We start from the raw sequence: 288,358 nt of genomic DNA on the forward strand, positions 1-288,358 counted from the left end.
CTCTTACCTTATAGGTTTGTGATGAGGAGCAAGATTTGGTATGCATGAGAGCTTTTGTAAGCTGGACAACATGCAAACATAAAGTATGATTATATTCAGTCCTTTTGCTTCATTGTGAAATGTTAAGTAAAGAACACTGAGTTGAGATGTCAATTTTCCATATTTTGAAGTAGGAAAAGATGTTGAAGGAATCAGTATTTATGAAGCCAAAAATCTAAGGAAAAATATTATTAGGTATATCATTTGTAACTTTTTGGGGGTGGGGGAGGGAAGCAGCAAAAGATATTGTATGTCAAGGGGATAAACATTACAGATGATAAAATATGGTTGTTATGCTAAAGAGAAAGTAATGGAAACATCTCATTTTTTGAGGGTGGGATGGGGGGTAAAGACAGGGTGGGATAGGATTGTTCTTGCCAGATGGTTTCTGTCCCTTTCCTTTCTCTGAATTTTAAAAGTGTGACCTACCTTTTATACCCTTGATTATTAGCATCAAGTGTAGGATTTTGAGTATCAGTTCCTGACCTTAGGGAAAACTTTCTGGGAAACTGGAAATTGAACAAGTATGGTTAAGTCTTCCTTTGGGAAACTTCCCCCTCCCCTCACCTATCCCTTGGACACTCCACTGAAAACATCTAGGTTCTTGGTCTATGTTTCTCTAAATGATAATTACAGTTACTGACGGATCCATCTGACGTAACCATATGGTTATAATCTTAAGAGCACAAAGGGAAAAAAAAAAAGCAGGTTTTAGCCCTTCTTACTATATATAGATTTAAAGAAGAATATTTGTATTTACTTCATTTATAATGACAATTTCTTTTTTTCTTTGAAGATTGGTTTGAGAGAGAGAGAGAGGGCACACATGTAAGTGGGGGGAGGGGCAGCAGGAGAGACTCTTCAAGCAGACTCCTCACTGAGCGGGGACTCCCCGCTCCCCCCCCCCCAACAGAGCCTGACTCCAAGACCCATGAGATCATGACCTGAGCTGAAACCAGGAGTCAAACACTTAGCCGTCTGAGCCACCCAGGTGCCCCTCTAATGATCATTTCTATTTAATTACCTATATATGTTATTCTGAGTTATGATGTACCATTATACCATGTCACAATCTTTTCAATTGTATGTATATTTATATATTTTCTCTCTCTTTTTTTTTCTTTTTCTTGGAAAATGTCTCTAATAGTATAGAGAATTAAATATTAACTTTTAAAGATGGGTAAATATAAATTTCCTGCTGAGATATACTGAATTCTGATATATTCCAAGATAGAAAGTAGAATTATTTATTTTCATGGTTCAAGAATGACATTTTTTTTTTAGAACTCCATCCATCAGCTTTATTTAACTAGGCTCTGGGCAGCTATATGCTGGACATATAACAAAATGATACTGTAAGAGGACAGAAAATGATATTTCTTTCTTTCTTTTTTTTTTAAGATTTTATTTATTTATTTGACAGAGAGAGAAAGGTCACAAGTAGGCAGAGAGGCAGGCAGAGAGAGAGGAGGAAGCAGGCTCCCTGCTGAGCAGAGAGCCCGATGCGGGGCTCGATCCCAGGACCCTGGGACCATGACCTGAGCCGAAGACAGAGGCTTTAGCCCACTGAGCCACCCAGGCACCCCAGAAAATGATATTTCATAGAAGAAAAGGATCAATACATTTTTAATGAAAAACTCTAGGTTCTTAGATAAGACCTAAATTTCTATTTGAATTTTATCTTCACTTGGGCTGCCGTAACAGGTACCCTAGTATGGGTGGTTTAAACAACAGATATTTAGTTCTCACAGACTCTCAGGTTGGAGGTTCAACTGTAGGCTGCCAGCATGGCTGGGTTCTGGTGAGAGCTCTCCTCTTGGTCTGCAAAGGGCTGCTCACATGGTAGAGAAAGAGAAAGATGTTGTGTCTCTGGGTGCCTGGGTGGCTCAGTTGGTTGAACGACTGTCTTTGGCTCCGGTCATGATCCTGGAGTTCTGGCATTGAGTTCCGCATCTGGCTCCCAGCTCCACGGAGAGTCTGCTTCTCCCTCTGACCTTCTCCCCTCTCATGCTTTCTCTGTCTCTCTCTCACGTAAATAAATAAAATCTTAAAAAAAAAAAAAAAAAGATGTTGTGTCTTCTTTTTATAAAAGCACTAATGCCATTAAAAGGGCCCTACTCTCATGACCCAATCTAACCTAATTACTTCCCCAATTCCCCACCTTCACATCCCATCACATTGGGGCTTATGGCTTCAAACATATGAGTTTTGGTGGGACACACAGTCAGATCATAGGAAATTTTAGTGATGCTATTCCTTAACTCCACTGGTATTGGAGAAGCTCCCACTTGTGCCCCCCTCAGGGCTCAATAGGGCCAGTGGATATCGTTTTCTGGGGATCTGGTGTTTCTCAGAACCTCATGGTTCATATCTTAATGCTTTATTCACTGAATTATTTCTCCTTTCTCCCTTTTAACTAATTTTAGTTTTTCTTGGTCTGGAAGCTCAGTGAGGTAACACTGGCATACAATAATTCAATTATGGCTTTTAGTTGAAATCTGAGAGTAAAAACAGGGTTTGCACATGTTATGCAGGTATTTTAGGCTGATGGTTTATTATTCTTGTTATTTTAATCAGATAATGTATAGGCCAGTGACTTTTTCCTCATTGTATTACTTCCCTGTGACTGGCATGAAGTTGTAGCAGGCAATAAAATAATAGCTAACACTTACAGAACTCTTACCATGTGCTAGATAATGCCATACACTTTGTATGAAATAATCTGATTTAATCTTAACAACAACTCCATGAGGTAGGTCCCCTTATTAAGCCATTTTATAGACATGGAAACTGAGACTGATAGCAGTAAAATAATCCATGTCAAACAGATCATAAATGGCATTGTTAGGATGCCTTTGTTGGGCACATTACAGAGGTTTACAACTCTTTGGTGACAGGGAGTTTCCCTTCAGATGCATGGAAAATTTTTATATTAGCACTGAGTAAATCATTCAATAAAATATATATCTGAGAAGGGGAAGTTGGAGGTCAGCAAAGCAGCACTTGGCATTTACATGGTGGCACTTTTTTATAGTTTTTGTTTTTGCTTCCTGCAAGCATCTCTAATTAAACTATTGGAAACTTTAGTAAATTAAATGAGTATAATTAATTTCAGATACATTGAGGAAACAGAAAATCAGAGTTTTAGATAAGACTTTAACTTATTTATGACAGTGGAATCATCCCAAAGAATTTACATTTAGATCTGGATTGGCTTTTGTAACTTGGAAATGATGAGAGAGTGAGAGAGAGAGAGAGAGCATGCATGAACGCCCAGACAAGCGAGTGTATGTGTTAGAAGCTAAAACCACAGGGAAGCAGTAGCCATTGCTAGAGACACCACTGGAGGCAGTGAAACATTTTGGGGTTTCCAGTCTGGGGCCTCCAGTTTCCTTCACATCCCATTATGCGAACCTCAGGAAGCTAGGAGGCAGGGGAGCCTGTGAAAGAGAGCTTGTAGGGTCATCCTGTGAGAACACAGCAGAGCTAGGGAAGGGGAAGCAATGCCATGGGGGTGCAGACACGCAAATGACTAGCCCAGCATTTGTGGGGACAGTGGTAGACACCTTCTGCCCATCTTCTCCCTTTTGTGACAAGAGAAGAAAACCAACTCCTCCTGGTTTTGGGAATTTTTCATGGTCTTTTGAAATGTCATTTGTTTCCTTTTTAATGAAGCAGGAATTCCTCTTCTGAATGGGGAGACCCACGAAGGCAGAAGTCTTATTATTTGCCTGTCTGCATCAAATCTAAACTTCCTTTTCAGAATTTTTAGAATAGAGTTTCCCAAATGGACCATGTGCTTGGGAGAATTCTATTTTGGATGAGAAAATGCTAGCAGAAGCATAACTTCCCCTGACACGTCCAACTGTGAAATATTATATCATTAACAGGAGCTACTACTCCTGATCCAGCTTCTCATTACATGTGAAGAAGAATTCTTCACAGTTCTAACCTCACTATGGTATTTTCTGCTGTTGAGTCTCCATTGACATTTTTGGGGGAAAAGATTTAGTAACTCAGGATATTATCTTGTATTTTTAATCATCTTGTAGTATTGGATTTGCTTTGCACGCCCACGTGGAATATTTGTGCATTAGGAAATGGCATCTTTAGGGCAGTGTTTGGAATGAACACAATTAGTCCAATGAACTTTAGAATCAGTGAGCATTGTAATTTAGGTTTGTTTTATTTTCCTGAGACTTTCAGGCATATTCATATATACATACGTATTCGTGCATTATGCGTGGATATTCTGATTGTAATATGGGTGATCATTTGATGACTATCCAAATTCAGATTCTAGATATAATATGGTATGTGCAAGAGATGGCATATATCGTAATGGAGCTCACCAGTTTCTCAAACTTCGTGAGCCCTGATTTGAATGGCTAATTATTACCTTTTGAGCTTCAAAACAAAACAAAACAAAAATAAAAACCAAGGTGAATTTCATAATGGAAAACACCATAAAGTGCTTATAGTTTGAATAATAAAAATTAGCTTTTCTCAGGGCACCTGGGTGACTCAGTTGGTTAAGGGTCTGCCTTCTGCTGGGGTCATGATCCTGGGATACTGGGATTAAGCCTTGGGGCTCCCTGATCAGTGGGGAGTCTGATTCTCCTTCTCCCACAGCCTTTCTCCCCTTTTCCTCGTTATCAAATAAATAAATAAATGAATAAATCTTTTAAAAAATTAGCTCTTTTCTGGGAAGTTAGGGCTTAGAGGGAAGAAGGGAAGTTAAAGCCACTGTTTTCTAGTTTGGCCTTTGGAAGCATGAAGCATCTACATACTATTTATGAACCAAGTAACTTGATTCTATAATGAAAATTCCATTCCTCTGAAAGTACAGATCTGATTTTCTATTTTCTTACTTATTTATTCATTTATTTTTCTAATTTTATTTTTTCAGTGTTCCAAGATTCATTGTTTATGAACCACACCCAGTGCTTCATGCAATACATGCCCTCCTTAGTATCCACCATCAGGCTTACCCATCCCTTCACCCCCATCCCTTCCAGAACTCTCAGTTTGTATCTCAGAGTCCACAGTCTCTCATGGTCCAACTCCCGCTCCGATTTCCCCCAATTCACTTTTCCTTTCCTTCTCCTAACATCCTCCATGTTATTCCTTATGCTCCACAAGTAAGTGAAACCATATGTTAATTGACTCTCTCTGCTTGACTTATTTCACTCAGCATAATCTTCTCCAGTCCTATCCATATTGATACAAAAGTTGGGTATTCATCCTTTCTGATGGAGGCATAATACTCCATAGTATATATGGACCATATCTTCTTTATCCATTCATCTGTTGAAGGGCATCTTGGCTCTTTTTACAGTTTGGCGACTGTGGCCATAGGTGATATGAACATCAGGGTACAGATGGCCCTTCTTTTCACTGCATCTGTATCTTTGCGGTAAATACCCAGTAGTGCAATTTCAGGATCATAGGGTGGCTCTATTTTTATTTTCTTAAGGAATCTCTACACTTTTCCGAGGTGGCTGCACCAACTTGCATTCCCACCAACAGTGTAAGAGGGTTCTCCTTTGTCTGCAACACATGTTGTTTACTGTCTTGTTAATTTTGGCCATTCTAACTGGTGTAAGGTGGTACCTCAATGTGGTTTTGATTTGAATTTCCCTGATGGCTAATGATGATGAACATTTTCTCATGTGTCTGTATTTTGTATGTCTTCTTTGGAGAAGTGTCTGTTCATGTCTTCTGCCCATTTCTTTGACATGATTATCTGTTTTTTGGGTGTTGAGTTTGAGGAGTTCTTTATAGATCTTGTGTATCAGCCCTTTGTCTGTAGTGTCATTTGCGAATATCTTCTCCCATTATGTGAGTTGCCTCTTTGGTTGACTGTTTCCTTGGCTGTACAGAAGCTTTTTATCTTGATGAAGTCCCAAAAGTTCATTTTTGCTTTTGTTTTCTTTGCCTTTGGAGACATGTAGTAAAAAAAAGTTGCTGTGGTCAATGTCAAAAAGGTTGCTGCCTATGTTCTCCTCTAGGATTTTGATAGATTTCTGCCTCATGTTAAGGTCTTTTATCCATTTCAAGTTTATCTTTGTGTATGGTCTAAGAGAATGGTCACGTTTCATTCTTCTATAAATAGCTGTCCAAATTTCCCACCACCATTTATTGAAGAGACTGTCTTTTTTCTAGTGGATATATTTTCCTGCTTTGTCAAGGATTATTTGACCACAGAGTTGCGGGTCCATATCTGGGCTCTCTACTCTGTTCCACTGGTCTATGTGTCTGTTTTTGTGCCAGTATCATGCTGTCTTGTTGACCACAGCTTTGCAGTAAAGCTTGAAATCAAGCAAAATGATGCCCCAACTTTGTTTTTCTTTTTCAACTTTTTCTTAGCAATGAGGGGTCTTTTCTGGTTCCATACAATTTTTAGGATTGTTTGTTCCAGCACTTTGAAAAATGCTGGTGGAATTTTGATTGGGATGGCATTGAAAATGTAGATTGCTCTGGGCAGTATGGACATTTTAACAATGTTTATTCTTCCAATCTGTGAGCGTGGAATGCTTTTCCATCTTTTTGTGTTCTTCAGTTTCTTCCATGAGTCTTCTGTAGTTCCTCGAGTACAGATTCTTTACCTCTTGGTTAGGTTTATTTCCAGGTATCTTATGGTTCTTATGGTGCTATAGTATATGGAACTGATTCTCTAATTTCCCTTTCTATATTTTCATTGTTAGTGTTTAAGAAAGCAACTGATTTCTGTACATTGATTTTGTATCCTGCTATATTACTGAATTGCTGTATGAGTTCTAGTAGTTTGGGGTTGGAGTCTTTTGGGTTTTCCATACAAAGTATCATGTCATCTGTGAAGAGAGAGAGTTTGACTTATTCTTTGCCAATTTGAATACCTTTTTATTTCTCTTTGTTGTCTGATTGCTGTTGCTAGGACTTCTAGTCCTGTGTTGAACAACAGTGGTGAGAGTGGGCATCCTTGTCATGTTCCTAATCTCAAAGGGAAGGCTGTCAGCTTTTCCCCGTTGAGGATGATATTCACTGTGGGTTTTTCATAGATAGATTTTATGAAGTTGAGGTATGTTCCCTCTATCCCTATAATTTGAATCGTTTTAATCAGGAACGGATGCTATGTCTTGTCAAATGCTTTTTCTGCATCAATTGAGAGGACCATTGGTTATTCTCTCTTCTCTTATTGATTTGTTCTATCACATTGATTGATTTATGAATGTTGGGCCACCCTTGCATCCCATGGATAAATCCCACTTGGTCATGGTGGATAATCTTTTTAATGTACTGTTGGATCCTATTAGCTAGAATCTTGTTGAAAATCTTGGCATCCATATTCATCAGGGATATTGGTCTGAAATTCTCCTTTTTGATGGAAAATTTTTCTTAAAATTTTAGCAAGAGTTAGTGCTTTAGATTGGACAAAATAAATGTGTTCTAACTTAGAATATATAACTTTTTAAAGATTTTATTTATTTGAGAAAGAGATTCAGCAAGAGAGAGCATGAGTGGGGGAGGGGCAGAGGGAGAAGGAGAAGCAGACTCCCAGTTGAGCAGAGAGAATGTATGTGAGCTCCATCCCAGGACCCTGGGATCATGACCTGAGTGAAAGGCAGATGCTTAACTGACTGAGCCACCCAGGAGCCCCTTGAAATATGTAATTTTTAAAAATAATTTGTGTTACCTTAATTCTCTACAGTTATTCACCCCCTTTTGTGTTGTGTATTTTTGCTTCTTTTAATTTATTTTTATTACCAGGAGGATAAATGAAACTGAAGTTTCCATAAAATAATTCATTGGAACAAACCTTTATTTCTGTGTTTGAGAATTGACATGGGGCAAAAATGCTTACTAAAGACAGTTAAACATAAAAGCCCAGATCACACTGGGGTAACTGCAATCATGAACCTTGCTGGTATAATATTTTTGCATCTGGTGTCAATAGACTCATTTTCCAGAGCAGTGGTTGTCCAGGGGTAGGTTGCAGACCAGCAGCATCAGCATCAGTGGACTGGTTGGAAATGTAAATGATTGGGTCTCTTCCCAGACTTTTTTGTTAGGAGGTAAGGTTGGGCATATTTATGTGTTTTAACACACACTTCTGGTTCTGAGGATCTGGATTAATTACTGTAACTTGCTATCACTTTTTAACTCAGATCACCCTATTGTAAGCCAGATGCAACAGATGGCATAGTATTCGAAAAAACAGAATCATGGGTGCCTGGGTGGCTCAGTCGGTTAAGTGTCTGCCTTCCGCTTGGGTCATGATCTTGGGGCCCTAGGATTGAGCTCTGCATAGGCCTCTCCGCCCAGGAGGGAGTCTGCTTCTCCCTTCACCTCTCCCTGTCACCACCCCCCCACCAACTCGTGCTCTCTCTTTCCCTCTCCCTCTGGCAAATAAATAAAATCTTAAAAAAAAAAAAAAAGGAAAAGCAAAATCATTAGGACTAATGAGGTTGGTTATTTAATTTGTAAAAGTCCTTTCTTATGGAGAAAGCTTTGCATGAGAGGTTTTGGTTTAGGGCAGTGGTTGTTTTTCAGGCAGGGGCAAATGCACTGTTTTTAAGTTTTGCCGTCATAGCAGTAAGGCTACAGAGATGGGAGCTGGAGGAACCAGGCACTGCACAGGGGAGTACTTACTGATTCAAAGTGGGGCTTATTTTCATTTGTCTTGGGCTGGCTGGATAAAAGAATTAATGAGAATGACTTGCACGTTGTAAAGCATTATATAAATGTGACATATGCGTTTGTTCGGTCAACAAACATGGGAGGGCTCTAAGTTCTGGGGAATCAGCAGTGAGGAAAACCCAAGGGCATACCTTCACAGAATTCACCTTCTAGGGAGTTGCAGTTGTATTGAAGTAAGTGTGTTATCATCAATGAAGCCACAAATGGATACCTACAAGTAAGCTGAGGTCGATTAGTAGAAAAAAATTACAATTCACAATAAGTCCATGAAACACCGAGAGTTTACCTACTTAGAACTCAGTTACTTGACAGTTTCAAACACATCTTACCAGGGAGTAAGGAAACAGGCCTCTGCAAACCCCACATACCTGGCAGCGGGTCCGTTTACTTATGCTTATGCCTTTTACTTGTAGCTCTGACACAATTTATTTTACAGTGTCTTATCTGATTCAGAATTTTTAAAATTGTCTACGCTTTCTAAGCCCATCAGCTCTTTTCATTACTTCATGCTTTTACTCCTCTTTTTCTTTTGCACCTGTACTGCCCTTAAATTTCTCTTTTTGGATTAACAAAATTGTATATATTCTTCAGTGCAAAACCCTCCCCTGGGACCCATTCCCAGTCCCCCAGATTGAGCCACTTGTCTGGCTGCACTGCAATCTGGTCTGCACTCGTGTCTGGAGTCCCCTTACTGAATTCCTCCCTCCCTCTGCTCCAGTCCTTTGTGAAGCTGCGGATTCTTGGGGCCAGGGGTCACATCTCATGCAACTGTGTCATCAGCACCTGCTGGCTATTGGTGACAAATACAAGGGGCTCCAAAAGTATTTGTTGCATTAATAAATTTAACCCGGTAGACTGATTTCTAATCTTAAAGCCTTTTAGGAATAATACCAATTAAAAGAGAGTTTCCTGGTGGAGACATAGGATACCAGTGAGGAGGGACCCTTGACAATTTTACAACAAAGGACAAAAGAAAATCTGTTTTAAAAGAAGATCATAGAAGTACAGCAATCTGGAGAACAAAGGTTAATCACTTGATAACACAGAGAAGTAGTGTGCAGCTTTAAAGGAGGACTAAAATATATTCAAGTATTTAAGATTTACAGAAATGGTTGCCTAAAGTTGTAAACCATTAACTCCCCAGGACACTTGGCTCTCTGGAGTTTCCAGCTACCCAGAGCCTTAATGGCTTTGTTTTGTTTTTGTTTGTTTTTAATTAGAACATTGTGTTGACTCACTATAGATTTCAAATATATTTTAAGTAATAATATTTATTATACTAGTCTATCTAATATTATCATTTTCATTAGCTTTAGTTTGGTAGCCTTCTCTTTCAAAAGAAAACACTATGTTTTATAATTTAGCTAGAGAAAATGAACTAAGTTTTTGAGAGACGCAAGTATTTTTTTCTCATTTATGTTACTTTTAACCTTTTAAATCACATAATGTGGTCATTTTTGTGGCTAAGAAACACTTTCTTGAACAGCCTTTAAACTGTGGGGGAGGAAGGAAAGACTGCTTGGGTAATGAAAAGCTGAGTAGTAGAGCGCTTACTTGGGATCTAGTCCCCAGTCTGCCACAGAGTAATGTAGGTCTCATCAAATCTCTAAGATTCCACCGAGAGTCTTTTCCTTATCTGCAAAGTGAGCCACTACCAACTGATAGCATAGGACTGCTTTGACAATTAAATGGAATAGTGTGTGTGAAAAGCGTTTTGAAAACAAGGATCACTTACAGAAGTGGTGGGAACTTGTATTGCAAAATATCCTATATGTTAAAAGACAGGATCCTAGTAATTGTCAGAAATATTTACATTTTCCGTTCCCAATCTCTTCCTTCCTATGATATTTCCCATGACAATTTATAAAGTCAGATGATTCTTTGTTTATTTAAAATGGCCCACATCCAGTTGTTCTCATAAGCTGGCCTGGAGCTTTCTCAAGTAGGTTTGCTATTGAGCTTAAATGATTGGTAAGTTAATTATAAATACTAAGAAGGAAATCAGATGTTATTAGATGAGCATCGACAGCAGAAAGTAAGTCTAGACCTGGTAAGCTGAACAGTGGCTGGGGTTTCTTAAGACTTGTGGAGGAGTGTTTACTGCACTGGGCTTCTAACATACAGACAAATTGAATGTTTATTCATACATCTGTTTTTTTTTTTTTTTTTAGATTTTTTTTTTATTATTATTTATTTGTCAGAGAGAGAGAGTGAGCACAGGCAGATAGAGTGGCAGGCAGAGGCAGAGGGAGAAGCAGGCTTCCTGTCGAGTAAGGAGCCCGATGTGGGACTCTATCCCAGGATTCCGGGACCACGACCTGAGCCGAAGGCAGCCGCTCAACCAACTGAGCCACCCAGGCGTCCCTCATACATCTGTTTTATTTGAAGTTTTTGTCTTTACACAATTCTTTACCATCTGCCTCACATTAAGGTCTTTGGAGACAAAGTCTACAGTCACACATTCTGACAAAGAATAGTTAGAAAGCAGTGGTTCAGCTTAACAGCGGAAGCCAGCTTTGTTTCACTTACCAAAGCAATGAGGCTTTGCCTTTAATCCCCTTGGATTAAAGGTCAGGGTCAGCTTGACAGGACAATTTTTATTATAGCCCAGATTGTTTTCTTCCTGAAAAGCAGTTGTATTATGAGTTCATATCACTTGTCAATACCTTAAAGGACACCCATTATCCTCACATTTATCAAAAAGAAAAATATTCAGAAGAGAGTGGGACACCTGGATTTGGAAGTTGCTTGAAGGTAAAAGCCTGAAGTCTGAGTGTGCTTTTTGGGGTGCTAAAGCCAGAAGTGAACACTGATGTGTCTGAAGAGGGAGAAGAGCGTGGTTACAACCCCAAAGTAGCAGTGAGATGGGGGAGGGGCATTTAGGAAGAATATTGAAAGACTAAAAATGAGTAGGATCGGGTCCTAGGCCCCTTTCCCTGCTTTGCAGTTTTGCCCGATTGTAATGTCCTGGGTGCAAACTGATCAAATATATGTCTGATACATGGTAGTTCACATAATTCAGATTACAAATGTAGTAATTACTCAGTTTCTATATAGAATCCTATTTTAAGCCTAGATTTGTGATTAGCCGGGAGATTGTTGACTTATTTCTCTGATAAAAATCATTTCCTTCGGAAGACCTGGGCATGTTTTGCTGAGTGCAATCATACCCCAGAAAGCAGGTGTGTGCATGTGTTTTAGCGCCATTTGAACGAGGAGGATAGTTACAGTCATTGCACTAGATGATAACAATTGTAGTTTCCACTTAATGTTTTGTCCTTATCAATTATATTGTGAAATCATTTGGTAATTTTAGTGTATGAAAGCTAAGAACTGTATTAATATTTGTCACATGAATACTTTTAAAAAATAAGCAATTCCTTAGCACTCATGAAATGTATTGTGCTATGTATCTACACTAACAGTATTCTCTTCTCCCAAAACCATACAAAAGAGCACTGTGGATTATTACATTGGTTGTGCTCCGAGAAGCAGTCTCTGGGATGAAACGAGGCCTGAGAAGATTCACTGGGAGACAAACCCGAAAAGGACAAAGGACAAGGGAGCGAGGATAGGTGGGATGGGACTCAGATTATGGTTGAGGTAAGATGCCCGTGAAAGGAGAGAGGAAAGGAAGAAGGATTAGGTGGAAAGATGCTCAAATTGAATACAGCTCTGAAACAGGTCTTGGTTAGTCTGATGGGGTGCCCTTGAGTGAAGACTTGCCCTCATTGGGCAAGAATCACCAGCTCCCCACTCTGCTTGTTCATTGGCTGGCAGCAGTTGGGGGGATGACATGACCTTGGCCAAGGTGCAGGGACAGATACAGAGGGGCAGCAGCTGGAGACTACCTCGTTCCTCCCAGCAGCTTCCTCCTTGAAGGGCGGGCTGAGCAGTCCAGGGTCATGCTACCACAATCACGTAGGACTTTAAGCTTTCAATTTATCATCAAGCTTCAAAGTTGACATTTGAAATATTCATGCATACAAATATTACCACTGGTAATTGGAGATTATTACAAACACACTGAGGTTATGTAGAATTATAGAATCACCAATGTGAAATAGTACTTTCTTTGCAAACGCAGGGACTGATCTTATTTTATTTGAAGATTTACAACCTTATTACATTTTCATATTTATTTTCATCTATATCTATGGTCTGGAAATCAGTTCTTGTTTTCTTTAAAAGTAGTGTTGGTTGCTTTCTCTAATTTTAAATATGATACATAATCATTTAAGACAAACTGGAACTATTTATTTATTTAAGATTTTATTTATTTATTTGACAGAGAGAGACACCGAGAGAGGGAACACAAGCAGGGGGAGTGGGAGAGGGAGAAGCAGGCTTCCCGATGAGCAAGGAGCCCGATGCGGGACTTGATCCCTGGACCCTGGGATCATGACCTGAACCGAAGGCAGACGCTTAATGACCGAGTTACCCAGGTGCCCCCAAACTGGAACTATTTCTAAAAACGTTAAAAGGAGGAAGTAGAAATCACTCTTAATGCCACCACTAAAAATGAGTGTGCAGTTAACTTTTCATGGTGTCTCCTTTGTGACCTTTTTAAAAAAATATGTGCATCTAACAAGGATTGTTAGTAGTGTCTACAAATACCCATTGAATTAGGGGATGGGCTGTTTCCTGCGAGAAAACCCCAGCCCCACACCATGTGCGTCTCAGCTAGGAGCTGGTGGCCATGGTCTGGGCTAAGGGGTGAGCTTGTGCTGACAGAAGAGAGACCCAACTAAAGTGAATTTGTCCCCATTAAAAAAGCCCCAGACTCCCTCAGGTGGGTGGGACTCCCTTGGTGACTGCCATTTATAGGTGTCTTTCAGTCCCATACCTATGAAACCCATGTCTGGGGACCACAAAGACCTGTTTCAAAAATGCTTTGGCCCAGAGTATGGCTTTGGGATCATATCAAGTGTATCTCAAGAGAGAGAATGGGGCAACTTCTGTTGGGTCACCATGGTTCACCTCGAAAATGGCATTTGCACTGAGTGTGTTAGTGGAATAGGTGCATGCAGGGGCTGGCGAGACATGATGGTACTTGGAGGGTGTTCAGCAGATGCTCAGAAGATCAGTGGAAGTGCCTAGTTGGAGCAGGAGTATTTGGAAACACACAGGCAAGCTGGTGATGCCCAGAAGTCATGCAGAGGTTTGCACTCCTTCATGAATGGCTGGGCTGGCCACTGAAGATGGGTTGTTACTAGTCGACCCATAGGGAGCCTGAGAGGTCTACACATGAAGAGATATACTCTGTGTATGCATGTGTGTGTATGTGTGCGTGTGTGTGTGTGTGTGTGTGTGTGAGAGAGAGAGAGAGAGAGAGAGGAAAGGGGGAAGAGAGAGAGATTTCTAGTTAACGGAGACCATTTACAATTTTTCATTGTCTGTTTTTTAGCCAATATTACAATGAATTGGTATTTGCCCAAATCATTAATTTTCCTTGAAAACATCCTTTTAAAATGGATGCAGGATGCCTCATGGTATATATGTAGTATTATGTATTTAATTCTCACATTGATGCATGCTTAGGTTTTTGTTTTTTATTTTCATTTAATCTTTTATCATGTTATGATTATTTAAGATGAATCCCTACAATGAGATTACTGAGTCAAAATTTATTCTCATTGCAAGATCTTTAACACATATCTCTTAATTGCTTTTAAGGTATTTGTTGTTTTTTTTCTCTCATTAGCAGTGTATGATATTATCTATCTCAAATCCAGCTCATCATTGTATTTGTTTTTAAAAAAATCTTTCTAATTTGATATGTAAAAATATTAGATGACTTAAACTTTTGAAAAGCAATTAGAGTGGACATTTCTTCCTGTGTTTTTCTATTTAGTCTTCTGTAAACTTCTGTTCTTATCCTCCACTTGTTTTTCTTGTAGGAAATGAGCATTGTTTATATTGATTGGAGAGTTCTTTTTATGAGTATCAAACTTTTGTATTTGTTCTTTTTTCCCCTCTTTATATATCTTTGCCTTTTCATTTTATTTGCAAGTTTTTTTTTTTTTTTTTAATGTATTGAAGTTTAAGGCTTTTTCTGCAGTCAGAACCCTCTCTCTTTTCCTTTGTGACTTTTGGATTTCCCATCCCTGAATGAAAAAATCGTTTCAGTACTTGGAATAAAGTCAAGTTGGAGTTTCAAATTAAACCACATGCCAAAATTAATTCCAGCTGGAATAAGAAATTAAATATAAAAGGAGCCATAAAATTCTGTTTGCCATAGCAGGGATTTGTTGGTCCCCTTCACCGTCTGGGTTGCTGCTGTTAAAGTAATCCTTACAGCTCGCAGTGGGAGGACACTGGGAGGCATGCTGTCCTTCTTTGACTAGATTTGAACTCTGGCCGTAGGGGTCTGCCAGCCAGAAGAGCATCTCCAGCTCCTGTTACATGATCCTGGGCCAGTACTGGAGGAAATTGTTTCTGGAAACTTGGTTTGAAGCAGTATCTAAGTTTTCTCTTGCTAGAAGAGGAGGACAAATCTTTGTGATTTCCCAAATATAATCCTCATGAGGTCATCTTTGACCCCACCCCCGCCTTTTGCACACATCTACGATACAGCAGGGCCCCTGTGTCTGTTGTGTTACTAGGCAGGGCCCGAAAGCCTCTAGTCTCCGTCCCCTCGGAAATCTACATGGCACTTCCTCCAAGAGTTCTTGAATGCCGGCTTGATGCCGACTTCTCAGGTTTGGCCAGGAAGTCTTGGGTTTTGCTGCCTCCAAAGAGCAGTCTCCTGTCTCCTTGCTTTTACTGCCCTCTAGCCCCAGGCGTGGACTTCAGTTTAGAGCTCCTTATAAGGCCTGCAGTGCATTAGGCTTGTTTTAATCAGCCCAGTTTCTGTTTGAACTGTTGCCCAAGGAGTTTTGGAATACCTAGTCTTCCATACTGCTTGAACTGGAAGTGCTTACCGCGATCCTTCACAAGTTTATAAAGCTAGTATCCTGAAGATGATACTTTTATGATCAGCAAATAAAAGGACCTCCAGCTGCCTAGATCCATCACATTATTTATTTGTAATAAATAACAAATACTGCTTTTTTTCCTCAAGATATTTTTTCCTAGCACACTCAAGTAGATATTGTTTAGTTTTAGCTATTTGGATTAATTTAGATTTTTCACTTTTGAGATATGTGAAATGAAACAACTTTTGATTCTATAAGCTTCTTTCATAGATATCATTTAGGTTCTTGACAAGATAATATTTTTAGACTTGCTTCTGACTTTTATTAAATATGTAAATGGAAAATATTTGTATTATTTCTCTACTATATAGTGACTGTACTAAATTATAGTATCCAGTTATATAATATGCAGTATATACCAACATAGACACAAAACTGTGATGACAACTGGCCCTATAGATTTTGCGTGGTGCATCACAAGAATTAGATTATGGTATTAGTACTTCAGCCATGTCATTCATGAGCTCTTCGGGCAATGACAGGAATATCTCAGAAAGGCGCTGGGTGGTATCTACATAACAGATCATTCTATCCACGTGATAAAGATTCTCCTCTGCTGAAGCAACTCTTTGGTGAACATTCACATAGACGTAAATATCAAGTTTGTTTCTTTCCCATACGGAGAGGTGTGTCTACATACCTCTTCCCCCCTTACCCATTTTTCTAATCATATTTCAAGTTCCCGATGATCCAGTCAAACCATTGGCCACAGCCCATGAATATAGATTCCTATTTCTGGCCATGTCTTCCAAGCAAAATGAACCCTTGGAGGCACTACATGAAATTCTGCCCTCTGGGAAGATTTCCTTCATCACTGTCCTTCATGGATGTTCCAGAAAGGGAGTGTAGTGTTGTAGCTGTCCACTTTCAGGTGGTGCCTGCATACCATGCAGAATCATGTGTAAACCAGGCCCTGCATCCTTCTTCCTCATCAGATGATTGAATGGAACTCCCCATGAGATCAGGGGTGTGGGCTGAAAGAGAGGAACTAACATAGCAGGAGTGGGGACCATGAGCATTTGGCACATGTCATGCAACTCACTTGTGCCCTCAGGCCATTTTGATCTTGTCTATAACACTTGCATTTGATAATGGAGTGCCACTGTACAAACCCAAACTTTATAGCTTGGAAGGCCCAACAGCATCCAGCTCATGATGGGCAACTTGGGTCACAAGGTAACTTTGTGGCCTACAGTTTATTTTCTAATTTTAAGGCCCCGTGGCAATCTAAGCGCTATTTCTCAAAAGGATGGTATGTATCTGCAAAGAGTTGCTTCAAAACCCTAAGGGTCTGTGCCATGAATCACCTGTAGAGGCCCGTTCAAGGCTCCAAACAACATCTCTCTCTGCCATGGACACTATAAGCACCATTCACCGGCTGGCTCATGTGGCCCAAGTGGCAGAGCAGCTCAGATAGCAACCTGGAGCTGTTGCAGAGCCTTCTCTCATGTGGGCCCCATTCAAAACTAGCAGCTTTTTGAGTTACTCAGTAAATGGAGTAGTACACCCCAAATGAGAAATATGTTGTCTCCCAAATCCGAAGAGATCTGCTGGGCATTGTATTTCTCTTTTGGTTGTAGGATGCAGATGCAACAACTTGCCCTTCACCTTAGAAGGGATATCTCTACATGCCCTACCCTTTTGGACCCCTAGAAATTTTACTGAGGAGGAAGCTTCCTAAATTTTTATTGGATAAATTTTCTACCCTCTGACACACAGATGTGGCATACTAATTAGTTTAGAGTAGTAGCTAGTACCAAGAGCTTTCTGTGTGTATTTAGAATAGTGCCCATGCATAGTAAGTGCAGAGTAACTGTTACTATGATTATTATTTCTAGGAACTGTTGGAAAAACTTGGTGGGAGACTGCTTCATTCAAAGAAGCATTGTCAGGGAAACTGGGTGATTCAGTCAGTTGTGTGTCCAACTTGATTTTGGCTCAGGTTATGATCTCAGGGTCATGAGATTGGGTCCTGCATCAGGCTCCACACTCAGTGGGGAGTCTGCTTGAGATTCTCTCTCTCTCCCTCTCTGTCTGTCCCTCCCCTCCTCAAATAAATAAATAAATCTTAAAAAACAGAACAAGAACAAAAACAAGCATGGTCTGAGCTGGAATTCCAATCTACTTAAAACTCTCCACTTTTTTAAAGAATACATATGCACAATCTCAGGCAAATGTCAGTAAAGACCATGGTTCCCTCCCTATTCTTTGACATCTCATAACTTTGGGAGACTGGACCTTTCCTGCGCCAAGAATACATTTGCTTTCATCTATGTAATTTTTCCCTCCTCACTGTCTCTCTCTTAGGATTCCCAACAACCTCTAAACTATTCCCCAGGATGACCTTCTTTCAGTAGCTGTCCTGGCTCCCTGCAGCCTATGAGAAATACAATTCCTCTAAGTATTTTCCTTTGGAAGATCCATTTTCATAGATTTTGTCCTTTCTGTAAACAAAGAAGGGACAAAGGAAAGCCAGGTTGTTCATTGTCTCATGTTGATGGAGGCATGGGGGAGTGAAGTCTGGATTGTTTGCATGTCAATGATTTTTGTATAGTTAAAAATGCTATGAAGAGGCTAATAAAAATACAGTAATGATGATCAAAAAATCCAAGGTGAACAAGTTGCCCTAAAGGGAATGATCAGTATTGCCATTTGTTTAGTAACAAGTTAAAATCTGAAAATCTTACTTATTATTATTGTAACAATATAAAATATCTTATTTATGCACATTTTTACCCTTTTTACCTGTGGCTATAAGGTTTGGGAGGAAATGAAGATTAACTTAAAAATGATTTTATTTATGCCTTTTAAAAAATCTTATGAATATCTGTGGAATGAAGATATAGAAAACAAATAAAGATTATTTTAGAAAAAGATAATTCAATTGAAACAGGTATAGTGACATTTAAATGACCATAGTAACAGTGTTTAATTTATGAGAAGTTTAAATGACAAAGTATATCATGCATATATTTGTAAAACTCCATCCCCTTCCCCAACCAGTGTGTGTGGAAATAGGAGGAGATAGGAAGATAGAAGAACCATTTTTAAATTCACTTTTTATAGTTGATGTTATCAGAACTGGTGCATCAGTAGGAGTGTGTGACTTTGGTAGGGAGTACGTCTAAACATTATTCTTCTCTTGTGGAGTTTATGGTCCAGGAAGGAGGCATATATAAGCCAACCAATCATGCAAGTAGAAATTAAATTTAAGTTTGTGAGTGCCACGAAGAATGTTTTGTGGCGATTCATGAGCCTATCTTGGAGGATAGCAAGGACAGGCAAATCTTGCCCAGGAGAGTATCATTTATGGAGTTGGAATCTTGAAGTGTGAGAAGTTCATTAGGCAGAAGAATTGGAAGGATTGGCTCAGCTCTGTCTGAGGGCAGAAGGAAAGGTATGTATGGCTGGAGTAGAGAGCTGGGGGCCAAAGCATGGATTTTTGACCTTATTATAAAAAGCCACAGAATGTTTTAAGGAAGAGGTCACAAGAACCTTACTTGAAGGTAGGGAGCAAGAGTGATGACAGGGAGATATGTTAGCAGGAGTTTTCTGAAACTCCATCTTGTTAAGAGCAAGACATGGTTTGAAAGATCATTAGGAGAGAGGGTTAAGATAACAGAGGAGTAGGGCAACCCTGTTTGCCTCAAACACAGCTAGATTTTATATTTATCAGATCATTCTGAACACCCCAGAAATTGATTGGAAGTCTTGGAGAACAAAGTTGCATGTCTACAAACAGAGAAAATGATCCATGGAAGCTTCTCTTATCAAGCAGACCAAAACATACCTAACTTCCTTTATTTACTTTTTTTAAAAGTCTTTAAAATTTTTATCTTATTTTGCCTTTTTTTTCCCCTCCAAAATGACTAGATGGAGGAATTCACCCCAAAAGAAGGACTAAGAAGAAATGATGGCCTGGGATTTAATTAATACAGATATAAGTAACATGTCTGAATTAGAACTTAAGACAATTATAAGGATATTAGCTAGGCTTGAAAAAAGCATAGAAGACACTAGAGAATCCCTTATTGCTGAGATAAAGAGCTAAAAGTTAGTCAACCCAAAATTAAAAATACTATAACCAAGATGCAAACCCAAATGGATGCCAAAACAATGAGGATGGATGAAATGGAGGAATGAAACAGTGATATAGAAGATAAAATTATGGAAAATAATGAAGCTGAAAGGAAGAAGGAAACAAAGATAATGGATCAGGAAGGTAGACTTAGGGAACTCAGCGACTTATTAAAAAGGAATAGTATTTGTATCATAAGCATCCCAGAAGAGGGAGAGGGCAGATGGTTTATTGGAACAAATTATAGCTGAAAATTTCCCTAATCTGGGGAAGAACACAGACATCAAAAACCAAGAAGCACAGAGAACTCCTATTAAATTCAACAAAAGCCTGCCACCACCAAGTCATATCATAGTCAAATTAAAAAAATACACAGACAAGGAAAGAATCCTGAAAGCAGCAAGGGAAAAAAAGCCCTAACCTACAAAGGAAGAAAGAACAGGGTCACAACAGATCTGTCCACAGAAACTTGACGGGCCTGAAGAGAATGGCAGTATATATTCAAGGTGCTGAATGGGAAAAATATGCAGGTAAGAATACTTTATCCATCAAGGCTGTCATTCAGAATAGAAGGAGAGATAAAGAATTTCTCAGATAAACAAAAACTAAAGGAGATCATGACCACCAAACCAACCCTGCAAAAGATATTAAGGGGGACTCCTGGGGGAAAAAAAAAGACTCAAATCAACAAGGACTAGAAGGAAACAGAGAACATCACCAGAAATACCAAAATTATAGGTAACGCAGTGGTACTAAATTCACCTTTCAATAATCATTCTGAACATAAATGTATTAAACACTCCAATCAAAAGACACAGGGTATCAGAATGGATAGAAAAAATAAGACCCTACACTAGCTGAAAGGAGACTCTTTTTAAGAGTCTAAAGAACAGGGCGCCTGGGTGGCTCAGTGGGTTAAGCCGCTGCCTTTGGCTCAGGTCATGATCTCAGGGTCCTGGGATCGAGTCCCACATCGGACTCTCAGCTCAGCAGGGAGCCTGCTTCCCTCTCCCTCTCTCTCTGCCTGCCTCTCTAACTACTTGTGATCTCTGTCAAATAAATAGATAAAACCTTTGAAAACAAACAAACAAAAAAACCCCCAAAAAACCTAAAGAACAAATCATAGCTTGAAATTCAGTATCGAAAATCCAGGTCTGTTCAAAAGTAGTTTTTTTGAAATACCAAAAAACCCCTGAATATATGTAGTTTTAATAAGTTGTAATTTAAATTTTTTCAGAGATCACTGTAGATGTATATATAGTTGTGAGGAATAGTACATAGAGATCCTGTGTACCATTTACTCAGGTTCCCCCAATGGTAACATTTAGCAAAATTGTAATATAATAACATAATCAAGATGTTGACATTAAATCTAACCCACTTACTTAGATATTCCTAATTTTACTTGCACTCATGTGCATGTGTATTTAACTCCATATGATTTTGTCACATATGTAGGCTTGCATATCCACCAGCACAGTCAAACATTTTTGACAAGAGAAAAAACCCTCTAATTTGGAATAGTTTATAACAAATTATTTGTGAAGTGGTCAAAGAGGAAATATAACCAATTTATTTGCCTTCTTTGCACTAGCTATGATTTCTTTTACTTTTGAAATCTGGTCATTTCAAAATGTCTTTGAGAGGCGACATTGCAGGTCCCACCATGGAACTGTGGTGTGGTAGGGTGCTTACATGGAGTCTGGAGCTAGGCTGCCTGGGTTCAAGTTCCAGCCCTATGCCCTTTTCTCTGTGTTGTCTCAGGCGGGTTACATTGCCTCAGTTTTCTTATCTGTAAAGTGGAGATGGTAAAAGGGCCTACCTCCCAAAGTTGTTCTGAGAATAAAGTAGTGCATTGTATAAGCAAGAACTATCCTCTCTATTACTTTAGAATTAATTCCTTCAAGGCTATAATCTATATGTCAGTGAAAATTTCCAGAAACAGGTTCTGGGACTTATCTTCTTCACTCTGTAGAAACCAAGACATTCTCTTGACAGAAGAGCGGTGATAACTTTAGTGTATGTTTATCTTTCGGTATGACTATAAATATATTGCTGTACGTTTGCCTCCCAGAGATGTATCAACTATGGTAAAATATTTCCATTTCAGAGCTGTTTTGAAACTTTCAAAGATAACCTCTTTAACTTTTATGTTTTTAATGCAAGATTATACTTTTAAATCTTTTTTATTTCCTGAGAAATCTTATTGATTTATTTAGAGGTGATACCCCATAGAAGACTACTAATATAGGAGAGTTAGAGTGGTTACTGGAAGAAAAGATGAAATGTTCTTTCTGACAGGAAAATGGTGCTGAAATTATAAGCAATTTTTAAAGGAATTTACTTGTCCTCTGTAAAGTTTTGAATCTTGTTTCCAGATTGTACCCAGAGAGATTTTGGAATCATTGTTCGGGGATAGCTAAATACATTCCTACATTTAAGATTCTATAATCAGGAGTTACCTGGGTAGCTTAGTCAGTTGAGTGTCTGCCTTTGGCTCAGGTCATGATCCCAGATCCAGGGATCAAGCCCCACATCAAGTTCCCTGCTCAATAGGGAGCCTGTATCTTTCTCTTTCCCTGCCATTTCCTCTGCTTGTGCATGCTCTCTCTCTGTCAAATAAATGCTGAGTGAGATAAGCCGAACAGAGAGAGTCAATTATCATACGGTTTCACTTATTTGTGGAACATAAGGAATAACATGGAGGACATGGGGAGATGGAGAGAAGTGAGTTTGGAGAAATTGGAGGGGGAGACAAACCGTGAGAGACTGTGGACTCTGAGAAACAGTGTTTTGGAGGGGAAGGAGGTGGGAGGGTGGGGGAGCCTGGTGGTGGCTATTAAGGAGGGCATGAATTGCATGGAGCACTGGGTGTGGTGTATAAACAATGAATTCTGGAACACTGAAAAGAAAAATAAATAAATAAAAATTTAAAAAGAAATCTTAAAAAAAAAAAGATTCTATAATCAGTTTTTGTTCTATTCAGGGGATATGGACTAGTTGGTCCAGGTAGGCAGGCGGGCAGGTGACCTGTGCTTTCATTGTATTTCATTGTAATAATATATATATATTATATATAATATTATATGTAATTATAAAGTATATATTACAATTTATAAATTTATATAAAATATATAACTATACATATATTATATATAAATATTATTAATATATCATATTATGTGTTATAGATTATAATTTATAGTATATATAACAATTGTATTTTAATAAATAAATATTATATATAAACTTAAATTTATATAAGATATATCTTACATAAAATATGATATATAACATATTAATATATTTTATATATATATTTATTTGTTATACCCATATTCCTTCAGTTACTTACAAAAGAGAGACAGAACTTTCTCCTGTTCCAAATACCCTGGAGAAATGGAGTTCCTGTTCACATGAAGTAGGTTTTCTCAGCACACAAAGACAAGAAAGTTTCACACATTTATTCATTCAGCAAGTATTTATTTACTGTAGCATTATTACATCACATACTCTATCCTAGGTCCTGGAGACATCAGTGAGTCAAATCTCCTTTCTAGAAGCCGTTCTAGTGGGGAGAGAAAGATAATAAGATAACAAAATGAATGACATGTAGTGGCAAATGCTACAGAGAGAATTTAAGCAGGACGAGAAGCCAGAGTGACAGATACTACTCTTTCAAATGAGGTGGTCAGGAAAGGCCTCTCTGAGGAGGGGACATTAATCAAAGACCAGAGTAAAGTGGGGAGCCAGCTGCCATGCCCATCTCTGTAGGACCAGTCATCTAAGGCAGAAGAGACAGCAAGTGCAAACAATCTAAGGTAGGATCCTGCTTGCTCCTTGTGGGACCACAAAGAAGCCATTGGGACTGGAGCTGAAGGAGGAATGAATGGCAAATGTGGGAGAGATGACTTTGGAGAGGTGGTCAAGGACCAGTTGGTAAAAGGCCTCATTTTTTATTCTACATGTGATTGGATGTGAGTAGATGCTTTCAAGACCAGCAAAATTCTATGATCTGACCTATCTTATCAGAGATACATATATAGTCATGATATATATTTTGCTCTTTGTATGTTTTAAAATGGACTTCACATGTATTAAGTAAGCTGGGAAAAATACAATCATTTATAGTATTTAGTTAATTCATAAACTATTGTACTCTCTTTGCTTCCAAGTCTGCTGATCCAGTGTCTTATCTTTCTGGCTCTCAAGGCATCAGTAGGTTTGTTATAGTCAATGTGGAAATCTTTTGAACATACTGTATTATCATATTGAAGAAATTTTGGCCAAAGTTTAAAATATTATCAAACCAATTTCCATTTAGCTTTTAAGTCAGTGATGTTTTCCAATCTATTTTAGTGCATGATTTCAACAAAGAGTTAGCATCCTTTCTTTAAAAAGGACCCTAATATCAAAGGACTGTCAGAGCTGCAAGGCCTCTTTATTTCTGCCCTTGCCAGCAAAAGTCTGAGTCATTTTTCTAAAATGCTGGCAAAGTTCAAAGAGACTTCATAGTAACTCTCAACTTACTGGTGATATATATGTGTGTGTGCCTTTTGCACATTATAACTCCAGGCATCCCATTGCTTTTTTTCTAATGACATATGGTGTAATAAACATGTGAAAAACATTATTTGGTGAAACAGAGAAAGTCTGAATTATGTGGCAAGATGAGGTTCAATTGTGATTTTTTAAAATGCCTCTCTTAATATCCTCTTTATGCTATATTTGGCTTTATACCTTCTTAGCCTGTAGGGATAAAGCAGGTAATTCCTAATTGTTTCTAGAATGATTTATAGTTTATATTTCTCAGAATTCAAATATGCTTAGTAATCTGTAGAATTTCATCTGACCTGTGAATCTTTAATGGGGGGCAATAATTGGTTTGGCCCAAGAAGGCAAAAATTGTTTTTTGGGGGGAATAAAGAAAAACAAAAACAAAACCTTACGCCAATGTTCTTTTGGCACTCCAGAAGGTCATTGTACATAAGTAGATATATAGTATATCTCCAAATTTCAGGGGAAGGGAGGTTGGGAAAAAATGCCTAAAAAGTTTCATTAGAAGTACAATAATTTTAAAAAAGGTTGAGAAACATAGAGTTAGTCTTTGAAGATAGAAGGCCCAGGACCAAAATAAAATGAGGACCACTGGCATGCTGATACAGATAGATTTTGAAAATGAGTTCCGATGGCATATTCTTTCAGTACAATATCATTTGGTTTGCTAAGCATCAGTCTTACACTGAGCTTTCAGTCCATCAGCCTATTTATAACTCATGTTGGCTCCTTACATGCCAGGGTTCTGAGGCAGAACACTGGCTGGCTCAGCTTTGCTTCACCCTGTCCTCTCTTCTAGGAGCTGACTGTCTTTTGGGGGAAATGAGATAAGATAAGTAAAGCATTTGGCATGGCATGTAAGTGCAAGTGTAGAGAGCTGTGGGATCCCAAAGTTAGAAATAGTTAACGTTGCTAGAAGGTGATTGGAAAAGATTTAATAAAGAGATGACTTTAGACCAAGAAGCTTATAAACTTGGATAGGAAAATGGTTACGACTTTATTTTCAATTAAATCCATCTGCAATTTACTGTTTCTTTCAATTATGATGTGGCAAGCTACAGAATTAGCAATATCTGGACTTTGTCACCAATAGAAACCATAAATATTTTATAGCGCATTATAGTTGTTGCAGGTATCTTAAAATATAGTTTATAGTCATCCGTACTTTGAAATTGCAGTAGTTACGAGGCCTACCTCTAGATCTTCTTATTTAAAATGTTAATAATGTACATATCTTGTAAATCTTACATTTAACTGTATAAATATTCCAAACTTGTTTGGACAAGAGGCACCACAAGGTTGAAAAGGAAATGACACTTTGTGATGCATATATAAGAGATGAGATATATATTCATAATAAAAATAAGGGTCTTATGGCAAATTTATAAAATTAAGGAGAAAATTCATGGCTTATCAAAGAGGGGCTATGACAAGACAGATTATAGGGGAAGATACTGATATGGCCAATGCAAATAAAAAATGCCTCTTGGGTCCTCAGGGAATTAAGAATTTAAAAAAATTACTTAACATTTTGGCAAATTGCCAAAAACTGAAAGTGAAAATGTAAAATATAAAGGGCATGGGAAAATGGATGCTTTTAGAATGTTGGTACAAAGTGGCAAAGCCTTTTTTTAGGGGCAATTTGACGGTAGCTTTCGGATTTTGTAAGTGCTTGTTACCAGAATCCTAGAATCCTATCTTCAGAAATCTCTCCTACAAAAATATGCCCATAGATGTTATGTATAAGAATACTTGGCAAAGTAATTTTTTCATTGTGAAATATTGGAAGTGACTTAAATGTCCTTTAGTGGAGAGATTTATTGAATACATTATCAGATTCTGATAATGATATAATATGCAGCTATAGGTATATCTATTTCTATGGACACAGAAAGTCTTTTAAGACATAGTGCTCTATGAAAAGTCATGGGGAAAATATGCAGTATGATCTTGTTTATGTAAAACATAACAAAGCCAAAAACTCAACAAAATTCAGAGAGCATGGAAAATCGTCTTTATGGATACAAGCCCAACTTTTCATAGATGTTCCTGCTGGTGGGAGGGGGGAGGGTTGGCAAGATGAGTGATGAGAGATTTTTGTTTTTACTCTTCTGTAATGTTTGGGCTTTTTATTCATGTATTACTGCATGATTAGGTAAAAGGAAAAGAATTCTAGGAAATGATTGCATTTACAATGAAAACAAAAGTATAAACTACTTGAGAATAAACCCACCAAGAAATGTGCAGGACTTGTGGAAAGAGAACTATTAAATTTTATTGAGATATATAAAAGAAAGTCCCAATAAATGGAGAAATGCACCATGTTCTTGAATTGGATGATTCGATATAAGTTTATAGGTTTTAGTGCAAATCTAGTCCAAAGCCCATGGGAAATTAAACTTGATAAAATGTGTCTTAAAGTTCTTTTGCAAGATAAAAAACACAGGCAAGAATAGCTAAGAAAATCTTAAAAACGAATATTGAGAGTGTGCTTGCACAGCCAGATATTAAAGAATATTCTAAAATTAAAATAATGGAAATAGTGAGTACTTGGCCCATGATTAGACAATGTTTAACAGAATGGAAAGCCAGAAATTAGTTGGCTATCCACTACAACCTCTTGAGGATTGATTGGCATTTTTCTACTAGAAACTCGCAGTTAGCCTTCCTAGCTCTTTACTATCACTCGAAACAAGCCAAAATCATTCTTGACTCCTTTGTTGCCTTTCACAACACCTTGTGCCAACTCAGTGTTGGTTACTCTGTTGGGCAACTGTGGCAGACAGAGGGTAACCATTTGATGGGATTTACCTGACAAAGTGATTTCAGGGGCAAAAGTCTTGTTACTGTAGTTCCCTTGGGGAGGGTGATGTAGGTGTCTGACTGGGGCAGTGGGCATTTACAGAGGAATTGAGGAGGATCAATTTGAAATAAAATTTGACCCTGGGGCGGGGGAAGGATTTTTGTAGCAATGTGTTTCCTAGTAAGAAACTGAGGAGTACTTTTTGGAGCTTTTCTCATATATGGTGATAAAACATATTTTAGTGAATAGTTGAGAGGTATTTGCTATATAACTCATCAAGTAAAAACAAAATAAGCCAGGTTCAAAGAATGTGCTTTGAACATTCTCAAAATCAAAGTTTATTTGCTGTAGCACAAACTGGTTATGTAGATTCTGAAATTTTACTCAAGTGAAATGGTAGGAGAAATAGTAGGAGAAAAACTAATGATATTTGCATTGTCTGATTATAAACATAAGGCTGTGTCTTAGTCTGTTCAGGCTGCTATAACAGAATACCACAGATTGGGTGTCTTAGAAACAATAGACATTTACTTCTTAATGCTTCCAGAGGCTGGAAGCCTGAGATCAAGGTGCCAGTATGGTCAAGTTCCAGTGAGAATCTTGTTTTGGGTTGCAGACTGTCAACTTATCTTTGTGTTCTTACATGGTGGAAAGAGCAGAGAGAGCAGTTTCAGGGCTTTCTTTTATAAGGACATTAATCCCATTCATAAGGGCTCCATCCTCCTGAACTAATAACTTCTTAGAGGTCTCACTTCCAAATACCATCATCATACTGTGGGTTAGGTTTCAACGTAAAGGTGTTGGGAGGGAGACAATTATTCAGTCCATAGCAGACTAATAGGCAATATCTTTTTTTTTTTAATTACTTGATTTTAGAACATTGTTCTAGGGAGTTCCAAGAGGGCCATTTGGGTGGAAGTTTGCCTCCATCTCTACCCAAGGAATACCTGGGTTAAACTTGTTTTATTTTAGATTTTCAATAGATTGCTGCCCCCCTTCCATGTCACTGAATTTATTTTTCCTAGACTTCTTTCATCATGAGGATGATCATTGGTAAGATCTACCTGGTGAAGTTTTGGATGTTAATTAAAGCAGTCATTGTGACTTTACTGTATGTTTAGGCATCTTCTAGAGAGGTCTCTTAAAATGAAGATTCTGATTTAGTAGTTCAGGAGTGGGCCCTAAAATTCTATATCTTTCAAAGCTCCTTGTAAACTCTATGAGACTGGTCTAGGGACCATACTTTAAGTAGCAAAGACCTAAACTGAAAAGAAGCCAATGAGGGTTAATTTGACTTTAGAAACTAGATCAGCACTATCCAATAGAAATGTAGTATGTGTCACAAATATAATTTAAAAATTTCTTTTTTTTTTAAATTTTATTTATTTATTTGTCAGAGAGAGAGAGGGAGAGAGAGCAAGCACAGGCAGACAGAATGGCAGGCAGAGGCAGAGGGAGAAGCAGGCTCCCTGATGAGCAAGGAGCCCGATGTGGGACTCGATCCCAGGACGCTGGGATCATGACCTGAGCCGAAGGCAGCTGCTTAACCAACTGAGCCACCCAGGCGTCCCTAATTTAAAAATTTCTACTAGTCATATCAAAAGAAGGAAAAGGAACAGGTGAAATTAATTTTAACAATTTATTTAAAGCAATATATCCAGAATCTTATGATTTCTACATATAATCAATATATGAAATTATTGAGATTTCACATGCTTTGTTTTTGGATTAAATATTTGAAATCTCTTGTATATTTTATACTTATAGCACAGCTTGATTTCTGCTATAACACAGATATATTTCAAGTATTCAATAGTTATGTGTGGCCACTGGCTACCGTATTGGACTACAACAGGACAAAAGGAGCCTTCCTGGCTTATACAAATTTTAGCCTAGATGAAGATTTGGACCTATTAGTTTCTACTTTATGTATAAGAACTGAATGCATGTTTAAACTGTATGTTTAAGTATATGTATATTACCTCACATATTCTCAAATAAATTCCTAATGGACTAAAGATTTTAAATGAGAGCATACAACATGTATATAAAATAAAGACAGATTTTTCTGATCTTGAGAGTGCCACAGGCATTTATTAATATGAAAATGTAAGGGAAAAGAAGTCATGAAAGAAGAAAACAGCTAGATTTGGGTACATGCACAGCTAAATTTTAATTAATGAGAAACACTGCAGCCTGAATTAGAAATCGTGCAACAGAGTGGGAAAAAGATTTATAATCTCCACTGTGATATAGATTATTTCCTTACCTTTTTATAAAGAGCTACTTCTTATTTGTAAGAAAAATGAGAAGTATACATGGTACATAAAGACAAACAAGGAGCCAATAAATTAAAAAAAATTCAACTTCTCTATTAATAAACAAAATTAAAACTAGCAGTGAGGTTCAAATTCTTCCTATCAATTGGGCATCAGTGGGGGGAAAATAACATGGTGGTAGAGGTGGTAGAGTGGAGACTAGTGCAGTCTTTGGGGAGCCCTCTGGCAGAATGTCTCTATCAAGCACCGTGAAGATGGTTACCCCTTGACCCAATATTTTTTCCAGTTTTGGGAATTTAGCTGAATGAAGCAGAGAGGTTAACAAAGTTTGGGTAAAATGACATTTACCACAATGTTATAGAAAAAAATTGGAAGTTTCCTACATGTCAAGTATAAGGAATTAATAAAATGTATTGTGGTTCATTATTAGATCAATATTTATTGATATGGAAGGATGTCAAACTGTCAGGCAAAATATAAAAGCTAGCTTATAAAACTGTAAGGATAGTATGAGAAAATTTTTTTGCTTATATAAAAACATAAAAAATAAAAGATTCATTAAAGTGTTACTACTCTATGAGTATTGATGGAATATTTGATGATTTATTTTTTTTCTCTGCTTAACTGCATTTCCTACCTTTTCTACAATGAATTTGTATTATGAAATAAAATAAATCTTGGAAAGTATCAAAGGCCACAAGGAAATGATCATCATACATTAGATGGAAAATAACAGGTTATTAATGCAGTGACATGATCCTAGTTTGTATTTACAAAGATATATAATACAAGATAAATCAATATATCAGCAATGAAGATGTTGGTGGTGGGTTTTTGTATTTCTCTGTTATTACTAAATGTTCCATCATGAAAATGATTATACCTATAAGGAGACAAAATGCTATTTCATCATTTTTAGGAGAAATACTCTTCAGAAAACATGTACTTGTGATGTTGACAAAATAGTTCATTTATTCAATAAGAACTTCAGTTATTAATAATTGCTTTATACTTTCTAAAACTAACAATAGACTCTTTGTATGTAGCCTTAACATAGTCATGAAATTTAGGTTGACAGGATTTAGCCAATAGTAGTTTGATGGATAGTTTGGCCAGACGTAGAATTCTTGGTTGAGTCTTTTTCTTTCAACATTTTAAGTATGCCATCTCACTGTCTTCTGACATTCTTGGTTTCTAATGAGAAATGAGCTGTTAATCTATTGAAGATCCCTTGTATGTGACAAGGTGCTTCTCTCTTGCTGCTTTCAAGATTCTCTTGTTGTTGGCTTTTGACAATTTGACTATAACCTGTCTTAGCATGAATTTCTTTGAATTTATCCAATTTCATTGAATTTACTTAGATCTCACCTTTCCCTTGAAGTTTGCTGTTGTTGATTATTGAAAGCTTCAGTTGACCATTTGTTCAATGGCTTTTAAGAAAACTATTTTTTTTTTTCAAAGACTGTGTTCCTTTTTCTGTGTAGTCACTGAAGTCTCTGTCCTTTAGTTTCTGTTCAGCAGATGTTTTGACAGAAAGTTCCTTGGATTCCAAGAGCCTAATGAAGGTATGTGGAGGGTAGAGACAGAGATAGATCTGGAGGTAAAGATAGACATAGAAGATGGATAAATAGGTAGATAGGGAAAATACTTCTCTCAGAGTGTCTACAGATTGGCTTTTTTTTTTTTTTTAAAGATTTTATTTATTTATTTGACAGAGAGAGAGAGATCACAAGTAGACAGAGAGGCAAGCAGAGAGAGGGGAAGGGAAGCAGGCTCCCTGCTGAGCAGAGAGCCCGATGCGGGACTCGATCCCAGGACCCTGAGATCATGACCTGAGCCGAAGGCAGCGGCTTAACCCACTGAGCCACCCAGGTGCCCCAGATTGGCTTTTTTAAGGTTTCTTATATATAGAATCAAACACCAATATCACTAACAATAAGACAAATTTTGGCACCTCATATTTAACATTTGGGTAACAAGTCCAAAATAAAATCTTTGAGATTCTAACCTAATTTACCAGGTTTAATTTTTGGTAGTTAGTATGTCTGATTTGCATTATTTTGCTAGCAGTTAACAGGGGAGTTATAAAATCTGTGCTATTTTTCTTCGAGTGGTCATTACTTCTAAAGTAGTATTGGTTTTATGATTCCTGTGATTTTTTTAAATGTAGAATTTTTTCTTAATTTATTTTTTAAATTTCTTTTCAGTATACCAGAATTAATTGCTTATGTACCACACCCAGTGTTCCATGCAATACATGCCCTCCATAATACCTCCCACCAGGCTCACCCAACCTCCAAGTGTTATCTGGCATGGCACCTGTGATGGCCAAAAATTTGCTGTTCAACCTTAAAAACTTAGTTTTGTTTTTGCTTTTAATAATTTCCAGATCACTTTTTTAAAAAAAGATTTTATTTATTTGTCAGAGAGAAAGCACAAGCAGGGGGAACAGCAGGCAGAGGGGGATACATACTCCCCGACAAGCAAGAAGCCCCATGTGGGACTCAATTGCAGGACCCTAAGATCATGACCTGAGCTCAAGGTAGACACTTAACTGACTGAGCCACCCAGGCATCTCTCCAAATCACCTTTTAATTTAGGATAGTTTTAGATTCATAGAAAAGTTGTAAGGATACCATAGATCTCCCTTCCTCAATTTTTCCTATTATTAGCATCTTATATTACTATGGTACATTTGTCAAAAACCAAGAAACCAACATTGCTACAGTACTACTAACTGAACTCCACACTTAATTCCCTAATGTCTTTTTTCCATCCAAGATCCATTCAGGATACTTCATTACCTTTAGTTATCATGTTTCCTTAGATTTTTCTAGTCTGGTGACAGTTTTTCAGGTTTCCTTGTTTTTGTGGACTTTGATAGTTTTAATGAGTACTGGTCAGGTATTTTGTAGACTGTTCCTTAAATTGGGTTTATCTTAGACTATTCACATGATTAGATTGGGGTTATACATTTTCTGGGAAAATATAATTTTCATCATATTATATCATGAGTACATGCTATCAACATGACTTATCACTGATAATGTTAAGTAACTTTGTAATATTATAATTTTGTGACATACATCATCATCCTTACCAGAACATATAAAATATGTATGTACAATTAAATGAATTCTAATAAAGAGAACACTCATGTATCCTTTACTCAGCTTAAGAAATAAACAACTTGGAAATTTTCTGTTGGCTTCATCTCCATAATGACAATCCTGAATTTTGTCTAACCATTCCCATAAATTTTACCACTTAAATATCTATTTCTAACAATATATTTTATTATTGTGCCAGTTTTTTGAATTTTATATAAATTTATAATTTTACATGTGTTCTGACTTGATTTTTTTCACCCAACTTTAGTTTATGATATTTATCTACCTGATGATTGATTGATATTTGGATTTACTATCTTATTCTAACATCTTGTTATGTACTTTCTTTCCATCCACCTCTTTTTCTATTTTCCCCTCTTCTTTTCTTCCTTTCTATATTAGTCAAGGTCCTGGCATGAAATTAGTGAACTCTGAGATTAGGTAATTTGAAGGGTGTTGTTAAAGCTAGTATTTACAAAGGTAAAATAGGTTTATAGGGTGTAGGAAAGCCACAAAAACAGTGTGATGGCCTGGAGATAGTAAGAACAGCAAAGTCATTGCATGAGTCTAGAGGAGCAAGGGGAATGTGTGAGTTTCCTTGGGTTACTATAACAAATTACTGGCTTAAAGAAACAGATACTAATTGTCTCACAGTTTTGGAGACAAGTCCAAAATCAAGGTATCGGAAAGCCATGCTTTTTGATGTAGGGTAGAATCTTTCCCTGCCTCTAGTGGCTCTCAGAATTCCTTGGCATTCCTTCGCTTGCAGCTGGATCACTCCCAGTGCTGCCTGCACTATTATATGGTTTTCTTTTCTGTGTCTCCTCTGTATCTGCACCCAAAATTCCTCTTGCTTTCTCTTACAAAGATGCCAGTCATTGGATTTAGGGCTCACCTAATTCATTCTGACCTCATCTTAATTCTTTTACATCTGCAAATACCCTACTTCCAAATAAGGTCTTATTCACAGGTGCTAGGGGTTAGGACTTAAACATATCTTTTTGGAGGACATAATTCAAACCACTACAAGGAAGGAGACGTTACAGGAATCAAGACAGGGAGAGGGAGAGAGAGAAAAGTAGAGATAGGAGAATGAATCTGTAGAGATCACCCTTCAGAAGCTGATAGTCCTTATGAAGATGATAATGGAGAATAGATGCTCTGTTTCCACTCTTTCTCCCCACTCCCTACCCCCAATCATCTACTCTGCCTCTTATTGGCTGAGCTCACAAGGAGTCAAGAGAGCAAGAGAGCCGCGGGGTGTGGTCCAAACAAGGCCAACTTGAAGGGCACAAAGCACGGTGGACAAGAGTAGAGACAGAATTGGGGGCACAGCTGTTGGATTGATTTTTTTTTTCTCTCTATCTCTTCTTTTCTCATTTCACATTCCCTCTATTATCCTGAAAATGTTATTCTCCATATCTCTTCTTTTAGTTGTCACCTTGTCTATTTTAACATGCATATTTAACTCAAAGTGTAAAATCAGTAGCTTTACCCTTCCATTGAGCAATGTAAGAACTTTAACTCCCATCATTCTCTTCTAGCTTATCTATGATTATGGTTTATTTGAAATTGTTGTTATTATAATACAACTTGATAAGGAGAATGGGGCTCTGGAGGTTATGTGACCTGACTTAAGTCAGGCAGAACTCTACTAAAGAGTCTTTAACATTGTTATGTGCTTGACTCAGAATAGGAGAAGTATAATAAGTAAAGTATAATCCATGCTGTAACATCTAGTAGAGTATGTGGAAAGATTGTACTCAGTCTTAAGGTTGCCCTTTAGGGAGCTAACAGTCTCTTGCTTTTTAAAGATTTGCCTTATGATCACTTAGAATTTCACATTTACTTTTTAGTTTTTATACACTATGCTTTATTCAAAACATTTTCTATAGTCAAGACATTATGAAGATGATTATATTATCTTCTGAGATAACGGGTAGTTTATATCTTGATAAATTTCTTTCTTTATAAACACAAATGGTGGCAGAAGAAATATTAAAATAGGAAACTAAAATACATATCCATGCTCAAAAAGAGCACCTTCCTCTCTGTGGAACAGAAATGAAAAATAAATGAAATATGGTGAGTGGAGCCAAAACCCTAAGCTTATTGGGCCTTGGTCCCAGGATGGTCTGGCAGCAGCAAGTGTGGCTAAGAGTTCAGCTTTTGCAGGTGAAGAGAACTGAGGGTCCAGTCTGGGAACTCAGAGCCAGGGGACCAAAAACTGAACTAGGCTTCCTGTGGGGTTTGAGGCTAGGAATCTGACATCCCAGTGTCCCCTTGGGACAGGAGCCCTGGAAGCCATTATAAGTTCTAAAAGAGATTCAGTCAACCAGAGTAACTGTCTGCATAGAAAAATCCAAGAACATGTATCAACTAATTATGAAATAACTTCTTTGAAGTGTATAAGATTTAACATAAAAACTCAGAAACATTTCTACGTAGTAGTTATATGCAATGAGAATATGGAAGAGAAGGTAACTATTTAATAAAATACACCTAAGAAAAGATGTGTGAGACATTTTCTGAGAAAAGCACAAACGGGTACTGAGTGGTATCAGTTGAGCAAGCACTGCTGGGATATAATAAAAAAGCAACTTTAGTTTGGTCTCATCTCTTCCCTTTAAAATGGTTCCAGCAAAGGAAACTTCCCAGCACCTGGCTTGCAACTTGAGCAGGCCCTATCTTTTCTGGTTACTGGTAGTAAGTCTTCAGTTCCCTTAAGTTACACACACAGTCTTGTTTCAGTAAATAGAATCCTCGGTACCCGGTCATAGCCAAAACTCAGAATTTAATTTAGTGTTAAATCTCTCCCAGCTGAGGTCTGTTTGCTCTTTTCTTTTTTCAGTATTATAAAGATGTTAATGCTCCCCGAAGTTGACCTGTAGATTCAGTGCAATCCCCATAAAGATCCCAGTGGGTTTTTCTTTTTATTGGTATTTGATGAGCTGATTCTAAAGTGTGTATCAACAGGGAGAGGGCCAAGAGTAACTGAGGCACTTTTGAAGAAAAATGAGGTCAGGGGACTCAAGCTACCAGGAAAGAAGACATATAATTAAAGCATAGTAATTGAGATAGTGCATCAGTGGCATAAAAATGGGCCGATCAATCAATGGAAAGAAGAGCATACAGAAACAGACTCGTGCATGTGGACAGTTGATTTATTCTAGAACTGGCATTTGAGAGCCATGGGGCAAGATGGTCTTTTTCAGTAAATGGGGCTGGAACAACTGGACACTTAGAAGGAAAAAACAAAATTGAATTTCCAAAAGCAGGTATACTAGATGATGCTAAAATTGAATCCCTAAAAGTAGTTGTCTTAGATGATGCAGACGTATGTACATTTTTAGGACTATTGATGGATGCTAAACCACACAACTTATACTTAGATTTAAAAAGAGGCATAGTTCAGACTTTGGCTGTGAGAACAGGTCCAAGATTTCTATAGCATCTTCTATATTTCTATAATATTTTATATTACATATACACATAATATAATTAATAATATATGTAATATATAATATATTTCTATAATAATTTCTATAGCATTGGATTATGGTTAACTCCTCATCTTGGGGACTTATTCCTACAGTCCCTCAGGGAGGATCCTATGAGGTCATGTCTTAATTTTATTCTGCCTGGGATCCCCATATATCTGACTAGAACCCCTAGGGGACACTGAAATAGACTTTCTTGGGGAGTGCTTTTGAATTTTTGACACACCCAGGCTTGAAACAAATGTCCTTTGTTCATTTCTCTTTAATCTTAGTCTGTCATCAATTCTTAGGTGAACCATGAAAACTTCTCATGGCCTTAAGGCATGGCCAATTTTTCAGTGGCATAAGCAAGGCTAGTTTAAAAACGAACATCTCATAAATTGACATGGTAACAGGGTGTACACTTAACGTTTGTGTCCCATGATCGTGTGCTATACCATCCTTTCCTACTTATGGAATATTGAGTAGCTATGCCTGTTACCTCTTTAATTAGATTCCAAAGTGCTAAAGACCGTGATCTTGACTTATTTGAGAGACACCTACACTATTATTGCCATTGCTTATCATAATCACAGCTGACATTTATGCTTACTGTGTGCCAAGCCCTCCCTTGGGCACTTTATATTATCAAGTTTATTCCCAAGACATCACAATGAGGTGCGTCACTGTTGGGACCCCTATTTTGCAGATTTAGAAACTGAGGCATAGGGTGTGAAGTGATTCACTGAGGATCACACAGCTAGTAAGGAACAAAGCTGGGGACAGACATAGGGGAGCCCTATGCTAAAGTCCTGGCTACTCACTACTGTATAATGCTTTTTATTATGCAGACAAGAAATTGATTACCAAAGAGAAGTTTTTAAGTTCTGTAGCCATAACAACTGACCCTGGCAAACTTAAGTAGGAAAAAAAAAAGTCTTAGAAGGATAGTGGATAGTTCTAAAAATTGATCGAAAGTCCAGGCAAGCAGGACAGTATGGGCAGAAGCCCAGGGAGGCTGGGACATGTTGCAGAAGTGGTCTGATAAGTCTGCACCTGCTAGGTGTCACCATGGACACTGAGCTCCAAACTGTCTCCTGGTTCTTGCTTTGCTTGCTCAGACATTTTCAGTTTTCTTGCAGAAACTTACGTTTGGCCAAGCCTCGGACACCTGTGCGTGCTCCATCTGCCAAGGGTAAGGGGAGTGAGTATGTGGCCTCCTCCCTTGGCTTTTGCAGTAAGAAGTAGGACTTGGCTTCCCATCAAAACCCACACATTGAAGCTTCCCCACAGGAGGAAGGGGGTGGGAGTTAGATGTTGAGCAGCCAAAAAATGAGACATAGTCATGACAGCTCTATTTGCAGTCTTGTGTCCATCCCACCAGCCAGTTCTGCTCACCGAGAGCCACCTGCTAGGCACTTGCGTCCCATATCCAGTAGGAGAGCCGGCTGCGCAAGTCAGACTTAGGGTATTAAACAATTGTCCTGTGCTCTGGCATAGGAAAGAAATAACCCAGTTGGACGTACCACTGCCAGATGGCGCTCTAATTTTGGAAGATTTTCCTGAATGTTTAGAATCATTGTGATCAAATGTCCTGCTAGAATCTTGAACATAATTACGTTCATCTTTTATCTTTTCAAACTTACTTCTTCTTTTGGGTTATCTAAATCTATCAATCAATGACACCCAATTCTCTCTTTCTCATTCCCTTTGACTCCAATATCCATGAAGTTACCAAACCTTAGCAGTTCTATATTCTTTAATGTCTAGAATTGGCTCTTTCTTCTTATTTTGACCGCCCCCCCCTTTTTTGGGCATGACTTACTTTATCTTTAATTGGACTACATATCTCCAGTCTGCCCTTTTCCAATCTGCCCTTCCTTATGTCTGCCAAACCAAAATACTCAGGAGCACAACTCTGTCCATGTAACTCTCTTATTTATAATCTTTTATGGGTGTAGTCTCCCGAGTTTGAATTCAGAGAACACCATGATGTGGCCCTGGACGAGATCCCCAACCTAGTTCTTCACTCACCACCTTTGTATTCTCTTCCCTCCAACCAAGCTGTGAGTAAATATTTGTGTGTTGACTATTTACAGTGTGTAGGGCAACTGACTGTCTTTGGGTATCTACTGATATATTATATCACATAAGTCTTATGTGAAATTATTTTATTCTTTGCATTTTGCAGATGAAGGGAAAGAGAGTTGACATTTTGGGCTTTTTCCCCCTAGACTGCTCTCACAGGAAATGGTGGAGCTGAGCTCCATACCTGGTCTTTGTCATTCAGAGGTCTTTGTTCTTCCAGCACCTTCTACCACCTCTTTGCATTTACTCTCTAGTTCTCTCTGGAATCCCCTTTTCTTTTTTTTCCTACATGAACAAAACTTCCCCATCTTTCAGATGCCACCTTCTCAACAAAGTGTTCTTGAACCACTGTAGCTCCAAGAAATTTCTACCACCTCGATTTCCCATGGCATTTCATCTCTTTGGTAGAACAACACTTTGTGTAATGGCCTTTCACATACAGGTCTTATGGGGAACCGTATGTGACTTCCTGCTTATTCCTTTGCATTATCAAGTGCTGTCACTGAGGGATGGAATGCTTCCTGATCCAAGGAATGCCAAATGGGAAAACAGTGATTTTAAAGGATCTATGTGATCATCACTGTTAATAACAAAAGGCAGCTTTTCTCTGACACATCAGGGATATTTAGGCGAGATCAAATAGAACAGATTTTTCCCTTGCTTGTTTGTCCCATGACGACTTGGGTGGCACTGGAGCCAAGTGGAGCTGGAATTGGGGTAGGGAGTGGGACAACAGGGCTGAGGCCCCTGGAAAATTCTGGCATGAAATTCAGGTCTAGACAGGTAACACATTCATGGTGAGGAAGAAGAGAGGCCAAGAGGTTGGCCAATCAAGGAAACTGAAAAATAGGGCAGGGGCAGAGGATCATGGAAAAAGGCTAGAGATCCACGCAGGCTGGGCCCCAAGGTGTCTCGGACCTAGGGAGCAGGCCGGGACCCAACTAAGAACATTTTACTAGCAGAGTGGAGTGTGATCCTGAACCCATCCTTATTTTTTGCCCTGGGACAGAATGACTCCCAGACTGTGGGTGGGCCCAGCTGAGAAGCAATTAGACACACTTGGCTGAGATGAGAGTCTGTGGTGTGTGGATTGAGAGGCTGATGACAGTATTACTTTTTAAAAACCCTGTTTCAAAATTGGTCATGGTTCATTTAAACACTGCGGCTTTGGGATTACCTCACAGCTATGTGTTTTGCCTTTAGTTCAGTGGATCCTGATGAACCAGAAATGCACTTTCTAATATATAATGTGGAGATCTGATGGACTGGAACTTTTCAGTTCCTGCTAAATGTTAAAGGGCTGAATTCTACACATTATCTAACCACCAGGTCAGTTTCAGAGCTCATTTTAATGATGAAGGGGAACTGCTAATTGGTATTTGGCTTATAAATAGAGCACTGATCTTGTATGCGTACTAGACGCTTTTTAGTAACATTTGGATGTAAAAGTGATCTTGGTCAATTAAATTATTTTGTCTGGAAGAAATGTAGGAATTTGAACAGATAAGAATCCTCCAAACACCACATGAGGGACCAGGGATAACTGGATTTGCTACTTCTAAGTATTTGCATGACACGGATAATCCACAAAGCTAATTTATCCTCTGATGGTGTTAGAGCTTTCAGAAAGTAGTTTGTCCTCTCACTCAGCTGCAACTTTGGGATGACTTTGAGGGTAAATCTCTTCACTATCAGGATAGACACCCCCTTGCCCTGTTGCACAGCCCCGGTGAATAATTTCTGTCATGTGACTCGCCTGTAGCCCCCCCGCCCCCCACTCCTCACTCCCTCTGCCCCAACCCAGAGATGCTGTTTATCTGCCACTGTCAAGGTGTGCTTATCAGGAATCTGCTTTCCCTAGCTCAGACTTCTCACTTCCTAAGAAAAGATGTTAATTAAAGAAGAAATAGAGCTGCCAAAAGTGAATTATTGAGTCCCATGGTTATCTTTGGACTCTGTACCTGTTGCCGAAGTCATTGCGATAGGGAGAGGAGGAGGTCCTAGAGCTGAGACCTCCAGCTACCATTCATTGCCTGGTGGGGGAGGAGGCGGCATTTGCAGATAATGCAGTCCTGAATCTTAAATAAGACAGACTCCAATGAAAATTACCTTCCAGGTTTATGGTAAAGGCGTAGTTAGGCACATACGCCTAATGTGTTTCCTGAGAGCCTATGAGGTTTGTTTTTTTTTTTTTTTTAAAGATTTTATTTATTTATTTGACAGAGAGAAATCACAAGTAGGCAGAGGCAGGCAGAGAGAGAGGAGGAAGCAGGCTCCCTGCTGAGCAGAAAGCCCGATGTGGGGCTCGAACCCAGGACCTGGGATCATGACCTGAGCCGAAGGCAGCGGCTTAACCCACTGAGCCACCCAGGCATCCCCTTATGAGGTTTTTGATGAGTCTCAGTTTTTAAAAATTCCTGGTGTCGGTGTTATACATTTCTTCCCAGTGTGCTTTTTGTGTTGTTTATCCTGAAATCCAAGAGATTCTAGTTTGATTGAGTAATTCAGTTTCTTGCCTGCATGATTCAGTTTCTCAAAAGAAAATTCATTTTCGTTGTTTAGATCTGTAGCTGGCTTTCATCTTCATTTCCTTGTTCTTGCCTGTTTTTTTTTCTTCTATCCACTGTAAATTTTCATTTCTCCAAGGCTGTATTTTCTCATTTTCTTGAGCTCCTTATAATCATCGTAGAAAGACTAGTGAAACTTTTTATTTTCTTTTTCAGATAGTATACAAATTTGCTTGGTATGTTCACAAGTACTTTCCTGGGTTCATTTTTATTATCGTTTATACTCAGCTCAGTGACTCACTTCTCCTTATACCCTGAGTTATAGTTGTTTAGGATCTGATTTACTTCTTTCTTGGATTCTTTGCTTCTTGAAGCTTCTTGCTTTTATCTGCTGTTTCAGAAACAACCCTAATTGCTATCACTTCTAAGGGAGCCTTTCTGCATTTGAATGTTCTTTACTCATTCACTAAGTGATAATTCAACAAGTATTTGCTAAGCTCCTACTGTTTCAATCTCTAGTACGATAATAAATAAAAAATGATCTGAACAACAAAAAAAAATGATCTGAACGTATTTTTAAATGCCAGCAAACTTGAAGAGGATAAAGTATGATGCTTTAAGACCCTGTTGCTCAAAGTGTGGTCCCTGGAGCACCCACACTGATATCACCTGGGTGCTTATTAAGAATGCCAGTTCTCAGGCCCCTTCCAAGATTTACTGAACCAAAACATGCTTTTAACTAAGATACCCAGGTGATCTCTATGCATTTTGAATTTTAAGAAAATGTTAAAGATACATTTGTAGACTTTAATTATTTACCAATTATTGCTAAAACATACAAAAATAGAGTACAGAAAGAATTTTATTTTAGTGATTAAAAAAAAAGCTCGAGTGGATTCTCAGCCTTCAAAATTGGAGTGACATATCGCAGGGGCTTTGAGCCAAACTCACTTTTTTGGTTTGTTGGTAGTTCAACAAATCATTTTTTTTTTTTTAAGATTTTATTTATTTATTTGACAGACAGAGATCACAAGTAGGCAGAGAGGCAGGTAGAGAGAGAGAGGTGGAGGCAGGCTCCCTGCGGAGCAGAGAGCCCGATGCGGGGCTCGATCCCAGGACCCTGGGATCATGACCCGAGCCGAAGGCAGAGGCTTAACCCACTGAGCTACCCAGGTGCCCCTCAACAAATCATTTTGAATACTTCTCTATGTGATATAGGAAGGAAGGAGACAGTTCTTGGTTTCATGGAACTTATATTTAGGAGACCATAATTATCCAATTATTAAAAATGCTTCTGAGGACATAAAAAGGAATGACTGATGCTTACTACAACATGGATGAACCCTTGAAAACATTATGCTCAGTGAAAGAATACTACACATTATATGATTCCATTCATACAAAAAGTCCAGAATTGGGAAATCTAAAGAGAAAAAAAGTGTTCAGTGTTAGCTTAGGGCTGGGGCAAAGATGCTGGAGGGTAGGGCAGTGTTAAAAAAGGGTATAGATTTCTTTTTTTTTTTAATTGAAATTTAATTAACATACATCGTATAATTTTTTCAGGGATACAGGTCAGTGATTCATCAGTCTTATATAATAATACCCAGTGCTCATTATAACACATACTCTCCCCAATGCCGACCGCCCAGTTAACCTAGTCCCCCACCCTTCTCCCCACCAACAACCCTCAGTTTGTTTCCTATGATTAAGAGTCTCTTATGGTTTGCCTCCCTCTCTGGTTTTGTCTCATTTGAGTTTTCACTTTGTGCCAATCATTATGCTAGAACTAGGATTATAACAATGACCAGTTTCTGCCCCATATTACTTCCATGATGTCATTTAGGTGGCTAAAGTTCCTTAAGACCAGGGCCTGAGTCTTCTTTGCTCTGCTTCCCCAGCATCTAGGTAATGCCTGTCATATCGGTGATATCAGTAAAAGTTTGCTGAATTATGTTAGTTAAACCCACTATCAGTATGTGGTGATTTTTCTAATAATGGTGACATACATATTATAGCTAGTAGTAATTACCAAACTACTGGTAGTCCCTGGTAGTAAGTACCTACCATCAATTAATACCAAAAAAATTATCTTTCCTCCATAGCTATGCACCCACTAGATGACTAGATGTCCCACAAAGGACTCACTCCTTTTTTTTTTTTAAATGTTTATTTATTTATTTATTTATTTTTAAAAATTTTTTTTTAATTTATTTTTAGCATAATGGTATTCATTGTTTTTGCACCACACCCAGTGCTCCATGCAATACATGCCCTCCATAATACCCACCACCAGGCTCCTCCAACTTCCCACCTCTCTCCCCTCCAAAACCCTCAGATTGTTTTTCAGAGTCCACAGTCTCTCATGGTTCGTCTCCTCCTCCAATTTCCCTCAACTCCCTTCTCCTCTCCATCTCCCATGTCCTCCGTGTTATTTCTTATGCTCCACAAATAAGTGAAACCATATGATAATTGACTCTCTCTGCTTGACTTATTTCACTCAGCATAATCTCTTCCAGTCCCGTCCATGTTGATACAAAAGTTGGGTATTCATCCTTTCTGACGGAGGCATAATACTCCATAGTGTATATGGACCACATCTTCCTTATCCATTCGTCTGTTGAAGGGCATCTTGGTTCTTTCCACAATTTGGTGACTGTGGCCATTGCTGCTATAAACATTGGGGTACAGATGGCCCTTCTTTTCACCACATCTGTATCTTTGGGGTAAATACCCAGTAGTGCAATTGCAGGGTCATAGTGAAGTTCTATTTTTAATTTCTTGAGGAATCTCCACACTGTTCTCCAAAGTGGCTGCACCAACTTGCATTCCCACCAACAGTGTAAGAGGGTTCCCCTTTCTCCACATCCTCTCCAACACATGTTGTTTCCTGTCTTGCTAATTTTGGCCATTCTAAGTGGTGTAAGGTGGTATCTCAATGTGGTTTTAATTTGAATCTCCCTAATGGCTAGTGCTGATGAACATTTTTTCATGTGTCTGATAGCCATTTGTATGTCTTCATTGGAGAAGTGTCTGTTCATATCTTCTGCCCATTTTTTGATATGATTGTCTGTTTTGTGTGTGTTGAGTTTGAGGAGTTCTTTATAGATCCTGGATATCAACCTTTTGTCCATACTGTCATTTGCAAATATCTTCTCCCATTCTGTGGGTTGCCTCTTTGTTTTGTTGACTGTTTCTTTTGCTTTGCAGAAGCTTTTGATTTTGATGAAGTCCCAAAAGTTCATTTTCGCTTTTGTTTCCTTTTTGTCTCTCCCCTCCCCTCTCCATCTCATCTCTTCATCCCATTGAATCTACTTCTAAATATATGTCAGGTCCATCCTGTCCACTCCAACGTCATGGCCACTATTTTCAGTCTTCATTATTTCTCACCTGTGTTAATCTAATGATCTCCCAATTCATCTGACTTACGTTGTTAGAAATCAGCATTCTATTCTATTGCCAAGAGAGTATTCTTCAATGCAGTGTGGATGTCTAGTCCCAGCTTAAAAGACTCCAGGATACATGAAGAATACAATCCTTCATCATGTCCTTCTTGCCCATATATCCAGCTTCACCTCCTACCTTCCTCTGCACTCAGGCTGCATTCCTTTGTACCAAAATGCTTGCTCACATACTCCTTTCTGTGGCTTTGCTCAGCTGTTTTGTTCTAGTTCTAAGACTTAGTTCAAACATTACCTCACTTCCTCCCCTGGACACCTTGCTCTCTTCTGTGGTCCTACAGTGCCCTGGACATACTTCTTAATGGCATCCTTCACTTTTTAATATAATTGTCATTTCTCAGTTTCCCATGCAATGTAGGATTTGCTTGAGTTCCTCATAAATTTTGATGGAAGTTGATGAAAAAACTTACTTATAATGATCTAAGTCTAGAAATTTAATCTTTCCTATGGTTACACAAAATAATTTTCACATTGATTTCAAATGCCCTGAATTACTCGGGAATACAGCCACCCAATAAATTGAGGGAGGATTATACTTTGTTGTATTTATAACTACCACTTTGCAAGATACACCACTGATGGCTGCATTGCCCGACTCATTTGTGTCACCAGTTCCAGAGGGCCTGGATCAGTCTCCGATTGCTCTACTGCGTGTGTCCTGACTTGGTGTGAGTGTGTGGATATGTGCTTTCTAAGCCCTTGTTTTAAGACGTCAATTGTGAAGCATTCATGGGCAGGCTTCATGCTGTTTTGCTGTGTATATGTCTTTATTTAGTCCTTATTTCAAATTACAAAACATGTGCAAAAGCATATTGAATGATGTCTTATTTCTCATAATTCTAAACTTGTCCATTAAGAATATATGCAAGTGTTTTCCTCCTTGTGTTTTCTGGTGTAATCATACCTGAATCAGTATGTATTGAAGGGTGTGCTATTTTGTTATAAATTGCTTTCTTTTTACTTTTTCTTTATATTATAGCTGGGAGATGATACTCGTTTTATAAAAGATAGAAAAGGATAGATAATATGAATGATCAAGGGTGCATGGATTTGAAAGGGAAGAACAACTGGTATTTGGTGTCAACTTTTTATAGCAGACACATAGACTTGTATTTTGTCACACTGATTTTTCTAAAATAAATAGATTTTTAAAAGATTTTACTTAAATCTCAGTTTGTTAACATACAGCATAATATTAATTTCAGGTGTACACTTAGTGATTCAATACAACAGCTGATGATCATCTTTTTCTTAAAGATTTATTTCAGAGAGATAGTGAACGAGAGAGAGAGAGAGAGGAAGAGAACATAAGTAGGGAGAACGGCAAGCAGAGGGAGAGGGAGAAACAGACTCCCCGCTGAACAAAGAGCCCCACATGGGGCTCAAGGCAGGCTCAATCCCAGGACCCTGGGATCATGACCTGAGCCAAAGGCAGCCGCTTAACCGACTGAGCCACCCAGGGGCCCCAATCACATTTTAAATAAATACTTGTTAAGCCACTTGGATACATTTTCTTGTTTTCTCCACAAGGATTTGATAATCTCTCTTTTGTAAATGGGGAAAGAGGAAAAAGGAAGCTCAGTGAATAGATTAAAGGCACCCGCTGGTCAGGGGAGAGCTGCAGAGGGCCTAGGCTGATGGAAAAATGGTGTTCTAATCTTCATTAGGCACTGGTCTGGGCTGTATGACACCTGGGTTTGGTCATTGATACACCAGGGCCATCTGTCTCACTTTGAGCACATTCTTAGAGTTTTCTGAGCCTCATTTTCTACATATGTAAAATAAAAAGAATAGATTTGATTAATTTGATTTTTTCACATTGTTCCAATAACTGTCCCTGTAAGAACACAATGAAAGACAGACAGATGCATTTACTACCAGAAAATTTGACTATATAATATCAATGGAACAAAATAAGAGCACTTTTCTATGAAAAAGGCAAACTTCCAACCAAGAATGGTCAAGTTTTTTTCCTAATGATAGCTGTTCAGTTTTTCTGCCATCCACTGGCACTGACTGGCTGGCAGGTAAGCAGAACTGAATAGGTTAGGGAAAGATTGCAAAAGAAAAGATTCCAATTGAGAAAATTCTGTTATTTTTCTTTCTGAAGGTTGGGAGAATAGTGTGTGATTCTGTTTGGTGGTGGGACATAGTATGAGAATTGAAAGCCTAGTTGATTATTAAGGTCATTTTTATCATTAAGAGGTATTTTTGGCCCAGGTCCCCTAAGTCCAGGACATTTATTTTTTTTTTTTTCAGGCTATAGTAGGGTTGTTAGATTTAACAAATAAAAATCCAGGACACTCAGTTAAGTTTGAATATTAGGTAAACAACAAATAATTATTTTAGTATAAGGAGGTTCCAAATGCTGTACAATACAATCTGATTTCTAAGACAGCTCATGTTATCAGTCCACTAATGTCTGAGGGTTTAAGTCCAAAAATATCATAAGGTTTTTCCTTGAAGTGGCTTATAGGGGCCACGAGTACTTTGAGGGAGTTAATTCAAACAACTGTAAGAACAAAGTGCTTTGGCTTGACTAGAAATAGCTGTTGAATATGGCCATGGAACTCTGGTAAGGGTTACCAGCCCCAAACAATCAACTGTCAAAAATCTGCTCGCAGTTACACCTGGAAGTCCACAGTAGAGACTGGAAAGAGTGACTGAGGCCTCCCCCCGCATCCCAACTAACCTCCCACTCAGGACTGCCCTGAGGTGGTAAGTGATTTTTGTGTGGTTTTCATCCTGTGAATCCCATTTGTATGGCCTCTAACAGAGGACGAACCCCCTCCCCCCCGCAATAAGTGTGCTCATGTAAATATTGCAATAAAACAGTGCTGCTTGGTGTCTGTGATCTGTGCAGCTGGGGGGCCTGTAATGGGGCTGGGAGAAGTGACGGGACAGATGGAGTCAGCATTTGACAGGGAAGGAGCAGTTGGAGTTTAGCTTCAGCCTTGGAGCATGAAAACATCTGGGAAATAAAATGAGTAAAGCTGACTGGAAATGTGAACTTTTGCCAAGAGTGTGTAAGAAAGGTGCAGTGAGGAACTGGGGCAGACATCACTTCCCTCTTCTTTGCCCCCAACCTTGAGAGTTAAAAAAAAACAAAACAAAACAAACAAAAGAAAACAATAAGAAATCATGTTGTTACATGTGGGAAAATTGGCCATATTTATAAAAGTTAATTTTGGCTTTTCCAGTTTCCCTCCTGTGGTAATAAGCTGGGTGCTCAGGGGAGGGGGTAGAGCTTCCGTGGGATCCGAGAGGATGTGGACCCGCAGAACACTAACCCCTTCCGGAATCTTCAGATGTCAGAGCAGTTCTCTCCAGATGCAGGAACAAGAGGAATTTCAAGGATACGATAGCAAAACGGGAAAACAATAGTGACAAGATTCAGAGAGTGTGAAGACTTAGAAAGAGAGGAAGACTCATTCTTCACTGGATGGAGACTAGCCCCAGAGGCCAGAGGCCTGAAGGAAAAGAAAGAATGTTTAGTGAACACAGCATCCCTGACCCACTCAGCTGCTAATGACCACCTGCAGAGGGGACTGTGAGGTCAGCCATGTCCTTCTGGCTCCTTACAGCCCTCTTCTCCTAGCAGGACATAGAAGACCGGTGGTATGTGGCATGCATCCTCTTCCTAGTGGCTGTAGTCCGCTTATGTCTCTGCTGTGGACTCTCCTTCCAGACTATTCTCTGAGGTCATGCTGCTCCTTATCTCTTATCCTCCTGTGCCCTGTGGTTGCTCCCCAAACTCTTAGCTCTCTCTTCCAACTTGTTCTTCTGTGTCCATCTCCTTTCTACAGTACCGACTTTCAAACTTTCCTGATTGAATATATCTATTAGCAACAATTTTTGCAGAATCATTTCCAAAATTTATTTCCTTATAAACCATAGAAAGGAATTGTGTAAGTGTGTGTATAAATGTAAGTATATACAATGTATGGAATATTAGAAGTAAATACATACAATATTAAAATAGGCATTAAAGTAAATCTGTAAGTTAAAATATTAAAATATAGGAATAAAAAATGGAAGAGGTCAAGAAATTATTAAAATGAATTTGTTTTCTTCCCACCTCTCTGTCTGTCCCCTTGGCCAAACCTTGGAATGCACTTGTGCCTTTTGGAGACCCCTGCTGCACAGGGGCTTCACCTAAGTCTGAATCTGATCTCTTAAGACATTTCCCTCACCAGTGTCCCTCACCTCCATACTGGCTCCGCTTTACTGACCTGGAGAGACCACAATTCTAGCTCCCAGTACTTGAGATCAGACTTACTTGAGAATCTTTAGCTCAAAGTACTGACTTTCTAGCTTTACCTCAGTATCACGAGTCAGTGATAAACCTTGGAATAATCTCATAGTGCCTCTGGTTGCTTCTCTAAACAAGGAGAATTTCTGTCAAATGGCAGCTCATTCAAGAGCAGATGTGGGGGTAGGTATGCTTCTAACTAATAATGTGGGAACACCCCCAGAGGTAGTAAATCTTGAAACTGGGAGCCCTGGGCTCCACTCAGATGTACATGCAATTAAATTTATGTAAAAGTCAAAACAAATTGTGAAACATTTCGACAATATTGAGAAAGAATATTGGAAATGAATCCTACTAAGTAATGGAAAATACCATTCAAATTACTACCACCTTCCTAAAAACACTGTTTCTCTATATGCTGAGTTTCTCCATCTATTGATTTATAGATAATACCAACTTCATTAGGTCCAGGGTGGTTCTGACTAGGATAATTCAGTTGCACAACTGTTAGAGTCCCTTGGAACACACATTATAGGGAACAAGCCTTCTGCTATACCTGTATGAGCTCGTTTTAGAACCCGTGGACTTCACTCTGTTAGCAGCTTCTCTCTGTTAGCAGCTGTCAAGTAAGGAAAACACTTCTACCATTGAATTGCTGCATTTCCCAGTGGCGTTACTGCCCTAGAATATTCAGAACTTCTAAACTATTGCATTCTGTCCGTTGACTCTTTGTTTTCTGCATAGTCCACAATATCTCATTTAAGAAGGAGGTGGATAAGGTCTCACCGTCTTTCCTTCACTTCTCCATCTTGAATACCTAAATTAGTATTCATGTAAGAAAAAAGCCTACTCCGTATCTTGGTAGGTATTAATGTGCTTTAGAAACATAGCTTTAGGCAGGAAATGTTAGTTAGGGGAGTTAGTTAGGGGAGATGTTATTTAGAGGGCAATTCAACGATAGTGATAAATTTTTGTTTTGAGCTAAAAAAGATTGACCAAGATGTCAGAGATTCTTCTTGAATCATATCCTAATTTTTTGGCAAGTATCACATTTCTTTTGGCCAAAAAAAAAAAAAAAATTTCATTGGGAGGCATCTTTTTTGTCTTCTTTCTGTATTATACCCCAGTATTTTTCTGCTTTGCTTCCCCTTGTTAGAAGCTCAACTTTAGGAAAATAATGTAGAGAGCAAAGCATTTTGTGTTTTGATTGGTCTTAAAGAAATGTTACATTCAGCTCTGAATTAGTGCTTTGTTCTAAATCTTGAAAATATGAGTTCATAATTGACTTAGTGGTTTTGGCCATCTTTTAAATCTATAGATTATAGTGATACTACTTTAAATTGGAATATATATATATATATATATATTTAATTTCATCTTTTATTAACATATAATGTATTATTTGTTTCAGGGGTACAGCTCTATGATCCATTAGTCTTACACAATTCATAGGACTCACCATAGCACATACCCTCCCCAGTGTTCATCAACCAACTACCCCATCCTTCCCACCCCTCTCCACTCCAGGAGCCCTCAGTTTGTTTCCTGAGATTAAAGGCTTGTCTCCTTCCCTGATTTTATCTTGCTTCATTTTTTCCCTCTCTTCCCCTATGATCCTCTGCCTTGTTTCTCAAATTTCACATAACAATGAGATCATATGATAACTGTCTTTCTCTGACTTATTTTACTTAGCATAATACCCTCTAGTTCTATCTGTGTCATTGCAAATGGCAAGATTTCATATGTATATATGTATATGTAATATATATATTTATACACACACACACACACACACACACACACACACACACAATGGGATACTATGCAGATATATATATATCTCCCACATCTTCTTTATCCATTCATCTGTTGATGGACATCTAGGTTCTTTCCATAGTTTGGCTATCGTGGACATTGCTGTTATAAACATTTGGGTGCACATGCCCCTTTGGATCACTACATTTGTGTCTTTGGAGTAAATTTCCAGTAGTGTAGTTGCTGGGTCACAGGGTATCTCTATTTTCAATTTTCTGAGGAACCTCCATACTGTTTTCCAGAGTGACTGTACCAGATTGCATTCCCACCAACAGTGTAGGAGGGTTCCCCTTTCTCCACATCCTCGCCAACACCTGTTTTTTCCTGACTTGTTAATTTTAGCCATTCTGACTGGTGTGAGGTGGTATCTCACAGTGGTTTTGATTTGTATTTCCCTGATGGGAAGTGATGTTGGGTACTTTTCCATGTGTCTGTTGGCCCTTTGGATGTCTTCTTTGCAGAAATGTCTGTTCATATCTTCTGCCCATTTCTTGATTAGATTATCTGTTCTTTGGGTGTTGAGTTTGATAAGTTCTTTATAGATTTTGGATACTAGCCCTTTATCTGATATGTCATTTGCAAATATCTTCTCCCATTCTGTTGGTTGTCTTTTCCTTTTGTTGACTCTTTCCTTTGCTGTGTAAAAACTTTTGATCTTGATGAAATCCCAATAGTTCATTTTTGCCCTTGCTTCCCTTGCCTTTGGAGATGTGTCTAAGAAGAAGTTGCTGCAGCTGAGGTTGAAGAGGTTGCTGCCTGTGTTCTCAAGGATTTTGATAGATTCCTGTCTCACATTTAGGTTTTTCATCCATTTCGAGTCTATTTTCCTGTGTGGTGTAAGGAAATGGTCCAGTTTCATTCTTCTGTGTGTGGCTGTCCAATTTTCCTAACCCCATTTGTTGAAGAGACTGTCTTTTTTTCCATTGGACATTCTTTCCTGCTTTGTCAAAGATTCATTGACCATAGAGTCGAGGGTCTACTTCTGGATTCTCTATTCTGTTCCATTGATCTGTGTCTGTTTTTGTTCCAGTACCATACTTTCTTGATGATTACAACTTTGTAATAAAGCTTGAAGTCTGGAATTGTGACTTCAGTTTTGAAGACAGCTTTGCTTTTCCTTTTCACATGCCTCTGGCTATTCAGGGTCTTTGCTGGTTCCATACAAATTTTAGGATTATTAGTTACATTTCTGTGAAAAAAGTAGATGGCATTTTGATAGGGATTGCAATAAATGTGTAGATTGCTCTAGGTAGAATAGATGTTTCACAATATTTTTTCTTCCAATCTTTTCTTCCAAGTTTTTTTTTTCCCAATGAGCATGTAACATTTTTCCATTTCTTTGTATCTTCTTCTATTTTTTTCCTAATTTTTCTATAGTTTTCTCAGTACAGATCCTTTCCCTCTTTGGTTAGATTTATTCCTGGGTATCTTATGGTTTTGGGTGCATTTGTAAATGGGATCAACTCCTTAATTTCTCTTTCTTCCATCTTGTTGTTGGTGTACAGAAATGCAACTAATTTCTTGCATTGATTTTATATCCTGCCACTTTACTGAATTCCTGTAGGAGTTCTAGCAGTTTTGGTGGGGGGACTCTTTTGGGTTTTCCACATAAACTATCATGTCATCTGCAAAGAGTGAGAGTTTGACTTCTTCTTTATATATTTATTGAACAAATATTCACTGACTGCCTCTTCTCTGGCACAGTTCCAGAAGCTGAGAGTAATAGTAGTAAACAAGACAAAATGCGTGCCAAATGGATCTGTTGTTCTTTTTTTGAGGAATGAGGACAGGAAGAGTACAAAACAGCAAATACATAAATTAATAAGATAATTTCAGGTATGAAGTGCAAAGAGGAAAATGAAGCAGGTGTATTTATCAGGGTCCCAGGAAGAAACAGAGTGTACTTAAGTTATGATAATTTGAGAAAAGTTTAATAAAAGCTCTATTTACAAAGATATGAACAGGGGCAAGGTAAGGAAACCTCCTATATTAATGTAGTATTTTGAGGCTGGTAACAGAAGCAAACCCTGAAGAGGAGGACCCACCCAGTTACTGTAAGGATGGAGAGGGCTAGGGAGAGGGCTGCCATAAGGGGCTCTGACCTTCAGTGGGGCCTCATCCAGCCCTCTTCAGAGAAGGAACTGGGGAAGTTATTTGCCAATCTTAGAGGTTCCCCACTGGCCTAATCTACTGTAAGTCACAGGGTGAGGGATCTGGATGATGTAATCTATATAGGTCAGTATTCTAGGGCCCAGAGCAGGTGGGAGAAAGGTAAACCATGTGGATGGAGAGAGGCAGATAGGCTATTCATCACCAGAGAGAAATGGAACATCATATGAAACATGCAATGGCTAGTGATCTAAAATACCATAGAGTTTCTGCCACAGAGGCAGTCACAGCTTATTTGAGGTGATCAAAAATAAGTTTATGAAAAGGTAACAATATGAAGTTGGTTATAAGTAATAGAAGTGTTATATACCATGACTTATATTTGAGAACAGGTAAAGATCACTTCTACTTTGGAAGTGAGGAAGCATTTCATGGAGTAGGTGTAATTGGAATTGAGATTAAGGAATGGATAGACTATTAATAGTTGGGAAGGAAGGAAACATTCCAGGACTATAGAATGTCATGGCTCAAGGTGCATAGATGGGACACATTTTAGGAACAATTGGCTAAAGTGGTTGAATGATTCTCTTTTGGAATCAGAGACTTGTAATGAAAATAAACCTACTCTCTTCTAAACTCCCACTCAGTGAAGAAACCACATCTGTAGGTACTGGTGAGCTTCCTTTCCTCCTCCCTCTTTTCCTTTCTCTCTCTCTTTCTCTTCCCCTTCCTTCCTGAGCTCTGTGCCTTCCAGCAAGCCTTTATTGAGTATCCATAATTTGCATAGTTGCAATAAGTAATCAAAAATACACCACATTGAACAAGACCATGTTCCAACTCCATCAGGGAATTTAGTTTCAAATCCATCATTCCAGAGGGTCTTTCAGTAATTCAACAAGATCATAATATAATAGCTAACATTTGTTGAACACTTTTTATATACCAAATACTGTTCTTATTCAAGGAGACTCAGTTTTCTTGTGAAGAATACATTAAAGACTCAGGAGAAGGGATTACTGACATGATTACACATTTTGGCCTTACAAAGCTGGGTTTGATCGTTTTGTTTTTTGCCAGAGATAAAGTTTATTTTAACTTGTTCTTTTCTTTTTTAAAATTATTATTATTATTTTCATCATAATAAGTGTACTCCTTAATCCCCATCACCTATTTAGCTCATCCTCCTCAGCTCCCTTCCAGTAACTATCAGTTACTTCTCTATGGTTAAAGGTCTGTTCCTTGGTTTGCCTCTCTTATTTTTTTTTCCCTTTGCAAATTTATTTTGTTCCTTAAGTTTTACATATGAATGAGATCTCCCCAATTTTATATCCTGGGATCTTACTAACTTCACTTATTAGTAGAGTTTATTAGTAATCTAGTAGTTACTTATTAGTAAATTCTTAGAGTTCTCTACATAAATAATCCTATCACCTCTGAATAAAGACTTTTTCACTTCATTCTTTCCTCTTTTTATCTTTTATTTCTTTTTCATGACTTCCATTCTGGTAAACACTTTCATAGTCAATATTAAATAGAATGGTGAAAATAAACATTCTTTTTATTTTTTTTTTGCTGATCTTTCGGGGTAAAGCATTCAGTCTTTCACCAGTAAGCATAAAGTTAGCTGTAAATTTTTTTGTAGCTGCCCTTTATTAGGTCCTATTTTCAGTTTGTTAATAGCAGTTTTTATAAATCTTGAATAAGTGTTGAATTTTGTCAAATATGTTTCCTGCACTTATTGAGATAACCATACAAATTTCTCATTTTTTTTCTGTTAATATGGCTAATTTAAACTGATTTTCAAATTTTAACAAGCTTGCATTCTTAGGTTAAGCCCCACTTGGTTTTATTATCCTTTTCATACATCATTGGATTTGACTTTCTAGTGTTCTGTTAAGTTTTGTATCTATGTTCTGAAAGATACTGGTTATAATCTTGTTTACTTTTATCTTGATTTTGGTCCAATATCTTGGTATTGATGTCAAGATTATCCTAGACTCACACTATGTGTTGGAAAACATTCTCTTACTTTCTATTTTCTGAGTTTATGTGAGATTGGTATTAATCCTTTTGAATGTCTGATAGAATTCATCCATAATATCTGAACCTGGAGATATTTTATTTTGTGGGAGAAGAGAGAGGAGTTATTAAAAATTCTGTTTCTTTTTTTTTTTTAAGATTTTATTTATTTATTTGACAGACAGATCACAAGTAGGCAGAGAGGCAGGCAGAGAGAGAGGAGGAAGTGGGCTCTCTGTTGAGCAGAGAGCCCGATCGGGGCTCGAGCCCAGGACCCTGAGACCATGACCCAAGCCAAAGGCAGAGCCTTAACCCACCTGAGCCACCTAGGTGCCCTCTGTTTCTTTTTTTAAAGATTTTATTTATTCATTTATTTTTTGAGTGGTGGGGTCGAAGGGGCTGAGGGAGAGGGAATCTCAAGAAAACTCCAGCTGAGTGCAGAGGCCAATGTGAGGCTCGATCTCATGACCCTGAGATCATGACTTGAGCTGAAATTGAGAGTCAGATGATTAACCCATTGAGCTACCCTGGGACCCTTATAAATCCTTATTTCTTAAGTAGATACAGAGTACTGAGATTTTTTATTTCTTTTTGTGTCAGTTCTATAAGTCGGATAGTTGCCTATTCCATATAAATTATCAAATTTATTGACGTGGAGTTCTATATAATATCTTTGTAACACATGTAATATCTATAATAATATCCTTATTTTCATTCCTAGTATTGATAATTCATTTTTTCTCTTTTTGCCTTGATTGTTCTTACTAAGGACTGACTAATCAATTTTATTAATCTTTTCAACAAGTTTCCATATGGTAATTTTCTTTAATATTTATGTTCTACAAATATAGAATTTATAGAATTCTCCCATCTCTTTATAATTCCTTCCTTCTATTTACTACTTCACCCTATCTTTTTTTTTTTAAAAGATTTTATTTATTTATTTGACAGAGAGAGAGAGATCACAAGTAGGCAGAGAGGCAGGCAGAGAGAGAGAGGAGGAAGCAGGCTCCCTGCCGAGCAGAGAGCCCGACGTGGGGCTCGATCCCAGGTCCTTGGGATCATGACCCGAGCTGAAGGCAGAGGCCTTAACCCACTGAGCAACTCAGGCGCCCCTACTTCCCCCTATCTTATAGCTTTTTTCTTTTATAAGTATATAAAACAATATATTTCCCTCTACCAACTGCTTTAACTGCACCCCACAAATTTTACTGTTGAATATTCATTCAGTTCAAAATATTTTCTAGTTTCCTTTTCAATTTCTTTATTGGGCCATGGATTATTTAGAAGAGTATTTCTTAATTTTTAAATATTTGGGTTTTTTTTTTTCCTCTAGAAATCCTGTAGTTATTGATTCCTAAATTTCATTGTGGTCAGAAGATACAGTCTCTGCGATTTCAGTCTTTTAAATGTATTGAGACTTTTTTATGGCCCACAATAGGATCTATGATGTTGAACATTCCATGTGTACTTGAAAACAATGTGTGTTCTGTAATTGTTAGATCTAGGATTCTAAAAATGCCAACTATGTCAAGTGGTGGCAGTTGTTTATATGCTTTCTTTGGTTTTGTTTTGTTTTGTCTACTTGACCCATCAATTACTGAGCTGGGCTGTTAAAATCTCCAACTTGTGTGTTTTATTATTTCTCCTTTTATTTCTGTCAGATTTTGCCTCAGATACTGTGAAACTCTCTTATTAGATGCATGAACATTAGGATGATTACATCTTTATGATTGATTGCCCTTTTATCATTATGAAATGTCCTCCTTTACCTGTGGTAATAGTTTCTGTCTACTTCATCTGAAAAGACAAAGCCATGTCAGCTCTCTTATGTTTATCTTTTAATCTGTTCTCCCTTAGTGTATAATATGTGCCCCCAACTCCAACTCTAGCCACTTTCAGAACTGTCTCTTTATCTTTAGTCTTTGGTAGTTTGATGATGTCTGAGGGTATTTCTCTTTTTATTTAGCCTACTTTTCTGATTTGTGGTGTTCTTAGATATGCACATTGATATTTTTCTCCAAATATGGGGAATTTGCCATTATTTCTTCAAATATACATTTTTTAATGTTGTTTCATTCACTCTGTTCTCCCTCAGAAACTCTGATTATATATGTAACAGATTGCATTGTCCCAAAGGTCACTGAGGTTCTGTCCATTTTTTTAAAAATCCTTTTTTTTCCCCTATTCTTCAGATTGGACTTTTTATTTCACATATTCTAGAGTTCCCATTTAGGTTATTTTTATAGTGTTGTTTTTTTTTTTTTTTCCTTTTCTGACATCCCCATTTCTTTCCTCACTAGGACCATCCTTTCTTTTAAGCCCTTGATCATATTTATAGAAGCTTCTTTAAAGTTCTTGTCTGCTAAATCTAACCTCTGGGTAATTTTGAGGCCTGTGTCTCTGGGTCACATTTTCCTAGTTCTTCATATGTTGGTAAGTTTTTTTAATTGTACACTACGTATTGTGTGGCACAGAGCAAAGAGCCTAAAATATCTTGTCTTCCTTTAAAGAGTTGGCATGTTGTTCTTAGGGTATGGCATTACTTGAGGGCCTGGTCCTTGTAGGGTGTAGCCTTTCTGTGATCTCAGAAGAACACCCAAGTTGTTCAGTGAGGTCTCACTACTCTGTGATAGAACCCCAATGTCTCCCAACACTGAGTAAACTTGGGATTCTGTGTCGCCTCACCTCCCCCACAGCAACTGCTGCTCTCTGCTGTGCGTCAAACAGTCTTGGCTCAGTCCCAGACTACAGACCGGGGAGAAACACATACTCAGACCTGTGGATCCTCTCTGGGCAACTTCCTCTTTTCTAGTGCTCTACCCATGAAGTTTAGCAGCCCCAAGCCCCAATCACTGCCTCTCAGTTCAGTAAGAACGATGCCTCCCTTGGACTCCTATTTACTTCTCCACTTTTAGAAAAGTCCTATTCTGCCTATTCTCTAACCCCTGAGAATAGTGGTCTTGAATATTCTGTCTGCTTTCATACCTGTTTATGGTGGAAGAATTACTCTGTTGTGGCCAGAAATGCAAATGGTAGCTTTTACTGTTTTTCTTTGTGAGGACCACCCCCACACAGGAATGTTAATGACTGGATTCTTTCATCACACCTTATTCCAAGAAAACCATCTGACAAATCAATCACATAGTTTTCTCTCAGAGGGATCCTGTGTTAAATTCACTTGTGGCAGGGCACCTGGGTGGCTCAGTTGGCTGGTTAAGCATCTGCCTTCACTTGGGATTGGCCTGCAATGGGCCCGGGCACATGGGATTGGCCCTGCAATGAGGGAGCCTGTTTCTCCCTCCCCCTCTGCTCTTCCCTCCACTCGTGCCCTCTCTCTCTCTCTCTCTCAAAGAAATAAAGAAAATCCTTAAAAAAAAATTAACTTGTGGCAAGTGAATCTCTTGTCTTGTAGCATGGATCCCACTTTCCTTTCTTCTGTTACTATTATGTTGGGCAACATTACCAATTTCCCTACTGCACCTGACAGTATATGCCAAAATTCTTCTAACACATTTTGAAGCTAGGGTATGTATCTGTCTTGGAAAAAGAGCAGTCAGCATCAGGTTCCAATCTCCTCCTCCTCTGGGGTCTGCATCTCTCACCAGAGAAGAAGAAAGATGTTAGATCCCCAATCCTTTCCATCATGGATGCAGCCAGACACCAAATGTAGCCAGAAATATGGAGATGTCCACATTTTCAAAGTCCTATGCAGTCCTGAGACTATTCTACATAGATCGGAGATCTGCAATGAGCCAGAGAATAAGTGGTTGCAGAAGTCTTCTTTATGACAATGTGGGGGAGGACAGGACACACACTAAAATGTCCAAACTCTTGGCTTCAATGGCCTTTTGCTTGGAATTGAGAGCTCTTTACCTCCTTGCCCCTGATGGGAACTTTCTCACTTATTACAGATCTCGCTGTAAGAGGCAGAATCATATCTACCATAATTTCTTGTTCAATGGGTGTCTCATTCCTGATTTCCTGCCAGAAAGCTACTTGTTTTATCTCTTTGTTTATGTTGACCCCATTCTGCTTCCCCAAGAACTCACCTCAGAGGCTTCACTTCAGAGGTATGTGGTTCAACAAAGGTTATGAGGTAACTGAACTACCCACGACTCTAGCATAGACCCTGACCAGGCAGGAGTCTCAGAGTGAATATACATACAGAACATAGAGGAGATTTCTCTTCTGCTTATTAACAGTCAGTTAGGGGGAAAACAACCAGTTTTCTATGTATTTGCCGCAAAAAATAGTAAATTAAATAATAAATGAAATTCTAAAAATTCATCATTTAAGTAGCATTGAAAATAGTATAAAAGATATGTAGGATCTGAACACTGAAAACTATGAAATTTTCCTGCAAGAAAATAAAGATGTAAATAGAGAAACATACAGTCTTCATGATTAGTATACTTAATACTTTTAAGATATCACTTCTTTCCAAATTGATGTATAGCTTTCTCATAGTCCAAAAAGCTTATTTGATAAAAGTTGCAAGTTGAGTCTAAACTCTGTGTAGTAATACAGAGACGCCTCGGTGGCTCAGTTGGTCAAGCGACAGACTCTTAATTTCCGTTGAGGGCTCAGGTCCTAATCTCAGGGCTGTGGGGTAGAGCCTTGTGTTGAGACCTGCACCTTTAGTCTCTTCGCTCAGCAGGTAGTTTGCCTGAGATCCACTCCCTGGGCCCCTCCTCCCTGCTCACATGCGCATGCTCTCTTTCTCTAAAATAAGTAAGTTGGTAAGTAAATAAATAAAATAAATCCTAAGACAACTCTATATAGTAACAAAAAGGATCTAAAATAGCTAACATTTTTGAAAAATAAATATTTTAAGTTGAGAGACATCAAAATAATAGGTAAATAGATAGATAGATGAAAGTTGAGAGAGGTGCCCTGCCTGTAAACTTTGTATAAACTTGTGGTAATCGAGAGAGGACAGTATTGGCATATGGGCAGACAAATAAATTCTTTCTGGAATTAGAGTCCAGAAAGAGAGCTTCACAACTGATTTTTGACAAAGGTACTGAGGCAGTTCAATAGTGAAAAGAAAAATCTTTTCAATAAATTATCGTGGAATGATTGGATATCTCTGAGGAGGAAACTTTTGACCAGAATCTCACACAGCACACAGAAATTAACTTGAAATTTCTCATAGACCTAAAATTAGAAGCCAAAACTTTCAAAATTCTCGAAGAAAACACAGGAGAGTACCTTTGTACCCTTGAGGTAGGAAAAGATTTCTTGGAGGTGACACTATCTCAAACGATAAAAGAAAAAAAATATTGGTAAAATTGAACTGCAAAAAGTTGGATAGTTCTGCTCATCGAAAAGCACCTTTAAGAAAACAAAAAAAGTAAGCTACATATTGGGAGAATATGCTTGCTATGTTGCTATAATCAATAATAAAATATCAAACAAGTCTACAAAAATGGGTAAAATACTTGAAATGACACTTCACAGAAAAAAGACAACTAGAAATGCCCAATAAATCCATGAAAAGAGTGTCCATCATCATTAATCATTAGGGAATTAAATTCATGATATACTACTTTATATCCATTAGAATGGAGAAAATTAAAAAGCATGAGAACATTAGTGTTTATAAGGATGTGGGGCAGCTGGAACTCTTGCCTTTTGCTGGCAAAATACTTGGGGAGAAGTGTTCGGTAGCTTCTCATGAAGTTAAAGTATACATCTGTCTCAAGACTGTGTAATTCCATGCCTAGATTTTTACCCAGGAAAAATTACAACATATGTCAACAGAAAAACATGCACGAGAATGTTCATAGCAGCTTCATTCATAATAGCCCCAAACTGGAAACAACACAAATGTTCATGGTGAATGGAAAAATCAATTGTGCAACATAGGTTTGATATAATACTACCCAGCAGTAAAAAAGAATGATTCACTAGCACATGAAACACTATGGATGAATCTCAAAGTCCTGATATAGAATGAAAGAAACCAGACACAAAAAAATCACACATATTATTTCATTTATGTGAAATTAACAAACTGGCAAAATTAATCTACGTCAGTAGAAATTACATGGTTGCATATTGGGGTGGAGAGTGAATGGGTGGAGGAATAAGGAAACTCCCTGGGGTTATTGAAATGCTCTGTATTTTGATTTATGATGGTTACACAGGTATATTTGCATATTATATATTATGCTTTATATGTTATATATATACATAGATCCAAACTCATCTCATTATACCTTAAGATCAACACATAAAATTGAATATAAATTTCATGGTAATAAAAAAGTACTGAAGTAATTAAAGTAATAAAAAAGTGAAAGGGGAATACTGAAGGTAAGAGAGCGGACTTCTCCATTTCATTTTCTGGATCTGCCTGCATGGAGGAGAATAATGGAAAACGATATGGAGATAGGGCAAAGGGAGAGGTGACGGTGAGTGCAGAGACCATCGGAGATAGGAAGGGATTTCCTAGGTCTCATGAGTGTGAAGTTTGGGGGAAAGCAGTATAAAGACTCATCATCTCCTTCAAGAAAACCTGAAGAACTGCATTATTCTTGGCTCTCATGGTAGACTCTGTTGTTTTGTAATGTCATCATATTGACATACAAGGCATTGGTGCAGGTTTCAGGGAGCAGGCCCACACATTTTCAGCTTTCTTGTTGAACCACCAGATCACAGGAGGTCCTGATAGGAGGTGGGTACTGAGGAGTGCAGTGTGCATTTCTGGTTTCCTGCATAAGACGGACCATTCAAGAAAGTTCTCCAGGGATTCTTATGTCATCAGACAATAAGGGCCAGATTTGTCAATTTCATTAGTTTAAAGGGGAAGGTCACTTGTGTTTTTATAAATGAAAAATCCTGGTGATTTCTTCATGGGTTTCTTGTACAGAGTGAAGTGGATTTATGCTCTCTTGCAACTTGTTCACGGCAGTTTGGAATTCCCTCTCTATTCCTTGGTTCCCAGGGGGACCCCTAGGTTTCCCTGACTGTTGTGCCACAGCTTGGAGCTATGGCACCTCAGTAGAACATTCTGGGTGCAGCTGGAATTTACTTTGTTTACTTCTCAGCCACTAAAGACCTGCATTAGTTATGGACTTAGTTTGGAGTAGGAATCCCTTTGCCACCAACTCCCTCTGCTGGCTGGGAATTTGCACTCAACCTTCTTCCCATCTAGTATGATTGTTACCTCCTTGGAATATAAGGATAGCAACCCCCAAACTAAAACAACATGTTTATGGGGAAGCTCTATAAAATTTAGTTGCTTTTATTCCCAGCTCCCATTTTCCTGCCCACCTCCTTCTGTTGTCCCACTTTATGACTCAGTGGTCTTTAACCACCACGGACCAGACATCCCCACCCCCCGCCCTCGGCACATCATTGGAGGGCTGAGCAATAAAGCAAGTCTCAAAAACTGTTTTTTTTTTCCCTAAATGCAGAATACTTAAAAATGTATTTCTAGAAAATATTTCTAAGTATTAACAGATTTGCGCTCACTAGTTTTTCATATTTCTTGGCAGATTTTAATGGTAAAATCTTGCATGCCATCTGATTTGAGGGACAGATTAAGAACAAAGGGGGGAGGGTGGGTAGGTAAAAGTTGAATTATTCTTAGCAGTTCTGGGAATGATACCATATTTTTAAAATCAATCCAGAATGGAAAATGGAAGTTGCTTTCAGGCATGGCAGTCTAACATTTGCAGCTCGGTTTCTGTTTCCAGTTCTCCCAGAAGACAGATATAATGAAATCTTCCATGAAACTCCAAATCTCCTCTTAAGATGATGTTTTTGGAGGCATGGAAAAAAACCCACAAACACTGAAGGCTTATGCCGATAAAGGGGAAAGTAAGTCTGTTTCCTATTCCCCTTGGACCCAGTGGGAAGGAGGTGGGAGTGGAGAAGGGATTCCTAAGAATTTAATGATATCAAAGGGAAAAATGTCCTTCTAAAGCCTTTGCCAGTGTTTTGCTCCAAGCAGTACAGACCTGTAATGAATTGCCTCTATTCAATATAGATCTTCCTTGACGTATGACGGGGTTCCCTCCCAAAACTCATTGCAAATTGAAAACGCATTTAATAAACCTAACCTCTGAACATCCTAGCTTCACCTTGCTTTCCTTAAACATGCTCAGAACAATTATATTAGCATACAGTTGGGGAAATCATCTGACACAAAGCCTGTTTTATACCCACTGTTGAAAATCCCATGTAATTGATTGACTACTATACTGAAAGTGACAAACAGAATGATGGTGTGGGTACAGAATAATTGCAAGGGTATTGGCTGTTTACCCTTGTGATGGCATGTCTGACTTGGAGTTGCCACTGCCCGGCTTCACGAGAAAGTATCATTCCACAGATCACTAGGGCCAGGATAAGATTGAAATTCCAAATTCGAGGTATGGTTTCATCGAGTGTGTATCACTTTTGTACCATGTAAAGTTGAAAAATTGGAAGTTGAACCATCTGTAGAACACCTTGATGAGTTTGGGTAGGCATATCTAGACTCAGGCCTTAGTTTTGAATAGGAATGGAGGAGACCCCTGGGTGGCTCAGTCGGTTAACTGTCTGCCTTCAGCACAGGTCATGATCCCAGGGCATAGGATTGAGTCCTGCATCATGCTCCTTGCTCAGCAGGGAGCCTGCTTCTCCCTCTGCCTCCCGCTCCCGCCGCTTGTCCTCTCTCCCTCTTTCTCTGACAAATAAATCAATAAAAATCTTTAAAAAATGAATAGGAATGGAGAATTAAACATCTTCATAGAGTAAATTTATAGGACTTTAGTGACTGGGGCTGGCAGTCAGTCTGGGGGTGTCATACTTGGGAGTTCACCGAAATGAGAATGACTGTGTGTGCCATCATCATGGGGATAGCCTTATAAGGATTGGCATCCAATAAGGCTTACTCTCCAAATTATTCAAGAACTGTGGAAGTTATTCTATATCAAAAGCATAGTATTTGAGACATTCCTTATTGCCAAGCCCTAAGATGATGTCTTGGGGTGTGGGGTTGAGAACTACTGAGTCACACAGTGTGACAACAGAAGGGCTGGAGGTGGGATTGGGTAAAGAAAGGAGGGTGAGCAGGTAATATAAGAGCTGGTAATAATAATAACTAAGTTTTATTGAGTGCTTATTACATGCCAGGCATTGGGAACTTTCTGTCCATTATTTGGATCTTCACCTTTACCCTGGGAAGTGGCTGTTACTCCCATTTGACACAATACATGGTGGACCAGAATTCAAGCTCCTATTTAGTGCCCCAGGTCTTTAGGGTATGGAGATAATTTATCATATGTAATGCTTTATTGAAATGAAATTAAAATTAAATCAACAGATATCCACTGATCATAGTAGAAGGCATTGTGGGGACATACATTTTGGATTATTCAGCCTTAAAACAGAAGTACAGCCTGCATTTGCAACATGGATGAACCCGGAGGACATTATGCTAAGTGACATAAACCAGTCACAGAAAAAAAAAATACTGCATGATCTCACTTATATGTGGAATTTAAAAAACATTCCATACATAGAAATGGAGAGTAGAACAGTGGGTTACCAAGGGGCAAGGAGGTGGGGGAAATGGGGAGGTGTTGGTTAAAGGGTACAAAGTTTCATTTATGCGAGATGAATACATTTCAAAGATCTAATGTGCAGCATAGTGACAATAGTTAATAATAATAATAATAGTTAATAATAATAGTTAATAATAATATAATAATAATAATAGTTAATAATAATAATATAATAATAGTTAATAATAATAATAGTTAATAATACTGTATTGTATACTGGAAATTGTGTATGGATGAGAGAAGATATCAGGTGCTCTCATCACACACACACACACACACACACACACATACACACACAGGTAACTATATGAAGAGATGGGTATGTTAATTACTTGACCACAGGAATCATTTCAGAATGGGTATGTATATCAAAATGTCATGAAGCATACCTTAAATATATATAATTTTATTTTAAAAATTAAGTTAAATTTTTAAAACAATAGAAGGTAAACATACATCAGATGGGGCTCCTCCTCTTCTCTAGAGTAAAGACAAAAACCAAAGCCTATCTACTTCCATACCCTTCCCTTTCTCCTTTTCCAGTCTGCTCTTAGACCATTTAGCAAATCCTCCTTTTCTGTTTCCAGATGCTCTTCTTCCTAGCTGCATTCTGCCTTCAGGCTTTCACTCTGTCCAGCACAGAGATGAGCAACTAGATTGAAATGATGGGCCAGATTTTCATCATTCATTACTTTGCAAATGGAGAGGGGAAAATAACATCTCAGCCCTTCCCCCCCCCCTTTTTTTTTTTGTTTTGAGAAGCTGTTACTGTGAAAGCAGCATACAGAATATACAGAATTCATTGGCAAAGGTGGGACCTGGGGCTCAGGAAATTTTTTTTTTCACATTTCTTGGGTTGTTTTATCGTCTGTTTAGAGGAGACCTCTTGTAGAAGGTAAATACTTGGTCTGTTCTTGAGAGAGTTAACCATAAGATGGGTGCTATTCAGAATGGTAGGCACAGTCAAGCTTCAAGAGAAGGGAGAAGAGGGCCCATTAAGAGGAGCCTGGTGATGGGTACTAAGGAGGGCACGTTCTACATGGAGCACTGGGTGTAGTGCATAATCAATGAATCTTGGAACACTGAAAAAATAAAATAAAAATTTTTAAAAAAGAGGACAGTGGTCTGAAAAACCAAAAGGCACAGTATCTGATTAAAGGGTTGCCACAGTTTTGTGAAAAGCATGTTGAATTTGGTAAGAAGCTGAGGAAGTATCAGTGAACTGTTTTGTTTTTTATATGATGCAATATTTTATTTAAATGGAGCCCATGTCTTAAATTGGGCCACTTTCAGGAATACAAATGGGCTTTTTTCTTGAATGTAGAATAGGTGTTCTAGACCTAGACAACCTTAATTTCAAACTTTTGACTTAATTTATAAAAGCAGCTGAGAATAGACACAGAGCAAATAGCCAGTCATTATTCCTAGCCCCAGTTATATATGTGGTGGCATATGATTTAATAGATGTGTTACTTTTTTTGCCTTAATAAGTGTTCATTCAGATAACTTTTCATGTCCTTTCCCTATCTCAGCTCTTACGGACTTCCTAGTATCATTAAAGTACACATTTGACAGCATGTTCTACTTCATGGGACAACATTCTTGTCTACTCTTGGTTTCTATTGCCCATCTCCATGCTTCCTTCACTCCACACAGACATGGGGTAGATAGCATGATTCTTACTTTTTGCTCAGGCTATTTATTTCACTAAGGATATTTTCTTCTTCTCTTAGGGTATTCAGTTCTTTGAGATCTTGTTTAAAGAAGTGATGGGAGGAATGTTTAAAACATACAAATAAATCAAATAGGGAATGGTCAGTATTATAAGAATGGAACAGGTAACGGCTATGGGAATTCAATGGAAGGGAAGACTCTTCAGCTGAGCACATCAGGGAAGGCTTCTTGGAAGAAGAATTGCATTGGGCCTTCACATTCAGATAAATGAATGAATGTTGAGTAGGATTTGATCATATTAAAATGGATGGGGAAGGAATTCCATGCAGAGAGCACACCATGAGGCAAAGCCTGGAGCAAGGAGTATATGGAACAGTGGATTGTGTATTTTGACAGAATACAGGCATTACAAGTGAAATAAGAGAAAAGAGTTTAGAAAGGTGGGTTCGGGACACCACAGAAACTGAATAGGAAGTGTTGGCATTGCGAGCTCAATCAACCCTTTTCTCTTTTTGTATTTGGAAGCAATTAAGAAATGGCAGTAGTCAACATGCTGTGATTATAATGTCTTCACTGTTGCTTTTAAGGCTCATTAGAGAATGGACTTCTAGACCAGTGGCCAAGTAGGCTCATTAATACTAACCCCTTAATTCAACAGAAAAAGCAAATAGGCATGGGAAACATTGGGCAACTGAAGACCCATTTTACACAGTCAGGCCCTTTACCATGAGTCAGAGAGCAGAGATTATTCCCTTACCCTTCCTTCCTTCTTTCCTACTTCTTTCCTTCCTTCCTTCCTTCCTTCCTTCCTTCCTTCCTTCTGTCTGTCCTTCCTTCCTTTCCTCCCTCCCTCACTCCTTCCTTTCAAAATAACTGAGTATCTGTTATGTGCCAAGTGCTCTTCTGCATGCTGAGGATAAAGATTTAACAGACTGACATAGAACTTATACTTGAGATAGAGTTCCAGTATTCCTAAGATAGACCAGATCTGAAAGGAAAGTCCCACAGAGACCTCAGGTGATTGTATTCAATTTCTTCTCCTCAATTCAGGAGACTATATGACCACAAAATGACAGATATTTACCTCACCCAATTTTCTAAACTATAAAATGGTAATAAGAATTCTTTCCTTGAGTAACTCCATGCTTTTCTCCACTAAGGATATTTGAATACTTTCCAAGACAAGCCACCCCAGAATTGCCTTCTGTGATAGTCCTGTAACTACTCAGCCTAGGCAAGAAAGTTTGCTTGTGCTTTGGGAATGCTTTAACTCATTATTTAAATTTGACAAACTTCTTTTTTTTTCATAATTTTATTTTATTTATTTGACAGACCAAGATCACAAGTAGGCAGAGAGTCAGGCAGAGAGAGAGAGAGAGAGAGGGAGGAGGAAGCAGGCTCCCCGCTGAGCAGAAAGCCCCATGCGGGGCTCGATCCCAGGACCCTGAGATCATGACCTGAGCCGAAGGCAGAGGCTTTAACCCACTGAGCCACCCAGGTGCCCCTTAAATTTGACAAACTTTTGAATGTACCGGTGACACTTGATCAATGAGAAGAAAAACAGGGGCTTCACTAAGTGCCTGTGCTGGACTAAACACCATGCTGGGCTGTGGGGAATGACAGCAAACAATGTAGAAATGGCCCCTCTCCTTGCAGAATGTTTGGTGTGTGAGGGGAGGCAGACCACAACCTCGAAGGAATAATCCAGAGAGCTATGAGGATACATGAGATGCATCAACAGGTGCATGTCATGTTAGCGAAAATGTTCGTCAGATTTTCAAAGTGGACTATACTTATATTTAGGGGTACCTGGGTGGCTCTGTCAGTTAAGCATCCAACTCTTGGTTTCGGCTCAGGTCATGATTTTCAGGGTCCTGAGATCGAGTCTCGCATCAGGCTCCGTGCTTAGTGGGGATTCTGCTGAGGATTCTCTCTCTCCCTCTGTCCTCACTCCCCACCTTGAGCGCTTTCTCTCTTTCTTTCAAATAAATAATCTTTAAAAAACAATCTTTGCATTTAAATAAATGGATTATGAATACAGTGTGGAAAGAATATGTGGTACTCAGGGTGCTTACTGATGTCATTAAGAATATTTTTTTTTTTAGATTTTTATTTTATTTATTTGACAGACAGAGATCACAAGTAGACAGAGAGGCAGGCAGAGAGAGAGGAAGGGAAGCAGGCTCCCTGCTGAGCAGAGAGCCTGACACGGGGCTCGATCCCAGGACCCTGGGATCATGACCTGAGCCGAAGGCAGAGGCTTTAACCCGCTGAGCCACCCAGGCGCCCCCATTAAGAATATTCTTAATAATACAAACAGCTAACTTTTTTTTTTTTTAACTGCTTACCCTTGTAGTTGCTAAGCATTGTGCTAGGAGCTTTACACACATTTTCTCATTTAAAACTCATAATAGGCCCATGAACTAGTATGGCAGAGTCTAGCTGTTGGGTATCCAGTAGTCTTACTAGCACCTTCACCCTTGTTACACAGTGTTTCCCTTCCTCTTCTCCAGAAGGTCATTTCCTTGTTGGCCCTTTCCCCAGTTCTTCCTCTAGGAGCTAATTGTGATTGGTCTAAACTAATAATGGTCTAAGCTGCCTTGCCAAATAATTGGTTAAGTGTGCAGGCCATGCTGTCCTGAGACACGAGGGAAGAACTGGTAGGAACTTTTGAGAAGAGGTTCATTGCTTTTAAACATGGATGCAAGGCAAACATGTTCTCCTTTCCCCCTCTGCATATTATCACTGATGAGGGATGTATGGCACCCAAAAGCAAACTTGGTCCAAAGTGAGGACCACGCCCGAGAAACAAGCAGCACCAAGCATGGTGGCAGGGGGTGGAGGAAATGAGGGGTAAGGACCCAGAGCCTTGATGGGATTGTTTAGCTGCTGAACTAACCAGTCCTGGAATTCCTTCACCCTTAGATTTCTCGACAAAGGGAATAATAGATGCCCTTATTGTTTAAGATGTTTTGGTTGGATTACCTGTTACTTGCAACTGAATGCATGCCTATAGATGGGTTATTTCCTTTTCATAAAATTGAGGCACAGAGAATTTACTGCTCAAGATAAGGTCTTAAGAGGGAATACCAGGTTTTAAAGCTTCTCTGGCTCCTGAGACAAACCTTGGACTTCACCAGCATTGTAACACCCACTTCACTCCCTCTGGTGTTTCACTGCTTTACAAGTGCAGTAGTGCTGACTTAATTACAATCCATTTCAAGAATGAAATTTGCTATACAGTATTAGGCTGGCCTGGAGTAAGACGTTGGCTGTCCTAAGGTCTGCCTAGACTCTGTCCCCCTTCATTAGTAACAGTTATGGGGCAGCAGGAGAGAACTTTCTGTTCTTCACCACTCCTTTCCCTGTGCTTTAGGAGAGAATTAAGAGATGAATATATCATGGATATAAAAACTACATCATCAGTCTACTTAGGTTGATTCTTAAATTCTCGAATGTGGATGTACCTGAGACCAAGAAATTCCCCCTGTGCACATCAAGACTATTTATGTATGTGTTCAATGAGTCGTACCAGCCTGGGAATATAAACAAGACCATCTGAAGAATCTCTCCTTGCCCTTGCAGAGACACAATTAACCTGGGAGGTAATTAATTCTGAGTGTCTGTGGACATGTTTGTGGGAGGGTAAGGAAGTGCTCCTTGGAATTGAGGTCACAGAGAGGAGCATGTCTGATTCAGGACTGAAATGGTGGAGGAGAGGACTGGTGGAACATTTCTGGAAAACCAGAAAGTTTAGACTGGAATATGCCATAATGAAGAAGTCTGTAGCACACTTTAGCAGGAAAATACTGCCTTTGAGGCGGGGGGCTTAAAAGTTTCTTTTAGACATAGCCAGTCAGGACTGACATGGTGCCTATGGCATTGGGATATGGAAAAACTCACATTATGTGAACATGAGATAAAAGAGCTGATTAAACTATTACATGAAGATATGGGGCTTGTTTTTTAAATAACTACTTACTCTCCTCATCCTGTCTTTGTCTCACCTGCACATGCATTAAAATATGAGGTAGTTGTTTCTCCCAGCCCAAAGGTTTCGGACCAAGTGTTTATTGGAACATCGTGGGATGAGCTGAACAGCCATGTCAGTGGGACTTTCCTCAACTTGTAGAGTCTCTAATTTGCAAGGAAGAGGCTGTGGACTTAATTCTTTTTAGCTGCAGGTTTAGAGTGATCTTTTGGCCTCTTCTGGCCTCTATTCTTTTTTTTTTTTTTTAAAGATTTTATTTATTTGTCAGAGAGAGAGGGAGAGAGAGTGAGCACAGGCAGACAGAATGGCAGGCAGAGGCGGAGGGAGAAGCAGGCTCCCCGCCAAGCAAGGAGCCCGATGCGGGACTCGATCCCAGGACGCTGGGATCATGACCTGAGCCGAAGGCAGTTGCTTAACCAACTGAGCCACCCAGGTGTCCCCTGGCCTCTATTCTTAAGTTTGCATTTCTCTGTCAGTGATCAATCATGTAACTGTTAACGCTTATAACATCCAGTTTTGTAGGATGGGTCCTATTAAGTTAATATATTCTATACTCCACCTAATTAAAAAATAATAGGAAGCTACTAACAAAACTACATGAGGTTCAGAGAGATAAAATTAAGGAAATCGGGGCAAAGGGAATATGAAGTGGCAGAGTAAGATGAAGCCAGGCAGAATTTAGTACATGGAAGGAGAAGGCATGATCACGCACGTGTTTTAAAGCTGGGGCAATTCCCCACAAAGGCATGGATTCACATAGTCCCTAACTTAGAAACATTCCTGCTGCTCAGAAGCAGCATTGACTTTCCCAGAACTAAAGCCTGGGGAAGTTTTTTCCCCACCGGTCTTTATAGAGGGAACACTGATCCTTGTGGTAGGAAATTCTAGGTAAGAAGCAGCTCTGTAGGGACACCTGGGTAGCTCAGTGGGTTAAGCCTCTGCCTTCAGCTCAGGTCATGATCTCAGGTCCTGGAATCAAGCCCCGCATTGGGCTCTCTGCTCGGCGGGAGCCTGCTTCCCCCTCTCTCTGCCTATCTCTCTGCCTGTCAAATAAATAAATAAGTTAAAAAGGCAAAAAAGAAGCAGCCCTGTAACAGTGATTGCATCAGGGCAGGGGGCCGGAGCCCTGTAGCCCAGGCTTCTGTTCCATCTACAGGCACTGCCTTCTCTTTTCCTCCAGGAAAGCAAAGCTGCTAAACGGACTCTGTTTCCAAACCTTCACATTTGCCAGCTATGATGATGATACTTTTGCAAGTGTAAAAACAGCTGTAAACTGGGTTTGTGTAACTCAGGGGTCATTCTGGAACTCACAGCCTTACGTTTAGAGTGTGGACTTCCTCACTTGGCCTTCCCGCCATTGGTCTTTTCATTAGGAGTTTCAAAGCCGTGGGTGCCCTGGAGTTTAGGGTGCACCTGTCTATGTTTGTAGCTGAAAATGCTCCCTTCTACTGGGAAGACCCTCTCAGTGCAGAAATTTATCGGATCTCTTGTTCTGTAAAATATGTGCAAGAGAGTTACCATCAAAAGATAAAAGTCACATGATTAATTTATGATATTCATATCCCAAAAGAAAATGGATATTCCTTTTCTTTTAAGAAGCTAAGAATTTGGGGAATACCATTTCTTAGAAGCACATATATATTGCACGTACTTGTCTGTAACCACTTCCAGGGTCCGATCATCATGAAACAAGTTCAATAATTTTTTTTAAAATGAAGAGTCTTGAGAAGATTGATTCTTGAATATGAATAAAAATAAAGTGCAGGGGCGCCTGGGTGGCTCAGTGGGTTAAAGCCTCTGCCTTCGGCTCGGGTCATGGTCCCAGAGTCCTGGGATCTAGCCCCTTGTCGGGCTCTCTGCTCAGCAGGGAGCCTGCTTTCCTTCCTCTCTCTCTCTGCTTGCCTCTCTGCCTACTTGTGGTCTCTGTCAAATAAAAAAAAAATAATAAATAAAGTGCAGAAAAAATAGTAAGCAAAAAAAAAGGATGGCTGCAAAAAATTAAGACGTAGGCATATACTCAGAATACATTCTGAAATAGATACAGAGGCCTTTCTCGTTGCTACATGTGCACTCTGTCCTTCCATGCCTTAACGAAGCAGCGACTGGCTGAAAAAACATTTAATGTTTAATAGGAATCCTTAAAAAAAAAAAAAATCTAACAACCAGTTCCCCTTTCTAGACTTTGCAGGCCTTGCGGGGTGTCCTTTGTGGATGGAGTGGGGAGAGGGTGGCCTTTAAAAATCATACAACATAGAAGCTTTGTATATAAACCAAAGCATGCTCAGAAGAAAATATTGCTTACAAAAACACATTATTTAAAAAGTGAACGTTTGCCATGGATTGCATCCCAAGAGAGAACACCTGTTAGTACTTTGGGGCACGATCCTCAGATTTTTATTCTCTCTGGAATAGTAACATTCATGCAACTCTGCACAATGGTGTTCTATCTTGAGTTAGGAAACTGGTCAAAAGGAAGTGAGCCTTACCTTTCGGCAGGTCAGGTGGTCCCATGTGGCTCATCACTTTCACCCGTTGTTCACGTTGAAGGAGTACAGGTGATGGCGGGGAAATCGTATCTGCTCTTCTTTCTCTGCTGCTGATCATACACATGGAACTCCAAAGCATGTACAATCCCCTTTGTATTTTAAATTCTCTCATGCAGTGCAAACCTCACCATATAGAGGGGGTGTGGAGAAGGTAGGCATGGTGCCCATTTGCCCTGTCCTTTGGCCCAGCCTTTGTTCCCATGTGCATGGGGCCACTCTCCTGGGGAAGCATTACTTTGTCTCAGCCTGTCAGTCTTTCTAATTTTTAATCTTCTCCTCAGCACATACTCTCTTCCTCCAAACCTGGCTCTCACCATTCTCTGATCCATCACTTTTTGCTGTGGAGGAGAGATAATTCTAGTTTTGAGGTGTAGGGGAGAAAGAAAGCCTTCATCCTCCTTGGGAAGCTGTGAAATATCCAAGGAATGTTCGGACATCTCTCATGATGAGGTGGGAGGGGTAATACCCCCTGGCCCACCTACCACAGTATGCTAAAGGAGCCCTGTCTCCCTAGGGTCAATATAAAAGCCTTGTCTTCCCTCTACAGCCGGAAGCAATAGGACGATTGTGCCACATATGTATGTTTTTTTTTTTTAAATTCAAAAGTGGGAACTTACTGCAAATTTTTACAACTTTAATTCTTAAAAATATAGTTTGGTTATTTTTCTACGTGTGCACACAAGGATCCATCTGCTTTATTCTTTTTAACAAATTCATACTAGTCTTCTGTATTGCTCCAAAATTAACAAACTCCATTTTAATGGACCCTTGGTATCCTTCCCATTTTTTTACTGAATAATGAGAGTATCTTCAACATTCACTGGACATAATCAACACCTTTCTTCTTTTCCAATCTGAAAGGCAAAAGTAAAAGGTTGGGTGAGAGTTTACTTAATTACTTAATAATTTTTGCACTATTCTATAACACGTTACATGACCTATATTCATCTCACTTTGTATGTTGGCATTATTCCGTAACCTCCACTTCCAAGCTAAGGGACATAGTCAGTCTACAGCTGTTTCGCTGGGCACTTTTTTTCCCCCCTCACATTTTGAAGACAGATTAGAAGGGCTAACTCCCAGGTTTTTGACTTGAATCACAGGATGGGTGGAAAAGCCCTTTGACTGGAAAAGGCAGAAAGAAGTGACTTGAGACAGGGGGAAGAAACTGAAAGTTGTGTTTTGGCCATTTAAAATGTGAGAGGCCTGTGAACAGGCCTAGTGGGCAGATCACAGAGGTACTTCCGTATATGAGGCTGGAGCACAAGGAAAAGGGGTTCATGCTGGAGAGATGAAGCAGGGGCTGTCCTCCGAGAGGAGATACTTAAAATCTTGAGACTGGATGAAATCACTGAAGCAAGGAATATATAGGGAGAAGCAGACATTTACTCAATAGTTTGAAAGTACTGATGTCTGTGTATATGAGGCATATATGAAAAAAAAATCTCTGTGAAATCCTAGAGGTGGAAAGAAATAATAAAAATAGGGTTTCTGCCTTTATAATCCCTGTTTCTCTTGTCAAATCTCATAAAAGTTTCATACTGGCCAAAGAATCTGTCTGACCTTCAGGGACATGTTGGTGGAAATGTTTAGCTAAGATCCTCTTATGAGTTTGTTTGTCCTTTAAGGTTTTACGGTGTTAGACATTGTGAATATCTCCTAAAATCATGTAGTATTTGTAATATAAGTTCATTTTTGAATAGTTAAAATGTTTCTGACTATATAAGATACCTGTGAAGGTACTATGAAAATATTCAATTGAAGATTGATTTGTTTTTGAAATCTTTTCTTTCATTTTATTATAAGTTTCATGATAAAGAGTAAAGTATTTGCAAATGATGGTTGTCTTGAGCAATTAAAGAAGTTATACTGAGATATTATTTATAAAAATAATACAATGGACAATAGAACATGATAGATAACCAGATGAATCGAAACTAAGAGAATTTTACGCTTGTTTCTGATGCTGTTGATATTAGTAATAAACAATTTAAAAGAGACCTTGAAACCCATGCAATTAGAAATTGTGAAAGTTGGTGACACCTGGGTGGCTCATTTGGTTAAGTGTCTGCATTTGGCTCAGGTCATGATCCCGGATCCTGGCATCAAGTCTCGCATCTGGCTACTTGCTCAGCAGGGAGCCTGTTTCTCCCTCTGCTTGTACTCCCTCTCTCTCTGACAAATAAATAAATCTTTAATAAAGAAATTATGAAAGTGGAAGTCATAACTGTTTTTCACATATATCTGGAAGTAAAATATTAGGTATATTTTGGGTTACTTTGTGTGTGTGTGTGTGAAATTATTATGATATTAAGTCATAAGTTAAAAAATAATTAAAATATAATAAAAAATAAATGTTATTTTTAAATGTTATTATTGAGTCTACCAGTTACTTTGAACTGCTATATTTCTATCTTTTCTGTTGTCACAAGATTAAGAGTATCCACAACCTAAATCAGATCACTGAACTAAGTTAATAAATCAAAAGAAAAGAAAATTATTAAAATACCAATCAGGGGATCAGCTAGTTGCATCCTAATCTCTATGCCATAAATATTAGCTAATATATATATATATATATATATATATTTTTTTTTTTTTTTTTTTTTTTTTTTTTTAAAGATGAGCGTCTTACCCGTGGAGAAGGATTGGACCTCATTAAAGCAGTGTCATTGGTGTAGAACAGCTCTGGAAAGAGCACTTCCATGGGCTGTGGGGATGTCTGGCTCTATTCCTCCAATTTTTAACTCCTTTGCTTCCTTTTAACATAGGTACACTTGGAAGGCTTGGGGTTACAGTTTTGTGTTATTTGAGTGCGTGTGCACATGCGTGTGTTTTATTTACGGTTAAAAGACTCTATGAAATTGTTACTGGATTATGTAGAAGGTAATATTTTTAGTTTTATTTTTTCCAGTGACAAACATAATCAAAGTAAACTTTTGTGAAATATAAAGACATGACAAAAAAATTTAACTTAGTGAAAGCATTTTGGCTGGGGACTGAACTGAAGTGATTGAGGTACATTTTTCTTTTTGTGATAATTTAGCTTTACTATAGGAACGGAATATGAGGCAGCAATGAGTGCCTCTAAAACCAGCTCAAATAAAGAATCTCAGATGAGCCCCTGATATGCATTGGACTGAAGTTACTTCAAAGTTACATTCTTGGGCCCAAAGTGCTAACTCTGTTTTTCTAAGTAAAGATTTCTCCTTACACTTTAGACCAGGGGTTGACAGATGATGGCCCACGGGCCAGATCCAGCCTGTTGTCTGTTTTCTGTTTTGGTGGCACCCATGAGCTGAGAATGATCTTTAGAGTTTTAAATGGTTGAGAGAGAGAGAGAGAGAGATGACATTTCCTAATAGTGAGAATTACATGAAATTCAAATTTTGGTGTTTAGAAAAAAGCTATTCATTTACATACTGTCTGGGCTCTTTTGTGCTAAAATAGCAGAGTTGAATACTTGGAACAGAGGCCTGATGGCCTGCAAAGCCTAAATTATTTATTATCTACCTCTTTACAGAACAGTTGTACAATCCTGCTTCCAAAGTCAGTGATGCCCTAGGCCTTGTGACTCATCTATATCTGCCCTTGGTGGATTTACAAGAATGAGGTACCAGAGGATCTCCTCACAGACAACTCAATAAAGGGATGGCAAAGACTTACCAAATGCAATTTTTTTAAGTTTAATCATTTTGATGCTCAGCTGCTTTTCATACTATTGTTACCATAAAACTAACTTTATGAAAATGTGGACAAGAAGCTGAAGGAGTGGAAACAAAAATCACTTACTCCCCATGTTACATTACTTCATGTCTGGCTTGTTTTCATTTATAAGTTACTTAACTTAAGCTTTACTGAGGTATAATTGATGTATAAAATTGTAAGATGTCTAAAGTGTATACCATGATGATTTGGTATCCGGGCACATCGTGAGAAGATTCTCCCATCTAGCTCATTAACACATCTACCATATTTATTCCCTTCCCCCTTTTTTGATGAGAACATTTAGTTCTAGTCTTTTAGCAAATTTCAGTTATACAAGATAGTGTTATAAACTATAGTTTATATTATAACTATATATAGTTATAATATATATGTAGTTTATATATAAACTAAAAATATATATATTATATATAATATAAATTATATATATATATAATTTATATATAAACTATATATAGTTATATATAGTTTGACATTAGATCCCCAATTCTTACCCAGTTTATAGCTGAAAGTTTGTACATTTTACCAACCCTTTCTTATTTCTCTACCCCTGCTCCAGCCCCTGACAAGCAATTTGCTACCCTCTGTTTCTGAGTCTGACTCATTTTAAGATTCTACATGTAAGTGATACCATGCAATATTTGTTTTTGTCTGACTTCTCTCACTTAGCATAATGCTTTCAAGGTCCATCCATGTTGTGGCATGTGGTGGGATTTCCTTCTTTCTCATGACTCAGTAACATTCCACTGAATGTATATACCACATCCTTTTTATCCATTCATCTGTTGATAGACACTTAGGTTGTTTCTATATATTGGCTATTGTGAAGAATGCTGCAATGGACATGGGAGTGCTGGTATCTCTTCAAGATACTGATTTATGTCCTCTGCATGTACACTCTGGAAGTGGGATTTCTGGATCATATGGTAGTTCTATTCTTAATTTTTTTTGAAGAATCTCCATACTGATCTTCATAGTGGCTGCACCATTTTGCACTCCCACCAACAGTGCATGAGGGTTCCCTTTTCTCCACATTCTTGCCACCGCTTCTCATTTCTTGTCTTTTGATAGCAATTCTAAGAGGTACTACCTAAAGGTGATTTGATATGCAGTTCCCTGATGATTAGTGATGTTGAGCACCTTCAAAAAGTGGCTATTGGCCATTATTTCTGGAAAAATGTTTACTTAGATCCTCCTTTTTTTTTTTTTTTTGCTGTTGAGTTGTATGAATTTTTTAAAATATATTTTGAATATTGATCTCTTATCAGATAAATGATTTGCAAATATTTTCTCCCATTCCTTAGGCTGCCTTTTCATTCTGTTGATGGTTGCCTTTCCTGGGCAGCAGCTTATTAGTTTGATCTAGTCTCACTTGTTTATTTTTGCTTTTGTTGCCTTTGCTTTTGGAATCATCCAAAAAATCTTTGCAAGCAAGACCAATGCAAAGGAGCTTACCCACTATGTTTTTTTCTAGGAGTTTTATGGTTTCGGGTCTTATGTTCAAGTCTTTAATTCATTTTGATTTGATTTTTGTTTGTGATATAGCAGAGTGGTTCAGTCTCACTCTTTTCATATATGGCTGTCCAGTTCTTCCATCGTTGTTTATTGAAGACACTTTTCCCATTGTGTCACAAATTATTTGACCATATATGTGTGGGTCTATTTCTGGGATCTCTGTCCTTTTTCATTTATCTTTCTCCGCGTTTTTAATGTCAGTATCATACTGTTTTGATTACTACAGCTTTGTAATATAGTTTGATATCAGGAAGTGTGATGCCTTTAGCTTTGTTTTTCTTTCTTAAGATGGCTTTGGCTATTCAGAGTCTTTTGTGGTCACATACAAATTTTAGGATTGTTTGTTCTATTTCTATGACAAATGGGATTTGCCTATTTGTCTATTTGTCCCATACAAATTTTAGGATTGTTCTATTTCTATGACAAATGGGATTTGTCTATTTGTCTATTTGTCTATTTCTATGACATTGGGATTACATTGTCCATTTAGCTTGCTTTAGGTAGTATGGACATTTTAACAATATTAATTCTTCCAACCCATGAGCATGGAATATCTTTCCATTTGTTTATGTTTTCTTTCATTAACGTTTTATAGTTTTCAGTATACAGATATTTTACCTCCTTGGGTAAATATATTCCTAGGTATTTTTATTCTTTTTGATGCCCTTACAAATGGAATTGTTTTCTTAATTTCTATTTCTCATAGTTCATTATTACTGTATAGAAGCCCAACAGATTTTTATATATGGATTTTGCATCCTGCAGGTTTACTGAATCATTTATTAGTTCTCACAAAATTTTTGGTAGACTCCTTGGATTTTTTTCTATATAATATCATGTCATCTGCAAATAGAGACAGTTTTACTTCTTCCTTTTTGGTTAGGTTCCTTTTATTTCTTTTACTTGCCTAATTTCTCTGGCTAAGACTTCCAGTACTATGTTGAATAAAAGTGGCAAGAGTGGGCATCCTTGTCTTGTTCAGAAACAAAAAAAGCTCTCAGCTTTTCATCACTGGGTATTATATTAGTTGTGGGCTTGTCCTATATGGTCTTTATTATGTTGGGGTATATTCCCTCTACACCCACTTTGTTGAGAGTTTTTATAATGAATGGATGTTGAATTGTGTCAAATGCTTTTTCTGCATCTATTGAGGAGATCATATGATTTTCATACTTCATTTTGTTAATGTAGTATATCACATTGATTTTCAGATGTTTAACCATTCTTGTATCCCTAGAATAAGTCCCACTTAATTAGGGCGTATGGTCTATTTAATGTACTGTTGAATTTGGTTTGCTAATATTTTGTTGAAGATTTTTGTATCTATGTTCATCAGAGATATTGGCCTATAATTTCCTTTTCTTGTATTGTTCTTGGCTGGTTTTGGTATCAAGGTAATGCTAACCTCCTAAAATGGAGTTTGGAAGGGTTCCTTGCTCTGGCTTATTTATTTCCTTTTAGTTTTTAATTCTGTATGTTGGACACTTGTCTCAGAAATAGGATATCATACCTAACTTTTAAGTTGACATTTTTCCTTTATTACTAAACATGTGTCTTTTTTTTTTTTTAAGATTTTATTTATTTATTTGACAGAGAGATCACTAGTAGGCAGAGAGGCAGGCAGAGAGAGAAGGGGAAGCAGGCTTCCCACTGAGCAGGGAGCCAATGCAGGGTTTGATCCCAGGACCCTGAGATCATGACCTAAGCCAAAGGCAGATGCCCAACTATCTGAGCCACTCAGACACCCCAAACATGTGTCTTTAAATACACAATTTTCATGGGTGCATTGTATTCTACCTTTGGAAGAATTATAACTTATTTAACTACTCTTATTGTTGGACATTTGGGTTCTAGAATAAATAATACTACATTATATGTCTTTGATACAAATAGCTGTCTACATATATTTTTAGAAATATACTAACTGTGTCAAAAGAAATGAATATTTTTAGGTTTGGGAGAATGTTTACCATATGCATATGGTAGAAACAAAATTACTTCCCAGATAGGCTTAAAAATGACTACACATTTATTTCATCCTTGTCCCACTTAATGCATTATTTTAATGGCTGCCAATACTTTAAAAATATTATTTTAATTTTTATTTATTTCATGACTAGTAGAGTTGTATCTCTTAAATATATATTATTTTTCTGTGACTTGTTTGTTCTTGTCTTTTACCCATTTTTCTTTTATATTGGGAAGTCAGTATTATTTTTAAAGGCCTATTTCCAAATTAAGGACATTAGCTTTGGGGTATATACTATGAATATATATGTGTATATATTTATAACACAGATATCATACCTAATTCACACTAAATTTTTTTTGTGTGTGGTATTTTTGACATAATGGAATTTTATTTTATTTTTTTTAAGATTTTATTTATTTATTTGACAGATAGAGATCACAAGTAGGCAGAGAGAGCGAGAGAGGAGGAAGCAGGCTCCCCGCTGAGCAGAGAGCCTGATGTGGGGCTCGATTCCAGTACGCTAGGATCATGACCTGTGCTGAAGGCAGAGACTTAACCCACTGAGCCACCCAGGTGCCCCAACATAATGGAATTTTAAATGGTTATGTAGTCATTGTATTGATTTTCTCCTTTGTGATTCCTGTTCATTTGTTTTAGTTTTGTAATTTTTTTTGCTTTGAAATTTCTCTCCAGTATAAGCATCAGCCAAATATTCCCCTATATTTTTTGTGTGCTTTAAATAATTTAATTATTTACATTTCACATATCTATCTAGAATTTACTTTCACGTGAGGTTATTAACAAGCTTGATTTCTTACCCCTCTTTCTTTGCCAATTTTTCTAGCAACTTATGTGGATAAACCTATGTTCCTCAGTGGACTGTGATGTTTCCTTTGTAATAAAAATAATTTAGGTTTACCAGATTCTCTTTCAGGTCTTACTTTTGTGTTCTACTGATCTGCCTGCCAATTCTTTTTTTAGGTCACACTGTTTTAATTGTTTATTTGTAATACTTCATAGGACAAGTTACCGCTCACTCCACCCACACATCTCCTTTTACAAAATTTCCTTTGGTTGCTTTTTCAGGGAAGGGTGGGGCAATGAGTAGTAGGATTAGTGGTTTCTTAATCCCATTCTTCAATCAAGGCAATAAAAACATGTTACTAGAACAGTAAGGGTTTTTTTTTTTCTTTTTCCTGGAAAATAGATACTTAGTTTATTCATCCAACAGTTCTATCAGCTTCTCTGAAAATAGTTCTATCAGCTTCTCTGAAAATACATTTTAAAAGGTGAATAAAAAGTACAGTTCTGTTTCCAACCTCTGAATAGTTCCACATGTCTTCAAATAGTTTTTTTTTCCTTTGCCAGTTTTAGCATTTTGGATTTTATTCTATGATGATATAGCTTTGTTAATAGACTGTGTTTTACTCATTAAAAAATCATTCCTCAGTAAGAGCTTGATGGAGTTATAAAATATCTTGTTCTTTTGCTGTTGCTGTTGTTGAGTTTTTATTCCATAATCATAAACTTAACTCTGCAATCCAGCAAGACTTAGAATGGGATGAGGAAAACAGGGAACCCTCAGAACTGCATTGTGAATGCGGATCATAGGAAGTTATAAGCAGCCAGGTTTGAGGGATGTTTTCCTGAGCAACGGAAGGAATGGCCTGATGGTTAAAATAAAATGCAAGTCAGATTTACTGGTTGTCTATGGCTGTCCATGCTGGGCAATGGTGATCTCCTTTCTGGTCTTGCCATTCCTAGACCCAGAGTGTTCCACAGTTTCGATAGTATTCATGCACTCTTTTTCACTTTGCCATCTAACCTTACAGTATTGGCATTCTTGGGAACCATTTATACTGGGCCTAGCATTTGCCATGGACAAGGTGCTGGGACCTGTATAATTGAGGATAAAAGTGTCATCATCAAATTTCTCCCTCTGGTGGACTTGTTGCCAGTGCCATTATGGCATTTGAAGTCTCCATCCTGCCACATAAACCCCACAATAACTTTTTATAAAACAGGAACCTTTATAACCAAATACCTTCTTCCCAGTGCTCAGAACATGAAAGCTATCTGCTGTCTTTGAGAGTCTGTCTGGAAACAGCTCTCAGGAGATGTGGCCGAAGAGCTCATTGATGATGGTGATGTCAAAGAACGTGGTGGATTTGAGCATGGTTGCCCAGTGTGGTGTAGCCCCAGGAGGTAGTGATGGTATCTGCAAAGCTATCTTATCTTTCTTCTTTCTTTCTTTTTAGTTATAATTCCAGTATAGTTAATAAACAGTATTATGTTAGTTTCAGGTGTACAATATAGTGATTCAACAATTGTATACATTATCAGTGCTCATCCATGATAAGTGTATTCTTCATCCTCTTCACCTAGTTCATCCATTTCCCCACTCACATCCCGTCTGGTAACCACTAGTTTGTCCTGTATAGTTAAGAGTCTCTTTTACGGCCTGAGTCTTTTTTTTTTTTTTCCTTTGTTTGTTTTGGTTTTTAAATCTACATATGAGTGAATTCATATGTTATTTGTCTTTCTCTGACTGACTTATTTCACGTAGCATTATATTCTCTAGATCCAGCCATGTTGTTGCAAATGACAAGATTTCATTCTTTTTTATGGTGGAGTAATATTTCATTGTGTTTCATTCACCACATTTTTTTTTTATCAATATATCCGTTGATGGATACTTGGGCTGCTTCCATAATTTGGCTATTGTAAATAATGCTGCAATAAACATGGAGATGCATATATCTTTTTGCATTAGTGTTTTTATATTCTTTGGGTAAATACTAGTACTGGAATTACAGGATCATATGGTAATTCTATTTTTAATTTTTTGACCAACCTCCATACTGTTTTCCACCAGTTTACCTTCTCATCAACAGTGCACAAGGATTCCTTTTCTTCACATCCTCGCCAACACTGGTTTTTTTTTTTTTTTTTTTTTGGTTGTTTGTTTGATTTTAGTCATTCTGACAGGTGGGAGGTGATATCTCATAGTTGTTTTGTTTTTTATATCTGTGACGATGAGTGATGTTGAGAATCTTTTCATTCTTGTTCTTATGACTTGTTTTCCCAAGGTCAAAATAGGGAGAATTATCATGAAAACTATTTCTAAAACATGCTTGCATTTTATGGACAATAATAGAGTGATTAATTCATGCAACAAATATTTACAGCATCCTCACTATGAGCCAGGCACTAGCATTATGGGTGCTGGACATATGCCAAGGAGCTCTGGAGATAAATCCCAATAGGAGATATAAACAAATAAATAAAAATATATAATGCAGTGTAAAATAGAGGTAAGTACTCTGAAGATAAACAAAGCAAGGTAAAAGAGAAAAGTATGGCAGAAATGAGGATGACACTCTTGGGTAGCATGATTAGGAAAGGTCTCTATAATTAGGTAGTCTTTGCAGAGACTTGAAAGAAATGAAGAAGCAAGTCATGTAAGCTGATAGGTTCTAGGATCATCAAGGAGCCCAGTATATGCAGAAAGGAGTGAGTGAGTTAGAAAATAGTGGGAGATAAGTTCAGAGAAGTAGCCAGGATCAGATTAAAGGGTCTGATTTTACTGAGGTGATGATGAGAAGCTGTTGGAAGATCCTGAGCAGGAGAATGACATGATTTGAGGTCCTTTGAGTTGTATCTCTATGGCTGCCTTTACAAAAAATGGATGGTGATGCCATCACTAAGGACACTGGGAGAATAGAAGATTTGGGTAGGTAGCAAGAGTTCTGTTTGGACAGGCCACATTGGAAGTGCCTGTTAGCCACATGAGAGGTGATGTCTAATTAGTAGTAGGATGATGCATGAATCTGGAACACCAGACAAAGATAGCCATACTGGGAGAACATATGTTGATTTAGCCCTGTGGGCCCAGATGAGATCACTCAGGAGTATATTAATTTCCTAGGGCTTCTGTAACTAATAACCGCCAATTCCCTGGATTAAAATAACAGAAATTGTTATTACTCATAATTCTGGAAGCTAGAAGTCCAAAGTCCTACAGGGCCTTTCTCCTTCACTTTGTCTCTGCTAGCCTCTAAGTCTTGTTGGTGTTCCCTGGTTTGTGACCCCTCACTCTACTCTCTGACTCTCTCTTCTAAGGGCACTTGTTTTTGGATTGAAGTCTCATCTGGATAATCCATGACAAACTTCTCTCAAAATCCTTGACCTAATGATGTTTTACAATATAAGGCAATAGTCACTCTTTTATCATATAAGGCAATACCCACAAGTTCCAGGGATTAGGATTTGGAGCTGTCTTTTGGGGAGCACCATTCACTCGTCACAGGCAATGGCGTTTGATCTGAAAAGAGAAGTCGTCTGAAGACTAAGCTGTGGGGCATGAGAACATTCAGAGGCTGGGAAGAGAACTCAGAGCAAGTGAAGGAAACTAAAAGGAGGTCAGTGGGGTGTAGGAGGAGCAGGAGAGTCAGAGCCTGGTGTCTGGGGAGGAAGTGTTTCAATAAGGACAATTTGCATATGGAAGGCTGTTGGGTTGTGTAGAAAATAAGGATGGAGCTTTGATGGTGAGACTTGGTTAAGACCCAAGTCATTGGTGAACTTCTAAAATTATATTCAGAGAGTGGCATACTTGCATCTGTTGTGGTCCTCAGTCTGAAACCGGCTTCTACTGGAATATTCTAATCTTGTTTTCACTGTGTGATCAGTGGATGGCCAAGCACATAGAATTTAAAGTTATTTTGTAATTGCTTTTTCTTCCTTTTATTTGAAGTTATGTTTGTGATTGTGTTGTGTCAACGGTTTGGTTTCTTCAAACAAACTTATATGCTCATGGTAGAAATTTTGGAAATCACAAAAAGAAAAAAATTAAGATGGGTTATTTCATTTTAAATTTCATGTAAATAAGCCATTTTTTTGGCAACCATTTTTTTTTTTTTTGTAGGACTTTCTTGTTTGCTTATTTTTTTGACTGGGCTTTGAGGTTTTTCTAGAAGTGTCATTGAATTCAGTGATATGATTTCCTGGGAGCAGGTAAAGGATAAGATTGTTCACAGTGTGTTGTGGACTTTTGGGTTCTGGGGTACCAAGGCGAATTGCTGGGTATTAACTCCAGCAAAGCTGTCAAGTAATTGAAACGGAGACCTTCCCAGGAAAACTGAATGGGAAGAAATCAGAGAGAGGAAGACAAGCCATGAGAGACTCTGGACCCCAGGAAACAAACTGAGGGTTACAGAAGGGAGGCAGGTGGGGGGATGGGTAACTGGGTGATGGGCATTAAGGAGAGTATGTGTTGTGATGAGCACTGGGTGTTACACACAATGAATTGCTGAACACTGCATCAAAAACTAATGATGTACTATATGCCGGCTAATTGAACATAATATAAAGAAATAAAAAATAAATAAATAAATGAAAGGACAGCCTCCCAAATAGAGGCGTCTGTGCTGGTGAGTGAAGTGCAGATAGGTCCATCCCATTTATAGAACATCCAAACAACATGTATTCAAGAGCCAGTGTTCTCAATTTGTCTCCCAGATAGGGAGGCGGGGATTTTTTTTTTTTCTTTTTTTAGTTTCAGAAGCTAATAAGGGAATCAGGTGAATCTTAATATCACGTTAATATTTTCATTTTTATAATGTCTGCATTAAATTTGTGAGAGATCAGGGCACCTGGATGGCTCAGTAGTTAAGCGGCTGCCTTCAGCTCAGGTCATGATCCCGGGGTCCTGGGATCGAGCCTGGCACTGGGCTCCCTGCTCAGTGGGGAGCCACTTGCCCTGTTTGTGTTTCCGCTCTCCTGACTCTCTCTCTGTCAAGTAAATAAATAATAAAGAAATCTTTTAAAAAATTGTGAGAGATCAGAATAAAGGAGAACAACTCTGACTCGAAGTAAGTTTAGAGGAAAAATCTCCAGATTCATCTCAGTCTAAAACAGGCAGATTAAGGGTAAGATGAGGAACATAGGGACAGCACCGAGAGTGCTAGAATGTGGCTTTTTCAGTAGATTTAGGAATAATCTTCCTGAGATCTCCTCTGGATCCCAAAATTAGCACCAAAAGATGGCGATAATAGACTGTGACCAGATGTTTCTTTGATTTTAAACAGCTCTCTCTGAAGAAAAGGCCCAGTGAGCTTACTTACTAATCAGATTTCCTCTTGAAGATCTGGTGAAACTTTCCCCATTTTCTATTATTTAAATTGCCTATTATGTATAAATTAATGGATATTGGAAAATATAGGCCTCATAAAGATGCCAAATTAATTACTGGTGTTCAAGACCAAATACTAGTAGGGGGAATATATTGTTCTAGAATACTAGGTCAGTATTTTTAGGGAGTTGAGTAAAAAGCAGGGAGGAATACATTCTTGTTTTATGATTCTGAATCCTAGAATCTGAGCTGCTGACATAAATTGAGATCAGTACTCTTATCCCACTTTTGACTTTTTCTGTTTTGCCTGCCAAAAGTCCAGATGAGAAAAAGGTCTCAAAAGTGGAAATAAGGAGACTCATTTTATATAAGCCAGATTACTTGTTAATATGTGCCATTAAAGGCTGAGAATGAGTCTTAGAAATTAAAGTTCATTTTATTTATCTTCCAATCAAGCCAAAATTATTGAGAATACCAGATGTTTTTAGAAAATATATTTGGTGTCTTTGGGAACTGGAGGCTACTAAGTCATTAACAGCTGCCAAAATGGAACAGACCAAATGTACTTGGAATTTAATTCTTTTGTAATTGGGAAGTTTGTGGATTTCCTGGTTCAGCCCATCTGATGAGAAGAATAACTTGCAAACATGTTAGCTGGTTGCACAGAATAAATAATATTGCCAGAGAATATGAGATAGATGGGAGTGAAGAGAAATTTATGACTGTGTCATCGGTTGAAGACAAAGGCAATTAAGGAGGAAAATAATAGTACCCATTGTTGTGTTCCATCAGATGCAGTGGTTCTCAGCCTAGGCACAGTTGACATTTTGGGCCAGATCATTATGTGTTGTAGGGTTTGTCCTGTGTATAGGATGATGAGCAGCAACTCTGGTTTCCACCCCCAGATGCCACAGTACCCTCTCCCCACATGTGACATTGCCAAATGTCCTGGTGGGGGCAGACTTCACCCTGATTGAGAACCACTGTGCCAGACTGTATGAAGAACCCCCAAAGCCACATTCCAGTTATATGCTCAAGATAGAACAGAATGAGTGGGAAGGCTTATTGAGAACATTGGTTGTTGAATATGTTATTGGCATGAGGTTTTTATTTGGGAAGCAAATAATGAAGGTGTAATTCCTTCCTGTATACTGTACTGATAATAAGAGATCACTTTTTTTTTCCAACCTGGAGCTAAATGTTGTCCAAATGCCCTGATTTGAGTCCCAGTTTTGATATGGCTATGTGATCTTTGGCGTGTTACTTAAACTCTCTGAGCCTGACATTTTCTGGTCTGTAAAATGGAGTTCATTATACGTTATAGTATAAATCTTTACATATACTTACACTTCTTTTTTGTTTTTCTTCCTTCCTTTTTCAAATTAATCTTCCCTTACAAAGTTTCTTTTATTTTAAGTGTTATATAGATGTTTGCTGTTACTACTAATTCGGTTAAAAAATCAAGAGGGCTTTACCAACCATGCCTATGAACTCAAAATGTTTTGAGTTCAATATAGACTGTTGTTTTTCTCACTGTGTATTCCTACAGTTAGTATAAATAAAGTGCCTTCATATTCCAGTTACTTCATCTTTTCTACCAGGCACAGGACCACAACTAACATAAGTAGTATTTATGGTCAAAGAGAAAGATGTCCTTACCTCTGGGCACTTAGAGCTCCATGTCAGTGTTGGGCAAAGCAGAGCGTGGGCTGGATTTCATTCCCATGGACCCACTGGGCAAGGTGCTTCTGTGCCCTGGTCAGTGAGCATGACTATGCAGGGTCCTGATGGAGGCATTATTCCTGCAAGGAAACCTGGCTTAGAAACTCAAGTCTCCTTCTCCAGGGTGAATTCTTTCAGCTGGATTGGGTTACTAGTAATCACGGCACTTACTGCCTCGATTTCTCTGCTTTCACTTACTGTTCTGAAGGGGGGAGGTGGGGTGTTGAGCCCATCACTTGAAAAGTCTGAGTATGAGAGGGAATCCAAAGATATGTGGTCAAACTGTTAGCATGGGGATGTTTTTGAAGCCTTGAATTTGGATGGGATCACTTAGGCATAGTGAGAGGAATAAGAAGACAAAGGAGAGACCTGAATCTCAGGCAACTCAGACTTTCAAGATCACATGAAAATATAGGAATTGGCAAAGGAGACTGAGCAGAACTCAGACAAGGAGGAGGAAAGTGAGGGTGAGCTGTCACAGATGGTAAAAGGAGAGAGTTAAAACCAAAGCCTGTATTTTGTGAATCAATGGCTGTAGAGGTAACCCAGTTGTATAAATCATGATAATAATTCATGACCAACTGAAAAGTAATGTTAACATTTCCATTCCCTTGCTGACCAACCTCTTGTCTCGTAGGTTAAAGCTTCTGATGCAGATGCTGGACTCTATGGCTTTGTGGAGTATTCTCTTTATGATGGATTCCAAAGCTATGATGCATCTCCTGCATTCCGAATAGACCCACATGATGGGCGAATCTGCGTTTCTCAAGATATTGATAGGGAAAGGGATCCAGCAACCTATGACCTCTTGGTGAAAGCTACGGATGGGGTAAGTGTTCATGCATGAAATCTCAAACATACTCAACAGTGAACCACTGTGTACATATCAGAGAGTACCACTGATTATCAATTAACCAATCCTGGCTCATAAATCACTACCTCTTTCCTTTGCAAATACCAGACATTATTACAGATCATTTCATCCATAAATAGTTCAATAATATCTATAACAGATAATTACTTTTTAAAAACATGACTACAATAAATCAACGATAATTCTTTAATAAAATCTAATATCTAGTCCATTTAAAATTTCCTGGATTTTCTAAAAATGTCTTTTTAAAAATTTTTTTAAATTAAATTTTATTTTTTTCAGTGTTCCAAGATTCATTGTTTATGCACCACACGCAGTGCTCCATGTAATACGTGCCCTCCTTAATACCCACCACAAGGCTCCCCCACCCCTGCCCCTCCAAAACCCTTAGTTTGTTTCTCAGAGTCCACAGTCTTTCATGGTTTGTCTCCCCCTCTGATTTCCCCCAACTCACTATTGCTCTCCATCACTTAAAAATGTCTTTTAAAAAGTGACTTAATTGAATTAAGATCCAAATGAGTTCAAAATTGATTTTATTGCAATATCCCTTCAGTTTTGGGCCATAACAGTCAGCTCCCCTCTTCCCCCCCCCCCCCCCCCCCCCCCCTGCCTTACCTTTTCTCTGATGGTATTTGGTTTTGGAAGAAATAAAATTTTTTGCCCTGTAAATGTTCCACCTTCTGAATGTGGCTGATTACATCCTTGGGATTCATTTAATGTCCTCTTTTATCATATTTCCTATGAACTGATGTCCTGAGCCAGAAACCAGATTAGTTTTGGGTTCATTTAGGTGGTGCTTTGTGTTTCTTACTGTATCGCCAGACACACACCATTATTCCATTACGGGGTGCAATGCGGTGAAATTTGAATTCTGTTATTCCTTTTTCATTTATTATCTGGAATTCTTCAACTAAGAATGTTCTCTCATCAACTATTTGATTATCCTGAAATACAATTCATAGAGGGGAGGCAGGATAATGCTCGATTCATTCTATTTTAATAGTTTTTAGAATAACAAGTTGATGCATTTAATCTCTCCTAAGGGTGTGGATGATTTTTTTTTCTAATGTGATTATGAATTCTTGGAATTTTATGTATTTGATGTATTTCATACATTGCTGACATTATTCTCTCTGATGTTCATACTCACCCATCTTAGGTCAGTAATGGCACCTTCAATTTGACTTTTATGACTTTTTTTTGGGTAAATGTTTAAATTGGCATATAAAATGCATGCATCAAGGTACACAAATTATAGTACGATTTAGCGGATTTTTGCGAAACAAACACATACATGGAAGCGGATGAAGAAACATTACCAGAACCCTGGAAGGCCCACTCTTGGCCTCTTGCTCATCCCTTCCCCCCTGCCTTTCAGGTTAATCACTATTGACTTTCTTTTTTTAAGATTGTATTTATTTACTTGAGAGAGAGCATGCAAGAGTACGTGAGCTGAGGGAGGGGCAGAGGGAGGAGGAGAAGCAGGGTCCCCACCGAGAAGGGAGCCAGACGCAGGGCTTGATCCTGGGACCCTGGGATCCTGACCTGAGCCAAAGGTAGACAATTAACTGAGTGAGACACCCAGGCGCCCCCATCACTATTGACTTCTACCAACAAATATCATTTGCCTGCTTTTAAACTTCCAACAAATAGAGCTATACACTATGTGTTTTTATTGTTTCTTCCATCAAACATTATTTCTAAGAATCATACATGCTGTTGTGTATAGCAATCATTTGCTCATTCTCATTGGTTCATAGTATTCATTTATGGGAATTTTGTGATAATTTTTCATCTATTCTGTAATTGATGGCATACATGTTAGGCTGTTACAAAAAGTGTTTCTGTTAACATTCTTATACATGTAATTTGTTGAACAAATACAAGCATTTCTTTTTTTGTAAAAGATTTTATTTATTCATTTATTCATTCATTTATTTATTTATAGAGCAGGAGCAGTGAAAGGGAAGGGGGAGGGAGAGAGAATCTCAAGCAGACTCCTTGCTGAGCATGGAGCCCAATGTAAGGCTTGATTCCAGGACCCAGAGATCGTGACCAAGGCGAAATCAAGAGCTAGACGCTTAACCGACTGAGCCACCGAGACCCCAAGCATTCTATTTATATGTATATTGAGTATATATTTAGGAGTGAAATTGCTAGACCTTAAGAAAGCCAAACAACTTTTCAAATGGTTGTACCAATTTATACTCACACCAACAGGATATGAGAATTTCCTTTGCTCCACATCCTCCCAACAATTGGTATTTAATGTTGTTTTAATTATAGCAGTCCTGGTGCCTAGTCAGTGGTGTATCACATTGCAGTTTTACTTCGCATTTCCTTGAGAACTGATGAATGGAGCACTGTTTCATATGTTTATTGGCTGTTTGTAGAAATGGTTTTGTGAAGTGTCTGTTCAGTTCTTTACCCATTTTCTGTTGTATTATTGGGTTCTTTTCTTGTTGATTTGTACGAATTCTTATATTTTTGGCACTCAAGCCCTTTGTTGTATATACTTAACTGTGTATCCTTCTTCCATTCTGTGGCTTGCCTTTTTACTCCCCTAATGGTGTCTTTTGAGGAACAGAAGTTGTTAATTCTAATAAAACTTAGTTTATTAATTGTTTATCTTTCTAGCAAATTTAGAAGTATTGGTTATCCTTTTTAGAAGTAATTTGCTTACCATACAGACATGTGGTTTACCTTACATTTTCTTCTGAAAACTTTTTTGTTTAACCTTTCATACTCATTTTTTTCCATCTAGTGGGAGGAAGGCTTGTTATTTCTTTTTTTCTAATATGGATTCCAAGATGACTATTCTCTCATCACTGCTTTTGTTATAAATCATGTGCTGATATATGTGTACATCCATTTCTGGACACCCTATTTTTGACCTGTTTGTCTACCACTGTACTAGCACCAGCCTCTCTTAATTGTTTAAGCTCTATAGTAGGTCATGATATTGTATATTCTTTTAGCTTTGTCCTTCATTTTCAAGACTGCCTTGAGCTATTCCTGGCTAGTCCATTTACATTTCCAAGTACATTTCAGAAACAGCTTGTTCAATTTTGTTTTTGTTATAGGACAGATAACCTACTACAGACACACTATTCTGAATTTTTCTTTTTTCTTTTGTTTATTTTGGAGACTTTCCTTGTTTCTGTTTTTATCTGCTTACTACTCCTTTGTTGGGTACTGCTGACACCTCTCTGATGTACTTTCTCTTCTGAAAGTAATAGGCAGATCTACCTGCTTAAGACACGAGTTGGTGGGGAAAATAAATCCAAATATATTTACCACAAGTAAGCATGTAGAAAGTACCATGAAAATGAGGTCATTTATATTTCATAAAACTAACATGATCTGAATAGATTTTTATCAACCCCTGACCATATGGTTTTAGGAATTCTTGCTTCTTTGTAAGAAAAGATGTGGGAAACAAAAAGAGGAATAAATAGAGGAATTTAGGTTAATTCAAATCTACATGATTATTTAAAGCTCAATATATACACACACAAATATTAATGCAAGACTTCAGAAATATATTTTCCTTTTTTTTTTTTTTTAGAGAGAGAGAGAGAGAGAGTGTGCATGCACATATGCACGAGCAAACTAGGGGGAGTGGCAGAGGGAGAGAGAGAGAGAGAGAGAGAAAATCTTATGCAGGCTCCACACTCAGCATGGAGCCCAACGGGAAGCTTGATTCTATGAACCTGAGATCACGACCTGAGCCAAAATCAAGAGTCAGACACTTAATCCACTGAGCCACCCAGATGCCCCTCAGAAATATATTCTTCATAGATCTTGAGATAATCGTAAAAGCCCATTGTAGAAGTGAATAACCAGTTTAAATCCAATTCTGCAGTAGTTGAGCATCTGTTTCTAATTAGTTGATTTCAGATGATCTTGTAAAAGTGTATAAAGAAATTATCTTAATAGAAGTAAAATCATTTAATGCTGGAAATTTTTTATCCCCCCAAAGCAGTGCAATTAATTAGTATTATTGGCAGTGGAATAAAAAGTCAACCCAGATATTTAATTTAAACCTCCTTGCTTTTGTCTGTTTTCATATGGAACTTACTCTACAGAAATTAAGAAGAATGCTTTCCTTTTCACTCATCTTACCAGACTCTGTTGCAACATTCAAGTTCATCTTTAACCATGCCATCTCTCTACAACTCTGCCAGACTGAATAAAGGGATCCATTTTTTTATTTCCCAGCCAAAAGATACTTTATTTTAAAAGATAACCAAGAAAGTGTTTATAAACAGACTATGGGTAGCTTTTTGCTAATTTTTAAGAAATCATGAGATGATCTCTAGGTTGCTGACTGTAATGGTCTGAATGGTTATACCACACCCCCCACCTCCATTCATATGTTGAAAACCTAATACCCAAAGTGATGATATTAGGAGGTGGGGGCCTTTGGAAGGTGATTAGGTCATGAGGGTGGAGTCCTCATGAATGGGATTAACATTCTTGTAAGAGGCCTCAGGGAGCCCCTTAGCCTTTTCTGCCAGTTGAGGCCACCAGGAGAAGTTGGCATGCTCCCAGCCTTCACCAGAACTTGGCTGTGCGGCTACCTGATCTTGGACTTCTAGCCTCCAGAACTGTGAGAAATAAATCTCCATTGTTTGTAAGCCACCCAGTCTGTGGTACTTCATTAGAGCAGCTGGAATGGACTAAGATAATGCATGTGAGTCATAACCTCCTTCTGTTTAAAAACTCGTGTTGTAGAAGGAAAACCCTCTAACAAAGCACAACATATTTCAGTTTCGTTTGAACAGAAGCAACTTCCCTGTGGGTACTTCATACTCAAGATCTCACCCTATTGTTCAAGCAGGCCCTGGCATGGACGGGAACTGCTCTGTACCCTGAGCAGTTTGATACTGGTTTCTTTCTTATTTAGGGAAGGGCAAGAAGGGCTGCCATTGAAAAAAACAGTTTGCTATACTCACAGATTCCAGGATGGGGTTGGGGTGCGGAGGGCGGTGTATGTCACACTGTGGTGTAGGGGTGGGTGTGTGCACAATGGGAAGCGCTGGAGTGGGTGAGGAGTCAGAGAGAGAGGAACAACCATGGGCAGGGGCCTTTATTTTGGTTTCCAAGGGAAGGAATGGGAAAGGCAGAACAGACAGACTTAAGATTGGCTAGTTTGAGTACTTTCAACAAGCTCTGGGGCATAGAGGCAATCTCTAGCAGTCCTGGCGCTTGACCTTTGGGTGATTAGGGCAGGTGAATAGTGGCCTAGAGTGGTGAAAGCATAGGAAAGGGTGTGGTTGGGGTCTGGGCTCTAGATTGGTTGGTTTGGATTTAAAAAGCATGCCCACTGGAACCTGAGCAATCTTTTCGGATCAGCAAAGCCCAGTGTCAAAGCATTAGAACACGGAAAACAGAAGCTGTGGCTAATACATTGCCCTAGCGCAGAGTCTCCTCTTAGAGGGAGGAAGAACTCTTGTATACTTGAGGCTCTGGCAAAGAATATCTTTGCCTCTACCTTGTTTTACTCAGTGTATTGGAAATAGCACCCAGTGATACTGAGAGAATTCACTATTCAGTTTAACTTTTGTCCCCGCATAGCATCTGAAATCATCAAAGACAGGTTCTGTCATGGCCTGGACTGTCAGTACTTTGTTGTCTTTGTGTCAGGCCCTGTGTGGTTCCGTGCAGGCATCACACACCACTGGTAGGTCCTGGGCCAGTGGTCTGCAGACTTGCAGTCAGGGTCCACAAGCGAGTGCTCTTCTTCTTCCTATTCCTCTCCACTTTTGTCTCTGGCATTCTCCTCCTCCTCATCTTCATCTCTTCTCGCTGCATCTTCTACCTCATCTCTGTCTTCTTCCAAGTTTATCTCTCTTTTTTTTTTTTTAAAGATTTTATTTATTTATTTGACAGAGAGAGATCATAAGCAGGCAGAGAGGCAGGCAGAGAGAGAGGAGGAAGCAGGCCCCCCGCTGAGCAGAGAGCCGGATGCGGGGCTCGATCCCAGGACCCCGAGATCATGACCCGAGCCGAAGGCAGCGGCCCAACCCACTGAGCCACCCAGGCGCCCCCCAAGTTTATCTCTTTTGGGCACTCTTGAATTTGTGAATCCACCTGTATTCAAGTCTTCCATTTTTTTCATCCTGTGGGGAATCAAAGTGGTAGAAATCATTCAGGATAAACTGACAGTTCCTTGTTTCAAACATGCCCCCCTAAACCATAGAGCAGCTCACACTTCCTGGTCAGCATGGCATAGGTATAGGCACTTGGCTCTGTCAGAGGGCTACTGGCTTCATCAGAACCATCTTCCTCCTTCCTGCTGCCTGAAGCAAAGAGCATTTGTTCAGTGCTAATCATTGTCCCATCCTCTCTGACCACCTTTTTGACTACATCCAGGGACTCCTGGGTGCTGGCTTCCTTACATGAGTTTTTATCACTTTCAGGCTGCAAGTTTTGAGTTTTTTGGATTTTTTGTTTTTGTTTTTTGTTTTGCCTATGTTTTATCTTCTCTGACCCAGTCCCGTTAGCTGTTCTGCAAACCAGAAGCTCTTTATGGTATTATAGAAGTATGAGTCATCAAAGAAGTCAACTTCCAGACTCTCTTCTTTTTCCTAACTACAGATACCCGCAAAAGTTGTCTGTTGATTCAGGCCACAGCTACCAATATGCTAGATCTAGGAGTGAGCTATATTCCCCGAGGAATAATCTGAGTCTACACTCTTTCACCTTTTTTTCTGTCCTCAGACTTTAGTGGAGCATATCGGAATGCAGGGTGTGTTTGTTCACATTTGTTGACTGTTTCCAATAGCCTCCATAGATGATTATGCTCCCCTGTGGGGTGACAGAAATTTGGCAGCCCAATTTGGGTATGGGCCCTCTTCCTCATGGCACAGCTTGCTCCACGTGAATGTGTCCAGGTTAAAGTCATGCCTGTCATACTGAGAGATGTGATCCCTTGTACCCTCAGGGAAAACACCAAAAAGAATTAATTGTGTCTTCCAGGCTACCATCTGATATCCACTCTGACTTGAAGGGTCCCTTGTTTGTCTTGGTCCCTGGCCTTGGTTGCCAAATGAAGGACCCAAAGATCTGTGTAGTGAATATGGTCAATTCATCTTCCTCAGGATGATCAGAGAAAAACACATTCAACGTTGGTGAAGGTAGGGAATGTGCATTTCTACAACCTGAGTGTTTTCAGACACATCTGGAGGTAGGCTATTAGAGCTTCAAGGTCTCCTCTTTCCCCAGTTCTTGGTCATTTTCTTCTCCATCTTAGTGGCCTTTTCTCTTTCTTGTCCATCATGTGGGTCTGAAGCCACACAGGGAGCCCCAAAGAGGGAGCTGCTTGTGCAACCTGATTAGAATTGGATCCTCACGGGGGCAGTTCTGGTGATGCATTTTTAAAGACAAACTAGAAAATTTGTCCTCTTTCCTCTGCATTGTAAGTATTTAACAGTTCACTATTCACTATGTTTGAGCTTAAAATTGCCTCCAACTTTCGTCTGTTTGCTTCAGAATATGCAAGAGCAGGCAACGTATGTGCTTGTGTGAGCAAGTGTGAGCATGTGTGTCTACATGTACTATCCAGTGTGCACTATTTATTCTGTTGCCTGCATGGTCTTTACACATTCCTTCTGTGATGAGCTGTGCATTTCTACAGGGCGAAGCCTGCGTGTGTCATAATCGTTCTGTGCAGTGTGTACTAGCCACATATGTCCCCAATCAAAAAGGCTGATAGCAATGCAGATAACCATCTAGCTTGGATCGAAGAATAAATGAACTCAGACAAGATATTTTAGGTTCAAGATGTTGGATTCTAGGCCATAATGAATTTATTTAAAACAATGAACTGAGCCTTGACAGAAGACCTTTAACTTTACATAATTCCCCTCAAAATCTATGGTCTTTCCCCTGATACTGTAAGCTCTTTGGAAGAAAACTGCTAGGAACCAAGTTGCTGGTGGTCACTAAGAGATTGCTATCTGTCGATAGAAAATTTTTCTCTTATAAAATACCTAGATGTTCTGGGCTTCTTTGCTGCTGCTCTATTTATCCTTGTGATGACTGTCAATATTTTTTAATGTAATCACCTCTCCTATTCTACTGATATTTTGGTATTCTGAGATAATCTATTTTTCCTGCTACAGCTGCTGCTATATATCTCATAGATAGAAGCCATGAGAATGCTATAAAATTGCATAATGGAAACAAATAATTGGATTACATTGGAAAGCAAGTGTTTTTTCACAGTAAAATGCTATAATTTAATTATTCCATGCTTACCTCTAATTCCTTGTTTCCCTTTCCCACTCATTTTTGCCAAATGACTCTCTTTTTGGTATGTATTTATTAACATTGTATCTCTATTTTTTGTGACATCCAAATTCAGGAGCTGAAATAGATGTCTGAGATAAGCTATTTCAACTCTATATCACCACTCCAGGCTTAGGGCAGGATTGTGTCAGACTAGCAATACAGAAAGTAAATTGAGTTAGTCCTTCACTGTTATATATATTCATGATAAAACTTGGCTATGGAAGTTGTGTCGCACAGTTGCATGTAATGCAAATAGATCTCTAGAAGCAAACTTGTCCAGTAAAAGCTCACACTCATCTTTCCCCTGGCTTTATTGAAGTTTAATTGATAAATAAAAATTGTATACATCAAGGTGTATAATTATCATATTTCATTAAAAAGATTTATTATTTATTTGAGAGAGACAGCACAGGGGAAAGGGGAAGAGGGAGGAGAGAGATAATCTTGAGTAGACTCCCTACTGACCATAGAGCATGACTTGGGGCTCTATCTCATGACCCCGAGATCATAGCCTGAGCTGAAACCAAGTCAGATGCTCAACAGACTGGGCCACCCAGGTACACCAAAGTCATGTTTTGATATATGTACACACTATGAAGTGATTACCATAGCCAAAATAATTAGCATATCCATCACATTACATAGTAAGTGGTGAGAACCCTTAAGATCTAGTTTCAGCAAATTTCATGTAATACAGTAATATTAGCTATAATCACCACAGCTGTATTTTAGACCTCTAGAGCTTACTCTTCCTGCACAACTGAAACTTAGGGTGCATGCATTTTAATTTTACTAGATTATGTTATCTCCCTTTCCAGTATTCAGTTGCTTTTGTCCTATTTTACTGATTACCAGCCCTCCTCACCCTGGTTTCAGGAATAAGATGCTCCCAGTTTCTCCTGTTTTCTAGCTAGATTGTCTGAACTATGTAGTTCAAATGGATTGCCTACCATTTAAAAAAATATACTGCCAGGATTAATCCGTAAATGTCTTAAATACCACTCTACCTCATTCTTATCACTAGAAGTTTAAGCCTCCTAGCTATCTGCTGTTACCCATATACTCATCCCCATCCTGTTCTGTTCATACTTTGATTTGATTCAGTCTCCTAGCCACCCTGTAGGCCCTCCCAAACTCTTCTACCATGCGCTCTGGAACTCATGGGCTGTCACTCAGCAAGCTCCTTCGTAAACTCAATCTGGTCTCTGACTGCTCCTTTATGGTCTTGCCCTGATGAAAACACCCACCCCACAGGATACTGATTCCTTGATTCCTCTCCAGCCTTTCACAGAAAAGCCCATATTCCACTAACCACAAACAGGGAGGGAGCTGTTGGGGTGGGTGCCCACCTAATTAATTGCCCATTGCCACATCCAAATAATTTCTATGCCTTTCTTGGTCAAAAACCAATTCATTTTTGAAGTTTATCTTGTTGGACTATACCATGGACATGTTTTCTTGCTGCTGCCATATTCTAAGACTCCTTGTCAGTTAGGATCTCTACACCTTACAGACTTCCTCTCTGCCACTGTATTTATTGAGCCATTCAACATTATGAGCCTCTCACTTCCTTGACTTTCTCACTTCCAATGCTCATCACCTGTTAATTATACCACCTCTGAAATCTTGATCTCAAGCATGCTGTACTCTGATAAGCAATCTTTAAAAAAAAAAAAAAAGAAAAGATTTATTCGTTTGAGAGAGAGCATGGCGGGGCAGGGCGAAGCAGAGGGAGAGGGAAAAGCAGACTCCCTGCTCAGTGACATGGGACTCCATCCCAGGACCCTGAGATCATGATCTGAGCTAAAGGCAGACACTTAACAGACCAAGCCACCCAGGTGCCCTGTCTGATAAACATTCTTGTCTTTCTGTCTCACTTACTGTAGTCTCTTTCTTCTAGTCGGTAGTTCTTCTCCCAGGTTAAGATCTCTAGTTTATGGACCCATCATAAAAGTCATTCAGTTGCAAAATCCCTTTGGTTCCCTCACTCCAAAGAACTCTCCAGATCAAAATCTAGCACTGTCTAAACCCACCTCCGCCTTTTGTCCACATAACTGCTTGAGGGAGAAGTCCTGACCTTCCTGCCTACTCTCAGCTCACATTCTTTGCTTTCTTTCATATTACCTTGTTAGAAATGTCTGTTGGCCTCAAAAGCAAATCTCTCTAATGTTTCGGGTCCCAACCATTGCAGCCTTCCTAAGGGCATCACTTTTGTAAGTATTTTCTCTGTTTCCTGCATCACCAATACCTGAAATTCTATTGAATGTCTCCCATAAGCTTACAAAGCACAGTAACAGTTTTTAGGTTTTAAAAAACCTCTTTTTAAATTTGATGTACCTTTTTAGAAAACCATTTTATTCCTTTTCTTTGACACAAAATCTGCTTAAAAATAGTTGTCTCTCCTTCCCTCACTTTGCAGTCTTTCTTTGACCCATTCTTCCTGTGTAACCTCTCTAATAAATCTGCTTTTATGAACATGATTTCTTTTGTTCCACATCCTGGTATTCTTTATGTCCATTTTTTTTTAAAGATTTTATTTATTTATTTGACAGAGAGAGATCACAAGTAGATGGAGAGGCAGGCAGAGAGAGAGAGAGGGAAGCAGGCACCCTGCTGAGCAGAGAGCCTGATGCGGGACTCGATCCCAGGACCCTGAGATCATGACCTGAGCCGAAGGCAGGGGCTTAATCCACTGAGCCACCCAGGCGCCCCTTTTATGTCCATTTTATTTACCTTCTCAGTGAACTTGAAATGATTCTTTGGATGTTGCTTCTCTTGACTTTAGTGATACCACAGCTTACTGTTTAGTTCTATTTTGTTTTCCTTAACAAATTGGACCCTCATTTCCCTTCCCCTTTGCTCACTCATTTATGAACTCTAGGACAAAATGCAAGGACAAAGAGAACTGCAACCCACAAGAGCGAGGCGATATGAAGAAGAGATATTAATACTCTACAGTTAAAGAGCTGTAGAAGACAAGAACAGAGAGAATGGGTAGCAGACAACGGCCAAAGTAGAAATCGAAATAATGGCAGAAACTTTTTCTGATCTGTTGATTGCCCCAGACAACCAGCCTCCAACATCATATGCAAGCTTGGTCCTTTCCCAAATTACTCCCAATTTCCACAGCATGCCTTGAGGGGAATGGAATTCAGGTAGTTTGGTTGAGTCTCTTACTATAATGTTTTTTGAAGTTTTTTATTTAAATTCCAGTTAGTTAACATTCAGTGTAATATTAGTTTCAGGTGTATGATATAGTGATTCAACAATTCTATACAACATGCAGTGCTCATCACAAGTACCCTCCCCTCATCCCCATCAGCTATTTCACTCATCCCCCACCCTTCCCATTTCCATTCTGAAGTGATTCCCATTCTCTTTTTAGTTTTAATCATTTAATCTTTAAAGATTGATTTATTAATTTTAGAGAGAGCACAAGTGGGAGAGGCAGAGGGAGAGGAAGAGAGACTCTCAAGCAGACTCCCCAGTGATTGCAGAGCCTTACAAAGGGCTCTATCCCAGGACCCATGAGGTCAGGACCTGAGCTGAAACCAAGAATCAGAAACTAACAGACTGAGACACCTAGATGACCCTAATCACTTCATCTTTAAAATTATAGTGACAGACTCTTCTCTCTATCTATCTACTATAATTTAAAAATTAAGTAATTAAAGTTATGTCAAAATCAACCATGACTTGTTGATAGAAAGAGAAAGAATAATACAAAGTTAAGAAATATTCATGGATAGAATTTATGGGGTGTATTACCTGTTTAAACTTACAGCTTAAAATAACAAACATTTACTGTCACACAAATTCTGAGGGCCAGGAATATGGAAGCAGTTTAGCTGGGTGGTTCTGACGGAACACGTCTCAGAGGCTGCATTATCAGGATAGTCTTGAGGCAGGTGGACGGAGGATTAGTTACAGAGAATTCGGAGGTGAACACTATGATGGAAATGAAGAAAAATGAGTTGAGATTAGCTTTTTCCGCACTGTGTTCTGTGGGATACTTGTTTCCTGTTCCTTCCAAAGAGGGTTTTGTGGTTAAATAAGAATGGGGAACACCTCAGAAGCCATCCCCTCTAAAAATGAGCATAGGGAAGGCTCTGGGTCCTGAGACACAGGACCCATTTGACTTGGTTATTTCAGCATTTCCCTAACTTTTTGACTAAGGGACCCCTTTATTTATTCATTTGTTTTTTATATTCAGCAAGTTACATGGTTACTTTTTTTTTTAATTTATTTTCAGCATAACAGTATTCATTGTTTTTGTACCACACCCAGTGCTCCATGCAGTCTGTGCCCTCTCTAATACCCACCACCTGGTTCCCCCAACCTCCCACCCCCCACCTCTTCAAACCCTTCAGATTGTTTTTCAGAGTCCATAGTCTCTCATTGTTCACCTCCCCTTCCAATTTCCCCCAAATGCCTTCTCCTAACTCCCCATGTCCTCCATGTTATTTGTTATGCTCCACAAATAAGTGGAACCATATGATAATTGACTCTCTCTGCTTGACTTATTTCACTCAGCATAATCTCTTCCAGTCCCGTCCATGTTGATACAAAAGTTGGGTATTCATCCTTTCTGACGGAGGCATAATACTCCATAGTGTATATGGACCACATCTTCCTTATCCATTCATCTGTTGAAGGGCATCTTGGTTCTTTCCACAGTTTGGCAACCGTGGCCATTGCTGCTATAAACATTGGGGTACAGATGGCCCTTCTTTTCACCACATCTGTATCTTTGGGGTAAATACCCAGTAGTGCAATTGCAGGGTCATAGTGAAGTTCTATTTTTAATTTCTTGAGGAATCTCCACACTGTTCTCCAAAGAGGCTGCACCAACTTGCATTCCCACCAACAGTGTAAGAGGGTTCCCCTTTCTCCACATCTCCTCCAACACATGTTGTTTCCTGTCTTGCTAATTTTGGCCATTCTAACTGGTATAAGGTGATACCTCAATGTGTTTTTTTTTTTTTTTAAATCAATGTTTTAATTTGAATCTCCCTGATGGCTAGTGATGATGAACATTTTTTCATGTGTCTGATAGCCATTTGTATGTCTTCATTGGAGAGGTGTCTGTTCATATCTTCTGTGCATTTATTTATTCATTTTTAAGATATATTTTTTTAAGGATTAATTTATTTATTTTGAGAGAGAGAGATAGAGAGAGCACATGCATGTGCACGAACAGGAAGGGGAAGGGCAGAAGAAGAGGGAGAGAAAATCTCAACTGGACTGCACACTGAGCACAGAACCGGACATGGGGCTCGATCCCATGACCCTGAAATCACAACCTGAGCCAAAATTAGGAGTCAGATGCTCGACTGACCTCACCACCCAGGCACCCCCAAGACACACCTTTTAACTGCTACCTCCAATATCTCTTTCTGACACTTAGATTTGATCATGCCCCTTCATTAAGGACAGCAATAGTGTCCTTAATTTAAGGATTTGGGAAGAAAACAGAACTTTCAATTTTATCCTTTTTTTTAAAGATTTTATTTATTTATTTGACAGAGATCACAAGTAGGCAGAGAGGCAGGCAGAGAGAGAGAGAGAGGAGGAAGCAGGCTCCCTACTGAGCAGAGAGCCTGATGTGGGACTCGATCCCAGGACCCTGGAATCATGACCTGACCCAAAGGCAGAGGCTTTAACCCGCTGCATCACCCAGGCTCCCCTCAATTTTATCCTTTTAAACTTCATTTTTGTAATGTTTTAATAGATACACATAATGCATTAATACAGTAAATGCAAAATAAATAAATATGGAGAGTGTACCTGCCACCTTTTTTACTGATAGAATCCCGTGGTGTACAGAATGAAGTTAGCCTGCCTCACATTAGTCAGTTTTCCTGAATCTGACTCTATGGGCTTTTCTCTAGGACCTGCCCAGCCTCTCCCTGGACTCGCCCACTAATGTACAGACCCGTGGCAGAGAATCTGTTTAAATGCTATTACATTTTCTAGGATATCATTTTCACCTGAAATAATTGTTTGGAAGTCTTTTTTAAGAGGTTTTTTTTTTTTTTTTTTTGAGCAAAATCTATTTGAATCTGGCCACACCAAATCAGAAGTGGTTAATAGCACTTCATCGTCAGGAACTGGGGGAAGACTTTTATAGAGAAGAAGCAGAAGCAAAGCTAGGAAATGATTTGATTGGCTGTACCTTAAGTGGTAAGATTCTATTTCTCTTCATGGTCTTTGAGGCTTTGTTGTCCACTGGAAACTGGACTAGATCCTGAACTCTTCTAGTTTCTTCAAATATCTGTTTATGACTCTTCAAACTAACATTTCGAATATTTTCCCAGCCCTCTGAGGTTGAAACACTAACAACAAAGACTGCCTGTGAACCTCATTGGAAGGAACCATACTGGGTTCTCTTTGATTCCCAGATGGCAGCCAGATTTAGGGCCTTCAATGTTGGGTCCACATCTCCCCATTTCAAAAAGCTCCTCCACACTCTTGGAACAGCCCATCAGCTAGAGATGGGTGTTTGTTGAGCACCCATCTAAAGAAATCCTTCAGCATCGACGTTTCTCTCCACACTAAATGTTCCATGATGATAGTTTTGCATGACAAGAGAATTATACAATACAATTTGATAAGATTCCAAATGTAAAAGAAATAATAAGAGAGGACACATAGTATCATAATATTTGATTAAAACAGATTGTTTTAATCCAAACTGTTCCATGGTGCCATAAACCCAGTTGTACAGTGTTTGCCACATAATTGCATAGATTGTAAGTCCCTTGTCAATGGGACTCGGCCTTTCTTTTTTCCTCTAAGACTGAGTCCATGGTTGGCATTGCCCTTAGCATAGTCTTTCAACAAGACTTTCATGAAAGGTAGAATGTATACCATAGCAGTACTTTAAAAAGTCTAATTTAAAAGAAGTCACCATGGACTTTAGGAACAGATGAATCTCTGGTCCAGTCCCAGATATGTAATTTGTAGTTGCATTTACCTTGAACAAGTCACTTAGTTTCTTTGTGCTTTGGTTTTCTTATCTGCAGAAATTAGAGAAACTATAAAAGTCTTAAAAAGTGTATTAAAACAATTGGAGAAGTAAATCCACAAAATACACTTAACACACATTCACAAATTGTTATTATGAGAAAAAAAGCACCCCCACTAATGACTTCAACTATGGCAATTGAATTCCTACAACTGGAAACCTGAGATTGATCTATAATAATTTCTCTGCAGAAAGATTCACTGTTCTATGAAAACAAGATTTTCCCTTTGTTCATTGAACATTTTACTTGTTTTTGACAGCATTGCCTGATTGAGGATCTTCGTGGACAGCCTAAGAATTAACATTTTTGTTTTTAAAGATCCTAAGCTGGAGCAATACTCCTTTCTTAATGTCTTCCCCATTTTCTCATCCCCTCCTCAAACTGAAGTAACTTCTGGAACCCAAGGAGAAATATAAAAGGAAGGGGAAAGGAAGGATCAAAGTAAAACAGAAGGGAGAAGGCAGGCAGGTTGGAGAATCAGTGGGATCTCTGTCAGGTGCCCTGCAGTACTCTATTGACCATCAGCCTGCAGCCCCTCTTTGTGCTGCCCTCCACTGTGACCTGTGGGCCATCCAGGGCTGCTGCAGACACAGGCTGCCTTCTAAGGATGCGGGTGGGGGTATGAGTGGGGGTGTGTGGGAAAGGACCCTTCCTTGCTTTCACCTTGGTGCAGCCTGCCCCCATTTCTCGAGTTCTAGTTGCTAACAGACATGGCCTTGGTGCTTTATTCAACCCAGGACATGGAAAACCACTCTACTTTTGAAGGTATATTTCCCCAGTGTTTTTTAGTCCCCAGTGTCTAGGGTACTTGGAAATGGTGTAAGAGCCATTTCCAGGTTTGTTGTTAACCTTATCCCAAATGATATTCTTTCTGCCCTCCCTCACCTGAAGCATGTGCTTCTTAGACCGGCCTCTCTTTGCTTCCTGCCAAACATTTCTTCTCCAGAATCCTTTTCCTCTTTGTTCAGTGCATCCCTGAACTGTAAGGGAGAGAGAGGGAAGGTGGGAGGGAGAGAAAGAGAGAGACAGAGAGAAGTGAGTGAGAAAGTCCAGGCTGTTGTGACTTACAAGGATTTTTGTCAAAGATCAAAGTATCTAAATGTACCAGACAGAAATGGAAAATGGTGCTTTAAAGTAGGAACACATGTTTTACTTTAGAAAAGTGAAAATTGCAGATTATTTTCTTCTATTGTATTCTCTCCCCTTCTCCTGACTTTTAATTGGAGGCAACACAGAATAAACAGGGTGGGATCTACTTCTCACTATTACTACCAACTACTACTACTACGGCTACCACTACTACTACTACTTTATGCCCTGTATTATCTTCCTAAAACTTGACTAATTCAGAATTCCAAAACAAACCTGGCCCCAGATATTAGGATAAGTACCTTCACTGCCACCATCCACTCCAGAATTGATGATTCCAATAGCCTCTTAACTGGTTTCCCTCCTTCCAGCCTTGATGCCCTCCAGTTAATTTTGAACTGTGTCGCTAGAGTGACAGTGAAAATCTAAGTCAATTCAAGCCACTCCTCTGCTCAAAACCCTCCAATAGGGTTTTCATAGGCCCATAGAGCCCTCCATGACCTGCCCCTGCCATCCCAACATCACTCCACTGGCTTTCTTGCTATTCCTGACAGGCCTGGGATCTACACTGTTCTCCTGCCTCAGGGCCTTTGCACTTGTTCTTTCCTCTATCTGTTATACTTTTCCTCCAGATTACTGAAGTCCAGCTCCCTAACATAGGTCAGTCTTTACTCTGCCTTATAAGTAAGGCTTTCACTGACAACATTTTCTACATTACATCTTCCTCCAAAATTTTCTTACCATCCCTCTTTAGCAGTTAAAAATTATCTGAGGGATAAAAGTTTCTTTTTTTCTCTTTGGACAATAGGAAAATTTGCCTTGAATATCTTTGGCCTGTAGTGTGAAATTATTGCTTCATAGGAGTTTTAAGTTACCACTTAAAACCACTTAAAAATATTTAACTATTAAGTATTTAACACTTAAAAAATACTTCATATTTAAGAATCAGCATTGTACAGGGCACCTGGGTGGCTCAATTGGTTAAGTGTCTGCCTTTGGCTTAGGTCACGATCCCAGGGTCTTGGGATCAAATCCCACATTGGGCCCTCTGCTTAGTGGGGAGCCTGCTCCTCCCTCTGCCTGCAGCTCCCCCTGCTTATGCTCTCACTCTCTCTTTCTCACTCTCTCTCTCTCTCCCTGTCAAATAAATAAATAAAATCTTTAAAAAAAAGGAATCAGTGCTGAAGTTCACTTACATGCTATTACATGTGAACTCATATCTCAAGGTTAAAAGTAAAATGAGTATCTATCTATCTATCTATACATGTCTTTTTGTTGTTTTAAAATTCTCTTCTAGGATCTTTGTCAATTATTTTGCCATCTCAGTTTTCAGGAAAAATTAATTTGTAATTCTCATTTATCCAACAGGGTGGACTAAGCGCCCAAGCTTTTGTTCGTGTGGAAATGGAGGATGTGAATGATAATGAACCTGTCTTTAACCCATCAACCTACATGACGAGTATTAGCAGCCAGACTCAGCCAGGCACCGAGATCCTCAATGTTCTTGCCACTGACAGGGATTCGGGGGTATTTGGAACGGTGGCTTATGAGCTCATTCCCGGAGACCTGTCATCCCTTTTTACCATCGACTCCACTACAGGTGTGTGCTCTCCGACCAGTTTTCCTCTGAAATCAACAGCTTCCACTTTACAGCCAGAGAATTGGCAAAAGTGATTTTTTTATTAGCAGGGATGTTGTGGGACTTCACCTTCTGGAAGGCAGTAAGGTATATTGTAAAGGTCCAAGGCTTTGTGATTACATGAGACCTGGATCTGAGTTCGAGCCTTGTTTCCTACTGGTCTTATAATCTTTATTGACCTTGGTCTTTTTACCTTAAAAGTAGTGCTATCAATCCCTGCATTGTAAGGTTTTGTGAGGATTAGAGGCAGTAAATTATGAGAAATAGCTGGCTGATAGCATTTATTTTGCAAATGTTCATTCACTCAGTTTGTATGATCTTGCAATCTAAGGGTGATTCCCATGATTTCAGTGTATTAACAGATAATTTAGTGCAGAGAGCATTATGTGGAAATCCAAAGTAGATCCCTTTCTTGTACCAGGTCTGGCATTCCCTAGTCTCTTTGGGTCTTCACTTCCTTGTTTTTAGCAAGATACCTAAAGTCCTTTTAATTCTGTAATACAGTAATTGCATATCCACCAAAGAAATCCAGTGGATAAACTGAGTCTTTTAGAAGTAATCATAATTTAGGAAGTTATCATCCCCTTCTTATTCATTTATTGTTAGCAAAGTAATGTTTGAAATAGTTGATTACAGGAAAATCTAAAATTTCAGGTATATGATACTACATTTTAATACTTTCAAGATATTGGAGATGTTCTGGTCCCAAAATGATGCTGCAAAAAAAAAAACATTAAACAACCCCCCCATTTTTTTACATTTCTCTTTCTTCTAAAAAATTTAGTTACATTTTACTTTATTGTAGTAAGAGCACTTAACATGAGCTCTGACGTCTTAACAAATTTGTAAGTATATGATGTGTTATTGCTGCCAACAGGTACAATGTACAGCCAATCTCTAGAGCTTACTCATCTTGCTTAATTGAAACTTCATGCTCATTGATTAGCCACTTCCCAACTCCCCCCACAGCAAGCCTCTTGCAACCACCATTCCGCTCTTTGATTTTATGATTTTGACTCTTTCGGAGACCTTAAGTAAGTGGAATAATGTTGTATTCGTGCCTCTGTTACTGGCTTCTTTCACTCAACATAATATCCTCCAGGTTCTTCCATACTGTTGCATTTTGGAGGATTTCCTTCTGTTTTAAGGCCAAATACTATTCCACTCTATGTATGTACCATATTTTCTTTATCCATTCATCTGTTGATGGACAGCTAAGTTATTTTTACAGTTTGGCTGTTGTTAACCTGGGAGTGCGGATATCTCTTTGACATTTTATTTCTTCTTAAAGCTTCTGGGTAGAATGCATTTCTGTTGTGATGAGGATAATATCTGGTGCTATAATAGACATTTTCTGTACATTGTCTTTATTGGATCTTCACGATACCCTCTGCAACAACCATATTCGCTCACAACAATCACTAATTTACACGGCGAATCTTATTTATCATGTTAGTTTGTCTTCTCACCCAACCCCGGGAGGTGGAGAGTCATTGCTTCTTGCTTGGAAGGTGTACTTGCATCTGATGTGTGTGACTGGGGGATTAGTTGTTTACAACGGCAGTCTCAATAAGGCAGAATTTTCCTTGCTCAAAATAATCCATTGATGTGGCTCCTTTAACATTTCAAAGATCAGAAGAAAATACTTTTTTTTTTTTTTTAAGGAAATTAGTCTGCTTATCTTGGCATTTTCAAAATCTGTCTAAACTCCTTGTCAAATTATCAGGCCCTCTAGGACACGAGCATTGCCAAAAATATATAGGTCAGCCAGTAATCAGGGCACACGATCTAAAAACATTTAGTAGATTGTTTTTAAAAGACATCAACATGCTCATCGTCTAGTTTTCCCTGGAAGGGCTTGAAGAATGAGCTGTACGTGTTCTGTTTTTAGAAGAGACCTCTTGCTGTTGCACTGGCTTTGGGAAACCACAGGCTTCCATTCTTGGCCTGGGCTATAAGACAAATGCCATTGTTAATCAAGGAGAACGCTTTACATGGGTCATTATCTAGAGAAATATCATGGTATTTTTTTTTTTTTAAAGCAAAGACAAATTCGTAATGGAAGTAGCCTTGGGTTATTATTGTTGGCAATTTTAATGCCGGTTCATTTAGGTTGAAGACGTTTTTCTAACAGTGCTCAGAATTTGGTTGCACTTAATCACAACTCATGAGAAATTCATGAGGCCTGGTAATGCTTTACTTTAACCTTTAGAAGGGAATTAAACAGCATCACAACTAGCTATGGGAAAAAGTTGCCTAGTGAACAGGTAGTCTTCAGTTTGAACAGTTGAATTGAAGTTCATCTGTTGGCTGACCGCAGCTCTGAATACTTTTTCTTTTTTTAATGTAATATTTTATTAATTGTTTTTATTAACATATAATGTGTTATTTGCCCCAGGGGAACAGGTCTGTGAGTCATCAGCACTCGCCATATCACATACCCTCCCCAATGTCCATAACCCAACCACCTTCTCCATACCCCCCATCTCTCCAGTAACCCTCAGTTTGTTTTGTGAGATTAAGAGTCTCTTATGGGGACGCCTGGGTGGCTCAGTTGGTTAAGCAGCTGCCTTCGGCTCAGGTCATGATCCCAGCGTCCTGGGATCGAGTCCCACATTGGGCTCCTTGCTTGGCAGTGAGCCTGCTTCTCCCTCTGCCTCTGTCTGCCTGTGCTCACTCTCGCTTCTCTCTCTATGACAAATAAATAAATAAAATCTTTAAAAAAAAAAAAAAGAGTCTCTTATGGTTTGTCTCCCTCCCAATCCCATCTTGTTCCATTTTTTCCTTCCCTATCCCCCAAACCCCCCACCCTGCCTCTCGAATTCCTCATATCAGGGAGATCATATGATAATTACATTTTCTATATCATCCGTAGTAGTAAGGCTTCTGTAGTGGTAGTAAGGCCCTGCCAAAAAAGCTAATTGAATGGTTGTTGTTCTCAAAGAGTAGAACAAGTTGCTGTATTGGAATATGGTTTTCTTCTTCTGGACATTTTAGCAATGTTTATTCTTCCAATCCAAGAGCATGGAATGGTCTTCCATCTTTTTGTGTCTTCTTTAATTTCTTTCATGAGTGTTCCGTAGTTCCTCGAGTACAGATCCTTTACCTCTTTGGTTAGGTTTATTCCCAGGTATCTTATGGTTCTTGGTGCTAGAGTAAATGGAATCGATTTTCTCATTTCCCTTTCTGTATTTTCATTGTTAGTGTATAAGAAAGCCACTGATTCTGTACATTGACTTTGTATCCTGCCACGTTACTGAATTGCTGTATGAGTTCTAGTAGTTTGGGGGTGGAGTCTTTTGGGTTTTCCATATAAAGAATCATGTCATCTGCGAAGAGGGAGAGTTTGACTTCTTCATTGCCAATTTGGATACCTTTTATTTCTCTTTGTTGTCTGATTCCTGTTGCTAGGACTTCTAATACTATGTTGAACAAGAGTGGTGAAAGTGGGCATAATTGTCGTCGATCTGTTTTGTTGTTGTTGTTGCTGTAACCTATACAAAGCTGGACTTTCCTCCTTCTGCTGTAAGATCTGTCTTTACTGAGGCTGCCAGTGTAAATGCAGAGTCAAGAAATTGCCTCTATCAATATATATTTGTAGAGCAAATGAATAAATGACAGCTAGAAATAATTGAAAAGTGATTTAAATCCTTATTACATATTCTTAAGAAACTGCTAGGCAGTGTCATTGATAACACAGAGCAAAATTTCATTTATAATCTTCTTTCCACAGGCTCCTGGGTGGCTAGTTGTTAAAGTATCTGTCTTTGGCTTAGGTCATGATCTCGGGGTCCTGGGATCAAGCCCCGCATCGGGCTCCCTGCTTGGTGGGAAGACTGCTGCTTCCTCTCTTACTCACCCTGCTTGTGTTCCCACTCTTGATGTGTCTCTCTCTGTCAAATAATAAATAAAAATAAAATCTTTTAAAAAATAAAATAAAACAAAATAAAATAGAACCTTTTTTCTGCGTTAGAGTGCAGTAGGTAATCCTATGGCTCACCTCCACTTTTCCTCACAATTCTCCCAAACTCCACGTGGCTAGCATTTTTCTAGATATATATGCTAAGTATACTAAATATATTTGCATTTATATATAGTTACATAATTCTATAGATGTATAGCTATATAGTTTTATATGAGAAGAATATTGAGAATTGATGAGTTAATTTATACATTGTCACTCTTTTGTGAATTACTCTAAGAATCTCTCTTAGAGACATTTATTCATTTGCTCACTGGTTCATTCATCCTTTAATTTTGATGCTTCCTCTATCAGACATGCTATTTTCTATGCTTATACACTTCGTGTTGTAGGCTTATGTTTTTCTGAAGCCAAGAGATTGCCCATTGATCTTTTTGTGCCACAATCAAGACTCATGCTTTAAAAATAGAGCTCTTTGACTTTCTTTGTTCATCTGGTAAGAAAAGTGTTTTGGAGAAAACTGAAGGGGGTGTGGTGATGTCATGGTTGTTTTCTCTTGTGGGTTTATCTTCCTGTTCTGTTTCTGGTTTTCTAAGTTTGTTGTTGGTTCAAAGAACATTTTTGTAAAATGTGCTTAGGCACCAGGAGAGAGATATTGAACTGAACCTTCATCTCTCTTATTCTCTGTTGGTTGGGTTCCTTTGATGTGGGCATGAGGCAGACCACACTGTTTTGAGTTTTAAAAGAAGGAAACACAAGAGTCATATTTATTAATAGCTCTTTTTATGTTTTTAATCCCATTTTATGAACTGTATGTAGATTTTTTTTCTTCCGTTGTTTGAAGTATTTTCTTTAGTAGCATGAAAAGAGTAGTTTTTTAGGTTTTGTGTTTGTCCTATTTTTTACACCGAAGCAAACATTACTGCTAACTCAGATTATTTTAAGGTGTCAGATTTCAGACATTTGTGTTGGTCATTTACAGTAGCCCACAACCTCTTTTGCTAGGACTACCTGTGGTTAAATTCTTCTGGTTTATCTCTCTTTATAGAAGCAAGTTAATGATACAAAGAAAAGTCAATTTAAGTTCTAAAGAGTGTAGCTTATCTATTCAAGGCAGAAAATGGAAGCAAGTTCATCTTTTCAAGACATAATTACTCAATACCTATTATATACCAGTCACTGTTTGAAGTATTTGGGATACATCAGTCAGTAAGACAGATAAAAATTCCTGTTCTCAGAGAACTTAACAACAAAAGCTTATGTTGCCTTGTTTATTATCTGTTCTATGTTTAGTTGTGTACACAAACAAAATCCAAGTTTAGAATTACAGAAGAACAAGTAATTAAAAGGGTAACTGAGTGAGTTAAAGGCAGCTATGCCTCCTTGTTTGGTTCTAATCTTTTGTTTGTACAGGATGTGTGGATTTTAACGTGGGCTGTGAGTAATATAGCAGACTCTGTTTTTCTTTATTTCAAGGGCAGATCTTTTTCTAATGTTAGTTTTAAGCTCACATTTCATATCATGTAATGATTTTCATAATTCTTCATGATTGCCACTTTACTACATTTAGAACGTTCTGATATGTAGCTAATAAATTAAAACCACATCTCATTCCATAAGGGATGTAAGCCTCCTCATGCCAAAATAAATAATGACTTCCTTTTATTTGTAAGACAGAGGCTAAAATTACTCACAAAACCTAATCAGTATGTGTTGGTTTTTTAGGAAACAAAAGCATATTTGGGAGTTTTCTTATTAATTTTTCCAGTATAAATTCACAGATTTTTGCGAACACCACAATTCAGCTCCCTTATTTAATGGAGAAAGAAATTGAGGGTGAAAGGGATTCAGTGAATTGCCTAAGGATACACAGTGAGTACATGGCAGAATCGGACTTAAACCTTTTCCTGGAACCATCATCTGTCCCTTATTGCTCTGTGTCGGATGATAACACCTTTCAATATCTTTTTTGTATATTGCCTATTTGAGCCTTACATCAACTTATGGTATAAGTAAAGTAGATGCTTTTGTGTCCATCTGCAAATTAAGAGAATAAAGGACCTCGAGTCTTAGTGACTGGCTGAGGGAAACCGTAACAAACCTGACACTTGAATTTACCTCTTGGACTTCCCTTTTAAGGCTCCTTCCATTATTATGCTTTTATTTTTCCTTTTAAACTAAACACAAAGCTAAGATAGAGTTTCATTGTCTCAACTAAATATGATAGAAAAATGATCTCTCATTGTGGCTTCTTATATAAGCTTCTCTGAAATACCAAATTATCTCCTAATGTATTTGCTCTTTTCAATTGACTGCATAAAATTTAGTGGAATCTTCCAAAATGGCTATGTTTTTCTTAAGAATCCTTTTCATTATCATTATGAGACAAAGTTTTCAGTCCATTCCATTCCTTTCAGCCACTACAACTTAGTAACCCAGATTTGTGTATGAAATCAATAGCATAACGTCACTTATTTACTGAGTAAGTTTCTATATTCTCACAAACTGAATATAGGAAAGGCATCATAAAAACGAATAACCAAAAAGATATTGGTATGGACAACCCATAGTGTTTGGTCTGTCTCTGTTTTTGAGAAAACCACACTTACAGACTCCATGTTTGGTGATGATTATGATTCTGTGTTTGTTTGTTTGTTTATTTGAAGTAGGCTCCATGTCCAACATGGATCCAAGTGCAGGGCTTGAACTCAAGACTCTGAGATCAAGATCTGAGCTGAGATCAAGAGCTAAATGCTTAACCAACTGAGCCACCCAGAGGCTCCTTGTACTTGTTTTTGTTCTTAACTATCCCATAGTTTGTAAGTCTAGTGGTGACCCACAGGTTATTTTCTGACTATGAATGACCACCTTGGTTAAGAGCATCTCATCTTTTTCAGGATATCAGAGTTTGAAAGTCAGTATTGCTTAATTAATAGAATTATATGTATGTTAGATTTTAATTAAGAGAGGACCTTTGTCTTTAAGTTCAGTTAAATATCAATTAAAAAATATTTCATCCCAACACTTTTCTCTATTTAAATAAGAAGTGACAAGGTAAAGAACATAGGCAAACATTATGCACATTATAATTGGTATGTACAAATCCAAACACTCAGTAATTCAAGCATAAAATAACCAGAGCTCATGAACAACCAGTAAATGAATCAACTTCTATTTTTCTAAAGTTAAAGTTTGTCCCCTGCACTGGTGGGTAATGATAATGTGCAAATGTCATGAAAAAAATGAGAGCCAAGTAATCACTGTACCTTAAAATATGAAAATATAAATCCATAAATTCTAAACTGACAAATATATAAGCAGAGAGAGGTATTCATTTTATTGACCATCTTCACATTTATTACATATATAAATATGCACATTTATAAGAAACATATATTATAGAGCTATATATAACATTTTTCTGGCCCCTCCACTTTTTAAAAAAAAATATTTATTTATTTGAGAGTGAGAGAAAGCATGTAAGTGGTGGGGAGGGGCAGAAGGTGAGGGAGAGAGTTTCAAGCAGAATCAAAACAGAATCAAGGGAGAGTTTCAAGCAGAATCCAGGCAGAGCATGACTCAAAGCTTGATCCCATGACTCTGAAATCATGATCTGAGCAAAAACTAAGAGTCAGATGCTTAACCGACTACACCACCAGGCAGACCTTGTCCCTCAACTTTTAATAGACACCTCAGTTTATTAAAAAATAATGGATTCAGAAAGACTTAAATGTGAGTAAGAAATCCATTAAAATCCTAGAGGAGAACTCAGGTAGTAAACTCTTTGATCTTGACCACAACAACTACTTGCAAGACACGTCCTATGAACTATTGAAACTTTGTCAAAATAAAAAGCTTCTGCACAAAAAGAGAAGGAGTCAGCAAAACTAAGAGGAAACCTGGGAGAAGATATTTACAAATGACATATCAGATAAAGGGCGGGTATCCAAGAGCTATAAAGAACTTATTAAGCTCAACACACCCACAAAAAATAATAATCCAGCCAAGAAATGGGCAGAAGACATGAACAGACACTTCACCAAAGAAGACATACAAATGGGCAACAGACACATGAATAAATGTTCCATGTCACTGGTCATCAGGGAAATACAAATGAAAGCCACAATGAGATACCACCTTGTATCAGTTAGAATGGCAAAAATTAACAGAACAGGAAACAACAAATGTTGGCAAGGATGTGGAGAAAGGGGAACCCTCCTACACTGTTGGTGGGAAGACAAGCTGGTGCAGCCACTCAGGAAAACAGTATGGAGGTTCCTCAAGAAATTAAAACTAGAGCTACCCTACGACCCAGCAATTATACTACTGGATATTTACCTCAAAGAAACAGACGTAGTGAAAAAAAGGGGCATCTGCACCCCAATATTCATAGCAGCAATATCCACAATAGCCAGACTGTGGAAAGAGCCAAGATGTCCATCAACAAATGAATGAATAAAGAAGATGTGGTTTATATATACAAGGAATTATTACCCAGCTATCAGAAAGGATGAATACCTACCATTTGCATCAACATGGATGGAACTGGAGGGTATTATGTTAAATGAAATAAAGTCAATCAGAGAAAGACAAGAATCATATGGTTTCACTCATATGTGAAATATAAGAAAGAGGGCAGAGGATCATATGGTAGGGAGAGAAAACTGAATGGGAAGAAATCAAAGAGGGAGACAAAACATGAGATACTCTTGACTCTGGGATACAAACTAAGGGTTAAAGAAGGGGATGTGAGTGAGGGGATGGGGTAGCAGGGTGACTGACATTAAGGAGGGCGCATGATGTGATGAGCACTGGGTATTATATGCAACTGGTGAATTACTGAACACTACATCTGAAACTATTGATATACTATATGTTGGCTAATTGAATTTTTTATTAAAAAATTTTTTTTTTAATTTATCTAACAGACAGAGATCACAAGTAGGCAGAGAGGAATGCAGAGAGAGAGAGGAAGGAAAGCAGGCTCCCTGCTAAGCAGAGAGCCGATGCGGGGCTCTATCCCAGGACCCTGGGATCACGACCTGAGCCGAAAGCAGAGGCTTTGAACCCACTGAGACACCCAGGCACCCTGGCTAATTGAATTTAAATAATGATAATAAAAAAGGACTTTAAAAGCATGACAGAAAAGTTTAAACTTGATTACAAGAGGGAATAAGGAATGACATGAGGGTTTTGAGCATGAGCCTGTCATGGTGATGTTTAAGGAAATTTACCCTAGGAATGGTATGCTAGGTGGATTATAGAACAGGAAAATTTAAACAGGGAATATATATTAATTAACAAGGCCTATATAGTAATATATCATTGTAATAATCCATGGGTAAACTACTTGGGTTTTACTAAGGAAATAGACATACAGAAAGGAAGGAACTAATTTGAGGATATTTTAAGAAATAATGACTAATTTGTTTTATTAATGGAAGAGGTTGAGTCATACATAATTTTAACTAAATGATTGATGATCTGACTGATGTCAAATTGACAAATGCTCTGGAGAACACCTAGAAAGAGGTATAGAACTTAATTCAGGTGAAAGGGCATGGGGGGACACTAGGATAAAGAAACCATTGAAGCCACAAGAGCATATGAATATTTTTATGAAAATCATATACAACAGTAGTTTTCAAACATTATAAAGCATAGAGGAATTACCGGTGGAGATTGTTTAAAATGCAGTTCCTAAATCTTTCCCCACAAGTACAGATCAGAATATCTAAGAGCCTGAAATGCTTGTTTTTAGAAGTAGCCCAGACGATTCTGATGCAAGTGGCCATAGGATATCTTTTGAAACCCTAAAGAGCCCTAGGACTTAGTAGAGAAATCTTAGACACCTAAGGAGGGCAGAGCACTGTTGAAATCCAAGGAATTGTTAGGAGAGGCTGACGAAAAGCCAGCAAACACGGATATAACCAAAGGAAGGAATCCAAGAGCAATCAAGGAGCATCACGTAGCCAGTAGATTGTAGGAATCAAGGACCATAAGGATGGAGACAACTTCTGGTTGCTCATCTTTCATCTGGTGGTGGGGGTCATAAAATACTAGATGATTCTCACCAGAGATAATATGCTTTTAAATAGCAGTGTGACCATAGTACAGATACTTATTTTATTAGATTTCACAATTTATGTTATTGTGGTACATTTTGCTAGTAGTTTGATTATTTATAACATTTTTAAAAAGATTTTATTTATTTATTTATTTATTTGACAGAGAGATCACAAGTAGGCAGAGAGTCAGGCAGAGAGAGGAGGAAAGCAGGCTCCCTGCTGAGCAGAGAGCCTGATGCAGGGCTTGATTCAGGACCCTGAGATCAGGCCCTGAGCCGAAGGCAGAGACTTACTCCACTGAGCCACCCTGGCACCCCTTTAACATTATTTTTGTTTGTATCTTGGGAATCACATGTTCAAACTGTTTTATATATATAATTTCTATAAAGCATGATATAACTTAACTTCAGCAATTTATTGACTCAAATACAGGTCTCCTAAATATATTCATTTGATGGTTCTAAAATTTCTATTGATACATATCCTTGAAACTTTTTATATAATAAGAATCCCACATTTAGAGAAGAGTTTTGGGCAGTTATTTTTCAAGACACACATATTGAAGTCCAGTCTCAATCTTCACTATTATATCCAGTTCCTATATAGGAAGGTAGTATATATATTTTTGTAACAAACATATCTTCTTTTTCTGGATATATATATATATATATATATATATATATATATATTTATTTATTTATTTCTAATTACAAATAATTACAAATATATATATATATATATATATATATATATATATATATTTATTTCTAATTACAAATAACATGTTGTCTTAGTCCATTCAGGCTGCTCTAACAAAATACCACGGACTGGGTGGCTTAATAAGAGAAATTTATTTCTCATAGTTCGGAAGCTGCAAGTCTGAGATCAAAGTCTGGCCAATTCAATTCCTGGTGAGAGCTCTTCCTGGCTTGTGGACAGTTACCGTCTCTCTTTTTTCACATGGTAGAGAGAGAGTGAGCTCTCTGCTGTCTCCTCTTATGAGGACGCTAATCCTATAAGATCAGGGCTCCACCCCTATGACTCCATTTAACCTTAATTACTTCCTCACAATGCAGCCATACTGCATTTGGAGGAAGTTAAGTATTAAGCCACACTTAAACAAGAATATTTAAGAGACAAAATTCAGTCCATAGCACATATGCTTGTTAGAACTATAGGAGTATAAAAGGTAAAAAAATGACTGTCCCATGATCTCAACCTATAGGAGATGATCTCTCTTGATTGCTGTTCAGATCCTTCCATGTTTTCCAGGATGCATATTTTTCTGTGTGTGCATGTTGGGGGGGAGTGGGGTAGGGTACAAATAAAGTATGTTAGTGTTCATGATTATACTTTACATATTGTTCTGTATTTTTCCCATATAAAATGTAGCATGTAACGTCTTTCTAGATGAAAACATGTATAGTCATTCTTTTTAGATGCCACATTAATATTCTATCGTATTAGTCTACCACAATGGATTGAACCATTCATTTTTTTTCTCGTGCTGTCTCTTTAAGGGTGGGGACTCAGTTTCCTCTTACCCTCCCACCTCTCCCAGATCCCAGCCTGCTAATTTTTTTAAATTCCAGGTTTTAAGTTCCACTGGTTATAAGAACCCATGAAAGTCAGCTCCTCTGGTTTTCAAAGCCAAATGTTATGGGGATTCATCCTCCCCATGCAGGCTTTCTGGTGTGGGGGTCTATTTCTCTTGTCCTTGCCGTCACTGTCCCTCCCTCCTGCAGACAGTTCATGAGTCTGTTTAGTTCCAGACCATGTCTCAATACTTCTGCCACATCTCTTATTATTAGGATACTAAATTATTGTTTATATATTTTCAAAATGTTGTCTTTTGATTTTATTTATAAATAATTAAGTAAATTAAAGAATACATGAATGAATAAGAGAGATCAAAACTTTAATTAAAATACCTGTTAAATTTATAATAAGCATGTGCACACAGGCCACTGTGGGATCGTAGAAGGTGGATCTAAAACAAAGTGGAGGGTATATGAAGGTCACCTACACCAGGGAAGTCTTGAGCTGTGCTTCAAAATGTGACCAGAAGTCAGAGAACATGAAGAAGTTGTTCTAGGAAAGGGGTACAGCAATCCAAATGGAAAAGAGCAAGGTCTATCCTAGAATTTATAAATAGTTCACTGTGTCTGGAACAACAAGGACTGCACAGAGATAGGCTACGGAAGTGAAAAGGGCTCACTTACCAACGACTTGGTCAATGATAGAAAAGGCATTTGAACTGCACCCTGAGACCCTGGTGAGGTACCGACATGTCTAGACTTGGATTTTAGGAAGATTATTACAATACAAGTATGAAAAATGGTTCAGAAGGAGACCTCTGAAGTCAGAAAGACCAACTTGTGGTCTAGTGGAGGCAGACAAGGTGCCTCCTTAGCGCAGTAGGCAGTGCATCAGTCTCATGGTTGAGGCAGACATTAATCTTTTCATTGTCATAATTATCAAGAGTGGAAAATGGGTGAGTCTGGTGGTAGATATTAAGGAGGGCACGTATTGCATGGAGCATGGGTGAGGTGCATAAGAGAAATTTTAAAAATTTCTTTACAATTGGAACTGAGTCAACTCCAGAAGAATATATACCCGGAGAGCAGGGATGACTAGGGGAAGAGGGTCTTTTCATTTATTTCTGGAGGCAGACACTTTTGTCTTATTTGAGTTCTTTTTTTTAACCAAGCATAGACTTTAATAATAAAGAATTTTTAAAGCTCATCAATAATAGATGGTAACAATCTGACATAGAAATTTCCGTGATAATCATTGAGTGCTTGGTGAATCACCAAATTAGTATGAACACAAATTTTAATATGGCTGCTACACCTGGTATAATAATACTTGGTTACACTAATATTTTATAAGTATTCTAATAAACAGTGTTTATACACTTTTTTGTAATAGCCCCATTATAGCTGGAACCATGTGTTCACTGATCAACTTGGAGCGTGTTCAGGAGAAATGAACCATGAGTGAAAGGACTTAAAATCATGTTAGATAAGGAACGACTACAGAAAATGGGGACACTCTGCCCAGAGCAGGTCGGACAAGATATTTGACCTCTGTTACTGATGGTGTGTTATGCCAAAGAGAAGTAAAACATGTTTCATTACATTCCTAATAGAAATAGAAATAAGGGATTAGTGCTGTAAGAGGACAGATTTGGCATAAAAAAAGAAAGAAATTGAATGGCTATCCTCTTTTTTATGCCTAGAAAGCCAACAATTTGGATGTTTTGGCTAGCTTCTCATAAACTGACAAAAATTGCTGTATTCCTTCATTCAACTTATACTTACAGCCCAACTGTATTTTGATAGATCCCACAAAGTTCAACTACATTTATTTGTATGGATTTTCATGTGATAAGTTTGCATGGTTTTTTTCTTTCTCATTAAAAAAACTAACACATTCATTTTTGAAATTGGTTATGTTATATCTGTTTTCATGTTTTCAGACTAGCACATGAAAGGGTGGTGTTCTTAATATTAAATAGTTGGTTTTCTCAGCATTACTGGTTCCTTCCCCAACTTAACCATTCACACCTTCTCTTTTCACCCACACTATGTACACAGTCCTAACTTGCCACTCTTGTCCCCATGGTTTTAGCACTTTTTAAGATTATTCATTTATTTAGAGAGAGAAAGAGAGAGAGCCTAGCAAGCAGGGGAGGAGCAGAAGGAGAGAGAGAAGCAGACTCCCCATTGAGCAGGGAGCCCAATTTGGGGCTCAATCCCAGGACCCCAAGATCATGATCTGGGCTGAAGTCAGATGCTTAACAGACTGAGACACCCAGCCCTTCTACGCCACCCTGTACCATGGTTTTTAACACTGATTCAAGTTTTCTTACCCACAGCCATCAACATTATATCTTCTCATCAACAAAGATGGAGCCAGCTAATAAAGAGGGCTGTCCTACACCATCCAGTTCAGGTCAGGTGTCAAATAACTCAGAGGATGACATTTTAGTTTCATTCTGTAGATTTAGGATCCCGATGCCTGCTCAGATTGTGATCACCCTACAATCCTCCATTAGCTGAGATTATTTTGGATTATGGTGTATACTCTGCCATCCCATCATCCTGGGCTGGTGATATGGTTGTTAAGACCTAACAAAGGCAACACAATTTATGTTTACTGCTGAACTGATATACTTTCAGGATCTCTAATCTTTAAGCTCTGGGGAAATATTGCTTACCTGATGGAATTTGGACCATAATTTTGCAAATATGCTCAAACTCTTGGATTGGAAAGTAGATGCATTAGGGTTCTCTAGTAATGAAACCAGTAAGAGTGAGAGAGATAGATAGATAATAAGAAGATAGATAGGTAGGTAGAGGTAGATGTAAAGAGATTTATTATAAGGAATTAGCTCAGGTGATTATGGAGGCAAACCAGTCCCAAGATCTATAAGTGAGTTGGTCAAATGGAGATCCAGGAGAACCAATGGTGTAGTTCCAGTCTGATGCTTGTAATCTCAAGATTTAGGAAGAGCTGATGTTTCAGTATAATTCTGAAAGCAGGAAAAAAAAAAACTAATGTCTCATTTCGAAGGGAATCAGGCATGGGAAATTGCCATTTGTCAGGGAAGTATCAGTCTTTCTGTTGTATTTAGGCCTTCAACTGGTTTACGGAGGCCCATCCACATCAGGGAGGACAATCTGCTTGAATTAGTCTACCTGTTTAAATATTAATCTCATCCAAAACACCATCACAGAAACATGCAGCATAATGTTTGACCAGATGTTTGGGCACCCCGTGGCCCAGTCAATCTGACATAAAATTAACCCTCACAGTGGGGTTAGCAGACCCAGGGTGATAGTTGCTCCTCAGTGTTTACTGCATGTTCTCTGTTTTTCAATTCTTTTTCTCTCCTACCCAGGAATTATTTACTTAACATCAACTCTTAGTCATTTGGAATCTACTACACTTTTGTTGATGGTCTGTGCTCGTGATGGTGGTGGGCTCACATCTGTCATTAATGCTGACATCACTATACACATTCTTCAGACAACTCTGGCACCCGCTGAATTTGAAAGGCCTAAGTATACTTTCTCAGTTTATGAAAATGTACCTGAAGACAGTCCTGTGGGAACAGTGAAAGCAAAAGAGTCCTCGAGTAAGTACTTAGGTCTTGTGCCTTGTTAAAATCCATTATTGGAACACTTCCTGTGTTTTTCTTAAGTTGTGTAATCATGACTAAATCTTTTCCTTTCTCCATGCAGAAAGAATGGAGACCACACGATCTGTGGCTCACTCTTTGTTCTTTCAACATTATTTCTATCCTACAATTTTTCCTAATCAAAAAAGTAATAGATACTTTTGAAAAGTTTAAAATAGAGAATGATTATAATGTAGAAAGTATACATCTATAACCTACTCCTCCAAACACACAAATGTGCATACACACACATTTAAAAAATTTTTAAGTCTTCTTTTTTTTTTTTAAGATTTTACGTATTTATTTGAGACAGAGAGAGAAACAGAGAGAATGAGCAGGATGTGGGACAGAGGGAGAGGGAGAAGCAGAGACTCCCCACAGAGCAGGGAGCCTGACATGGGACTCGATCCTGGGACCCTGGGATCATGACCTGCGCTGAAGACAGATACTTATCTGACTGAGCCACCCAGGCACCCCACACCTTAAAAATTTTTTTGTGAAAAGGGGAGAAGGGTGGGGGGATGGGTGAGCCTGGTGGTGGGTATTAAGGAGGGCATGTATTGCATGGAGCACTGGGTGAGGTGCATAAACAACGAATTTTGCAACACTGAAAAAAAAAGAAAATTAAATTAAATTAAAAAAGAAACTAAAAAAAAACAAAAGAAAATACATCCTGCTGTATTTGTTATTTTAAAACTTTCCTTTACCGTCCATTTTATATATTGAGGACAGTTTTCCAAGTAACTGGACATCATTCTGTTTCATTAAAAAAAAGTTTGCATAGTATTTTGACTTAGATATAAAGATAATTTCTTGAAACATTTTCCTTTTGCTATTAATTTGAATGATTTATAGCCATTTTTTGTAGTCCAAATAATACTCAAGCAAATATTCATATATGATTTATGAAGTTTTCTCAGTGGGGTAGATTCCTAGAAATGAATTATTTGTCCAAAGATCTTGTTCTGCTCTCAGTCCACTTCTTCTCTGTCCTCTTTTCCTTCTCTTAAACTTTGTGGGGGGTATTTGCCACTCATAGGTAGATATCATTGAGAAGCGCCAAGCATAACCTTAATTCGGCTTCCCCAAATATGTAAAACAGGCATCCAAATTATTTTCTGAATATCTTTCCCTTTTACTTAATGCAGAATGATTGAAAGGAAGATAGTGAAACCTGTGCCTTGCTCCCTGTCCATTGGGCATTACCTTTGTCTGCTAATACATCTTGACCATGGTGTCCACCTTTCAGTAGATTTTGGAGAGTTGAGGAGGTTATGTCATTGCATTGTGTTTTCCATGGATGTAGTCTATATCTGGGATATATATGTATATATAGACACACACATATATATATGTATGCACATATTAATGCTTTTAAGTTTTCAGCGTTTCCCGTAGGTGCATTCCAGTAAGTGTATAAGGTGATTGCTTTTTCTTTCTATTTTTTTTCTTTTCCCTCCCACTCTTTTTTTTTTAGATTCCTCAGAGCCAATTTTTTACAGAATCTCCTCTGGTGATCTGGACAGAAAGTTCTCTATTCACCCATGGCTGGGCGTCATTCGAACCCAGAAGCCTCTGGATCATGAAACACAGCCTGTGGTTGTGCTCACAGTACAGGCTCAGCTTGGCAGCTCCCCGGCCTACAGCAGTACAGAGGTCAACATAACTGTAATTGATGTCAATGACAACCACCCGGTATTTCCCAAAGCCTCTGATGCCGTTACAATACCTCGGACCACGTTGCCCGGCACAGCCTTGTACCTCGCCCGTGCACAAGACAAAGACAGTGGGCAGAACGGATTCATCAGATACACGATTGCAAGCCAGACTCCAAGCGTCTTTGCCATCGACGCCGGACTGGGGGCAGTGTACCTCAATGAGAGTCTGCGAAGTCCCGTGCCCCGGAAGTGCACGCTCACTCTGCTGGCCCAGGACTTGGGCATTCCTCCTCAGGCATCCCTGCTAGTGCTGACAGTCGTGATTGAGGAACAGGAGCAAAGCCCATCCTTGACGTTTGAAAACTTGGTCTACCAAGTGGAAGTCAGCGAGTCTCTCTCACTGATGACCCAGATCCTGCAAATACAGGCTTTCCCACTTGGCCCACAGAGCACAACGTCGCACCTCCGGTACGCTCTAGAGCCCAGCACGGACTCCTCTGTGTTCGGCATCCGCCCTGACACGGGTTGGATTTATTTGCGGCGACAGCTTGATTATGAATCCACACAGACATATAATTTTAGAGTGTTTGCCTGGATCCTGGAGGACAGATTGTCGCAAAATGTGAGCACTTCAGTAATTGTTCATGTCCTGGATGAGAATGACAATTCCCCTACCTTCTTGCATGATGTGTTGTTTTTGAAAGTCGAGGAGAGTCCTGTTCCCCAAGGGGTAATAGGCAAAATTACAGCAATTGACAGAGACTCGGGAAAGAATGGACAGCTGTCATATTTCCTTTTGTCTGATGGAAAATTCTTCAAGATGAATCCTAAAACAGGTAGCATTTTGTAGCTTCCACTTACTCCTTTAAAGTCGAAATGAACTAAACTCAAGTCTTTTAGTGATAACATTACAAACATGCAGTTAAAATTAGTTTCTAGTAGATACCTTATTCAATTAGAGAATTGTGATTTTAAAATGGAAGACAAAATTGAATAGAATTTTACCTGTAATGGTTCACACTTCTTTTGCCTCACACCCGCATATTGCCAATATATGGTTCTTATTCTCAATTAGAGCTACAATCAGAAATGGACTGAAGAAATCCCTGCACAGAGTCTGATTTTCCCCCCGACCATTCTACTTTACTTGATTTTTTTTTAAAACCCAAATAATATTTTATAAACTATAAATGTCATTGATGTAAAGCTAGAAAAAAATCCATTAGGTAAAGTTGCAAAATCACTCTATTGATGTTTATCCCCATTCTCATTCTGATAAGGGAACCATAGTGAAAAAGGCAAATATTTCCTCTGAATTTTTTCTCCAAGTCTTCATTATGAGTTTAAATATTAAAATTCTATTGTATTTAAAATTTATAGTGCAGAAATTTACAAGGATTTTATTTAATTCTGCAACCACCTCCAAATGAAATATGTTCATACGGCAACTGTATAGCTGAAGAAACTTGATACTCAGAGAGCTCAAAGAACATGTCCCAGTTTATGGAGCCGGAAGGAAATAAGAGGAGGCCACGACCTGTAGAATGTGATTGGTACCCCCTGCCCCATAGTGGGACGAAATTTGAATCCAGTGCTCATGAATTTCAAGCCTTTTTTCTCATAAAGGGCCTGCTGTGTGAATTAGAAAAGGTTCCCCCTCCTCCAGTAGATGGAGCTTTACACCAGGGTATATGAATTGCCAGGAAGGCTGCAAAGTGTTCAGCTCCCATTCACTCCCAGGCTGGGAAGCCCTCTGCAGGGCACAAACTGCAGAGCAGTGCGAGATGATTTGCTTTCTTGTGCCTTCCAGATGCTAGGTAGTTTTGTAGGTCTTCTATTTCCACTTGGGACTAAATAAATAAATAAATAAATAAATAAATTAAAGTATACAGTTGGTTTCCCCATGGTTTTCTCTCTCCTACAATTAGTATAGCACCCAGCCTCAGAAGACCAGATGTCCTTTCCTAGAATTGTTATATGGCTCGAAGCAAGTAGCTTAACCTCAGAGCTCAGTTTCCTTACCATGAATAGAAGAGATAATTCTTGACATGCTCCCTGTTTTGCTCTGAGGGGGAAAGAGTTAAATCTGTGAAGGGGCTTGCAAGACTACATTCTCACAAACGATTCCCATTCTCCAGGGCTGGGTACAGGGTTACCACACAGGGGTCGAGGGCACCCTTCAGAGCATTGCAGGCCTGCCTGTCTTCCACATTTCTACATCCTGATGCTCAGCAGTTGGCATGGTGTCTGGGACTAGCTCTCCTGGAAGCCTGCGGCAGCGTCCCCTGTGCCCAGGTCCAGGCTGAGCGTCAACAGTCTTTTCTTCACTGACTTTCTAACTGTGGCTTGCCAATCAGAGTTGGTTCATCAGGTAAAAATCTGCTTGCCATTCAGGATTTTAGGGTTTTCAGAGGAGAAGTACAGTTTGGAGCTTTAAAAATGCAGTTGTTGGATATGTGATTTTTGTTACAGATCACACTTCTCATAAACATTTATATAAATGTAGTTTGTAAGTAGATGGACATAGTAAATAGCACATTTCAGCTCAACAATTTAGCAATTTACCCAAACATGAATTTTCCTTTCTTTGGCTTCTGATTTCACTCGTTGTTTTGTTCTACACACTGTCATTTCATTTGGACGAAGAGGGCAAAACCAATCTTAGAAATGGTAATGTTAGCTGGAAGTTACTTCATATTGACTTTCTCATAAATAGATATTTCCATAAATAGTGAGGGAAGTAATGGCTGGTGGAGCTCTGCAGCAGGAGCTAGGCTGTCTGGAGAGACCATGTGGCCTCCAGTGGTCCTTGGCATCAAGTAGAGGCAGCTATGATTTTATGGCTGAGTCTCCATGGCTGAACCATGATGGAAGTTTCTAGAAAATAGTGAGGAAAACATGGAAAATAAGGCTTGCAAAACATTGAGTTACTATCCATTGGTAATGCAATGGATGGTGGGAAGTCACTATGGATAGTGGGAAGTCACTATCCATTGCGACATATATGTTTTGCGACATAACATAAAGAACTATTTCCATAAAAACTAAACCATTGTCTGTACAATGAATTTGATTTTCAGGAAGGTATTTTGGCATTATTTTAAAGTAATGGTAACAACTGTCATATTTGTAATAATGCACAGCTTACAAAAGACTTTAAAATTTAGAATTGTATTTGTTTCCAGTAGCCCTAGGAGGTATGCTAGGGAGAGGTCCTTCCATGTCTAAGGTAGAGAAATTGGGACCCAAACCCTGAACTTTCAATATCAGAGCTGAAGTGCTTTCCATTATTCTGTGTGGCAATATGAAGAGGGATATACTATAATTTTAAATCTTCTAAATTATTACTAAGTTCCCATGAGGTATTTTACATTTACCTTTATGAATTCATTTTTTAGTTCAGATGGTGGATGGCAGACAGCTTGAAATACAAAGAAGGACAAATTGGAGATGGCATTTTCAGGAGAAACTTCAGAAAATTTAACAGTAGAGCCACACTGCTAATGTACATTAACTTAGAAATGATGCATTTACTCTGAGTTTTATGCCTCGTTTTCCTTTTTGTGAATGAGCTGGGATGGGGTCATTCTAGTACCCAGTGACAGCCTCTTGTTCTCTGTGCTCCTTAGGTGAATTTATCAGTTGGGTGGCATTGGATCACGAGCTTCAGGTGCACCACCAGGTGACTGTCCTAGTGACCGATCATGGCTCCCCGCCACGGAACGCCACCATGGTGGTTTATGTCTCAGTGACTGATATCAACGATAACAGGCCATATTTCCCACAGTGTCTCCCTGGAGAGGAACTGCACGTCAAGGTTTGTGGAGTGAAGTAGACTTGCAGTGATTTTGTAATAATCTTAGTCGTTTGTTTGGAGCACCATCTTGTGGTAAAAAGTGTGAATTTATCAAATCAGTCTCCGTGTGGCAATGCATACGTCTCCAGAAGATCTAAAAATTGTGTACATGTCAAAAAAAAAAAAAAAAAAAGGACTCCACAAATTAAAGAATAAATAAAGTGGTTATATGTGCAATTTGGGATCACACATCCAGTTGTATAATGATGTGGTTTTTCCTTTGTACACAAACATAATGGTGCCCCACTATCAGTAATGCTCAGACGTGGATTGTTTTCCCAGTAATTTGCATGCATCTCTTGGTACAGAGCTCCTTATGGGCAACTGGAACACGCCTCTAAGCTGGTGAGTTAATTATAGGGGAACATCTGTAGCTCTAAAGTAGAAATATGTGCAACCAGAGACTATAAAATTTGATCTTTGGTAGCGCCTGCTGAAATTTCTAATTATATTTATATGATTTCCTCTTTTTCATTTCCATATTTTCTGTTTTATAGTATACATAAAAAATTAGAATATTTGTTCACATACATAATTAATAAACTTATCTTGGAGGTATTTATACTTTTTTAATGGATGGGTTATATGAGTATAAAGTTTGGCAGCTGTTGCTCCAACTGAATTGGACATTCAAATTGTGCTCAGATATGCATATTGAACAACTCAAAAAAGGTACTGAGACAGCTCATAACTTTAAACTATCTTCCAAAGCTGTATTTAAAGAAAATCCTACCAAGGCATTTTTAGAGTATCATTTTGATTTTCACTTATATCATTAAAACATCCCATGGTAGGGTAGTAGGACTCTATACTTGGGAGTTCAACTCCCCATGTACATTTCAATATTCCATGAAAGTTCCTGTTAACTACTGAGGTATATTACCTGTATCAGGTGTGTTTCCTGAAATAAAGACTTATATTTATCTTTAGCATATTTTCGGCCTTTTAAAACATGAGAAGATGCTAGAAATTCTTAAAATATATCCAAAATCTATGATTATTTAGTCAATTTGATTTTTTTCTCAAGATTAGTTCAAATGCTGCAGATAATTTGTTCAAATTGAATTTGTCCAAATTTGTTCAGATTCATAGTATTGTTTCTTTTCATGGATTTGCATTTTTATAACTTTTATATGACAGACATTTGGGTTACAGGTGGGTCTTAACATAGTTTTAAAAGTGCTTAGTAGCAATGTGTTCTTTCACTTAAAGGTTCGTATTTCTTTCTAAAATTTCACTGACCAATTTTTAAGACGTTTGTTTTAATGACAGGTTCTTGAAGGTCAGCCAGTAAATATGTTGGTTACAACTGTGTTTGCAAAGGATTTCGACGAAGGAAACAATGCAGAAGTTGTATATTCAGTATCTTCAGGTAAAAGTCGCCCTTCTTAAAGGATTAGGAGGTTTTAAAATTTCTTCTTTTGTCTACCAACTCTCTACTATCTTCTGGGAAAATGATTAATGTTGAAAATAACACCAGGTACAAACAAAATACATTTGTGATTATCTAGAATCACCTTATTTAAAAAAAAGTAAGAGTTTAGTGTAAAATCATAGTAGTTTTTCTGTGTCCTAAATAGAAACCAACCAACCATACACATTAAATGGATAATGTTCAATAATCTGAAATACAAATCAACTTTTATTGAAAGTAAAGTAGTAGTGAATCAAAATTGGTATTAAGTATAAAGAAATATGATAATGAATGCCAAACATCTATGAATCTCTATGAAGACTAAATATTCTTTTTTTTTTTTTAAAAAAAGATTTTATTTATTTGAGAGAGAGAGAGAGAAGGAGTGAGAGAGCATGAGTTGGGGGGAAGGCAGAGGGATAGGGAGAAGCAGACATCGTACTGAGCAGGCAGCCCGACATGGGGCTGGATCTCAGGACCCTTAGATCATGACCTGAGCTGAAGGCAGAGGATTAACCCACTGAGCCACCCAAGTGTCCCAGAAGACTTAATATTCTTAAGGTCAGAGTAAATCATACTTAGAAAATGTGACGGTACATGTATCTGCATGTATGTTGGAACTTCACTGAGAGAGGCTCATGTTTATGTTTTTCTTTTAGAATGCACAGGCCTCAGATTTGTTCTGGTGATTAGCTTTAGTTGGCATTACATTTTACACTATTTTTAAATATATTTGTTGCTTTTTCATGTTTGTCATGAAATGTGACATGTTATTTCTTGTTACTAATGCTTTCTCTTTCTCTCAATAAAGAAATTCTTTTTTAAAATCACTAACATTTTATTTATTTATTTATTTATTTATTCATTTTATTTATTTTTTAAAGGATTTATTTATTTATTTGACAGAGAGAGTTGTTGTGGGGGGAGGCAGAGGGAGAGCGGAGAGAGAGAATCTCAAGCAGACTCTCTGCCAACTGCCAAACCTGACAGAGGGCTGGATCTCAGGACCCAGAGATCACGACCTGAGCTGAAACCAATAGTCTGTCACTTAACAGACTGAACCACACAGGAACCCCCCCATAAAAATCACTAGCATTTAAAAACCGAAGCAGATTTTCAAAAATCTCACTCACCATAACAGAGAAAAACCATAGGGTGTTGGGGCAGATTTACTGTGAAGTAATAAAGTTTAAGTTTTTGGTTCCTTCACTTGTAGGGCTCCTCTGGGATAGGAGTAAGGGGCAGTAGACAATTTGTATTTGTAACATTGTCATATCTTTCCTACAGAGAGCCTTTCACATTATCAGGACCAAATAAGGACCATACTGTTAGGAGCATAAGGAGGAGAATTTAAAAAAAAAAGACATTCAAGAACTTTATGTAGGAAATTACAAATTATTCGTGAAAGACCTTAAAGAAGAAAGATATGAAAAGGCCTATCATGTTCATGCTTGGGAAAGTACGAGATCTGAAAGGCAACATATTCAGTGATAATGAGCCTGCACACACACATACACATGCAAACACAGACAGAAATTATTATATTGAGATATAATCCTGAAGGAATTTCCTAGAAGAAAATAAAACCAGGGTATATATTATTCACAGATATATGGACTAGAAAGATAAACCATCACTTTAGAAAAGGGGCTAGTTACAGAGAAGAAGGAGGGGAATGAGATTTGGGGGTATACCCAGATCCTCTGCTGTACTTATACTATGTTATTTATTTAAAACTTTTGAAGACATTCTGGGAATTGAGTAATTTGGAAATGTTTTCATGGGTGTTCATCATCTATTTCCAAATATTTGAAATATTGATTTTCTCAAAATTAGCTTTGAAAATGATACTTGAGGTGTAGCAATATAAAAAAATAATGGTGTATATTGTATCCAATTGCTAAATAGGAGCAACTACAAAATATAAGAAAAAATAGAAAGATAAAAATAAATATAATGTAGAATGCCTGGTTGACTCGGACAGTTAAGCTTCAGACTCTTAATTTCAGTTCAGGTCATGATCTCAGAGTCATGAGATTGAGCCCCACCCAAGTTTAGCGCTGCGTGTGGAGTCTGGGTTTCTCTCTCTGCCCCTAACCCTCACCACTCGTGCTCTCTCTCTTAAAAAAATAAAAGAGAGAGAGAGAAGGGAAAAGAAATAAAAATAAATATAATGCAAAAAAAGACATGTATAACACTTATGAAAACTTCAGTAGGGGCGCCTGGGTGGCTCAGTTCATTAAGCGTCTGCCTTCATCTCAGGTCATGATCCCAGGGTCTTGGGATCGTGCCCCACATGGGGCTCTCTGCTCAGTGGGGAGTCTGCTTCTCCCTCTGCCTCTGCCCCTCGCTCCACTCTCTCTCTCTCTCTCTCAAATAAGTAAGTAAATAAATCCTTAAAAAAATAAATAAAAATTAAGAAATTTCATACGGTATTCATGTAAGAATAAATAAATGGCTCAAAGTGTAGAAATCACAACTAATAGATTTACATAATCTCTTGCTCTATCCTCTAACTTTCTTAAGGGCAGGAGTTCTTTTTTATTTGTCTTTATATTTCCTATGACTGGTAAAGTGTCTGTTCTGTGATAATGACTCATCAAAATGGAACAAAAGAATGAAAGAGAGCCACTAACTAACTCCAGGCTTCGTCAAGAGTTTTTTGGATTGTTTGAAGAGTTTAAATTTAGGGGCACCTGGGTGGCTCAGTGGGTTAAGCCACTGCCTTCGGCTCGGGTCATGATCTCAGGGTCTTGGGATCGAGTCCCGCATCGGGCTCTCTGCTCGGCGGGGAGCCTGCTTCCCTCTCTCTCTCTGTCTGTCTACTTGTGATCTCTCTCTCTGTCAAATAAATAAAATCTTTAAAAAAAAAAAATGAAGAGTTTAAATTTTATTAAAGAATATAAGTCTGTTATTTAACAAAAAACCCATATAATCAATTTGATTAGAAGTACCAGTATGGAGATGCCTGAGCGGCTCAGTTGGTTAATCGTCTGCCTTCGGCTCAGGTCATGATCCCGGTGTCCTGGGATCGAGCCCACCTCAGGCTCCCTTGCTCATGGGGAAGCCTGCTTCTCCCTCTTGTCCTGTCTGCCGCTTCCCATGGTTGTGTTTGCTCACTCACACTCTCCATCAAAAAAATAATAAAATCTTAAAAAAAAATAGAGGTACCAGTATGAATTTATGACATTCGTTAGTGTGTGCACTGTAAAAGGCCAGAAACAATAACTGGCCTGGAAGCACCCCCTCAGGTTCAGAATATAACCTCCCGATACCATGTTCCACCAGAAGGAACCAGGAGTCCTTGAAGAAATACCTGACTCCAGGTCATGGACAGGAAATCTTTACAAGATGAGTCTGTGACATTTTGTTATACCAGATACAAGGGGCTTACTGAAGACTTCTAGGATCATATTAGAAAAGTTCAGGAATCAACTTTAAAAGAATCCTGATGTTCAAATATGGGACAATTTCAACATAGAGAAGAAAAATAATGGCAATAGATTGAAACCCTGCTAATGTGTTTAAATTCACGCTTAATGATTCTTAAAACAGAGATAAGCAAACCTTTAATTATCATAGTTGGAGCCCAGGAGGAGGATGTTACAGAACCACTCCATTATTTTGAACATTGTTAAATAAAAACTTGGCATCAAGTATTTATCCTGACTTTCCTATAATGAACTGTTCTCTTGGGTTATCAATAAGTAGAGATTCATGTTGAAATATATCCAGAAGAAATGATAGGATTTCAGAGATTTGCTTCCAAGGAGGATGGTAAAGGGGAATATTTGAGTAGGGAAGGAAGATTGGTCATGAGTTGATAATTATTGATGCCAGATGACAGGCATAATCATCTCATCGCAACGCAATCTCAATATAAGGTCAATATCATCTTTGTGCAGAGCTCAGTATATCATCCTGTCTACTTTTACATATGTTTGAAAATTTCCATAATAAAACAGTCAAAAATTGATTATGTTTCCTGTCTATATTTTAGGATTATTTTATGTTCATATACTCTCAGAGCCTAAAACAAACAAATCTTCGAAATTATCACAGATGTATGTAGATTCACTAATTCTGCTTTCTGCATTGTCAGTTAACATCAATTTCTTAATTTCTGTGTGTGTGTATAGAAGACAGTTCTGATCACTTCAAGATTGATGCCAACAGTGGTGAAATAAGAACAACCACAATCCTTTCGTATACCTACAGACCTTCCTACAGGATGACCATAACTGCCAGTGACCAGGGACAGCCTCCTCTTCAAGGCCAGGCCATCATTAATATCCAGGTAATGTTCTGAAAGAAATGCTCAACATCACTCAGCATCAGGGAAATACAAATCAAAACCACAGTGAGATACCACCTCACACCAGTCAGAATGGCTAAAATTAACACATTAGGAAACAATAGATGCTGGCGAGGAATCAGAGAAAGGGGAACCCTCCTACACTGGAAAATGGTATGGAGGTTCCTCAAAAGGTTAAAAATAGAGCTACCAGATGACCCAGGAATCATACTACTGGGTATTTACCCTAAAGATACAAATGTAGTGATCCGAAGGGGCATGTGCACCCGAATTTTTATAGCAACAATGTCCACAATAGCCAAGCTATGGAAAGAGCCTAGACATCCATCAGCAGATGAATGGATAAAGAAGATGTGGTATACACACACACAGACACAAACATACACATACACACACTGAAATGTTACTCATTTGGTGAAATCTTACCATTTACATCAACATAGCTGGAACTGGAGGGGTAATTATGCTGAGCAAAATAAGTCAGTCAGAGAAAGACAATTGTCATATGGTTTCACTCATATGTGGAATATAAGAAACAGTGCAGAAGATCATAGGGGAAGGGAGGGAAAACTGAATGGGAAAAAATCAGAGAGGGAGACAAACCATGAGAGACTGACTCTTAACTGTAGGAAACAAACTGACGGTTGTTGGAGGAGAGTAGGAGGGGCATGGGGTAATTGGGTGATGGGCATTAAGGAGGGCACAGGATGTGAAGAGCACTGGGTGTTATATGCAACTGACGAATGACTGAATTCTATATGTGAGACTAATGATGTATTGTATGTTGGCTAATTGAATTAAAAAATATCCAGGTAATGTTCCGTCATCAACATATAGTGTGAAAAGATGTTCAGAAGGTTTTTGTTAGCTTTTTATGTAAATGTGTACAATGAAGATAGCTTAAATACATGAATGCCAATTTTAGAGAACATTTCAATTTAAATTTAAACTAATTAAATTTTATTTTTATTATTAAATATATTATATATTAATTTTATTATTAAATTTTAATTTAATTTAGAGAACATTGCAGATTTATGTGTGTCTTTTTATTATCACTTGAGAAATGATTAGATCCCAGTAACTTAATTTTAACTTTGTATGGTTCCTGACAAGATATTTTACTTTTATCACTACATAGACATTTATGTTGCTTTGCTTATGAAGAACAAAAAAGGGTATTGTCTTTTACTTTTTCCTAATCACAAAGACCTGGTAAATTTGTGGGAGAAACTTGTATGTAAACAAGGGTCAATAATATATCATGTAGTTCTCTGTCATTATTTTTAAATTTAGAGAAGTCACTTGAGAACCATACTTAAAGGCTTTGCTTTAATCATAATGAGCAAACAACTTGTGGGAAGTCTTCTTTGTAGGAGAAATTCACACTCACCAGTCAAAAATGAGATGATTGTGCATAGCTAGGTTTCTTTGTTCATGCATGTGATAATCACTAATATTAATACAGATATGTATAATAATCAAAAATATATATCCCTATTATGTTTCCATAATATATGTTTCCAAATTATATTCTTTACTGATTGAGGATGTGTGGGTTAGGAGAAAATTCTATATCGTAATATTTCCACATCTCTGGTTTCAGATAAACAAAGACACATGATACATAAATGTGCACAGATGTTGTCATTATGGATATATTGGTCTCTAGGATTTAGAGTAATTCGAGGAACTGTCTATCCCACATTCTCATTGAAGAATCACAAAGCTACAGTTCAGTTTAACTATAGCATGGTCTCACCAAACCCCACTTCACGCATTAGAACAAACAGGGAAGTAGAAAGTTCTGTATTTTCTTATCTCCTAGATATTATGAAATTTTCAATCTTCAGAGATATACTGGAATTATACAATAGAAAAAGACATTTTCTCACCAATTAACATATGTGTATCATACAAATGGAAAGAATTAGCTTCAAAGTAATGTCATCATGTCTATTGATTCAACTCTTAAAAAGGACCCTAAATCAACAACTCCTTTTCCTTTTTATTTCAGGTGATACCACTATCTCAAGGGAGAGCTCTCATTTCTCAGAATATTAGACACTTAGTTTTACCCGAAAACTTGAAGCCTGCAAAAATAATGAGCTTGTTCAAGTCACCTGATCACCTTCAACAACATCATAATGGAAAGATACATTTCAGTATTGCTGAGGATGACAAGGATGGTCACTTCGAAATCGACAGCTCAACAGGAGACTTGTTCCTTTCTAAAAAACTTGATTATGAAATGACATCTCATTACCTTTTCAGGGTGGTTACTCAAGACAATAGCAAAAGCCCTCCCCTGAATAGCACGGTCTTCCTGAATATTGATGTGGAGGATCAGAACGACCATTCCCCATCTTTCCAAGGAGAGCTCATTGTGATAAGTGTTGAAGAGAATGTCCCTATAGGGACTCTGGTGCATGTCTTCAATGCCAAAGATGGGGATGGCAGCTTTTTGAACAGTAGAATTCAATACTTCATTGAATGCCACCACCCTGGGATGAGTCTCTTTCTCATCCACCCCTCATTCGGCACATTAGTCACTGCATCTCCCCTTGACAGAGAGAGGGTTCCAGCTGTCACCCTGACGGTCACTGCGTCGGACCAGGCTGTGAACGTGACAGACCGGCGATTGCGGTCCCTGATGGCAAAAGTCATGATTTTGGATGTAAATGACCACAGCCCCACTTTTATGTCTTTCCCCATTGCCCACATCAAAGAGGATGCTGCGGTGGGCTCCTTGGTGCACCACATAAGTGCTCAAGATCCAGATGAAGGAAGGAATGGAAGAGTAACATACAGCATCCTCTCAGGAAATGAAAACATGGCATTTATGCTGGACGAGTCATCAGGTACTGTCTGTCATTGTCAGTTAAAGTCTCTGATTACTGGCTCACATATGTCTGCTTCATTTTCCTCTGTTAAAATGACAGTTCTTGAGGCATATAAGCTTTAAGGAAATGTGACTTGATTTACTGTTTAGCTCATGTAAATGAAAGGCCCAGGGGTTGTACTCAGACAGCCGCCTGTAACTGACCTGTTTGTTAATATTGATGATGCTTTGTTGCCAGCTCACATTTCATGGGATGAATATATACTAGCAAACTTTACTGCTTTGTGCTGTAGATCTTCACAGGGTAGGAGATGGCACCAAAGTGAATCAAGGCACAGCACGTGTAATCATCAGCATTATCCAAAGACTTTAGAATGGAAACTTATCCTTGAAATCATACAAATATCCATTTGTTAGTAGTTGGAAATACTGTATTTTTAAATGGTTGGATTGATTTGGGCATGAATACCTTTACTTCCCTCATTAGCCATAACATTTTATTCTTGGCAGAAACATTTATTCACCATACACTCTGTAGCAATGTCACTCACTGTCACTTCACTTGTCTTGCTATCGCCATGTTGCCAGATAACGTCTACTAAAAGTTTTATGCAGTTTGATGGAAGGCTACACGTATGCAGTGTCATTCTTATGTAATTGGAAACGAACACCCCTCAACCTGATTTTCAGGAGTTATCGAAGACATGGACTACCACCTCATTCTCTAAAATACAAAGTCATTTTGCATAAGTCTTAGAAAAAACATCTCAGATGTGTACCATTTGGCCCAACTGTTCATTAAGAACATTATTTGGAATGGGGCTGAATGTATAGGATTTGGAAGTCATGATTCTAGGCTAGCTATATATGGTTGGAAAATTTCATCAAAATATTTATTAAATCCTGTACATATGGTTCCATTCTGAGGCATGCATGACCACCAGCTAAAAGCCCAACTGACAGAGAGATAGTCCAGACCCAGCTGCTGATTTCTGTGAGAGCTGGGGTCTCCGAGGACCTGTTTCAACGATACTTAAAATGTTTTCCAACATGGCTAAGGAAAGTCTATTTCAGATCGTTAAAGTGAATGGATAAAATTAGAATCGTGCCTCAGTAATATAGTTATCATGACTCTTAACTGTACTGGCTGTTTCAGTTGAGATATTTTTCAAAGACATAAATGATCATGGCTGAATGCATTCAGAGGAGACAGGCTATTTTTCTTCGTGAAGCTCACATTTCTTAAAACACAGTGAGTTTTGCACCGACTTTGGCTCTGAAGTGCAGAGGGATCAGTACTGATTGAAAAACTACCTTATAAAATCTGAATCTGCAAGCTTCTTTAATTATTTGAAGGTAAGTTCTCATAGGATGAGTATATGTTAGAAAGGCAAACAGCAGTCTTCAAAGGAAAAAAAAATGTGATGACTGGAATCATGTGAGAGCTACATATGTGTAATACTTTATGATACTGTTTAGATGAGTTACATGCTTAAATGGCAGTAGGATGGAGACATATTCTATTTGTGAAGTTTATTTCCTCAGTTAGTCAGTCTTCCTATTTTTTGTTAGGAAAAAAAAAAAGATAGTTGACTGAGACAGTATAAAGAGACTATAACTCTTTATCTTAAGGAATGTAGCCATACTCTCCTTTTTGTAAATGACATGAAGTGTCATTGGACATGGAAGCACTTACTGTTACAACCTAGATTTTTGGTTTGTGTACTTTTCTTTTGTTTTTTAAGTAGGCTCCATGCCCAGTATGGGGCTTGAGCTCAGGACCCTGAGATCAGGAGTTGTAGGCTCTACCGACTGAGCCACCCAGGTGCCCCTATGCTGGATTTTTTTTAAATGAAAGTAGAAACATAATTTAGATGTAATCATCTCCGTAGGTAAAGGTATATGATAATTTCTGAATTCTCATTCATCTTTATAATTTAAACCAGAATGACTCTTTTGACTGAAAGTTACCTTTTTATTCTTGAAAATATATAAACGTCATGTTGGTTTCATAAAATTTATTCTTTAGCAAAGAAAGCTTCTGGACCTTTAGCAGGTTAAGTAAGTTAGACAAAGGGAGAGTAAGCACAACTTCTCTAGAAAATGTTTATTATATATTGTTCTTTTCCTCTTTCAAATCAGGTTTACTAACAACCACCTGTCCTTTGGATTATGAAATAAAGCCTCAGCACATTCTGACCCTTCTGGCCCTCGATGATGGCACACCAGCACTTTCTTCATCCCAGACTTTGACAATCACTGTTCTTGATGTGAATGATGAGGCACCTGTGTTTCAGCAGAACCTATATGAAGCTTCAGTTAAAGAAAACCAAAATCCAGGGCAGTTTGTCATAAGGGTTGAAGCTATGGACAAAGATTCAGGTAATTTAAAAATAGGGAAACTTGATAATTAATGCTAAAAACAAAAATTCACATACTTGAAAGTAGTTATGGCCCAGGAAAATGAAGACAATTGCTAGTTATTTCTAACTTCTAATATCTCTATAATTAGTGTACACATAAAAACACATACACATGTAAAGGTAATGTGTTCTTTTTTTATTATTTGTTTATTTCAGAGGCAGAAAGAGAGAGTGTGTATATTTGGGGGGGAGGGGCAGAGGTAGATGGAGAGAGGGAGAATCTCAAGCAGACTCTCCATTGAGCGCAGAGTCCAATACCTCAACCAACCAACTTAGCCACCCCTTGATAATGTGTGCTTTTATATGGCATTTGTTTCTATTGATTTATATTATTATTTATAGTAGAGTGCTACATACTGAATTAACATGTTTTTGTTTGATCTTGATAATAAACTGCAGTATAGAAAAGGTATCACATTTTTTTCCAGAATGTAATGGTTAGGTACACCACATACAAACAGGTAAATGGATGGATCTGTGTTTCCTCTCTATACAGCACAATGGAAGAGAGAGGATGCTAGCATCAGATTGCCTGGGTGTGAATCCTGAACTACCCTTTACTTCAGCTGTGTAACTTTGAGCAAGTAGCTAATTCTCTCTCTTCCTCCGTTTGTTTATCTGGAAAACGGGGATAATGATAGGTCCTAATTTCTAGTTATATTAAGAGAATGAATGAATTATTATGTGTAAAGAGCTAAGACCCATGACCAGCACAATAAATGGTCAATAAAGGTCAACTTCTGTCATTACTATTATTACTCTTATTAAAGTCAGCCACCATGTCCAGACAAATAACTTTGAAGTGAATAATCACTATAGCTGGGAATTTATAAATGTCTTAGAGTTCCTTTTCAATATCACTGTGACTTTTTTGGTATTTAAGGTTCAGTAACTTTAATAATAATATTGTTTGTATTTTAAACAAAATAATTCTGAAAATTACCATATTTGCCATTTAGAGCATATGTCCATTTTCCCATCTGAGTTAATACAAATAGTTCAATAAGACAGTTTTTTGTTTTGTTTTGTTTTAAGATTTTATTTATTTATTTGACAGAGAGAGATCACAAGTAGACAGAGAGGCAGGCAGAGAGAGAGAGAGAGAGGGAAGCAGGCTCCCTGCCGAGCAGAGAGCCCGATGTGGGACTCGATCCCAGACCCTGAGATCATGACCTGAGCCGAAGGCAGCGGCTTAACCCACTGAGCCACCCAGGCGCCCCAATAAGACAGTTTGTTTTTTTTTTTTTTACCTCATGTATATAATTCTTTTTATTGTGTGGGCTTCAGGTATACATTATAATCTGACATCTGTATACCCTACAAAGTGGTTACCCCCCAAATCTAGTTACCATCTGTCACTCTACATTTGACCTTGTTTTCCTCTTTCACACATCCCCCTATCCCCTATTCTCTGTGTCTATGAGTTTCTCTTTGTTTTGCTTTTGTTGGTTTGTTTTGTTTTGTTTTCGGATTCCATATATGACTGAATCATGTGGTATCTGTCTTTCTCCTTCTGACTTACTTCACTTAGCACAGTATCCTCAAGGTCCATCCACGTTGTTGCAAATGGCAAGATTTCTTTTTTCTTATGGCTGAGTAATATTCCACTTCACATTCCACATCTTTATCCCTCCGTCCACTGATGGACATTTAGGTTGTGTACATATCTTGATTATTGTAAATAATGCTGCAGTGAACATAGGGGCACGTATGTCTTTTTGAATTAGTATTTTCATTATCTTTGGATAAATACCCAAGAGTAGTATAGCTAGATCTTCTGATAGTCCTGTTTTTAAGTTTTTGAGGAACCTCCATACTGTTTTCCACGGTGACTGCACCAGTTTGAGTTCTCACCAACAGTGCATGATGGTTTTCTTCTTTCCACATTCTCTTCGACACCTGTTATTTTTTGTCTTTTTGATAATAGCCATTCTAGTGGATGTGAGGTGACATATCATTGGGGTTTTGGTTTAGATTTCCTGACTTATTAGTGATGTTGACCATCTTTTCATGTGCCTGTTAGCATCTGTATGTTTTCTTTTCTTTTCTTTTTTTTTTTAATTTTTTTTTTTAATTTTATTTATTTGACAGAGAGAGACCACACGTAGGCAGAGAGGCAGGCAGAGAGAGGAGGAAGCAGGCTCACTGCTGAGCAGAGAGCCTGATGCGGGGCTCGATCCCAGGACCCCGAGATCATGACCTGAGCCGAAGGCAGAGGCTTAACCCACTGAGCCACCCAGGCGCCCCAGCATCTGTATGTTTTCTTTGGAAAAATGTTTATTTAGATTCTCTGTCTTTTAAAAAAAATCAAGTTGTTTTTTGTTGTTGAGTGGTATGAGTTTTTTTTAAAGATTTATTTATTTTTTTGAGAGGAGAGAGCACAAGCAGTGGGGAGCTGAGGGAGAGAGAGAGAGAGAGAATCTTGAGCAGATCTTTGCTGAGCAGGGAGCCTGACACAGGGCTCGATTTCATGACCCTGAGACCCGGACCTGAGCCAAAACCAAGAGTCAGGCACTTAACAGACTGTGTCACCAAGGCACCCTGTATGAGTTTTTTATATATCTTTGATATTAACCCCTATCAAATACATAATTTGCAAATGTCTTCTCCTATTCGGGAGGGTTTTTCTTTAATGACGGTTTCCTTTGATATGCAGAAGCTTTTTAGTTTGATATATTCCCATTTGTTTATTTTTGCTTTTATTTCCCTTGACTTTGGAGTCTGATTCACAAAAGCATCACTAGGACCAATGTCACAAGCTTACCACCTGTGTTTTCTTCTAGGAATGTTATAGTTTCAGGTTTTACATTCAAATACTTAATTCCTTTTGAGCTGATTTTTATGTATGCTGTAAGATAGTGGTTCAGTTTCATTCTTTTGCATGCTACTGACCATTTTTCTCCACCCATTTATTGAAGAAACTGTTCTTAGCTTCTTTTTCATTAATTAATTGTCTATATACGTGCAGGTTTATTTTGGGGCTCTCAATTCTGTTCCACTGATCTGTGCATCTGTTTTTATCCTGGTACCATGCTGTTTTGATAACTAGAGCTTTGTAGTATAGTTTGAAATCAAGGGACATAATACCTTCAGTTTCATTTTTTCTCAAGATGGCTTTAGCTATTTGGGATCTTTTGTGATTCCACATGAACTTTAGAATTATTTGTTCTAGTTCTATGAAATTTGTCATTGGACTTTTGATAGGGATAGCACAGAATCTGTGGATTTCTTTGGCTACTATAGACATATTAACAGTATTAATTCTTCCAACCCATGAATAAGCCAATCTTTTAAAATTCACATTTGTGTATAGCAAATAGCATTACATAATCAGTATAATTTTCTTTATAAGAATTGTAATAGATGTGTCCATGGAAATAATAGTATTAGCAGTAAATTTTCTTCCTAAGTTGTTCATCTAAGGGGTGATAGATTTCCTTGAGCTTTTATACTACCTTATATACTATTTTAGATGCTTTGCCCTTTTGGAAAACATCATCTTCTAATGAAATGCATTTTAACATAAATTTGTATATGATGCTACAAAAATTTTCTTTTCAAAGACTAACCTAATTTCTCTCTTTTGGCCAGAATGGGGCAGTATGATCACAAAATTTTTCTCACTATGCTCAAAGACACATGACTGCAGTGTGGTAACAATTGCTCCTCCCAGCTTGTACTTGCAGAATTTAGTTAGCACATTTCTGGCAGGATAGTTTTAAGGGTGATAGAGACAATGGAGAATATATATCAGCTCTGTGTTTCACAGTAGTTCAATGAAGTTCTCTTAGAGCACTCTCTGGTGTAAATTGAGCGATACAAAGCTCTGGGCAATGCAGAAACTACTTCTCCAAGTTCATAGACACAGGTTGAACCTGCCCCTGATGTGGATCAGTGCAGTAGGTACTCATTAGCAATTATTAAACTTTGTAAAATGCTTCCTCCCCTTGACCTTACTTTATCTTATAAATTTTATTATCAGGGACACTCCTGAGAAATCTCTTGTTTTAATGTCTGAAGAGCGAGAAAAGCATTTCTCCCAAATATTTGCATATATCAAATAAAGATGATTACTATAAATATACATTCCAATTTTCATGGTCAAGGTGCACCTAGTGACAATGTTATTTTCTTTTCGAGTGACCAGTCTGCAACCTGTTAGTTAAATTGAAGAGTTCAGTATTCTAGAGATTATGGTTTGCCTGAAGGAGAGTTTAGATGCAAAATTATTGTTTTGCTGGCTTTGCATTTATGGATGTTTGAAATAACCACCAGCATCTTCAAGAGTCTCATGCACTTCTACACATTGTGGAGACAGTTTGGGTTTACTGTTAACCCTGATTTTTTAATGAGGCCAGAACTATTAAGAAAGTGCTTTTGCAGTCAAATGCTCTACCACTGAGCTATACCCCCAGGCAAGTGCTTTTGAATCCATTTTCTCTCAATCTTTTGCTGCTGTTGTTTTTGTTTTTTATATCTGCTTTTTGGGTTAAAACAACGAAAAAGAATTATGCACAAGAATTAAATGTCATCATCAAGATTTTAACGTAACTGGCATCTCACTGGAACTTAGGAATGGTTTACTTTGTAGTTCTGTATTTTTAAAAAATATGATAGCATTACTTAATATTAGAAAGCTGAACATATGTTTTCTGGCATTCTACAGTGCAGTTTTTAAAATCGTAAGCCTACAGTGTTGTTTGGCATTCAAACCCATGGGACTTCGAACGCTGCGTGTTTTATGATGTATGACTCACACTAGTTCTAACAGGAGTTTTTTCATGTATTAAAAGGGAAAAACAACTACCAGGTTTTAACTTAAGTATTAAAACTGCTGCAGCTTTTGGTACCACCAACAAGAGTTCTATTGTTAGTGAGAAAAGATTTACCCCTGGGGTGCACTCCCCTCCCCACCAGTCCCAAGAAAAAGGGTGCCTCACCAGGGAAGATGACTCAGTCCCTACTGGTGTATTTGCTCAATAGTGGTGAGTACAGAATAATTCAACAGCACAATGCCCTGCAAAAATATCAAATTCTACAATGAGATCTTATTGTCTATTGATAAAGAAAAAATGTATAGTTGAACAACCTGGGGTTCAGGGGTGCCGATTGCCCTCTTCCAGTCAAAAATCCACATTTAACTTTTGACTCCCCCCCCCAAACTTAACCAGTGATAGCCTACAGCTGTCCAGAAGACTTAAGGATAACATAAACAGTCAAAGAAAACATATTTTGTATGTTGTATTACATATTGTATTCTCTCTCTCTCTCTCTCTTTTAGATACAGAAAGAGAGAGAGAGAGAGAATGAGTGGGGGAGATGGGGAGGGAGAGAATCTCAAGCAGACTCTCTGCTGAGTACAGAAGTGGGGGGGCAAGATGTCTTGATCTCACCACCACGAGATCATGACCTGATCTGAAACCAAGAATCAGACACTTAACCGACTGGGCCGTCCAACTACCCCTCTATACTGTATTCTTACAATAAAGCAAGCTAGAGAAAAGAAAATTGTTTTAAGAAAATCGGAAGGAAGAGAAAATAATTTACATTGCCGCACCATATTTATTGAAAGGAGTCCACATGTTAAGTGGACTTGTGCACTTCAGATCATGTTGTTCAAGGGGCAGTTGTGTTCTCTACCTGGGTTTATTTTGAATTCACTCCAGATCCAATTTCCCGGAAAACGTCCTGTGCTGGGGTCACAACTGTGCACAACAGCCTCCACTTGAAGCAAGGGAGAAATGACACCATGATGCTATTTCATCTGTTTCATTGACTCTAAAACAGCATCTAAAATACATCTAGCTTCAGAAATGTTAAAATGTGGGGGATAATGTGTCTTAGAATTAATGAAATAGCATGAAAAATAGAAAGAAGAGCCACTTACAATTTCACTCACCCACAGTCACTATTAATTGATTTAGTCAATTAACTGATTTAGTCATACTCCATTTAATACAGAGTATTGTAATTGTCTCATTGTTTTGCCTGTCTGCCTGCCTTTTGGAAGGTGAACTTCTCAGGGGTTTAGGATATGTTTATTCACTGTTATCCCAGGTCCCTAAGTCAGTGCAAGCTAAGATGTAGGAGCTCAGTAAATATTTTTGATTCTGTGATCTGAGAAACTGGAACTGCTTCAATTTGCCTTCACTCTTCAGAATATATTCATTTATTTAATCCTTCGTTCATTCAGTCAGGCATGATCCTGTTTTTGCCTTAAAACTTTCTGAGTTGTGTGAGCTTCATACAGTTGAGGAATTCATGAAAAATGATCTTCCTAAAAAGTAAATCTGAAAATAAATACTCCCAGGGTCAGAATTCTTTATTAATTCCTCATGGTTTTGATGATGAAGTTTTATTTTCTTTTGCTTAACAGCCAGGCACATTATGAAGTGACTCTAGCTTTTCTCTCTATCCTCAACAGCTATCACTCCCCCACCCTTGACTCTGGCTCTGCAAATGTTTCTCTGTAAATGACAAGATAGTGAATATTTTGGGCTTTGCAGCCCACACAATTTCCATTGCTCAATTCTGACTTTGTATCAAGACAGTAGCAATAGATAATACATAAAGAAACATGTGTGGGTGTGTTCAGTAAAATTTTAAACAAGTGGGGGTGTGCTGGATTTGGATAGTGGGCTGTAATTTGCCAGCAGCTGGTCTACTACATACATCTAATTAAGATATCTAAGTTACTTGCCACTTTCTGCATATTAGATCTAATTACAGAGTCATCAAAATGGTGGATCAATATGATGTTCTATTGGATGCCAAGATGAGCAGTATCTCTGCTGAGTAGATGATGGCCAATAATAAAAGAGTTTACCTAAAGATGTACTCTGTTGTTTCTGCTGGGTAAAATCAAATCACTTGAAGTTGGTATAGAGTGTTTGGTCTCAAAAGGTATCTCCAGGATCAGTAGCACCATCATTCACAGCCTCCAGGGGCCAGCTAGCAGAGGACTTTTAAAAATGCTGGGGTCCCTCTGATCAATGTTTACCCCAGGGTCTTTAAAAAGAGATTCCTCTGAACTCTTGGGAACTGTCATGGGGGTAAGGTGGTGGGCAAGTCATACGTGAGGTAAACTTGTCCTAACATTTCTGGTTCTTTAAACCTTTCTATTCTTCTGAGACAGTATACAAGAGATTTAGCATCTCAACCTCAGTAAGGATAGGCCACTGTTGAATGAGGCCATCAAAGAAACTGTTGTGAGACATAGCTATGAGTTAACACATTCAATTCAGAATCTCTGCTAGGCACAGGACACCAATAATTCCAGCCTAAACCAAAGTTCTGTTTTATTTTCCTGGGCCTCACATCCTTAGAAATGGCTTCCACACAGATTCCCTGGGTTTGTTCCAATAAAACTTAGAAAAATCCTGCCATTCTTCAGAAGGAGAGGCAGATTTGTACATAGTTAGCTGCAAAATGTTGGGATGAGTCTAGTTATGAGTCTTCATGTGAATAAACATCTCCTTGGTAGATGTTACTTGTTGTATCTGCCACTCGGCTTGGGTCTGATCTTCAGGAAAATTAATTTTCAGGCTCATATAAAATCTTTCTGGTTTTTAACTATGACTGACCTGCAAGCTTCAGCTCCAGTTTACAGTTTTCTTTCTGCAAGTTTCTTACAGAAACAGCCATCTCCCATCACAATCCTTTCTACTCCCCTACAGACAGAGTCATTTGATCCTCTATGGAACTTGAGTCCTTTGAGAGTGACTCCCTCACAATCAAGCACAGGTGATAACTTAATTGATTATGGTATCGATGCCAGTTATCTGTTACTGGGATTCCATTTTCCATGGTCAGAGAACTCAGCACTGCATGAAAGGCCAAGACGTAACCAAACCCAGAATCTTTGAAACCTGAGACCTACTTCTGCAGCCAAATACTCCATCAGTCAGGTGTGGTCAGGAAAACCAGAGATTATGATACAGGTGTTGGAAAGCTGAGTAAGCAAAAAGGGAATCCGGAAGTAACCTAGGAAAACTCACTGTAGGGAAAGCTACCACCCTTAACACTGAGAAATAGAAGAGGTCAGGGTCATCTGAATCTAAAGAAAAAGAGAACCAAAAAAGTAAATGAGGGGCCGGGGCTCTCGGAGCCTGATTCAGGGGAGTTCTAGAAGGCTGAGAGCCCTGAGCATGCTGCAACAGGTGCAGTGACAGTGCTGACAAGGACAGTAAGTGGACAGAAGGGGTCGCCTCTTCTCTCCTTCTGATGTTCACTCTCTGCTAGTGTCCCCTTGCAGCAGACTCAAGGAGAGAGGAGTTGGCAAGAGACAAATGTGGCTTGCAGATTCTTGACCCCCAGCATCAGGGGACAGAGCTGAGCAGAATAGATTTAGATCTGGGACCAATAGTAGCATAACTAGGACCCCATGGAAAGAGGGAGGAGCAGCCAGAGGAAACAGTAACCACTCAAACCCTGACAGAAAGAAATGTAGCACTTTCAAAGAACAGAAGGGAAGCCAGCAGATGGACCGGGAGCATAGCAAGCGAGCGAGTATGTGAGAAGAGGGTGGGAAATCACCAGAGCCCATATTCTATGGGACTTTCTAGACTGTGCTAAGGTGTTTGGATTTTACTTTTTTTTTTTTTTTTTTTTTTTAGATTTTAACTTGTTTACTTGGCAGATAGAGAAAGAGAAATCACCAGCAAGCAGAGCGACAGGCAGGGGGAGAAGCAGGTTCCCCACTGAGCAAGGACCCCCATTTTGGGACTGGATCCCAGGACCCTGGGATGATGACCTGAGCCGAAGGCAGCCACTTAACTGACTGAGCCATCTAGCTGCCCCTGGATTTTACTTTTTTTAAAAAAATTTTTCCTATTATTTTCATTTTATGTGGAAAATTTTTTTATGAACATATATTTTTATCCCCAGGGGTACAGGTCTGTGAATCACCAGGTTTACACACTTCACAGCACTCACCATAGCACATACCCTCCCCAATGTCCATAACCCCACCCCTTGTCCCGACCCCCCTCCCCCAAGTAACCCTCAGTTTGTTTTGTGAGATTAAGAGTCACTTATGGTTTGTCTCCCTTCCAATCCCATCTTGTCTCATTTATTCTTCTCCTACCCCCTTAACCCCCCATATTGCATCTCCACTTCCTCATATCAGGGAGATAAAGAAGATGTGGTATATATATACACACTAGATTTTACTTTTAATGCATTCAAACCTTCTTCTTCTTTTTTACTTGTTAAATCCTATTCAACTTTAGAGGCTCAGCTTATATGGAAGACAGCCATAGTTTCCCAGTGATGTCTTATATGGAATGGTAATTGCCTGCTCACTTTTCCATGTGTACTGCTATACTGCAAGCACTGTGAGGGGAGAGAATTTGTCTTCCTGATAGCAGTTATATTCTTAGCACCTGGCATAGAACCTTGGCACCTGCTCTCACTCTCTCTATATGTTTATTTAGCGAGGTAATCAATGAACAGACCATCTACCTGGGGTGAGTCTTCCTTGACCCATTTCCTCAGTGATTTCATGTATTCTACCACACTGTCTATAATTCATTGATTTTATTGTCTCCCCACTAAAGGGAAACTTTGAAGACCAAGACTTATTACTTGATGGTATTTTTCCAGTGCCTGGCACTTAGTATATGTGCATTGCATGAATGAAGACGTAAATGAATGAATGAACACATGAACAAATGAATGAAACAACCAAATAATTGGAGATCAATGTGGACACATGGGTGTTATCTGCAAATGGGTAGAAACTGAAAACAGTGAATCTTTTCTCTCTCCCTCTCACCTCTCTCCCTTTGTTCCTTCCTTTCCATCTTTTTAAACATCAGTCTGCAATATCTGAAGCCACAGAAAAGACAAATCAGATAAAAACAAAAATGACCAGTAAATTCTATAAACAGGTGACTGTAGAAAGAGTAGCCAGTTGTGACAATTTCAAGCTGGCTTCAGAGAATGGATACATTGTTTAAAGAAGCTTGGCTATAAAGAGAAGGAGAAAAAAATTTTGATTCCTATAGCTAGAGAAGAATATAATTCAGGGGAAAATGTAATTTAAAAAAAGGCTAGATTAAAAAAAAAAAAAAAAGCTAGATGTAATAGGAAAATTCCAAGAGGGAGCCCTTGAAGAATTACTTTTGCCATCAAAACAGAAGTCAGGAGGTAGAGTTGAATGTAGACACGAAGTTGAAAGAATGCTTTCCATGCCTTCATTTTCTCTGGGAAATAGGAAGGAAAGCGATATGCAAGAGTGACCCAATACATGTTGGGTGGGAGACATGAATGGGAGAGGGATGACACAGGAAAGCTGGGAAGACGGCCGGATGAAAATGACAATTCTGTGGCCTCAGTCCATGTTGTTGTAACATTTTCTGAGCCCGAGTAATCTGCTGGATATCCCAGGAGGGCAAAGAGATGGTTGGAATGATGCGGGGTAAGTGTTGCTGGGCATCTTGGGCAAAAAGCCACAGGACCCAGGAAAGTCACTGGAGAGGGACAGAGGGAATTGAGAAGGATGCCCTAAGGAGGGAAAAATTAAGAGGTCATACACTGTAGGTCTTGAGGTCTAAGAATAATATATGGACGGGTCCATATACACATGCCCCTCTCACTAGGGTGTGTGTCACATCACTGAATATCTTCAGACCCAATTTCTACTGTGCGTAGGAAGGTGATGAAATTAGACTAAATAATCTCTATTTTATTTCTATTTTCTTGGTTCTCACGTCTGATGATGCTCTGTTTGTCCTGGATGATTATAGGTTGTGAGGAGGAAGAAGCAAGGCACTAGTTAAATTCTAAAAGGGCCATAGTAAAATATTTTATAGTTATTTCACATAATTTAAGTTGTGAAATGTGTGAAGTTTGGAGTGTGAAAATATATTGTAAAATTGTATGCGTACAAACTATGGTGTAAAAGTCATATATTCTTAATATAGTATGGGGGTTGAAGGTGAATGGCTTGTTATCTCAGGAATAAAAGCTATATAGAACACTGGAAATAATAAAATCTGAAAATTTCTAAAAAGTCAGGAACATATTGGGTAGAAAGGTAAAGCACATTACAGAATAATGGGAACAATGGGAGGAAGGGAAAACAAAGATTTGCATTTATTTTTAAACATTTTCTAGGTTTGACAGGTATTGGGAGTTAAAATATTAAATAATTTAAATAAATATTAAAATAATTTATAATGTAATATATAAAATATAACATGATGTATAATGTATGATAAAATCGTATAATAAATGGGTGAGTTGATTTCAAAAATAAAGGGTCCGAAATTAAAAGGTGCTGTTCTCCATGTAAGCTCCCTAAAGGCAGAGGCCATGCCCATTTGCTTTGCCACTGTCTTTTGGGAAAACAGCTCCGTGCTTGACATTTGATTTTGGTCACCAGATTTTTGAGGAACAGGAAAATAGATGTAAGATGGTACTGTTCCCATTTTCCTAAGGTACAAAGAGATGAACAGGAATAACAAATTGAACCTGGAATTTTTAGAATTGTTGTCTTGGCTGTAGAACAGAGTATGTGACCATTATGAGACCAAACTAATCACTATGATTATTAAATAATCACTAATGGAATAACATACCTAATGTCTACTGATAAAACGGTAAGTTTTGGGTGACCTCTGACCACACCATATCAAATATATTGATTGTATCTTATTAGACTTTCTTTTCTCTTAAAGTCCTTAAAGTGTCTTCAAACTATATTACATATCCTTTCCCATTCAAGGGCACAGTAAGAAGACATCTAATTATTCTTACGTAAAACTAGACTTATATACCACTCTCTCCAGCACTCAGTCCTATATTGTATCCAGTAAATAGTGGAATGAAACATTTTAAGACTAACAAGATGTAGTTTGTAACTGATGTCTTTTTACTGTTGTTGTCAAGGCCAAAAAATAGTCTTTCATCTTCTATTGAAGTGTAAAATCATTTACTCTAAGTACTATGTCTATTGGTAGATTCTTGTCAGTTAGAGAAGAAGATAGGGAAATAATTGAATCGTGTAAGGTACAAAATAAACAACAATGGCATGGAATAAACTCATTAAATTAATGGTATGAATGATCTTCATAATCAGTGATGGAAATGATATGGTGCTTCTCTCAGGGAAGAAGTGAAACCACAAAAAAAAAAAATGGGAAGCATTGTTTTCAAAATGTATGCCAACGTGGTACCACATTTCTCACTCCAGATAGGAGACTGAATACTAAGTAGAAAATAAAACAAAAATATGCATATAAGCAAGTTTATGTGCTTGCCTCCTGCGATGGAGAATAAACAGAATACCATTAAGTAAACACAAGCTTTTAAATAGAGGGTTGATCTAAAGAAATTGTCATTTGCCCCATAAGCTTACAATTATGTCATTAAATCACAATCAGGGGTGTTAGAAGGAGTAATTAGGAATATATTGTAGGGTTGCACACTCATAAGAAATTTTTTATGAGAGGGAAAAAATCCAAAGCATTCACTGTGGGGAAGTCTCCTAAGACTTTTGAAAATCAAGCATTTCAGCCCATGAGGCTTTTATTTAGCAAGAACAGCCACAAGAGGGGTGCGTGTGTGTGTATAAGTGTGTGTGTGTGTTTTACCTTAATTTGAAGGTTATTTAAGCATCCTGACTTTTTCGTCTCTGACCTAAAGTGTTTATTGGAAAAAGAAAAGGAAAACAGAAGAATGGTTTCCAAAGGGATAATTACTAACTTTTTCTTTATATTTTTCTTAAGGAATCAATTCCAAGTTTCAGTTTGAGATCATGGCAGGTGCTTCATCTAGGTTGTTCAAGATAAATCCTGACACTGGAGAAATAGTGACCACCACCACACTTGACAGAGAAGTTTGGGAAGTTTTCACCCTTCGAGGTAAGGGATGCCTGACTATGCTAACAAACAAAAGTAGTGATCAGGAGGATAGTGGTTTTACACGTCTGTAGTGTGTCTTTATGTAAACTGTTATTGACCCAGGGCTACCCAGTTAGTGTGTGGTCTGATGCAGTCTAGTTGGGGTGATATATTTTCGGTATCAATTCATGGCCACAGTCTTTGCCATCTTTCATTTCACCTTAGTTCTCGTACGAGATGGAGGAGTCCCTTCGTTATCTGGCACCACGACGGTTTTCTGTACCGTAGAAGATGAGAATGATCACGCACCACAGATTATTGTTCCCAGTCATGACATTGAGGTTCTGGAAAACCAGGAGTCAGGAGTTGTCTACACTGTTTTGGCTTCTGATATGGATGCTGGCAATAATGGAGCTGTCAGGTATCATATAATTGGTAAGTATTTTCTCTACTAAAATTCTCCTCAGGACACTAACTGAGTTGATACACTGGTAGTCATTCTGTATTTGGTGTCTATTGCAGTGTCTACAAAATCCACACTCTGTAAGAGCTATTGGGGGCCATGTGTGTCCTTTCCACAGATAGCCTGAGACACTGGCTTCCAAATTCTCTTTTTTTTTTTTCCTGGCTTCCAAATTCTTAAATCTCCCCTCAGCAACTCTTGTGAATTTTTCTGTGGTAACATTAGTGGGTGTGCAGATGGAACATAAACAACTTTTTTCTACTTACATGTCTTTTATATGATCACTAACATTTTTATTATTTTGAGCCAGCAAGACTTCTGTTGGTCTTTTCTTAAATGGAACCTAGAGAACACAGAGATCGACAGTTCCCAGATCTGAATATCAGTAAAACACTTAAAAATTACAACCATACCCCACCCTGACCAGAATCTGTAGGAACTTCTACCCAGAAGATAATTTTGTGATATGACTCCCCTTGGATCAGAGGAATAAAAATTTCTGGCAAAGTAATGTTAGCATTTGTATGGGGAGAGCCACATCTTCTTTTTTTTTTTTTTTAAGATTTTATTTTTTTATTTGACAGACAGAGATCACAAGGAGGCAGAGAGGCAGGCAGAGAGAGGGAGAGGAGGAAGCAGGCTCCCTGCTGAGCAGAGAGCCCGATGTGGGGCTTGATTCTAGGACCCTGGGATCATGACCTGAGTGGAAGGCAGAGGCTTAACCCACGGAGCGACCCAGGTGCTCCATACATCTTCTTATTCATCTAAAAGAAAAAGTGATTTTTTTTTTGGTATATGTCAGTGTGCACATAGAATGATAGGATTTGAGAGAGTAATGCTTCAGAGACTGTGTCTGATGGGGAGAAGTTGCTTTCAGATCTTGTAAGAACGGCTTTGGGACTAGCTTCTGAAAGCTATCACTTCCTATATGCTAAAAATTCTATAACCAGTGGCATTTTCTGTGTGCCATCCGTTTTACTCCAAAATGAGAACAGCTTTATTGCTTTTTTGCCTGATTATAAAAATGATATATAATTGGTTTAGAATATATATAGAGATTTATGAAAAACCACAGTAGTTACATAAAATATTTGTATCTTGTGGGGGTAATTCATTTATTATTTTGAGCAACGCTTCTCCATGAACCTGGGTAAATGGAGACATCAATTTTACATATATTAGATAATTCATATATGCTATTTTATTACCTCATTTTTAAAACTCATTTTTAATATGCTATGTAAACCTTTCATATTGGTAAGCATACATATATGTTAGCATTTCTAATGATGTCTCTTCTTACTGCATATGTAAAATATTACTTATTTCATCCATCCCCTTTTATAGTCTTTTAGATATTGACCATTACAGTAGTCTTATTATTATAAAAATGCTGCAGTTGAACACTTGTCCAATTATTTCCTTATGATAAATGTAAGTGAAGTTATCATGTCCAAGGGCATATATATTTTAAATGTTTATGTGTATTGTCATACTTTCATCCAGAAGAATGCTACCCTTTCAAACTAACTTGTATAGATAAGCCCAGTTACTTCTCTTCTGCCTGTTGCATTGGGTACTTTCCGTTGTAAACTCCTCTTGTTTTCTAGAACTTTCCAAACAATCTGTGATGAAGGACCAGGGTTTGAATTTTTTTTTTTAATTTTTGATCTGTTGTGCACTGAAATTTTTGTAAAATACAATAAATATGAATTACTGTGAGGAAAAAAACACAAAGGCATACAAAAGGCAAGCCCCAGTTTTTTTAATCTATTATGGTATTTTGCAGACATAAAATTATTCTGTCAAGCCTCTACAAGATTTTCTAAATACTTTCTCCCAAATTCTGTGTGTATCTTGTTGAGCACCAATTACAAACAATCTGCAGAGTGCCACCCATCCCCTTTCACTGCATAAGGGTTTGTTTGCTCATTTGCTTCTTTTTCCCATACTGTCAAAATTTCACCTTCTGCTGGTTTTACCCACCAATATTTACCAATCCTTCCCATCTTGAAAAAAGTCTTCCTTTAGATACATCCCTTCACTGTCTCTTTACCTCCACAATCAAGCTTCTTAAAAATCGTTGTGTACGCTCTGGTTTCTATGTCTTTACCTTATTTTCATTTCTTAGCCTGCTACAATATGTATTCCACTGAAACTGTCCTTGCAAAAAGACACTTAGGATCTTGTTGCTAAATCCAGTGGATCCAGGTCTTTTCTTAATTTAATTGTACTGCTTTATGCCTTTGTGAACAATGCCCTGGACACTTGGTCCCAACTTGACTTAAGAAAGTCACTTTCTCCTGATCCTTCATCTGCCTTTCTAGACAAGCCTTCCCAGTGTCCTTGTTCTGTGGGTGGTCCTCTGACTTACTGGAGTTTCCAGGGGTGTTTTGTGCTTATTCTTTTACTTTGCTCATTGACACACTCTTAATGCATCATTTCATCTGGTCCTCATCTTCAGCCACCACTGGCACCCCTATGTCTCCCTTTCTTTATCTGCATCTGAGATCTAAGTCCCATTAAAGCACTTTTTTAAAAAAGTAAAATAGTGACTTTCATACAAATATAAAATTAACAATTCCTGAAGATTTTTTCTTTAAGTCATTGATTAATGAGCAAAGTGAAAAGATGTTAAAATTGGTCCAAGGAGAATTCCAACACACACACACACACACACACACACACACACACACAGAGGAAATAAGGAGTTCTGAAATGCAGATGAGGTCTATCTGCAGGACAATAACCAATGATACTCCACCAGACACAATTAATTTGCATTTCTTGGACAAGAATCACTATTATCAGTTTTCAGTAATTTACAGAGTGATAAAATATATGGAACAAAGCTAATTCAAATAGCAAGGCCAGACCTGATATTCATTAATCTTGTTTTTTTCTTCACTCTAGCACACCCAGTTATCTTTTCCTCCCATTTCAAATTGTTTCACCTCAAGGACCCAGTTGTTATGCCTAACAACATTGCATGACCAATGTGTCCCCAGCTGCATCCAGCATCACTTCCTTCCCACCATCCCCCATCACAGTCCAGCTTCTAAAGTCTCTGCCCATCCCTCGCTCACCTTACCCTTAATGGAATCTTGAAAACCCATGTACTCTGAACACACATATTTCTAAGTAATCAACTAATAATTTTTATTAGAAGTTTAATTAGTGTCTCTCAGAATATCATAAATATTGACACATTATAATAAAGGCTATATCACCTTTTAAAAATATCAAATAGAATAAAAAATACTTTTTAAAAAATATATGCAAACAACTTCCCGGGCAAGGGAAAGCTCCCATTCAAGGCCAAGCCAAGCTCCTTACCTGCCCTCAGTCCCATGGGCCCTGCCCAAGCCAAGGTCACCTGCAGGGCCAGGCACACAGCTGGGAGTCCTGTGCCCTCAGACACCGAGAGATTCAGAAATCTTTCCAGAAGCACTCTGGACTTGCAAAGCCACCTGCCAAGGCCTCATACTTAAGAGACAGACCAGAGAGGATGCTAAAGGTAACAACGTTAAGGAATGTGGAGGGGCACCTAAGTGGTTCAGTCAGTTAAGTGTTTGCCATAGGCTCCAGTCATGATCCCAGGGTCTTGGGATTGAGTCCCTGAATGGGGATCTCTGCCCAGCAGGGAGTTTGTTTCTCCCTCTCTTTCTGCCTGTTGCTCTCCCTGATTTTGTTCCTTCTCTCTTTCTCTCTCTCAAATAAATAAAATCTTTAAAAAGAAGAAAAAAAGGAGGGTGCCTGGGTGGCTCAGTGGGTTAGGCCGCTGCCTTCGGCTCGGGTCATGATCTCAGGGTCCTGGGATCGAGTCTCGCATCGGGCTCTCTGCTCAGCAGGGAGCCTGCTTCAGAGAGCCTGCTTCCCTCTCTCTCTCTCTCTCTCTCTGCCTGCCTCTCTGTCTACTTGTGATCTCTCTCTGTCAAATAAATAAATAAAATCTTTAAAAAAAAAAAAAAGGAATGTGGAAAGACAAACTCACATGATTTTAGGTGATTTCTCAGGCAGAACAATTTTAGGAATAAGAATATGTAAACTGAGCTTCTGGAAATTACCTTAAAACTACCAGTTTCCAAATACTCCTTAGAAAACTTCATATAACCCCAGGGGTACTCTGACCTCATTTTAAACACAACTGGTCTAACCGCCCTTTACTCTTTCACCTAAGACCCATCATGATTCCTTTACCCTTCCTCCTTACTTTTCTCCTTAATATCTTTGGGATGTGTCCACTTCCTCTATGCATGTATTCATTTAGAACCTCCCGGTTGCTCAAGCTGATTACTGTAATAGTCTCTAAACTTTTCCTGTGTTCTAACCAAGCTTTGACATTGTCACCCAGCCCTCTTCCTAAAACAGAAATGTGATTCATGACCCTTTCCCTTCTAAAATCCTTCAGGAGCTCCCTATGGATGTTAAGGCTGACTCTTCTGCAGTATACACAGGATGCTTCGTGGTTTAACGCCCTAAATTTATGTCTTCCCAGGTGCCAACCCTCTCCCTGCCCTCTCCATGCAAACACCCAGGGAACCCTGTGCTCTAGTTACACTAAAACATTTGCAGGCTTTAAGTCTTCATATTTCTAAAGCTCCCCTTAGGCTCCCCCTCTGCCTAGAACACACTTTCCAAAACTTTTAGCCTGGCCCCCTCTGCTTTAGGAACCAGTTTTGATGCCACTCTTTCTAATAAGCATTCCTGCCCATCCTAACACAAGACTGCATATCCTTAGTGGTGCTTCTGGACACCCTGTGTGTATGATTTTCACACTACACTTCAATATGCCAGTACTGACCCAAATTCCTCATGGACTGTAAATGTTTGGAGACAGGGATCGCGCCTTACTGTCCTCCCATTCTCCGCATCCGACACACACATGTCATGTTCTCCTTCAATGTCGGCCGAGTGAATGAACCATTTTATCAATGACAAATGCCACAGAATTGTAGGTTTTTCTGATCACCCCTATATTTGGTATACATTAGTCATGTTTTATGAACAAAATACAAATGCAAGTCCCTTCTCCTCAGCCCCCAACACTACTTATGGCTGTTGTTTTCTTGAATGCTGTCCTACTTCTTCCCCACATGCCACTGGCAGACTCCAATAAATTCCCACTTTTTTTTTTAAGGTTTTATTTATTTATTTGACAGAGAGAGAGAGAGTGTGAACAAGCAGGGGGAGTGGCAGAAGGAGAGGGAGAAACAGGCTCCCTGCTGAGCAGAGAGCCTGATACTGCGCTCAATCCCAGGACCCTGGATCATGACTTGAGCCGAAGGTAGACACTTAAGTGACTGAGCCACCCAGGTGTCCAGATTCCACTCTATTTGGAATAGTGTGCTTGATCCAAGAATATGTCCTTCATCCAAGATACGGCCAACAAGTCATTGAACTACATTTTTTCCTGACTAATTTTTAAGATGACTTTAAAATATCTTTGAAGGCTTTTTGTCTCTGTGTTCATATTTAACTTTTATTCTGCTTGGTACCATAGGCAAGAGTAAAGGGAAGATATTTCTGGAGGCTACAGAGAAGAACAAAATGTTGTCATTCCTTATGTTAAGGAAGAAACAGACAAGTGTTCCCCTATCTCTTACAGAAGTGTTATGATTTATGCACAAGGCACAGGGGAGAGTGGAAGAGAATCTCACTTCATCCACAGTACTAGTATCAACGTGTTGATTTTTTTTATTGCTATCTAAAAATGGATGTTATATCCTGTTTCTTATCCCTGCCTGGTATTTTTTTATTTCAAATAAAACGTACATTTTAATCATCTCAAGAGGAAAAATATATGAATATAAAATGTAAATGCATACACAAAAATCCATACTGCTACAAATCAGTCAAAGCAAGTGTTCTAATTATTTCAATTAAGAGAAAAAGTGAATTATATTATTTTGTTTATCCCCTGATAATAGAGGCTTCACGAGGGCAGGACTTTATCATGTTCACTGTTATGTCCTCAATACTTACAAAAGTGTTAGGATATAATAATCATGAAATAAATATTTGTTGAAAGAATGAATCCTATGCATATATATGAGATATATGATACATATCATACATACTGTATATCATATATATAGGATATATACATATATATGATGATGTATATATATACATGATATATATACAATCATATATATGACTGATACATATGACATATATATGAATCATATATATATGTATATCTAGCTAGCGGAAGGCTGCTACTTCTTCAATTCGAATGAATGTTGAATTTGAATGTGTTTTCTTTAACAGAAGGAAATATAGATGAATACTTTGCTATCAATGAGACATCAGGGGAACTCTCAACCACTCGCGCTTTGGACCGGGAGCAAGTCAACCATTTCACCCTGGTTATCCTGTGCTCTGATCTGGGGGATCCACCGAGGAGCTCTCTAGTGCAGTTGCAGGTGAGGGTTTTGGATGACAATGACCATGGCCCGTCCTTCCCCACGCTGCATTACCAGGCCTCCGTGAGAGAAGATGCCCAAGTGGGAACAGAGGTTCTCGTGTTGTCTGCCGTGGACAGGGATGAAGGTCTGAATGGACAAACTGAGTATTTCTTGGTGGATGAGGCTTTGGGTGCATTCACCATTGATGCCATGGCAGGCACATTGAGAACCCGCTGCACCCTGGACCGAGAAGCCAGATCTCAGCATACGTTTAGGGCTGTGGCCAGAGACTGTAGTGTCCAGGGATCAAGAAGCACCACAGTCATTATAAAAGTACATGTCACCGATGTAAATGACAATGACCCAGTTTGGGAGCAGAACCCCTTGGAGATTTTTCTTTCCCCCCAGTTACCTACTAACCAGACAACCGCTATTCTGACAGCCAGTGACCCCGACTTGGGACCCAATGGATCTGTCATTTTTAGTTTTGCAGAGACCCAGTCAGTGTTTTCTATTGATAAGTATACAGGAGAAGTTCAACTTCAGCACCACCCATCTTCGGAATATTTCCCAATCTGGCTGCAGTTACAAGTTAGGGACCAGGGGGTCCCAGCTAGGACAACCACTGGCCTCTTAGTCGTTCACATGGAAGGAGAAGATGTAAAGATTTCCTTCAGCCACCATCTGTATAAAGGGAATGTGACTGAAAATTGTGATGCAGGTGAGTGTTCCCTCAAGTTTTTATATATTGTACCAGTTTGGGCAAAGTGATTAAAACTAAGGATTATACAACAAGAGTGAGATTGTGGGTTCAGTCACAAATTTCTGAGTTCAGCAAACTTTTGGTATGCCAATGTTCATCCATAGTATAGTATTAGAACAGTACCTTCAAATATAGTAAAATACACACACACACACGCAAACTTTAGAGACAACAGAGAGTAAAAATACTGAAAAATAAATCATTTAGGGCTTTTGACGTTTGAGTTAACATCAGTTTACAACCTCAAAAAAACCCTTTATTTAAATGTATCTGAATTCCTTAACAAGTGTACATTTCCTAAAGTACTTTCTTAGAAGTACAATAAAAAAGGAGATACGTTGTGATTAAAGGCTTGGGCTCTGCCTGAGTTTAAATTTGAAGTAAGTCATTGCGCCTCATTGGGTAGTCAAAGCTGTCTGAGCCTCGGTTTCCTAATCCATAAATTGGGGATAAGAATCATGCCTACCTCATTAGGTTCTGGGGGGTGAATAAGCCAGTTCACGTAAAGCACTTAAGACAGCGTCAGACACACCGTAAGCATGTAGTAAATAGAGACTACTAATACGAGTATCATTATTCATTTTGATACACTCAGCAGTGGTTTTTGAACGGTGCAGTAATATCTGATCCTCAAAGAATTCAGCACAGTTGAGACCAGGCTTTTGTGAACAGAAACTATTTTACCTAATAATGCTGGATTCTTTTCCAATTACTTCCTTACATTTATGCCATAACGGGAAATGTAAATAAAAAATCAGTTTTAATTATCTTTCTAATCCCAAAGTGAAAAAGCTTCCTGTAGATACTTGTGAATTAAAAGACACCTGACCTGGGTAATTATATGTAACTAGAGAGCGGAGAGATGAGTCTACTGATTCTTTCCACCCATCAGGCAAAGCACATGGACTCGAAGAGGAGAAGCTTGATTGCTAAAGGTGTGCAGTGTACTGTGCACCTGCTCTTGGCACTTTTTGTTTGAGTTTTGTCATTTTGTCATGATTCAATTTCACTTTCCCCATACCTGCAGAAGGCATTATTTTTTTAAAAAATTTCTTTTCAGTGTTCCAAAATTCATTGTTTCTGCACCACACCCAGTGCTCCATGCAATACGTGCCCTCCTTAATACCCACCACCGGCTCCCCCAACCCCCTACCCCCACCCCTCCAACCCTTAGTTTGTTTCTCAGAGTCCACAGTCTCTCATGGTTCGTCTCCCCCTCTGATTTCCCCCAACTCACTTCTCCTTTCCATCTCCCCATGTCCTCTGTGTTTTTCCTTATGCTCCACAAGTTTTGAAAACCATATGATAATTGACTCTCTCTGCTTGACTTATTTCACTTAGCATAGTCTCCTCCAGTCCCATCCATGTAGATACAAAAGTTTCCATGGTTTGGCGACTGTGCCCATTGCTGCTATGAGCACTGGAGTACAGATGACCCTTCTGTTCACTACATCTGTATCTTTGGGGTAAATACCCAGTAGTGCAATTGCAGATTCACAGGGTAGCTCTATTTTTTTTTAAGATTTATTTATTTATTTATTTCATAGAGAGAGAGAGAGACAGCGAGAGAGGGAACACAAGTAGAGGGAGTGGGAGAGAGAGAAGAAGCAGGTTTCCAGCCAAGCAGGGAGCCCGATGCGAAGCTTGATCCCAGGACCCTGGGATCATGACCTGAACCGAAGTCAGACACTTAATAGACTGAGCCACCCAGGTGCCCCTCTATTTTTAATTTCTTAAGGAATCTCCGCACTGTTTTCCAAAGTGACTGCACCAACTTGCATTCCCACCAACAGTGTAAGAGGGTTCCCCTTTCTCCACATCCTCTCCAACACAAGTTGTTTACTCTCCTATTAATTTTGGCCATTCTAACTGGTGTTAGGTGGTATCTCAATGTGGTTTTGATTTGAATCTCCCTGACGGCTAATGATGATGAACATTTTTTCATGTGTCTGTTAGCCATTCGTATGTCTTCTTTGGAGAAGGGTCTGGTCATGTCTTCTGCCCATTTTTTGACGTGATTATCTGTTTTGTGTGTGTTGAATTTGAGGAGTTCTTTATAGATCTTGGATATCAGCCCTTTTTCTGTACTGTCATTTGCGAATATCTTCTTCCATTCCATGGGTTGCCTCTTTGTTTTGTTGACTGTTTCCTTTGCTGTGCAGAAGCTTTTGATCTTGATGAAGTCCCAAAAATTCATTTTCGCCTTTGCCTTTGGGGACATATCTTGAAAGAAGTTGCTGTGGCTGATGTTGAAGAGGTTACTGCCTATGTTCTCCTCTAGGATTCTGATGGATTCCTGTCTAATGTTGAGGTTTTTTTATCCATTTCGAGTTTATCCTTGTGTACGGTGTAAGAGAATGGTTGAGTTTCATTCTTCTACACATAGCTGTCCAATTTTCCCAGGACCATTTATTGAAGAGACTGTCTTTTTTCCACTGTATATTTTTTCCTGCTTTGTTGAAGATTATTTGACCATAAAGTTGAGGATCCATATCTGGGCTCTCTACACAGTTCCACTGGTCTGTGTGTCTGTTTTTGTGCTAGTACCATGCTGTCTTGGTGATCACAGCTTTGTAGTAAAGCTTGAAATCAGGCAACGTGACATTTTTCTGAAATTAATTTATTTATGTCAGAGTGAAAATATCTATGTTACACATGTTATACTACCTTTTCTATGAAAAGAGAATATTCAGTTTAACACTGAATATTAAATTAGGGTTATTTTCAATTGCAGGTTATTAACTTGACTTTGATCCTTTTTTGGAATTATGGTAATCTCATAGGTTGCTTTCCTCAGAAGACCTCTCATTTCTAAATTATCCTAATTTAGAATTCTAATTCTAAACATAATCAAAAGTCAATTGCAGTTATCTGAATTAAAGGAAATAATAGTGACTTCCAAACTAAGTCAGAAATTTCCAACCTATATTCTTTTTTTTTTTTAAGATTTTATTTTTTTATTTGAGAGAGAAAGCGAGAGACAGAGCATGAGTGAAGGGGGAGGGGCAGAAGGAGAGGGAGAAGCAGACCACAGAGCAGTAAGCCATATGTGGGGCTTGATCCCAGGACTCCGGGATCATGACCTGAGCCAAAGGCAAATGCTTAACAGACTGAGTCACCCAGGCGTCCCACCAGCTTATATTCTTATGTGTAATGAGACTTCCATAGAAGCGTTACATGTTAAACAAATGAAATACTTCCTAGAGCTATAATTCTATTACTCTTAAGAGGCATACATTCCAACACTGGAGCAGAGCCTGATGGAAAGTAAAGTTAACATTTTCTAAATAGTATAGCGCAAAATACAGTACATTAATCAATCTTGAAATTGATCTGATAAAATTGTAGAATTTTGGGGTGCTCGGGTGGCTCAGTCAGTTAAGTGTCTGCCTTCAGCTCAAGTCCTGGAATTGAATCCCACATCAGGCTCCTTGCTCAGGCTACTTCTCTCGCTTCCTCTGCTTCTTCCCCTGCTTTTACTCTCTCTCCCACACTCACGTCAAATAAATAAATAAAATCTTAAAAAAATTACAGAATCTTTGAGCCCAGCCTTCTGTCTGCAGTGCAAATATGAACATTTCTCTAAACATCTTTGACACTCAGTCTTTCCATCTCTCCTTGAATATTTTGGTGACTGAGAGTTTAGAAGGGTGGTTCTTGAAATTGGGTGTGAAACAAATGATTTGTAACTCTCTCATGAAGGTTCTGCGTCATTAGGTCTGAAGTCCAAGAATGTTTCTAACAAACTCTGCAGGTGATTTGACTTCAGGGCAATGTTGGAAAATCTCTTCATTTGGGAAGTCATTCATATGTGGAACCTCGCTCTGCATCCTTTCGGTCTCTCCATAAATCTAGTTCTGCCCTCTGGAACACTCCACTGCTCTACACAGTCACTTTTCAGATATTTTATTTGCTCTTTCCATGAAGCATTTTTATTTTATTTATTTATTTATTTATTTATTAAGATTTTATTTATTTGACAGAGATCACAAGTAGGCAGAGAGGCAGGCAGAGAGAGAGAGGAAGGGAAGCAGGCTCTCTGCTGAGCGGAGAGCCCGACGCAGGGCTCTATCCCAGGACCCTAAGATCATGACCCAAGCCGAAGGCAAAGGCCCTAATCCACCAAGCCACCCAGGCGCCCCTGAAGCATTTTTTTTTAAATGAGTATCCAGTACCAGGTACTTTTCTACTGGGATATATTGGTGAACTTGTCCTTGGGTGGCTTACATTCTAGCAGGGATAGACAGACAGTGTCAATGAACCTGATAAATAACTATAGTGTATTTAGATGGTGACAAGAGCCATTGAGTAAAGAGAAAGCTGAGGAAGGGAAGAAGGAATTGGGAGGTCTGGAGTGAGGGGCAAATTGCAGTTTTAAATAGTAGGTAAGGGCAGGCATCATGGAGCGGGTGCATTTGGGCAAAGACCTCAAAAGAGGAGACAATATATTTGGAGGTAGAGTATTTAAAAAAAAAAAAGGGAAAAGGTAGCAGTAGCTTTCCTGGTTTGTTCAGTAAACAGCAAAGAGGCCTGTATGATGGGACCAGAGTAAGCAAGGGCAAGAATAATAGGGAAGGAGGTCCAAGGACTAACAGACCACCTGGGGGACTTTGACTTAACGTAGCTTCCCCTTCTTTAAGTCATTCAGTTGTTCTTCACATAATACGGTTTCCAAACACTACCATTGAATGTTCACATCCAGTATAAATTCAGCAGAGTAATAGGCATTAAGTATATTACTCCTCAAAAGAATGAGTCTGGATGTCATCATTGTTATCACACTTTGTGACGTTAGTGAATGATATTTCTAAATATCAAGTAATGTGCCTGGGCTTTCCCTAAGTGCTAGAAGGTTCTTTCTCAACTCACTTAGAATCAACTTGTTTGCAGAATTAAACCTAAATGAGAGTCAATATCTAAAGCACCCCAAAGAAAACATTTCAATACAAAATTAAGTTATGGATTAGCAAGTATAACATTTGTGGTTGAATTCAGGAGTGAATTAAAATCACACTAATAAAAACTGCTGTGGGAGTGTAAGATTTGCACCTGTTTTCATTTTTGCCATGTGCTGTTCATTGGTATGTCACAGGTTCACTCTGTTGATAGGAGGCAACCCTTATGGCAGGAAATGACCTTGATTTTAGCGTCTTGCCCCTCACTCAGGCAGTGTCTCATCAAATCTGCACACCTTCATTGTACTTGCAACCATCACAATTGGATTAATCAATATGGTTAAGAGTAACCTAGTCTGAGATAAAAAGTGAGTGCAGAAGACAGTGAAGAACAAATTACTTTCTCACCTCTGAAGGTGTGCCTCCTGTTTGAGCTTCAGTCAGGAAAGCTAATGAATTAATGGATGGGAAGCCTTTATCCTGCTGTCCACATCACTGTTTTCTTTCACCTCCAATAAGAGCTGTCCTTCTTAATCCTCTTGTATTTAGAATTACTGAATTAAATTTAACTGTTACTTTTAATAACACTTAAGGCTCTAAAAATCTCTATATTAAATCTTACACATCAAGACAACTAGGAATATTTGTGGTTGTATTATGAGCATATGGAATGCATAAACATTCAGGTAGGTATATTTCAAGACATCTGAAGCAACGGGTTGGGACCTTGCTGTGAAGAGTTAACTATGACGTATGAAGGGCATAAAGTCTACACTGAGAGAAAAACTCAACTTTGCATCAAACGGGAAGGAGAAAGAGCAGGAAAAGATGACAGTTAAGTAGGCCATTGAGGGGCGCCTGGGTGGCTCAGTGGGTTAAAGCCTCTGCCTTCGGCTCAGGTTATGATCCCAGGGTCCTGGGATCGAGCCCCATATCAGGCTCTCTGCTCAGCAGGGAGCCTGCTTCCTCCTCTCTCTCTGCCTGCCTCTCTGTCTACTTGTGATCTCTCTCTGTCAAATAAATAAATAAAATCTTAAAAAAAAAAAGTAGGCCATTGAATTTGATTAGATGCCACTAACCTACACCCAGTTCAGCAAGGTTTCCTAACCTCCTGTGAAAACAGCTGACAAGGTGTGTAACATATTGATGGACATTTCAAGCTAGCCAAAGCTTCACCTAAACCCAAATTCAGTTCAGACTGCCAGATCATATAGACATCAAAAGGTGTTTTGTTTTGTTTTGTTTTGCTTTTAAATTCCAGTGGTTTTAAAAGACTGTAAATCCATTGATTAGTGCTTGAATGGCCTTGATATAAATTATTTAATAATTTTATAGCTTCCAGGGTTATTTCCTCCCACAGATGTCTTCAGTTTTAAACTTTTTTTTTTAAAGATTTATTTATTTGAGAGAGAGAGAGCAAGAGACAGAGAGAGAGTGCATACAGTAGGGAGAGGGGAGAGGGAGAAGCAAACTGCCCAGTAAGCAGGGAGCCAGACATGGGGCTTGATCTCAGGACCTTGGGATCATGACCTGAGCCAAAGAGCCAAAGACTCTTAACCGAATGAGCCACCCAGGCACCCCTAAATTTATTTTCAAATGAAAAAATATGTGCTTATTGGAAGTTTAAATTTTCTGTGGGTTACTCAAATATCTTACCACTAGATATCACTTGACATCATGAATGAATTATTTTTTGTATTATCATACATTTTCATCACCCTAAACTAACTTTAACATTTAAATATTCTTTTAAGAAAATGAAAAGTTAAAATAAGTAACTCGGATGTATTTATATTTGTTTAACATTTCTTTCTTGGAAAGGTCACAGGTTTGAGTCTTGATTAACATTGCATTCATCTGGGGTGCCTGGGGCACTCAGTTAATTAAGCCTCTGCCTTCAGCTCAGGTCATGATCCTGGGGTCCTGGGATCAAGCCCCATGCTCCCTGCTTAGTGGGGAGTTTGCTTCTCCCTCTCCCTCTCCCTGGCACTCCCCCTGCTTGCACGCTGTCTTTCTCTTTCTGACAAATAAGTAAATAAAAGTCTTAAAAAAAGAACAAACATTGTATTCATCAACTGACAACGCTAAACTTAACGTCAACTGTTAAAATGATAACTAGCTCAGTGTACAGTTCCTGTTTGAAAAGCAGCTCTTTGATAGGTAAAATCTCTTTGAGAGTTGGTCATGATGTGTTCACTTACTCACCCAAAGAGTCACTCTCCCGGATACCATTTGCCTCCAAGAGAGAGGCTGCCTCTACAGCAATGGGGAAGAGAGTTGAAAGCCAAGTGATTCCCCTCTCTTTACTCTTGCGTCTGTTCCTCTTTGACCCAGGTGAGAGGAAATCGAACTGCCCTGAATTTTTTGAAGGGAAAAATAAACCACTTCATTGTCAGTGGTGTTTCAATCCATTAAATAATTTAAATGAACCTTCTGGAAGGCAGCATTTATTTCTTGTTTCACTTCCAGTGCTCTGATGATGAGGCTGAATCAGCAGTCACAGTCTCCGGTGAGGACTGTTTACAACTTCATGTATTTCTTTTAGTTCCCATGAGGGAGGAAAATGACATTATTAATGGTGTGGGCGCTGTAGTTGAAAGTAAATGCTCAGACCTTAAAAATCTTGAAATAAAATTAAAACAATAAAATGCCCCATGGGGGCATTCTAACTAGTCAATTACGTTTATTTAATTTTGTATCATAGACAAATCTAATCTTGGTGGTTCAGTGGACAACCCCTTCTTCTGGCCCTCTTGCAACTGATCCAGTAAATATGGGCTCTTACTCTTGGTAAGCCGGGCACATGGATGTGGCAGATTGTGTGAGAGAAGTTAGTGTAGTTGAGTGGGTCACACTCACAGTGAACAAGCTCTCTTTCTCCTCCTATAAAGTGGACAGGTGAAATGATTTCCTCACAGGGCTACTTTAAGGATTAAATGAGGCCGTACAGTGTGCTGGTCATTGTTTTTATTGTTCTTATTGCTATCCTCCTCTATCTCAAATCCTTCATTGAATTCTCTCAGGTTCACTGGGTACAAATTCCTACCAGAGTAATTAGTTATTACATAGCTATTCTATAAAACAGTGAAATGCTTGAGTGTTTAAAACCCCATTATTTCCTTCTGCTCTGTTCTAACTCCAAACAAGATAATAATTATACTTTTTAAGGTGACAAAGTTCCCATAACTGTGGAAGTTGTGGGAAGAATTCCCATAATTTATGTCATCCAGAACTTTGGAATAGGGGCCAACATATACATTTTGATGATCATGAAAAAAAGAGAAGCAAATATTACCTGTCATCCCTTTTTCATTATTTTATTTAAGGCCAGTCTCATATTTGGAATGAAACTTGCTGGTGTGAGTGCTATCTAGCCAGCTGTTTACAAACAGAGAGGAATTTCCTCACCTTTCCTCCCACTAAGCTAGCTCTGGAGGAGACAGAAAAGAATGCCTTAGAAGGCGTCAGCCTGTCTCAGATGGAGATAAACATCTTGGGGTACCTGCATGGCTCAGTTGGTTAAGACTTGACTCTTGGTTTTGGCTCAGGTCATGATCTCAGGGTCCTGAGATTGAGTCCTGCATTGGGCTACATGCTCAGCTGTGAGTCTGCTTGAGACTCTCTCCCTCTCCCTCTGCCCCTCTCTCATGCTCTCTCTGTTTGTCTCTCTCTAAAATAAATAGAACAAATTAAAAAAAAAAAGATAAATGCTTTGTAAGGCAGCTTTCATCTTTGCAAATTAACCCATCTTACACCTGGGCCTCAGCCATTATAGGTTAAAAACCTCATTTTATTAACACACCAGGGAGTTCTTCCCCCAAGGTTGGGACATACTAACAAATAATAAAGAGTCTGATACATGATCAGAATGTCAGTTTTTATGTATATGAAGAACTATGATTGCCAAGTGGATTACAATAGTTATGCCAGGATGATCTGGTCTTTCTTTCTAGAACAAAGGACACAGGAAGCCATGCTCATAATCCTATAGTTGCTTGTTAATCCTAAACAGTTGCAGAGGCTCTCGTGAGCTTTCCAGTGTGATGTTGATGGCCTTTAAATTACCAAAAGAGTGACAAAACAGCTTTTATATCTAGCTGACTTTGGAGGTCTGGTGAAGGCCTGGGGAGAGATCCGAGTTAGGAGGGTGCTGTGGTAATCCATGTGGTAAATCACCATAGAGACACCTGGGGAGCTTTTAAAAATTACTACTACCTAGACATCCACAACCCCAACCAATTAAATGAGATTTTTGAAGATATACCAGACATTGTGAATTGGTGGAAACTTCCACATAATTATGCACACAGGCCAAGGGAAGGGGTAGAGAGAAGGCCTAGAAGAAATCCAAAGTAATGGCAATATTTTACAAGGGTTGAAGTAATGTATCTCCCAAGAGACTGAGGTTGGGGGGCTGGCAGGGGCATCACTGATAATTCCTGGGAGGGTAGTGTTGGACAGGAAAGCAACTCATTCGAGAAGCAGGAATGGTCAACAATTGCTAATTGGCAGCAGAAATTAGGTGAAATAGGGACTGAAATGTGACAGCTAGCTCTGTCAGAGGCCTGTCCCCAAAGGGGAAGTGCATGAGGTGATGGGCTGTCACCCAGTACTCAAAGAGCCTCTCACCCTTGGAGTTGAGGAGTGTTGCCTGAGATAGTCTAAGGATGTCATCTTGGCATGAGGAGGTAAGAATATGGTAGAAAAGAAGGCACTTCTTAAAAAATTAAGTCCATGCATCAAATAAAAAGGACAAGATAATAAAAGAAAATGACACAACTAGCCACATCAGGAGCTGTGAGAGTCCAGAAAGGAAGGTCTGGAGAACAAGTTTGCTCTGGTAAAACAGTTCAGGATTTGGCCAAGAATAGAGACCAGGAGCTGAGACCACCTAAATGCTCTCCAGAGTCAACTGTGGCTGTTTCCAGAAACTGTGTGCAGCCAAATAAAATTTAGTAACTTTGGAGAGGATGGGGAACAGTAGGGAGAATGAAGTGTCTAGAACTTTTATTTTAGAAGCCGAAGTACAGGGAAATGCAGAGCAAATTGTTGGGGGGGGGCGGCCAGGGTGGAGAACTCAGTCTGTTTTCACAAAGCTGGGCCGTGAAGGGTGACAAAGGAATGTGGGTGGCAATGGCTTGAAGAGTCCTGAAGATCAGAGCGGCATTTTGTTCTTTTTTTTGAAAGCTGGGAGAGATTTGGATATTTGTGATTGATAGCACTGTAAAGTTTACCAAGAAATGTCATTTATCTTTTAGTAAAACAGAATAAAACACGTAGAAATATCAGGATTTCCTCTTTTTCCTTTTTTTGTTTTCAATTAGCATCTACTATTTCTGGATGTTGAAACTTGGTTTCAGATTTATGTATTACCAGGACAGCAGTACATCTTCCTAAAGCTGCGACAGTCAAATGGAATCATTGAAATAGTTTAGTACAGTACTCATTATGTGGCAGCTAAAAACATCTTAACAGGCATCTCTTTAATCTAAGGAAAGCATATATTTAAAGATTTTTTGGGAGACATTTGCATTGTTTCTTGAAGTAACTGGAAATATGTCAGATATCTAACAACCGAAGTCGAGAATCACTCATATAGAAAAGTTGTGCAAACTTTCTTTCTGGACATGGGTAGGCTCTGGATTCTGGCTGGCTTGGGAACTGCAAAAAAAAAAAGGATATCTCTTGAAAAATAAAGAAAATGTGAAGTCTGGTCACCAACCTAGGGATACAGACGAGACAGGGAATCATTGGCAAATGAGGGGAGACCAGCAGCATGGGGTCCACAGACAAGATCTGGAGTCTGATCCAACATTGAAGCAACACTGAAAATTCTCAAGCTCAGGCTTTAAATATAGTCTTCTGTAAAATCACAAAATTAAAGAGATAGTAGGAATATCAAGGGATCACTTTAGCACCTGTTTTTCTCTAAGTTGCTATGCGTGCATTTCAAAGGATTCAATCCGTTTATAGATAATCCTCCTTTTAAAAAATTTGGCCACTAAAATCTGTAATCCATCTAATAATACATTTCAGACTTAATTTTGTTTACTTCTCATTTCATGTATTAATTCTATATTGGTTTTCTTCCACATCTCTCTTTTCCTAAAGCTCATAAAAGGTCAATAAGCACTTTGTATAGCTTCCTCTATTATTTCCTTAGGTGTTCACAAAAGCAAATGTGTTCAAGATTGCATACCATTTATATTTTTTAAAACATGGTTTTCGGGGCGCCTGGGTGGCTCAGTGGGTTAAGCCGCTGCCTTCGGCTCAGGTCATGATCTCAGGGTCCTGGGATCAAGTCCCGCATCGGGCTCTCTGCTCGGCAAGAGGCCTGCTTCCCTCTCTCTCTCTGCTTGCCTCTCTGTCTACTTGTGATCTCTCTCTGTCAAATAAATAAAATCTTAAAAAAAAAATAAAACATGGTTTTCATCTATTCACAAATTATGGAAAATTATTTGTTTTGAGATTTTCCATGCTTTGTCTCATCCCAAGGGTGAATTTTTTGGAAAGCTTTAGTAACATATGTTCAGTCCTTTTTGGTGATGGGAAGGTGGGAGGGAAAAATCAACTTTTCTTCCTTTTTTTCAAATTGTGGTAAGAAACATATAACAAAATTCACCATCGTAAATAACCATTTTTAAGTGCGCAGTACAATAGTGATAATGGTAGACCCATCGTTGTGCAATAGATTTCTAGAACATTTTCATCTTTTAAAACTAAAACGCTACACTCATTGGACAGAAGATCATTTGAACCCTTCCAGCCCCTAACAACCGCCATTCTACTTTCAGCTTCTAATGGTATGGCTACTTTAGATAACTCATCTAAGTGGAGTCATAAAGTATTTGTCTTTTTGTGACTGGTTTATTTATGAAATCAAGGTTCCTCAGTGCCTATGACAGGATTTCCTCCCTTTAAAAAGGATTTATTTAATTAAGAAAGAGTGAGTAAGCTGGGGGGTAGGGGAGAAGGATGGAGGGAAAGGGAGGGAATCTCAAGCAGACTCCCCACTGAAGCTAAAGCCCAAGTCCCTGAGATCCTGACCTGAACCGAAACCAAGAGCTGGTCATTCAACCAACTGAACCACCCAGGTGCCCCAGGATTTTCTTCTTTTTAAAGGCTGAATAATACTTTACTGTATGTGTATTATACATTTCTTTATCCACTCCTCCATCGAAGGACATTTAGGTTGTTTCTATCTCTTGGGTATTGTAAATAACGTTGCAGTGAACATGGGTGTGCAGACATCTCTTTGAGATCCTGTTTTCAGTTCTCTGGATATACATCCAGTGGGATTTCTGGATCATAGGACAGCTCTACTTTTAATTTTTAGAGAAACATTTATACTGTGTTCCATAGTGGCTACACCATTTTGTAAAACCACCAAGAGTGTCCAGGGATTCCAGTTTCCTCATATCTTCACCAACACTTGTTATTTTCTGGATTTTGTTTTTGTTCTATTGCAGCCATCCTAACTGGTGTGTGGTGATACTCATTGTGATTCTGATTTGCGTTTCCCTGATGATCAGTGATGTTGAACATCTTTCGAAAAACTTATTGGTCATTTTTATGTTATCTTTGGGGAAATGTCTACTCAAGTTCTTTGTTCATTAAAGAAAGTTTTTTTTGCTCATGAGTTGAAGAAATGCCTTATATATTTTAGAGATTAACTCACTACCACTTAGAGGGTTTGCAGATATTTTCTCCCTTTCCAAGGTTGCCTTTTCACTCTGTTGATTGTTTCTTTTGTTATGTAGTAGCTTTTCAATTTGATGTAGTCCCATTAATCTATTTTTGTTTTGGTTGCCTGTATTTTTACTCTCATATCCAAGAAATCATTGCCAAATCCAATGGCAGGAAGCATTCCCCCTAAATCTTCTAGAAGATTTACAGTTTCATGTGTTACACTTCGGTTTTTAATCCATTTTGACCTAATTTTTGAATATGTGTTAAGGTAGAGGTCCAAATACATTCTTTTGAATGTGGATATCTGATACCATTTGTTAAAGAGACTAACCTATCCCCATTGTGTAGCTTTGGCACCTATGCCAAGATCATTTGAAAATACACATGAGGGGTTTTTTCCTGGGATTTCTGTTCTGTTCCATTGGTCTCTATGTATCTGTCTTTATATCAGTGCCACACTGTTTTGATTACCATATCTCTGTACGGTTGAAGTTAGTAAATGTGAAACCTGTAGCTTTTTTTTTTTTCCCCTCAAGAGTGTTTTGGCTATTTGGAGTAATTTAAGATTCCATACATATTTTAAAATTCTTGTTTTCTATTTCTGTAAAAAATACTGTTGGGATTTTGATATGGATTACATTGATTCTGTAGATTGTTTTGTTCATAGTAAGTCTTGTACTCCATGAACAATAATAAGTCTTACACTCCATGAACACAGAATATTTTCCCCTTTATTTGTGTCTTCTATAATTTATTTTAGCAATATTTTGTAGTTTTTAGTGAACAAGACTTTTGCCTCCTTGGTTAAGTTTATCCTATTTTTTTTCATGCTACTATAAATAGGATTGTTTTCCTAATTTCTTTTTCAGATCATGCACTTAGTGCATAGAAACACAGCTGATTTTTGTATGGTGATTTTGTATTCTATAACTTTGCTGAATTCATTCATCAATTCTGTGTGTGTGCACGCACATGTAATCTATAGGGTTTTCTATATATAAGATCATGTCACTAACCATTTTATTCTTTTTTTTTCCAATTTTGATGTTTTTAACTTCAAAGCCTGATTTCTCTAGCTAGGACTTAAAGTACTATGTTGCTTAGAAGTGGTGAGAGTGGGCATTCTTGCCTTATTCCTGGTTGAAAAGCTTTTTGATTTCACTGTTGAATAGGATGTTAGAGTTATGGGTTTTTCATCTATGGCCTTTATTACGTATGGTAATTTCCTTATGTTCCTAGTTTATCAAGTGTGTTTATCATGAGTGTGTTGAACTTTGCCAAATGCTTTTTCTGCACGTATTCAGATGATCATGTGATTTTTATTCTTTATGCTGTTAAGGTGGTGTATCACATTGATTTTCATACATTGAACCATCGCCACTTTCCAGGGATAAATCCCACATTGTTATGATATACGATCCTTTTAATGTGCTGTTGCATCCAGTTTGCTAAATTGTATTGAAGATCTTGGCTTCTAGATTCATTGGGGATATTACTCTGTAGTTTCCTCCTGGTATTTCTGGTTTTGGTATCAGAATAATGCTGGCCTCATAAAATGTTTGCAAGGGTTGTCTTCAATTTTTTGGAAGAGTTTGAGAAAGACTTGTGTTAATTCTTCTTTAAATGGTTTGTAGAATTCACCAGTGAAGCCATCTGGTCCTCTTTATAGAGAAGTTTTTGATTATTGATTCAATTTCCTTACTAGTTATACATCTCTTCAGAATTTTTTTCTTTCTTCAGACTCAATTTTGATAGCATGTGTGTTTCTAGAAATGTATTCTTTTCTCCCAGTCTATCTTATTTGTTGGTGTATCATTGTTCATAGTAGTCTCTTATGATACCTTTTGTTTCTGTGGCATCATTTGTAATATCTCTTTTCCATTTCTGATTTTTATTACTTGAGGCTTCTTACTTTTTTTGTCCAGGCTAAGGATTTGTCAGTTTTGCTGACTTTTAGTTTCAGGGCACCTGAGTGTGTCAGTCAGTTAAGCATCTGCCTTTGGCTCAGGTCATGACCTCAGGGTCCTGGGATGGAGCCCCATTTCAGGCTCCCTGCTCAGCGGGGAGTCTGCTTCTCCCTCTCCCTCTCCCTATGCCCCTCCCCTCTCTTCATGCTCAAGGGTGAGCACACACACGTGATCTCTCTCTTTCTCAAATCAATAAATAAAGTCTTTTTAAAAAAAACTAAGTTTTTTTTTTAATTTTTGTCTTGTTCTTTACTCTCTATTCCACTTATTTCTTATTTATTTGACAGAGAGAGACACGGCGAGAGAGGGAACACAGTTAGAAGGAGTGGGAAAGGAAGAAGCAGGTTTCCTGCCCAGCAGGGAGCCTGATGTGGGGCTCCATCCCAGGACCCTGGATTCATGACCTGAGTCAAAGGCAGTCGCTAAACGACTAAGCCACCCAGGTGCCCCTATTCCACTTATTTCTGTTCTAATATTCATTATTTATTTCTTTCTGCCCACTTTGCTTTTAGTTTGTTCATTTTTGTAGTTCCTTGAGTTGTAAAGTTAGGTTGTTTATTTGCAGTCTCTCTCCTTCTTCTTCTTCTTCTTTTTCTTCTTCTTCTTTTTTTTAAAGATTTATTTAAGGGTGGGGGAGGAAGAAAGGGGCAGAGGGGAGAGGAAGAGATAGAGAATTCTTAGTCAGACTCCCCGCTGAGCACAGAGCCTGATGCCAGCGGATCCCAGGACCCTGAGATCATGACCTGACCAGATCAAGAGTTGGCTGCTTAACTGACTAAGCCATGCAGGTGCCCCTCTTTCTTCTTTTTGTAAAGTAGACATTTGTTGCTATAAAATTCCCTCTTGGTCTTGCTTTTGCTACAGCCCATGTTTGGTATGTTGTGCTTTTGTTTCATTTGTCTCAAAATATTATCTAATTACCCTTTAGCTTTCTTCCTTGACCTACTAGTTGTTCAAGAGTGTGTTATTTAATTTCCTTATATTTATGAATAGTCCAGTTTTCCTTTCTACTTTAATTCCATCATAATGTTTTTTGGTACAATTTTAATATTCTTAAAGTTGTTAAAACTAGTGCTGTGCCCTAACATGTGATCTGTTCCATGTTCAATGTTCCATGTGCTCTTGAGTGTATATATGGGAATGTGTAATACTTGGGAATGATTATTCTGCTATTGTTGGCTGGAGGGTTCTGTCTATGTCTCTTAGGTCCAGTTAGTCTATGATGTTATTCAAGTCCTCCGTTTCCTTATTGATCTATCTGGATGCTCTACCCATTATTCAAACTGAAGTATTGAAATCTTCTACTATTATTGTGTTACTGTCAGTTTCTCCCTTCAATTCTGTCAGTTTTCTTCACATATTTAGGTGCTGTGTTGTTAGGCACATATATATTTGTAATTGCTTTATCTTCCTGGTGAATAGAACTTTTTATGTAACATCCTTCTATTTAGTCTGATGTAAGTATAACCACTCTTATTGCCTTTGGATATTATTTGCATGGACTATCTCCTTCAGTCTTTCCTCCTGCAGCCTATATCTGTCTGTATATCTAGAGTGAGTTTCTAGGTAGGAGTATATACTTGGATCTTGTTTTTTATTAATCCATTCAGCTATTCCATGTTTTTTGATTGGAGAGTTTCATCCATTTACATGTTTAAAAATTACTGATAGGGAAGGACTTGGTGCTGCCATTTTTAAAGTATTTTCTGTATGTTTTTCATTTTGTTTTCTTCTCTTCTCTTGCTGCCTCCCCTTGTGTTTCAGTGGTTTTTTGTAGTGACACATTTTGAATCCCTTATTTCCTTTTGCATTTCTTCCACAGATATTTTCTTTGTGGTTACCATGGGGATTACATAATACATCTTATAGTTTTAATGTTGTTTTAAACTAGTAGCAACTTAACTTCAATCATATCCAAAAAAATCTGTCCCTTTACTTCTCCTTCCCACCTTTTGTTACTGATTTCATAAATACATCTTTTTTATATTTTTATCCATTCACATAGTTTTATAGTTATAGTTTTTTATGCTTTTATCTCTTAAAATTTATACCAGAATTAAAAGTGATATATGCACCACTATTACAGTATTATGAGATTTGGTATTTGTCTACATATTTACCTTTACCGGAGAGCTTCTTATATTCATATGCTTTCACCTTGCTGTCCAGTGCCCATTCATCTTAACTGGAAGCATTTTATTAACATTTCTAGTCAGGCAGCTTTAGTAGTGGTGAACTCTCTCAGCTTTTGTTTATCTGAGAAGATCTTTCTCTCTCATCTCTGAAGGGCAGTTTTGCTGGATATAGTATTCTTGGTGAAAGTTTTTTTCTTTTAGCACTCGGAATATATCATACCACACCCTTCTGGCTTGGAGTTTTCATAAAAGCTTTTTGGACCATACACTGTTGTTGCTCATTCAGTTTCTCTATAGGGGATGAGGTCTCGGGCTTCATTCAGCCATCTTGCTGATCTCACTTCCAGCTTTCTTAAAGGTCTGAAATATGTTCAGCATTTCAGTGGCTGGATGATTAAAAGAGAATGGACAATTCAAAATCATCCAAATGTTTAAAAAAATCTCAGGTCAGTCATCAATACGAAAATTCTTGCATTGCTTAGAAGGGACAAAAGTAAAACTCTAGAAGTACTTACCATGAACAGCTCTGAATAAAATGTTTGTATTATTTTTTTACCTAAATACATCCATGAATATTGATTTTTCTAGTCACAGAGCATTAACCATTACATAATTCAGTTAAATAGATAGTTCATTGTTGCTGTAGATGGTATTAGTTTTTTAACTGATTGTAAAGAAGAAAAAAACAAGAACATTGAATGTATTATACTCTTTGATGCAATATTAGACTTACAGTGAAATTCATAAAAGCTGAAAAATGCAAGTTTTTCCTGTATATTTCACTTGCCTCATGGGAATTAAAGGTACAGTGTTGGTTTTCATTTTATCATTTCTACCTTGGTATGAAATGACCAGTAATTTTTAATCTCTAGATGCCCAGAGACAGACTTTCGTCTAAAATGTGCATAGGGCACTTGGGTGGCACAGTTGGTTGAGGGTCTGACTCTTGATTTTAGCTCAGGTCCTGATCTCAGGGTTGTGAGTTCAAGCCCCATGACAGGCTCCATGCTCCATGCTCAGATCAAGCCCCATGACAGGCTGCTTGAAATTCTCTCGGTCCCTGTTCTTCTGCTCCTTCCCCAGCTAGCATGCTTTCTTTCTTTCTCTTTCTCTCAAATACATACATACATACATAAAATGTACACAATAAGCTGGTGTGTTTGGCTGGCTCAGTCAGTGGAGCCTGCAACTCTGGATCTTGTGGGTTCCAGTCCCATGTTGGGTACAGAGATTACTTAAAAAATAAATCTTTAAAAAATAAATTAAGTAAATTAAGTAAAATTAGCATGGATAAGCCAAGACATAGAAGGATTCAGGTCCTTTAGTTATTTCCTCTTTTGGGGGGCAGTCTTAATTTTAAACATCATCTGAGAAAGAACATATATAAATATTTGCAGCTCTTTGCTGACTTTAGTATATAAAGTATTTTGAATGAAATTCTTTCTGCACTAAAATTTCATTTGATATCATTAACATTTTATTTGTAGTAAAAATAAGATTGTTCCTTTTATGAGGGAGTCCATATGTGATTCTTTTTTTACAATTCTGTGCTCATCCTTGTTTTTTTACATTCAAGTGGGCCCCATGTTTTGTTTTGTAATTGGGTGTATAATTAAAACATCCTAAGCTTCAGAGAAAAAGCCGTCAGCAAGATGGTACATCTTGCCTGCATAGCTGTTTCTCTTCTTACTGCCATTCTTGAGAACATTTGACAAGCCAGTGGAAATAAAATTTCCTGTGATTAAAAACGAAATTGTATCAGGAAGCGCAGAATGGTAATTGAGCACTAAAGATAAAATATGCTGCATACTGTAAAGGCATATTCTTGCTGAAAATGGAAGGCATTTTTGTATCAACGATATGTTTCCTAAAATATAACAAAATAAGCCTTAGATTATAATGCAACTTGAAAGATTCTGAACATGTGCAGCAACCTGATTCCGCCATGATTAATTAAAATCCTTCATGTTGTCACTAAATGACTTCAAAAATGGCTTGAAAAGAACCACCATTTGGAAGCTTCAATAAATGATTTTAAAACTTTGTCACAGTTTGTGTTGAACATATCGTTTTTTAGAGAGCATCATATATCCAGTTTGGGTTTTCTGGTTCTTTCTCCAATATGAATTTTATTTTATGCCTTTTTGGTTTTGTGAACAATACCACATACTTGTTTCCTTTCATATGTGATCATTGCATTGGTTTTTGCATGTTGTGTTGAAAAGGCTCCTAGGGAAAATAGCATTTATTCCAGTGCCTTTTCTTTCTTCTCTTCTTTTTAGTGAAACCCTTTTAGGTATCCAGGAAAAAAAAGTATCTATTGATTTGGCCTGGCTTAGGGATTATTATTTTTTTTTTTTACTGTAACCTGTACAAGATGGCTTTCAAGCTTATTCCTTGGGGCCTGCACAGTAGAAGTCAATGTGGAAGCCCAGCAGAGGTCTTGAATAGGTATTATGATTTTTTTTTTTTAATTGCTGCAAATCCCACTCTCAGATAGTGTATTATAGCAGTGATTTTTAAATTTATTTAATTAATTTTTTAAAGAGTTATTTATTTATTTCAGTGAGAGAGAAAGAGAAAGAGAGAGCACAGTGAGGATGGGCAGAGGAAGAGGGAGAGAGAAATTCAAGCAGACCCTGAGCTGAGCATGGATCCCTATGTGGGGCTTGATCTCACCACCCTAACAGACCTGAGCTGAAATCAAGAGTCAGAGGCATAACCTACTGCACCACCCAGGCACTCCAGATTTTTTTTTTTTAATAATTGCTGCCTGTTTAGAAGGGCTGTGTAGGTGGAGAGGTGTTCTTCGAGCCTTTAAGGCTAGAACACTTCAGTGAGCATCTCCGTCCCTTACTTCCTCCATCCCCTCTGTTACCTCTTTCTTCTCATACTTACTGAGCACCCACTATTTACAAAGGTATAAACTTTTGATATAAAGAACAATGTGACTGATTCTCAAAAAGGCGTGTAAACATAAGAAGGCAGCCACTTTGTGGTTTTTCAAGCATATGAAATTTTAGAAGCAAAACTAATCTAGAGTTGCACAAATATATAGAACAAATAGATAGGAAACCTTCTGTGCTTTCACTGAATTTAGTCCAATTTAGTGGAAAGATAAGACCGGTCCATGAATATGTTCAGTGCAAGTCCATGGATGACAAGTAAGTACCATAATCTAAGTGCTAGAAAGGCTGATAACAAAAAGGAGAGATTCGTCTTCTCTATCAGGGATGGTAAATGAGCAGACTCAGGCCACAGCTGTGTTTTGTTCGACCCATATGATGGCTTGGTTTTTCCCCTAAACTAAATTATTTTCTGACATTTATAAATGGGGAGATTTCATGTGAAAATAAATATGAATTGTTGAGCTTCTCTTAAAAGGCCAGAATTTCAAGCATCCTAAGGCCTGCTTCCCTTCCCTACTGGCAGTGATGAGTTGAAGCTGAGTGTTTCAGCACATCAGAAGGTCTCTGACTTCCTCCAACCAGCTGGCTCTTTTTTTAGTCCAAACTTCTTACTTTTACCCAAAGGCATCTGAGTTAATGATCCCTACTCTGCTCTCATCTCTGACATCATGAAACATTTGTGTTCTTATCAAATGCTTCCTTTTACTTTTCCACTTGTGCCTTGCTGACACCATCCTAAATCAGGCTCCCATTGCTACACACTCAGCAGTCAGAGGACCTCTTGAAGAGCCCACTGCTTTCCCATCTCCTTCTTAGTACAATATGCTATCTTGGCCAACAGATGACATCTGCCAGGGAGCATTAAAGTAAGAGGAAAGGCAGGGGACACTGCCAGAGTGGGCATCCAAAGTAGATTCTGTAAGTTATAGGCCAAAGATAAGACAATTAGGACCAGTAAAGAACTATGAAAAAGTTTCCCGGAAGTTGATGGTAGATAAAGAACAAGAACCAAAAAACAAAGGTGAATCTTAAAAAAGAGTGAAAATGACCAACAAACACATGAAAAGATTCACAACATCATCAGACATCGGGGAAATTAAAATTAAAACCACAGGGAGATAATTACCACACATCCACTAGAATGACCAATATTAAAAAGACTGACAATACCAGGGAATATGAAGCAGCCAGCATTCTCATGTGTTGCTAGCAGGAATGTAACATGGCATAGCAGCACTTTGGAAAATAGCTTGGCAGTTTTTTATAAAGTTAAACACACACTCACACTAGGTGTTTACCCAACAGGAATGAAAACATGTGTCCACACAAACACTATTGCATGGATGCTCATAGCAGCCTTATTCATAATAGCTCCAAACTGAAAACAATCCAAATGTCCATCTGTGGAAAAGTGGATCAACACACTATGGTATGTCCATTCAGTAGAATACACTCTACAATAAAAATGTAATGAGCTCTTAAAACACAGAATAGCAGGTTTGATTCCCAAAAGACAATGCTGATCAAAAGAGAGATACTGCATAATTTTTTTAATTTTATTTTTTATAAACATATAATATATTTCTATCCCCAGGGGTACAGGTCTGTGAATCACCAGGTTTACACATTTCACAGCACTCACCATAGCACATACCCAACCCCAATGTCCATAACCCCACCCCCCCCCAACCCCCCTCGCGCATCAACCCTCAGTTTGTTTTGTGAGATTAAGAGTCACTTATGGTTTGTCTCCCTCCCAATCCCATCTTGTTTCATTTACTCTTCTCCTACCCCCTTAACCCCCCATGTTGCCTCTCCTCTCCCTCATATCAGGGAGATCATATGATAGTTGTCTTTCTCCAATTGACTTATTTCGCTAAGCATGATACCCTCTAGTTCCATCCACGTCGTCGCAAATGGCAAGATTTCATTTCTTTTGATGGCTGCATAGTATTCCATTGTGTATATATACCACATCTTCTTTATCCATTCGTCTGTAGATGGACATCTAGGTTCTTTCCATAGTTTGGCTATTGTAGACATTGCTGCTATAAACATTCGGGTGCACGTGCCCCTTCAGATCACTACGTTTGTATCTTTAGGGTAAATACCCAGCAGTGCAATTGCTGGGTCATAGGGTAGTTCTATTTTCAACATTTTGAGGAACCTCCATGCTGTTTTCCAGAGTGGTTGCACCAGCTTGCATTCCCACCAACAGTGTAGGAGGGTTCCCCTTTCTCCGCATCCTCGCCAGCATCTGTCATTTCCTGACTTGTTAATTTTAGCCATTCTGACTGGTGTGAGGTGATATCTCATGGTGGTTTTGATTTGTATTTCCCTGATGCCGAGTGATATGGAGCACTTTTTCATGTGTCTGTTGGCCATCTGGATGTCTTCTTTGCAGAAATGTCTGTTCATGTCCTCTGCCCATTTCTTGATTGGATTATTTGTTCTTTGGGTGTTGAGTTTGCTAAGTTCTTTACAGATTTTGGACACTAGCCCTTTATCTGATATGTCATTTGCAAATATCTTCTCCCATTCTGTCAGTTGTCTTTTGGTTTTGTTAACTGTTTCCTTTGCTGTGCAAAAGCTTTTGATCTTGATAAAATCCCAATAGTTCATTTTTGCCCTTGCTTCCCTTGCCTTTGGCGATGTTCCTAGGAAGATGTTGCTGTGGCTGAGGTCGAAGAGGTTGTTGCCTGTGTTCTCCTCAAGGATTTTGATGGATTCCTTTCTCACATTGAGGTCCTTCATCCATTTTGAGTCTATTTTTGTGTGTGGTGTAAGGAAATGATCCAATTTCATTTTTCTGCATGTGGCTGTCCAATTTTCCCAACACCATTTATTGAAGAGGCTGTCTTTTTTCCATTGGACATTCTTTCCTGCTTTGTCAAAGATGAGTTGACCATAGAGTTGAGGGTCTATTTCTGGGCTCTCTATTCTGTTCCATTGATCTATGTGTCTGTTTTTGTGCCAGTACCATGCTGTCTTGATGATGACAGCTTTGTAATAGAGCTTGAAGTCCGGAATTGTGATGCCACCAACTTTGGCTTTCTTTTTCAATATTCCTTTGGCTATTCGAGGTCTTTTCTGGTTCCATATAAATTTTAGGATTATTTGTTCCATTTCTTTGAAAAAATGGATGGCACTTTGATAGGAATTGCATTAAATGTGTAGATTGCTTTAGGTAGCATAGACATTTTCACAATATTTATTCTTCCAATCCAGGAGCATGGAACATTTTTCCATTTCTTCGTGTCTTCCTCAATTTCTTTCATGAGTACTTTATAGTTTTCTGAGTATAGATTCTTAGTCTCTTTGGTTAGGTTTATTCCTAGGTATCTTATAGTTTTGGGTGCAATTGTAAATGGGATTGACTCCTTAATTTCTCTTTCTTCTGTCTTGTTGGTGTAGAGAAATGCAACTGATTTCTGTGCATTGATTTTATATCCTGACACTTTACTGAATTCCTGTACAAGTTCTAGCAGTTTTGGAGTGGAGTCTTTTGGGTTTTCCACATATAGGAGATACTGTATAATTTTTATGTGTATAAAATTTTAGAGGCAAAACAAAGAAACAGAAAGTAAATCAGTAATTGCCCAGAACCAGAAGTAAGAGAAAACTGATGGCAAAAAGTCAAGAGGGAATTTTTTGGAATGATGGAAATGTTCTACATCTTGATTCTGATGGTGGTCACACAGGTGTATATAGCTGTTAAAACTGTATACATATATAACTGTATGCTTAAAATATGTGTATATTATTATATGTAAATATTACTTCAATAAAGTTGATTAAATAAAAAAATAATTTAAAAGGACAGGCAGTTAAAGGAGGAGGACACATGGGAACCAGGATACGAAGTAAAACAGAAGTGAACAGCAAATGGCATGAGATATTACATGAGGACAACAAAAGTGCTAACTTGAGGCCGGAATGGATTCTTGAGAACCTTCCAGTGAAATCCCAGCTTTCATCACACCAATTATGTCATTGCCTCTATCAATGGCTTGCTAATTCTTCTTTCATGCTGGTAATCTGTTTGTTCCCTATAAGTTGAAATGTTATATGTCTGCCCTCCCCCCATAAAAGTGTGTTTTCTATCACATTACATTGGGTTTTTTTCTTCCAGGGAACTTAGCAATCTGAAATCTACTTTGATTATGTATTTGCTTAATGGTTTATTATCTGCTTCCTTTAGTTAGTAATCACTGTAAGATAGAGATCTTTCCTAACTCATTTGTCACTCTGTCTCTTGTACTTAGCATGGGATCTTGCTTATTGAAGACACTCAATGACTAATCACTGAATGAATGGACAAATGAAAATGTAGTAAGCAAATAATAAATACCCAGTGTTTGCTCTTGTTTTTCCCTGAAATTTTCTTTTCCTAAAGTTCTTTCTTTCTTTTTTTTACCTAATTTTTACAGGTACTTCTATTGTGACTGTGAAAGCTGTTGCTCCTGACCCAATACAAGACAGCATTAAATATTCCGTTTTTAGTGGAAATGAAGATGGAGTTTTCTCCCTGTGCTCCAACTCAGGTGATCCTTTTCTCTCCTGTAACAGCTTTTTTTCCTGCTCCATTTAATGTTACTAGTAAGAAATACTTCTGCAAAGGAAACTCAAAATTTGAAAGATAGAAAAATTAGAGATAATTTAAAAGATAAAGAAGAAACAATTTTTTATGGTAGCTGTGGAGAAAGTATGGGAAATTAGGACTACTTATTTGTTTACATGTACTTGCTAAGAATCCTGTTCTTCATATTTCCAAATTAGGCAGTACCTAGCCTAACCTTTGAATTTTTGAAGATAAACTGGTTTCTACTTATAATTCACTCATCTATTTGGAAAAATGGGAGCTATAGGAGGGAGACCATCAATACTGAGTTTGAATTGAAAATAACCACACATGTCTAGCCATAGGGCATTTTCATCACGAGATTTTTCTAATTCGCCACTGAATGTCAACAATGCAACAAAAAAGGACAGCTGGAGAGGTTTCTATGTGGTGGTAAAGAAATTACTTCCAAATACAGCATGTATTAAATTTAACTTTAATAAGACCATTATTGTGTTTTAAATGAATACCAATTGATTATTTGAAACATACTTTTTTGACTAACAAGTATGTAGTAGATACATATCTACTGTTGCATTGTCAAACCTCAAGAAGAATGTTTTTAATAATTTCTGTATTACCATACAACTGCCTTATGTAATCTGTACTACATGCACATGGGAAAAATTGAGAGGAACTTGTTTCTTAAGCAAAGGCTGCCTCATCCTGGGTAGTGTTACGACTCTTTGGTCCGTGCCATCTTTGGTCGGCAGCCTTTCTGAGGTAGCCTGCTGGCTCTTCATCTCTTTGCCCCATCGTTTAGTTAGAGGGTGGTGCAGGAAGCTTGTTGACTAGAGAGCCATTTGTGAACATCACCCAGCCTTAAGCTTCTAACAGTCTACCTGTCTGAAGGTCCTAGGAAAGGAAATGAGATTAGAACGTTTAGAAAGAAGGAGAGTAGCAGAGTTTGTACAATTTTTCAGGCTACTCCCATCCTTCTGCCACCTCACCCTTAACATGGCCCAGGCTTGGTCTTATTTTTTCTGGAGTCTCTAATGAAAATTCAGGTAAAATATGCCTAGGGTTAGTCCAAAGAGACTCTCCACTTTACAATTAAATATTTATGTTGAAATTTATTTCACAAGTTTGTTGTGAAACAGCTGCAAGATGATGTGCTAAAATGTAGAAAACTGTTTAATGGACATGTCTGTGCCATCCATCTCCAGAGATAAGACATTACTAGAACCTCAGGAATTCCCTGTGTATCCCTCCCCATCATGTCTCTCTTCTTTGACCCAAGGCAATCCATAACCAGTCATCTGAATTTGGCTTTGATCGCTGCCTTTCTTTCTTGATAATTTTCCAACTGTGTCTGAATCTCTAAATGATGTGTTATGTCCTTTTACCTTGACTTAAAGATCATGATAGAATCCTGCTAATGTCCTCACATCTATGACTTGATTCTTTTGCTCAACATTTTGACTGTGGTTTGTAGTTCCTAAGCCTAGGCACGCGTTAAAGAGGAATACAAAGAAGGTACGTACCTGCTGCCAAGGTTATAAACCAGAACACAGTCATTATCATCCATGTTCCCTTTGAGCCCTTTTCCGATCGCTTCCTTTCTGTCCATTGCTGCAGGCTGACTCATGTCCCCACTTCAGGGATAATCATTACCTTGTGACTTATTGTAAATGCATTTCTGTACAATAAAACTGTTCAATTTGGTTTATTTCTGAATTTTATGTAAATGGATTCATTGTCTGTGTTATTTTATTGGGATTCAATTCTTTTTATTCAAAATTAGAATCTTTCATGTTAATGCATGCAGATGGGTCTCTTTCATTTTCAGTTGTTTATGGCCTTCTGTTTTAAGTCTGTGTCACAACTTATTTATCCATTCCGCCATTGACGGACAGTGAGGTTTTCCTGTCTGGGGATATAATAACAAGCGCTGTGAGGAACAACCTCATACGTGTCTTCTGGTGCATATGTGAGGAGTTCTCCAGGCCCCAGAGTCTAGGCTGGGCGTATACATCAGAGGATACATATGTTCAGCATTACAGATAGTGCCAAATTGTTTTATGAAGTGGTTTGTCCCACTTTACATTCCACCATCCCTGAATGAGAGCTATCAAGGTTGTTTACGCCCTATTTTCTATTGCCAATCTGGTGGGTGTGAAATGGTATCTCGCTGTGGTTGTAGTTTGCATTTCTTTATTACTAATGAATGTGAGTATTTTTTTCACAGTGTATTGGCCATTCTTGTTTTCTCCCATGTGAAATGCATATTGATACACTTTGTCTATTTTTTCTGTAGGTTGTTCGTGGTTCTCTTTCTGAAGTGTAAGGATTTTTAATATATTTCACTAGCATTTCTCCTTTGTCTGTTTTTTGTTGCAAATATTGTTTAGTTTGTGACTTGTCTTTCACTCTTTTATTGGTACATTTTTATTTTGAGGGGTTAGAATTAATCAGTCTTTTACTTTATGATTTTCCCATCTTGTAAGTGAAGAAATTCTTCCCTATCCTGAGATCAAGAAAATACTGTTACATTGTCTTTTAAAAGTTTTAATAGTTTTCCTTTGTTTCACGTTTACATCTATAGTGCATCTAGAATTTATTTTCCTCTTTTTGATAAGTAAAACATTCTCTTTTTCTTCTTCTTCTTTTTTTTTTTAAAGAAGATTACCAGTAATTCCAGTGGCAATAACCTTCACCTGTGACTTGAAATACCCCCACTTGTCATATGTTGTTTCCATAACTCTACAGGATCCTTGACTCCTTTGCATTCACCTCTTTGCCTATATGCACACCAATACCACACTTCTTCAATCACATAGACTTTATAATCAGTCTTCATACCAAGGAAGCAGCCCCATTCTCATATTTTTCATGAGTATATTAGCTGCTATTGAATCCTTCACTAATATGAATCATTGAATCCACTTGCCATGTTTTCACACACACATGCACACACATATGCACACACACATATGCACATACATACGTACATACACACAAGCGCGCACACACACCTATGCCTATTGGGATTTTTTTTCCCAAGGAAAAGAGATTTATTCATAAGTCTTTGGGTGATATGTGAGCTATTCACACCTTGCATGCATGAAAACAAGCTAATCATGACATGCACATTTGATTTCAGGTGAAACCTCACTCTAATTAGCAAAGAAAATGTCCAAAACAATTGCATGGCCTCAATCTAGAATTTAAATAATTAAGTCATCAGGCCAAATTATCATTCTCACAAAGTCCTGTACAGCAGTGCATTTTAACTAATAATCATCTACAAAACTCTTCTTTTCTTTTTAACTCTGGTAAGAACATTTCACATGAGATCTACACTCTCAGCAAAATTAAAAGTGTGTGCAGTACAGTACTGCCAACTCTAGAGACAGTGTTGTCCAGCAGGTTTCTAGAACTTAGGCATCTTGCCTAACTGAAACTTCATACCCACTGAACAGCACCTCCATCGGCATTGCCCCTCCCCCATGGCACCTGGCAACCACATTCTATTCCCTGCCTCTAGGAGTTTGACTGTTTTAGATACATCATGTAAGTGGAAGCGTGCCATATTTATGTTTCTGTGACTGGCTTATTCCGCTCAACTTAGTGTCCTCAGGGTTCATCTATGTTTTCACATATGGTGGGATTCTCTCTGTGGAGACTGAATAATTTGCCATTGTATGCAAACATGACACTTTCTTTGTCTATTTATCCATCAACAGACGTTTAGGTTACTAGAATTTTTTGTTAGAATTGTATGAATTCTAAATATCAGTCCGGGGAAAGCCTGAATCTTTATAGTATTGTCTTCTAATTCAGGATGATATAGAAAATCACATCCATTGTTTCCTTAAGTATGTTTTAATAAAGTTTTAATTTTTTAATAGCCGGTTTGCACAGTTTTTGTTAGATGTCGTCTAAATCCTTTACACTTTTTCTTGCTAAAGTAAGCAAAAAAATGCTTTTTCAGACAGTGATATTAAGTAAACTTGAAATTGGCTTTTATAGTTTGATTTCATATCTGCAAACCTATAAACTCCTATTGATTCTAATAGTTTTCTGAGCATTCAGTATATATGATCATTACCTAAAGATGACCATTTTCCCCTGTGTTTGCTGCAATTGTATAGCTATTTATCTTCTCTTCGTGGTTAGCCTAGCTATTTTAACATGTATCATTGAAGTCTAGCCTTGGTCAATAGCCTGCTCCTGAATAATACATGAGACTTCGAATTCTATATCTCCAGATATCCCTTTTTCAACCTATTTTTTAAAGATTTATTTATTTATTTATTTATTTGACAGAGAGAGAGAGAGAGAGGTCACAAGTAGGCAGAGAGGCAGGCCGGGGGGTGGGGAAGCAGGCTCCCTGCCCAGCAGAGAGCCTGACACAGGGCTCGATCCCAGGACCCTGAGACCATAACCTGAGCTGAAGGCAGAAGCTTAACTCACTGAGCCACCCAGGTGCCCCCTTTTTTCAATTTATAAGTTCTGGTGGGCCACAATTATATTTCATTTCAATTAGACATTACTAATGTTTTTAAATAGATTTCTGTGCTTCTTTGCTAACTGTTCTATCTTACATATTAGACTTGCCTCTTGTGTCATTTTCCTTCTACTTGAAGTATATCCTGTTGTGAGGGTCTATTGTAGTAAAACTTGTTCAGGATTCGATTGTCTAAAAATTATTTTATTTAGTTCTTGTTTTTAAAAAATATGTTTGCTGGTCTTAGAATTCTAAGTTTACAGTTTTTTTTCTATCATCACATTTAAGGTATTATCCCGCTGCTTTCTGGTTTCCAATTGTTGCATTAAGAAGTCAGCTGTTGGGGCACCTGGGTGGCTCAGTTGTTAAGCATCTGCCTTCAACTCTGGTCATGGTCCCAGCGTCCTGGGATCAAGTCCCACATCGGGCTCCCTGCTGGAGGGAAACCTGCTTCTCCCCACTCCCCCTGCTCGTGTTCCATCTCTTACTGTGTGTCTCTCTGTCAAATAAATAGAATCTTTTTTTTAAAGGAAGTTAGCTGTTGATCTAAATACTGTTTATTTGTATCGTTTTGGCAGTTCCCCTTAGACAGGTATTGAGCCAGACACTCTTTACTACATCTCTTTTGTGCATTTTTCATCTCCTTGTCCCATTCTCTTCAATCTAGGAAAATATATTTTTTATTTCCAAGAAGTTCTCTTTGGTTCTTTGTCAACAATTCCTGGTCTTATAAAAAAATAATCTTTTTTTAAAAGTTGAGGTACAGTTGACACACAGTGTTACATTAGTTTCAGGTGTTAACATAGTGATTCAAGTTTATGTGTAATCCTACTCTTACCACAACTGTAGCTACCATCTGTCATTGTACAACTTCATTATAGCATCAGTGACTATATTCCCTATGTTGCACGTTTTAACCCCCTGATTTACTCATTCCATAACTAGATGCCTGTAAAAAAGTAAACTCTTCTCCCTTGCTCATGTTTCTAAGCTTCCTTTTCATGCATTTAAACATGTGCAATAATTACACATCCTCTGTCCAATAATCCAGCATTTTAAGTCTTTGAAGATTTATTCAGCTTTCCATAGGTTTGCCAGCTCTCATCCATGGGTGCCTTATTTCTCTGTGATTTTCATGCTTATTACTTATGAGCTGCTCATTGTCCTTAAAACTTTTTCGCTGAGGGTTCTTTGAAGACTGGGTTGAATTTGTGCCCTTTAGAGAGGATTTGTTTTCCTTCTGCAGATCACCTGGGTATATCATCAAGCAAAGACTAGCCTAAATGTAATAACTGAGAGTTTAAAAAACATATAGCTGTGGTAGTATGGATACCATAAATTCAGGCTTAAGTTAATGAATTCAGAGCAGTGATTTTTTTTTCCCTTCCAACCAACACCAAGGTCAAGAAAAACAGGTTTCTGTGCATCCATTTTGAACTTGTTTTTGTTTTTTAAATATTGATCACTCATTTGGAGCATATGTAGTCTTTGGGTTCATAGCTTTGTTCTGGTTTTCCTATTAGACTCTTCAACCTTTTGTGGGTTCAGGCTTCTTCCCTTGTTTCTCATGCTCTATGCAGCTCTATGCTCTATGCCCTCTTGCTCTATGCAGCTATCTCAAGGAAGAAGATTGTGTTAGACACCCTTGGAACAAAAGTGAGCTTTTAGTGCTTGCTTACCTCCCTGGATTACTGTTTTCAGTTCTTTTTGGTTCTCTGAGGATTCCTTACTAGTATACCAGCTCAATCATGCATTTCAACACACACATAATTTATCAAGCATTTTATTGTTTTTGTTATGAGGTTTTCCATACCACTGTCAAGAAACCTTTTTAAAAACTTTTAATTATGGTACTAAATTCATCATTCATGTCACCTTTGGCACATAATCTTCAAGCTTGTGTGTAAAGCTACCTAACATAGGTTTTATGAGTATATGTATTTTAAGCCATATACCAGTTAAAACAGAAAACTGGTGTGTATGATAAATCAACAAAGATCTTTAAGGTTGTGGTTACTCTTCTTCAGGGTAAAAATGTGAGAAAGCCATTTTATTACTTACTGAATAAGTAAGTTCTGACAAGAAGGATCTCTGAGGAGAACCGCATTTTCTGCCCATTTGTGCCAGTGTTTGCTCTGTCCCACAGTCCCAAACCAAAGGTTTATCTTTGTGTTCAAACACCTTGTCACATCAACCTAAAAGAATCTACTACTCACTATCTACACAAGCAAGAATGTTGGAGTTTTTCTCGTATTGTATAAGTAGATAACAAATGGTAGCATTCATCCCATGAATTTGGTAGGTTGACATAAAACAAAAATGATCGAACTTGCCATGTGACAAGGAAGTAGTTTTAGCAGGAGATAGTTGCAAAATTTTGGATAACATAAATATTTATCCCATTCTGCTTTCGGTATATTTCTATGCATGTGCTGAGTTTGTATTGGATTGAAATTACCTGATTATGCTACCAAGCAGTTGAGCATTTGAAGAATCTAAAACTCATTTCGATGTGTATTTTGTTATTGGAGCAAAAGCTACATGTGTACAGATGTGAGAAAGAAAAGAGCACAGCAACTTCATTCTCAAGTTATTCTAGAACTGGTGCGCTAATGCGTAAGAACGATCATGAAGTCGGTGCCCACGAGGCTTTTCCTGGAAGGAAAACGTGGACTTCTGCCCAGACAGAGAGCCCAGTAGTTCTTGCACTCACCGGTGACAGTAAATCTTTGATATCGCTGAGAAAAAATATGCGTAGATCATCCCTGGTGAATGTGGGTCTGGTCGGTGTGCCAGCCTTGAGTCATCTCACAGACGGCTTATTGTCTTTCCTACTTACACAACTTTCTCAGCATATGCCAATTATTATGCCAAAAATAAAAGCCAAACAAGGAAAGCATTAAAACTGCAGAGCCATTCCAAGTGCAGAATTCCAATTATCAAAGCCTAAACACAAGCCTTTTATTAAAAAATCCACTTTGATCTGCACTGTAATTGGCACACTTTCTACTAAGTGACACTGGCAATTTACGGTTGTGTTTCTAGGTTGTTTCTCTTTGGCTAGTAGTAACAGAACATGATAGCAAGCGGAGCACTCTGGTTGGTGGAGACAGAATGCTGGATGAGAGCTTGGACCTACCTCAGGCTGGGGCTCCTCTGCCATTTGGGGGTGCTGGCTTAGTCCTTGTTTCGCAGAGGTTTCTGGAGACCAGCTTGTTTAAGTACCAGCTCATCAAAATGCACCTCAAAGATTTTTCCAGCTACCAGTGGTTGTATCTATGCTAAATTTTCTGCCAGGGGTGTCAGTCACATCAGACCGTGACCCGCAAAAATAACCTGGGTTTCTGGATTGATAACTGATGACAATAAGTAAAAGTGAGCTTATGGAAATTTTACATTTTGTAGTATAATGAGTTCCTTATATAGAATATATTTAGTTGTTCTTAATAACAGAAGAGAAGCTATAAAAATCTCCCCAAAACCCTCAGTACTGAAGTTAGAACACTAGGGCAGTCCATGATTCCCATTAACATCCAGGTAAGTACACAGGAGCCTGACATTTTCTTGGATCAGAATGGTGGTCTGAGGAAACTGGTTCAGATACAACAGTAAGAACTGTAGCTTCCAGGCCGTATTTCCAGAAATGGCACAGGTTCTTTCACTGGAAGATCAAACTTTGATTAGCAACATGGTTATTAAAATGTTTTCCTTCTAAACGCAGAGCTTTTGTAGATATTAAATCCATACATGATGGTGGAAGGGCTGAGAAACATGGGTAGGACCCTGGAATCTATATCGTGTTCCTGCAGAGGAACATTCTAAATATGCACTAGAGAACTTTTCCCACAAGTCTACAAAGTCATTATTAATATCCCCATTTTCCAGAAGAGGAGGCTCAGCTCCGTAGAACCTGAATGACTTACCCTGGGAAACATTTGTCATGGAGGCGGAGCCAAGTAATTTACCTAAACTGAGGGGCTGGGGCTAGGATTTTTACTTGATTTCAGGTGTCTCAAACTCCCAACCAGTGTTCATTCAGTGAATCTCTATTTGATGGAATTTCTGACAGTGAGAGTGACATACATAATAAAATAATAATAATAAATTCAGTAAGAAATTTGTCAGTAAAAGGGAGAACAAAAAGAACAGAAAGTCGAGAAGGAAATTAAGTCAGGGGAGGAATTTTCTTAATTTGGGGGAGAAACTCTTGCAAGGCATAAACCCCAAGAGTCAGTTTCCCTAACCTGTTTATACTTTGTATATGAGGGTGTAACATATATATATTTTTTAAAAGATTTTATTTATTTATTTGACAGAGATCACAAGTAGACGGAGAGGAAGGCAGAGAGAGAGAGAGAGAGAGGGAAGCAGGCTTCTTGCTGAGCAGAGAGCCCAATGTGGGACTCGATCCCAGGACCCTGAGATCATGACCTGAGCCGAAGGCAGCGGCTTAACCCACTGAGCCACCCAGGCGCCCCAAGGGTGTAACATATATTAACAGATGCCTTCTGTAGGCTAGCCCCTGAGCTAGGCACTGGGGATGTGCGAATTGGTGTAAGAGATAGAAACCCATCCTCACCTTGTAAGCTTCTAGCCCAAGAGGAAGAGCCAGTCTGAAACAGGTGAGCACAGTACATGCTGGTGCTCTGTGGCTCTATTGTGGGCCTACTACAGTGACAGTAAGGGCTGACTGGTCTGGAAAGATCCCTGAGGAAGCACAGAAGTAGGGACCCTGTCAGGCAGATAGAAAAGCATGCACGGTGACTCTGACATGAGCATCTGAGGAATAGAACATTCATGAGTGTTCTGAACACAGCAGAGAGCAACATGCGGAACGGCTGGAATGAGACTCCTGAGGCAGGAGAGGCCCAAGCATGTCGGACCTATGGAGATTAAAAAATACCGAACTTCATCATAATCACTGTGGAAAGCCGTGGAAAGGGTTTCTGCGGGACAGTGAGAAGTGTCCTTTTTTTTTTTTAAATATTTTATTTATTTATTTGACACAGAGAGAGAGAGAGATCACAAGTAGGCAGAGCAGCAGGCGGGGGCGGGGGGGAAGCAGGCTCCCTGCGGAGCAGAGAGCCTGATGCAGGGCTCGATCCCAGGACCCCGAGACCATGACCTGAGCCGAAGGCAGTGGCTTAACCCACTGAGCCACCCAGGCGCCCCAGAAGTGTCCATTTTTATGATTCAGTTCAGAATGGGAACTGGATTACTAGGGAGACCAGAAGAGTGATGCCATGGGACAAGGTGGGAAAAGCCAGTAGCTCAGAGCAGGGCAGCAGCAGTGATGATGGAGGGCAGAATCAAGAGATGTTTGAAAGGTAGACTTTGCAGACATGGGTATGGACTAAATATGGAGAAAGGAAGGTGATTTCAGAGACAGCTCCCACATTTCGGTTATTCCATAGTTTCTTTCCTCCAACATGTTGGAACCTTGCAAATATCCCCACATTCTCAACTTTTCTCTTAATGAGCCCGGTTGGGAGGGAAGGGCGGCCAGCCAACGGGAGACTTTGAGGGACAGGTGAGCATGCGAGCGTACGAGTGAAAGGTGATTTGGAGCTTTTTAAACAGTGAGTACAGCATCATTTTCTTTTCTTTTTTTTTTCTCCCTCGGAATCAAAATAGGAGAACTCACTGTGAAAGAACCCAAGTTTCTCGATTTTGAAGTCAGACAAGAAGTACGACTCATCGTTTTAGCAGAAAGTAGGAGGCACAGAGCCTATAGCAAAGTATCAGTCTTGATACAAGATGTGAATGATAACATCCCCTGTTTTGAGCAAAACGTTTACAAAGTGTCCGTGTCTGAAGGCCAGTTCCATGATGCTCACATCGTACAGGTAACAGAAATGAATTTTTGTGTATATGTATGTGTGAGTGTATGGGAATTATCATCAGTCTGCATCAAACTTTCTAGAGCGTTTTTCTAGGAAGTAAATTAAATGTGTCTAGGGCATGTAAATGTTTGGAGAACTGGATGAAACCTTTGTTCGAAGGAAGTCTAGAGTTTCTGAGTTCACTCTTCCTCTCTTCATCCCGCGCTGTTGGTGCCCACCTACTTTCTCTAGGGACTCTGCCCAGCACTACCAAGGAATCCACAAGGGCACAAAAATCAGCTCAGCCTATTGTAGGTACAATTCAGAGGGGAAGTCAGGAAAGTAAGCACAAAATTTAAATGCATATTAGTCATGTTAAATAGAAGTGCCCATTTAATGACATGAGGAAAAAGAGGAGACACAGACTCTTCCTGGAGGAAAAGCATAAAACTTCACAGAAGAACAGTATTTACACTTGGATATCTAGGGCAAGCAGGCACTAGCCCAATGGAGCTACAGCGAGACAAGCATGGATGGAGGCATGGACCCTTGGAAGGGCTCCCTGGGTTCGAAATGTGCAGATATTTCACGTGAAAGACACAGATCCACTGTTCCCGGTCCTCACCCCTTCTCAGCAAAGAGGCCTAAGGAAAAAGAAGATCTGTTTTTAAGGCAGTCTTATTCAGGTTCTACGACCCACTCACCCTTGATAGCCTCTCTTACCTGCTTCAGGACTGGGACCCAGTTCTACCTTTCCCTTCACAGTTGAATTGCTGCTTTGTCCTCAAGAACCTGGGCATTAGGAAACATGCAACCTCTTGGGAATCTGCCCAGGAAGTCCGTATAAAAACCCCTTCCTAAAAAAAAAAAAAAACCTTCCTGCCCAACTCAGCAGCACACCAGAACATTCCCTCTGGCCTCTCTAACCCACTCCTGTGATCCTGTCCCTGATGATTACCCCAGTTCCTGTCTGGGTCAGTGGGGTCAGGGGGCCAGATGATGTGTTAGAATACCTCCTGGACGAGACCCTCCCACAATGCTCTACTGTGTGACTACCTCCACCTGCCTCTGGAGAGACACATCCTTTGACCTTCAGCCCAGTTCCAGATGCACAAGTTCCCCTCTGTTGGTGCCGACAAGACCCCTCGGCGGCCATCTTGGAGTTTTGGCTCTGTGCCCCCCGCACAGTCCAGGATACCTAGGATTTCCTCTGCTGTCTTTGCAGACTCGGATTGTATGACAGGCCCCTAATCGCTCCAGTTGCCAGTCTGTTCCAGCAATGCTCTGCCTTCATTTTGGTTTCAGCCGCTACTGAGAAGGGGAGGGCATTCACTTGCCCCATCTGTATCACTCTGCACAGTGATACCTGTTTGGGCAGGGGTGGGGGTGGGGAGGGATGACAGGCCTCTAGGGCCGCTGTGGGGCCTGCTTTGTGACAGAGGACCCTGGCACCCTGGCCTTGTGTGTTGCACCTCTTCATCGTTCATGCTCACCTGGATAGAGCTAGAATGCTCCCTGTGGAACGCAAGAGGCAGAAGACACCATTAAAGCCCAGGTACAACAAGTGGGCAGGAGCCTGGCCCACCAGTGCCTCAAATTAGGTCAGACTTCAAGAAGGCTGAGTCAGGGGCAGATACAATGAACTTTGTTCTTCACATTTTTAGATTATTTAATTTTTTTTCTGGGAAACCAGAACTGCCATTTTCCCGTCAGATAACAGGAAAGGGGAAGGTTCTGGAGTTCTAGCGCTTATGGTAGTTCTTGTTTTTGCCATCACACTGCCCGTTGTCCCCACTTTTGGTTACAACCCCGCCAACTTCTTTCAGGAACTGCCCATCCTCTGTCAATGGCAGTCTTGCTGAGATTGTCAGTCAAGGTAGTGACGTGCCCTCTGTCCCCTGGCAGATGTCATCTGCCTCAGGCTACCCTGTAGGCTTTCTCTCCCCAGGATTTGAGACTCGATGGTAAGACACCAGCACAGAAGTGCATTAGAGCCAACTCATCTTGGTGGTCACAACTCAAAAGAAACTCTGCCCCTGGGTGGCCCAGGTTCTGGCTCACCCAGACACTATCTTTCTGATACATTTTTCCTGGTTAAGTTAGTCATAGTGGATATGTGCTGCTGGCACCCTAAAACCCCGACAGTCTACACCTCTTCGGAGACCTATTCTCAGTAACACTTCAAAGCATATGGCCCCGGGTGACATGATGGATTTTATTCTACCCAGATGTGCATGAGTAGCTTTCCCTAGTGACTTCAGAGGAACTGTGTCTAGCTGCCTTTCTTTACTAAGTAGCTGGTTTGTGTGCCCTTCTGATGAGGTCCTTGATGTCCCACTTGGGCCACTCAGGATCCCCTGAGATCTGGCAACAGCATGAGGGATAGATTGAGAGCAGAGGGAGTTCAAGGCAAACACCCATCAGGACATTAGTACAGTCATCCAGGAGAGAGATGAGGGGAAGGTGAGGTCAGGCCAAAGCTGAGGGGCACAAAGGATAAAAATAAGTAGAAAAAAAATTTTAATTAATCGGTTAACTTATTCTTAAGCCAGATCTTGAAACCACAAATAGAATTAATTTTTTTAAAGATTTTATAAAATATTTTATTTATTGGGACACCTGGGTGGCTCAGTGAGTTAAGCCTCTGCCTTCGGCTCATGTCATGATCTCAGGTCCTGGGATCGAGCCCCGCATCAGGCTCTCTGTTCAACAGGGAGCCTACTTCCCCTTCCCCCTCTGCCTGCCTCGCTGCCTACTTGTCATCAATCTCTCTCTCTCTCTCTCTCTGATGAATAAATAAATAAATAAAATTAAAATAAAGATTTTATTTATTTATTTGACAGAGAGAGACACAGCGAGAGAGAGAGAGAGAACACAAGCAGGGGGGAGGGAGAAGGAGAAGCAGGATTCCCACAGAGTAGGGAGCCCAATATGGGACTTGATCCCAGGACCCTGGGATCATGACCTGAGCCAAAGGCAGATGCTTAACAACTGAACCACCCAGGTGTCCCTAATAGAATTAATTTTGGATTAAAATGTAATGCAGACTGAATAATACATCTCCATGGAGAGTGATGCAAGACTTTTGTCTCATTCTCAAGACTACTTTGATAATTTACTAAATAAGTCATCAGGGTCTAAATTTGTTAATGCTAAATCTAGGCTGTTTCACTAATTAAAAATCCTTCTAAAATGAGACTTTCAATAAGATATGAAAAAAATCCATGTATGGCCTATTTTACAGGCAATACTTTAAGCAGGGAAGAACAAATTAAAGACTATCATTCACTATATAGAGATTTCTTTTCTTTTCTGGTACTGGCATGAATCTAAATACAGTTGGAAATCTATTCAAGCGAATTAGAATTTTTTCAAGTCCAGTACCTCATTTTATTGTACTTTATGTTATTGCGCTTCACAGATATTGCATTCTTTTTTACAAATCAAAGATCTATGGTGAGAATGCATCCAGCAAGTCTATTGCCACCATTTCTCCAAGAGCATTTGCTCACTTTGTATCTGTGGCTCAGTTTGGTAATTCCTGCAGTATTCATACTTTTTCATTATTATTCTATTTGTGATGGTGTTGGTGATCAGTGGTTTCTTGAGATGGAATCTATACCTGGTGAAGATGCTGCGAAAATCTTTGAAATGAGAGCAAAGGATCTAGAATATTCCATAAACTTAGTTGATAAAGCAGCACAGCAGGGTGTGAGAGGACTAGCTCCAATTTTGAAAGAAGTTCTCCTGTGGGTAAAATGATACCAAACAGCAACACACGCTACGGACAAATCGTTCATGAAAGGAACAGGCAATCAGTGTGGCAAACTTCACAGCTGTCTTATTTTGAAAAATTGCCAAAGCCAACCCAACCTTCAGCAGCCACCTCCATGGTCTTCAGGAGCCACCAACATCAAGGCAAGACCCTTAGGTCATGACTCACTGAAAGCTCAGATGATGGTTAGCACTTTGTAGCAATCAAGTAATTTTAAATTAAGGGTTTGTTTTTGTTTTTGTTTTTGTTTTTAGATATAAGGCGATGCTGTTGCATACTTAATAGATGACAGTATAGTGTAAAAACTTTTATATGCCCTGGGAAACAAAAAAAAAAAATTCATTCGACTTGCTTTATTACAATATTTGTTTGATTTTGGTGGTCTGCTACTGAATCCGCAGTATCTCTGAGGTATCTCTGTATTTTTGCCTCTTGCTTAAAACTAGTTCAAAACATGCACGATGCCTACAGAAAGTTAATTGGAAGTCCTTTCAATGAGCCTGCAGAACACTTTGTGCACCTATTACCTGCTATATTATAAATGTAAGCCTCAGTCATTTGTTGCCATTCCTCTGGTCATTGTTTCTAAAGGGTGTTTGGCAAAATCCGTGATTCTTTCATCGTACATTTGTCTGAAAAAGAGTCTTAACCCATCTCACAGAGTCAGTCCTTATCTAACAGAAGAGCGGCTTCCTCACAGGTATTTGCTACAGACCCGGACAGTGGGATGAACGGCCTGATTGAGTACTCCATTGTCTCCGGCAACCAAGGGGAAGCGTTCCACATTGACGCGCGGAGTGGTGTGGTCACAGCAAACGCAGTTCTAGATTACGAGCTCACCAGCTCCTACAGGTCTGTCCCAGATTCAGATCCATTCGCTCTGTATTCTGTTTGTTTTGGACAAAATTGTTATAAACTATTGCTTTGGCCAAGCCTTTCTGCTGTGTAAGCTTTGTTGTAAAATGTGTTGCCCTTTGATCCAGCGTATGGTCACTCTTTCCATACACTGAAAGAGTCTTAGGAAGTATTTGCTATTTGGAAAAGGCGACTACACTAGAACATTAGGGGCCCTTGTAGTTCTTAGCTTCTGTGAGTTTTTGATGCTATTAAGTACTAAATGAGAGACATAAAAAAGGACATATTTGCAAAATGCCTACTGAACAACAGACCACTCTGCAACTGTTTGTTCTTGTTTTTAAAAATAGTGACGTCTGAGTGACATTTCTCTTTTTAATTCTTTGCTCAGTTTCGTGGACAAAAGTACAACCTTGTCATCAGGTCCTTATTGCACTACCGTGTTCTGACAGGAATGATCTGTTGAAGCACACATTCAACACTAAATATATTTTGTCTAGAGTTTAAGGTGTCCAGAATTATGTGGAATTCTACAAGACAGAGAACAGCGGTGTTGCAGGTCTTCCAGTTATTTTAAAAAGTCAGCACTACAGAAGTTTAGCTATACATACAGATATATTTATAGCATCACGGTCTGTAAAAGAAAGAGGAAAAGACTCTAAGGAACGAAACATGTCCGAGAGCGGGGATTACTTCAAACATGGTGGCCCAGCCTTCCATCGACTACCACCACCCTTTGACAAGAGAACGTGGTTTCTCCGTGAGGGCCCCTGAGGAGAGAGCCCTAGCTGTAGGGGCGAGGTGGGGAAACAACGAGGTTCACGCACTACGGGGTTTATTTTTCAGGCCTGTTGGAGTCAAGGCCACCCATACACTGGGATTACTTCTGGAAGAAAACCTAAGCAACTCCACCTTGTCTGTCTCTGGAGAAGTGGTTGTGGGGGAACCTGGGGTCAGAGGCTTGACTTTCTCAGTTTGCATTTCCTATATTTGTGTCCTGTTTTTGTATGTTCTTCCAAAAGGCCTTGCACATTCAGTGGCACCTTTAATCCTTCCGGTCATCTTCTGAGGAAGCCGAGTTAGGCATTCCCTCCTTCTCTGCTAAGACAACAGATACAGGACCCAGATCCATTTAGTGACCCAACAGAGGCTCAGGCCCCAGTGTTCTGATGTGGACTCACCCTGTTTCCACTGTACGAGCTACAGAGCAGAGCTTCTACATAGGGGAAAAGCAGGCAGGCAAGAGACCTGAGTGCCAGCGTTCTCTCAGGCCAGACTGCTTTCATGTTTAATGAAGAAAGGGCAGTAGATGCGTGGGGCTGAGCGGCGAGAGTCAATTGCAGTGGGATCTGTGACAGGGCGGACTGGATTAATTAACCTCTGAAAACCTTCCTGGCTCTACAAAGTGTTCTGTTTCATTCTTTTTGTTTAATATATTTCAAAATATGACTTCAAAAGCATTTTAAAAGTTTAAGACCTTACCCTGTATTAACGAGTAGGATTTTTTTTGGGTAATATTTTAATGTAATCAATGGTTATGATGCTTATTGTATGAATATATTAAAACCGGCTGCCTAAATATGTTAAAACCTATTGCGGCTACATTGTTTCTTCAGCCACCTTAAGCAGAAAGCCCTTTTTCTCTCTAGTAGATGACTGCACGTCAGTCTCAGCCTAGTCCCACCTGAGTGGTTACAAATTCAGAGATTATCAGAGGTCTGCTGCGTTCCAGGAACTAAACACTTCCGGATTATAATGGCTTTCTGTCCTAATGTTCTTCTTACTCAATGGAGCCTAATTAACAATTAAACCGGACTCTCTTAAGCTTTTTCCTATTTGCGTCACTGTTTCAGTGTTCCCAACATCTGAATTGGTCCCCATATTTAAAAGTGCCTCTCTCCAATTCCCCGTGAGGGAGAGAAGCAGGAGCTCAGAGAATTTTAACTCTACACACACTGCCACAGAGAGATACAGAGACAAACACACACACACACACACACACACACACACACACACACACAGTCTCCACCAGCACCAAGCAAGGAAATATTTTAAATGTCCTGCCTATCCACGTTCTCCCCTTCCTCCACTCCCCTGTGGCTTCTCTTCTCTTTAGTGTTTTTCCTAATATTTCAAGCAGTGGGTAATACAGGATGATTGTCTCCTAGTCCCCTTCATCATTGGGGACGCTTGGGAAATGGTATCATTCTGCTTTTAACTTTACTTTTGAAGGATTGCTATTTTGTCCAATTGAAGAAAATATTCCCAATTCTAACCCTCTGTTTTACAATATAAAATGAGGGGGGTAAAGATATTTTAAGTTCTGATTATAGTCAATACACTAGAAATAAAAATTTGATAATCTTTAGACCACATTTTAAAGCCACATGTAAGAAAACTCAGTGGGGAGGTGATACCCAACTCTAAAATAGGCCTTAAGTTCTATCTGACTGACATTTCTGAATTTTAAAAACTGTTTACTCAGTGTGAGGCCAGGGATGTAGAGACTCATGCAAGTGTTGTTGTGTTTAGGGAACTCAAAAATCAAGCGCCATTATAGCCCATGGCAGGCTGCATATTAATAATCACAGTAGTTGCCATTTATAGAGCTGCTTTATATGTTGAATTCTCATAACAGATTAAGATTTACAGAAAGAGGAAATTAAAGTTCAGAGGCTAAAGCTGTTTGCCAAGAACACACAGCTAGTAAATGGGAGAAGTAATGGGACTCTTGCCCATGTGAGTGGTCCTAGTAGGGCTTCCTGTTGTATACTGTGAATGTATCTGCCAAGGGCCTATCTGTGTCTTTATGAAACATGAAACAGGGAAGAAAAACTTTAGGCAAGTAAGAGTTAAGTTAAAGCTTTAAATATTCAATTTCTGTAACATTAATATTCAAGTTCAAAGAGCATTTGTTGCCAGGAGCAACGCTAAACTCACTCTCTACTGATAGCTCATTATGACCATGAGAAAAATACTGAGAAACAGTTCTCTATACAAGGTAGAAAGTTGGCTGAGATGTTCATTATCTTTTCCAAAATACATGACTCATCAATAGCAGAGCTGGCATTGCAGCTCTGTTGACTCTCCATGAAAAGAATAAAAACTTTTGGGCTCAAAGCAGGAAAGTCCTGGATACTCAAAAGTATTTATAAGGTGCGTTTGGAAGTAACAAGTGGTACAGTGCCCCTGAGAAGCACCTGAGTGTGGGGTAATGAAAAAGAGGCTGGGGTTGTGGAGGAATAGGAGGAACATGGCCAAAGATACAAAGTTTCAGTTATAAGACAAATAAATGCTGGAGATGTAATCTACAACAGGAAGACATCATTAACACTGCAGTGTGGTATAGTTGAGATTTGGTAAGAGAGTAGTTTTAAGGGGCACCTGGGTGGCTCAGTGTGTTAGACATTTGCCTTCAGGTTGGGTCATGACCCCAGAATCCTGCGATCGAGCCCCACATCAGGCTCCCTGCTCACCAGGGAGTCTGCTTCTTCCTCTCCCTCTGTTCCCCTGCTCATACGCTCTCTCACTCTCTCTCTATTTCAAATAAATACATAAAATCTTAAAAAAAAAAAAAAAGAGTAGGGGCACCTGGGTGGCTCAGTGGATTAAACCGCTGCCTTTGGCTCAGGTCATGATCTCAAGGTCCTGGGATTGAGCCCCACATCGGGCTCTCTGCTCAGCAGGGAGCCTGCTCCCCCCTCTCTCTCTGCCTGACTCTGCCTACTTGTGATCTCTCTCTCTCTCTGCCAAATAAATAAATAAAATCTTAAAAAAAAGAGTAGTTTTAAGAGCTTTCATCACAAGAAAAAATCATTTCTCTCTTTGTATCTGTATGAAATGATAGATGTCAACTTATTGTGATGATAATTTCACAATATATGTAAGTCCAATCATTGTTATATACCTTAAACTTACACAGTGGTGTATGTCAGTCATACCTTAGTAAAACTGGAAGCAAACTCATGATGATCTGCAAAACAAAACAAACCAACAACAACAACAAAAGAGGCTGGTAGGTTGCAGGCAAGTTTTGAGGGACTTTATATGCCATAGAATGGAAATTGCACTTGATTTGGTAAGCCATATAAAAGTCGAAGCAATTGAGTGCATGTTAAGATCTTTATTTTTAAAAGACATCTGGTAACAGATGCATTGCTAAACAGAGGACCAGCATCAGACAGATTAGTTAAACTAGATGAAGGCTGTGAAAGGTCTGCTAATGAAGATGAAGCAGTGGGGGACGGAAGGAGGGAACATAGTTAATTATAATAATTGATTCAGGTATGGAGTCCATAGGAACATGGTCAATAGATTTATCCAACAAGGAAAGATATAGAAAATTTCTTCATAGGAAAGGCAGGAATTGGAATTGCTGTTGGAATGGGGATTGGGATTGAGATTTTTTTTCTGGGCATTTTGAGCTTCAAGGGCTAGTGCAAGAACAGAAGTTCAGACATTCCTTAGGCAATTAAAATACCGATCTGGAGCCCGGGAAAGAGGTCTTCATCCAAGATTTAGATTTCAGATTCATCCAGGGAAAATATGTAAAATGGAATTACCTAGGGAAAGTCCACAAGGTGAGAACTGGGGGGATTATCACTACTTGAGGATCAACTGGACAAGTAGAAGCCAATGGAATATGTTGAGGGAATAAAAGGAATAGAACCTGGAAGAGATGGTCATGGAAACCACAGGGAGAGGTTGGACTACATAAAAGAAAAAGGTTTCAAAGTGTGTTTGGATTAGAATCCACTAGAAGTGTTCCTTATTTTAAGGAGCTGAGGAGATCTTGTATTTCCACAAACTCTTTCTTGATCTTTCTGCTTTTCCATAGCATCTCGTTTTTGTTTTGTGCCTGCATTGCCTTCTGATAGCTCTCTGAGGACATTAATTAGAAGTGTTTTTACATTTTCTTTTGTTGTTTTAAGATCTCTGTTTCTCTTGGATTTATTTTTTTCCTTGTTGGTTCTGCACTTCTTTTTCATGTTGGAGGCTTTCTGTAAGTAACTAACGATCCTCGGTTCTGAGTGAGGCAATAGCAAAGTCATCAGAATCCCTGATGGGCTGGCAGCAGAGCTGTTGACCAGAGAGGAAGTTGACTACTCTGCAGAACGACAGACAAATGGCAGTATAGAGATTTCTTTTTTTTCTTTTCCTTTGAGAGGGGCTTTCATTTCTCCAGGGGCAGAACCTCAATATTAATTACTCTGAGGATTAAAATCAGACAGTGTTTTGCCTGGGAATGAAGAGCAATGGGCAAGGGGAATTGATTGTTCTGTCTTTTGAGTTTAAAATAATTGTCAAGCTATTTTTAGTTCAATATCTCACCCCACCCCTTGTCATGTCTTATGTCTGTCTTTGGTTATGTGGGGGCAAATCCATTCCCCACTCATTCTTGTCCAAATGTATTTCAGTCTGTGGTTTCCTGTTACCCACTGATCTGTAACCACTCCCAAATCTGCTTGCATTTTCCAGAAATTTGTTGAAACTTCTCACCTCTACCCACTAAAATCTTCTCCCATTTTCTGTTAGCCTTATGTACATACACCTTATTTTAAATTCTTCTGCTCTCATTATTGTAGAATCTCAGGAGGAAGAAGAGATGAAACCTGTGTAGTTTTAACCAGCAATCATAGCTCTTCTTAGGTGTTTCTGATGTTAGATGATATTTTTGTTTGTCTTAGAAATTCAGAAAGAACATGTAATTCTGGGTAGACATTTCAGATATTGTTGAGAGGAAGTTTTGAAAAATCCCCTTCCGGGCTGCCTGGGTGGCTCAGTGGGTTAAGCCTCTGCCTTCAGCTTAGGTCATGATCTCGGGGTCCTGGGATCGAGTCCCACATCGGGCTCTCTGCTAGGCAGGGAGCCTGCTTCCTCCTCTCTCTCTCTCTCTCTCTCTACTTGTGATCTCTCTCTGTCAAATAAATAAAATCTTCAAAAAAAAAAAAAAAGAAAAATCCCCTTCCACCTTTGGTATTTATTAAGGCAATCAGAAAGGATACTGACTAAAGTTTAAGGTGATAAAAGTTTAAGGTGATAAAAGAAGTTTCCTGTGGTTGGTCGAATAGGAGAAATATGCTCTGAATTAGAATGGGCCAGTTCTAAATCTGGTCAATTTCATTTATAATCTCCATTGATGTACTAATCAGGGCAGCTGTTCTGAAACCTGGAGCCAGTTGGACTGGTTACAACCAATAGTTTTACAAAGACTGCCAAGGAGCCATCATAGAAAACTTGAGGTCTCACAGAAGTTAAGTGTAGAATCTTGATGGATCTGCCTTCCTAATTTTTCATCTCTTCCTCAAGCTATTGAGGAACTATTTACTTGTCTTTTTATTTTGAAACTGAATTGTACATTTTCCTCTGTATTAAAGATTCTCAATTTTTAAAGTTGAATTAGCATATATATATTCATATATATATATAGAACATGTAATTCTATATTCATATGTTCATATATGAATATAGTTGAGTTAGGCATATATATTTCAGCTGCCTTAGAGATAGTTGTACCATCATCCAAGAGAGATAAAATCACTGCATGTAAATTCTTTCAGATCGTGGCCTTTCCCCCTACTCTATAGTTCTAGCCAATCATTCATTTTGTATCTCTATTAATCATGCAATATCCTCTCTTAATTCTAATTCTACAGTTTCTATTGATTTTGAGTTTGGATCTAAAAAGAATATCAATACAAAGCAATCTCTTCATGGCTTTATCTTTTGTTGTACAGTAAAATGGAAATATATAGTAATATCCAGGCCATGCATGGTAGGGTGGAGGCCATCTACTTATCCAAAGAATGGGTATTGGTGTTTGTACTTTTTAGGTTGTCCTTGGTAGGAAAGGACTAAATTCTACAGTTTGTCTCCAGAAATCGCTCATTTGTTTTAAATGCCACATGACCCCTTGGTGTCTTGCTGGATTTGATGCTCTAAACCCATCAAAAATAAATAAATTTCAGGCTACCATACTTTTTTTTTTTTTTTAAACAAATAGCATGGAGGACATGGGGAGTTAGGAGAAGGCAGTTGGGGAAAATTGGAAGGGGAGGTGAACAATGAGAGACTATGGACTCTGAAAAACAATCTGAAGGGTTTGAAGAGGTAGGGGGGTGGGAGTTTGGGGGAACCAGGTGATGGGTATTAGAGAGGGCACGGACTGCATGGAGCACTGGGTGTGGTACAAAAAACAATGAATTCTGTTATGCTGAAAAGAAATTTAAAAAATTGAGATTTTTTAAATCATTTTTTAATTTATTTTCAGCATAACAGTATTCATTGTTTTTGCACCAAACCCAGTGCTCCATGCAATATGTGCCCTCCTTAATACCCACCACCTGGCTCCCCCAACCTCCCACCCCTCGCCCCTTCAAAACCCTCAGATAGTTTTTCAGGGTCCATAGTCTCTCATGGTTACCATACTTTTTAAAAAAAGATTTTATTTATTTATTTGAAAGCGAGAGTGAGTGAGTGAGAGAAAGAGCACAAGCTGGTGGGCAGGGTGGGGGGCCAGGGAAGCAGCAGGAGAAGCAGACTCCCTGCTGAGTAGGGAGCCAGACACGGGGCTTGATCCTAGGACTCTGGGATCATGACCTGAGCCGAAGGCAGCTGCTTAACCAACCAACTGAGCCACCTAGGCATGCCCAGGTTACCATTCTGATGAGATAAATTTTTAAATGATACCATTTAGTAGAAGCTAGGGGAAGAAATAAAAGTAGCTAATCAGCTCATTTTTTAGTTTTCAATGGGATATTTGATACGTATGTTGTTTTTCGAATTCTCTGGATGATGGATTACGTTTCTTGTTTCTTTTCTAAACCAGCTTGATTGTGCAAGCCACAGACAAAGGGGTACCCAGGCTTTCGGGTACAAGTGTGATCAAGATACAGGTGACTGATATAAATGATAATGCCCCAGCTTTTCTCTCCTCTGAAGCAGTGGAAATTGCAGAGAGTAAGTATGCCGATTTGGAATCATGGTGTTATCTTGTATAATATCATCTACCAGACAGGCGTTCTGTTCAATATGAGTACTAATCCTTACAAACCATGTAACATGGACAGCTTCTGTCTTCATCTTACAGAATAGAAAATGGATGGCCAGAAGTTAAATATCAGATGTTAAAGACGTTAAATGTTGAGGCTGGGACTTGCCTTTAAGCCTTAGGAGGCTGGTTCCCCAGATTCAACCTGTCATTCCACACAGCTGCTTTTGTGTATACTGATAGTTCTCAAAAACAAAATGTACTCCATCAACAAGCATACTTTGTTGACTATGGTGATCATTCTAATGCTCGTCTGAGAAGAAGCAACGTCCTTAGACTGATAATTCTGTCGGTCTTTGCGGTATACGACTGGCAAGTAATGAGTGAAGGGATGCTCATTGCAAAGTCATCGCTTTCCTCTAGTGTAAACTCAACTTCAGCATTTACAGAAAAATTTTAATCACATTAACGGTAGAGGTAGAAAATTCAAAATTTTACACAGTATGCTAATGAGTCCCAATTGGGTCCCTGGGCTCTGTGACTCCATCGTCTGCAATCCCAAAGTTTGTCCACAGCCAGTGGCTGTGCTGGTAAATCCAACCCAACTCTATCATTGAAATTTGTAAAAAGTGCTGGCCCCTCTCTTGCCTATTTCCTTTCACTCTCAGTACCCAGCTTATTCCTAAGATGTTTCTAAGATTTTAGGGTGTTCAGTTTCCAAACAAATTGCCACTCACAGAGGCATATATTTGTAGATGTATAGGGATACCTACAAATACTCTAAAATATTCTACAAAGAAAAAATTCTCCAGTTCTGGCTCTCACTCATTTGATATACTTCCATTTGCTTTTATTGAAGGTACTGTTCTTAACCATGGTGCCTTAGCATCAAAATGCAACAATGATCTCAATATAAACACATCACAAGAACAAAGGGCAAAGATCAAAACATATACTGAATAGGGCAAAGGAGTGGTTGATGCATCCAGAATGTTCAAGCCTGAAATATGAAAATTACATGAGTCTCATATATAGGGAAACTGTTCTGAGTATCTTAACATCTTCTTTCCACCTGTACCCATACTTGTAAGCTTAAAAACGAGGGTCCTTTTATGAAGTTCAGACTAAAGAACACATGTAGTAGGTTAGGCATTTAGTATGCCATCTGTTTTGTGATTTTGGGGTGTTAAATTATATTAGAGATTTACTTTTATCACTAGCATGATGTATACTTTGTCTTTCCATAGTCTGGATAGTTTTGATAAATTTCCATAGTCTGTGCCACCCCAAATGCAGTAATTTTACAAAAATAAGTTTAAGGAACCAAGTATTTCTAACTTATACACATATTGTCATTTAAATTTTGCTTGTTTCAAAATTGTATGCTTTGTATTAATGTTTTAAGTAATAACCTTCTTCCCACCCATATCCTCCATGAATATATTATTTTAATACAGAAACTACACAAGAGAAATAAGTGCCTCAGAATGTTTTTTGGTCCTAGAATGGTGTTGCATGCATATGATAAAAAATGCAATATAAAAATCGAATATACCCTACCTCCTCAATTCCCTACCCAGTGGTAAATTTTCACTTTATTGGGCTCATAAATTCTTCAGAGTTTTTGTTCAGCTCGTAATGAGCTTTGTATTAGAAATCATGCCAAGAAACAGCAAATCATGTTGGACTTGAAGTTAAAATGTTTGGATGGAACTATTAAAGAAAAGTGTTTCAAAGGACAGATTTTAATGGAGGCTGACATTGGTCATGACTATTGCAGATTCTTTGCCTGGTGCCGTTGTGACTCAGATATCAGTTCATGATGTGGACTTGAATCCAGCTTTCATCTTCAATTTTGCCAAAGACAGTAATCCTGGAACCAAGTTTGCTATTGATCGGAATACTGGAGCAGTGGTGCTAGTGAAAACGCTGGATTTCGAAGAAGTTACTGAATATGAGCTGTTCATCCAAATTTCGGATACTGTGCATGAAACAGAGGGAATGCTCACTGTCCGTGTGGCGGATGTCAATGATAACCCACCTGTATTTTCTCAAGATTCTTACCAGGTAAAGGGCCTCAGGAGATGCTAAAAGCGTAGCCAAAGTAGAAAAGAATAGGGAATACTCTAACAGTGTTGACAGACTGTGTTGTCAACCAGTGTTTACAGACTGATTTAGGCAGTCAGTAACCACAGGTTTTAGTGCCTTAGTTGATGCTGAGGGTTGTATATTCAATATTCTGGAGCTGTGGTAGGTACATATGGAATGAAAGAGCTCATTCATTTCAGTTTCTTACAGATGTATAGCATCTTTTTTTGTTGTTTTTAGTTTGTAGAGATTGGAGTCCAGCTGTCCATAGCAATCAGAACTGGCCTAATATTTGCAAAGGTATCAGACAATATGGTGGTCGGGATTATCAGCACTTAATTTGGGAAAACTCTTTCTTTCCTTGGCATATTTTTGGAATATACTGATAAAAATTTTGCAGAAACAAAGCATGAACAAAATTGTAAAGTGGAAATTTTATTTTTTTAGAACTTAGTGTATGTTTATGAAAGTCAGGACAATAATAGCCTTCAACTAAGGACTTGGAAATGGGCTTCAAGACATTCTGAATGTAGCAAATGCATGGGTTCAGCATAAACACAGAAGGGAAACTAAACTAGGTAATGATCCTCTGTATGTAATACTGCAGTAGTGGTCTTATTAACTATCCTCTACCAGGCAGAACTAATTTAGATGGATTTCTTTTCCATAATAAAAACCAAAACTAAATGAAAATTTTTTAACTTTGTTTTTCTGAATCTGGGACTACGAAATAATGTTTTAATATATCAACTCTATAAATTACTATGTGTGTTTTCCATAAGTAAAATGAATGCAATGGTTTTATTTTCTGGCCCTGTTCATGAGAATATCTCTAGCCTGTAAGCACAAGGCTCCTTTCTCTCTTTTTCCTTCAGGTTACTGTTCCTGAATCAGTGCCTCTGGGGTACTCAGTGCTGACCGTGGCAGCCACTGACCTAGAAAGCAATGAGAACATTTCTTACAGAATCCTTTCCTCTTCTAAGGAATTTTCAATCGATCCAATGAATGGTGAGTTATTTATTGTGGCTTTAGTGTAGGTTTGAGATACAAGGTAGAAGCCTGAAATAATCTTTTCCAAATGCTCATGAAATGTTTCCACCTCACCCCCCTGGAATTATAGATGCCACTCTTCTTATTTCTCTTCACATTGAATGCTGTGGTAGCAAATCCTGGTGTTATTTCTCTTCTCCAACATCTCAATGGCTGGAAAGCAAAATTACATGCTCGCAAATGCACAGAACTTCAGAGACCCCGATGTAGTAAACACCCAGCTTATCAGTCCAACCAAGGACAGTTTAGGTAGTTATCCTGGGCCTCAAAAAGCATCAAAATGAAGACAAAGGGATTCATTTAGTACTGAGGACTCCATGTTACAAGAGCGTGGGAGTTTTTTTTCCAAGCCAAGTACATTAAGTTCAGTAATAGCATAATACAGTCAATAAGGACAGAAAAATTGAACAGAAAACTATTCAAGCATCTCTACTGAGAACAATTATTGTGGCATTCCAGTTTATTTGATGGCTTCCAAGTGTCTTTATATTTTTATCAGAAAGCAAGTCATTGTGGTGATGAAATGCACTTAGACAAGTGATTTCAGATTAGAACACTTAAGAACTGCATAGAGAAAGCATACCAATGGATAGATAGTAAAAGTTAAATTTGATATGATATTATGATTAGCAAAACATTGTCACTAGCAGAGCACACTCTAGAAAAGAATAGGGCCTGGGACCTGTTACACCATGTGTTCCCCATCTCTGCATACCATTGCATTATTTCATAAGTGAGAGCTGATTTAAAAATGAACCTTAGGGGGCACCTGGTGGCTCAATGGGTTAAAGCCTCTGCCTTCGGCTCAGGTCATGGTCCCAGTGTCCTGGGATCGAGCCAGGGATCGAGCCCCACATCGGGCTCTGTGCTCTGCAGGAAGCCTGCTTCCACCTCTCTCTCTCTCTGCCTGCCTCTCTGCCTACTTGTGATCTCTGTCTGTCAAATAAATAAATAAAATCTTAAAAAAAAATGAACCTTAGGACGACGGATGGTAAGTAGACTTACTGTGGGGATCACTTTGCAATATATACAGATAGCAAATCACTAGGCTGAACACCTGAAACTAACACAATATTATATGTTAATTATATCTTAATTTTTAAAAATTACCTCAGGATTTCCCCAAAGAAGAATTTAATCACAGAATACTGGTAGGAGGCCCATGGAGTGTTCCAAAAGGGAGAAATAGGTCATGTTGCCACACAGCCTGTGTGTGAATGCTAATATATAGATACAAACATTTCAGACATTTGGCTCTTTTTTTGTCCTTCCTTTCTTTTTTGGAGGGTCTGGGGTGGGAGATATATGACATCAACTGCTCTCCTAGCCACAGCCCATCAGAGTGTGTGAGGTGGTCACTCTGAGCACTTAAATTAACCTAGCAACATGCATTATTAACATGCATTATTAACAAGCTTTGCAATGAGATATTGATTCAAATGTTTTTAAAACATTAAATGGGGTCACCTGGGGGGTACAGTCAGTTAAGAGTACAACTCTTGATTTCAGCTCAAGTCACGATCTTATAGTCATGAAATCGAGCCCACATAATGCTCCGTGCTCTGTGTGGAGTCTGCTTGAGATTTTCTCCCCTTCTGCCCCTCCCCCTCCCTTCTCCCTCTCTCTCTAAAAATAAATACATCTTTAAAAAAACATTAAATGTTATCAGATCAACTTAGTTCATGGTGAGACTCTGATTACTATATTTCTATATTTAAAAATAATAAAATGTATTAAATGTTTTTCATTTAAGGGAAATCCACTTGCTGAATTAACGAAGAGCTTTAGGAACGACACCTCCATAATTAAGCAATAGTTGTAACTCAGTATTAACATATATACTACCTTCATTTGACTAGAGTGAATGTCAACCAGTATTTCCAGAATCAGTATCTTTATGTTAGAATGTCTCTATACATGTGTCTATGATAGTAGAATAGCATATAGATTTTTCAAATAAGAATACGTTTAAAAAATGCTAATGGGGCAGCTTATTATACAAAAATAAAGTTAAGAGACATTTTCAGCAAAGTCATCTTCAAGTGACACATATATTTAATAGAGTGAATGTCAGGAGTATTATTTCTGGATCTGAAGTGTTACAAAAGCATAACTATAAAAATTTAAAATTCCTATTTGGATTTACTCTTGATTGTAACTTAAATAACACATCTGGCAAATAACTAAACACATTAGTAAATATTTGATAAATGTTTGCTGACAACCTGGGTCTGGAAAATTTAATCTCATGGCATTAAAATGCTATGTCTTGTTTTTCAGGCACAATATTTACTATCAATCCCATATTACTTCTGGACAAAAAATCAACAATTCAGTTTCTTGTGGAGGCCAGTGATGGTGGAATTCCTGACCTGAGGGCTCTTACCTTAGTAGAGGTAAAAATACAAGATATGAACAATTATGCTCCTGAGTTTGCTATAGAATATTATAATCTCAGCTTGAGGGAAGATGCTCAAATTGGAGGCACACTTGTCACATTTTCAACCATTGACCGTGACTGGACCCGTGAAAACACACATGTTGATTATTCCATCATCAGTGGTAACTCACAGAACAATTTCCACGTGGAAACTAGTTTCATTCATTCAGAATATCCTTATAAGCAAGTTGGTTACCTGGTATTGCTTCAGAGTCTGGATAGAGAAACAGCTGCCAATCATAAGCTTGTCATTCTCGCATCTGACCATGGCTTCCCTCCATTGAGCTCCACAGCCACTGTGGCAATAGAAGTACTTGATGTCAATGATAATCCTCCCAAATTCAACAGTCTGAAATATCACACCCATGTCAGGGAAAGTACCCCTCTGGGGAGTCACATCACTGTGGTCTCTGCGAATGACCATGATGTGGGTTTGCATGCAGAAATCACCTACCACATCATCTCTGGAAATGAGAAGGGGCATTTTCACTTGGAAGAAAAAACTGGAGTTCTTTATTTGATTAAACCTCTGGATTATGAAGAAACGACAAAATTCACTGTAACTGTTCAAGCTTCAGATGAAGAAAAGAAGCATTCTTCTTTTGCACTTGTGTTTATCAATGTCCAGGATGATAATGACCACGCACCTCAGTTTATGTTCTCAAGCTCAAACTGTGTTGTTCCTGAAAATGTGCCTGTTCTCTCCACCGTATGTTCCGTAAATGCTTTGGATTTTGATGCAGGTCCGTATGGAGAACTCACCTATTCTGTGTTATCGCCCTGTTCGGTCACTCATGGGAGGCCTCGTGACCATGATCCCTTCCTCATTGACCCTTTGACAGGGGATATTCACACTCAGCAAGTCCTCGACTATGAAAATGACAATAAATACTGCCTCACAGTTCAGGCAAAAGACAAAGGTGACTCAACAGCCACGTTAACGGTTTGGCTGGATATTGAAGGGATAGATGAGTTTGAACCTGTGTTTACTCAAGATAAGTATTTTTTCAACCTTCCAGAGAAGAATAAAGTGAGACAGCTGATTGGCAGAGTGGAAGCATCCGATGAAGATGCAGGTGTCGATGGAATCGTGCTGTACTTGCTGGAGACGCCATCTCCTTTCTTTTTAGTGAATAAAACGAATGGAAATATCTATTTGACTGGAGCACCTCCCCTAATAAGAAGTCAGTTCCGTGAACGAGACGCCATTGAAATGAGAATCATTGCTCGTAGCCCCAAAGCGGACTCCAGGTTTGCAGTCTGTATGGTTTTCGTGAACATGTCTTCTTTCTCAGAAGGACAACTCTCAGGAGTATCAGGCTATGGCTTTTCAGTCAGCCTCACAGTCTCCTTTTTAGTGTTTCTGATACTCATCTTCATTCTAATTGTATTGATTTTAAGACATAAACAAAAAGATGCAGCAAACAATTATGAAGAAAAGAAAACATCGTCCTCCTTAGATATCAGCTTGGGACTGACCACAGAGGGCCGCATGCTCAAGCCCTTCCAGAAAACTAAGGAGGGTAGTAATGAGGTGGTGCCAGCAGACACCCTGCCTGAATGGCTGAGCTTAATAAGTATCATGGAAAAGGACATCGTGAATCTGTACAGGCACTCAAACTCCAGTGGCCACTGCTCTGTGGAAGGAGAGACTGCAGAAGATAAGGAAATCCAGAGGATAAATGAGCATCCTTACAGAAAGGATGCTGGCTCAGCTCTCAGTGATCGCGAGTCCAGGGTCCCGGACTCTGGAATCCCAAGGGACTCGGACCAGCTCTCCTGCTTGTCTGAAGAAACTGATGTGGTGGTCACTGCTGAACCAGCAGAAAGCAGCCATGCATTTGACGAAGAAGATCGGGAAGGCTGTGGCACAACCTGTGTTCCAAATAACATGTTATCCCAGACACTAAAGAAGACAGAGATAAAAGAGAGTATCCAGGCTGATGTCTGGAGAGAGTCCGTTTTGATTTCAGATGATCGAGAAGCAAGGTGTGTGTCTCTTCCCACCCAGAGAACCTCTAATCACAATGTGAGAGGCAACTACCACTGGGATTATCTCCTCAGCTGGGAACCCAAGTTCCAACCTCTTGCCTCGGTATTTAACGATATTGCAAAATTAAAGGACGATCATTTACAGACACCTGGCATTCTTAAAGAGAAGCCTTTGGCTTTCCCACCACCTTTGATTACTGCAATAGCCCAGCCCGGAATTAAAGCAGTTCCACCAAGGATGCCAGCCAGAACCCCAGGGCAAGTGCTTCGCAGATACCCACACTCCCCACTTCCCTACCATCTCAGTTCTCTGCCTGAAGCCATGACTCCCAGCTTTCCTCCATCTGTTTTCCTGCTGACTACACAGACCCCTGCCATGACCCCACGGTTGTCAAGTGGGGAATCGTTGGGAACACATCCGAGTGGTACATGCCGTGAACTTAAAGCAAAAGACGAAGTTCAAATATAACCTGATTGTGATGTCAAGTACCCACTTACCATTGGTCATGAATGGTTGAGCAAGACATTCTTAAGCTAGCTCTTTGAGATTGGTTAAAATGAAGTCAGGGTTTTCAGAATCTCCTCATTTAAGTTTCTCAAAGTTCTGCCAGCCTTAATGAGAAGTTACCCCTCTCTTTCAACCTTTATGTTTTACTCTCAGGACTCAAGTTTTTATATAAAATAGTGTATATTCTATCCTATTTGGTTTTCTGAGGATGCCATGAACTAAACTGACTGCCAAAATGTTTCTATGAAAATAAAAGGAAAATAAGTATCGTGCAGTCCAGTCACATTACTGCTGATTACAGTGCTATACCTAAAATAAATTAGTAAATACTGAATAAGGAATGAATGTAGGACCAAATATAATGAAGAGGGGAATTGGGGAACAATAAACTTAAATGTTAAAATGAAGCAATTTTCTGTAGATCTGGTTTGTTTAGAGATGTATTTCTCTCCTTTCCCCATACACCACACTTAGGTAGTTTTGCCATAATTTGAATTTTAATATGGTGTCTTTTGGAAATCTAACGAGAAATTAGGAATGAAATTTGTCATAACTGTGCCAAATAAGAAAATTATTCCTGATTAAGTGAACCAGAAATGTATAATTCCTGATAGAGGGCCAGGATTGATAGCAGCAATAAGTATATGGTTGACTGCCACCCAGGACATATTTGTATTTGCTTGTCCTTCTTTACAAACAGAATGATGATTTTTTTTTCAATGCTCTGTCTTATAACATGGTACAGGTAAAGACATTAAATTTTAAAGATTAATTTGTAGATATTCTTCATATCCTTCTAGACATGGTGACTTTAGGTGTGAAATAATTTATCCATTCAATGTCACTTTTAAAGTTTGCCTAGATAAAATTATGTTATTATCTAATAATAAATTTCATAGAATAATTTAGCATTATATTTTTAATGAAGATTTTTATATAAATATTTCCACTACAAAAATTAAGAATGGATGTCATAAGTCTCTCTCCCATTTGTCCATACTCACCTTTATATTTCACTGTCATTAGATGGAGCAGTTTGGCAGCATGGTTAAAAGAATTGTTTTGTACAGCTACTGTTTCGGATATACAGTGGTGTTGTGTGGTGCTTACATATGTAATGCTCTATCCTTCTCCCTGGTGAGCCTGAGAATCCATCAGAGATTCTTATCCCTTCCAGGAAAGCAGAGATGCTGTTGATGGTCCTGGAAGTCATCCATGGTAGACAATACGGCCAGGCTTTGGGATAAGAGTTTAGGATTCAATGTCCAGTCTGGAAGGCATCTGATATGGTTTTCTTGATAGTGTGAGCCTCTGTTGTGGAAATATTTCCTTTATTTTTTCTTCAGTAGACCTCATATGTGTACCTAATTTCTCTTAACTAGAAAACATGGCAGGATGCCATGTTTGATAGTAGGTTTGTAGATAAATAATTCTAAGGCTTCCTATGCTGATTTTATTAATTATATATCTGCTGATTCTTAGATTGGGAACACATATGTAAAAACACATCAGAATTATGTGAAACATGAAGGTTTTTGGACGAGCCTAGAATCCTAGGGAAAGTCTTTTAGTCATGGAACAGTTCAACATTAAAGGATGGATGCATGTCTCTCCTTTTCCTCATGGCACACAGGGAAGATTTCATGGTTTTCCTTAAAAAAAACAAAAATTAATCATTTCAGTGTTCCAGTATTTATTCTCTCTTTGACTTCCTTGAAAAAATTGCTTTGAGCATATAAAAGAAAACCTGTACTTTTTTTCCCTAATTATATATGGAAGTCTTGTTTTGCGACAGATTTATTTCTAGAAACCAAAAACATTTTGTTGTTTTTAATTAAACAGGTTCTTCCTTTTACTTATGTTTAAAAAAGAGTCATCCATCTCATTCTTCCCTGAGTTATTGGTCTGTGATTTATTACCCATTCCAGACACAATTCTGCATTTTTCTAGACATTTAATAAAAATGGAAGACATGACATATTTAGAGTTCTTCCTTACCAATATCTGGTGGATTTTTAATTGATGACTTTATTATACTGTATCCAGTGCCACCCCAGCACCAAACATTGCTGCTAGTGGGATTAAAACTGAAAATGTGAACACACTGGCTAAGTGTTTGCAATCAGTCCTATGTTGGCCCTTTCAACTAGAGTGCTTTTTTCCTAAGTAAACAATTTAATTTGTATAGTTCTCCTTCAAGTTTAATATTAACTTGCCTCATATGTTCTGTGTTACTTTGCTGATCGACACACCGGCTTCAGCACTCTGGAGGGGGTACAGAACTTGTTAGTGGAAAATCATATTAAGCCCCAAATTCATAAGCTATAAAATAAAAGACAGTTGTCTCTTGCGGAATTTTGGCTGCCTGAAATTCTGGACTTTCTTGTTGGCAGCCGTAAAAATACTGGTGTAAATCAGTACCAAATGGATATCAAAATTCCATGTCCTAGTAGTAATCATTGAATTGGCTTCCAAAACAGATTCCTGGGCAAAGAAAGGGGGGGAATGCTGTATCCTTAGGGATTTGGTCATTTAACTGTTGTTTAGGAATATTAAAATGTCCTATAAACTACTGGCTGCCTGAACGTATACATACCTAGTCTGGGATGACTGTCCACTTGAGACAGGAGCTGTGCTTCTCAGCACCTTCATCCTTAGCTTCAGAGTCCCCCTTGCTGTGTTTTCCAGAAGTTATAAAGATGAAAATGAACTATTAATCTTGAAACTCCATCGAACATGTTTTGTTCCTCTTATTTTGCCATTTTACACATAACTTCAGCTAAAAAAAACACAACATAATTAAAAGGATTGAAGATTGTGATCCACTTCAGAGCAAAGAGGTACATGGAGTGAATACAGTTGGTCGATTCTCACAGGATATTACAGATAATGGCACTGGGTTTATCTTCACAACGCGTTTTGGGTGACTTCCCAAATCTATAATGCCATCTCTTTGGTCAGAGAATTAGAATGAGGAGACTTAGGAAGAGAGTTAGGATGGAAAATCATTCTGTCCAAGAGGAATACCAAGATCAGTGAAGCTGTAGAAGCTTGGCTAATGACCAAAACTGGGCATCCAGCATGAGTCACTGAAGGTAGGTTTCACCCATTCTAGAGGTAGAGAGAGAGAAGGAGGGAAGGCTGGAAGAGGAAACAGAAGAGTCAATCTGAAAAGGAATGGTTTAGGGCACAGGTAGAGAAATGCAAGAAGGCAAAAGGATGGGACTTGTAAAAACTATTTTTAAGTGTACAGATTTTGCTGGGTCATTTGTCCTTCATAGGTTCATCTTGTCAGGGAAACTCTTTTTTGGTGGAGGTAGGGGGCTGGAGATCTCTTTTCTCCTTCTTCCTTTCTGTTCCTTTCAAATATCTCCCTTCATTGTCTGAAAATTTAGGTTTAACAAGTTGTGAACTTAAACCCACATATCAATGACCTAGAATACATTCTACCATGAAAAGGTGAATTTGTTGTGGTTTGGGGGGACGGTGTCTGTGTGTGTGTGTTTGTGTGTGTGTGTGTGTGTGTGTGTGTGTGAGTGTGTGAATTATAGAATAAAAAGTTTAGAATGATTACCTGCTTACTCCACATAACTTTGGCACTGAGAGTAACACAATTTTTAATAGGTTAACTTTACACATATACCAAGTAATGGATACTTTAAAAACCAGTTGGGACAGAATACAGAATGTTAGTACATAGTCTTCTTTTTCTGGTAGCTTGTCCTTTATAAAAATGAGTGCTTGCCTGATAGCTGTGATTTATATTAAAATATCACATTTTATATAACATTTAAACCACAGATTAACAAACAGACATAGTGAATAGTTTTCACATATTGTGAATTTTATTTGAATTCTGGTGATATAAATTATTTTGATTCCACATACATCAAAGAAATGTGTCTATTAGAAACAAAATTATAGCAGTCTTTGTATATCCAGCCCAAACTGGCTGGAGTATCAGACTATACCTTTCACTTGTAAACTTAGAACTTGGCTATTTGATGACAATTTAGCACTTCCTACTGTTTTGGTCTACATAATTTTCCTCATTTCACCCAATATATTTGCTAAACCAAAACTGTGAAGTGAGTAATAGAGAGGGAGAAAGCATACCAAATAAATAACAGATGATCGAGTGCATCTCTTGGATGAGAAAACATTATTTTGGTTAGAAAACTAAATACATGGATTTCATTGTTAGATAGTAAACCCTCAGGGCAAAGTCCTGGTCTCCACTTGTATTATAAAATACAGATGTTTCTTAGAATGAATGAGTACATATGTGAATGGGCATAGGGGGTGCTGTAAGGTTTGAGAGTAATACATAGACCTTGAACCCATTAGGTGGGAATCCTAATACAGTTCTATGATTTAGCCAATCAAAAGACAGAAAGTAACTGTAAGATCTTGTCAAAATATTATAGAATCTTTTAGATAAAATCAAGTGACTAGAAATTTTTCTCTAATCTGATTTTTCTCTTTCTTTCTCCCTTCCTTACAATATTCATACAGTTCTTGTGAGTTTTAGATATAATACAAACAAGTTATTGATCATGTTCAAAAACACATTTTTTGAGATGGCAGCATTACATGACCAAACACATTTATTTCCTTTAATTTCAGATCCTGTAATAACCATGGCTGCTCCATGGTTGGCAGAATCAAGTTCTGTCAACATGAAAAGAGAGGGCAGTTCTGTAGAAACACCTAGAATGTTTAAATCAAAAGTTATGAATATTTAAATCAAAAACAATATGAGGAGTTTATGAAGGGTATTCTATATGTGCATACACTTAGTATGTACTAAAAATGATATTTTAAACAAGTACAGGGTATTTAATAAATGTATTCTAATGAGGAGGTAAATATGAAGTTACTTGTTACCATAAACAGAAATTAATTCCAGTCATATTAATGAGTAAAAATTAAAAGGAAATCATAAGAACTAGAAAAAAATGACAAAATAAAAGTGAGAAAGATTTTTTTTAATATAAAAGCAAAGGAAGAGTACTAAATTTGAACTTAGAACAACAAAAAAGCACTATAACAAGGTATAAGAAATAATAATTGAGAAATGCTTCATAAGCATAATCAACAAATATTTACTTAGTATCTCCTGTGGGCAAGGTATGGATCTGAGCTCTGGGAATAGGGGAATCAACAGAACAGTAAAGCCAGTGTATTTACAGTGCTTACGTTTTACTAAGCACTAAGGGAGATAACAATAAAAATATGCTTTACTAAGGGAGATAACAATAAAAATATGCTTTCAAGTAATGTTAAGTGTTACGATATGAATAAAGAAGGATTTAAGGAAAACCAAAGAAGAGACTGACAAGGTGGTAGCTGAATACAGTAGTACTGTTTGGGTTAAATGTTCTGGAGAGGTGTCCCTGACATGATGCTATTTGAGTTGAATGAAGTGAATGAGCTGTATAAAGATCCAAGGGAAAAGCAGTGAAGGTACACTTGTCGGCGAGTACAGAAGCCCTGAGGTCAGAGCACATGGGAGTGTTTGGGAAAGTGTAAGCCAGCACGGCCTAGAACCTAGTGGGAGGAAGAATAGTAGGAAATGAGATCATGGAGGAAACTAGACCTTGTAGGTCTATAGTAGACCCTACAGGACCTTGTAGACTGTAATAAATGGCTTCAGATTTTGTTTCAAGTGTTAACGGAAATCACTGGTGGTATTATCTGATTTATGTTTATAAAGAGTTAAGTGGCGACTTTGTGAAAGATAAATTAAGGTAGGGGTGGAGAAGTTTAGTGCAATAATATCAATAATAACCCCAGTTAATTGGTTATTGCAGTAATCTCAGGTGGGGATGATTGTAGCTCAGCGTGGGTGTTATAATGGAGGTGAACAGAGTCAATATATATATTGAAACTAGTATTGCTAGCTTTTGATAATGAATTGAATGCAATGTTTGGAGAAAATCAGATATGAGTCAGATTTAAGAGAATTTAGAGCTATAGAAAAAAATTTTAGAGTCATCAGACTATGGATAGGAAAGTCATGGGATTGGATGAGATCACTGAAGGGTAAGTGTAAATAGAGAAAAGATCCCAGGACTGACTCCTGAAGCACTAAAAAAAAGTAAAAAAAAAAGAAAGAAGAGGGGCACCTGGTTGGCGCAGTTGGGCATCTGACTGGTTTTGGCTGGGTTGTGGACTCAGGTCTGGGGATCCAGCCCCTGATGGGGCTACGTTCTCAGTGGGGAGTCTGTTTGGATTCCCTCTTCCTCTCTCTCTGCCCCTCCTCCCCTAAAATAAATAAATAAATCTTTTTAAAAAGAAAGAAAGAAAGAAAGAAGATCCAACAGATAATTCTCAGGCAAAACTATTGAAAAATAAAGAAGGGTAATCCAATATCTCAAAAGCCAAGTAAAGTGGTTTAGATTATAATTCAGGCAACATGCCAACATTACTGTAAATTTTAAATCTTCCCAACCACCTTACCAAACATTCAGAGACTCTAGAACAGTAAAAGTAAAAACTCATGGACATCATCTTTAACAAAAAGTGAAGTTATTCTTACAAATTCTAGAATATGAGCAGATAAGTAAAAGCACCAACTATTAGCAGTAACAGAGGGGGGAAAGTAGGAATTTCTAATTTTCTTTGAGTCTAAAAACAAAGAATCACCAAAAGTGCTTACCTACTTAAGGAAAGGTCTATTCTTGGAGAAGAAACCTAGCAATCTGGTCTGAGAATAACTATCAAAACTGGGAAAGGGCTACAGAGCTCTCCCTTAACTACAGGTGAAGGTGGAAACACTAAAGTATAAATTACATTATGCTGGTATGTCCAAGTTCCCAGAATTTCCAGAAATACACAACCAAAACTTCTAGAAGAACAAAATCTCACACTAAGTAAAATCTACTGAAAGTAGAATTTAAGTTTATATGATTAATAAAGGGAGAAAGGTCCTAGATGTAAAACAGGAAATGAGACCAGGGAAAGTAGAAGATTCAGTGAGTTCCTAATTATAAATACTTTGCAAAGCAAGAGAAGGGGGGCTCTAGAGCCATGAATCTAGGAAAGCTATCCTGTTCTGCCACCACCCCACACAGTAATTTCCTAAAATAGGAAGTCTCATCTCAGTAAAGCATGAGCAGTAGAAAATAACTGCAATATAATATATATTGTAAGCAAAAAGACTAATTCTCTGAATAATGTGCCAATGCACAGTGAAGACACATCAGAAAATATGGCAAAAAGACCAAAGAAAATTGTGACTTAATATGTCAAAACCAGCTAAAGGAAATCCAAAAAACTAAAAACTCGAAAGTTTGTATAATCAAGCAGAAAAGTTCAGAGATGGGGCACCTGGGTGGCTCAGTGGGTTAAGCCGCTGCCTTCGGCTCAGGTCATGATCTCGGGGTCCTGGGATGGAGTCCCGCATCGGGCTCTCTGCTCAGCAGGGAGCCTGCTTCCCTCTCTCTCTCTCTCTCTCACTCTCTCTCTGCCTGCCTCTCCATCTACTTGTGATCTCTCTCTGTCAAATAAATAAATAAAATCTTTAAAAAAAAAAAAAGAAAAGTTCAGAGATTAAGAGATTAGCTAAGAGGAGGACATTAAGTGAAAAACAGCTCAATGAATAATTAAAAATTAAAAAAAATTCAGAAGACTAAACTGAAAAGAACAAAAAGCTAATGGACATTAATGAAACTATAGTAAGTGAAGTAAAAAATGGAAAGGAAAAAATGAAAAACATCAAATGGAATTGAAAAAATGATAAGAGTTGTAGAGTTGATAGATTCAGCAGAATGGAAAAAACCTTTTAATACATGTCTAAATGTAATTCCCAAAGAAGGAAACTAAAGAAATGAAACAGAACAAACATAAAAACTGTAATTCAATAAACCTTTCCAGACAAAATCCAAAATTTGAATCTACCTATTAAAAAGGTATACCATATAAAAATCGACAGCAGTCAATACCAAGATATATTTTAAAAATCTATTAGCTTCAAAAAGAAAGAATCTATCCTTTGGATCTTCAGATAAAAAAAAACCATGTTACAGGGAAAGAATGTAAAATTGACTTACTTTCCAATAGCAGTAGTTTAAGCCAGAATATTGTTTTTAAGATACTTGAAGATAATGGAAGCCAAAAATATGTATCTACCTAAACTTATCTTTTAAGTATATTTGTCATAAATGAGACTATGAATTGGCAAAATCTTAAGGAATATTCCTGAAGCATTAACTAGAGAATGGATTCAGGAAACTGAGAAATACTGAGGAAGGTTCACCATAAGGACATTAAATATATTTAATTGTAGAGTTAATGGTAGATGTAAAGGTGATAGAATAGTATATATTTAATATATGTCCTCACAATAGAAATAAATTACAACTACAAAAAAATGGAAGCAGAAAAAGAAGTATATGGAAATAGAATATTGTCTTATAGGTACAAGCCAAGATATTGTCTTATAGGTACAAGGTGGGGATAAAAGTTACTAAAATTAGAATGAAGATGGAATTTAAAAGAAGAAAAAAGAAATTAAAGGTAAAAACAAATTAATGAGTTAGAAAAACAAGTAAACAAAAAAATTCACAAAGACTATGAATAAACAAATTGGTTCTTTAAAACTCAATTAAACTAAATCAGTTACATAAATGTGAGAAAATACAAAACAATAAAAGAGTATATGAAATAAAATAATAAAGAAAATAAGAAATAGCAAAGGGGGAATAACGATAGCTGTCGAAAGAAAGGAAGTTAAATCAAAAGACACTTCCCTGCACACCTCTATACAAATTCATTTAAGACCCTAAAGGAAATAGCTAGTTTTCTAAGAAAATATGATTAACAAAATTAACCCTGGTAAACATAGAGAATCAAATTAAAACTAATTTAAAAGATGAAATAAAAATGTAAAGAATTTTCCCAAAGATATTTCTATAGTGAAATTTTACCAAACTTTTAACGTTTAGAGCATACAAATACTATTTAACCTATTCCAAAACATGGAAAACTATGGAAAAGTAATGAATATAGAATTGATATCAAAACCTAAAAATATTGCACAAAACAGAAAACTATAGCCTATTTCCATTTATAAATAAGTATGAAAAATTCTTAAATAAAACATTAGCCAAAAGTTAACACAACATTAAAAAATAATGCGTCATAACATCAGGAATTTATTTCACAAAGGCAGAGATAATTAATTTTAAGAAATTCTCATATACTAATTGCTTTCATGTTTAATTGTACAGACTAATTTCTACAATATTGGATTATGGTGGAGATATGAGGCATATTGTCTTTTTCTTAGGTTTTGCAGCAAAGAATAAATATTTCATCAAATTAATAGAACTATGAAGAAAAAATAATACAAACATATTCTTTAATGGCAAAAAGTGCTTAACAAAATTTATGTTAAGAGTACTCAGTAGTCATTCATGGATACATCCTTATAAGAGATATTCCCTTAAAATAATATAATGATATGCAACCCAAAAAGACAGTATCTTTCCCTGTGGAGATACATTAGATCCTTTGCTGCAAAAGCCAGAAACAAGACAATATGTTTGGTATCTCCACCAAAATCTAATATTGCAGAAATTATAAATTAGTCTGGAGAACTAAACAAGAAAACAAAAACATAAGAATTTAGAAAAAGGAAGGTTGAAACTATTTTATTTGTATATACTACATTATCGTCTTTCTGAAAAACTCAAAAAGTAATTGATGGAAAACTGTATAGACAATGAAAGAATTCAGTAAAGTTGGAAGATACATTAATACACAAAAATAAAATCAATATTCTTCACATGTATGTACAATATCAATTAGAAGATGAAAGGAAAAGAAAATTTTATTTATATCAGAGAAAAAAATCTAAGTAGAACCTTAACATTACCTAATATCCATGTGAAGCAAGTTATAATACTTCCTGAAGGACACAGAGGAGACTTAAATAGATGTTTTGGGGTTTTTCTTTGTTTTGTTGGTTTTCATTTTTAAAAGATTTTATTTATTTATTTGACACAGAGAGGATAAGCAGGGAGAGTGGCAGGCAGAGGGAGAAGCAGGTCTCTGCCAAGCAAGGAGCCAGATATGGGACTCCATCCTAGGATCCTGGGATCATGACCTGAGCCTAAGGCAGCTGCTTAACTCACTGAGTCACCCAAGCTTTCCTACATAGATATTTTTGAAGAGACTCAAGGCTAAAAAGATGTCAATTTTTCCCAAGGAAATTTACAAATTTAACCTGATCCTAATAAAAATACCAAATTTTTCTGGACTTAAGTAACTTGATTATACAGTCTATTTGGAAGAATAAACAAGAAAGCAAACAAGAATAGCTAGGAAACACTGAAAAAAATATGAGCTGTGTGTATGTGTGTGTGTGCGTGTGTATCTGTGTGTTTGTGTCTGTGCATGCAAGTGTGCATGCATGCACTAACACTATCAGATATAAAATTATATCACAGAATTTATAATTAAAATGGGGTGGTATTGATGAATGATTAGATAGACTAACAGAACAGAACAATAAGTCCAAAATGAATCCAAGTGCATTGAAAAGCTTCCTGTAATGATGGATTAGCTTGTTAAGTAGCTACAGTCCCACTGAGAAAAAGTAAAAAGCTGAGTAATAAGAAGTGAAAGAAAAAGAAACAGTTTTTGTTTCATGTGTGTAAGAAGCATAAGAGAATTACCAAGGGAGTGAAGACTTGCAAAACCATGACTCTGGAAAGAAAAGAAACACAGAGAGGTATACCTGATATACTGTGTCTCAGAGTGGAAAATGTCAGCTGCAAGGCTGAAAGACTAAAAAATGCTCCTGGCAATTATATGGGGGCAAAAATTAGAGTTAAAGTCCTATCATGGAGGACAGACCCTACACCAGCTTAATATAAATTGGAACTCCCAGACAGCTACACCAGGAGTAAAAGACAAGCACGTGTGATGCCTTTGGTCAAGCTTTGAATGAAATCAATTACATATTTGCATATGGTGATCTGCCCCAACTCCCACTGCTTACCAAAAGTAATATTTAGTACTCTATAGAAAATAAAATTATTCAGAAACTTTGTGATTATTCCTAACAATATCCATCATTGAATCCAAAATGGCTAGGTGTACTGAGGAAAAGGAGACATGACCAAAGCTAAAAGAAAAAAATATGATACTTTGGAAAACAGTATGGAGATTCCTTAGGAAATTAAAAAGAGAGCTTCCCTATGACCCTGCAATTGCACTACTGGATATTTACCTTAAAAATATTGGAGAAGTAAAAAGAAGGGCCATCTGTACCCCAATGTTCATAGCAGCAATGGCCACAATCGCCAAACTGTGGAAAGAACCAAGATGCCCTTCAACAGACGAATGGATAAGGAAAATATGGTCCATATATACAATGGAGTATTATGCCTCCATCAGAGAGGATGAATACCTAACTTTTGTATCAACATGGATGAGACTGGAAGAGATTATGCTGAGTGAAGTAAGTGAAGCAGAGAGAGTCAAGTATCATATGGTTTCATTTACTTGTGGAGCATAAGGAATAACACAGAGAACATGGGGAGATGGAGCAGAGAAGTGAGTTGGGGGAAATTGGAGAGGGAGACAAACCGTGAGAGATCATGGACTCTGAGAAACAACCTGAAGGTTTTGGAGGGGAAAAGGGTGGGGCTTGGGTAAGCCTGATCGTGGGTATTATGGAGGGCATGTATTGCAAGGAGTACTGGGTGTGGTGCATAAACAATGAATGGTGGAACACTGAAATGAAAGAAAATAAAATGGAAAAAGAAAAAAAGAAACCAAACAGCAGCTATTAAAATGTCAAAAAAAAGACAATGATCAAAATAATTATTCAAATTTTATTTAGTAATTATTTAGGGAATGTGGAGGGAAAGTTAATATTGACAATAATAGTGCCAGTTTCAAAAGAATGTTCAGTGTTTTCTCTCTTAATAAAAAAATAGGAAAATTGAATTGCAAAATATTTGTTAATTGTACAGTTCTGAGATTCACAACTAAACCTACCTAGTTTTATCTAGTGTTCCGTTGTCATATTGGGCTCTAAAATTACATTCTAGTTCAGAAATCAAATTTTTTATTTATTTGCAAACACCAAGAAGTTTCATGTAAAGACATGCAGTGTCTTGTTCTGGCCCAGACTGAATGGGAATATGTAAGAGAAACATTATTTCTAAAGCTATGAATGTATGACATTTGCATATGAATGCATGACATTTCAGTTCTTGCTAAGTAGCATGTTCAATGACAATAAATCTTGTTTTTTCCTCAGAAAAAAATATGATAGAAACAGACACATAGGAGATTCATGTATTGGCATTATCCTATGTGGATTTCAAAATAAGTGTTCAAGAAACTGGATGCCATATGGAGAACTTCAGGAGAGAATTGAGCTATAAAAAGCTATAAAGTATAAAAAGCCTACAAAAAATCTATTTTTAAACTATAAAAAAAGGAAAAGGAAATCCTAGAGTATGAAACACCACTGCCACTTCATGCCCTTTAGGGTGGTTATAATAAAAGATAGAAATAATAATAAGTGTTGATGAGGATGTCAAGAAATTGGAGTTCTCATATACTACTGATAGTGATATAAAATAGGGAGGGCAGTCTCTATGATAAACAGTCCAGGAATTCCTCAAAGGCTAAATATACATAAAGTTACCATTATGACCCAGTAATCCCACTCCTAGGTATATACCTAAGAGAAATGAAAGTTATGTTCATACACAAACTTGTCTGTGAATGTTCATAGCTACATTATTCATAATAGCCAAAATGTAGAAATAACCCGTGTCAGTCAACTGACAGATAAACCAAACGTATAGCCACACAATGGAGTATTATTTAGTAATTAAAAGGAACTAAGTATGGACATAGACTACAGCACAGATGAATTTGAAAACATCATGCTAAGTGACTGCACTCAGTCACAGAAGACCATATCTTGTATGATTCTGTTCATATGAAATGTCCAGAATAGCCAAACACATACAGAGAGAAACCAAAATAGCAGGGCTTAGCATAAGAGTATTTGGATAAGATGGGGAGAACCTGCTAATGGGTGTGGGGTTTCTTTGTGGAGTCAAAAATATTCTAAACTTGGTTGTGGTAATAGTTTTACAACTCTGTGAATGTACTAAAACCATTATATAGTCCATTTTATATAGGTGGATTATATAGTACATCAATTACATCAATAAAGATTGATACAATAATTATTAGATAACTGACTTAATTGTTAAAAATTACTAAAAATACAATAATCACAATAAAGTACTCAGCAAATATGTTTAACAGATTAGACACAGATGAAGAGAGGATTAATAAATTAGAAGATAAATGAAAAGAAAACATACAGATTATAACCTAGAGAAACGTTTGGAAAATATTGAAAAGAGATTGAGACATGTGTGGAACATGGTTTAAAAAGTCTAACATGCATGTAAGTGGAATCCCAAAAAGAGAATGGAGAGAATAGGCCAGAAGAAATATTTAAAAAGATGGTGGCTGAGAATCTTCCAAAACTGAAATTAAATCACAATTCAGAATGTGCCACAAACCCCAAACATGATTGAAAATAAAAAAAAAAAACTATGACTAGACACATCAGAGTAAAATTTCTATAAAACAGAAGGAAAAATATTAAAAAGATTCAAAGAGAAATGACACATTATCTTGAAAGAACTGGTGCATATGGAAATATAACATGATCAAGGCAGCACATCAGATTAGTGAAGAAAAGGAAGAATTTCTTGATAAGTGGGGTGGGGACAACTGGAGAGCCATGTGGGGAAAAAAAAAAAGATCAACTTGATTTACTCTTCATACCACATACCAAGATAAGCCATAAAAATAGATACAAGTAAACACAAGAAGGAAACATGAGTGTATACTTTTATAAACTAAAAATGGAAAAATCTTCAACAAGAGTCAAAATCTAGAAGCAATAAGGGAAATGAGTGATAAATGTGATTTAAAAATTTGCATGGCCAAAAAATCTCTACACCAGTCACAATGTTCAGGAGGATGAATTCTCTGGCTCCAAGTTCAACCTTGTGGTAGGTAAGAGGGATAGGGTCATGTGATTGTTAAGCACTTGACAGAGAAAGGCCAGTTCCTAAAATGAATAGAAGTCTGTTGCCATAACACCATGAATCAGATGCTGTTTTTCACATTGCATGTCTACTTTGCAAATATACTTTTTTGGCTAAATCATGAATTGGCCAGTTTTAAGTGGTATTTCACAGGGTAGAGTTTGCTTATAGACTAAGTGAAAGGTAAACTTATAATGTTATTAACTGAATATTTGGTCTTTAAAGCTGGATTTCTCTTCTTCATTTTTAATTACCTTATTTCCGTTACTGTCATTTCCAATCTGTCATATTTTTCTCTTCAGATAATGTAATAGACATAATTTGCTTATTGTTAGAATATTAAAGTAGTTCTCAGCAATGAGAGAAAACTCATTGAACTTTATTTGATAAAGTTTTACTTTTTCTAATTTAATTTATTTAAAAATAAAGATTCTACTTCCTATCTAAAAACTGGGAAATCTCTATACTACATGCTAATTACCAAAAGCATATGTGCTTAATTTTATGAAATGGACAAATTGAAAGTAATGAAAATAAAAGGCTTCAGATTATTGTCAGATGATATGTCACATAAAGGGGAAATATATTAACCTTTGTGAACATAAATAAATAATAGCTAAATTTTATTGAGTGTTCATTATGTGCCAAACATTTTTCTAAATGTTTTATGTGCACTCTATTTTGTTTAATTTTCAAAATAACCCTTTAGGGTAGACATTAATATGGTCCCTCTTTGCCAATAAGGAAACAATGGCTTAAAGAGTTAGTAATTGGTGGAGCTTGGAATCCAATTCACTGGTGTTACTAGAAGCTCTTCTCTTAGCCTCTTCACTACATTGCCTCCTACTTTGAAGTTCCTTCAGAATGTCTAAATTTGTTTGTTTACCTTAATTTTTAATTTAAACTCAATTTAAGTAACATATACTATATTATTAATTTCTGTGGTAGAATTTAGTGATTGTCTCAGGGCTTTTTTTAAATCATAAACTTTTATTGGCTCCATTTTAAAAATCCTTTAAAACGTGCAGATCCTGTTCAACAAACAACAAATAAGCCATATGGCAACTGAACAAGTAGTTTTCCTATATAAGGATCTGCAAGCTATTCATAATTTAGGAATTATTTTACTAGACACATAATAAGCATAATTTTTCTGATTCTCACCTTTTTTTACATACAAAGACAATTATTTAAAAAATAGGACCAATAATATTCCTGAACAAATGGCTGTGAACATTTGCACGTTGTTTTAGTCTCCACTCAAGCAAATAGTAACAAGAGATAAAATGTTCTAAACAAAATTAAAGGGGGAAATGACATAGGTTCAAAAATAAGATAATTCTCTCCATGGCAATATCTAGTAAAGCTGAACATGCTTCATCCTGTAAGTTGGTTAATTCCATTTCTAGGTATATATGCTAGAGAAATATCTTCCAAAATACTGAATAAGAATAAAACATAAACTCAACAAAATGGGCATGGCTGAAGTTCAGGTTTGCTCTACTCCAAGAAATAGGCATTGCTAGACATGGACATTCAGTAAAGTGCTAAAAAGGATCTATGTGAATTGAGAATCATTACTAGACTAAATGCTTAATGCCAGCAGCTGCGTCAGGCTGCTGAGCTCCTGCATCCCATAAAAGTATGGACAAAGATAGGTTGCTGATCACCTGGGATTTTGGCTGTTAGTAAGCTGGGGAGCTTGAGAACCTGAAGGTAAGTACTCTGTATCATGAGTAAGAACTAAACCAATCTGCCTACAACTCAGTGATTATTCTACAACATCCCAGTATTACTGACAGTAGTATTAGTTTGAAAGTCACAGGGGATCTGCTTCTGGAATTAGCATTCCCATTAATGTCAAGAATAAGAGAAAGATCTTTTATATGCCTATTTTTAAGAGTACGTGTAGTTGTATATAATGCCAAAGGACTAGAGAAAAGGAAGAAGAGGTACATGTTTGGAAAGAAAAAGACAAAATAATCTTTATCTACAGATAATACCACTCTCCAAAAAGGCTTCTATATGTAAATTATTAGAACAAATAGAGAATTCAGCAAATTTGTGAATATAAGATCAGCATCAAATATCATTAACATCCTTAGATGCCATCAATAATTGACTGAAATATGCAATAGAAGAAAATCTCACTCATAATAACAATGAGGACTATACAATACCCAAGAATAAATCTTACAACATTTGAAGACACTTTGAAAAGTTTTAACAATATCATTGTAAGAAATAAAAGACCTAATTAAATGAAGGCATGAGTGAAAGGGGAGACTCAATAATTTGAAGATAGCAATTCTCTATAAATTCATCTACAAACTCATTGCAATTCAATCAAAAGGCCAATGGACAATGCAATTTAAAAATTCATACAGAAGAGAAAAGACCCAGGAATAATGGAGATAACACTGAAGAAAAAGAGAGGATGGGAAGGAAGGAGTCACTTTTCCTACCAGATAGAAAAAGATGGAAAAGAGTGGAGAGGACTAGAAATAAAAAAAATATGCATAAAATTTCAAATGAAGATGGCTTAATAAATTAAGAAGTTTGGATAATTTAATAAATGGTGCTGAATTAATAACTTATATGGATAAAAATGAAATTGAATCCTTCCTCTTACATACAAAATTAAAGTAAAAAGTGAACTTTGCAAAGAAAATATAAATATAAAGAAAATATAAGAGAATATGACTAGAGTAGGGAAGACTTCACTAAACAAGTTATAAAACACACGAACACAAAAGACTGATAAATATAATTATCTCAGAATTAGGCATGAGTATGGAAAAAAAGACACCATATGGTCAAAGTTATAAAATAATCCATAATCCAGAAGAAGGCATTTACAATCTATATTATGAATAAAAGCTTAATATCCATAATTTACAACATTAATAAGATAGTGATAGTTTAATAGAAAAGTACACAAGGAAAGGAAGCTTGTATGGTCAATAAACATATATATGATCAATGAGATATACTATTGCACACCTATCAGACTGGTGAAAATATAAAAATCTGACAGTACTAAATGTTGACAAGATTATATAGAATCAGGAACTTTCATATGATGCTTGTGGGAATTTTGTAGTTTTCATATACCGTTAGTTGTCATAGCCATTGTGGAGAGCAATTTGGTAATAGTAAAGTCGGAGATACTTTCTGACAACCTATTAATTCTATTTCTAGGTATAATTTAAAGACAACCTCTCTTACGCATGTAAAGAGACATAATAATGTTTATTACAGGACTGTTCCTAAAGCAAAAACAGGAAACAATGTAATTGTCCTTCAAAAGGAATACTGACAAATATTCGCAGTATATTTATAATGCTATTCGCTAAACTGAGTGAGCTAGAATTATTTGTATCAGTATGAAGAAGGATCTAAAATATTATACCTCTGGATAACAAATACCAGATGATATCCTTCCATAAAGCATAAAACATGAAAAAACGGGGCAATAATAATTCTCTACCACTGTATACACATGTAGTACATGTGTAGCATTAGTATAAATACATGCTTAGGAAAATGCACAAATTCACAAATTCATGCTTACCATTGAAAGAGAGGGGCACTGAGTCTTCAAATGTGTTTGTAATATTTTACCACTTTGAAAAGCCTGAAGCAGGTCTGGCAAAATAGAAAAACTTTCACAGACTGGGTTATCAATAAGATTTTTAAATTGAAAACATATAGCATTGGGACTCCTGGGTGGCTCAGTTGGTTAAGCGGCTGTCTTTGGCTCAGGTCATGATCCCTGCGTCCTGGGATAGAGTCCCACATCGGGCTCCTTGCTCGGCAGGAAGCCTGCTTCTCTCTCTGCCTCTGCTCCCACTCTGCCTGTGCTCGCTTGCTCTCTCTCTGACAAATAAATAAAATCTTAAAAAACAAAACAAAACACATATAGCATTGACTACAAATATCAAACATCACATGGGTTGGGGGGGTGGGGTTATGGATATTGGGGAGGGTATGTGCTATGGTGAGTGCTGTGAAGTGTGTAAACCTGGCAATTCGCAGACCTGTACCCCTGGGGATAAAAATATATGTTTATAAAAATAAAATTTGAAACAAACAAACAAAAAAAAAGCACGGCTTTATCTAAGTCCACACTTCGACTTCGAACTCTCAAAAAGCTGAATTGTCTTCTAAAGTGCTTTCTCCGTGCAAACTGCAGCAAAGAATCCAAGCATTCAAGCACTGTGGAAAATTTTTTAGGCAGTATGCTTTAATCAGCATCTTCTGCCAATGATTTTTCTTTTCTTTCACATTACAAAGAATCCCAGTAGAGCGAACGCAATCATGTAACTGCACAACATTACTAGAGGCGAACCACAGAACCTGAGAACTGCTGGGGGTTTTTAAATACACATTTTAATTTTGAGCAAAAGAGTCCCTTGTTTCTGTGATGAATGTGATGTGGCATTTTCTGACTGGCAAGTGACCCATAGAAAGCACCCAGGGAATAATCATGTCACAGTCCAATTTTGTAATTAAGTGTAGTTTTGTTTGTGGCCTTAATTGCATTTGTTGGAAGCTGAGTAATTGATTTCCCAATCATGTCTGTGTTTTTACTTGCCCTATGCAAAAAAAAAAAAAAAAAAAAAAAAAAAAAAAGAATAAGAAGAGGTATGTCTCCAAAGCAATCCAAATCCGGGAGATTTGTTTGGTAGGGATAGCAGCAGAATGCTTATCTCATTAAGTCGTCGTAGCCACCGTCCTCCCAGGAAAAAGCTGAGGCTTCGAGTCATGTGGCCATTTTTGCTATAACCGGGAATGGGTCCTGTCAGCTAGATGCTTCTCATCTGATACTTCTCCCTAAACTCTATCACCTCCATGAATAAATGGGCTGGCTTAAGGGTCTAGCTCCCTTGGTCCAGCTTTATAGAGAGAGATGTTCCATCCCAGCGTGATCATCACTGTCCCCTTCCCTCCAGAATGGTGGAAGGAAGTTTAAAAATATGAGAATGCATACAAAAGTGCTTTGTATGCTGGAAACTGTTTTTACAAGTGTCATAAAACCATCCTGGATGTAGGGAAGCATCACATTTATGGAACTCCACATCCCTTTCCTTTTAGGAGAAGGCATACCTGCTGGCCACTGGCCCTTGGAAGCCTGAGGTTTCCTTCAAGGAGAGGTGGGTGGAAAGAAAGGGTATGACATTCACTACAGCCAAGCAAGTCCCGATTTTCTCTCGAAGATGAACTATCCCAAGCCCACAATCAGTGTCTGGCAAGCAGCAAGTTCCCAGTGTACCCATGCTGATTGCAAAAGCATCATGCTGCGCTAACGATGTGTGGGGATGGGTAGAATGAGGAAGAGCTCATGGGCAGTTAAGCAGGGTAGACTGGGTGCAGAGACAGTTTGGCTCCCCCTGCAAACTTCTTTGTGTCCACTGCTCACAAGCAGCTCTGAGGACGGACGTCCTCCCCACCTCCACACCTCCACATCTCCACATTGGCCTTTCTGAAGCTCTTTTCTAAGAAGGAAGCAGGTTGTGTTGAGAAAGAAAAGGAAAACAAGGGATAAACAGCAGAACCTCCTGCCAGACCAGGAAGATAGTGCCGCCAGAGTGAAGCTAGGCAGTACTGGTTAAGCACTGAGTTGCCGCGGCGGAGGTGGGACAGTCTAAGGGGAAACGTCTGTTCACCTCGGTACCCTGTGAAGTGTGCTCTGATGCCATTTGACAAGCCAGTTCAATCATGTAAGTTCATTTACTTAATTAATTCCTCAAGAGGACCTGTTCTCGAAAGTGATGTCATTTTTCCTTAATTGAGACATAAATGGATGCATCAGGGTTCAGAGGAGGTGGTCCCTTCTGAAAATGCTAGTATCTAAGGGCACACAGAAAATGTCCCCTTTAAGTCAAGAAGGTCCCCACACAGAAGGTCCCTGAGTGATGGCAGGCTGTTGTCGGTGCACTCACTCTGAATGTCTTCCAGGACAATACCCTTGGACAGCAGTAGGTAGTAGTAAACATTCTTTTCCATTTCTTCAAGACTTATGCAGCCAAGCAGAACCATAGAATGTCTTACCTCCCTGCCCCTCATTGACCAGTCCTCCTTCTAGAATAGCACTCATGTTCCTTCCCACCTGTGTCTACTCTTGCCCCCACCTGAGACCACCCTTCCCCTGGCATTCTGTTTTCAACATGTGAATGGGGCGGGGGAGGCAGGGGCAGCACTCAGTCAGACCACAGCAGCAGTGCTGACAATTTATTTTCATTGAAAATAAAAGATCGTCTTAGAAGTCGATGATGATAACGGTTGTCATTGCCATCATTGTTCATTGCAAGGGGACAAGTTGAGATAATAAGTTGATTTAAGATAATTTAAGGATTCACATGGTCTTCATTTAGTAGAATATTAGTTAATAATATAAACTTGTTACCTCTTAAGAATGATGATAATAATGTATGGAATTTTTCTGACAAAAGACAGTATTATATAAAAGAACAAACTCTAGACACAGACTTCCTTATGAGCTGTGTCACCCAAGCATGTTCTTAACCTGGTTTACCTTAATTCCCTCAGTAGTATGATCAGGACAACAATAATGCCTTCCTCATAACATTGTTAACTCATATAAAACATTTAGGACAGCGTCTTGCACTTGAGAGTTCCATCACCATTAGTGTTATCTTCTTTAAAGGAGCATTAACTTTACTTATTTATTTTTAAAGATTTTATTTATTTATTTATTCCAGAAAGAGAGAGAGAGAGAGCATGTGGAGGGAAGAGCAAAGGGAGATGGATAAGCAGACTCTGGCACTGAGCACAGAGCCCAGGACCTGAGCCAAAAGCAAGAGTTGGACACTTAACTGACTGAGCCACCCAGGTGCCCCTAACTTAAGTTTAGAAGTAAAAACACCTCAGAATCTATAGGAACACTGGCACCATATATGCCTGATATCTTTCTCTCATGGGAGTCAAGTCACTTTAGAAGCCAATGATTTCTATTGGGTCTGAAGTTTGTCATTTAATAATGTCATGGGGTCTCCTAATGTCAAAACACTCTCCACGGTAATTGTCACTAGAATTTGCCCACATCTAATAACACATGAGCACTCCACTACAAATAGATTTACAGAGTAAGCATGATACATTGAATCTTTTCTTTCATCTAGGAAGACCACTTCCCTATATTTAATCAGTTTTAACCAGAAACCACAGACATTCACATAGAGATGTAAGGAAAATTTTTATGGGGTTGCAAAGTCCTCAAGGGCTAGAAATGGTATATTGTTTGAAATAAAATAAAAAACCAATTTTGCCACAATTTAAACCTTATCAATATATTATAATACTGCTTAAAAGAGAAATACTCATCCTGGGCTTCAGCCTATAGAAAAGAATAACAAAATTTAGAAAGAAACACAATTTTACTTTTTTTTTTTAATTTCTTTTCAATGTTCCAGAATTCATTGAAGAAACACAATTTTAAAAACGGTTTTGTTCACATTTTTTTTTTGTTTTTGATCTGTCAGCTTTTTCCATCCCCAAAATATTACTATCAAGAACTTTCCTTTTCCTTAGGAAAAAAGCAAAGAATGTTATGGGAGTAAATAAATAAAGTTATCAGTAGAAACAGCTAGAAATTCTAGAGAAGAAACCTAATTCATGATGACAATTTTTATTAGGGAATTTTAAAATATATATTTTTTTCCTACAGTTTTCCCTTATTACAAAATTACTTCTTCTATATGGTGGACCTTCTGAAGAAGTGATCTATGTGTCTCTCCTCCTGGCCTCCCACCCATTCTCTTCCCCCTGGCCAGGGAGACCACTGGAAGGAGCACAGATTGGGAGGACAGCTAGGAACTTTGGTCCAGTTCCATCCTCTAAATTCATGGCCTTAAGCAACCACTCAGCCTGTAAACCTGGTTCCTTAACTTAAAATTAGGGTTGGAGAGTAATGATCTTCAGGAGCCCTTCCAAATGCTCACATTCTATAAACGTAGTTTTTGGAAGATGTAATTAGCTATCCTATGTCAGCTGACATAGGAATATTTGCCCTTGAAAGATGTTTTTGTTCTTATAACTGAGTCTACATCAGATAGAGCCCAGCCTACTCAATGAGGAGGCCCCTCTTGTGTGTCTTCCTTTCCAAATATGCCCCAACTTCTTAGAATAACAGAGCGTAATATCCCCATGAGAGCAGCAGCCTTTGAGGGCAGATACCACATGGAAGGACAAAGAAGGACAAACAACATTTTGATATCATCAATTTGTTGTCTTTGTAATTATTTTTATTTACAGAGTTTAATATTTCAGCACAAAATGCCCAACATAAGGTAGAAGCACGTGAACTTAAAAAGCTGCCTGATGTTTATAAACCTCTAAAAAGTGTGCCCAAGAGTTCTTTGGAAACTCACAAGCTCCTGGCACAGCCTCAGAGAGGCTGAGTGACCCACTCAAGTCCTAGACACAGTGAAGGAGAGATCTTCTGCAGTGACTCCTCTGTCCCCAATCCCTGTATTCCTCTAGCCTGGGAGGCTGTGAACACTGAGGTTCTGTGATTTCTACTCATCTTATGTAACTGGACTCTTGTTGGCTTCCCCCTGGTCATACCCATCTTTTACTTCTGACATTTTACAGATCTTGTCCTTAGGTGCGTCCTGAATTCTAGCTGCCTGTTAGTTGTATCCTTGTCCGCCACATTTTCATAGCTTCCTGAAAATAATGGTGTCAGTTCCCAGAAGTTTGGGTAACTGTGCTTTTACCTTGGCTGTCAAACCATTCAGCTATTGCAACCCTCCCTCCGAGGCTTTGATCCAAAGCTCTCTGGTTCTTGATGTCTATGCTACTCTGTTAAAAGACCATGAATCACAATGAGTGTAAACCTACAGATTATAGTGTGGCTATGAGATGTCTGGCTCTTTGTGAGGCATAGGGGTACAGTAACAAGAAAGAAATTGCTGTTGTCTGAAGTTGCTAACAGTCTAGAGGCAGCGTTCTCTGTCTGTGGCCTCAAGGTCATCAGAGTCTCCTGAAAAGCCACATACATACTCCTGGACTTTCAACTATCAGCTCTGGAATTTGAGGGGTTTTGTTTGTTTGTTTGTTTTTTCCTGGGTCTCTCTAGCATCTTTCTTGAAAACATAGCATACACTGTCTGCTAACCAAACATAATTCAATGATAAATTGAGATTGGGGTTTTGTCTGACTTCACTGGAGAAGATTCCACTATGAAATGAGGTCATAGTCATTTTCATTTCTTCTTCATCTGTCACCTTAAAAAAAAATACTCTCAACAGTAGACTTGCATTACATAATTAAAATGCTGGAAGTTGTTTGATACATTGTCCCCAGATGGGAGATGCAAAATAGGGTGTTAGCCTGCAACCCCTTTTTCAAAACTTAGCCAACAAGTTGGGTAGAAAAGAGCAAAAGAGTATTCCAATTCTCTGAGTGTATTTATTTAATTCATCTGCTTGCTAAATATTCCTGTATCTCATTTTTAAAAACATTTTCCCAGGAAGAGAGTGACAAAGAGAGTTACAAAATTACCACTTTATACATAGGTGAGTCAGAGGGTCTCCTGGGAGGAGTAGTTTATCAGCAGTGGTGTCAAGCCTAGGGGTGAGAACTCTGGCATGGGTAAGAGATGTGTGATGGGTGTATTTCCTGTTCTGTTTCCTGATCCTGCCCATTTTCTCCTCGTCCATCCTATGGCCTTAGTGATCCAAGTGGCCCTTTGTTTCCTGGGTCCATCATCTAGATGTCCAAGCAGTAAGGCTCTTGCTCATTTTTTTCATCACATCTGCCAGCTTCTATGTGCAGCCCAAGAAGGTGGTCAGACCCAAAGGAGAGCTCCCAGAAATGCTCTGAAACTCTGTTCCTCACGTTGTTCTCAGGGACCCGAGGAATGGGGGAATCCATAGAACTTGGAACTTCTGTACCTTTGTGTGCAGATAAATTCAGTAAATTTCATCTACATCAAAGCCAGACAAAATTCTTACCTTCAGAAGAAAACCCAACAAGGCTCTTGGGCAGGGCGGTCCTAGTTGGGCACAGTTACATCTGTCTCCCTTGGACCTACCACTGATACCATCCCAATGAGCTTACCAGCTACTGACCTCCTGAATGCTCGGCTCCTATCCATTGCCCCTTCATACCTGGGTGCCATGGAGTGGGGCAGGGGGAGAGGTGGAGAGGATAAACCTAGAAACAGGTCTGGTACTCACCACAAGACACAGCTCCCAGAAAGAAAAGATAATTTGAATTGTGTGTAGGAATTAACAAAGCAAAAGAAAGATGAATTGATCTAATTATTACTTAAAATATCAGAGAATCACACAAAGATTTCCTTGTTCATTGCTTACTTGGGGTCAAAGACTCAAGAATACATGATAAATATATCATAGTCTGACAGGGTCCAACCCACCATCTGACCAAAGTGAGTGTCTTTGCTCATAATGCTTGGATTGTTTAACATAGAAATGAACATATTTTGCTGTTTACATAAATCCTTTTCTTCACCTTACTTTGCCCTTTGTCATTGTGGGGGTGGAAAGTAGAAATAGGAAAAGGATTCAGGACAATTAAAGGAAACAAGAGGACAGGAAAATCATCCAGACTCTAGGCTTGCATCCTTCAGCTCCTAGATCCATTCCTAACAGAGGTCACCCTATGTTTCCTTTGTCTGCTCCCCAGGGCTGGGATAGGGACAGGATCCCATGTGGAAGCTAGGGGGTCCCTGCTACCCCATGTAAGAAAATAAACCACAAATCAATAGCAGAAGATTTCAAGAAAGGAGATTCTTCAAATAGTTCCCAGTCCCATTATGGAGCAGAATACGTCAAAACCAGATGATTTCGTTTGTGCTGATCTCTGGAGGAGAGGGAAGAGAAAACATGTGACTTACCACTTTCTGAGGGATTTGCCAAAGCTTCATTATCAACCATGCATGTGTACATGACTCTTTTTAAAAAGTCTGCAAACCCTTTAAACAGTACAACAAAGGCAACATCAACACTGACCAGTAACTTCATCCCTTTAACCCACTAGACACTATACAATGCAACTTAAGAACATTTCTACCAAACAAATCGCTTAGACATTGAGCAAAGCTCCCAAAGAGCAAGAGTTGCTAGTTTTAGTAAGGCACAAGTGTCCAGGATCTGGCTGGCTGGCTGTGTGTGATCTTGTGTCTATTTTTTTTCTTCTCTCCATTCCAAGTATCTATCACTCCTGGGCACACAGCCCACTGCATCTGGAAAGTACTTCAAGGGATCATGTTCTGTGATCATCCTCACCCTCACACCAATCTTTCCAAGGAATGATAGCCAAGGAGATTTTAAAAGCACCTCAGTGGAGAGGCCATGTAAACTCAGCTCTCAAGGCAGATGGCCACCATAGTGAGAATTAGCTTCGCAAGAGCAGAAAATGCAAGACAGTCACACGGTTCCATAATCCTGTAGACTGGCTCCTTGAAAGCCTTTAGGTCATGCCAGAATCACGAAGAGGAAGGGCTAGGTTTCTCTGCAGCTCTCCCTGGGAGTGCACTATCAAAAGGGAACAGAGTCTTCTTGGGTTGAAATGGGTATTTAATTGAAAGCCTGGATGGTAAGAAAGCATAGAAGTAGAAAGGAAGCTATCATTTGGTGATAGGGCTACTAAGGTCAAGGTATCAAGGAAGTGTGGTAGTGTGACAGGATTATGTTTCTTAACTTAGTGCTGCCTAGTGAGCTGTGAGTAGGTCTCACATTTGTTTTCTTATAGTAATAGCTTGATAAGAGTGAAGAGCAAATGTATAGCAAAGAGTCCCATGATAGTAGGTAGTCCTAGAGGGCTCTCTGCTCTAAACCATTCCTTAAAAAGACAAAACATAGTGGTGATTTTTGGTCAACATGAGTGTGCTGAATGTCACTGAATTGTGCACTTAAAAATGGTTAAAATAGTAGATGTTAAGTTATGTATATCTTGCCACAATAAAATAAAAATATGCAAGTACATAGAAATGAGACCATCTCAGGCAAAGCATGAGATGTTTTAGAGACCAAGTGAGAGAATCAGAGGGCTCCATTCAGTTTGACTTAGGAAGCTGGACCAGAAGCACAAAAGAGCTCATCCTGGAGTCACAGTAATTGTAGGAGATGAATACATTTTTTTTCTTTACTAATGTAAATCATCCCCTTTGGCTGTTGTTGTGATAGAGATGGAATGTAGAAGTAGGGCCTATGATTCAGAGCCATCACTGGGGGCTGATACAGGTGCCAAAAGGATGTCTTCAAAAGAGTTCACCTATTCTTTACTAAATTATAAAACAAAGGTAAATCCAAAGCTATTTTCTCTGCTTAGCAGGAGTTCCTTGGGTAGTCTTTATACTTGATTTTCTATTATTTCTATCACTCTATTATTAAAGGATGCCCGCTCTCTGGTAGACTGAGCTGGCTGAGGGACTGAGAAGCTTGTTCTGAAAGCAGGAATACCAGGAGACTGACCCAGGCACAGCAAGGAGCCTAGATAGAAACATCACAGGGGAGTCATGGGTCCAGAAAGCAGGGCCATAAATATCAGGAAAGGAGCCATAGCTGAGGTAGAAAAGTCACAGTGGAACAGGGTTCCCAAACCGAGGCCTGTTGCTCAGGAACGAGTCAAGAGCCTCAGTCCAACTTACTGAGAAGGAAATTCTCAAGTCCTGGAAAAACTGTAAAGGAGTTTGAGAGATAAGAGAAACTTGGGCAAAGGAAGCATATGTGTTAGTTACTAGTACCGAAGATTATATCCATATATGGAGCAACAACTATGTGCCATGCAAAGTACTGAGCAAGACACATATATTCTATTTAACCTTCAAAGCACTTCAGGGAAGCTTGTGCACCTTCTGTTGTGCACTTATTGTGCACATAAGAAAACAGTTTCAGATTAAGAGAAGATACAATTTGACTGGTAGGACCTCTCAGTTTTATTTGAGGGAGAAGAAACATTATCCTCCTTCTTAGTGATTTTCAGTGGTGGCAAGAGTGAGACTACTTCAGCATTTTGACCTGGACAATCCTTTCCTATCCAGGACAGTTCCATAATTATAGGATATTTAGCATCTGTGGTTCCCATTCATTAGATGCCTATGCATTCCTATCCCTACATTGTCAATTCTGTCACCAGTGAATAGAAACAGTCTTACTTCTTTTCAAATGTATATGAATTTTCTTTTGTTTTGTTCTGTTTTGTTTTTGCTTTATTGCATTAACCAGAGCCTCTAATACAAAGTTGTTTAGAAATGATGACAGGGAACCTTCTTGCTTTGTTACTGATCTTAAAGGGAAAACATTTAATCTTTCACTATGGAGTGTGATGTCAGTGGCAAATATTTTTTTAGATGCCTATTTATCAGTTTGAGAATGTCTTTTTTTATACTTAGTTTGCTGAGAATTTTTTTAGTCATAAATGGGTGTTAAATTTTATCTAAGCTTTTTCTGCATCTATTAAAATAATTGTATGGTTTTCTGTTTTAGTCTGTTTACATGGTACATTATACTGATTGATTTATAAAGTTAAACCAAAGCTGTGTTCCTAGGATAAAGCCCACCGATCATAATGCATTACCACTTTTTATATATGGCTAGATTTAGTATGTTACATTTTCATAAGAAATTTTGAGTCTATATTCATAAAAATGATGAGTTTTCTTTCAGTGTATACCTCTGGGTTTTGTATCATAGTATTGATATTCATAAAATGTTTCTTCTTCTTTTTCCTTCTCAAAGAGTTTAAATATAAATCTGACATTATTTCTTCCTTTAATATTTGATAGGGGTCACCAATTTAGCAACATGGGCATGACATTTTCTTTATGGAAAGTTTTTAAGTTATGAATTTAATTCCTTTAGTTATGTCAAACTAGTGAAGCATATCTATTTTTTTTACATAGAGCCTTAGTAGTTTGTTCCTTCTTTGAAGAAATACGTCCTTTTCATCTAAGTTATTCAATTTATTTGGTTTAAAGTTGTTAATTACATTTCTTTAACATTAATGCCTGTAGGATTTGTAGTGACGTCTACTCTCTCATTCTTGACATTGGTAATTATTCTTTCCCTCTCTTTTCCCCTTGAACAATATGAATAAAGCAGAGTTTCTCAATCTTGGTGCTATTGACATTTTGGGCCAAACAATTCTTCATTGTGGGGAGTTGTCCTGTGCCTGGTAGAGTTTGAGTAGCCTCCTTGGCATTTACCCATTAGATCCTCCCAGTCCTGCTGATCAAAGACATCTCCAGATGTTGCCAGATGTCCCCTGGTGTGGGGGGAATCACCACTGGGCTACAGGTTTGTAGATCTTTGTCACATTAGTTTTTAAAAATGTATCTTCTGTATTTTTTTTAATTTCATTGTTTTCTGCTGTTTATAAATATCTTCCTCTTTTTTACTCTGTTTTTCACTTTTCCACCTTCATTAGTTTAAGATCTTCCTTTTTTTTTTTTAAAGATTTTATTTATTTATTTGTCAGAGAGAGAGAGGGAGAGAGAGCAAGTACAGGCAGACAGAATGGCAGGCAGAGGCAGAGGGAGAAGCAGGCTCCCTGAAGAGCAAGGAGCCCGATGTGGGACTCGATCCCAGGACGCTGGGATCATGACCTGAGCCGAAGGCAGCTGCTTAACCAACTGAGACACCCAGGTGTCCCAAGATCTTCCTTTTTTACTAGTATAAGCATTTAATGCTATATCTTTCTCCCTTGACACTATATCTTTCTCCCTTGACTGTTAAAGCAGTGTCAAGGGAGAAAGATAACACAAATCTTATGTGTTATGTTTTTTGTTTTTATACAGTTCATGTTACTTTATAATTTATACTTGGGTTTCTTTAACCTAGGGGTCTTAGTCTAGTCTGGCTTCTATAACAAAACACCATAGACTCGGTGTCCTATAAACAACAGAATTTGTTTCCTACAGTTCTGGGCTCTGGAAGTCCAAGATCAGGGAGTAAGCATTGTTGGGTTCTGATGAAGGCACTCTACTACCAACTCTCTGTGTCCTCACAGAGCTGAAGGAGCTAGATGAGATCTCTCTGGAATTTTTTTCTAAGGCCACTAGTCCCATTCTTTTTTTTTTTTTTTTTAAGATTTTATTTATTTGACAGACAGAAATCACAAGTAGGCAAAGAGGCAAGCAGAGAGAAGGGGGGGAAGCAGGCTCCCTGCTGAGCAGAGGATGCAGGGCTCAATCCCAGGACCCTGGGATCATGACCTGAGCCCAAGGCAGAGGCTTAACCCACTGAGCCACCCAGGTGCCCCCACCAGTCCCATTCTTGAGGACACTGCCCTCATGACCTGATCACCTTCCAAAGGCTCCACCTCCTAATACTACCACATTTGGCATTAGGTTTTCAACATATGAATTTTAAGACAACATGAAGATTCAGACCATAGCACAGAGGTTATTTTCAAATATTTGGAAACAATGACTGATATCTTCTTGTTATTGATTTTTAGTTTAAATTCATTGTGACAGCCATATTTTTTATTTCAATTTTTAAAAAGTTTTTGAGACTTGTTTGTATCCCAGAATATATACTCTATTTTAGTGAGTGCTCCACGTGCCCGTGGGGAAAAAAAAAAGGGTATTCTGCTGGTGTTTAGTGGAATTTTCAACAAATGCCAGGTCAGTTTGGTTGTATTCTTAAAGTCTTCTATAATGCCACAGATTTTCTGGTTATTTCTGGTTATTTTCTGGTTACACAGATGTAACAAGAGAGAATTGCTAATCTCTGTATAATTGTGGAGTTGTCTATATCCTTTTATAGTTCTACCAATTTTTGTTTCATGTATTTTAAATTTTTTTATGTACATACACATTTGGAACTTATCGTCTTGATGAATTTACCTTACTAAACATCATGATCTTTATCTTGATAATAGTTTTCATTCTGAAGAAGTCTACTTTGTTAGATATGACCATAGCCACTAAAGTTTTCTGTAATTAGGTTTGCATTTTATAGATTTTCTCTATCTTTTTACTTTTAAACTATGTGTGCCTTCGTATTTTCAGTGGGTTTTTTACAGACAGCATATGGTTGGGTCATGCTTTTTTAAAAATCAAAACTGAAAATCTGGGCCTTTTAATTGGTGTGTTTGGGACATTAACATTTAATGTATTTATTAATATGATTGGTTTTAAATCTACCATCTTGCTATCTTTTTCTGCTACTGCTGCCATCTTATTCATTTCTGGTTTGTTTCTTTTTTTTTTTTTTAAGATTTTATTTATTTATTTGACAGAGAGAAATCACAAGTAAGCAGAGAGGCAGGCAGAGAGAGAGGAGGAAGCAGGCTCCTTGCTGAGCAGAGAGCCCGATGTGGGGCTCGAACCCAGGACCTGGGATCATGACCTGAGCCGAAGGCAGCGGCTTTAACCCACTGAGCCACCCAGGCGCCCTCTGGTTTGTTCTATTGGTTAATTTTTCTCCTGCTTTTGGGTCATACTTTCCTTTTCTCATCCTTGCTAATTTTGATTGGTTTATGGACAGTGAATCTGAAGGATTTTACATTGTAGGAAGCTAGACTTTGTCATATTCCTTTAAGTAGGATTAAACTTTTTTCTAGTGTGTAGATAAGTTACTTGAGAAAAGTTTGATCATTTTGAGACTTACTTTTAGGTTGTCTTGGAGTAGACAGGAGCAACCCTTACTCTGGGCTGAATTTGTCTCCACTATTTTGGGAATGCATTTCTGAGAACTCCATGCAATGCCTTTTACATTATGATGTCTCTCCACTCTGGCTGTTGGGAATATTCTTAGCCCTCTTTGAGCTGCAGGAATTGTTATCTTACTGCTTCAAATGTTCTTTCCTGCACCTTAAGTAATTTCTTCTCACTCATGTGCAGATTAGGGTTTAGCCAAAGATTCAGAAAGATTCCTCTGCAGAGCTCATTCTATGTATGGAGACTGGGTGGGTAATGTATATAGCAACTTCCTCTATGATACTCCTCCCTCACAAATTCTAGCTGACTTGTCCTTCCTGAAATCTAATCTCCAATCTCTCTCTCCTGAACTCAGTGAAACTGAAAGGTTCTTTTTTGGTTCTCCCACCTGCCATGATCTTGACCTTCAAAACTCCCTTTGGGCATGAATGGAGGCAGTTGTAGGGCTCTTCTTTTGTTTGTATTGTGTTTCCCTTCTTTCAGAAATCACAATTCTGCACTTCCTGATTTACAAATGTTTGAAAACTGTTGTTTCACATATTTCACCAGTTTTCTAGTTGTTCAAAGCAAGAAGGTAAATCCAGGGCCTGTTACGTATTATGACTGAATGTGAAAATCTGCCACCTTCATTTTTACAGGTTATTTTCATTAAATATACAGTTCTGGTGGTGATATTTTTTCTTCCTGGTTTTAAAGATGTCTTTTTACTGTCTTCTGGATTCTGTTGTTTCAGATGAGAAAGAAAAGAGTGCACATTTGTATCATTGTTCCATTGTGCATAGTATGAAAATTTCCTTGCTCTGCTTTCAAAATGCCTTTATCTTTGATTTCAGGCAGTTTGATTATGGTATTTGTAGGCAAATATCTTTTCTTTGTATTTATCTTGTTCATGGTTTGCTGGGCATATTGAGTTGTAAATTTATGTTGTTCCGAAATCGCCAGAGCTGTTAGTCATTATTTCTTCTGATATTTTTACTGCCCCAATTTCTCTCCTTTACTTCTGGGATTCTAAGTTCATGTATGTTAGACCTTTTGATATTGTCCAATAGGTCACTGAGGCTTTGCACATTTTTCTGCAATTTTTTTTCCTCTCTGTACCTCAGATGGTCTACTTTATATGAAACTTTCTTCAAGTTCACTAGCACTCTCTTCTATTATCTCCAATCTCCTGTTCCTCCTATCCAGTGGATATTTTATTTGAGATATTAATGTTTCCGTTCTATGATTTTAGCTATTATTTTTAACATTTTTTATTTCTCTGACATTCTCTATATATTCACTTACTTCAACATAATATCCTTTGTAGCATTAAGCACAGTTAAAAAGTTGTTTTTAGGGGCGCCTGGGTGGCTCAGTGGGTTAAGCCGCTGCCTTCGGCTCAGGTCATGATCTCAGGGTCTTGGGATCAAGCCCCGCATCGGGCTCTCTGCTCAGCAGGGAGCCTGCTTCCTCCTCTCTCTCTGCCTGCCTCTCTGCCTGCTTGTGATCTCTCTTTGTCAAATAAATAAATAAAATCTTTAAAAAAAAAAAAAGTTGTTTTTAAGTCTTTGTTAATTTCAACATCTAGGTAATCTTCAGGTTTGTCTTCATTGGTTGCCTTTATTTGAGCACTGGTCACATGTTCTTATTTTTTCACATGTCTACTAATTTTGGATTATATCCCAGACATTTCAAATGATATATTGTAGAGATTTCAGATTCTCATGGTCCTTCTTTAGAATACTGAATTTTGCTTTATCAGGCAATTTTCTTGACTGCACTCAAACTATAAATTCTGTCTTTCCTATTGTGTGAAGCAGCATAAATCTAGTTTATTTCTTTTAGCCTTTGTCGGGCTACTTGGAGCCTTCCCTATGCTTGTGTAGTTCTGGGATCATCAGGGATTTGAGCAAAACTTTAATATACAAAATACAGGGCTCCTCCTCCAGGTTTCTCCTTTCTGAAATTTCCTCTTCGATTTCTGCTACAGTGCCCCTGAAGTTTGTCCTCTGATTCTTCATGCCCGTAGGATGATGGATTTTCTGGCCAAATTTTAGCCACCACTTCTGGATTGGTCTTGGGTCTGTTTTCAGGAAAAAAGTTAAGAAAAAATGAGAAACTTATCCCATGATATTTCTATCTTCTGCTACTAAGTTTCTGCATTTTTGTTTGCTCTCCAGTGCCTTCAGGTAGTTGTTATACTGTTTCTACAGTTCATAGTTCTTTGAAGAATACTCATTCCAATAATAGTTATTCTTCCATTACCAGAAACTAGAATCCTAGTGCTCTACTTGGATTTTTTAAAAATTCTTTTAATATACAATGGAGTCTATCACAAATGATTTCTCTGTTCATTCTCACAGGTAAATCCAATCTTTCATAAATCCGTCTATTCTTACCTCAACTACCTAGAATGTATTATCATCCCCAAATATAAATATTTTACTGTGCTGTCTCTTCTCCAAATCATTTATTGATCCATTAAGTCCTTACAGAACTCTCCTATTTACTGATTTCTATTCAGAGAAACATTCATTTATTTGCATTCTTTGTTCCTGTCTCTAAACTTTCTACAAGATAAAATAGCCTCTTCACTACACCATGACCAGTTTTTGAAAGCATCTTTTGTGGAATTTTGTCAGAGGACTTTTGAAAGTCTCATTATAGCAACACATGCTTTTTTAGCTCTTCAAGAATGCCAGTAAATTATTTGCATTTTTAAAAAATGTTCCTTTGGAGAACTCAGTTGCCTTGTAGGTTATTTTAAGAGTTTGATAGTCCAATCCTTTATTAATTGTAACTTAATCTCAGTTTATCTGGATTGGAAATAAATGTAATAATTTAAAGTCCTTGGATTCTCCTTGGATTTTTTTTTTTTTTTAACTAAGATTACATTTGTCTAGTCTTCTGGCACAGGAGTCTTAACATGTCAAACTTTACATTTTGGCCACCCATCTTTGCTGTGATACCTCAGTTACTCTAAGAGTGTGATTGGATTTTGGTAATTTAAACCAAATTTATTTTGCTAATGATAACAACTAATATTTATTGTGCATGTATTACATGCCAGATAATGTTCTAAGTGTATGATCTCATTTTCTCCTCCAGTAACCCTATAAATTGACTATATTCCCTTTAGAGATATAAATCTATTGGAGCACATCTTAGGTATTGACCACCATTTAGTCTAATGCTTCTAATTTTTTTCAATTTGGAGGAAATTTGGAACTGCATATTTTCTTTTCCAGTATACCTTCAAAAGATAAGTTTTCATGATGCATTGTTTAAGCTAGTTCTATAAGAATAATAGGTTTCCCCCAGGGAAAGAGGACTTTAAATAGTAGGAGAAATGGCAAACCCAAGAGGTTGTCAATCAAAAAAGTACAAGTGCTGAGGCTGCCAGTAGAGAGAGAATAGCATGTTGGAGGATAATAAATCACATTTTATTACTGTTAGAGTAATAATATTTAAATAAAGCAGTCATGTTTTGTAACGTTTTCTTTTGTGTGTGTGTGTGTGTGTGTGTGTGTGTGTGTGTGTGTGTGTGTTTGCTCAATTTGCCTGCCCCAAAAATCTGTCTCTTTCTTTCCCCATTTGGGGCTATAGTTTTCTTTCTTTGTCTTTTAGTTTGAGGCATCCCTTTGGGATCCTTCTCACTCTTGAGAAATCTTCTTTTTTTTTTTTTAAATCTTGCTTTTTGTTGAAAGAGTTTTTTTCTCTAACATTGTCTCTTTTAAAAAAAAAAGTTTTCTTTTTCCATTCTTCACTTTTCGTATTGCTTAGCCAACTGAGACTTGTTTTTATTCTTTGTGTTTTTAATTACAAGCTTCCACCCGCAGTGCTTTTTCTGTTCCCCAAATTTTCCTTCATCTTTTCACAATTTATTTTTATTGTCCACAGTTAACTGGCTTGTTTAATTGCCCCAGCATTTATGAATTCTCCGTAGTGGCATCCTTTTTCTTTCTTCTTTCCTTAAACTTGTCTTCCAGCACTCAATCTGGTAATGCACTGTGTTGAAATAAGATTTCATTGCTTTCCATTGCTTCAGTCATTGCCCTGCTTTTCAAAAACAGGTCCTTCAAATTACCTCCTCTATTTCATCTTCAGACTATAACCCTCTCTTCAGTGTGGGTAAAAATGTGACAGGCATAGCTAGAAGATATAGTTAGAAGTTGCCTACATCAATCACATAGAATATCTGGAACAAAGCCTCATCTGAATGTAAGGAGGGATGTGCAGGTGCTCCTACTGATGAAAGCAATGTAGCTATGTGTTAGGAGGGAGTGGAAAATGGTTCTTTTAATCAAGGATATGAAAAATGAGGTAGAGTTGGTTTTTGTTCTCGGTGTCCTGAAGTTATAATCCATTGAAAACAAAAGCGATGTTGAAAACAGTGTTTAAATACACACACACACACACACACACACACACACGTATATAAATATAATATATATAAATATATATAAAAATATATATAAAATATATATAAATATATATAAATATAATATATAAATATATATTTATATACGTGTGTGTATTTAAATTTTTCAACATTGCTTTTGTTTTGATTAAAATTCATATCCTTGATTAAAATAATATATATATATAAATATATTATATATAAATATATATATATTTTTTTTTCCCTAGAAAAAAAGATTGTATTTTAGAGTCTTACTGCCTTCCTTTGGAGGTGACATTTTGCTCTACCTTGTATCTGTTTGGGTCTTATTTCCAAAGTGTTTTTAATATTATCTCAGTTAATTCTGAGAGAAAAGGACTGTAGGGAATGGTATGGAATTTCACTCGTCCAACATGTAACTATTTAATAATAAATAAGGATTGAAATGTATATCTGTCCTGGTTCTATACTCTTGTTTTTCTCTCTTTTTGTAACTCCTAAGATCTTTTCACATGTGTTGCAAGGAGAGCTAGGATGACTTGTAACTGAGGGAGAAGAAAGTATTCATCATCTTCCTATACTTAAATGAAGTTGACCATATATATATAGTCTATGTGTTTAAATCTCATCTGAAAATTATTCGAGTTCAAAGCTAATTCTTTTCCCAGAGGGGGTTCCTTAAAAAAAAAAATCAACAGAAAAAAAGGACAGAAGACTCAGGAGTGGAAATGATAGGGAAGGCAGTTTAGTAGAGAGGAAGGCTAAGAACCCCACACAGGTAGGAGGCTAAGGGAGAGAAAAGGTTTTTGTAATCTTTCTTGTTTTTACCTCCATGGCCTCTTGTAGTGTCAGTGAGAGCTGTGACCTTCCCCCAGGTTCTACACTATCCAGAAGTCCAACATGCACTTCCCTTTGCTTTCTCATGGAGGGAACAACAACTGAATGCTCCCAGAAGGCTTCTTTTCTTTATCACAAGTATTCAAAAATTCTTTCAAAGTGCTCGCAAGGTATTCTGGTTTCTGTCCACTGCCTTGTTTACTTTCTACAAAGCCTCAAGGGACTGAGACCCTGTGTTTCCATGAAAATACTCACAATCCATTTTTCCCTACCATTATCGGGTTTGTGGCCGAGGTTATCCATTTCACCATAAAGTTTTGCTTCCACTGGGCCTGATGCAGTGCCGACATGGTGTAAGGAAGCTCTGGGCTTGCCCCCAGGTAAAACAGAGCCAATTTGTTGCAGAGCATGACATTGCTTAGCTTCCTAGAGGTCTTTTGTCACCTGGTAGGCTTCCTCACTAATAACTCCAATTTCAGGCATTTGCTTTATCAGTCTCTGGTGGGGGTGAGGGTGAGGCAGTGTGGGAAGTAGGTAGGAATAGTGGCACAACTGAGCATATACACCCTCTGTCCACCTAATCCTGCAAAAATTGTGATAGCCCTATTGCACTAATTAATAGGAGAAGCCAGCTGGATAGCAGAGGGTCTGTGGTCTGTGGTCACAATTCTTGGTCCAATCTAAGTTGATGAAAACTTCTCTTAAAAATATTTGGTTCTAAAACTAACCTGAATAACAAATCTGGTGTGAAATAGATCTTATCCTGTTTCCCTGCCATCAGTCACTTTTCAGAATTCATCCTGGAATCAAACATGTTGGATAAATTTAGTCTGTCTAAGGAGAAGTACTAGATGTTTCTGATGGCCAGTAGCACTTTATCTGGAACAACCTATTTTCTACCTCTGTAGCCCAGTAAATGGCTAAGTGAGCTGTCTTTTCCATAGCTAACAACTCTTGCTGATGTGTTTCCAAAGAGCCCCATAAAACAAGAAAACTATGTTGTGAACATTATTGAAAACAAACTGGTTTTTGAGACAATGAAAACATTTTAGTATTTAGATTAAGGTAGATTGGCAGTGATCTGCTTTTAAACCATGTTGTCAATGAAACTGAAGCAATGCATTCATCTTGATTTCTCATGTCCATCGTCCCTGTTTTAAAACAGTTAGCTTCAACAACCGCCTGTTATTGGCTTAACTTTGAGGGTGTTTCGGCCCCAAATTAACCAAGTGCATTGAAATGCCATCACTTACACAAAGCCAGCAGCCTCCTTGAGCCAAGCCACTTCACTTGGCAGAGTATTCAGAGCTCAGAAGCAGGGATTCTCTTTGATAATGAAGCCATGGTGCACTCTGGGATTTGGTAAGGGGAAGGAAGTATCTTCTAGGACCAAAGCTAAAATTGAGAAACCTCTTATGAAACAGAAGTCAGGCTGTGGTGGTGCATCCCATAGGTCCAGTGTGTATGTATATCCCATAATCTCAAGAATCCGTCTGACAATGAACAAGGAGGAAATGAACGATTCACACAGGTTCCAAGGGTTTTTGTAACCTGATACAATCATGTCTAAAATCATTCTTCACCTCCACAAGTCTGAGATGTGCAAAAAGGTATACAGAAACATCTTCAAGATAAAAACTTAGCATTTTTTTTCTTTTATACTAAACTCGTGAGCAGCACCTGGGGGGCTCAGTTGGTTGAGCTTCGTACTCTTGGTTTCGGCTCAGGTCATAATCTCAGGGTCCTGGAATGGAGCCTGGAATTGGGTTCTGCACTCAGCTCAGAGTCTGCTTTAGACTCTCTTTCTCTCTCCGTCTGTTTCCTCCCATCACCCCCAAAAGAAATGAATAAATCTTTATAAACTCATGAAGTTAAACTGATGGCTTACGTTAAAGTGTCAGCTTTGCACCGGCACAAAATTTAAAAGTGTTCTAGGTATCTATCTAGATCTCTAAATATCTAAGTATTCTAAATATAGTCCAAAATAAATGAATACATAAGAAACATCTGTACCTCAGAAATGAAGATGGAAACATTTCTTTGGGTCCCATCATCAGGGATGTGCAGATATATTTTCTAGATGTCCCTTGGGTTGTACATATCAGCACCATTACTCATTTATAATTATTTCTAATTAAGTAATTATAAGCAGCATTCACACATATGTTTTTCTTTTCTTTTTGAAAAAGATCAAGTCACATAGTTAGATGATGAAGAATTTAATTTACATAGTATTTCTTTAAAGAAATCTGATCTTTTTCTTTTACAAAGTGCTTTAAATCATATTGAATATTGATAAACAGAATGAGGTAGAGAAATTACGGTTCTCAAGAGGCCTACACGAAAAATCCAAAAGACCTTTATAAGAAAGGAATTGTTAGACCTGGAAATGAAAGGAACATTAAAAGAATCTTTAATCTTTCAGCTCTTATTTCGAAAGAATAAGAAACTGCTTTGAAATTCAAATATCTTATTTGTAAGAGCCCAAAACATTTTCAATAAGGAAATAATTTTCAATTTTCTATTAAATAAGAATCGTAGGAGTGGTGTTTAAATTATGTAAAATTCTGGATTAGTGGAGTACAAATTAGAGTGGAATTGTAGTAAAATAGAAACAGATTGTACAAGTTTAGTTTTAGAGGTACTTCAAAACTTCAGCCACAAAGCAGGATTTTGGAACACACTGTGATTGTTGACTACGTGGGTAGTGGCTGTCTCCGGAGTTTGGAAGGGGCTAAACGTCTGAGTTCCCAGGGTTTCATTTCTCATGGTATGCCATATTGCAATGGCTTAGCAATCTTTCCCCAGAATTTAGTTTGAGAGGAAGATAAATTGGAACTTCAGAGCAAAAGTGAGCAGCTGAGCTTTCATCATGGGAGAAAGGGAAGATTTATAACTGGACACATATGATAGTCATTTATTTGTTATTAATGTTTTTGAACCAAAGTGCATCTAGCATTACAGATATCACACGGGGAAGAGGCCATTCTCTGGGTTGAAATGAGCTCAGAGAAAGAATCCAAGGATTTCTTTGGTGGACCTGAATACTCTGGGCAAGTTTTTCCCATCGCTCTTTATTTAATGCCACTTTGGCTTCCTTTATTATTTCTATCATGGGCTACATACATTCACTGATTCATAGAGGCCCATATTGTGGATTTAGGGGGAAAGTAACACCTCAGATCCTAGTTGGAGCTCTAACCTAACTGAAAAATAGGGTAAGACTCATGTGGATGGAGATCAAAAGATCTGATTTAGTAATAATAAAGCTATTTGTTCAATAATGTTTGAACAATAATGTTCAATAATGAGCTTAATCACATTTTCTGAATTAAACATTCACTCCAGAACATAAGCTTTCTGCAGGCAGGCATCTCCTCAAAAAGAAAGTAGAAGCCCAATTTTGCCTCCCAAACTCATCCAGCACCATTAGTGGTAAAGGAGACCTCAAGAATATTACTTTATTGTGGTGGTTTTCAAATGTGATTTAGGCCTGGGGATTCCATATACCTTTTAGGAATCCACAAGGCTCCTTTTACTTATTAAAATACATTTGTGTTTTTCTATGAATCAATAGCTTGTTCTTTTGTTTTTATTTTTTAATAGTTTATTATTTTTAATGAAGAGTTTTTCATTGAATTGAGGCATTTATTCATTCACCCATTGAGAGTTATCTGAGTTGATTCCAGGTTTGGCCAATCATGAAGAAAGCTCCTATGAACATTCACATATGGGTTTTTGTTTATCACTATTTTTCTTCTTTTCATCATGCTTTGATGATGTATTTAAAACTCTTGGTCAAACCCAATATCACACAAATTATTTTCCTATGTTTTCTTCTAGAGGTTCTAGAATTTTGATTTTATATAAACGTAAAATGTCTATGGTCTAGTTTGAGTTTCTCTTTACATAAGGTATTAATTAGAAGTCTGTCTGGCCTTTTTTCATGATAGGATTAGGAATATGTTTCTTGCAGTTGATTATACCTCACTGTGAAAACGGAAGTCTACTCAATTGGGTTTTTTGTCCAGGAAAATACAATTATTTTCCTTTCTTACCACTGGCTTGGGTTTTTCTAAAAAATTTTATTAAAACAACTTTGACATATGAAAATTAAATATATTTAAGGTATACAAGCTGATGTTTTGATACATATATGCATTGTGAAATGATCACCACAGTCAAGCTAAATAACTTATCTACCATCTCTAGATATCATTATGCATATGTGTGTTTAGAAGATTTAACTTAAGATCCATAGTGGCAGGTATTAAGGAGGGCACGTATTGCATGGAGCACTGGGTGTGGTGCATAAACAATGAATTCTGGAACACTGAAAAGAAATTTTAAAAAATCCATAAATTTTTGTCATTTATGTTAGAAGGCAATAGGTATAATATTTTTATATTCAAATAACAAACATTTTTAAGAGCATTCATTTTTAACAATTTTTAAAGATTTTATTTATTTATTTGAGAGAGAGAGAAAGCACATGAGTTGGGGGAAAAGCAGAGGACGCAGACTCCCCACTGAGGCTGAGGAGGGAGCCCAACATGGGGCTCCCCAGAACCCTAGGATTATGACCTGAGCTGAAGGCAGATGCTTAACTGACGATGCCACCCAAGTATCCTTCATTCATTTTTAATTTCTAATGTGGGGTGATTTCATTTCCTTCCAGGTTGAAGTAACAGGGATATATATAACCTCCTACATTAAGCAGTTGAAAAATAAAGACAGAACATATGAAACAATGGTTTTAGACATTGGACAGCACGTGACACATGTCTGAGATGGAAAGAGATGGGGAATCAACAAAGAGAGTCCAACATTTGCCCCCAGCTCACTTCCTTGAGCATTTCCAGGCTTGTCTGAGAAGAGGGAGAAACCTACATGAAGTGTTGTCATCTTTTGGAGTTGGGGAAATGCAGCTGGTAGTGTTGGAAGGCCGGGCAACTGGAGCTCACAGGGAAGAGTAGTAGAGAGAGAGCTGCACAAAGAATAAGCATTAAAAATGTGCAGAGAGCCCCCTCACATCTTCAGCAGGGTACAAATTAGCGTGTGAATAAGAGGAAACTACACAACACTGAGAAAGAACTACCTGAAAGGAACATCCAGAACAATCAGATCGATCACTCATGGCCAGGATAGTTTGGGGTTCCCATGTGTCAGAGTGGAAAAAAACCCTATAATATATAAAGCCCTGGGTCAAGTACTCAGAAGTACATAGCCTCAGTAGTGAGGTGATAAAATTAGCCTTCGACAAGAAGCCATTTTAGTCCCCCTAAACAAAGCCGAAAAGTGTACCTCAAAGGGTCAAACTATTTATAAGAAAATCTGTCTCAAAATAGAGTTCAAAACATTTTAAAATGTATCAGAATATCCAGCACCCAAAAAGGTAAAACTCATAATTTCTGCATCTAATAAATGACTGGGCATGCAATGAAGCAGAATCATCTGACCCATTTTGGGGATAATGGCATATTTCTCACCAGAAATAATGCAACTTAGAATTCGATAGTGAGAGAAAATATCTTTCAAAAATAAGGGCAGAATATGGGACACCTGGGTGGCTCAGTAGGTTAAAGCTTTTGCCTTCGGCTCAGGTCATGATCCCAGGGTCCTGGGATCGAGCCCTGCATCGGGCTCTCTGCTCAGCGGGGAGCCTGCTTCTCCCTCTCTCTCTCTGCCTGCCTCTCTGCCTACTTGTGATCTGTCTGTCAAATAAATAAATAAAATCTTAAAAAAAAATAAGGGCAGAATAAAGAGTTTATCAGATATACAAAACCTGAAAATATTCATGAGCAGCACATCTGCATTGGAGAAAACAATAAAGTCCTTCAGGCAGAGGGACAATAATACCAGAGGGAAATATGGATCTACATGGAAGAGTGAAGAGCACTGGAAATAGCTAATATGTAGGTATAATATGTATATGTATATATGTATGTATTTTTTTTCAAAACATCAACATCATGTTACAGTAAAAATAATGACAATGCATGGTGAGATTTGTAACATAAAGAAAATTAAAACACATGAGGTAGGGAGATGGGTGGCACAGATAAAGGGCCTGGAGAGTACACTTATCCCAATGAGCAAGGAGTAATGTACAGAATTGTTGAATCATTATACTGTATACCTGAAACTAATATAACACTGTATATTCATTATAATTCAGCAAAAAAATCTTTTGAACTTCTAAATCTAACCTATCATTAAAATTAGTTTGTTTCATGAAGTATAAACTAACTGAATCTGGAATATTCAAATAAGGGCTACAGAAAAGATGTATCAAATAGTTATTCAGTACATGGAGTATAGAGCACCTCATGTAGTACATGGAGTATAGAGTGCCTCGTGCTAATAGAAGTGAGTCTGGGATTAGATGAAAACTGGATTGGATATACTATGTATTTGTCACTTCAAATTATGTGCGATGGTCTGAATATTTCGTTCTTAAAATCAACAAAATATTTTAGGTATGTGAGGAAAGAAAATGTGTGACAACACTAAGATACAGACTGGGACAGAGAAAGGGAAGTACACAGCTTAAGGGTCTTATGTACATGAATTTACATAATATTACTTGAAGGTAGAGGATAATGAATTAAAGATATATATTATCAATCCTAAAGCAACCATTGGAAAAACAGAAAAGGTACAACCAGTGTATTCATTTCCTGTTATAGCTACTACAAGTTACCATAAACTTAGTGGCTACAAACAACACAAAGGTGTTTTCTTATAGTTCTGGAGAATTCTAAAACGGGTCTGCAGTGTTGGGTTTCCTCTGGAGGCTTTTGGGGAGAATCTCTTCCCATGCTTTCTCTGTCTTCTAGAGTCAGCCTACATTCTCCGATACATGTCCCCTTCTCCATTTTCAAAACCCACTGCATAATTACCTTGTCTCTGATCTGCCTCCCTCTTACTAAGAACACTCGTGATTACCTCAAGCTCACTGATAATCCAGGATAAACTCTCCATCTCCAGATTCTCAAATCAATTCCACTTTCAAAGTCCCTTTTGACACATAAGGTAATATATTCACGAGTTCTGAGGGTTAGGATGTGGACATCTTCATGAGTGCAGGTCACAATTAGCTTACCACAGCTAATAAACCAAAAAAGTAGATAAAATGGAATAATAATTTTTAAAAATTCTACTAATACAAAAAGGCAGGAAAAGGGGAAGAAAAGTGAACAAAGACTACTTGGGGGAATATAAAACCATATCAAAATGGCGACATGACATGGCATTAAATGTCAACACTCCAGTTGAAAGGCAGAAATTTTCAGATTAGATAAAAAAGCAAGATACAACTATATGCTGTCTATGAGAATCCCACTTGAAGGGTAAAGACACAAATAAATTCAAAGTAAGAGAACAGAAAAGATCTATTTTGTTAGCGCTAATCATAAGAAAACATGATCATTTCATACTGAGAAAGAGATCACTTCCTCAAAAGGATACAATAATTCTAGATGTTTATGTATCTGAGTTTCAAACATATTAAGTAAAAAACTGTTAGAAATGAAAAAAGAAGTAGATTAATCTACAGTTATAGACAGAGATCTCAATATTGCTTTCTCAATATTTAGTAAAATAAGGGGAAAGAAAATCAGAAAGGACAGAAAAGACTTGAACACTATAAACCAACTTGACCTAAGCAACATTTACGGGATACTATACTTAAGAGCAGTGAAATGCAATTCTTGATGGTATACAAAAACGTAACCAAGACACAATGTATTGTGGGGCATAAAATAAATCTCAATAAATTTTAAAAGGTTAAAATCATATAAAATATGTTTTTCAATAACAATAGAATTAAAATAGAAAACAATAGAAAAAGATCTGGAAAAAATACAAATATTTAGAAACAAAACAACACATTTAAAAATAATTTATAGGTCAAAAAATACTAAAAACCCATTTTGAAGTTAATGAAATAAAAAACACATCATATCAAAATATATTTGATGCAGTGATTAAAAATACAGAACACAAAAATGCTTACATTAGGAATACTGATGACTTAAGCTTCCAGCTTCACAAATTAGAAATCTAGTAGAAAACTAAGGTTGAATGAGGTAAAGGTATAGAAATAACAAATGTAAGAGAGCACAAATCAATGAAATTGAAAATAGAAAAAAAAACAGCAAATTAATAAAAACAAAAACTGGTTCTCTGACAAGGTAAATAAGCTAATAAATCTCTAGCCAGGCTGCTGGTGATATAAAGAAAAGAGACACACGTTTCCAATATCAGGAATCAGAAAAAAGAATATCACCACAGATTCTATAGACATTCTAAATAAAAGAACCTATCTGAATAATGTTCACCCAATACATCCAACAAGATGAAATGGACAAATTCCCTAAAGGATACTATATTAGTTTAGTAGGCTGCTATAACAAAATACCACAAACAAGATGGCTGAAACAGCAGAATTTTATTGGTCATAGTTTTGGAGCCTGGATGTCCAAGATCAAGGTACTGGGGGGATTGGTGCCTTCTGAGGGCTACAAGCATGTGTTCCATGTCTTGCTTCTGGTGGTGCTCCAATCATCTTCTGTAGTCCTTGGCATGTAGAAGAACCATGCTAATCTCTGCCTTGATCCTTGCATTGTTTTCTCCCTCCTCTTCCCATCGTCCTCCATCTCTCTCTCTTCGCATGACATTCTTGTGTAAATCACATGATACATGAAATTGCAACTAATTCAATCTGCAGAAGGCAGGCAGGACAATCTGTCTTCTATTAAGTCAAACATTGAAGAGGTGTACAGACACGTAAATTGATGTTACTCTTCTCACTAAATTTATTTGTGTTTGGGAAAATGTAGTTAATTTTCATAAATGTATAAATGTTGACATGAAATAAGCTTGTTACCATTGTTTTTTAAATGAATTAATAAATACTTTGAAGATTCACTCATTTTAATTCTTAATATGATAACTACTGATAAGCAGAAGCTATGTAAACAAAGGTTCTTTGGGGTCCTTGGCTTTTAAGAGTGTGACAAGTTCCTTAAGTCAGAAAGTCTGTGCTCTGGTGTGCAGACCAATTTATTTTATTTTATTTTTTTGAGATTTTATTTATTTGGAGAGAGACAGGGAGAGAGCATGAATGGGAGAGGGGTAGAGGGATAGTTCCCACTGACCCGAGACTCCAATGTGGGATTCAATCCCAGAACCTAAGGATCATGACCTGAACCAAAGGCAGACACTTAACTGACTGAACCACCCAGGCACACCTAACAGAACCATTTTATTTATTTATTTTTTAAAGATTTTATTTATTTATTTGACAGAAATCACAAGTAGGCAGAGAGGCAGGCAGAGAGAGAGAGAGAGGGAGAAGCAGGCTTCCTGCTGAGCAGAGAGCCCGACGCGGGGCTCGATCCCAGTACCCTGGGATCATGACCTGAGGCGAAGGCAGAGGCTTTAACCCACTGAGCCACCCAGGCGCCCCCTAACAGAACCATTTTAAAGATGACTAAGCTGAGGCCCGCAAAGTGGAAACAAATTGCCCAAAGCAAATACTGTCTGGCAGAGGTTAGATGCCAGGATTTTCCACTCTAGATGCTTCCTTCATACCACTCTGATCCTCTTTTGCCCTGAGTCTAGGTGAAACTTTTCTCTATTTCTGTCTCGTCTGTCCAATTGCGGCCACTGTCCCCAAAGTCACAAACCTATCAGATTTGAGTTATAAACACAGTCACAACTTGTCACAAACCCCACTGACCTGCCCCTCCTTAACATGGCTGATTTCTTCATCTTCACCTGGTTTGGAACGACTTTAAACATAACTCATTGTCCTCCCAGAGACCAATTATGGTAAACAGAATTTGAATCTCCACACCATTCCAGGGTGGTCCTTATGGAGCTTTTTCCCTGCAGCTCTATTTCTAAATTCTGTTTCTCTTCTTCAGTGCATTGGCACAATGATGCATTTGCATGAATTTAAAATTTCTATAAATGAACTCTGGAAAACTTAGACTGTGTCAAGGTTATTTAGAGAGCAGAAGGAATGTGTCTTAACATGAGGGGTGGCAGGAAGGATGCCATCTCCCTGTCGTTCACACACCAGCAAAGAATGTGTGCACTCTGGAAATGAAAGACATCATTTCTACAGATGCTCATGGACAGACTCTGGATTCCTTGGGGAATTTTTTCTGTCTTTAGTTGGTGGTGCCCAGGGGAAAAAAAGTAGCCGAACCAAAAAACAATTCCTCAGGCATACTTTCTTTCAGCAAGTAACAAGATTACTTTCCTCTAAGATAAACATAGGCTCATTTGAACATTAAGACATTACTTAACACCTGCAGACATCTCAAAGGAAAACTAATTATTCGATTCACAGTATCACTGTTGAATTAGACCAGATAGGTCTTTTTTGCATTCCACAAGCACCTTGTACAATGCAGTGCACCTTCCCGAATAAATTCATTGCATACCTGAGTAATCTGGCACTTCCGGCCTCGATTTTCATTACACAGTTCACTGGGGTGAACCTCAATGTTTTGAGCTCTCATAGCTATTGACCAAATGGAACTGGCCCATGGGTTCTCTCCAGTGGCTCCTACTCCCCACCCAGGTCATGCATTTCTCTCAGAAATCATGCACCAAATCTCAAGAGATCCATCTTTGTTGTAACTTTCTCCCCTTCTGACTTCTTTAAACTTTATTTGGTATACTTAACATGGACATTTGAAGAAAGGGAAATCTCTTGATAGGTTTACAGGAGATAATGCCAAATGGAACAGAAATATGTGCATGGACATGTAGATAATTTGAATCTGATCCCTTGTTCATCCAGAGTCCTCAGCGACTAATTTTGGTAACTAAATACCAATCTGGGAGGAAGTTTTCATATCTGCTCTCAATTATTAGTTTTCCCCAGTGCTCAGATTGTTTTTGGAGATTAAAGCCTGAGCCAAGTGGTGACAAAGGGCTCATTCTTTCTCTGAGCACATTAAAGACTCAGCGCACCTCCAAGGAGCCTCCAAACTGCATCAGAGGCATGCTCAGGGCAACTTTTCCCAGCAGCCACTTCTGCAGAGCACTGACTAGTTGGGCAGTAAAGGGGAAGAAGGAGGAGATCGGGCTACCACCCTCAACCCCTTAGCAGGAAGGGTCAATCTGTCCCCTCCCTACTTCTTGTTTTCCACCAGACTTTTCCAAAGATGTTTCACTTAACAGGAAGCATTCATTACTGTGAACATTGAACTAATGAGATAAAGAAGGGAAGTCAATATTTAGAAATCATTTTAACCATTTCCATACTTGGAAGTCAACAATGCAGCAAGAAATACTGAAGCAGATGTACTGAGCAGCACTCAAGTTGTGAACGTAAGACTTTTCTGGATAAACAATAAACTTCTGAGCATGTCATATCCCAATGACTGTAAAAATGAGAGCTGGAGCCACATATGGGAACTAAATTTCAAAATGCAGAGCTCTATCTGCAGAAAAGGGCAAAAGTAGGAACCACTGATATTTGGTTTCCAAATCCACTCTTCACCCCTTATAACAGAATTATTGCCCTGTCCTGAAAACCAAAGTCATTCAAGACCAGGGGCAGAAACAGAAATCTGAGATTTGAAACACACACACACACACACACACACACACACACACACACACACACACACACAAACTGTGTCTTTATTTTCAGCATTTAGTAGGCAAAGTTCTCTGAGAATCACAGTTTCCCAGGCAGTCTGTGAGGAACACACATGAGCCATACTGCAGGCCAAGGCAGTCAGTATGATTGCTTGAGGGTTTTGCCAAATAGCTAAATGCTGCTGGTGGAAAATGTGACCCTCAGCACACTCGCATGTGGCTGCTGTGACTGCCATGGGAGGAGAGGAAGTAGAGAGGATAGGGCTAGTAGGTTTGGGTGTTCCTGCAAGCCACACCCCACTGGGATTGATAATGGAGACCCCCAAATGACACATTAAAGCCTACCCTGCCCCAAAAGAGGCCACGTGAGTTGAAGGAATTCACTTCAGATTATCTTTTATCTTTTTTTTTTCCAAGATTTTATTTATTTGATAAAGAGTGAGCAAGCGAGAGAGAGAACACGAGAGGGTTGAAGGGCAGAGGAAGGGAGCCCAATGCTGGGCTGGATCTTGGGGTTTGATCCCAGGACTCTAGGATCATGACCCCAGATGAAGAGAAATGCTTAACCAACTGAGCCACCCAGGAGCCCCAGATTCTCTTTTATCTTATATTGGGGAAGACAAGGTAAAAACAAAAATTTTCATAATGATCTTGACAACAGAGGAAAAGTTTGTAGGGATTTTCCCCCTTCAAACAAATAGCTTCTTCTTCCTGCACTTTCTTTCAAAATAATTCTATGCTTTATTCACAAGGAATTATACATAACTTGAGATTCCAATGTATTATTTGGGGTGGGAAAGCTGACCACTGAAGCAGAAAGCCCCATGTTGTTGCAATTATCTTTCCTTTGTGACCTCCCCCACTCTAATCCTGCCATGGGTTCCCCAGTGAAGGAGCAGAGCTGAAACGTGGGGTAGAGCATCCAAGGAGAACTTAGCAACTCTCATGGTGAAAATGTGCTGACTTTGAAAGGTAGTAAAGAGCATCAGTGATGCAGGTCTGTAAACTCATTTCTTCTTTCTAATGAAAATACAGCTGTTTACTCTTGATTTTTATGCCACTGAAGTTGATAAGAATATTTCATTTAGATGATAAGTAGTTTTTGCTCCAATTATCTTTGGGGGTAAATCATGTTGTTTTTGCCCTCAGAAGGCAATTTGGAAATTAAGGTGAAAGTAGTATTATCTCCTGGGAAACACTGTATATATAGTGTGACTGGGCTTTCTCTCTCTCTCTCTGTCTGCATTTCAATAGATGGAAAAACAGATGAGGTTTTAAAAATATACAGTGTTTCCTCAGTCTCTGCTAAGTTGGAATAGAATTGGTTAAGAATTAAAGAATTCATCAACAAATGGAAAAAGCACAGAGCATTTTTTCTTTCCTAATTAAAATCTCTTAAAAATTAATAAACACCAAATGTAGAGGTCTAGATGGATTCATGCACCAGGATGCATACACAGACATTATTATGTATAGAAACACAGAAGTAGTTCCTTGTTGTGTGTTTGTCAGTTGACTCATCATTACTGCCTCAGAAATGGGAGGAATCTACACCAGACCATGACATGGCAAAGCTCTGTGCAGACACCTACATTCAAAATACAAGTCAGATTCTTGGGTGGTTAAAGCTTAGAAATGGAAGACAATTGTCTTGTTTTCAGAAGGGCACTGACTTTTTCTACGGTGTTTTGTAGGGGAGGAATGAGCTTCACTCAAGTTGCCAGTTAGGCTCTGAGTCACAGCCTTGTAGGAGAGGTTGAATGGGGGGAGGTGTCTCCAGAAATGGTTGAAAGTAAGAGACAAATAGGAACCACAGACAAAAAGAAAGGCCAGAAGTAGTCCCTGGAATGAAAGTTGGGAATCAAGTTTGAGAAATTGACACAAATTGTAAATAGAAGGTGAGACAAAGGATCAGGAACCAAGGAGATTATGTGCAGATAAAAACTGTAGCATATTGTATATTTTAAAAATGCAGTATGAACAAAAGAATTCAATATATAGACTATAAATGAGGCAGGGAAGCAATGGAAAGGAAACAGCAGTGGAAAAATGGTGCCCTTGGATGAACATCGGTCTCAGAATGCTTCATGTTTAAAATGAAGATTTAGGGGCACCTGGGTGGCTCAGCTGGTTAAGCATAAGACTCTTGGTTTTGCCTCAGGTCATGATCTCATAGGTGATGAGATGGAGCCCAGCACTGTCTCCATGCTCAGCCGGGAGTCTGCTTAAAGATTCTTTCTTTGTTCCTCTCCCATCTCTCTCTCTCTCTCTCTCTCAAATAAATAAATAAATAAATATTAGAAGAAAAAGAAGGAGGAGGAGGAGGAGAAGGAGAAGAAGAAGAGAAAGAAGGAGGAGGAGGAGGAGAAGGAGGAGGAGAACGAGGAGGAGAAGGAGGAGGAGAGGAAGAAGAAGAAGAAGGAGGAGGAGGAGAAGGGGAAGGGGAAGGGGAAGGAGAAGGAGAAGGAGAAGAAGAAGAAGAAGAAGAAGAAGAAGAAGAAGAAGAAGAAGAAGAAGAAGAAGAAGAAGAAATCTTTAACTTCCAAAAGAATTGCAAGATGCTGTTTGCTCAGGAGTCCAGCCTGGGGAGGGGATTCTTGACATAGAGGCAAGGGCTGCCACATTTAACAAACCCTCACAAGTCATGGATTTTTGTTTATTTTGGTTTTTGATGGTGGTTTATTTAGCTTCTGTATTTTTTATACCCAAAGAGAAAAGTGGTGATAAAATATTTATGCAAGTAGGTGTAACCATCTTAAAATTTTCTACTCTCTTGTCATGCCAGACTCAATACACCAACACATTCTAAAAAACAAGCATGCAAACAAAGCCAAATTGACTAAATCCACTTTTAATTTTTAAATTAAATTTTATTTTTTAAAAAATGGACTTTATTTTTTTAAACTATTTTTAGGTTCCCAGCAAAATTGAAATGAAGGTATAGAAATTTCCCATATACCCTCTGCCTCCATTTAAAAAGCAATATAGATCTTCCCTGAAGGAGTCTTGGGAAAAAGAGAAACCAATTGTATTGCCTATCTTTGGAAAGCTAAATTTCTTAACAGTCCTCCCTGAACATTTCTTTTCCTCCAGGAATTCTACTCCGGAAGCAGTTTCTGCCTCCTTATCTTCCTCTTTGCCTGATTTTCCTCTATTCTTACCCTCTTTGCCCTCCCCAATTTTGCTCCTCACGTCTTGGCTTCTGCTGATACCATCTTCTCTTCCATAACACAATTTCTGCACTTAGTCAAAAATGACTAGACATATGGTGGCACATGATTGGTGTTCTCAGCTGTTCTCATTCTCTCCACTTATCACCTCTCTCTTTAGCAGAACACACTTCAGGTACCTAATATGAGAAAGTATTCTTTCTCTTCAGAAAGCAGGAGAAGATAAGGATTGTAAATACTTAAAATTTATTTTTTGTGGAACATAAGGAATAATAGGGAGGACTTTAGGAGAAGGAAAGGAAAAGTGAATTAGGGCAAACTGGGAGGGGGAGATGAACCACGAGAGGCTGTGGACTCTGAGAAGCAATCTGAGGGTTTAGAGGGGAGGGGCGTGGCAGGATGGGTGAGCCTGGTGGTGGATATTAAGGAGGACACATATTGCATGGAGCACTGGGTGTGGTGCATAAACAAGGAATCAGAACACTGCATCAAAAACTAATGATGTATTTTATGGTCACTAAGATAACACAATTAAAAAAAAAACAGAGGGGCGCCTGGGTGGCTCAGTGGGTTAAAGCCTCTGCTTTAGGCTCAGGTCATGATTCCAGGGTCCTGGGATCGAGCCCCGCATCGGGCTCTCTGCTCAGCAGGGAACCTGCTTCCCTTCCTCTCTTGCCTGCCTCTCTGCCTACTTGTGATCTCTGTCTGTCAAATAAATAAATAAAATCTTTAAAAAATAAATAAATAAATAAATAAATAAATAAAAAAAACAGAAAAAAATTATTTTTCCCTTCCATGTAAGGAATTCAAATCATTGCTTTGAGTTCCTTGATCAGCATGATGCAAATTTGAGTCAAGCATCTCAATTTAGATGCTGGCGTGGAATAGAAAGAGGACTAGGTCCAGTTGAGACTATTGGGGTCGAGTCCCAGCTCAGCCACTAAACTGATTGATGTGTACCTGGCAAGACTAGACAATTATGAGCTTTGTGCAACACAAAGATATTGGTCTGGACGAGAGGAGCTCTAGTGATGGCCAGCATTTGTGTATTTTGTCACAGACTACAAAGCACTTGTCACAGTTATTATCTCATTAAATTTTCATGTGGTCTCTGAGGCATCAGGGTCCCCATTTGACAGATGATAACCACAAGGATTGGGTAATTTGTTCAGGTCACACAGTTACAGAGTGATCAGAGCTGTATCAAGACCATGAATTTCTTGGTGCCGAAGCATGAAATTTTGGTGCTTGGGATTTGATGATGCAAATCCCCTCCAAGGATGTTTTATTTATCTATTGTGAAAGACACTAATACATTTGATGTCAATGAGATCCAATAGCTTTAGAGACAACTCGGTATTTCTATTATATTTTAACTTTTTATAAAAATTTACTTCTACTTCTTAATTACATCACTTAACATGGGAGTCAACATTTCTGTAAATCCAATTCTCTGATCTTTTGAATAAGCTGACATTATACAGATGACACCACTATCAGAGAGTCAATGTGCTGGTTCAGTAATTTCCAAAATGTACAAATCACTAGAAAGCTTGTTAGAATGCAGATTACTAGGTCCTAACCCGGGCACTTAAGTGGTCTGGAGCTTCGGTCCAGGTGACTTGAGCAAATGGCCCATAGGTCACATATGAAGAAATATAGCTCTCGTTTCAGTTTCTAGATATCTACAGCTACTGAGTTTTCTTGAAACAGAACACGGCATTTCTTTCATGAAAGGCTTTGAGTTTCAGCAGAAATACAAAATCCACTCCACAACCTCCCTGATATTGGCCTGCCATGGTGCTGAAAATCAGGCTTTCCATTTAAAACATTTTTTTTTTCCTCCAAGGCAGTCGATTTGACTTGAGGGCTAATATTACAATTTCATGTTATTGTGAAACAGTTTACGCAGAGGACAAAATCATTTGGAGTATGGAGAATTTAGGAGGGAGGAAAGGAGGAGATGTGATGAAGAACAAAAAAAGAGGCACAGAAAGGGAAAAGAGAAAAACCAACAAGGGCATGTGTTAGCTACAGCCAGGGAGATCCTCAGCCTGGGCGCACATCCATCTGGGAAGATCTACGAAAGATGAAGGCCTGTGTCCCATCTCCAGAGATTCTGATATAACTGGTCTGGGTGCAGCCCAAGCATCAGGATCCTCAAAAACTTTCCTGATGATTCAACTGTGCAGCCGAAGTTGAGAATCACCACTTTGTAGTGATGATTTGCAAGCTCTGTCTAGCAAACTGATGGGAAGTTTGTAGGCAAGTGAAAACCATGGCTGTAAAACACAACATCCAGGGAGCCCAGATGGGAGCAGAAAACTTTATTTTCTGTGTTGCTGCACTCCTGGGGACACAGGATGTATGGACTAGATCAAACTGGAAGGTTTTTTTTTTTTTTTTTTTTTTTTTTTTTTTAAGAAACAGCCTTTGCTTTGCACTTTGGTCTCTAATTGGATAGATGCACATTCAGTGGATTTAGACAACAGTGAGATGATTGCAAGCCCTCTGGTGTTTAGTGTGTATGTAAAAATTTATGGTTTATTGAAATGTGAACTAGCAAGGGTCTCCTAGCCCACAAATGGAGTCATTAACAGCATGCGGACTGGCCGCTTACAGTAGAGAAGTCAGTTTTCTTTTCTCTGTGTTGAGGGAATTGGGCTCATGAGTTTTCATGATTTCCACATATGTAAAATCCCAGCCATAATGTTGCATTTCCATTAACTTAGTGGATTACAGTTGTGTGTTCTGGCATGACTTCTAGCAATAGTCCCCATACTGGTGAAGTCTTGCTGTTTGACACTGACCTATAAAACATGTTATAATGATCTAAAATAAGGGAAAGAAATGAAAAATAAAACCAGCCACAAAGGCATTTTAAAATGAGGTAAGATTTGGAAAGCCTTCGGCACGTGCAGTATTCTATAAAGTCAAGTCCAAGACTCAGGCTTTCTTTCATTTTGAAAATATTTTTGCAAATAAAACAGTAATATTTCTATGACAAAAGACTAGAGATTGTGAGTCCGTAACAAAAGCAGTCTTAGAGACACAATCCAGAATCGAAGGCCTGTGTGCTCATAGTTTAACGTACACATCTCAGAGCCAGCCGGCAGTCACAGAAAACTTGAGACTGTGTCTTTGCCAAGCTCAGGGAGTTATATAAAAATGCCTAAGACAGTAATCAGAAACCACCCCCTCCCCAAAAAACACCTAATTTCCACATGTTTGACCACCATTTAATGGCCAAAAATAAGATCATCAGCATTCTTCTAAAGAAGATGTTTACACATGCCAAACTAAAAAATAAGATGAAATATTCCAAACAATCATCTCCTACCAAACCAGACTCCAGGGCCATCTGCAGAGAATATGCCTGTTTCAAGTCTGAGAAACACCTCCTATACCTGTACGTCCCTTAAACTCTCTTTTCCACTTTTTAAGTGAAAAGCTGTGTAGAGTCACAGTTAAGAATCAGCTTTGAAGATAGGAAAAGCTGGGCTGACTCCTAAGCTCTATTATTCGCTGACTGTGTGACCAGGTAGGCTACTTACCTTCTCTGAGAAACTGGCTAATTTATGAAGTGGGGATAATAATGCGTATCTACTTCATAGGATTGTAATTAAGACCAAGTAAAACAATGAGTATAAAGTGCCTAGTAAAGTGTGTGGTATGGAATAACTTCTCCATAATTCACAGCTGCAGTGCTCAAATTAACATGGAATTACCTTAGACCTGGCATCTGCTGGGTGTCAGACACAGAGGACAAAGAAAATTAAAGATGACTTTAAAATACTGTATTTGATTGCTGTATCTCCTCATCCTCCTTTGTATCATTGTCTTCATTACCAGGATGCTCTTTGGGGTTTATTTAGAACTTTTTACCCAAAATTTTAATAGTGGATTTTCTGACACTGGTCACTTTCTGTATTTTACTAGCAACCAAAGCTCCTTTTCTTAGTCCTTACCAAGAGAAGCAATAAAGAAAGAGGGAGGGGGGAAGAAAAGGAAAGAAAAAAGGGAGAGAGAAAAAAAAAGACTGGGTTACACTTTAGTGAAGTGAGATCCTTATAATGAAAAGCTCCCGAGACTGGGCTAGAAGCTGATGTTTGAATGGTAGGTGGTAGGGCAGCTATGTTTTTTCTAGCTCCCACTACCTCATACTTAGCATGTGGCCAACAAATATTTACGGATATAAATGAATGAATGAACTCTGCTCTGTTCTGTCCTTGCAAATACTGGAGTGAACTAATGATGGCACATTCTGCCCTGAATAGTTCAATTTCTGTGGAAGTCATTAATATTAATTCTGGAACACTAGCTTCATGATGTCTGAAATATTCAGCTCTTCCTAAGTTGTTTACCCATGCATAATACCATTGCCAGTGTGTTGGCTATAAACTTCATTATGAATGGAGTGGTTAATTAGGAGCATTTTTTGGCCTTCCAGCATGTAGGCTTCCTTCCCAATATTTGGGAAATCTTCCATTGTATGGGTCTTAATTGGAAGTGGAGTGCCACCTCCCAGAAGCCCTGAATACCCTTATTGTTCCATACCCCCCTCAATTGGAAGGGACCAAAACTTGGCTCCACAGATGATCACCATGAGATCCTAAAGTCTGGGAGTGAGTTTGACACAAGGAGCAGAGACAATTGACAATGCCTTCCAGGAACAGGAAAAGTGCTTGCCTCTGATGTCCAGCCTTAGCAGAGATACAGGGTTAAGGGTCCCATGATGCAGCCAGACATTCATCCTTTGTGCTATAACACTATGTTCTTCACGTGTGTTCTTGCCTAAATTGACACCTGCTCCTGCTAGCTTCCTTAGGGGTCCACCCATTTTCTCAACCTGGTTCTTCAGACTTTCAGTTTGGTCTGTAATCTACTAGGTATGGTTCCAATCAATTCCTTTTCTGCTTAAGTTAACCAAAGTTGGTTTGTATTGCTTTCAACCAAACTGGCAGTCACAGTATTACCAGATAGCATTTTCTGTGCATTTTTATCACCCACCTAATGCCTCGCATGGGAGTTGCTCAGTAAATATCTTTGTTGAATGAATGAAGAGAATGCAACAATTGGAATTAAAAACTCAATAGCTGAGCTTGAGACTGGATTGGACACACAAAAGGTGAGCAGGAAAAAAGCAGAGCAGAAAATGCCCAAGTTGAAGCAGCAAAGAAATCTAAGTTTGTGGTTAAATCCCCCATGAAACTTACAATCTAGTCAAGAAATGGAAACCGGAGACTGACATCCAAGAAACATTTGCAAACAACAAGACATAATTGTATATAAATAAGGGGTAAATGGGGAAAAGTGATGGAAGAATGTACGTATTATGTATGTTTGACATTCCGCCTTTGGTGTTTGTCTATCAAATTATCCCTCATTTGCCAAGCATAAAGATGTGGGCAGGAAGTAATCCAGAACAGAATATCCATGTTTTCATTGTATTAGTTTTGAATGATGTCAGATGAAGCATTCATTCTCTGGGATCTGCATATTGACAGAGCCATAATACCAGGTTTGTCTGCTGGGTTTGTTTCAGAAATAGCTATTGTGCCCTCTAATTAGAGAAGACAAGGAACAAGAAACACTGCTCAGTGACATCCCTCATCCCATTCAACCTCTGTTGAAGTTCCTGAGTCATGCAGACAGCTTGTCGCTCCCTCTCTGCATCAGCAAAGCACACTCAAGTTAAGATTATTTAAGGAGAATTTAATAGACTATTTTCAAAAAGTACACAGAAGTCACAAGGGAGAGTGAATTCCCCTGAGGCCATTACTTGTTCTAGCTCCAAGGGGACAAGAGGAAAGAATAATTACCTATAACTGGAAAGAGAAAGTCATAAAGAAGTGGCCATCTAGGAAAAACCTTGACCTTGATTCAAGGGTGTCAGCCTTCCCTAGGGAACCCTGCTGAAAAAAAACACCCTGGCCTCACTCTCTTCCCTAAATCACTGAAAAAAGTTAGCCAGAAGCTACCAGGCAAGAGAGGCTGATCAAATTCTCTTTTTAGATCAGCCTTCATAAGCAGAGAACAAGGTGGAGGAGAGTAGGGAATTAATTTGGAGGGTGAAAGGAACATTATCTAGTGGACTATAGAACAGTGGTTTTCAGAGTGGTACACCCTCATCTAATTTGAGAGATCATGAAGATTTCCTGAGGGGCCCGTGGCAAGGAGAAAGGAGAGCTTTAAGAGGAGCAAGTTCTAGATCCTTGAGTTACATTTGTAGTCTTTCCTAACATTGATCTGCCTGCAAATGTGCCTTGGGTTAAGGCTACTTCTTTCCCACCTCCCTTTTACAGATGTCATTATTAATCTAACCAAAAGGCAGATCTTACCTACCTAGAAAGAAAAACATAGCTCTCATCCATTTGGATGTATCCAAAGAAATGTGAAATATGAAAAACCTTTGATGTGACAAACAAAGGTAGAATTTGAAACATTGGTATCTATAAACTCTCTTTTGTCAAAATGTATAATGTATTGAATTTATTGTAATCAATTATATACCAGTAAATTTGCAGTTGTTATTCAAACAAGAAGAAAATGTTTTTTAACATTGAGAGCAGTAATTGCCAACAGTGGCTTCACTTTACAACTGCTTGGAGAGATTGAAGGTATCCTAGTGCCTAAACTGCACCAAAGACCAATTAAATAGGAATCCCTAGGGGTAGGACCTCCATGAGAGCAATTTTTAAAGCCCCGTAGGTAAATCAAAATGCAGACCAATGTGAGAACCATTCACTTATAGACTTACAGAACTGGAAAACATAGGTCATAGGAAATGAAAATTTTAAAAACTTATGTACCCGTTTTGTTTAAGAAAATGTTATACAATGATCAATAGACATTTAGGTCTAAAATTATATTACATAAAGATCCTATGTATTACATAGGAATGGACTATATTTATGTTACAAAGAAAGGTGAGCTGACATTCTTTGAAACAAATTTCAAATGGAGCAGCATTTGCTGAATCTAGCCCTGGACAAGAGGCTGAAACTCAAGGACAGAATCGAGGCGAAGAGGCACTAAAGCCCACAGACCTTCAGGCAATTCTATGGGCTTGAGAAGCAAAAATTATAGTTTATGATGCCAAGGCATCTAGGACTTGGGGACCAAGAACTTTAAGAAAGAACATACAAAGAAATAAAAGCTCAACACTTAGTGTTGTCCCCTATCAAGAAATTTGCATATCTCCAAAGAAGCCTCTCCTCCCCAGGACTACCTTTTCTTTCAAATCATAGAACTTGACTGACCTAGCCCCCTTCTCAACAGCTTAGTTTTCATTGCTCCCTTTTGTCATCTAGCCCTATCAGAGAAGGAGCTCCTTCAGGAACTGTGCTGAGAATGTCTTTCATTGCACCACACACTGTTGCTGCCTGTCTCCTCCTTCCTTCCTGCTGTGTTGGCCTTACCCATGTGAACCGTGAATGTGAGACCTGAGGCTTCTACCCCAGTGAGGGCCCTGGGGTAGTATCTGTTGACACCTAAGACGTTTATTCAGTTATTTAGTCCCTCCACAGGATAACATTTACGTGGTGTTTTGTGTGTGTATGGGTTTGGAATGAAGCTGGAATTCTTTTCAATTTGAAGGTACCCAAGGGCAGAGGCCATGCATATTCAACTAACTCCCCGCTCTCTGGTCCTGATGATGCTGGTGATTTGAAAGCTTCATCCTCCTTATCATTTTGAGCCTCACAATAAGATCCCAAGCGGCCATCTTGCCCCGGATGATTCCAGTTTTCACCAACAAGTAAGTCTCCAGATATAATGGCAATCCATGTGAAACTAGTCAGAAAGAAACCGTGCTTCTCAGGCAGTGTGTGAATCAGCAGCCACAAGTTTGCATTTTGGAAATAGTTTTGGTAGCTGGGGAAATTATCCTGAGCTCGCTGGGACTGTTATCTCTGAGTGGAAAGAAGGAGTCATCTGAGGGTGAGGTGGGGCAGAGTGAAATCAGTGGAGAAGAGGTAGCAATTAGGATAACTCAGCAGCAGCATGGGAAAGGTTAGAAACAAATATTCTGCTGAAACTGAATGTGACTGAAAGCCAGAGAATTCCTGGCAAACCACATAAGCCAAACCTCTCATTTCACAGATAAGCAGCCCAGAGAGGTCGTTAGGCAGTTACACAAGGAAGTCCACGGCCGAACCACACCAGGACTCCCTGGTTCCATTTCCAAGCCCGCACTGCCTCAGATGCCTCCAGAACACGCTCTGTTCAGTGTTAACATGATGGGCTTCCTCCGTTTGGACATTGTGACTCCTAGGATTCTTTAAAAGTATGATCAACTGACAATTTAGCAACACTTTCCCAGAAAGTCAAATACGGCAACAACTTTTCAAAAGCTAAGTTGCCCATGTTGTATGTATATATACATTTTTTCTTTAGTCAGAGCCTTAACATCATCCTGGATGAGATGGTAGATGTGTTGACTCAGCCATCTTCCCAGCCTGTGGTTCCTTAACTTCATCCTCTGTTCCTCCACATCAGTCCATTCCGAGGCCCACGGTCCAGATATTGCCATTACCAGGACCTGTGGTCTTAGGAGAATTCCACTCTCTAATTTCTGTCTCAATTCTTCCATTTCTCACTCTAGTTATATCTGTTCTGTGACATTTCCAGTCCCACCATGCCTCCCTCCCTTCCCCAATGTCTCCTGGCTCCCATTTTCTCACCCAGCTTGAGCCCCATAGTCAGTAATCCCAACCACAACCTCACCGGCATCTCTGAGTCCCTCATTCCCATGATCTCTGAGTGTTGGGTGTAATAATTCATTACCTTTACTCAACCCCATCACAACCACCTCCTCTGTTCCTAACCCACTGAGTTCAGCGGAAGAAGACAACACAGTTGTCAGAATTAGCCACCAGTGTATATTTATCATTGCCACCCTCACTTGGGCCCTCATTACAGCCCATCAATCTTCTTATTCTCAGCCTTACTTATTTCATGCACAGCAGTGAAATCAGAGTTCTCAAGCCCCCTCCTTTGCTCAACTTGCCTGACTCCCAGAGGGGACCTCATCTCCTACAACACTGAAAAAGGACCCATTGATGTAAACTCCTTCAACTTCCACTTTCCCACCCCCAAATACATATACCTCACTTACTCTTACCTTCCTTAACCTTCTCTCAAAATATGTGGAGCTAGTTGGAGACATATGCTGGTGTTTTCTCCCTGCTGTCCACATTCTTCCCAACTTACTGCATGAGGACGTTAAAAATAACTGTTTCACTAAACCTTCCTCTTTCTCACTTTTTACTTGCTGATTGAATGTCTTGGCCTATTTTCCTCTAACTTTTACACACATACACACATACTCAGTTGCACTGAAACACACATACACACCCGTGAATTTAAGAAGTCTGTGTAAGCCAGTAAAATTAATTTCTTTATTATGGATCACTGTTACAGAGCTCAGGGAAAAATAAATGTTGGTGCATGTTTAGTTTATGTATTGGGTTCCTACACAGTCTTTAAGTGGGCAGCTTTGGGGTCACTTTATAAGGCACTTCTGATACCTAGGAACTCCAGGTATGTTTCCCAGAATTCTTTTTAACTAAGTCACAACCACACACATGAAATCCGCCCCCTCTTCCCCTACCCATCAAACACCATTTCCACTGGGAGAAATTACTTCGCCATTTGCACATCAGAAAAATAGACACTGTGATGGCCCAGGCTTATGGCAGAAAACACACTCTGCATTTCACAGAGGAAAGTTGAGAGAAACCACAAAGGGATGACATCCCCTAAAATTGAAAAATTTGTCTCTTCTTCTCAAATAAATCTAAGTGTTCCTTTGAGCCCATCTTGATTTGAATCTAGACTCCATCTACAGTGCCATTAAACAAAACCCCCATAGTTTAGGTGAAGAAGAGTCTTTGTTCTTTGGCTAAATTTCAGTATTATCAGTTTAGATGTTTACAAACCCCAGGCTAATGGCCATAAATTTAGGGAAGACATACATTCAGACTTCCTAACATGTCCCTAGGTCATTGATTCTGACCCTGGAGTCCCTTAATCCATGGAAAGGGATGGAATGGAGAGAATAAAAGCATTTGTTATTATGTTTTATCGTGACTTGTTCGTAACCTACTTATTACCCTTGGCACCTGACAAGGTGTCCACAGCTGTACCTCTTTCCTGAATTTATTTGGCGCTAATAGATGATGGTCCCTGAGCCAGATTGGACTGGCTCCCATGAATAGTGCCTTTTTGCAAAACTCTTGCCCTGTGTCTGAAATAACTTTGCATAACTCATTATTTTTCTTTATTGAGTCTAAATAAAAATGCATGCCATCTGATAGTTTATGAAGTAAGGCACACATGCTCTTAATATAGCAAGCGACACACGGGGCTTGGCACAACAGAGACATCCAAAATCTCTTGCCTTTTCTCCCTTGTTTTTTCTCAGAAAAAAAAAAAAAGAATAGGGAAAGTTATCTTGTGTAGGACTTGACTTAGAGCTCCCTAGCTCTAAGAGTCTGGGATAGAGCTTAAGGAATTTTTTTGCATGTTTATATGTGTTTCATCTTTTAAAATAGCCACAGGTGAAAACCTGTGGAAAGTTCAATGGAGTGTAAGGATTTGTGGATATTTAGTACCTGAGGCATCTTGAAGAGTCCAAGAAAGAATAGGAACCTCTCCTCTTGCACTTGCTGTCATGGTTTCTACCGATGTTGCTGCGGCCCTGATCACCTCAGTATACCAGATTCCCAAACAATAAAGGCTGTCAGTTAAATGTGGCTCCAGTGGTTTTGGACCTGGACCAAGAAGTTATCTTTACTCATGTTTTCGGGGAAAAGGTCTCAATTTTATGACGCTGTTTCCTTAATGATAAAGGCAGTAACAGCACTGAACAGAAACACACCCAAGAAATCTGTGGCTTTTGGCAGCCAGGTTAATCCCCCTGTGGGTCTGGCACAGTTGGGATTCAGCACCGTACAACAAGCCCCTCCCCGTTTTCTCATGCTGCCGCTCTTTGCTCTCTCTGACGTTTTCTTGGCTTTGGCTGGAATTTTGACACATAAATCCCACTTGTCAAATGATATTGTAAAACAAGTATCCGAGTGTCAGCACATGGCACCACAGTCTGGGGACTAGAGGAGAGAAGGAGGAACACCTCTTGGGCAGCTTTCATCTGCCTCCAGCCATCTGCAAGTAATTGGAAACCAGTTTCCAACACAGCGAGGTTATTTGGCCTGGTAACACAGACCCAGCAAAAAGAAAGGGTTAGAGTCATCAGCACCTGTTAACTCTGTGAGGAGGAGATAAAAACATGTCTTTCTAAAACCTGTCTCAGGCCAATCCATTAGCATTAGTCAGACGGTCCAAAATCTCTTTTTAGTTACAAGTCCCACCAAACAGCTCTGGCCTGTTCCAAACTCAGATTTGCCAAACAGTCCCTCGCCTCTTGGCCTCACACTCTGGGCTTGAAAATGGCTGGGACCTTGCTACAACTTCTGTGATCTCTTTCTTGGAGTATGAATCTGGGATGTTTCCCTATCACTTCAGGATAAAACCAAGCCTCAGAGTCAAGAGGTGGAAAGTCTCTTACAAAGAAGCAGGTATTCTCTTTAGCCAAATCCATTAAATGTCTGAGGTTCTTCTTTCTTCTTAGCAGACTTACAAGGATTTCTGTGAAGATTTTGGTTTGGTCTGTGAGAATGGTAGAAAGTTCACGTAGAATGATGAACTGAAAATCAAGAAAGACAGGTCTTGGGAGCTTGACTGCTAGAAAATCCAAGTCAATTCCATGTTCCTGCTCAAAGTCAACCTCCCTGGATGTCAGTTTCTTCATTTACAGATGGGAACACTAATTAATAGGTATCTCACAAAATTGTTCCATTTAATCTGGTGATTTAGCTCCACCACTCAGCAAATGTTTAGTGATTATCTCCTCCCCTCACCCCTGCAGTAGGGATCAAGTATATGAGCCCATCAGAGAGGGTTTTACTGAGAGGCTAAAGAAGGTTAAGTTTCCTGGTCCCTCCGTTGCACCTTCTTCCACCTAAAATAGGGCGCCAGCAGTGTAGCATGATGTCCCTATACTTGTAATATTTGAAATAGTAAAATATGACTATAGTAACAAACCGGTTTTTGAAGGCCATTGATTCAAAAAGAACTGAAGGTCAGCTCTTGCACAATAAGCTTGAAAGAATCCAAAACCTACAGTTTTCTTTCTTTTTTTTTTTTTTTTACGATTTTATTTATTTATTTGACAGAGAAAGGCACAATGAGAGAAGGAAAACAAGCAGGGTGAGTGGGAGAGGTAGAAGCAGGCTTCCCGCTGAGCAGGGAGGCCGATGTGGGACTCGATCCCAGGACCCAGGATCATGACCTGAGCTGAAGGCAGACGCTTAATGACTGAGTCACCCAGGTGACCCCAATACCTACAGTTCTTATGTAAAAGTGACCTGACAGAGCATTTTCCAAATCTGACAAGAATCCTCAATATTTACATAATGACGTCGTTAACAAGTTGTGAAGCTGAAAGGATGTTATTCAACAATGAGAAAACAACAAATTTTAAGCATCCACACTCAAAGGAAATATGCTGAAGGAAATGATTATTTTTCATTTCTCTCCATAAAAAAAAAATCACAAAAGCACTGTTGCAGGATGAGGTAAAGGAAGAGCATGCAGACAAAAATGTAGGGAAAGAAGTATTTTAGAGGTGTGCTATGAAATAAATACATAAAAATTTGGGGTTTGTCATATGGTAATTATGGGGTTTTCAAATGTTGTAATTTGCTGTGATCGCCCATCTCATTATAAAATATTATTCACTTCCATATACAATTTTTTCATAATTTTTTTATTTTTCTCTAAGAGGACCCCTCAAATTAATCAAGCTGCAGGCCCCAGGAAATCTGGATTTACCTATGCAGCCATGGAACATACTACCCACTCCCGAGACCAAAGGCAGGCTGGGCTGAGCCACTTTACTGTGGATACCATGTCCTTCTGTTCTGCTTTCTGGTCCTGGTTTCCACTTCCAGATCAGCCCTCCTCAACTCTGGTTCCTCTCCAGGAAGGCCCAGAAGCCAGCCCAGTTGCCTGCACCCTGCCTTCCCTCTTCTCTGGTCTATTCCTGTCAATATTCACCTGTGCCAACTCATGCTCTAGGTCAGGACTAAAAGACCGTTCACAGCTTACCGTGTGCCAAGAAATTACCTGAATAAATACTAGACTATATAAATTAACCATACAATCAGTGAGTTTTCCAAATCTCTGAAGAAGTACACCGAAGAGCAGGAATACCAGTGTTTGGTGATAGTGGGACAGGAGATATTTTCTGCCTACCTCAGCAAAGGAGGTTGTTTTTCTAGCTTGCTGGTGGTTAGCTGGACAAGTCTCCATGATAGCCTCTCATCCTGCAGCCAGTATGGAAGAATATCTAAAGACAACAGCTGCCTGTTTTGTTTCTATTGTTTAAACCTTTTCACAAACTAATTCCAAGATGTCTGATTAATGCAATCATCCCAGGGGACAAATGTTGTAGACTTCCCATTCTTCTCTGAGCCATAGCATGAAAACAAAATCTGCCCTCATTTCCTACTACCAAAACCCTTCCCTTAGCAGCCCCAGCCCAAGTCAATGGTGTCCCCATCACTCACCACCATAGGACCACACACACCTGCCCAATTTGGTCACCAGTCACCTTTCCAAACTCATTCTTGTACACAGTGAGGTCCATGTACCTCAGTGGCCCCAAACCTGGCTGATTGGCAAAGTCACATGAAAGCCTGTGATGAGTACATCTCCTAGCCTTTAGATACCCTGAGTTGGAATTTTGGGGGTGTGGGGTTAAGAGTATTTGACATGTCCCTGAATAATGACAATGATCTGTTCCTCATTCTCAGATATATTTTCCATTCCAGTTGCCGGCTAGTCTCCCTTGTGCTATTTTACCAGCTCCACCATTCAATTGTTCTTTTCCCATAAAGCCTCAATCTACCATCCTATCAGAAAGAGATCCTACTCCTCCATGTTCAAGTACTAGGACAGTCTCCATCAGGTCCCCATCATTTTTTTGTTTTGTTTTGACGGTACCAAACTGTAGACCAGCATCCATTCTCGGCCCACTTAGACCATGTTCCACACAGCAACCAAACTGATCTTGGCAAAATCCAAATCCAAATTATGCCACTTAGAGTCTGTCCCAGGCCTTGCACAATGCAGCCTTTCCCTGTGTCTCAATTTCCCTTGACACATCTTCCATGTCAGTCACATTGTGCTTCTCCAGCCTGCCCCTTCTCAGTTCTTGGAATGTCTCATGTTATCTCCCCTGCCCCATGACCTTTGCACATGCTTTCCCCCAATGCTTATTGTCCAGTCAAAGATGAAGCATATTCTGAAAGCTACCAAAGCCCAGGCAACAAAAAACCAGCAAAAAGCCTTCAGAACATATTTGGAAATTGAACAGAAAACATGAAATTAATTATCATAGGAAAAGATCACAATTTTACTGGTCTTCCTAGATTATTTGAAATTTCAGTTTAGTTAGGTATTTGTTTTTAAATACATGCAGCAGGGGCGCCTGGGTGGCTCAGTGGATTAAAGCCTCTGCTTTCAGCTCAGGTCATGATCTCAGGGTCCTGGGATCGAGCCCCGCATCGGGCTCTCTGCTCTGTGGGGAGCCTGCTTCCCTCTCTCTCTGCCTGCCTCTCTGCCTACTTGTGATCTCTCTCTGTCAAATAAATAAATAAAATCTTTAAAAAAAATAAAAAATAAATAAAGTCTGGAAGCACTACATAAGTGTGCGAATCCTGTTCAGAACAGTTTAATTAGTGAATTCCCCTTTAAAAAAAAAATAAATAAAATAAATAAATAAATACATGCAGCAGTGTGGGCACCATCATTCTGGTCTGGTCTCCGCTCCCAGAGTTTCTCATTCAGTAGTTGTGGGATATACTTGAGAACCCATGGTAACAATTTTCCAGGTGCTGTTGGTGCTGCTGGCATTGATCATCCAGCATTTACAATTTTGAGTGCACAACAGAGTCTGTCCAATTTGCTGAGCCCATCAAAATGCAGTTGCCTGGGCTTACATGACAAATTAAATAGGACTCTCTGGGGACAGGGGCAGGAACATTTATGTTAAGCTTCCCACAGGATTTTATTAGGCAGCCAGTGTGAAAATCCACTCATTTAGGAACCACAGTCTGAAGCCACAATCTCTGCCCCTTCTCCCATCCTTGGAGATTTCCCACCCTCAGCTAGTTAACTATAATCCTACCCTTTATTTTTTTTTTAAAGACTTATTTATTTATTTGAGAGAGAGAGAGAGAGAGTACACACAAGGGTGGAGGATAGAGAGGAGCAGAGGGAGAGAGAGAGAATCTCAAGCAGATTCCACACTCAGCCAGGAGCCCTACATGGGCTCCATGCCACCTCCCTGAGATTGTGACCTGAGTCAAAACCAAGAGTCAGATATTTAACCAACCGTGCCAGCCAGGTGATCCTTTACTTGTCCTTTAGATGCAACTTGTGTTACTTCCTTTTTTGTATTTCCTAATGTATCCACGTCTCTTTCTTTCAGAGGCAATCACAGACCATAATTGATATGATGATTCTGCACTGTCTATTTCTTTGCAAGTCTCTAAGTTCCACGTGTCTGGGTTTGTCATTGAAACCCTAGACTCTAATGGAGTGCATAGCATGTCACAGTTGCTCAATGAATATTTGTGAAATGAACCAACTATAAATTACATAGTTGCTAACTACCTCTTTTGTATATTGTGAGACCAATGCCAAGAAACATCAGAAAGAGCTTGAACACTTTGCTGGCATCTCAATAGTTAGGAGACAGCTCCATCTCAAGCCACAGTGCCACAAACAAGCAGACACATAAGGCTCAGAGGCTGGAACGAGTGCCCACATCCTACAGAGAAAAGAAAACTCTATCCATGGGCTCAAGAAAGAGCAAGCAAGTTCCCTTTCTTCTATGAGTTGCTGACAAAAAGCCATGTCATCCATGAGAAATCAAAAGCCCAAAATTGCCTATGTGTGAATGAGGAGCCTGAACTGAGGTGATTTGCACAGTCCTATAATACCCAGCCAGAAAGGTTCATTGATAGGGGCAGGATGGAAGGTGCAGGCAGAGACACGTACTGAAGATGCACTACAATAAAAAAAAATCAGGGGTGCCTGGGTGGCTCAGTCAGTTAGCCACTGCCTTCACCTCAGGTCATGGTCCTGGAATTGAGACCTGTGTTGGGCCCCCTGCTCAGGGGGAATCTGCTTCCCCCTCTGCCTCTGCTCCTTCCCCCAGGCTTGTGCACATGCACTCTCTTTCTCTCAAATAAATAAATAAAAACTTGGTTGAGAGACTTAATGTAAAAAGATCAGCAACACCAAAGGCTAAGAGAACAATCAAATGAGTATGTTTAAAATAAATATGCTGAAGAATGATTAAAGTATAAATGAAAAAATAAAAACCTGAGAAAAAGCAACAAGATGTGAATAAAGGGATATTAAAGAGGCTTTAGTGTTGAGTGCATCACAGGCCCAAGAGCTGCCTTGGTAAACCAGGAAGGCCTCAAAACATCCCAAGTATGTCTCCACACCACCAAGGGGGCAGAGGACTGAGCAGAGAAGGGGGCAGTCCTAAAATGAGGCTTGAGCAAAAAAAGAAGAAAAGGAGCCTCCCTGCATGAACAGAGGTGTCTGGAGGCTAATGAAGACCTACCGTCTCCTCAGCAGATATGCCAGAGCATCACGGATCAGGGAGGCCAGACTAAGCGGTCTGGCCAGAAGTTGTCTCCTTACTGCAGGGAAAGAAGAACATCATGCCAGGGGGAAAGGAAATTGAGGTCAGCAGAGGATTTACTGGAAGGGGCCGGCTCTAAATCAGAAGCAACTAACTACCTGGAATTGACAAGCTGGTTATCTGCCATCAAGGAGAATGGGGACTGAGGTAACCGAAATAAAGAAAGGTACTAAGCTGCCATGCCTAATTTTGCTTTTCATAACTCTGAAAGCCTGACCCTTTACACTACATGAGTGGACCTTTGCTGTTTTGTAGGGAGAGGAATCTTCCTATCACATAAATAATTCCACACTTGTATTTGTCTGCTTGCAAGTGAGATACTGGTACTCATTTTATTTTTTATTTTTTAAAATATTTTATTTATTTATTTGGCATAGAGAGAGGAACGCAAGCAGGGGGAGTGGGAGAGGGAGAAGCAGACTCTCCGTCAAGAAGGGAGCCCGATTTGGGGCTCAATCCCAGGACCCTGATGCTTAATGACTGAGCCAATGGCAGATGCTTAATGACTGAGCCACCCAAGCACCCCACTGGTACTCATTTTAAACATTGTTTCATGATTTAAAGGGCAGTCCTCTGCCAAGGACCAAGGCACAGATCTCTACAAAAAGGGTTTCTCATTCCTAGTCTACATTCCCCCATCTGTTGGATGTGGAGGATATGTAGGACCCCCAATTCTGTTACAGAAATAGCAGCTCAGACTCCAACAGCAGCACTTTCACTATAGATGAACACATTGGTGTCCTGCTCATATAGTCAGTCACTTAATGCAGTGAATGCTAGGCTGCCTTTAAAAGATGGTGTTCTACTCCATCTCCCTCCCTTTCTCTCTCTCTCTCTCTCTCTCTCTCTCTCTCTGTGCTAGGCAGTCAAAGTCATCAGAGCCTAAAAACCTAAACATCAAATTTTGGACAGAAAATTCACACTAAAGAGTCCAGGGGACATGTTATCCATGTTCTATCCATTGGAGGCCAGCATCATAAACAGATGTTAGCACTGCCATCCCCTCTCTGTGTGCCCTCATTGGCATTCTGGACCAAGCAGAAATGATCTCCCCTCACTTTAATCCCACCTGGTAGCCCATCTCCATTCACACTCAGACCCATAAAAGGAGCCAACTAAAAAGAATATGATTAACTCAGGGCTTCTAGTCTCCATTAGCAACAGTTTTCTAAATGAGAATTTTAAAAATATCATCATTGAAGCCTCAAAAGAGATAAATTCCAGCCCTAGTCTGATATGGATTTCATCAGAAAAATCCCTACCATCTATAAGACCCAAAAGAGACACACACAAAATATAAAGTACTATAGAGTAAACCGAGCAAGAATGTGCAAAACATTTATGAGAAGGACTTTAAAATATGCCTGAATGACATACAAGTTGATTTGAACAAATAGAGATAAAACTTGTTCTTGGAAAGGATGTGTTAACATCATAAAAATGTCACTTCTGTCCAAGTAAATATATAAAGATACAGTGATAAAAATGCCACAGTGGGGTTTTTTTCCCCTCTTAAGACTGACAAGTTGATTCCAAAGTTCTTAAAGGAAATAAACATGTAAGAATTGGCCAGGGTAATCCTGGAGTGGATCAGCAACTACTGTGAAAAACTCCCAAAGCCCTCTTTCCTGCTTGCATTCTTTTCTCAAAAGCCTTAAGACCCTAGGTAGAAGCAGCAAACTCTCCAGCTCCAGGGCATAGGTAAAGACACATTGGTGCTGAGGATAAGAAAAAGGGGAGAAATTCTCTCATCCTGCTAGAGTAGCAAGAAATAGTCCTGGACCCTAGATCCTATATCAACAGTGTAGTAGTCTTCTGTCCTAGGGAGGTCTAAGATACTCTCTCAGACTGATATAGATACAAGGCGGTGCTTGACTGACTGCCACAAGGAGGATGGGTAGAAAACTCCACACCAAAGGCCCAAGCATACAAGGTTGACCAAAGACTGAGGCTAGACCATAATGGCAGAGAATTCCCCTGGCACTCAACTCCAGCCTACCAAGGAATGATTAACAAGAAAGATCACTCTCTCAGTGAGTAGAGGCATGGGGGTGGGGGAAGCAAGACCATGGAAAGAGATCCCTTTGTGGTACAGGTCTGAAAACTGAGGCTGAAGCAAAATATTGAGAAAAGGCTCCATTAGTCCAATCTGCGCCCTAAGCACAATACATCACAATTGGAAACTGAAGACAAGACAAACAACAGAAAACTCAAACTTAGCTCATGTCCTAACTTAAATTGACTCTTTTCTGATTTAACTGCCTGAGAGGAGGTATACCTATTTCCAGACATATATTCTATTTATTTTAGTGTTTTGGTACCTAGTAAAAAATTATGAGGCACACAAACAAGCAAAGGAGAAAAAAAAAAGAAACCTACATCCTCTAGACAAAGCAATCAACATAAGCACACTTGGAGATAACCTGGATTTTGGAACTATCGAATAAACTTTAAATTACTATGACTTATGTAAAAAGATCTAATGAAAAAGATGTACCACATGTACAAATAGATGGTAAATTTCAGCAGAGAGATAAAAACCGAAAAAAGAACTCATGTAGAAATGTTATAAATAAATATGTGGCATCAAAGGTAACTGTATATAGAGATGAAGAATTCTATTGATGGGACCATCAGTAGACTTGAACCAGCTGAAGAAACAACCAGTAAAGTTGGAGATAGTTTAATAGAAACTACCCAAAATGAAACATAGGCCAGGATATTATAAGAAAAAAAAACATACTTCATAAACATACACATAAGACTCCTCACCAAATTATCAGTAAGTCAAATTGAGTAATATATAAAAGGATAAGACATCATGACTAAGTGGGGATTTATCACAAAAATTCAAGGTTGGTTTGACATTTCAAAATCAATTAATGCATTTCAAATTTTTTTGAATTAATTATTAATGCATTTCAAATTTTTAAAAAAGATAATAGAATTATCTCAATAGATTCAGGAAAAGCATTTGACAAAATTCAAAATCCATTCATAATTAAAATTCTAAGAAAAATAGAAGCTGAAGGTAATTTCCCCAACCTGATAAAGAGCATCTATGAAAAATTTATAGTTAATATTTCATAGTGAAAGACTTAATGTTTTCCACCTTAAGATAGGGAGCAGGGCAAGAATATCCTCTCTCATGACTTCTACTCAACATCATACTATTAGGCCTAGCCAGTCATATAAGAAAAGAAAAAGAAATAAAGAACATACAGATTTTAAAGCAATAAATTAAAAAGCTTTTCTTCATGGTTGACATAATTGTCTACATAGAAAAACTCAGAGTCCAAATAAGTTACTACATAGGTGAGCTTAGAAATATTAAGATTTAAAAATAATTTTATTTCTCTATATAGCTAGCTTATTTTTAGAATTGGAAATTGAAATTAGGAAAACAATCCTATTTACTATAGCACCAAAAATATGAAATTTTTAAGCATGTATATCTAACAAAATATGTGGAATATTTTTATTGAGAACTAATATACATTGATGAGAGAAATCAAAGATCTAAGAAACGGAGACATTTATGAAATGGGAGACAATTTATAAAGATGTCAATTCTCTTTCAAATTGATACACAGATTTGAGCCATGCCAACAAAATTCATAGTGGGTTTTTTGGAGAAATTGACAAAATGAGTGTCAAATTATTTTGGAAAAGCAATTAATAACCAGAAAAGCAGATGTAGGGTACAAGTATAAGCATTTTTGTAGGAATAAGAGAATCTGGGAGGAAATCCTTTCTACCACAGGTTAAGCAAAGACTCATATAGGGCACAAAAGTGTAATTCATTAAAAAAATTGATTAATTGGACTTAATTAAAATTTAAAACATTTTTCCTCAAAAAAGTCTATTCAAAACACAAAACTTATACTTGGAGAAAATATGTGCAAAATATATAACTGATATAGGAAAGATATCTAGAACATATAAATAATTCTCAAAACTCAATAGTAAGCAATGAAACAATCCAATATTTTTTTTATTTTTTAAAAATATTTATTTATTTATTTATTTATTTATTTATTTGAGAGAGAGAAAGAGAGCATGTGTGCCACTTGGGGGGAGGGGCAGAGGGAGAGAATCTTCAAGCAGACTCCCTGCTGAGCACAAAGCCCAACATGGGGCTCCATCTTACAACCCATGAGACCATGACCTGACTCAGGATTCCACAATGTGTAATTCCCTTTACATGATATTTTGGAATAGCCTAAACCATAGGGAGAAAAGACAGATAAGTGTCAGGCAGGGGCTTGGTGTTAGAGGAGGGGACTGAGCAGAAAGGAGAACAACAAAATTAGTGGGGTGATAGAAATGCTTTATAGATTGACTGTGGTATAGCTCCTGACTTCTACCCTTGTAAAAACCTCAGAGAAATCTACCAGAGTGAATTTTACGGTGTGTACAATAAAATCCACCTACAAATTGTAAACATAATTAAACATAGAAAATGATTAATTAAATAAACTTTTATATACAATTCCCCTAATTGTACATCCTCTATGGGATATATTGGGTTTTTTCTCCCTATAGGATAGAAGAACAAAAAGAATGAAATAAAATTTTAAACTTAGTATTCTTAATGTTTGTAGTAAAATCAGTATTGTAATTATGAAACTATTTTATATACAGTGTAGGATAAAGCACACAAATAAACATATTAACATTATTAGGAACTAGTGTTTGAACTGTAAGAGAAAAGCATTCATATAAAATTAAGGTGAGTAAAAATCTTAAAACTCTTTATTGTAATTGGAATTCATATGAAGTCATAAGTTACATGCATTCTAGCATTATCTACCTAAAGCAGCAAGAAATAGTAACATCTCAGTAAGAATGAGCAGAGTTAATATATAACTACTGATTTCTAAACTATGATTTCTCAACATTCCACAATATAAGATACCAAGGCTTGTTACAGTAATAGCTAATTCCAGGTTGGGAGCAAGGAACACACAGCGACAGTGTAGTGTAAGAAAACAGTAAAGTACTCAGATACTAATGGCATCATATCAAAGAAACACAGAGCTCTTCTTAGAGTAGCTTCCACTAACCAAGTTAGAAACACTTGGTTGTCAAATAGAACAAGGATGGCAATGAATCATAATGTACTGAATTTTTTTAATGAGTCCATAATGATTACAGAGAAGGAACAAGATTGAGAAATAAAAATATCTCTTCCTTGTAGAAGAATACCAGTTAATAGGTGACGAACAAATAATAGTGCTGGAAAAATTACCATTTTCAATCCCCAAGTAATAATTGTAGCAGGCAAGAATCATTGATGGATCATGAAAATATAAGATAAGAAGTTGTTAGGGAACAGAAAGTCAAATAGTCAAGTATTTCCCCACAGATTATTTATTAAAACCAGAAGGTGAAATGTACTTCACTGTAGAGAGACTGCTGTGGTCACTACTTTAACCAAGTGATCAGATTTAGGATTACCAGTGGTGGGGCAATCTGACATCAGCACTCCTGGTATAAAGTATTAAGAAATATACGAAATCGATGTAATATTCTTGCCAAAGCGATGGAATCTAATGATGAAAAATTAATCAGGCAAATCCACAATATAGGAAATTCCATAGGAAGACTAGCCTGGATAAAAGTCATTGTCATGAAAACAAAACCAAACAAACAGAAATATGGGAGATCTGTTCTAGATTAAAGGAGAATGAAAGGGAAATAAAAGACAAAAATGAACTATTGGGACTTCATCAAGATAAAAAGCTTTTGCACAAAAAAGGAAATAGTCAACAAAACCAAAAAAAAAAAAAAAAACCCTACAGGATGGGAGAAGATATTTGCAAATATATTACTGGATAAAGCGCTAGTATCCAAAGTCTATAAGGAACTTATCAAATTCAATATCCAAAGAACAAATAATCCAATCAAGAAATGGGCAGAAGATATGAACAGACATTTCTCCAAAGAAGACATACAGGGACGCCTGTGTGGCTCAGTTGGTTAAGCATCTGTGTCTGGCTCAGATCATGCATGGTCCCAGGGTCCTGGGATTGAGGCCCATATCAGGCTTCCTGCTCAGCGAGGAGTCTGCTTCTCCCTCTCCCTCTGTCTGCCACTCCCCCTGCATATGTTTTCTCTCTCTGTCTCACTCACTCTTAACCTCTCTCAAATAAATAAATAAAATCTTTTAAAAAATAAAATTAAATTTAAAAAAAGAAGACATACAAATGGCCAACAGAAACATGAAAAAATGTTCAACATTACTCAGCATCAGGGAAATACAAATCAAAACCACAATGAGATGCTATCTCACACCAGTCAGAATGGCTAAAATTAAAAAGTCAGGAAAGGACAGATGTTGGCGAGAATACAGAGAAAGAAGAACCCTCCTACACTGTTGGTGGGAATGCAAGCTGGTACAGCTACTCTGGAAAACAGTATGGAGGTTCCTCAAAAAGTTAAAAATAGAGCTACCCTATGACCTAGAAATTGTACTACTAGGTATTTACCCCAAAGATACAAATGTAGTGACTGAAGGGGCACCTGCACCCTAATATTTATAGCAGCAATGTCCATGATAACCAAACTAAGGCAAGAATGCAGATGTCCACTGATAGATGAATAGATAAAAAAAGAAGTGGTATACATATACAATGGAATATTACTCATCCATTAAAACCCCAAAATCTTGCCACTTGCAACAACGTGGATGAAACTAGAGGGTATTATGCTAAGTGAAATAAGTCAATGAAAGAAAGACAATTATATGATCTCACTGATATGTGGAACTTAAGAAGCAAAACAGAGGAGCATTGGGGAAGAGAGGGAAAAATAAAATAAGATGCACTCAGAGAGGGATAAACCATAAGAGAATCTTAATCATAGGAAACAAACAGGGTTGCTGGAGGGTCTGGGGGGAGGGTTGGAGTTGGGTTACCTGGGTGATAGATATTAAGGAGAGCATGTAATGTAATGAGCACTGGGTATTTTACAAGACTGATGAATTACTGACCTCTACCTCTGAAACTAATAATACACTGTATGTTAATTAATTGAATTTGAATTTTTAAAAAAAGGGGCACCTGGGTTGCTCAGTGGGTTAAAGACTCTGCCTTTGGCTCAGGTCATGATCCCAGGGTTCTGGGATAGATCCCTGCATTGGGCTCTCTGCTCAGCAGGGAGCCTGCTTCCTTTCCTCTCTCTCTCTGCCTGCTTCTCTGCCTTGTGATCTCTGTCTGTCAAATAAATAAATAAATAAATCTTTAAATAAAAAAAAAAGATTAAAGGAGAACAAAAAGACAACCAGATGCAATGACTCAACCATGAATGAATCTTTTATCAATCAACTGACCAATCAATCAATACAACAAAAGACATTTGGGAATTGGAGAAATTTTAATATGCACTTCATGCTAAATGATATAATGGACTTGTTCTTACTCTGGGGGATATGAT

General features: G+C 38.4%; 1 protein-coding gene across 1 annotated transcript; it reads left to right on the forward strand.

Moving 5' to 3' along the window:
• The first annotated feature begins 87,131 nt into the window (after nt 1–87,131).
• On the forward strand, nt 87,132–214,271 carry LOC125094097 (protocadherin-23-like). The gene is made up of 20 exons (XM_047719830.1): nt 87,132–87,209; nt 87,723–87,914; nt 105,743–105,974; nt 120,910–121,146; nt 122,666–123,682; nt 126,476–126,663; nt 127,975–128,074; nt 132,256–132,413; nt 134,449–135,292; nt 137,416–137,655; nt 150,428–150,562; nt 150,767–150,976; nt 157,278–158,135; nt 182,203–182,316; nt 192,478–192,689; nt 197,141–197,292; nt 205,124–205,254; nt 207,066–207,352; nt 208,249–208,381; nt 210,704–214,271. The coding sequence occupies exons 1-20, from the start codon at nt 87,132–87,134 to the stop codon at nt 213,322–213,324; spliced, it is 8,139 nt and encodes a 2,712-aa protein (XP_047575786.1). The 3' UTR covers nt 213,325–214,271.
• Nucleotides 214,272–288,358: the final 74,087 nt, after the last annotated feature.

Source organism: Lutra lutra, chromosome 2, assembly GCF_902655055.1.
Source record: "Lutra lutra chromosome 2, mLutLut1.2, whole genome shotgun sequence".
NCBI classification, from domain to species: Eukaryota; Metazoa; Chordata; class Mammalia; order Carnivora; family Mustelidae; genus Lutra; species Lutra lutra.

Bases quoted from the DNA above. Each gene is read 5' to 3' on its own strand.
- LOC125094097 (XM_047719830.1), top strand. From the start codon at position 87,132: ATGACTATGCAGGGTCCTGATGGAGGCATTATTCCTGCAAGGAAACCT. The intron at 105,975-120,909 runs GTGTGTGCTCTC...TCTCCTACCCAG, and splicing joins TACCATCGACTCCACTACAG to GAATTATTTACTTAACATCA. The intron at 135,293-137,415 runs GTACTGTCTGTC...CTTTCAAATCAG, and splicing joins TATGCTGGACGAGTCATCAG to GTTTACTAACAACCACCTGT.